The following is a 287,747-nucleotide window of genomic DNA, read 5'->3' as shown; positions in this document are numbered from 1 at the left end:
ATGTCATAAACGCATTGAGACCATGGAGAATCCATTTCTGATTCATATTTTTGATACCAGTGGGAAAACAATTGGGCCTACAGGTTGAATTTGAGTAGTAAAATAGGCCTAAAAATCAAGTAAAGAAGAGTTTTATGTAATTGCCTAAAATTTGATTGTCATTTTTAACTACTCGATCCATAGTCATTTTACTATTATTTAAATTTTGAGCAGTTACATATCACTTTTAACAGTTCACTTGATTTGAAATTTATCTGTTGACTTTACAACTTATAGAACATTTTTTTAGAACTTAGTTTACGTAAGTTATTAAATATTCTTTCCTAGTACATATTGCACCATATTCATGTATGTAGCATGTTCTATACATTCATCTATCTATATGACGCATAATATTGTACGGCTCTTTAAATAAACTAAATTATCCTCATTTTCAAAATACATAAATTGATTTAAATGATCTACATAGTTGACAAAATCTACTTACTCCATATTCGCGCATCTGTTTTTCCAAAAATAAACTGTAAATGTTAAGGAAAAAAAATATATAGCTTCGTGAATTAACTATTAAGAAAATTTCCACGTTAAAAAGGATCTTTTTTTTATCTGCTTTACTACTCAAATTCGCCCTGCAAAGCTATATTTTTCATTAATGGAGAAAATGTTAACATATATTTGCCATGATTTAAAGTATTTTGTGGGTATTAGCAGCGCACGTTATAACACTTTGTTTTAATAAAATGGCCCATTTAATTTAATATTTTTGACTTAATCAACAATACGATGAATTATTTTATTTATTAACTTTGTGGAAATGTTTCTATCTATTAATTATGACTGAACGACTCGATGTTTATACGTTATATTTAAAAAGACACTTGGGCTGCTTGAATATCGCGAGGATTAAATATTGAAATAACTAAGTGAATTTTATGAAACAGAAAAGAAATTGGCCAATTGTATTTGGCAAAAAGTGGTAATATCTTAATATTTTATAAATTGCGTGAAAAATAATTTAAAATGAAGAAACTTATCTCTCGCTTTCGCTTCTTCCATTTCAGGCTCAGAATAGCTTAATTCATCCTATTAAAAATTTAATATTAACCGGCAACAAAATTATTTCTGTAATACAGACATGACGGTGAGATTTATATTCAATAACAAAAAAAAAAAAAAAAAAACCCAAAAAAAAGCGATTTTTTTTTATATATAATTTTATAGCCTATTTCCTTCCCGAGTTGAGCTCATATTTATTTATCAGCAGCATTCCATGATTATCTGTCAGCGCAATCATCCTATCAAGCAAACCATTTCTGTTCCAATTCTCGCGCGAATTGTGTAATAGCTCGAATGACTGCTTTTCCGATCGAAAAAAAGAATGAAGTAGTAGGGAAAAAATCTCCTTCTGCATGGAACAATAGGTTTGTCGTTTGTCACGTAAAACTAACCTTAAAATTTTCTTACGTATTCTGTAATAAAGATGCTATTCCAAAGAACACCTGGAATGGTATTGGCATATAATAGTTATGAAATATTGAACTTTGGCATTCATTTAGCATTTTTGTAGAATCTGTCGTGTGGTCCTTGGCGAGATTTTTATCGAGTCATCGTGGCATACTGTAAAGGGTATTCGAAAATCGAATTTGGTTTTTAGATGATTTCTTCCCAACCGATTGAAACAAAAATTTGGGACAAAATGAACACTTGTGGCCATAAAATCACTTACCAAATTTAATATATTTAAGTCCTTGCGTTTTGGAATTATTGCGCTGACATGTTTCCGATAGACGGTGAATCCTTTGTAGGATTTGGCTCAAAATTTGTTAAGTGTCTACATTATAGATGTTAAATCTATAAGGTAATGTATATAATCGAATTTAACTACCTAGCTCTCTTCGTTTTACAGTTAACTAATATTAAACAAATGTTTAACTTATATTTGAACAGCCGAGAAGACAGACTTCCTCGGAACGGATATCGGTTTATATTTATTTCATTCAATCGCGCTGTATTTTGGGTCCCATGCATTTAGAATAAATAAACGCTGGCGGAGAGTCGCTAGTACAGTAGCCAGTTATTTATATCACAAGCAGAATCGGAAGTAGCTATCGATTTTATTAATTTTCTTTCTTTTTTTCCTCATGAACACATTTCAAATTATTAATAAAATGTTTTTCCTCTTCTCCTGAGAAAAACTACTCGAAACGAAGTGACAGAGTATTATAAAATTAATAGGCTGCCTTATTCTTGTGTGCGTGCGTGCATGTGTGACATGTACGAGAGAGAGACACTCATTATAGGAAGTTATTAAAGTGTTTTGATTTTCAGAGCCAACTACAATATTTATCTCGACTCCTGCGTACAAGATGTCGGCACGTGGGTCTTTAAATAAAGACTCATTAAAGCCTTTAGGCCGGATTCTTAATATCTTCCTTTTTGATTCTTTATTTGTTCTTTTTGTTAATATTAACTTGGTATTTTTACTAATTTGGTGAAGTTCATCTGTGTTTAGTAGTAGCAGCTTTAGCGCTCTCTAAATACAATTGTATCTTTTTTAGTTTGATTCAGAAGTATTTTTTATTTTTCTAGTTTGATTCAGAAGTATTTTTTAAAAAATTTTTTAGTTTGTTTTCAGAGATAGATTTTAATTTTTATTGAAATTTCGTAATGCATATATTTTTGGTTTCTTTTATATATATATATTTATAATTTTAAAAAAATTATCCAAATTTGATTTCTACTAATATGTACCCTCTATTTATAAAAATTATGAGCCATCCCACTAAAATGATGATTTGTCTTAGACAGGTATTATTCACCATACTTCCTGTTCAAAAAAGTAATTTAAATTCGCTATTTTTTATTTAATATTACGATAATAAGGAAACAAAAGATTTAATCTTTTACGGTGAATGAGAGGAAGAATCACTGCAAAAAAGAACTGATGCTTCACAAATTAATTTGAAGAATTTTCGATGCCATCTTATCTCCACACTCATTACAAGAAGAAAGCATTCCTTTTCTTTCCTTTAAATTCCACGTGCTCTGTCTTTGAAAAATAACCTTCAACGTGACCTTCCCTCTAAAAAGGCTTTATATAAACTTCACGTTGATTTGTTTTTTTCTCTATTCACACGTGATTATCAAACTTTTACAATTTCCCGTTTCAGATTTTCCCGTATTTCTCGTATTCAGTTGACTTTTAAAAATTTAAATAATTAATTTTATAATAATTTATATTATTTGCAAGCATAATTGCAATCCTACTAATCAAATTTTATTTCGGGGCAAAATTTCTTTACATCGAACAAAATATAAATCGAATTATTTATACCTAAATCATATCCCCCGTCGAAGGCACCACAGATATGGAGATGAGACGCTTCTGGTGCAGTGGTTGGTTCTCGCTTCTCTGGGGGATATAGAAATGGTGTAGGGTCAGCTACCTCCTATCAGTGATGGTTAATGATGGGTCATGTTTCCTACGAGAAGGTTTTTTTAGTGACCTGTGAGGATGACCCTTAGAAATGAACCATAGTTTCTGATTATACTTACAGAGGTGTTCTGATTCATTTAAACTATTCCACATCATTTGGGGTGGGCCTGAACAGCCTCTTTTGGATATATTATAGCGTCAAAATATGTCATAAAGTATCTTTGGATTAAATTTATGTATAGGAAATCTCCATATATATCAAATATTTTTTAAGGTTTTCATTGGAAAAATAGTTTTTTATAGTGGACAAATATTTTTGCGTAGAAAAAAAGACGTATACCTATAGTAATAAAAAAAAAACATGCAGGATTTTCTTTAATATGAAGAAACATAAATCAAAGAAGAGAAAAAAAAACCATTCATCTGAACAATCCTTACTGCAACAGCCCGTAAGTTATGTTTCGCGCGTCCCATCATTGACGTTTGCGAGAAAGCAATCCACTAGATGAGTCTTGTAGCATCTATTTTAATTCGTTCAACTTCAGCTTCTATTCTAAAAATCCCTGAAAAGCCTTTTATGTGAGGCGAGGGGTCGTTGTAAGCAAAGATGCAAATGACACGCATATTTGTACTTTTTTATTTCTTCATATACGTAGCATATACGAAATGATAGTAATCGTCAAAGCATTCAAACTCGTCATTTTGACGAATTTCCGAATTATAGACCTCACTGATGAACACACTTTTGAAAATGATCGTCTGTCTGTTCTGTGACAAAGATAAGAATACTTTGAGCTAGACGACTGAAACTGGGTATACGGTCTTTTAACCACATTTTCAGAATTCTATTAAGTTTTGAGTAAAATCTGTTCAGAGGACGTTCGAATATAAGTTAACACGGTAAATACGAAAAGGAGAGAGCCAGAGAGATAAAATTCGATTCGATGATTTCACATCTACAGCATACACACTTATCAAATTTTTAGCGAAAATCAACAAGTGGTTGAGCGTCTGTCGGTCTGTATTTTCAGACACATGTAAACGCGATAAGTGAAGAATGCAGTGATTCAAATGTACCAAATGTGGTATGCGATTTTGCAGATTTGTGCCATGCATTTGTTTTAATCTGTTGGTCTAAACGTGACTGAAAATTCGATTTTCAGACGCTATTAACCCTATTGTGATGATTCATCTCCAAAACCCTCGCCAAGGATCACACGATAAATTCAATAAAAATGGTAAATTCACTCCCAAATAGCAGTTTTCTGTCTCTTTCAGTCGGTTGAGAAAAACGTGTCTAAAACATAAATTTGATTTTCAGGCACTATTAACCCCATGCCGGGGATTCATGACCGAAACCGCCGCCGAGGATCATATGATAGATTTAATAAAAATGCGAAATTCATGCCAAAAAATGTTTCGTCATTATTGTACGCCAATGCCATGTCAGGAGTTCTCTGGGACATCCCCTTTATTAGAAACGTCCGATTCTTCTCAGAATTTTCTGTGGTTGGAGATTCCTATACAATCTATAATTAACATAACATACATAGTTAACATTTTCTGAAGTGTTAAGGAATACGGATAATGCAATTAAAAACTGAGATGAAGTCACGCTTTTACATTAAAATATCTGAGTTGAGATCACAAAATGCAATTATTTATAATGGAGATTTGCTAGCTAAAAATGATTGGATTGCATAAAAATTCTCACGTTCAACCCATCAGGTATGAGTAGGTTCATAAAGAAGAAATAATTTAAATGAATAATTTATATTACTAAAAAAATAATTCCGATAAAGAAACATTGAAAGGGAAAATTTGAATATTATAATAGTGCAAAAAATTTCAAGATAAAACATTATTTTGAAATTTCTATAAAAATTGAAAATTGTCATATTTTAATATACGCAGCAAAATCTTCTATCGATAATCGAAAGAGGTATTAAACTTACCCCAGCGTAGAAATTGCTACCAACGAAGACATGGTGCATTGAAACAAGAACACACATTTAGAATGTTAAGCAGTCGTGTTCATCAAAAGAACAACAAGAATTTTTTTCTTTTATCTGGTGCTTGTTACATATTTTGAAAAGAATTTGCCTCTTCTTTTTTGATACTGCCACGTAAAGTTCCAAGGGAAAGAAACTTTGATATGTTAGAACAGACGATTTATTTTGCAAATTCTCACCAGCGTCGGTTTGAATCATGCTTTCAATAAAGTTATTTTATTTGGTTTTCTTCATTTTTTTTCTACATATGTGAAAAAATATTTTCGCAATATCTTTTCTGTAATTACCACAAAAAGTGTTCAAAGGTTTTTGTTTCGTGATATTAAAATTTGTAAAAATAAGTAAATACAATTACTATAATATTTATAAATCTGGAATCCTCTTCCGCTCAGATATGGCTACCATTTGATAAATTAAGCATTAGAGGAAATTTGCATTTCGTATGGCATAGAAAGCTTGAATGAGAATACTGTGTTTTTAAGAATACGATAACACTTTAAGATTTTTCAGGATTTATTAATACGATCATATGAGAAAATTCAGTTCTTACAAATGGTAAATTTAACTTTGGGAATTCTTTTAATGCAAATTTCACTTACAACTATAATGTGACAATAAATTTAAGCTTAAGAATACTAACTCGCATTAACTGTTCTTACATTCATACGGACCATACAGTTTTTTTTTTTTTTTTTTTTTTTTTTTGTACCTTCTCACTGATCGGCTGTTTAGACGGCATGTATGACATAAATAATTATAAAATCATCTTTTTTTTTTCTTTCTTTTTTTTTTTTTTTCCTCTTTTTTTTACAACTGTAATGTCACATTTGTATGCTGTTTGCAATTTTTTTAAAAAAGAAAATGAATAAGCGTATTTAAAAAAATAAATAGGCTTAAAACGCACGTAATAAAAAAATTACTTAATACACTACATAATAAAAAATTTATTTCATTTTATATATATTTTTTTAAAAATTCTATTTCTTTGGTTAAGATAAAATGGAAGCTAGAAGCAAAAAAATGTGTCACGGCGCCATCTATGTTTCCGATGCAGAACTATAGATTGCTCTTTATCCAAAATAATATTTTTTGTCTTCTAATATTGTATAAAAAAATGAAGAAAGCAACAAGAAAAGTAAAGACGAATTTTCTGTATCAAAACCGAAAATATTTGTATAAGAAGGATCACAAAGTTTGAAAATTCAACTTCAATTATGTGGCAAACTATTTTTTTTAAAAAAATTTTGTTAAGCATATTTTGAAGAAATTCGCCGAGATTTTATAGAGGAAAATAGAGTCCTCTTTTTTCTTTTCAAACTAATTTTAAAATGCAAAAAAATTTTACGGTGTGCTTTTTCAATTTTTTCAGATTAATTATTTTTTCTAGCTATTATTATCAGCATTTGGAGGTAACAGTAAATAAGCACTTAGTGGGAGTGGATGAAAAGTTTGATATATTCTGCCAGTTTTTAAAACTATATTAAATTATGCTTATATAAAAAGCCCAAAGTAATTAAAAAACATAAGATTAGTAAAAACAAAAATGAAATTTTAGTAAGAATTTAAAAACATTAAATTTCATTAACAGAGCAAAATCTTCTTCGATATTTTTTTTTATCCTAAAAAATCTTTCATAACTATATGATAAATTTTAATATGCTTATTTTTGCTGACAATCTGTAAAAGAGCTTAAAAATATTTTTACTATAATCTTCGCAGAGAAATTTTTTTCCCTTGGCTTCATATGTACTTACTATCACGCCATTTGCTTCTTTAAAATGCATCTATTTATGCTGAATTGTGAAAGTAAATATAGAAATATTAAATGTTTATTTTTTTCATGTCAGAATTTTGAACTTTTTTTAATCATTATAAAACACTAAATATGCTCAACTGTAAAAATAAAGAGATATGAATGATATGTTTAAATTTGTCCTCAAGGAAAAAAAACTCATTTTCATGACATTTAAAAAAAAATTTATGTTTTTAAATAAAAAAAAATAACCTAGCCTCAAATGCAAACTCTTTTTCGATCTGTTTAGGATCCATTTTGAAGAATTAAATCTTTTCTCAATAGAAGGCAAATGAAAGTTCTTTCAGGAATGAAGCATATTTGCTCCTGAAACAAATCCTAGAAAGTGAGAAGATTTTTTTTTTCATTTATAATAAATGGGTGATCTGAGAAAAGTTAACTTTTGAAATACTATGAGAATATTAATTAAAATTTTATTTTAAATAGAAATGCATTAAATATATATTGCATCTTTTGCTATGGTGTTTTAATCAATGGCAACTATGGAAAGGGATTTGCCCTTTATCGCCGATTTCCGACTTCACTATACCTGTGCAACTGAATGATCAATATCCTAAAAAGCGGAATTCCAAGAAGGGTAAGTTCATTACATTGTATTGAATAGTTTAGTAATTATTAACCGTAGCGCTTGGGTATTTATAACACGGATATCCTGTACACTGATGTGCATAAAGAAGACCTGTAAGAAGTGTTAATGCATCACATACTTTTCGATTTGCTTGTTAACATGAATAAAAAATACGTATCTTGATGTCTCCTCAACAGAAGGAATTTCATAATCTAGTCACTTTTAAGACCGAATGTTTTTGAACTATTAAAGAAAGAAAAAGCATCTACTTGGAAGGAAATCCATTCTCTTTAATTATGCGGATAATTTATATTTAAGTTTTTTATATATTCAATAAAAACTAAAAAAAAAGGAAATTCAAGGTGGAAGCACTAACTCCTTCCTCTAGATTGAATACTTTTAGCATGTTGAATAGGAATTCCTCAAAAAGATATGCACCCATTTTATATGATGATGCACCAAAGAAATGCCCCAATATGATCTTAGAAAGTTTTTTTTTTCTAAATCCTCCATCTATTGGACTAATATATAGTCTTAATATTACAAAGAACAAACGCACTTTTATTCAGCAGCCTCGGATTCCATACAAATGTTAAAAAATGCATATCTGCAATGAATCTAAAATTCATATTTTATAAACATTTTTTTTTCATTTATAAAAATATGTTCTTTTTTATATATAAAGATGTATTTATAAAGACACTTCTCTTTTTATTAATGAAAAATACTTATATTGTGTGAAACCATTTTGTAGTATTTGATATCGGCATCGAGTTTATAAGTAATATTCTAGACGTTTTTCGTTTAAATTAAATATCCAATTAATAATATTCAAAGGATTTATCAATAAGTTTTTAGAAAGAAGGAAAAGGAAAAATAACCATTTTATGCTGATTAGAGACTGTTTTAGACATTTAAAAATAAATAAAATATAATTATTTTAAAGATGATGTAAAAATCATCATGTTCATAATATTTTAAGAATAAAGTTGATGAATGAAACGAGTAATGTGTTTTATGCAATTCAATTTATTTTGACAAAAACAAAAAAGACTTCCAAATAATCTTGTACGATTTAATTTTTTGACTCATCGTCAATTATATAAAAAGGAACAATATATAAAATAGCAACCCATTTGCCATTATTAGAAAGGAATCACAAGGAACACATGATGATATATCAAAAGTGCATATCCAAATGAATTTACTTCGGAGACAGCGCATCTAACATTCTGTAATAAGAACGAGGACATGAAAGAGTTAATATCACACGACAACAGTAATTTTTTTTTTTTTGATGAGAAGGGGAAACTACTGAAATAGCTTCATTCTCATAACATAGTGCTTTCATCGGTTATTAAGAGCTTGTTGTCTACCAGATAAACAAGATGGAGAAATAAACTTGAAAAACTCACGATGATGTGTACAATTTTAGCATCTTTCTCACAACAGTTGATGATCTAGAACAAAACCTGTAAAATATATGACTGTATCTGCCAAATGTGCGTCCATTTAACAGGTGGTCACGAATGTAGAATGAAAATAACCTTTGACTGCTAGTTGTTCTAAGTTCAAGTACTTCGCGTGAGCGGTGTGTAGCCAGTAGTATCAATCGCTGGAGATTAAACTGATGGTTTGAGCCGGATGGCCATAAACCAGGCTTTTTTTTTTTGCTGGACTTCCATAGCAGTCAAAGGACAAATGAGACTATTGCTGATGTCCGGATCAGCATTTGCCATGTAAATAATGTGGGTAGATGAGTACCTATTTGACAAGTAATTCTTAATGGAAAATGAATTAATTACGGCTTGTGATGGTGTTCATCTGATCAGCATCCATTAGACAAGAATATCTGGAAGAATAATGAAACATGCCACACTCTCATGCTAATATATGGTCTTTATCTTACAGAGACAAAGACTGTCTTGAGCGATGGGACAGAATAAAAGATTCCACCTTGTGAAAAAGTGTCTCATCTTGCACCGAAGGATGACTTTTGTTCCAGGGGTCTTAACACAAGTATAGGTTCATTTTCATTTATTTCACAGAAACTAATTGAGACGAAGGGGTCTCTAGTTTACTGTGTCGAATGCCGTAAAACAGATAGATGGAGAGACCTGCAATAGATAAACATAGATTTCAATAATCGGCAAAGATACGAAACTAGATACAAACAAAGATACAAAGATATAGAAATCACGTTGAGACCAACTTACACTGATACTTTTGTAGTATTTGAGAAACAAGGTTTCAATTCAGATTTATCAGATATAATTAATAATTAATTAAAATTCTGAGTTTTAATTTTAGTGACTTTTTAATACTCTAAGAGTACCAACTTTTAAACCGGTTTTCGCCGGCGTCCTGGCATAGGGGTAGCGCGTCTTCCCCGTGATCTGGGCGTCCCGGTTGGGTCGAGTCCCGGTTTGGGCATGGTTGTTCTTCTGTTGTTCTCTCTGTGAGATGTGTGAATGTGCCATCCTGTAAAAAGGGGTTGTGCAAGCGAATGAGTGATGCGTGAGTAGCAAAGTCGTACTCTTGGCTCTAGTTGGCGCTGCTATAAAAAATAAGAGACGTCCCCCTCAGGCTTAAATCGCTGTCTTCGTAACAGCGGGCTTGTCAGTGGCAAGTGTCATAAGAAACAAACAAACAAGCCGGTTTTCTGAGAGAAGGAGCGTCTTTGAACATCAATTGCCATTTTATTTTTTTCATATTCAGGAGAAAGAAATTGGGATGAATAAGAATTTCTAATAGTTCTTGTCATTTTTATTTCTAATTTCCTGTAATTTATTAGTAACTTCCGAAATTTTCCAACTATTTCACGTTATTCAAGGAAGGTAGACATTATCACAGTGATATAAAAGAGAAGTAATTGGGCAATTCCCACCAAACTGAGTCAATTGAGTTCTGAAGCATACTTTTAGGTTGAAAGAAGATTTAATTTTTTTTCGTACCTATTTGAATGTCTGATTCTTTTTTTTAGTATTATTGCAATAAATCGTACAGAAAAATCATTATTTAAAGAAAAGAAATACAATGCATACTATGGAAAATAATAGATACTATGAAAAGTGAAGATGATTAATTAAGTTAAATTATTATAAATAAATAAATTAATTAAAATAAGATGATATGGAACTAAACTGATTTGCACTCATAACTAGTTGCATTAAAAAAATCGTCTATTTGTGTGGAACGAAAACCAGCCAAAAGATATTTTTCGAATTGGAATTTCTAAAGGCGGTTAAAATTTACTTTTCAGATTAAGAAAAAATATTTTAAAATTTTACTCCTTTACAATAATGTTCTGAGGTGCCACAAAGAGCCTAAAAAATGTGAAACTTTAAAAAAAAATAATAAAATTTAAAGATTTGATTGAATGTATTCTTTGACGTTTTCGGTAAATCTGCTAGGAAATAATGAAATTAAAAATAATGCAGATTAAAAGATAAATTATTAAATTTTAATACCATCTTTACTCTTTGCTTTTAGCAATCGGCGCAATCTAAGTTACATTCACACATTACATCCCGCTTATTTTGACAACTGCATCTGTTGATTCTTAAAGACCAGTAGTGAATAGAAATAAACTTTTAAAGATATTCGTCAATGAAGGCTTTAACTTAGTGTTAGATTATACAAATTCATAAACTTTTACAATATATTATTAGTGATATTCCGGGACTCTTTCCGACTTGTTTATCGATGAAATAAGCAGTTCTTTAATGACAGACGACTACTTTTATTAACACGAAGACGAAGAAACATACAGCCGAGACGAATACAGGAAACACACAGCAGCACACTACAACAAACAGTAGTTCACAAGTAGTAATCGGAAGTAAAAACAACCACAGCACACAAAGCGGCCAGACAGAATTCAGCAGAAGGAGGTAATCTGCATAGCTTCACTCTTAAGACATCTCCAAACATCTGAAATTCTCCACTGTCTCCTAGTTTTAGCTGTATTTAACTGCCGACTCACTACTGCACGACTGGCTACTCCTCACACGACTCGATGTTGCTTCCACAATAAACACCAGGACTCGGCTCACAGCTCAATTCAGCAATCGCTTGAGCTCTTCGCTTCACTGATCCAACTATTCGCCGTAGACTCTTTACACAATAAATGTCGGCTTGAGACTGCCGGCCTCTTATAGTTCCCGGAGATGAGCCGAGAAGGTTCTGGACCAGTTAGGCGTATCTCGGTTCCTATTGGCTGAATCACTAAAATTGTGGAAGTTTCCAGTAATATCTATTTTATCGCCGAATTTGCCAAGTTTGTCCCCAAGCCCTGATATCACTGATTCGGTCTCTAACTGAGCTGATCGCAAAACGGTCTTTCCAGTGATTCCTACCACGCTGGTAAGCAGCAAGACAGATTTATAATAATATTTTGTCAAAATTTGAAGATTATCAGTTTCCACATGCAATCGAAGTATTCGATTTGCTAACACAAGTCATTGGGTGATAACAAGTTTTCCAGGTTATTCAAAGATTTATCTTGAGAGCCTTTTCGATTAAATATAGAGATACATATTTATATTAAATAATATTTATCTATGTATAAATCACTTATATTTTCTAATGAGGGTACACTTTCAGTTAGTAAGAAAAAATATCCGAATCCCGAGAATTATCTAGGTTGTCGTTTATTTAACACTGCATTAAAATATATTGACTTCCTTCATATTCCTTTTAAAGAATAAAAAAAAGTGGCTTAAAGGCATTTCATTTTGCCGTGGAATAAACAAACTAATAATCGCAATGATTTTCCCATTTTTTTTCCAAAAACGGAATTGCACCATTGATATCAGTAATAACGATAAGTCCATCATAACTAAACGCGATCTACAATTCTCAATCTGCTTGTTAACTAGCAAAATTTTAATTTTGCTCTCCGAAATTTCTTTTCGAGTAACAATATTAGGCAAATATTATTATTATTACTGCATGACTTCAAGCTTTGAGTTTCCTTATTCTGTTGGCGAAGTAGGCTTTATGGTAGTAACCTTTTTGGAAAACTTAGTTCTTGTTATTCTTCTTCTCCTTTTTCTTTTTTTATCCGTAGTCTTATCTTTCCTTTCATTGTAAAACAGTCCTTTATTTTCCATTGTCAGACCCTGTCTTTAGTGCATTTTTAACTATTCTTTGATTTTTCTCGCTTATTTTCCTCTGGTCAGTTACTTAAATTTTATCTTTATTCATAAAATCTGTTCTGTGAAACAACATGTGCTGTTGCCACAACATCTTTATCGAATATACCTGCGCACTCACATTTGGAAGCAACATGTAGCAGTTGAATGCGCAGTTCAGTTATTTTATTCATACCTCCTTACAATGTTGAAGGGCAATGTTTTGACTTGGGTATTTTTAATGCAACTATGAAATGAGAGAAGAAGGTTGAAATCGAATGAAATATTCCAAATTCGTACAATTTTATCGGCCTTGCGGTACCTTCCAACAATGTTCCAACAACCTTCAAATTTCATTTTTGTCTAGTTTAGGACCTTTTCTAGTTTACGACCTACTGATTTGTTCCATTTCTAAGAGTTAAAAGATTTTATTGACCACAGCCATAAAGGTCTGGAAGCTAAAACAGTGTATTGGTGAAAGAGTAGGGCGTGGAGAGAATGGCTATTCCCTCTTGGCAATAATTTTGCATCCAGTGTTGAAAAAACGCTTTAAATCCCTTCAGAAACTGAAACAAGAGTTTCAAATGCGGTGTTTTATCACAGAAATGAAAGGAAACATATTTGAAAAGTTACGTCTTTAAAAAGGAAAAGGAAAAACTTTTTTTCATTTAGATATATTAACAATCAGTTTTTTGTTTAAACTTAATATCATTTGAATTCTGCTTTATTGGAGATGAGGCAGGATTTCTTATAAATATTTGATGGTCTCAAGAGTGGTTTACCGCAATACAAATATCATTTTACAATTATTAAATAGAAACTCTTCTAAGATAATGCTACAGTTAAAAGAGTTCTATCTAATTCCTTCTTTTTTAGAATATGTTTTGAAAGCATGGAGAGTTGCGAGAAAACAGAATGGCACTCACCCACGCTCACCCACACCGCCAGCCTTATCCATGTTGCTGCTTTTAAGCTGACGATGAGGAGGATGTTCACTGCGACGCTCAGGGCTGGAAAGAGAGGTGCAAGGGGAACCTGTGATTGAAAGTGGCATTATTTTAAAGTGATGAGATTCAGACTATTACCACTAACATTTAATTTAGTATTCATTTTTTAAAACAACATTTTAAAAAAAATCAACTTTTTTTTTATTCGAAAAATGTTCCAATAGTAAAATGCAATGAAAATAAATAAACACTATTACTATCCACACCGCTCAGAAATCAGAGCTTTACTTTTTTCATTCTTTTTTTTTCTCTCTCTTTCTCCTTTAGAGAAATAATTTTTTTCAATTTGAATTGAAAAGGGGAAATGAGTCAACGAGTTCAAAAATCTTTTCATTTTGTTTTTATCAACATTTATAAATTATTTTTGCCTCTTTATTTGACTGATTAAATTCGTCGTACTCTAAGTATAGAAATTCTCATAAATTATATGAACTAAATTATTACATGCAGGGAAAAAAAAGCTTTATTTATTCATTTATTTTGCCTGTTGGAGAAAGATAGACACTTCAAAAAACAAAACATTTTAAACCATCGCAAGAAATCCATTTATGATAATGAAATATACCTTCAATTCATTTTAAGAAAATAGCACTCTTAAAGTTTTTATACGACCCTCAAGTAAAAATGGGTCCATTAGAAAATTTTTCCTTTTCTTATCATTAAATCATAACCAAAACTGCCTTAATATATCTTTGAAATGGATTGAATTCTAAAAAAAGAAGACTACATTTTTGTAAGATTTAAAGCAGTGAAAACGGTAGGAACAATGTATAAACCAACCATAGTCTTCTTTAGCTCCAAAATATTTAACAAGAAGCCTTTTCACAGATTTGGTTCTAAATTTAATAAAAATTAGCATTTTAGATTTTAACTCTCTGTGTCAGATATTATCTTATTTTGAAATTATCGTGCTCATTTGCAAACAGAAATCTAAAATTTGCTGCTGCGACGATACACCACGCTTCCTCTGCCCAACTCAAAGAATTCTTGCATTATCATGTTCACGAACAGAGAGCGAGAGAGACATAGTTCCAAAAATGTTGTTTTCAATCTCAAGGAGTTCTGACGCGTTGAGATTTATCAAAATTTCGAGTTTGAAACTTTTAACAATAACAATACTTTCTCCTTGCGTACTTCATGAGAGTATAGAAAATTGGGAAATGCGTGGTGAGTTCAGTTAAAATTCGCACAATTTTATATTTTTTTTGTCTTTGTTTATAACTTTCAATTATCTATCCTTATATCTTAATATATAGTCCTCACCATTTAGAATTAAGCATAAATGAGTCAATTTTAAAGATATGTCCAATTTTTTTTCATAATGATTTTATGGCAATAAAGGAATCATCAGGAACGATCACCCCAAAACCCTTTTCGCATATACTTATATGAAAGTGTTATACCCCCCCCCCCTCCACTCGCAAGCTAAAATTATGGACCTCGAGCGCTGAATGCCATGAGTGCTTAAATATTTACTTTAAGATTCAGAAGCAATGAAGCTAAATGCAGTACATTAAAGAGAATCGGCACTCGCGTATTGATTGCACAGCACTGGCGAACAAAAATTGCAAAATTTCGATGTTTGGTGTGAATCTGTGCGCGATTTTCGGCAAAGGAATCTCTGGAATGCGGTTAATACAAAAGTAACAGAACAGCGAATGAATATTTGGGTCCCTTTTTTTCCGAACGATTGAAACCAAAATTTTACACAGCACAACAACTATAGTCAGTAGATCACACGCAATTATAGATCATCAACTTGAGTCATTGCGTTTTTGAGTTGTTATGTTTGCACGAAATTAAAAACTAATTAACAGAAGCCAATTTACCTAATAGCGACCAATTAACATGTTTCATATAAAAACTGATAAAATGTAAGACTTATTGTATTAATCTTGTTATATCTTACTTTATATTTCAGTGGAGCGTTAGACTGCTTATGCATCAGAATCAGGACGAAGCTTGAAGCTACGCAGGTCAGCAGCACGGCTAGAATAGCTACAGCCCACCATTCACCATCCACGACGCTTGAAAAGCAACCTGTTGCGAATGCGCATGTGATAAAAGTAAAGACAGTAAAACACGCTAGGCTAAAAGTGACCAGACGACCAGGACTGAAATTCAAGTAGGCTTTCATAAACTTGAAGCTTTCTAATAATTCACCGGCACCAGAATCTTCTACCTTTTTACTGCTATGATCAAGGTTATTGCTTTTGCCATCCGTGGGGGATAGTTCCAGACAGTCTCTTCTTATTTCCGAATCGGGTTGATACCTTAAAATGATAACAGAAGCACTGACCACTAAGTAGGCGAAAAGGGTTCCAATAGACATCAATTCCACAAGGGTATTGACGTCCAGGATCAAGCTCATAATAGCAGCAAAAGATGCAAAAGTGTACATGGCTCCCAAGGGAATCTTTGTTTTTGAATTTACGGTCGAACAGAAAGGGAATAAAAGTCCATCATCCGCCATTACATAGATAATCCTCGTAAGCGCAAAGAGAGCACCAATGATTGCTGTGGCCATGCCGCACAGAGCACCAACAATGACCACCATTTTAGCCCAGTGGGCTCCATGAAATTCAAAAGCATCTGGCAAACCAGAATCGTTGTTTATTTTTCGGTAATCAATCATCAGAGTCAAGACTGTAGCCACGGCTACATAAGTAGCGGTGGCGACTCCCATGGAAATCATAGTGGCTCTTGGTATAGATTTTTGTGGATTTTTCGTTTCCTCCCCTGACGCGGCGATGGAGTCAAAGCCTACATAGGCGTAGAAACAAGAAGCCGAAGCTGCCAGAACACCTGAAAAGCCATAAGGCATAAAGCCACCAGCCTCAGGATTTGTCCAGTTGGACGTATCAGAGAAATAGCTACCTACACCTATGACGATTGCGATGACAATGAGATTGGTGACAGAGAAAAGGTTATTGATATGGGATGTCATTTTGACTCCGAATGATAGGCAGATGGTAAAAAACATCATTATTCCGAAAGCAAGGAAATCGAGCCTGTCTGACATAAAAGGAACGTCAAAAGTGCCACCCATTAAATTTTCGGTTGCATTTTTTATTATTCCTCCAGCTAATGAATCTATATAAGCGCTGCATGCTCTGGCTGTAGCAGCGGACCCAATGACGTGCTCCAAAGCGACGTTCCAACCGACTATGAAAGCCCAGAATTCTCCAAGAGCAAGGTAAGTGTAAGAGTAAGCTGATCCAGATCTTGGATATCGGACACCTAATTCTGCATAACAGAGGGCAGCCAAGAAAGAAGCGACTCCACTCAACAAATAGGCTAATACAATGGCCGGCCCAGCTAAGTCCTTGGCGACTGTAGGGGTGAGGACGTACACACCAGAGCCTACCATATGGCCGATAGCTAACATAGTCATATCCACTGTGGTGAGGCATCGGCGCAGATTGGTCTCCATGACATTTTCATCCACGAATTTTTTGCGCAATAATCGAGATCCAAATTTCTTAAAAGCACCTGGGGATTTCTTAGCTATTGCCTGAACGTCGTCTCCTATAAAGTAAACAGCATTTTCATAGTACTATAAACATTTTATAAGCATAGAAATATGTCAAATGTTTTGGAAAACCAGAAAGATCTTTAATACATATATTAACATTAAAATATCTGATAATGAGCTCTTCTTTCTAGTTGATTATTTTTATGAGCAATTATTATAACTGAATGCATTTAAATATAAGTATTCTTGATTCATTTTTTAGGGGAAAAAATCTAGAAATTAGCTTCTATAAATGTTATTAGAAAACTTATTGATATTCCAAAGGGTGCATCCCTAGCAAAGTTAGCTTTGTTTTTCTAATTGCTTCTTATTTTGTTTCTTTTTATAATTATATAGACTGAACCAAGTTATGCATTTAATTAAAAAATAACATTTGTTGTTTCAAATGGATGAGTAATTTAACATGGTGATTATTTATCAACTTATTAGAACTTATTTAACTTTTATTTTGCTAAAATATGTAATCTGGAAAAAATAATCAAACAATTAACATTTTCAGTGTCTTAAACTAGAATAATGCTATGTGCTCGTGTAATATTACTAAACTTTGTTTCCAAATTTGCTTTGCTCTTATCTTTTTCTGAAAGATCACTCTATTTTTCCAACAGCTTAAAATAAATTTTGAAATTATTATTAATATTTGGATTTCATAATTTATTCCAGACTAGCCGCCTTTGCCGACCAGCCGGTTCGCCAATCTTAATGCTCGTTAAAATTTTACTGATTAAATATTTTATATAATTCCTACTTTAATAGCTCCTTCATTAAAGTGTTTCAAAACTTCAAATTTTGATAGTCATATAATTCACTCATAACATTACAAAGGCCTTCAGTCATAACGTAATATGTATCTCTCTAATTTTCTGTTAGCTCCAGTAGAATTTATGCTTGAAATTAAAGTGGAAATGATTAATATGCAATTATATTATAAATAATATGATTTTAATAATATTTTTAATAATATTAAAATTATTATTAATTATATTTTTAATAATATTTTTTACTGAAACAAAGCATTTTTTTATAATATGATTACTGAAAATAGAGTCACTGAGCATTTCAACCTTATGGGCACTAAAGAATATCTTTCTTAATTTATGTAACATCTCAAGAATTTGTCAACAAATTTTCTCATATTCATCATGAGTAGATTGATTCATTAACAATGCTTAATTTTAAATGCATCAAATACTAAGAAAATAAACAGAATCGTTTAAAATGATTGGTCGAAAACAGGTAAAAAAAAACTACTTAAAAAACGATGTAATTAAAACTATAAGCATATACAAAAAATATATAACTAATATAAATACAATTTAATTACAAAAGCATACAACTAACCTAAAAATAATTTAAATCAAGTCCGCATCCGTTAATAATAGTTGTCAACAATCAGAACACAATGCGCATGCGTGAATTTTTCTACGCCAGTTGGGGTAACGCTATGCGGATTAGAAATTTTTAATTTCCTTTATTCTGTTTTATTTTAATTCAAAAGTACTTCAGAATGAATCTGAAAGATCGATTCATTAACAATATTTAATTTTAAATGCATCAAACACTAAGAAAATAAACAGAATCGTTTGAAATAATCGGCCGAAAATATGTTAAACCTATCCTCTTTAGCGTGGGGAAAAAATCTAAAGCCTTACTCATTTGGCGGTGGGGAAATTAAAAGATTTTTTTTACGGTAAAGTTAGTTTTTAATTAATAATTAAAATTCAAATAAAAAATTCAAAAAAAGAGGGACAAAATGGACTCAAGGTGCACATTCCCGACCTCCAAGGTATGCATGTGCCTCATTTGGTAGCTGTAGGTCGAAGGATCTGGCCTGTAGAGCGCCAACACACACACACACATTGAGCTTTATATAAGTATAGATGAAGGTATCTTCTTTTGTTCAAATGTAATGAACTCATTCATTTGATAAATGTTATCTTCTTGCATCTAACAGTAAAGTGTCATCGGCTTATCATTCTGCATAATGTCTAATAAACTCCAAAATGAAACGAGTCATGAGCCTTTAATCCAAATCATGCAAGCATAAGTCCATTCCCCTCATGGCGAATTCAGTGGTGTCTCAAACTTCATTCACACGAATTTAAAGGCTTGATAAAGTAAAGAAAAACATTTTCTTTTTCAAATTAAATGTTTGTGTTTCTGAAAATGTTAAGGTTCTGTCGGGATTCTGGTTCAATGTGTTGCAATAATCTTTATTTTCAGACTTTACTACTATCCAACTCTCGAAAAATGAAAAATGAACCGACAACCTTCAAAGTTGCCAGGCATCCCGCACTTTCCGCTGAATATCGGTCTCTAAATTATGGATCATAGCAGTACATCTTTCTTGCCTTTCACTGAAATAATAGCATGAGATGTCACTGAAATCTCATACTATCACAATTGCCTGGAAGCAACGATCTGATTAAATGGTATCTTCCAAACTTTCACGCCTACTCTTTAATTTGCGCTTTAGATGGCTTTTTTCCCAATCTAATGAAACTAAAAATCCATAGAGAGATACGATCATAATAACAAAATCCCCCTGTCGTGCTTACATGTTTCTGAAAATACAGATTCAACGCCGTGTTGGATTTGGCTCAAAATTTGACAGATGAATGCACTAAATATGTTAAAATCCGTGTGTTGAACTTCAGCCATCTTGCTCTCTTCATCTTGTAGTTCTCGTGTTCATTTTTATCTGTACAGACGGACAGACCGACTTCCTCTGAATGATGTTAAGCAAAATTGGATAGAAATCAAATCTGTAAGTTGGGTCTAAAGACCCTATAAGAAATTTCATTCATTTAGTTCAAGGCACATTTCAGTTATGTTTGTCACAGAAAGACAGACAGATATCTTCCAAAAACGTATTTTCCGAACTTAGGGAGGTCTAAAACTTGGAGATTTGTCAAAATCTCGAGTTCGCATATCTTAAAGATTGCAATTCTTTCACGATATACACGAGAAAATAAAAAGGTGCAAAGGTTTTAGCTTGATTGGGAGAGTCGCTATTCTGGTGTTCTTTACCCGTCTTCTTCATTCCCTTCAAACCCATATTTTTAGGAAACATGATTTTTTTTAGTTGCTTATACAAGAGAAAAGTTCTTTCTGATTTTTTCGATTAATGTACAAAATGTGTGCTATAGTTCTCAGCAGATTGAAAACGAGTATATACAATTTGAACTCTTTCCCTTTGACCAGCTGAGTCAAATTTTTATACAAGCTTACAGTTAAGTTCATATATTAGAGAAATTTATCTCTCTTGCATGATGAAATACAAAAGCATATACGCATACGCAAATAAGAATGATGCGTATTATCATGCTCACATATGCATGTACAGACAAGCAAACAAACTTACTTTCTGACAAATTTCTTTCAAAATTATACAAGATCTACCCCTTAATGTAGGGATCCTATCCCAAAATGCAGGTGTCAGTAATTCTGTTTTTCGAGCTATCACGTTGATATATAAAGAAAAAGACAGATTGGCACAGAATCAACTGATTTTGTCTGAAAAAAGACAGATTTATAAATCTGATTCATATGCGACACAAAAACGTTTTCGTCTAAATTTCAACCATCCTGCTTTTGAATTTTTAATTCATTAAGTTCATAGGCAAACAGATATAATTCGAAAAATCATTTTTTTTCCTAACTCGGGAAGATCTGAAAAGGTGAAAAACTATCAAAATCTCGAGACTGAATTATTACCTTCTTGTGGATTTCGATAAGAGGAAATAAAAAGAAATCTAATCTCCTTGGTCAACATTAAAACATTAAAGTTTAAAAAAAGTTTTTTTTTCTCGAATTACTGCATAATATTTTATTATTATTCTGACCAAAAAGAGGGAATTTCAAGGTTAAGAAAATCTCTGCGATTCTTTTTATGTTTCATTTTCCTCTTTTGCAATAGATATCGCTAGAGTTTATGGCTTACTTGGAATTGAACCTGGAAATTTTTGTTTTTTTAATGAATGATTCAACAACAAAAATGGCAGATGTTTAAAATTTGCTTCAGCTATAAATGATTATTATTTTAATCTTATAAAAAATATACATTTTTCTATGGCAAAAAATAATATTTGCGGGAAATTGCTTCATTATGAGTTGGAAAGAAAGATTTGCTGCTAGAAATTGAGTCTGTCGAATGCGACTTGCAAAAGCAGTTTTGGTTGTTTAAGAATAAAAATTTTGATTTCTTGTTACGAGGGAGAAAGGCCCACCAAGAAATAAAGACGGAAATATTACGAGATGAAGATTCTTAGCAAACACATTTGGAATTAGCATTTCAACGAAGCATTGTACTGAAAGCGTACGAAATATAAAATACACCAGATCGAAATATATAGCAGAATAATGACAAATTATCGAACAATGGCGTGAAAATATGCTATTTGTTGAAGCCTTTTTTTTTTTTTTTCTTTTCTTTTAAGCGGTTTGCATTTATTTCTTCTCGAGACGACGCGATGGATGTGTTGTTCGATCTTTCGGTCTATTACTTATTTTTACATATTTTATTGGTTTGTGAATTATTTCTGCAGCGTTCCTTGAATTGCAGCGCTTTATGCTTTCGTAGTTTTGTGTTTCACGCACATTCCGCAACTCCCTTCCGTTTTTATTCGTCTTTTTTTCCTGCAAATTTTGATGCTTTTGATCATTTTTGTAATATTACATTTATTAACTTAAGCGATTTAAAATATAATTCTTCACCTTATTTAAAATATATACTTATTTCTAACGACTTAGATATCAGCTGCTAAACTACCCCATATATTTGAGATAATTTTAATCGTGAAGGGATACATTGTAAGAAGATGAAATTCGGATCCGAGTTTGTATTTGGATCATCTAACGCAATGAAGAAAAAAAATGGTAAAAGATCGCAATTTTCATTTTCCCACAGCTCTCTTTCGATTGAAGTTTTCAAAATGTCAAATGAAGTAAATGATCGCCACATAACAAAAATAACTTTTGTATTGATTTTTAATAGCTACTGTTGCTTAGGGATCGAATAATGATTTTCATCTTCTACCTTTTAACTTATAAATGTGACTTTCTGTTGGAAAGTTTTCGTCTGTATTTTATTCTCTTCCATTTCCTTTTCAATTCTAAAAAAATGAGAAGGAAGAGTTTCTGAGTAGTGAAATAATCTTTTTTAGAAAAGGAATCGTCCCCTTGCTTTCCAAGTTGCTGACAGGAATCTTTTTACAAAATATGTTTGTGGCTGGTGGAAACAAACATCGTTGCTTTGGGAGTTTCAGAATAACTTTATAACGAGCGGAAAGTTCTAAAATTCAATATTTCATCCAGAAGCTGTCTTGGAATTTTTGCAGTCAAACCAAGAGATTTATATACCCATTATCAACTATCAAGTATGGATCGCAAATATTGAAAAATAACATGCATGTCAAACAATTCTTTCCCTCACAAGCGTTCAGTCGGTGTGGTCCAGTGATAAGGTTTCAACTTGAGGAACGAATGGCACAGGGTTCGAGACCCCATTGCGCAAAGGAACTGCCGTGTAAAAAGGTCAGGTGCACGACAGCCCCTAAGGCTGCCATCTCAGTGGCTTACCGGGGTAGCTTGGCGAGGTAGGCGCCATACAAAGAGTCGCCTTTGTCATCCGCCAGCGTTTTAAAATTGCGAAGCCCGTTTAATTTCCGAGATAGGTACAGTTTCTAAAATTATATCAAATGATTGTTATTATTATTTTTTTTTTACTTTTACAATCCAAAATAAAAACTTTTAATATTTTTAAGATGGTTATTATTTAATACCATTAAAGTTATATTTATAATTATTTTACCCTTTAAAAATTAAATTCTTATTATAATTCAAGTATTAGGTGAATACACGTTTATTTTTATATAAAAAATGAGTAGAATACATTAAAACCGTTTGAAAATTTAAATTTAATTTAACTATTGAAAAAATTATAAAAAATGCAACGTGGACCAAATCCTTACCATGTGAGTACGAAGCCAGTACTTTAATGATTCCGTAAATCGGTTGCTTAGCGACAACTTATTAGTATATTAGCTTCGCCTAAATTTTAAATTTTGCCTCTGAATGGATTGTCTATTGCTCTTTAACCCTCCAGCTGCTAATCTCGCGATTTCCAGCGTTTTTCGAAGATTAGGGTGTTTATTTTTACGATTCGAAATTTTTATTATAGCATATTATTATCGTGTGAAATATAGTGTCAGTTCACTTTGATTGAAAAATATTCAAACTTATTTGCAAACATCGCATTTAAATAATGATTTTAAAAAATGACAGAGTCAGAGGGTTCATATTTTTATGCATGACAATCCTAAAGGCATGCCACCATTATATGCATGCAAATCGGTACATTTTGAGTTTAGCTTTGTAAAATAGCGATAAAAAAATGGATATGAGTGTTTTCCTAGTAATCGATGGGGTCAAATATCTTCAGTATCAAATATATACAATTTTAGTAATAAATCAAAGAGCCTATTTCTTGTCCTCAGCTTGCTGTGTTTTGGAGTTACCGTGTTCCCATAGTCACAGACTTGCAAACAGATAGTGATTTAGACAGGTTGCATTCAAAAGTGCATATAGATCTGAGATGTTGGTGTAAAGATGATGCATTAAAATTCATATCCATCTAGCTCGTACTGCTGTTGGTAATTTCACATACGCATAAAAAGACAAGCAGACAATCCACTTCCTGATGATTTGATCAAAATTCATTCGAATCTACAGCTTCAGTTATAAAATCAAGTATAAAATTTAATCTAACTACTCTTAGCTCGCTTGAATTATTTTATTCCAATCCGAAAGACGAATAAAAAGATTTATTTTTCAAAATTGGATAGAAACTTTTAATTGTGCTTTAAATATCTTAAACAAAATTCCATCTGTCTAACTTGTTAGATTTCTGAATTAAATTTTTTACAGCTCGATTCGTAAAATTTATATTTGCGGAATGAAAGGGAGGTTCAGCAGGATGTCGGTAATGAAATCATTTGACTATGAGATTTCCTTTCTTATGTACGGAATTCTCATGCTTCTTTGTATTAAATTTATTAAGATATTGTAAATATTCTGCAACAAAATGGAACGATGTTGGTTCCATTTTTGTATAGAAAATTGTCACATAAAGTTTGAGGAAAACAGACAAAAAGGTGGAACTCAAATGAACAGTAGTGAATATGAATTTCATATAATATAGAGTGTTTGTTTCGATATTTATAGTAACTTCTCAGATGTTTTAGCAGAGAAAAATTTCCAACAGTGGTAAAATTTTCAGAATAAATGTCGTGAACTCTGCAAGAATGTAATGCAGTTTTTTAATTTAAAACAAAAGGAAATAAACAAAAAAGGACATGTTTTTAAAATCCTGATTAAAATCAGTTATATTTTTTAAGTAGTTTCGTGGCCGAGCAGAGAAGACACTTTTGTAATTTTAAAACTTCGCTTTATTCCATCAAGAGAGGCACAACTTATATACAAGCAAGTAGCGACGAGGTACGTCAATCTACAGCACGACACAAGAGCGAAAGAGAGAGAAAAGTTTATCTCCGATCATTATATATTATGAGATTCCGATAGGGATTTCTTTACACGTGTCGATTTTTTAGGTAAGGAGAAAATAGGTATCTTTTAAAACAATTCGCGTAGCTTGACAGGTTTTTATCCCTTCACTTGGAAAGTGTAAAAGTTCTGATTAAAGCCGTTTTATAGAGATCGTGTTGAATTAATTAAATAAAAAATGTGGGATTGGATCAGGAAATAAGAGAACATTTTAGAATTAAATTAATATGGGTTAAGTTAAGATAAAAATTAGGAAATTAATTAGGATTCAGTTTAGATTTACAGGTATCATTACATTTCCCCACCACCAACACCGCAAGACGTGGAAGTGCGACGGGGCTCTTGACACATACCCGTACCTTAAGTAAAGTATTCAAGTAAGAGGTTTAAATTTAAATGCATACAATGCAAATTCTGACACAAGTGATAACAGCAGATAGCTTAATTACAGTCAGAGGAGTAAAAAATGTCTTCTGAGATATTTATTATTATATGCTGATTATCACGTATCATTAAGAAATATTAGAATCTTGGATTATTATTTTTCATCATCCACAAGTTTTGTATGCGTACTATGGCACAATAGATAAAAGAGGATTGTTTAAATTACATTCAGAGGTGTAGAAAAAATTTCCTCTGAGGTATTTACAAATTTTCTCTGATTACCATGTGCCATCAATTTCATTTATTTATTTTTCTCAATTTAAACCTTTGGAGTTAGGTGAATTAATCTAAGTCAGCCATCTTTCTTGAGCTTAATAGCGTAGATGGAAATTTCAAGAGCAACACATTTTACTATTTGTATAAATTTAATTTGTATTTTGTATAAATTTAAATAATAGATTTGATAAAAAAATTAGAAACTCACAATAGTTTAAATATGCTTTTAAAAAATTACTTGCAATTATATTATAATTTAAATAAGCACTCCAAAATAAAATAAAGAATACACATGAAAATCTTGAATTTCTGTAGGGAATAATAATATTATTGATGGATTCACTTTTTATCTTTCAATTGTTAAGTCAGGAACTTCTGATGGAGATTTTTTTTATGAACACTATTCATTTCTTGATGAATCACAGGAAGGCAAAATTTTAAGACTATAATGTAGAGCAACACTTTTAAACTTGAAGAAATGTTATTATTATTATTGTGGTGCGAACGGAACACAGAAAAACATCTTGGACATTTGGATGGATCATTTGGCGCAGGCAAGAATATATATATATATGTGTGTGTGTGTGTAATGATATTTTTAAATCTAATTTAAACTTAATTAATTTCCTAATTTTTAGCTCCATTCAGCACATATCAACTTTATTCTAAAATATTCTCTTATTTCCTGATCACATTCCTTTTTTCTATTTCATTAATGCAACAGAAAACTCTGTAAAAATACTTTCGTCAGCGGTTCCCACGTCCGAGTAAAAAATTCCTGACCTAAAGATTCCTCTAAAAGATTCCTATGATTCCCTTGTCTGTGGACGACACGTGTTGGAAATCCCTATTAAAATCTCACAGTATTTATTCACAGGAATAAAATTTTCATCAGCTTTTCCTCATTTCATGTTGTGCCGTTCTGTGATGTGCTCGTCGCTTCTGCTTTCTCATAAATCATGTCTTGCCGAATTCAATAAAGCGAACTTGAAAATTCAAAGTCTTCTTCTCTGTCTTCAGCCACGACTCTGCTTCAAAAATTATGTTTCACATATATAACGTTTTACATAATAAGTTTTTGCTGTTTTAAAAAATTTTTTATTACACATAGGATTGAAAAACGAAATGTCAGTTGAAGTGGCTTACCTTTATTAAAAATAATAGGTTTCTTTCGAAACAGAAATTAATAAACATTTTGCCACTGCCTTTTGTTTTTATTTTCCGTGAAGGTTGCGCCATTATTCCCCCACCTGCACTCTGACAAATAAAGAGTCATATACGAGACATAAAATTTCCACCTATTGCATGAAGTATCTAGATCTTTTGATAAAGCATTTTACGAAATCATATCTCATTTTCGTCTTTTGTTACGTCACATGATTCAGCATTTCGAGGTAACATGTCAAACAATGCTTTTCTAGTTAGAAAAGGAAAGAAATAAAAATGACAAAGTACCTTACAAGAAGCAACTATCAGACTTCAGCAATCAGCTTGTTTGTACATAGTACATTCATAATACAGGATGCGTCATAAATTCATGCGAATATATATATATATATATATATATATGTGTGTGTGTGTGTGTGTGTGTGTGTGTGTGTGTGTGTGTGTGTGTGTGTGTGTGTGTGTGTGTGTAGTGATATTTTCGAATCTCATAATTATATTGATATTTTATTTAATATTTTATTACTAATTTGGCAATTCGGTTAAGTGAAATTTCACAATATTCGAAAATGAATCTAGGCAAGCATACCAAGGACTGTCCTCATAAAATTAAATTCATCGACTGAGTTTCAACAAAAAAATGATCAAAATAACTCAATGCAATATATCGTTTAATTTATTAATATTTTGTAACTATTGTTATTTAGCTTTACATACTATCTTTTTTATGTTTTTAATAATCTTGTTAAAAATGATTTCTATATTAATGTATAGACAAAGGAAATTTAAGCACCCAATAGAAGAATTTGCAAAGCATGAAATATTTTTATCCCTTCACTTGGAGCGTGTGAAAGTGTTGATTAGAGCAGTTTTATAAAGCTCGTGAAATATTAATTAAATAAAAAAGAAGTTGGAATTGGACCAGGAAATAAGAGAACATTTTAGGATTAAGTTAATATGGGTTAAATTAAGATAAAAATGAGGAAATTCAATAGGGTTGAATTTATATTTAAAAATATCATTACACATACACACACACACACACACATACATATATATATGTTTGCGCGAATATGATCAAGTGAATATTGGATATTTTCCATGTATAAAAAAGATAGTCTAAGTCTAAAAGTAAACAAAAGAAAGCACTTATGCGTCATACTGAGACGTTTTATGCAACCACGTTAGCAATCAAACACACAACTGGAATTGATTCATCATTCGATTCCAACAGCATGCTATCGTTACCATATCGAGTTTGGTGGTTAAACTTTTCTATAAGAATAATGAATCCACACCATTGAATTGCAAAAGTTTCTCACGGAGAAAGGACTGAATACTCTAATAAAGCATATTTCACTGAATGGGATACTAAATTTAGTACAACATTTAAAGGAAAAGGATCGAGTGGAGGATCTTCCACGATGTGGCTGCCCATCTTTAAGGGCGAATAGCTTCTATGTTGTAAAAAGGGTCACGGAAGAACTGGCAGCCCAGACATCAGCAGGAATATTAGCAGTGCTCGTGAAGCTGAAAAAGCAGCTAGAATTCTATAATCACTGATTCTGCACAAAATCTTGGGTCTGTATCCGTACAAGATACAAATACGTCATTAAATACAAGTGAAAGACTCAATTTTTCTACATGAGTGCTACCATAAATGGTACGTGACCCACAATGGTCGCGAAACGGCATGTGGACATTTTTTATAACATGGTAATTGATGCCAATACACAAAACAGTCGTATCCAGTTAACATCAAAACCTCTTGAGTATCTGACCGAGACACTGCATTCTCCTCGTTTGCTGGGTATAGTTTCACCGCATCTTTCATTCTCAGCTCCTTATTTTTTTATATGTTACGTTCTTTTTTGAACCACATTGTACTTGCATTGAAGGAAAGGTGTGTGTTACCTGTGTATCACTTTCTTGCAGTATGATGCCCCAATTCACCTTACGCATGAACTCAACAAAATCCCGTTGAACACTTTAACTGAAGATTCAGTGATAAGCCGACATTTTAAGTAAAAAATTGCACTCACGATCACTAGATCTGAAAGTGCATATTTTTGGTTGGGAGGATACTTAAAGTCTCATGTATACAGGGAATCCGCAGCTTCTTTAGTAAAACTGAAATCTGCTAATCGACGGACAGTCGGTGGCATCAACGTCTTCATACTTCACTAGAGCTGTAGAGGCCTCACTGTTTCGTTTGTTTGATAACTTTAAGTGAAGAACACATTAAGCTTCTTTTACTTTAAAATAACTATAAAGTGTCATGCTATTTAACTCTGTTTCACTGTCTATTTGTGGTGCTTTTTTATTTGCATAAAAGTCTTAATATTAAGTGTAAGTTCCACTTTCGCTTTCATTCGGAAATATCTTCTAATATATGCAAAAAATCCAGTGTTTTTCTGATCGTATTTGGACAAATCGAAGTTTTCCCGATTTCTTTTATTGCGAATTTTTGAAGTTTACAGGAATTTATAAAGTACCTTGTTTCATTTTAGTTATGAAATCCACTTTAAAAATTGGTGAATATTTTATTAATTTTATAAAAAATTCAAAACACTCATTGAAACGAAAACAGCGAGGAGGGTTTGTACTGCTTTAGCTTTATGCAATATTAAAACAATTTCTGAGCTAATACTCTAGATCGAATGAGTCGAAAACTTGACAAAATTTCGACTCGTATGACACAATTTACTAGAGTCGAAATTCACAACTGTTTAAATATGAAAATGCATTTAAACGTTTTGCACACATGCTTGACCGAAGACAATTCTTTATTCATTTTAATTTGCTGAATGAACTCTCAGCACTTATTATAGTAACTCGCAAAATAAAAGAAAGTTTTAACACAGTTAATGCATTTAGAAATAACTCATAGTAATTATTATTTAAATGTGTATTGCAATATGTCTTGTGCGTTATTTACACCTCTTTCATTCCAAATCAAATCCCGTACCAAAACAATTATTTGGATAAATTTTCATCTACATCGTTATTATAAAATGTTACAAAGGGATGTAAATAAGGCTGTAAGTTCAAGTTTTTGGAACATTTTTCTAATTCATGTTTTTATGAAATTTTTATACCAGTGATTAATTTGAAATACTTTTAAATCTATCTTCTATCCATACAATAACAGTATCAGTTACAGAGTTAAAAACTGTTTTTCTATAATTTCATTTTCTGCTGTTTTGAAATATAATTTTTCTCTCTAATCATCTAAAAATGAGTTAAATTTTGCTCTTAAATTTTGGTTGTCAGTTTTAATTTTATTGATTAAATTAAAATTCCATTCGAGAACAATTGTTTATACTTGAAATGGTTAATTGATAGTATTAATTTTGGACAATATTGTAAACCATAATATCAAATATAAAATAAATGTCACTTCTTGTACTGAATATAATAAACACTGTATTACGCTGTATTATTGTTATTTGTATCAATAAATTCTTCTAGGGCATTACAAGTTTGTTCAAACTATATATTGTTACAAATCTGTAACTTTGCAACCTGGTACGAATAGTGTCATCGTGAGAAAGACCATTGTAAGATCTGTCCTGTGCATGCTGAGCGAGTGCCGCGTCAATGACCTCAGAGCTTGGCGGCAAACTTGACGAGCATTTGGCGACTTGGCGATGGATTTGGCGAGTTTGGCGACTAAATGGATAATACCGGAAAGTTCGAGAAGTTTCAAGATCCATCCAGTAATAACAGAGATACACTGAGGTACGCCCTGATTGGTCTAAAAATTCTAGCCCCGCCTATAAAATACGGGCACTCAGAAGCTGCGAGGAAGTTATGTGGATCGTAAGAAGTTGTGTAGATAGTGAGGAAGTGTGTGTATCGGCGGAAATTGTGTGTGTGAGAGTGGTCGTAGTCGCCGACGAGTAAAAAGACTAGAGGATTAGCAAGCAAGCAAGTTGCTGAACTATTAGAGATTAAATGCATTACGATTGATCGACGGTATTTTGCTGTATAGAAAAATTTTGTAACAATATATACTATTTTAACCGAATCTATTTTGTCTTCCCAATAATGGTTTAAAAGCAATGTTTAAATGCTTTTGTAGAATTTTCCATCTTTTTGTCGATGCAGAAAATAATGAATATAAACGTTGCAATATTAAAAAAAATTACAATATATTTTACTGAAAGCAGCATCACAAATTAATTATCACAAGCATCACAATAATGAATTAAAAGAGTGTGATAGGCAAAGCACATAAATTGCATGAAGGTTTAGAGAAATTATTCTGGATTGTACACCTTTATATTTCCCTTTCATGTTGTTACAGTTGTCGTATGCCTGTCCACTACTGCAATCCATAAAATCTAAATCAAGTTCACATAATATTTCCAATAGAAATTCTGCTAATCTTCCTCCGGTCACATCAATAAACCCTATAAATGACTCATTGATATTTAATCTTTCCTCTTCAAAATTTATATATCTAATAAAGAGTGAAGTTTGTTTTTTATGGGAAATACAGAAATAGAATCCTTTTGGATACTGTAATACGTGGTTGGTTTTGTATCGTCTTTAATTTTGTTAAAAACTTCATTCCCTAACACAAGAATAATTTGTTCGTTTGATGTATGTGCTAAATCATGCACAATTCTATTGTTAGAATTTCTTATTCTGTTTATATGATCTATAAGCATAGAATCTTATCTACTTAAAAATTCGATTGAATTAAAAAAAATCCATTATTAGGGGTTACTTCTTCGTTTACTTACTTTTACTTACTTATTACTTCATCGTTTCCTCGAAGTGGAAAATTATTACATGCTAAAAATAGAATGATATCCACAATTCTTTAAAATAGTCAGTTAAGTCGTTTCGTTTCCTTACTTATATTAACTTGATTTGTTTTAACAATAGATGAATATAAATGCAATCGTTTCAGTAATACAGAGTGATTTTTTTAAACTGACACTATTCAGAGAACTCTGTAGCTGAAATTATTGGCTGAAAAGCCCTAAAATTTGGTTTGGGGACTAATGACGATATGAGAAAAAAAATCAGCGAAAAAAAATAGTTCCAAAACTTACCGATAGGAGGGAATTTGGTGCTTTTCACATAAATTGGAGATTTAACTGCAAAATAATATTTCTGACATTGTTTTAAAAAAATGAAAGCTCATGATCTTGAATCACAGTTGATAACTCTGTCCAATTATTATAGCTATCTAAACATAATGTAGATTTTTCATTTTCTCTGGAAAATAATGTACAACAAAAACAAAATATGGAGTTTTGCGTTTTTGAATGAATGAACCAGGTTCGAAACTTCATTTCACCATTTGGCACTTTTTTAAAAAGTAGTAAGTAGTAGAAAATGATCATCATTTTTAGCAAAAACTCTTTTGTGTTGTACAGGTCTGTTTTTAACCCAAAACATTTTAAACTTATCAGTTATAATGCTTATAAGTGATTCAAGTCATAAACCTGAATCATTTAGATGTACTTGATCACATTTGTTATTATTTTCAATATTTTCTGATTCAATCATATTTGTATAAACATGCGGTTCTTCAAGGATTTTCACAGTTTCTACAATTTAATTGCAAAGTTGTGTAGTTTCTGTGGAACTTTCTTGGCCAGTTGAAGCTTGAATTTCAACTTCTGAAGTCGAAGCAATTTCATTGCCAGAATAATTTCGTAGACAAGAAAATAGATTTACTCATGACTTTTTGAAATTTAGCTTTTCTTCTTCTTACTTTTCGGCTAATTTTCTTTTCTGAAACCGAGTCTTGACACTCAGAGGGATACTTCCATAGCATGGACATAAGTAGATCTCACAGTATTAAACATTTTATAGTATGAATTATCAAAGTAATAGGTGCAATTTAACCTAGTAGGTGAGGTAAATGATCGTACTCTATGTACATAATATGTTGCACAATTGTACTAAACTGTAATATATCTATAAACTCCGTATATTTCAAAACCCATCAATTGTTCTATTAAATTTTTTCCTCTCTTCTTTCCATCCCTCTATTACTATTCAGAACATTATTTTAGTTCTTGATCATGTAGGGGCTCTCTCATCGTGGAGTCCCGGTGCATAACATTCGTTGGACCCCACAGATGGCCGGCCCTAATTTCAATCATAACTCACTAACTACTACGAGTTGAACCTACATATTTCATTTCACGTTCGGGAAAAAATGGTAATAATTCTAATAAATAATTGTAATGAGTCTTCGATAATTCTTTTCGTATACTAAGTCAGTAAAGGTTGTGTATTCGTGATGTCTAGAATATTTTGACCTTCTGATAACCTAATTATAAATTAATCCATTCATTTGAATTAAATTTTATACCAAACATGTAATCCTATCTGACAATGAATTTTTTAAAAAATGATTTTAAGGTTCTATAATATTTATAATAATGAATTATAAAAATATTAGAACTTGAAAGTATAAAATAATATTTTTAAAGATAACAAAAAAAAAAGAAAACATGTTGTTGTTTTTTTTTAAAAAAAATAAGGATGTCAAAATAAAATCGTGAAAAAAATAGAATAAATAATTAAACAGTAATGAATATTAATAAGAATAAAAACCCTTCATTATCTTTGAATATTTGAATATATTAGAGAAATAATTAAAAAAAATCTAAATTGTTTTAAGATTTAAAGATGTTATTTTGTTGTCCATGTTATATATAAAGTAAATATTTTCTACTTTTTATATAATAATACAGACATGTTTTTATATATATCTATAATAAAGGAACGCCATTGGTTAGAAAAGTGTACTGTGATATCTTTTGTAGCTTTTTAAATACATTCCTCATGACTGTGTCTTAAGGTAATGACTTCACTAAAGATTTTAAATAATATAAATAATACATTGACTGCCACGTAACTCGTCTATGATTCACACCTGCAATCGAATTAGTCAACCCCTGCTGTATTTAAGTTAAGAGATAATAAAGAAGAGGTCATCTAATTGAATGGTTCAAATTGCATGCATAAACTATGGGAGCGAGTGCATTAAGTTATACTAATTACGAGAGCGATATATTTTCATCTTTATAAATTAGAGCTACTGATACAATGCAATTTGAAGTTCATCAGTAACGAAATCAACATTATTTAAGAGTAATTAATCTGGTCATTAATCTTTGTTCAAATAAACTATTTAAAATGCATTATTGATTTGCATTGTTTCAAGGAGAAAATACCAGATAAAAATATCACGTGAATAAGCTCATAAATGGGAATGATTCAGAGAGCAAATAAAATTTTAATGCTTGAAAAGAGCATGATGCGAGAAAACAGACGTTGAGTAATGTCCTACTCTTTAATGTGAATGAAAAAAGAAATTCCTACAAAAAATGAAAATGATAAATCTTAAATGATTCCTTGAGGAATATGAATTTGAAGTTTGTTTAAAAAAATACCGGAACTCTCCCTGATCCCAGGGAACATTTTTATTTAAGTATTCTTACCTAATGAAGAATACAAATCAGTCAATTAAGAAGGAGAGAATGTAGGTAGGTAATTTTTTATTATATCGTGAAAAACACATTATTTTTCAGATTTTGCTTTTCTGTCAAAGCAGCAGTCATTCTTACCACTATAAACTTCAAATATTTTTGTATTCAATATTTAAACAGCTGTTTCGCCACTGGATGTAAAACTTTTCTAGAAAAATTCACAAAAGAAGCCTTTGTATTTTTGAGCAATATGAACAAAGCATTTAGAGTCTCGGGAACCGTAACAAATAAATATATGTTATATTTTCAAAAATATTTTTACAAAGTCGAAATCTCTTTCCTTTTCCATTTTGCAAAAAGAAAACATTAAAGTATTTATAAAGAGGATTAAGATATAAATTACAGAAGTGATTTTAAAAATGAAAAAACAATAATAGTAAATGTGTTAAAGAGAACATTTGTGGTTGGTTTTATTATTCTGTACTTTTATAGTACTTGAACACATTTGCAGGAAACTTTACAAATTTTGTAAGTATTCATTTCAGACATTCCTGAAAATGTGGATATCGTAAGTAGAATATGATAAAAATCAGAACAATGAGGATGCGATATCATCAGCATCTCAAATTTATTCGGATTCATTCGAAGTCAGATAAAAAAAAATTGTTGATTAAATTTTTAGACAAATACGTTAGTCTTCAGTGATGGCATTTTTAAGGCCTTTCATTCATTGGGTTTCACTATTGTATAATATGTTTTAATAAAAAATAATAATAATATATTTATTTTGAAATTTTGAATTTATTAAATATGAATTGCACTATTTATTTTGAACTGTATTGCACAATTATTGTATATAGAGTATTAGGTACTGTTTGTTTAATATTTATCAATATTTTCTGCACAATTACTGCCGTGCCATCTGTCCTGACGATTGAGCTTTTAAGATCTCAAGGGCCTTCACTGCTGCACAATATGTTTAGTAAAAAACATTAAAAAATAATTTTAAAATTTTTGAATATATTAATTGCAAAAAGTACAATTTATTTTTATAGCACAATTGTTATATTTAAAGCACTCTGCATTGTCTTTATTAAAATTACTCGTTTTTTTATTAAGATTATTATTTTAAAAATAATAATTCATCAAAATGTATTATAATTTACCCAATGAGATTGTTTATTATTTATTTCTATTAAAAATTTTACATTTTAAAATGGATCCTTACTGTTCTTTTTTATTTAAAAAAATTTTTTTTCTCTTATTACGGTCTCTCGGATTTATGGATTTTTATTTTAGTTTCATCGACTTTGTATTGATCAAATAACATTGTAGATATTAAATGTATAAAGTTAGCAAATGCATAAGAGATTGGCAAATATGTTATTAACTAGCCGCCTTTGGCGATCAGCTGGTTCACCAGGAGTAATGCTCCCGAAAATTTTCAATTAAATATTTATATATCTTGGTCTCTTCATAGCTTCTTTGGCAAAATATTTCTTAGCTTCTTATTTCGGTGATAGCATAATTTATATTATTATTGACGTCTTACGATATTTCTGTTATTGTACATCTACCTAATTGGCTTTCAGCCGCTGTAAGATTTCATTTTGAATTTGAAATGTATAAGATAAGGTTTTAATAAATACGAAAACTTTTTTTACTGAAACCAAACATATTTTTTAAAATTATGACTATTTCAAATCGTATCATTCATCATTGTAATATTATAACATAATATATTTTTTGATAATTTACCCAATATTTCAAAGAACTATTCAATAAAATCTTCTCCACCATAAAATTCAGTTTTACCTTCAAAAGGATTTAAATTCGGTATTTTATTTCAAACAGAAAGCACATTTTTGAAAATAATTATGAAATCTAAATTTTATTCAGTGCTTCGATTTTATGAATCACTCAGTAAAATTATTTCGACGATCTAACGTTTCAATCTCCTGCGAACAAACTTTACAAAGTTGCGATCGATTACAAACATTACGATCAAAGTTACAATGTATTGAATATCATTATTTTAGGACAATCAACAATTTGATTATTTTAGAATATCAGGCTCGAGGAAAATCCTCGAGACTGATAATCGAGTTAGTAAATCCTCGAGTTAGCTATTTTCTTCAAGATGGTCAATAGAGGGGTTTAAAATCGCGTGTTTTTGTAAAATAGAGACATTCAAATTTTCATAACTCAATATATTTTCATTGTAAAAAAGTGGAACTTTTTTCCTTTAAAATATGAGTGTCTCAAGATTATTTTATTAAATATATTTCACAAAACAGGATCTGAATGAAACTTTAAAATTCTTAATTTAGCAGAACATTTATTGGCTGAAGTACATAAAAAATAATTATTTATTTCATTAAGACCATTTTATTAACAGATAATGGCTAATCTTAAAGGTTAAAAAGCAGTTGTTGGTCCCTGATTAGACTGGATATCCTATATATACCTATATTAAATCAAATTTGCCTGAAACAAAACTGATTTATAGAATTAATAATATAGATATTATAAAAAGTGACAAGGAAAAAGTTTTTCTTTCATTTATTTTTTAGAAAATATCATAGTTTATATTTATTTCATTTCATACAGACATGCTAAAAATGACACTTTTCTAAATTTAATTTCCAGTATACGTTAATTTATTATTTAATTTGAGCTTTTTTCAGTGTCATGGCAACACGTTAATAAAAACTAATTTTTCCCTCTCACTCATAATGAGCTCGTGCATTTTGTGGGAAATAAATTGTTGAAAGATATGATTAAAATTTTAAAAAACTTCATTAAAATAGAAACTTAATTTATAGGTGAAACAGTGATATTATTGAAAACAAAATTTTTTGAATTTTAACTTGACGTAAAAATTCAATTTGTGCGATAATATTTTCGAAAATTACAGCGGAAAAACTCCAAAATTTCGCCTAATTTTTAATTAATTAAAATTCTTATTAAAAATTCAAAAAAATCGCTGCGATGTGCACATTTCCTGCCTCCAAGGTGTACATCTGCCAAATTTGGCATTTGTAGATCTAACGGTCTGCCATGTATAGCGCCAACACTCACACACATGCACACATTGAGCTTTATTATAAGTATATAAATTACAGAAAAATTCGAAAAAAAGGATAAACGAATTAATAACAGGTTTAAAAATCATATACTTACGTATAAAAATTTCTGTATTTGTAAATGAAAAAGCTGATTTTTTTATTTATTTCCAATAATATATATATATATATATATATATATATATATATATATATATATATATATATATATATATATATATATATATATATATATATATATATATATAGCAACGGAATCGTTAAACTGTAGTATCAGCCGCAGATATCAAATCAAAATTTATTTCCGATTACACAAAAGACATTTTGTTCTGAATTCAGGATGTTCTTTATTTTGATGCAGATGTCTTATCAAAGAAAACATTGCTTTTCATATGACTGAAGCGATTATTCATAAAGATGCGTCCATTTGTGACATACTTTGTGAAAATTATGAAATAAAGTAATATTTCTTTATAAAAAAATATGGTTTCTTCGCATGAAGAATCAATAGCAGTTAAAAAATGTATATCATTATAAATCAAATTTCTGAATACAAGCATTTATATGCTAGCTGAAACAAGCATATTAAGCAGTCTTTAAATGTGTGTAGCTACGGCTGTTAAATAACTCCAAATATTGTTTGATTTTAAATATATATGCATACATATATCTATTAGAGCAGCTTTAAATTGCATGCTGCCCGTACAAAGCACACCATTACACAGATGGCTATCAAGAGAATGGAGACGCCTGTGAATATAAGCAGCATTCAAGAATACGCTTCGTGAGCATTTATTAAATAGTAATCGAGATATCCCAGGCGTTCCTAAAAGCACGACGTCTGAAGTGGATGGAGGGTATAGAAGCGGGTTGTGATGTTCAGCGCAGAGCATCTGGATTCTCCAGTGTCAGTTAAGAGGCACCTTCATAAAGAGAACATTTGCTTGAGAATAGCGATTCCCGAGTTACACTCACAAATTGTTAATGCCCAACGTCTTCTACATTAGTGCCATAGACATAAAAAAGTCTCCATTGGCCAGGTCCAACCTTTGATTTCCCGCAAGAAATGGGATTTTCCCGGATGATAATGGTTCTTTACATGCAGCAGGATGTGTCCAGTCGTGTTTTGAGGAGCAAGAGGATGAAATGAAACATCTACTTTGGCCAGCACAGTCCCTCGATCTCAAAAAAATCAAACCGCTATGATATATTTTAGAGCCTTCAGTGTCAGGAGTCGATTTCCTCCACTGGCATCTCTCCCGAATTTTCACTATATCTTCATAAAAAATGGTACAGTACTCCTCTAAACACTATTCATCACTTGCATGATTTGATTCTCAGGTGAATCCAAGCTACATTTCATGCCAAAGCTGACCCTACACCGTATGAGTAAAGATTCTTCTATTCATTTGTGTGTTTCTATTATTTTGTTAACAACCTGTATCTTGTGCACGGCTATCGGTCAGAATAAAAGGAAAAAAAGAAGGAATGGGTATTATATCAGAACACATTTCCTGCCCTGAGATCGAAAATATGATCGAATAATTGAGACAACATATTGATTTCAAATTTAATTTTAATTTCTCTTTTTCTAAAAAGCGACCCTCATAAACCCAATTATATTATAGATTGGTACTTATTGAAAAGAATTTAATTTTTTGTTTTACGATTTTGGATAAAAAGAAAAATACTAATAGGTATTATTCAGCGATAATTTTTATTTTGTTTTGTTTTATTTTTTTAGGGGGAGTTTTTTTTTTTTTTTTTTAGGAAACTAACCAGATATGAAATTGTTATTAAATATCCCTTTATACTTAATTTATTGAAATCGCAAAATTTTTGTGGAACTATAAATAATTTTCTTTACGTTTTTTTTAAATTTAGTTCTAACCTAATGAAACTATCTTAACTCTCGCCATTTCATTTTATGCTTGAGCACGAAGTCTGAGATAGGCTAAGAAATATTGGGTACGATTTTTAAAAATAATGAAATAAATAAAAAAAAAATATATAGAAGCAATGTAAGATTAAATTGTCAAAACTTTTTTTACAGAAGTCGAAAAGAAAAAAAAAAGACGTATGTTTAATTCAATAATGGCCTGACACTTAATTTTTTAAGCTGGAAATAAGATACCGAACTGAAAACTACTTTTTGTTGGAAAATACTTCAAAGGACGATTTTATATCATGTTGTTTAGGTCGAATTAATATAATACTGAAAATAGTTATGAAATCTAAATTTTTGTGCAATTCATCTGCCCTTAGTCAAAGTAAGTAAAAAAATGATTGACTTCATATAACATACAATAAATTATTTCAGGAGCAATAGCTGTTTCAAGTAAATGCGGAATCGTATAAAAATTTATTTCATGGAAAATGACCAGGTAATGAATATATAAAGTGCTTAGACTAAATTAAAAATGCTATTGCAGATTTTTTACAGCTTTAAACATTCAACTCAATCGCGTAAAACATATATTCAACTTTTACGCAAAAAAATAAATAAATAAATAAATAAAAAAATTAAAAAAAATGTAAAAGTAACATAGCCTATGCAATAAAATACAAGAATAAAAGAACTAAATCATTTAATTACGAGATGATAAAATATTTTAAAAAGGATCAGATTAAGCACTTATATATATATATATATATATATATATATATATATATATATATATATATATATATATATATATATATATATATATATATATATATATATATATAACTTAGGCTGCAATAATTGACAAACTTCAGTTGAAATATCAAACAACTTCTTCTGGCTCTTCATGCAACATTGTTGAAACAGATTCGCCTGAAATTGTTGCTTCGTGATTTCTCTTGGTGCCTTTTCGTGCCTCACGCGCTAAGCGAATCTTTTAACGATCCACACTTGCTATTATTTCTCTTTTCATTTCAACTTATGCAGATATTTTCAACAAGAAGACACGAATGAATATTTCTTTCCGCAGACTTGAAATATTTTTACATCTGATTTTCAGTATTTTGAATAAAATATATTTCAATTCAATTTTATTTTCTGAAGCATGACACATTTTATTAATGCAGTAGGCTGTTCCTCAAATTCAATTGCTTCGTATTCATAATGTTGTGCTTGTTTCAACTTCATTTTAAAGGTACTGAGCAGTCAAGAGTCGTAGTTTTTGAAATTCTTTAAAAAAAGTTTCAAGACAAAAATAGGGAGGATATGTTATTAATGAAATTATAATAGGACTGCAACACTTTTTCAATATATTCCTTATTGTTGCCATTCCGATAAAGGCAAGAAGTAGCTCAATGTTTAGTTAAATTAAACATTTATATCCATTTCTTAGAAATTCCCTCATTTTGTGATGAAAAATGCCAGCATTTAAAAAAAAAATTCCTCTGAAATAAATTGATAAATACATTTAACAATAAATTTTATTCTTAAGGATCAGTCGTAAGTGCGCTTATTTCTTCCGGTTTGTTATGAATGATCACTATTAAGAATATTTATTACTTCTCAGCTAACTGCCAGTTAGAAAATTTTTATATCTTATTTTGCAAGATCTATTTACCAAAAACGTTTTAGGGATGACTCGCTGCTAAGCTTAATAAAATGACTAAAGAAATAACACTTATTAAATTTCTTCTAAGCAAGTAATGTAGTGTCAAAAGACTTTTCGAAGTAGTAATAATGCATCCTCACGTCAAGTAGTCGAAAGAAATCTAAGCCTAATAACGCATTGATGTAGAATTTCAATTTTCATGCGACCTCTGAACAGCGCTTTTGAGATGAAGGCATCCAGCTGTCGAAACTGTTTAAAAGAGAGATTTCCGAAGTTCCATAACTCGAGCCAGTTAATCGTAAAAGAATGCGCATCTCTTTGCTTAAGATATGAATGTCTGAATGAAATTTTACTGAATATGAATGACAGGACTCGGGGATTGTATAAAAATTAAGATTCTGTAAGTTTTCAACATAACATTTATGGATGTAAACAATATAAAATATGGATCTTTAAGTTGAAACATTTTTTTTCTTAAGTTTCCTAACCCATGCTGATATCTACAGGATTAGGAATTAGGCACTGAGCAGTGATTAAAGTGTGTATATTTACTCCAATTAAGATAAAAGTTGGCACAGAGGCTAGTAAACAATAACCGAATTCAATCAATACTGAAAAGAAGAGGGATTTTAATAAATTTAAAGTAAAATCCTTAAAATAAAGTAAGTCAAATATTTCTTGATATATTCATTTCAGAAATTAAGTTGTTACAGAAATATTTTAACTTGATTGTAATTAAAATACCATAAATAAAAAAAATACTGACATTTCTTCATGCAATATGTGGTAGTATATTTAGTTAATTCGAGCGTTTTTATTCAGAATTCGTAGGAATTTACTCTCCCTTTCCTTGAATTTCCTGTTGGCGTTAGGTTGAAATATTGTCTATATATAGATTTCAACTTCGCAAATTCGAAGTCAAAACTAAAAATGGCTTCAATTTCTACATTGCTTCCGATTGCTGACATGTCCGTTTTCATACACACTTGTGTTCTCAGTTAACATAAGTGAATAATTTTAAGAACCTTCATTCATTCCAAGACAATTCATGTAGACAATTCTTTCCCAAAAGAAATTCAAACTGTTTGTCCGAAACACCGTAATTATGGTTATGGCGATTCGTCCATCCTCATTCCATTGAAAAATTTATTATAAGCGATAATGTGAACACAAAAGAAAAATAATAAATTTTTTTTATACCACGCAATAACTAAAAAGAAAAATGTTGTAGTAACCTAAAAACTATTCAAAAATTTCTAAACAAAAAAAAATTTTGTACAGAAATAAAATGTTAGAGTTGAAAATCTAAAATTTAAAGTGACGTAAAAAGGATTTATTGTTATTATTATTGCCATAATATGCTCCGAAGTAAATAAGTAAAAATGTTAATAATATTTCGGAAAAATATGCGACAAAATATATACGATAAAAATAAATAAAATATAATAACATGATATATTTAATAATAAACTCGAAAATATTATTTTAAATCAATCACAGTTGAAATTAAAATTTTAAAATCCTTTTTATGTGCATATCTTCTCATCAAGTCACATTTGGATACTCAAAATGCAACGAAATGCTGCGCAGAGAGTTTTATTTGATTGTTTTAATCATGCACGTCATTGAACGCAACATGTAAATATAATAAGGTTTAAAAGGAGCAAAACTCTTACTTTTAAAAATATTTATATGCGCGTCAATTGGGAATCGGAGTATTCGTTTATTTTGCAGTTTTATGGCATATTTGTTGTATTCAAAGCACTGAATGCGACTCCTTCATTAAATTGTTTTTTTTTAAATAATAAATCATAATTATTTTTAATTTGTTATTAAAGACGATTATTATTTATTAATAAATTATGAATTCTTTATTAAGACTGTTAGATGTTAATCTTCCGTTAGATGCAGCTATTATAGGTTATTTATTTAGAAGCAGGGAATTTCTGAAATCGCGTTTCTTTTGCTGTTTTATCTCCGATTTTTAAATTAATTCATAAAATTAAATACATAAAACATATTTACTATTGTATCTATTATGTACATACTTCCTAAATATTAGTAAAACATTCTCCATAGTTATTTCAAATTTTCCCCGTCACAGAGACTGGCTCTTAGTAGTAGACATCATGAAAATAGAAAATGTACAGTATTAAATACACCAATTTTTAGAAAGTTATTATTAATTCCCAGAGGAAATTAGAGCTACAAATTAATCCATTATGTAGTTACGGTATAATATTATACAATGCAAATAAAATTCAAATAAAAGTAATGGAGAATTTAATGATTTCGGGCGCTGCGATCGGAATTGTAGCTTTCTGGCTGAGAAATAAGTGAATAATTCTCTTTTTGTTAATAATTCTCTTTTTCCTCGACGTCTGAGAGAATCAATAAAAAAACACGAAAGCCATCGCTCTAATGTAAAACATACTCAAGTGGTCTGCGAGATAAGCAGCATCGATTAATGGTTAAAAATAATTTTGATTGTCCTTTTTTGCTCAAAAATTGTTCGTTTTTTGCTTAAATATTTTCCAGGGTCGTTTTTAGTTTCATTTTTTTCTTCAATAGAAATTTTGGATAAGTTGATTTTTACTTTATTCCATAAGAATAGTTGTTCAAATTTGCCAAGTTCCACTGCGTGCCGCAATTAGAATTTCCACCTTCTAAAAAATCTTAATTTCAAAAAATTAAAATTATAAAATGATCCATTTTGTTTTTCCTAAATTATATGGATACATCACCAGGACTTTAGCGCTAAAAAGCTAATAAATAAAAATAAACTACTAGCTTACTTCACCGAAGAACTAAAAATTCTCTATTTTTAAAGCCAATATTTTGTCCTTTTCAAAATCATTCAGTTATTTTTTTTATTATTAATTATTTCAAATTATGGCAAGCACCAGAATTTAATGGCAATCAGGTTATCATTTTTATTAGAGTTAAAAGTAAAAAAACTTTTTTAATGAAAAAGTAATTATAAATATACTCGTTGCGTTGATTTTTCAATGATTATTTCCTTTTTAATATCTTGTTGAAAATGTAATATCATGAAAATACTGATTATAACAAAAATATTCCGTTTCAAATGTCATAAAAGTGAATACATACCCGAACACTTCTCATCGGCCATTTCTGCAATAATTGATTGAAAATGAACTAACAATTGCGAAAAATATTCGTTCTGCAAGTCAATGTGTAGAATGTGACGATCTATTCTGCATTCAACTATTAACAATAAACGATCCTCTGAAGTAAGTATTCCATCTATAGAGCAACAAATGAGAGTTGTGTAGCTGTAAAGATTAGATAAATTTTCGACCTCTCTCTATATAGGCTCATCATCCTCATCTGTAATCTCTCATCTTCTCACAGTAAATACACTCGCAAAAGAGACGTCCGACTTACGGCATCATAAATCTAAAACATATTCATTTCAAGAAACCATAAAACGGGATTGGCGAAGAAAAATGGAAACTGGCTTCGCCTGGCGTGGAAAAGGAGCAGGAGTAGCAAAATTGCGACGTCGTTCTCTTTTCTCTCGACCGAAAACCTTTCCTTCTGCTCGAATTGAAGGAACTCTCTCTCGTTAGGAAGGTTGTTATGCAGCTAGTTAAAAAAAGATTCTTTTGTAGAGCATCGTGATACACAAAATCTCAAGGCGAAAAAGAACTTAATTGCATCCGAGTCACTTTGTTTCAGCCTGAAATAGATATAACGGGGCAGTGGGTGATAGTGTAAAAATAAGTAGATGGTATCGTTTCACCCTGTGCTTTAGCTTATAGCAGTAGAGAGATGAATAAGGAAAATAGGCATCTTACTTTTTGTGATTTGGGTAGAAAGAAAAAGTGGTGCTACTTTCTCACGTACATTTAAATGAGTCTCCATGTTTTGTTCTTCCCTAAGATCGAAAAACAGATATTTGAAATGATTTCTGTCTGTCTGTGATCAAGATAATATTCTGTAAATCAGAACTATGCCATTTGCTATGCATTCTCTGCACAAAAATGCACATTTTTATCAAATAATTTCAAGAGAATAATGTCTCAATACCCGTTTATAAATGTATGAATACAAAGATATACAAACGCGCTGAGCTGGATGGATGAAATTTTTCAATGGTTTTAAATATCAGAAGAGTAGATGCCTATCAAGTTTTGTATCCAATTAACGATTAAAGATCTGTCAATTCGCGAGTTAAAAAAAGGCATTCATTCAATCCCTCGGAGGATTAGAGGCATATATATTAATATAAATCGTGTCATCGAAGATGTAAATGAGTGTCAAATTTGTAACTAAATTAATAATCAAGAAGAGATGTTGTTTTATTAAAATATTTTTATTAAAATATTTAAAATATTTTATTAAAATATTTATTAAAATATTTATAAAATATTTATTAAAATATTTATAAAATATTTATTAAAATATTAAAATTTTTAATATAAAATATTAAAATAATTAGTTCGTTTTTTCATATGGTGAATCTAAATACAAAACGTGCAAAAATAAATAAGAAAATCTGGAAGAGAATACTCCAGATGATTTTTTATCTTCCAACCATGAACCCATTTCAAGATCTCTTACAAGTGAGCTTCAAAAGATAATTTCACTTTTAAAACTACAATACATATTTGAGTCAAGGCAATAATTCAATAGAAGATGTTCTATTGAATAATCACAGCGAACTGGGTTTTGTGAATGATCCGGCCACCGAGACATCGGGCCATGTAGACAAAGCATAACAGCCCCCATGACAAGCAGCGCATGTTCTTACCAGAAAGGCGAGAACCAATCACTAGGGCAGAGTCGGATTTACATTTCTATATGGAATGAAATGATGGAAATGCATAGCATCACAAATCCGCAATGTCGAGGAAAACACCAAGCAGGTGATATCTGCATTCATTCTTTCTTAAAAAGAAAAGAGCCCCAGAATTTTCGAAATGTAGTAGAAGCTTTTGAAATTATTCTATACTCAAACGATATAAAGCAGTTTTTTCTTGTATATATTCTATTTGACGCATGTGTAGCTAGCAACTTTATTTATTTAAAGAATTATTTATTATTTACAGAATTGCATTTTTTGCAGTAAAGTTGGGTTTTTTTTCTCATTCAACATTTCATAAAATAGTAAGTCTTTTAACAACCATTTTTTTTTTCTTCTCAATTGCGACACATGCATAAGGGAGGTGTCATACTCTCAAAACTAATTTTTAAATTGAAATGATCCTGGGCTTTCTAAAGAAACTTGGACACGCGCCTTATTTAATCACAAAATATTTCATAGTATTGCAACGACATAGTCTCACAACGATCACAGTTGCATTGCAAGACTGCAGACGCCGTTGAATTCTATCAGGTTAACGTTGTAAAATTCACTGCTTGTATCGAAGCATTATAAACCGAATTTTATGAGAAAAGTAAATCTATATCTATCCTACCACAAAAAATAGGTATTTTAGAGAAGTGGACATGAAAATCTAGCAAAGTGAGGCCTCCAAATAAGCAATAAATGCTGGCAAATTCATCCTTTCAGCAGTGAGAGATGTTTATTTCTTTGAAATATTTTTCTAAATAGCTTATTTTGATTTAGATAACTTTTGATTGAATCATTTCAACATGTGTTATTGAATAATTGAATTTCTAATTCCAGTTTAAACAAGAGCAGAAGCATTCTGAAATTTGTATTTCTTTGAAGGTATTAATCGAAATTATTTCTTTTGCTATTGATACATTTCGTGTAATGATTATAAAATGTAGTTTTATTAGTAAAACAAATTATTTTCTTTATTAAACATGAGGAGACATCCCAAAAAATTCCATTTAAATAGATTTGGCAGAAATTAATTTGAAAATAACTGTCTCTAAGTTTTCTGTTCATTTTTTTTTATATAATGGAGCAAATGAGAAAAATGAAACTCACTGCACAAAGGACATGCAACGAAATCAAAATGTTCAAATAAATTAAAATGAATCGCCAATAAATTCCAAAGAATAAAACTCAAAAGAGTTTTTATATTCTTATTACTTTATGGTAAATATGAATGATATTCTAATTATATAGTGATAATATTTATAAATATAATTTAAACAAATTATCATGAAATTAAAATTTCTTTCTGTTTCAGAAGTAAGAAAGCCAAAGAAATGGACCTATAGAAAATAAAAATTTGTAAGCACAGAAATTTAATTTCTACCCTTTTTCAAAAATTTGATACTTATAAGTTAAGAAGCAACTTCTGAGACCTACCAAAATGAATTAAAATGTAATTTTTAATATTTGGGATGCAATGGCGGTTTTTTAAAATCTGTGTTATGACATAGCATCTGAATCCGTGCTCGAATGACGTAGTATTTCTAATTGCATCATTGCTTGCAAACATCATAACCAGTGCACACGTTTAAATGGAAATGGCTTTATGGCACAAATATTTGTTCACCAGCAACCTTTATGTACACACAGACACTTCGCACTCTTTAAAACAGAGTCTTTACCGTTGGAATTTTCGAAATATTTCTTACATCATATATAGGTACTTTTTTAGAAATAAGCCACTATTTTTTTTTATTATGATTTTTAAAAAAAGGGATTACATACTGACTCCAGTAAAGAAACACGATTGATTTTAAGCCGGATGAATGCACACAACTTTAATTCTACTATTTCATATGAAGAAAAAAAAAAACTTATTTTTTTCATCTATATCAACATTTCAACTACGAAGGTTAAAAGCTATTTCGTTGTTTTCTAATATATAAATAAATGCAACCCTATCAACCTTTTTTTACATTTTTGAACTTGAAAAACATTAGCAAGATGTTTGTAACATTAAAAAAGTACAAATCATTCATTTTATAAACAAGATTTGTTCAATTTATTTCTCTCTCAAATCCTCATGCAACTCTATTTTCTGGCATACCGCCATAATGCTCCTGTTTTTAATCCTTTAGCTGCAAATCATTTTTTTAAGGATTTTTTTAGTTTGGAACAGATTTAATTTGGTGATGCGTGGAATATTATATATAAAATTTATTGACAAATAAAATTTTATTAAATTTATTGTTATAATGGAAAAAATGAAAAGTTTTACGGATGAATGAAACTCGTTATCTATATCTTAGTCAAAACGGTTAAATGAATCGTTATATGTCAGTCAGAACGGTTATATACACAGGTATCAAATGTACTCACTTTCTTAGATTCATTTGCTGCACATTAGATAACTTCTTTTAAAGTTACAGCTTCAGAATTCGTATCAGCTGCTCATTGCAGAGCCACAATGACAAATATTAGTTTGGCTGGACCGAAAATTCAAAAATGATTCGAAAATGCAAGATTTTATAAGATTGTTCAATTTTTTTACAGAAGGAGTATGTAATAATTTACTTATTAAAAATAAGTTAGAAAGGCAGCTGGTTTCACATTTGAAATCTCCACCGTTGATTGAACGATTTTAAGTTGTAATATTAATGACAGATTACTTTCTGATATCGTATTAATCGACTATTATAGATTATGATTTTAATTGATTTATTTACAAATAATTACCGTGATAATTAATCAGTTATGATTATTGTTTTATTCCAAACCAGAGAGAGAGGTTTTCCCTCTCATGCGCTCTAATAAATGCGAATGTGTGTTTTAAGATTCCCAACCGATTGAAACCACAATCTGATTCAGAACTGCCATTGCAGTCATAAAATCCCATGCTAAATCGGATATATTTAAGTCAGTGTGTTTCTCAGCTGTCGAATTTACAAGCCTCAGAAAATACAGACCGACAAAGTTCAAGCTCTTATTAGATTTTCTTCAAAATGAGGTGTCTACATTATAAATGTTAAATCCGCTTACTGAATTTTATTCATCTTAATTTCTTCGTTTTGTCGTTATCTTGACAATGAATATTAGAACAGCCGGACAGACATACGTCCCCTGAATAGATTTTGCTCAAAATTTGAGAAAAATCTACAAACTTGGTTGAAAGACCCTATATCAAATATCATCCATCTAGTTCAAAGCGTTTATAAGAGATCGGTGTTACAGATCAACCGGCCGACAGATAGTTTTCGCAAACTGTGTTTCGAGAACTGAGAGTAGTCTGAAAAGAGAAGATTCGTCACAATCTCGAGTTCGAATTTTTCGACGATTACGATATGCTTCGTATACGAGAAAGAATTTCTCTACGCTTCGTGTAAGAGAAAGTAAAAAAAAGCAATTTGTTTGGATTTACCCAATTGAATACATCCAACAAGACTTTCAATGAAATTTTGCAATTTTCTCTATAATTTTAACATTTTTTTTTTCATAATTAAAATAAAATAAAAACAATCGTCAAAGATGCTGTTCTAGGTCATTTAAGCAACATTTTTTCTTTCCACTTTTCCACTTGACAAATATATGAGCAGCATCTTAACATTCCAAATCGAATTAAAACTAAGACTGATGCTCCTGACTTTTACAAATATAACTAGATATGAAAACATTAACACTCGCTTGAAAAATCATACCTAAATTTGATGGGAATTTGCTGAACGAACGCATTTCGTTCCCGACAGTGCGAAACACCTCGTTAAGCGAAACGGGAGTTCTCGTAACGTAGTTAGGCGCGAAGTCAGGCGTTTTTTTTTTGGACAGATTCAAAAGTTAAGAGATAAAAGCTTCAGGTGCTAAAATGGTGCGCAAAATTTTATTTATCTAAGTTAGTTTTTCAGTTATCGCGTTCACATGCTAGGAAAATTCAGATCGGTAGCCAGGTAATTTCGCCTCAGATTTAGTTCAATATTTGATATAGATATGCATTTTAGATGTCAAACTTGTGGATCAAATTTCATTTATCTAGCTCTTTACGTACTGTAGTTATCGTGTTTACTTGTACTTGGATAATCTGTCAACCGGCTTCCTCTGAATAGATTTCGTTCGATATTTGACAGAAATCTACACATTTGGGTAAGTCCATATATCAAATTTCATACGTCTAGCTTAAAGCACTTTCGTGCTGTTGTGTATATAAACAAACAGACGGACATCATTTCAAAAATGTGGTATTCCGATTTGGGGAGATCTGAAAAGTGAAAATTCTCCTGGAAAAATACGTCATACGTCAAAATAATAATAATGTTATAATTGCATCCTGGAAATTGCATTATTGTTATAAAATAATAAGAATGGATAATTATCATAAACGTTTTTGTGCAATTGTATATTTTTAATTATTTAATTGCACATTTTGTGGTTCTAAGCAATGCATATCATGAGACCTCTCTTTTGATAGTTAAAATATTAATTAATCCAATTCAGATCCTCATTTAAGCAAATTTTTACTTCAATAAATTTGAAAGTTATCCATATTTTCTTATTTAATACTTAAATTTCCATATCATGTTTCCTATGACTCTTTTAAATAATCAGTGTCAAAATAATTTCTGAATAACTTATTACGAATTTGTAACCTATTTTTAACACTGTTGTTTCGAAAACTTTATTTGCGTGTTTTAAATATTGCGAATATATTTTTTTTGTGCTTGCAGAATGTTTTTTTTTTTTTGTATATTGGTCTCCGTGTTTCAAGAGAACGTAATTAGGGTTGCGTGTATTTGTTGTGACCCCCAATTATTGTAAATAAAATAATTTTATTTACATTTTAACTGAAAAAATGAAACATTTGATTTTTACTACGAGGCAGTGCGCGCAAAAGCGTTCCGAAGAAAAAAGTATGAGAATAGCTGTTTAGCAATGCCCGGATGAGGAGCGGTGCGGCAATTTCATCACACGCAGCCTCGACGGAGCCTGTAGTTTACATATATTATTTAAGATAGTTATATATGATTTATAATAGGTATATATGATATATGATAGGTATTCACTACAAAGTATCCCAGTGACAAAGGGAACAAAAATTACTTGGAAGTAAATGATATCATAAGAATTATTACAATATAATAGAAAAATGAATAACAATATATTGAACAAGAATCATAAAATTTAAAAATGTTTTAAATTTCCTCGCTTAGTCTCTTAGGAAAATGAACAACTCTGCCATATCTGGTTATTTTTAAATTTTTAGAGTTATTATTTTGTAGTAAATTTCCGTTTGGCAAAGCTACTTTTGGTGGTGTTTCCGAAATTTCAAAGGCTGGTTTACATCTGTCAGTGGTGACAATCAAATTTTTACCATTTATATTTATAACAAAATTTTTATCTGTCCGAGATTTGACCAAGTGAGGTCCCGAATAAGGAGGAGTTAATGGTGGTCGAACTAAATCATTTCTAAGGAATATGTGACTGCATGAAGTTAAGGATGGACTTACGAAAAATTTAGAATTTCCATGAAGAATAGGATTTCTTGGATTTAGTTTTTTCATTATTGAAAATAAATTTGTCACATAAGTGGGTGTTACAGTTGGATTCACAGTAGAATCGTCACTCAAAAGATCAGATGGTAAACGCAACGTAGTGCCATATACGAGTTGAGAACTAGTAGCATTGAGATCTTTAATATGAATATGCAAACCTAGCAAAACTATAGGCACAGTTTCTGTCCACTTTATATTTTCGTGAGCCAAAAGAGAACCTTTAAAATGTTGTAACATTCCCCGTTTCCCAGTATTGATAAGACATTGTGTTGTACTGATTCATTGTGTCGTCGCTGTTACTTACTAATCTCCTCGAGATAGCCAGATGGTGGAACTTTTCATCTGGGTGGTCTCGCATCTGTTCATTAGCGACTACAATGACAGACCACTTATGGAATTCCTCGTCCCAGAGGTATTGATAGAACCTTCAAAGAGAAAGGGGTGTCCAAACACCTGGATGCTAGATGTTTCTCTTTGTGAAAGGACCTTCCCACGACCCACTGGCCCCACTGAGAGAGCATATGGCTGAACCCCGATTGACCGAAGGAGAGCTCAAATGACCAATGGTAAATTAAGAGGCGGAGATTGTCGCCGAAATAAAGCGCGGAGATTTTTTTTTTAGAGGAAGAGAAGAAACGAATTGGAGAGGACGGTTGGACTACGCCCACGAGTTTGGAGTCTGAGAAACTACCCCTGGAGTTGTCGTGTTGACATGATGGAGAACTGAGTTCCAAGAAAAACCTTCAATTTTGACTGTTGTGTCTTCTACTACAGATGTAAATAGCTATTTATTTAACCAAGATTAGAACAAGTTGTTCTTTGCATATATAGGCTGTAAAATAAAGAATTGTCTGGAAATTCTGCTTCGTTATTTGATCAGTCTAGAACAGGACATTACAATGTCTATGTAGTCTTTCTATCATACCATTTGATTGTGGATGGTATGTAGCTGAATATATTCTGTGAATACCTGAAATATTCGTGAGTTCACGAAAAAGTGTGGATTCAAAATTTCGACCATGATCTGTAGTGATTGTTACTGGTGCTCCAAATCTAAATATCCAACCATGCACAAGTGCTCGGGCAATGATCTAAGATGTCATATTAATTGTTGGAATCACTTCATACCATCTGAAAAATCTTAGCACGTTGGCATTTGGCACATGCACGAACTCGATCGCAATATATCTGATTTCATTTTGGCCATATGAATAATTTGGAAATTAAATTTGGGGTAACTGATGTACCAGGATGAGATAAAAAATGGTTATTTCAAAAATTATTTGTTTAAATGCCTTTGGAATGAAAGATCTGGGTTGGGATTGAGACATGTTAGAAATTACATGGATATCTTCCAAAGGAAAATAAAGTTTTTTTTTTATTTTAAAGATGTGTTTGACTGTAATAATTGCTGCAACTCGGGGTCATTCAATTGCTCTTGAGCAATTTTTTTATAGTCCAATTTTGAAGGAGTTGTGATTGCATCGATTTCTATTCGCGAAAGAGTGTTATCTCTTCCGTTAACATGACGAATGTTAGTTGAAAATTGTGATATGTAGTTTAAATATCTGAGCTGACGTGGAGTACATTTTTCAGGTTTTTGTTTGAATGTAAAAATTAGGGGTTTCTGATGGGTGTAAATTGAGAAATTTCGACCCTCAAGCATATGACGTAATTTTTTTATCAATGCATAAATAGCATACAATTCCCGATCATATGTGGACCAGTTTCTCTGACTTTTATTGAATCTCATTGACAAAAAGGCAATTGGTTCCCATTTATCATTGCGCAATTGCATCGAAGAAGTTCCCATTGCTACATCTGATGCATCCAACCAAAGACTTAATTCAGCATTAAGAATGGGGTATTTTAGTAAGGTAGCATTAGCAAGAGCCTGCTTAGCCAAAGAAAAGGCTTTATCTGCTTCATCAGACCATTGAAGTGGATTTTCTGTCTTTTTATAAAGACAAGGTTTCTTTTTTATTTTTGTAACCTTATAAGAATTTATTAAAAGGATCTAAAATCTGAGCAGTTTTAGGAATAAATCTCCTATAAAAATTATACATGCCCAAAAATCTATGCAATTAAGTTAAAGTTTGTGATCTGGAAAATTTCTGAATAGCTTCAATACGATCAGGTAACGGTTGTAAACCATTTTCTGAAATTTGATATTTTAGAAATTCTAAACTAGATTCGCCACATTTACATTTTCAATGATTAATTGTAAATCCATAATTACACAATTTAGTAAAAAGACCCTCAAATGGGGCATATGCTCCTGAAGAGTTTTTGAAGCCATTAAAATATCATCAATAAAGGCATATACACCCTCCAAGTCTCTAGTTACTTCATCTATAAACCTTTGAGAAGTAGCAGAAGCATTGCATAGACCAGTTTGCATTCTTCTGCTTTCAAAAAGACCGAAAGGAGTAATTATTGTGGTTTTATGAATATCTTCGAGAGCTATAGGAATTTGGTGAAATGCTTTCACAAGATCGATATGTGAAAAAATGTTATTACCAAGTAATTCACTTGCAAAATCAACTATACATGGGATTGCATGTTTTTCTTTGACCGTTTGGGCTTTAAAAGAGCGATAATCGCCAACAGGGCGACAATCTAATGATTTCTTTTTTGGAACCATATGTAATGGAGATGAATAATTACTGCTTGACGGGCGTATGTGACCTAAATTAAGTATGTGTTGGAATTCCATTTTGGCAATTTTGAGTCTATCAGGTGCCAGACGTCGAGGTTTGGCAAATACAGGTGCACCAGATGTTTGCATATAATACATTTTATTATGCTGAACAGTTTGGTCCTTGCAAGGAGATTTAGTTAAGTTTAGGAAATTCATTTAATAGCTTAGTATACTGATCATTGCCACATATAGTTTTTACAGATACAACATTAGCATTTTTAAATACAGAATTGCATTTTAATTTGGTATCGTTATCATACAAACGACGTTTCCTTAGTTGAAATGATACAAAAAATCAGCACCAATTATTGCTCCAGAAACATTACAAATATAAAATGGAAATACAAAAATTTTGCGAAGTCCTAAATCTAAAGATAACAATTTTTTTTCCACAAACCTATATTGGTGAGCCATTAGCAGCATGAAAAATTTGAATGGTTTTTTGTTTTATTCCCTTTTTATTTTCCTGGAAAATACAATAGTCACTTCCAGTATCTATAAGGGAAGGAAGCTTTAGTTTTCTATAAAATATGAAAAGGCGACAATGATGTGATGTTTCAGCGAACAGGAGGTTAGTCGCCTCTAAGTCTGCCCGTCGACATTTCCCGAGAAGGAGCACGGCTTTATTTTGGAACTTTTCATGGCACCAGCAGATGTCCTTGGACGCAAAAGAGCTGCGCTTTCGAAATCGAAATTCATTGCGTCGCCGAGAGACGCTTCTCGATCTGCGCAAAGACGCAGCTTCTTTTCGAAGTGCTCTAATTTCCTCAATAAGATCTGAGTGAGAATTAGAACTATTGAAAATTGCGCTAGAATCAGAGCTTGATATTTTGCTTACCTCTGGTGGTGTCACTTCCAAAATTTTATCAGCCATTTCTGCAGCTTTAGTGGCGTTCAAAGGAGTGATAACTGTTAGAATAGATTGCACGTTATTTTCCATTTGTTGAAGAAAGATTTTTAACAGTTGAGTATCAGAAATGTGGTGACTTTCCGCACGCCTCTGCATAACACGAAGTAGCTCACTGGGTTTCCGATCTCCGAATTGCTCGCCGGTGTGAAGACTTCGAACTTCTCCACGTCTTTTTATGACCTCCAATTTCAGTTGCTGGTAAGGATCCTCTTCATCAGGGTTAATTATGATGTCACGAACAATAGATGCAGCTTCAGGTGGAATATGCGCAACACAGTAGTTGAATTTGGTTTTGCTTGCAGTTATAGGCTTTGGCACTGCTAATTCAAATGTAGCTTCCACCATAAAAAACCAAAGTTGCGGATCAGCAGAATTAAATGGGGATATCTTCTCTGTAGATACTTCATCCATGTTGGAATTCTTTGAAAACGGAAGTACGCGTAATCAAATGACAGCTGATAAAAATTTTAATGCCCGCAGGTCACCATGTCGTAATAAGGATTGCGTGTATTTGTTGTGACTCCAATTATTGGGACGTTTTAGAAAAATAATTTTATTTACATTTTAACTAAAGAAATTAAACATTTGATTTTACTACGGCCTTCACCAAGGCAGTGCGCGCGAGAGCGTTCCGAAGAGAAAAGAAGAGAGAATAGCCTTTTTAGAAGCATAGTCGCTCCTCATCCCAGATGAGAAGCGACGCGGCAATTACGTCAAATACAGCCTCGACGGCGTCTGTGGTTTACAGATATCTGATATGATATGATTTATGATAGATATATTGTACGATTTATGATAGGTATATATGATTTATTATAGGCGTTCACTACAAGGCCTTCGCCTTTTCCACCATGTGATTTTCAATCGGTCTCTCACTAGATAAAAAGTCCCATGGCGCCATCTATTGATAATAAACAACTATTTCAATAGCAGTCAGGGTTAATATTATTTATGTGTTGTGTCTGCAGTGACTTTAGCATAGAGTACAACTGCTAATAAACAGTAAAAGAGGATTAATAGCATTACATCTTCAATCATAATCGCTTTCATGTGCAGTCCTCGAAGATGACAATTTTTAAAATTAAATGGATAGTCAGTCTCTGTAAACTGATATTGAAGGGTGTGTGTGTGTGCTGACCCTTCACAGGGACTTCACAGGACCGTTTGCCCTAAAGCGACAAAAATTGCCTCTTACATTTTTTAATGGAGAATGGAAGCGTTCACCTTGGAGAGATATTTTTTAAATTTTAAATAATTAAAAATTAAGCAAGATGTTGGCTTTTTTTCCAGTAATAACTCTAGAAAGTATTGCGTTACAATAGTAATTCCTACATCTGTCTTAAAATTTGAAAAATTATCTTTCCAATATTTTTTATTTTGCTATGTAATGTTTTTTTTAATTTAAAAAAATATTTTGTATTTATTTTATAACAATATATTTGACACAAAATAAAAATAAAGTTTTAATCTGCAATGTTTTCTCATATATATATATATATATATATATATATATATATATATATATATATATATATATATATATATATATATATATATATATATATATATATATATATATATATATATATATATATATATATATATTATTTTGTTGTTGTATAATTTCTTTTCAATTTTTAAAAAATATTTTAAGTATATTTTATAACAACAATTTTGTACAAAATAAAACACACACACAAAAAAATTTAAATTTCCATGAAAAAAATTAGCTTTTATCAGAGAGTTGTCATCACGCTGACAAAAACTCAAATTAAAAGATAAAATTAACTCGTCTGTAAGAAATAAAATAAATATGCAACATTATATTTTCTAGAAAAAAATACAAGAAAAGATTTTATGTGATTTTTAAAATGTCTGTATTATTAATTCAATACTTCTGTAATAAATAAGGCATGGATTAATATGTACAAAGTATATACTCTAATCATGACTCAACAGTTAATTTTCCAATCATTAATAACAGATATACAAATTCAAAAAGAAAAATTGTCTAAATGAAATAAACAAACATATTTCATATTATTTAAGTCAATAAATGTTCTGATGAATTGCAGAATTTTAAATTTTTATGAAGTCTCTCACTTTTATGAATCTTATTTAATAAAGTAATGATTAAATTTGGATAATAAAGAGTGGAACAGTCCAAAAAATTCCACACCTTTGCGACAGAAACTCATTTAACGAAACGCAGATCTAAATATCACTATTTTATAAAAATGCTCGATTGCCCAGCTCGAAAAAAATAGGCCAATCATCGTCTGGAGTTCCTTCAAAGCTGATAGGCCTAAAATAATGAAATTGTTGATTGTTCTAAAATAATGATAATGGAAACTTCGTACCACTGATTATTTAAATGAAAATTTTAACGACCTTTAATCCGAGCATACTGGCTGATCACTGAAGTAAAAAAAAAAATGAAATTAAGGGCAGAGCTAAATAAAATTATTTCCTCTCTTGATGGAACAAGTAGGTTCTTATTTTATTTGATTTTCTTTATTAAGAAAGGCATAAATTTTATCGCACACGACTTTAAGTTTTTACGCATTTTGAATAAAAATTTTTAATGGCTATTTTTCATTATTTTTTTCAAAATAACATTTTAAATAACATTAAAACATAAAATTACAAAATAAATTTGTAATAACATTTTAACAAAATACAATAATTCTTATATTTCATATCTACCAGGCATTCTATAAAGTCCCTTAATACAGTGCGCGAAAAAAGTATAAGGACAACGTGTAATTGCGTGAAAATATGCTTTATTTCCATTTCACCTAAATGAACTTTTTATATTTCTTACTTCTGCAGCATAATTTTGTGATAACACTTATATAACATAAAAAACATAATTTAGCTTCAAAATATTGATTTTAAAAAATTTAACATTAAAGGAAATACGGAAGAAATTATAAGGACATGTTATAAAATACTTAAAAAATGTTTCAATAATGAAGAAAACTACCTTTTTTTTCAATCACTTGAATAAGCCGAGAGGTCATAGATCCTGAAAGATCTTTTAAAATGTCCACAGATATTTTTTCCCAAGCGTCTTTGATAGCGACGACAAGATCTTGTGTACATTGATACTGTGTGCCGTTTTTATAAACTTCTCGGGCTAGAAGTCCCCATAAGTTTTCGATTGGATTAAGATCGAGACTTCTCGCCGGCCAATCAAGTAAATTTACAGAATTAGCTTCAAACCAGAGTTTTGCACTCGCAGAAACCTGTTTCGAAGCATTATCCTGCTGAAAAATATAGTCCCCTGAAGTAATTAGTGGCGCTTCAGGTAACAAACTTTCTCCTAACATATCAACATACCTGTCCGAATTCATTTTACGGTTGATAAATACAATTGGAGTGGTTCCATTTGCCCCAAAAGCGCCCCATACCATAACCGAGCCACCACCATATTGACGACTGGAAAACACTTCCTTGATCTTTCGCAGATCATATCAAAAATAACGAAAACCATCAGTTCCCTCAAGAATGAACTTTTTTTGCCCGAAAAAATTACATCAGCCCACTTTTGACAAAGAGAAATGTATTTTTTGGCAAAGAAACTCTTCTTTTCTTATGATGATTTGTAAGAGGGGGGCGTGACACTAATTTCCCATAAGAAACTTGAGAATATTTATTCAAAACATTTTGAACAGTCCTTGTTGAGCATGGTAAACCCAAATTTTGTCTAACTTCATTTGAGGTTTCTCTTTTCTCGCAAGCTCTCCTTACAATCATTCTTTTTTGTCGACGAGTGAGAATTTCTGGCCTCCCAGTTCGCTTTTTCATACCATACATCCCAGGATTTTTTAGAAAATTATAAACCACCGTTTTAGATCTCTTGATTCTTTTTGAAATTTCCTATCCATTTAATCCACATTCTCGAAAAGCAACAATTTTTCCTTTTTTTAGAGTCAGAAAGTTGAGTTCCTTTGGGCATCGTTTAAAAATTCACACTGAAAGTCGCCGAGTGGGAAATTCTTTTCGCAAATGAATCTTTTAACTCGGAATTGTCATTTTATGCTTTCAAATATGCAAATTTTTAAATAATTACTTGAGAAAAAGCAATGTCCTTATACTTTTTTCCGTTTTCATTTAGGTTTAAAAATCAAAATTTAAATTTTAGCAGATTTAAAATTGAAAATTTTAATTACTTTACGCATAAAATATTTTAGTTTTACTTCTATTTTTGCTGCAAAAATTTGCATACGATTCTGTAAACAAGGCTTCTAGATTTGGCAATTTTTCGCGTGTCCTTATAATTTTTTCGGGCACTGTATTCTGTAATAGTATATGAATCGTACTATTATAGAATGCCGACTTTCCATACATTGCCGGTAACATATATATCATACAATTATTTATTAATAGGATTCTGGTCGTTGAATATTTACTATTACGAAACGAAAAATAAGATTATATTTCATAACTTGTTAATGAAGTAAAAGGATACGTAGAAAAAGGAAACAAAAGAAATTGTTGAAAAAAATTGGCACAGTGCTTGAAAAAATTACGTCATGTTACATTGTGTCACATAATAAGATGTAAACTTTTCTGGTGTGATGTTTTTTTATTTAATATAGATTAATTTATCTATTTATTTCAATCAAATTGCATAAATTCTCGTTTTTAACACGAAGGAAAATAGATTTTTTTTTATTAATCGCATGTAACATCAAAATGATTATTGAGATTTTTTTAGCGTTTCTTCTATGAAAAAAAATCAGTGGAAATAAATATTTATCTGAATGTGCTTATATGGCAACTTGAGACAAACAAAAAAATATTCCTTTATTGTAACTTTTAATATAATTCAACATTTAAATATTGAACATTTATTCTTATCAGGAGATTACCGCAAGAACATTTTAGCTCTCCATAGCTGCATGCATTTTTAATGACTTCTAACACATATTTATACACGTAAATACAGCACAATGTTTAATACATCGTTTACATACTTAAAATATTCATACTCAAAGCTAACAATAAGTACAGGAACAGCTTAACAATCATCACATTTAACTCTCTTTCTTTGCGCCTTTCATTTTACATAAGTTTTCAAGACATTAGTCATATAGTAAAATCATGGATATATCAAAATCCCCAGGGCACAAAGAATTAATAATATTTAGCTCTTTTCTCTGTGACCTTCATTTTAAGCAAATATATCAAGAATGGCAGTCATAATGTGGTAACATAAAGGAGACACCAAATCCATAGGGCATATAGAATAAGTGACAATCACATTCAGCTCTTTTTCTCTGTGCCCTTCATTTTATACAGATTTATCAAGAATAGTTGCAATCATGTGACAACACAAAGGAAACACCAATTCTGCAGGATACATGGAATTAATAATAATCACATTTGGCTCTTTTTCTCTATATCCTTCATTTTATACAGATTTATTAAGAATGGCGGTCATAATGTGGCAATATATAGTAGACACCAATCTTGCAGGATATATAGAATTAATAATAGTCATTTATTTTCATTGTGCCTTCCATTTTTCACAGATTTATCAAGAACAACAATCATGCAACAAGAGCTTGGAGACACCAAATTGCAAAACGTCACAGATGAGGCCAGTTTTTATCCCATACAATTAACATGCGGCAGCCATCTGCAGCGGATTTCAATGAACTTACAGTGCGTGTTTGGTTCATGGCGATGTATCCACATTATCAACCAAAAACTCTTTAGACAGTGAGGATTGGATTGGATGTTTTCCCTTGTCCGTAGAATGTTCTGTCTTATGGGCTGCGTCAAAAGAAGGTTCTCGTTCCAAAGATCCCCAGGTGGGAAGTTGTGAAGCTCCCGGTTTCAGGAGAGTGGATTTGGGTGAAGTGGCATCCAATTTGCTGTGGCCTAAGCCGTACGATAGATACATTGACAAACCTGGAAAAATGAAAATATTGTTTAAAATTTTGAAATTCAAACGCTAATACATGCCTGCCACCGATATGTGCGCGCTTCCTCCATTCAGCAGTATCTCTTCAGTTCATGTTCCATAAATATTTGAAATCGTGAATAATGAAGATAAGTCGTAGAAATGAGAAATAATTCGCTCAGATTCGAGAATAATATTTTATGATTATAATGATACATGTTCATTAACAAGATATACATTATTGAAGGTATTTATTTCAAGGCAATATATTTATTTAAAAAATTGTGATAAATCGGTGCGAATAATATAATCCAAAACCTTATTGTGTGTTTTTCAGTTTGTAAAGGAATATGGTCAATTGCTGTTGGTCAGTTATAATGATAAAGAGAAAATTTAAATAAAATCTTATTAATGCATAGTATTATTATATTGTAGAGGCAATATTTTCATCCAGTAACTCTAGTGAATCGTTCTTTAAGACATATTTGCAAGTTCTTAGCGAGTTTGTGCGTAAATTTATTCTATTATTACACACTTATTTTATCAAAAGGATTTTGTTTCTCTTCAAGCAATAAAATATATGAGTCACTTTTAATTTGAGGAATATTCTCCCTTTTCCTCTTTTTGCTCATTCCCGTTTCCTTTCTCATGTACGAAGAATACAATGTGAAAGAGCTGTTGTCGACGAAAAGACAACAGCTTGAGATTTTGATAAATCTTTGCATTTTAGATTTCAAAAATCTAAGCTCAAAGTTAAACTGAATTTAAAAACTAAATTTTGGAATTATGCCTGTGAGTTATACGTAATTACGATAGTTCGAAACGGAATAAGTCAAAAAAGGAAATTTGTTTTATGATAGTTGCACTTAAATTATAGAAACAAGGATAAAGAATGAAGTACTCATTTCATTTTTTCCCCATCTGAATAGGACATTAAAGGTTAGTTTATCTCCTCATCCATCTATTCATGCGCATGAGACCAAGTAGCCCAAAAATCCCAGAGGATTTAATTGCATAAGGGGAATCTTTACATAAAGTGATTGAACTTTATCAGACATGGGTCAAAGAGAAGAGGTCTTGAATAAAATAATCGATTTCTTTTACAGTCCTAAACATTACACACGAAACGTACTATATTTCAGGGAGATAACTACATCTCGACCCCCACTTCTATGCGCACCAAAAAGCACCCGTTTCCTATCTGTTTAACCGCTATGTTCTTGTAGCTATCTCAGAAGAAAATAATGAAAGAGATAAATATAGAAGCCATCTGTGTCCATAAAATTCCTATTAATTGAATGACTGGCATGGAACTTATTTATTTACTATACAAAATGGCTTGTTTTGTACAAAATAGTACAATAAAGAAAACTGAGTGCGGATTTTTAACCTTTTTTTTCTACTAGTTGAAGATACAAATTCCAAATATCTAAAAGATACAGATACTAATTATAAATTGCTATATGAACGAATATTCTTAATTTCATTCTTCTTGCTATTTGTGTCTTTGAGTCGTCATGCTCACATGGACATAAACAGACTGCTTTCCAGCTTTCTTTCTTTCAAAATTTGATAGAAATAGATGAATTAAATGGAAGAAAAATTTTATCTGTGTAGCTTATTGTGTGCTCACAAATCGATCTTATTTTATTTTTATTTTTTTTACTTTGAGAGGTTTGACACATGAAATTCGAGATGCCTTGAGAACGAAATTTGCTAATGATAGCTTTTTCAACGCGTATGATAAATTGAAAATTATTAAATGCCTAGGGGAAAATTTAAGGCTGCCATTAGGATGTATTTTCATTAACAGAATACTTTTCAGCTAAAATACATTTCAATATCATCTATAAGTTTCTGAGTGATTTGTCAACTATATATCACTATATCTGCGATGATACAAAAAATACTTGGCAAAGGATTTTACCAAATGAGTGCAACTTTATTCACTATAGCTTATCCAACCAAAAGAGAGCATTCACTTACCAACAGCCACCCATATGAGCAGCCTGAGCCAGGTGGCTGCCTGTAGGTTGACGATGAGGACGGCATTCACAACTATACTTAAAGCAGGAATCAGAGGAACCAGGGGCACCTACAGTGAGAAAAAAACACTCTTACAATCGCTCAATGACTTCATATCAGCTGTTGAATAGATAATTCCATGTTATGTCATTATATATCAAGATGTTGATGTAAAATGTGCAAAAAAAAAAAAAGGATGCAAAACTTATTATGGATTATTATGCTACATCAGCCCCCAAACTTTTGTATATGATCAGCTATTAGGACCCAAGTTATGGCCATGTAGCTAGCATGGAAAGAAATAGCATGCCACACATTTCTAAAAGCTTCAGCTGCTTCATCAAAATGCAATGGTTTCTTTTTTTCGTAACATTGTGATATAGCAGCAAGATTTCCAAAATGAAACAAAGGCTTTCCAAATTTATGTCCGATGCATATTCGACAAGGAAATGATACACTCTCTCTCTTTTTTCTCTCTCAATCTTGATTCAACAAGGGAAGTGGCCCTCCCCCCTTCCACTTCGACTCTCTCGTGTGCTGGCACAATACATGATGGATTTTGAAATGTATATATGGAATAAATAAAATCTAGCCAAACAAAATAAAATCGAGTAAATTTTTGCATTTTAAAGCAATTGTTTATGAAGAAGTAAATAAGATATAATTCATATTTTATGAATTTATTGAGACTGACTGGAAGGAGAAGATATGTAACTTTAGATACGTGAGTGACTACGTTCGGGGTGAATGTTTTTGAAAAATACTCTAAAATAGTTATATTTTAAATTTTTTTGCATAAAAAAATTAAAAAATCATCTATGAAACCAAAATGACCAGTTAAATGACAGAAGTTTTTTTTTTTTTTTTTTTAAATTGAAAAAGAGGTACTTAGGCTAAAAAAAGTTATATATAAAATATTTTGTTTTAGAGGTTCATCAAATGATTTGCTTAAAACTTGGCAGATAACTTAAGAAATATATTATTTAGTTCCTAAACTAAAATAAAATTGTATTTCGATTCATTCTTTAAATATTAGGGTTCGACAAATGAGTACTATGAAATTTTCATTTCCTTTCGCAAGGTGAAGTATTATTAAAACAACTATTGAATGTTTTTACATGAATAGATTATTTACTATCGAATTCAAGAACTGCAGAACATATCGAGAAATTTTTATACCAAATTTGAACAAAAAGTTCATTAAATGTTAATTAATAAAGTTTTTCTGAAGAATATTTTATACAAAATAAAAATTCGAAAAAATAGCATTTGAAGATGTAAAATTGCATGAAATCATATACAAATTAAAATATGAAAATCAGTGTAACTTCCCAAAAAATGGACTTGGGGAAAAAAATTCAAACTGTTTTATTTTTAAAAAAAACTTGTTCGAACATTAAAAATATTAAGTAAAAAAATTCCATATTTTCGAGAAAAAAATCGATTTATTAATTTATTTACCTACCTTAAAATATAAATATGACTGAAGTATCTACAACATGAATCAAAAATAATCGTTCCAGTTCAATTAAATAAAGCAATTTAATAAATGGTCTAGCAGTTCCTTTTCATCGCATATAATTCTATTAATTTATATACGAGTAAATCGTATTTGATTTTAAATTTTATATTTCTAGTTTGAGAAAAAGTATTTTAACAACACTTTGACTTTAGAAATAGTTTTATCGGAAATTTTATAAACTTTTCAATCAGATGATTAATCATAAACGAATATTTTGTCCTGTCATGGCGTGTGCAGGTAATTTTATTGATAATCTAGAATTCCACATAAGGAATGGAACATAGGAAGTAAAAAGAATGTCCTAAGGGCTATTATTTCCCAAGAATTAATTGGCAATAAGTCCTATGAACTTATTTGCCGATCTTTCCTATCAAGGGTACACCTACTAACTCCGGAGAACTGTCAGCCTCTTTTTATTCAGAGAAACTTCTTATGCGAATCCTTATCATTCGCGCACTAGAGCTGCCCCACCCTCGGGACAAAAACAAAAATATTTTATTAAAAATTTATTACCAATGACTTTCTTATTTATAACGCTAATGTAACGTTCTTGCAGCTTATTTCATAAAGTTATTTTCGGTATAAATGCAATAATCTAAATAATTTGTTTAAAACTAAACTATCTAAACTAAAAAAACTATCTCTCACCTTATATCGGAGAGGAGCAGTGGATTGCTGATGTAGTGTAATGATGACGAAGCATGAGATGGTGCAAAACAGCAGCACCACTAGAATGATGATACTCCACCATGATCCATTTGCGATGCTTGAAGAACATCCTGTCACGAATCCACAAGTCAGGAAGGTAAAAATGACGAAACAGAGAACGCTCATTGTAACTAGACGACCAGGCCACCAATCCAAATAGGTCCTCAACATCTGAAAACGTGCCTTAAATTCTCCAGCACCAATATCTTCTATTTTTTCAGTGCTGCTGCCGATGGAGGACAATTCTTGGCTGTCATCCTTGGGACACAAGTTGGGTCTATACCTCAAGATGATGACCGAAGCACTGACTACTAAGTAGGCGAACAAAGTTCCGATGGACATAACTTCCACTAGGGTATTGATATCCAAAGTTAGTGTCATAAGAGCTGACAAAGAAGCGAAAATGTACATGGCCCCTAATGGGATTTTCGTCTTTGTATTCACATTAGAGCAAAATGCAAACAGCAGGCCATCATCAGCCATAACATAAATTACTCTGGTAAGTGCAAATAGACTGCCAATAATTCCAGTTGCCATTCCGCTAACAGCGCCAACGATCACAACAATTTTCGCCCAGTGGGCTCCATGTGCTGCTAGAGCATCTGGCAGTCCCGAATCATCGTGAATATCCTGATAATTGACCATGAGTGTAAGAACAGTAGCTACCGCTACGTAAGTCGTAGTGGCGATTCCCATAGAAATCATGGTGGCCCTTGGTATGGATTTTTGTGGATCTCTTGCCTCTTCTCCGGAAGATGCAATTGAGTCAAAACCTACATACGCATAGAAGCAAGATGCGGAAGCTGCTAAGACGCCTGACCAGCCAAAAGGCATAAAACCACCTGTTGCTGGATTGGTCCAATTGGAAGTATCTGCGAAATAAGCACCCACACATATGATGGTCACGATGACGACCAAATTGGCGACTGAGAAAACATTATTAAGATGTGATGTCATTCTCACCCCAAATGAAAGGCAGACAGTGAAAAGAATCAATATCCCGAAAGCCAGGAAATCTAGACGTTCTGCTATAAAGGGTACGTGAATGGCACCCATGGCATTTTCAGTGGCATTGCTAATGACTCCTCCAGCCAAAGAATCTATATAAGCACTGCAGGCTCTTGATATAGCGGCTGCTCCAATCACATGCTCCAGAGCTACATTCCAACCTACCAAGAAGGCCCAGAGTTCTCCCAGAGCAAGGTATGTGTAAGAGTAGGCAGATCCCGATCTTGGATAGCGCACTCCTAATTCTGCATAACACAGGGCAGCCAGAAAGGAAGCAAATCCACTGAAGAGGAAGGCTAACACAATGGCAGGTCCTGCCATATTCTTGGCAACAGTTGCTGTAAGGACGTACACGCCGGAGCCTATCATGTGCCCGATTGCCAACATTGTAATATCTGCCGTATTGAGACAGCGACGAAGGTTGGTCTCCATGACATCTGTATCGACGAATTTTTTCCGTGTCAGTCTAGATCCAAATTCTTTAATGGCATTGGCAGTTTTTTTAGCCGTGGATAAAACCCCTGCAAAGGAAACATAATCATTGAAAATTACTACTATTCTAGAGAAATAAGTTTAACAAAAAAATGCTTTTAACTTTCCAACAATTACTAAGAGATCATTTCCCTTCATAATAAACTTTCTGCTATATCCCGTTCAATTAACAAAGTAGAATCTTTAATCGATATATTTAAGATTTTAAAATGACATAAACCTTTATTGAAAATTGTAAATATTTACCCTACTTATTTCTTTCTAATAGTTAACTATTTTTAGAAAATATTACATTTTAATAATGCTATTTGCATTATTATCTTAAAAGAAAAGTTAACCGAATAAATTTGCTCCATTTATTTTTCGCATTGACTTCAAGAATTCAACTAATATGATCATGAAAAGAATCGAAATACAAATTAAAAAAAAAACCAGGAAATAAAAAAAATAAAATTCGAATTTTCATTATTTTTCCACTTGGAAAAAAAACACGGATGATAATTTGTTTAAGACTGCGAATTTATTTCTTACATATTTCATTTTGGAATAGATAGAAAACTTTCTGAAGCTTTAACCCTTAGGAAATGAATACGTATTGGTTGATAGATTGCCTATATTGGTGTCCTATTGACTAAAATTGTTTAAGTTCAAACAATACTGCCTTCCTAAATATATACTTAAGTCTAAACATATACTGTTCAAACTACTCTCAACTGCCTGGAACTATGAAAAATATTGTAAATTCAGTATATTTATCATCTCCTAAAAGGGCATCATATGAATTCCGGGGCATTCAATATATACTATATAAAATTTCCGCCGTCTGATTTTAATTTTCCTATTTGAATTTTATAAGAAAGGATAAAACAGAATCAAATATTTTATAACTTTCATTTAGAAAAATGATAGTAGCGGAGGCATACGTTAAAAGCGGTGTGACCAACTATCTACACATGCATTTTCAAATTTAACATTGTCCTTTTCTTAATTTGGAAGAATATTTTAAATCGAAAAATTGAAGTTGCATTGAAATTATCAGTCATTACGTTTTATTGTAAAAATAAGCACGCGAAAGAGTTCTAAAAGCAAGCGTCTGAAACTTTTTCTGCTGACTCGGTTACAACTGAAGACGAGGCGGGCTTATTCAGGGGGGGAGGGAGCTTAGCAAGACGGCGATGCCGCTCTGATTTTCAGCCTCCACTGTTTAATTACCACGGAGGGTAGTAATCCAGTTTACTTATGAGATGCTCCTTTGAATGGCATCAAACCTTTTTTTTTTTTTTTTTTTTTTTTTGAGTCTCTATTCAAAATTTTTCAATTTGTGAATTTAAAAATAAAGTTTTTCCATAAAAATAAATCAAAATTATTCCGCTATTTTTAAAAACGCATAACTTTCGTCAATTAAGTATTTTAATGTAAATTAAGAATTATTGTCAAAGATCTCTTTTATCTTGAAATATACAGAAAAATGAAAATTTTCATTTACCATTAGAAGTTTAATTTTTGAATTGCTTATAATTCATCAATCGATTATTCAAAATGACTAAATGTTATAAGTATTTGAGCTGTTCTAATCTGGAAAATCCGACATTATGTGTATACATTATGCCATTACCCGTTGTCATTTCATAATGAACTTTTTAAAAAATATTAAGATTGTACAATAAATATAACAATGGATTATGAATTATATTCAAGACCAAGAAGAATAAATGATCCTTTAAAAACACGCTTTTATTATTGCACTAAAATGGGCGAAAACACTTTCCCCCCAAAAAGAACAGACATCGAAATAAAATCGTAAAATCATGTGTTGCAATAAAAGCAGGATTATAAATAATTTAAGCATTAATACATACAATAAAAAAATGACATTCTGAAGGTTAAATGATTCTAAGAAAATGAAACATATTATAAATGTAAAAAATATTTGTTTAGTGTAGATAATTTCTATTATCACTTTACACCTGTATGGATATGTTTCAACGGCCATAATTTTTAAAAAAAAAATATTGACTGTTTTTTACCACACTAATAAGCGAGTCTTTTTGAAAAATTATATATTTTTATAATATTATTTTAAAAACATACTCCTTTTATTTTTTTTTCCTGTTTCCTACAGATTGTTTTCACAATCTTAATCCCAAACTTCAATCTTATTTGTTTATTTTATTATTACCTGATTGAAAAACTACAAAGCACTGTTTTAAACTTCCAAGAGAAACTTTCCTTTTTTATTTTATTATCCTCTGGAAAATTTCATTTTTATGTGACAGACATCTTTTACGCGTCTCTGAAAGATGAGTCATCCAACAAAGCGCAGGTATTTGAGAAAAGAAAAGTTATAACAAAGCTCCTCGTTTTATTATAGTCGTTTTACAGTTTATTTTGCCGGCGTCCTGGCATAGGGGTAGCGCGTCTTCCCCGTGATCTGGGCGTCCCGGGTTCGAGTCCCGGTTTGGGCATGGTTGTTCTTCTGTTGTTCTATCTGTGGGATGTGTGAATGTGCCATCCTGTAAAAAGGGGTTGTGCAAGCGAATGAGTGATGCGTGAGTAGCAAAGTCGTACTCTTGGCCCTAGTTGGCGCTGCTATAAAAAATAAGAGGCGTTCCCCCTCAGGCTTAAATCGCTGTCTTTGTAACAGCGGGCTTGTCAGTGGCAAGTGCCATAAGAAACAAACAAACAGTTTATTTTTGAGTTTTCTTTTTTTAATTTCGTTTACAGAAATATTCAAACACAATGCATTGTGATCTTCAAAGATCTTCCTATTTTGATGCATTTCCACTTGTCTTGACTATGACTAAAGAATAATCATTTTTGAAATGATGTCTGAATGGCTCGCTGTGAATTGTAATAACTCTAAAACTGAACCAAGCAAACAAACGGAATGGATTTTCATACCGAAACTGTCGATCTGCGTTTAAGTGTAGATGAAATTAATAAATCTGTATGTTCATTTATTTGTATGTGAACACAATAACTCTACAGCGAGATGAAATAGATTGATGACATTTGGAGTATTCATTATTAGGATTGCACATAGCATTGCTTATAGCACATAGCACATAGATTGCACCAGCTTAAGACAATATGTTGTGAGTTGTTAAATGGCGGATTCCACTGAATTCGAGAGCATGCGCAAGGAGCTGTAACAAACAGTCATGTAAACTTTTTCTTAAAACATTATCGAACTTTCTTTTTACAGTTTGATCGTTGACATGTTTTTGCGTAATGAGAAATTAATTTATATGATATTGGACAGAAAGTTGTTTTCTATCTGCTGTTGCTGAGAATAATAAAAAAAAGAAAGTCTATCCGCCAGGCTTTTCGAATATAAGAAAAAGTGAGAAAAATAAAATGCAAGAAACTAGGCAATTACAATTTTACACAAACTTTAGCAGACAAGTTGTAAATTCGTATCAAATTTTGAACCGAATTCGTCAAGAGGCAGACCATCCGTCGGTTTGTACTTTCGCACGCAAGGAAATGAATGAAATTGGATACCGAATTTTAGCACTTACAGTGCAGATGTGTTTGCTGAAATCTGAATCAAATTCGTCGAAGGGTTGACTGTCTGTCTGTACTTTCACATGCATGCAAATACAATTATTCAAAAATGCAACGATTTAAATAGATGAAATTTGACGTGCGATCTTAAAATTAAAAAATTTAATTCTGCGTCAAATTTTATTTTCAGTCGGTAGGGGAGATGCGACCAAAATGCATATTCGATTTTCTTTGCTGTACAAAGAAATACAAAGTTCTCATGTGCAGAACTCTGGAAATATAAATCTCGGCATTTATGGCGTTTACGACCATCGATAGATCAACAATTACAAGAGTGGCAGGGAAATAACGCTTTTATTAGAGAATTTGCATTATGAGCATTGTGAGCATGCATCACTGAGAAAGTTTCGAGGGGACCATTCCAGCCGATGTAATAGTTGCTTCTTGTTAATAGATTAGAAGTGTACGAAACAGTCTGATAGGATTCATTTTAAGAGAAAAAAAGCTCATTGTTACTGATAATTTAAGGGAAATTAAATGCTTCGACCTGTAAAGTAATTCAATTATCTATACCCGATTTTCGCCTTTTGATCTGACAATTGTAACCAAATTATATTTAATGTCTAATTTTATTTTTATTCTCAAAACAAATTCAAGACTTTCGTAAATAGAGAAATCTTTTGATTCCCTATAACTGTTTATGTAAAGTTGTACTTTTTTTTTTCACAATTTTGGTACACGTATTTGAATGTATCTTTCTATTTTCACTTTCGATAAAAGTTCATTGCTCTGTTCGACAAAATTTAAAGTTTTCTTCTTTTTTCTTTTTATTTTTTGTCTTTGTTAAAAAAAAAAATCCGAACATTTACTGACGTTCCTAGATTTAATAAAATGGTATCAGTTATTTGTTTTCTTTCATACGCTTTGCATTTTTTAAAAAATATTTATTTTCGTCTGTTTCGCCTTGAATTTATTAACTTCTTCTTATAAACATTGCAGAGTCTTCACATCAGCATTTTAACAAATGAACTACAAGATGGCATCGCCAATATAGAATCACAGTCAAATGGATTATATGATAAAAGAGTTCTGAAAATATTAAAATAATTTTTTATCACCCCCAATGTCAAAGTGTATAAATTTTGAAACTTGTAGTTCATCTTAAAAGGTAAAACCAATTAAAAAAGTCTTCGTCCCTACGAACGAGAAGCTATTCACCTGAAATAAAAATGTAGCTTTATTATTATATCTACTATATAATATAAACTACAATTATACATGTAATTGATATCCTATTAAAATATCAACTACATATAGTATTATTCCTTATTCTGCCATCTTCATATAACTTCTGGGGAAGAGACGCAGAAACTTTTTACATTCGTGTTCTTTTTCTAATGAAAAATATTTTCATCCCCAATCAAAAAAAGTAAATAAAAATGTTAGCTATTAAATAATTATAATTAAGTTAGAAGCGTCATTTAAAATTTAAGATAATTGAAAATAATTTACTTCTAATTAATTATGATTTGCTTAAAAACAATGACAGGAAAAAAATTATTAGGCCCTACGAAAAGAAAAAAAAATCTGTCATTGTAATAACTAATCTTTAAACAATGATATGAGGAAAAAATGTTAATACAAAATAGGAAGAACCTTAAAGTTTTATTTAGGTACGAAATAATTGCCCAATGTGACATTTGTTGGTGACATAGACAAGGCCAATGAAGTCGATCATTTCACCAAGCCGTTTAAAAGGAGTGAAACATTCTTTATGCGAACCTGAATTTCATGTACTGTTGTTAGTAAAGGGGTGTTAAGGAAATCACACCTTGTGCTTCCTATTTCGTACTTACATTTTCTATCGTTTGTTTAAAGATTTAACATCATCTGCAATCAATATAATTGCTATTGGTAACTATGTAATTATTTAGCAAATTTGAATGAAAGCAACTGAAATGATTTCTTTCTTTTTCTTTCGTTCTTTTTTTTGTTCGTCTGTTTTTTGTTTTTACACACAGAGGTTGAAGACTTGAATGGGGAAAGGAAACGCGTCAGCTTCCGCGATTTTATTATTTTTCTGTGTCACCTGCTCAGAGTTGTTGCGCCTGTTTCAGAAAACGTATCTTAAAGAAACGATTCTCAACCACTGGAGTTTTTCTTGTAAAGAGGAGTACAATGAGCAAGGAACATGAAAATTATCAAAACCAAATTGAGAAAAATCAACTTTTGAGCAGAAGGTGCACCCCCCCCTCTTTACTTTCTGTTACATCTACACAATACAGAGAATTAAAACAGAATGTCGAGTATGTAATTTGGATTTTTAGAAATCATTTTCTTCATTGATTAAATGATTCCAAAAATGGCACACTAAATAAACACTGGGAAAAATATTTTCTCTCTCTTGCCTCGTTTACTCTCTTCTGCTCTTGTGCCGCACTATGAACGGATGCTAATCCGTCATCGCTTCTTGTACATAAATTATGCCTCCCGGGATGGAATAAAAGCGAAGATTAAAATTCGAAAGTACCGTCTCTTTCTGCAGCCACGACTAAAAAAATTATATTTGAATTTGATGAATTTCGTCCAAACCTTGAAGCAGATCTACAGTATTGGTATAATGTCAATTCACCAAATTTCATCCGCAGTCTTGCAGCGTTTTGAAATATCGCTTTCTCAGACTTACATAATTTCAAAAATGTGTATTTTCAACTGAGAAAGATCTGAAGTGCAATGGACTCGACGAAATTTTGAGATCTAATTCTTTGTCGATTAAATAATTTTCTCTCAGTATGCTTCATTAGTGAGAAAGTAAAAACTTTAATTATAAAATAATTTAATCTATTGTTATTTATTTATTTATTATTAGAGCTATATAACAAATTGTTGATTTCTATTTATATTTATTTATTAGTAGAGTTTAGTATAACAGTGCTATTAATGATCAGAATTTCTTAATCTTTTTAATATCACAATTTAGTAATTTTTTTTTTTCAATTGCAAATCCATATCCGTCTGAAAAATTTCTCGACCACCCAAAACTCGGAAACTAGAAAAAAAAGAACCTTTAGGGATAATTAAATAGGGAGAATGAAGCTCAAGGGATAAACAAATTATGATACAGATTTGATTAAATATTTTTAAAATCAGGATAAATTGTTTGCCTGCTTATATTTGCAAATTTTGAAAAATCTAACAGAAGCCTCAGTGAGAGATTTTTCGGAAGGATTGTATGTTTTTGAGGAAACCGCTTATAGAGTATCTAAAAACAGTTTTAACCAACGAGGGTAATCTCCCCTCGATTATAATGAAAAAAGGTAAGCACTGATTAAGACATTCATTTAACACACAGTTACACTTTCGGTAACAAAAACTATAAATGAAATTTCGTTTATAAGTTATAGCATTCAAAAATATTTCATCAATATGCAGAAAGTTAGAAAGTTGGTTTGCCGATTTGTGGGAGGTTGGTCGGAGTGCTTGATCTGAAGGTCTTTAACTCCCAGGCATGATAGCTGAATGAGTAAAAAACGACTTAACAATAATATTACAGAAGAATAGTCTTGCTTTGTAATAATACATTGTTTAAATTTAATAATGCATACTAAACACTAAAGCCTAGTTAAAATATGAAAAAAAGAAATAAAAGAAAAAAGTAGAGAGTGAATTTAAAGTGATTCGATTAATCGACAAAGGACTGGTATCAGAGTCTTGTTGGTGTGATAAAATTACAAGTTCTTGATGATCAATTCACAAATGAATCTCCCATTGTTTCTCGAGCACTTGGGATCACAGCGTTCAGTTTCTGAAATTGGATAAATGCGACTTTTTTGCAATTATCCAATTTTTTATTTGCAAGTTATCTATAAGATTTATCAAAAAAAAACATTATGTGGGCAGATTTTTTTGAAATTCATTTAAAATAAATAGTTAGAAAATATTTTTAATAATTTCAATTCGTCTGTACATATCAATACATATCATATTGTTTATTTTTCTCACCATGTTGTTTTGAAATTAAATAGAATGTCAAGTAACCTTACACATTTGGCCCAAAATTTAATACTTATTCAGAGTTCCGATGCACAAAACCATATAATAAATATCGCTTATTTTCGCTTTTTAATAAAATTGTAATGAGCATAATTCCGATCAAGAATTTTTCTTTCTTTCTTTCTTTTTTTTTTTTTTTTTTTTTTTTCGAATTCCGATTTTTTAAAAACGAAGATAGCTGAAAATCTCGAAGCGCAATTTGCCTTTGTATACAAGGAAAGAGAATGTGATTTATATATTCATAATTCAATGACAAAAGGGAACATTTATAAATAAAATATAAAGTTCACCCCTTAAATCTAACATTGTGCACCGGGGGTTAAGAATGATCGCATATGCTTTACAGGAATTTAATTCCTTTTCAACAAAGTAAGTGTCTTTATTAAAATTATAATTTTATATTAAAGTAAGAAGATTTCCCTCCGAACACATTTTTTTCCACACATTTTACCCTAAATATGGATATTTTAAATTAGATTATTGAGTGTAAATTTCACGAACTTATATTGATAATCTTCCTATTAGAATTCATGATTACATTAAATAAATATCATTTATAATATTTTCTATGTAATCTCTTGTTTCAAAAATGCTTGAGACAAAACAATATGTTGCCGAGAAAATATACTCTGATACGAAGCATTATAGCAAAAAATAATACATACCTGTATCTCTGTCCTCAGCCATAATGTCAAGCAATGAATATATTAACCACAAATTAACAAAAAAAAAAATGAATCCAATAGCTGTCAAAAATTATCTTCCAAAGGCTGTTGAAGAAAGGCGACTATTCACACTGTAGTCCTATTCAGTCTTGGACTGTAGATTACCATATGGAACAGATACTCCGATGGCAAAAAGACAAATGAAAGCTGCATGGCGTTTTCTCTGAATTTCTTCGACAAGATTAAGTAATCGGTCATTAAAAGAATTCAAAGTTCATCTGGAAAAACGCGATCTCAGGAGCTGCTCGGTGAAAAAACATAGCAGGGGTAAAAAGCCTCCAACCCACGCACTTGAAAGACTGAATGGCGTTTGACAGTTCGAAGATTGGGACTTCGCCAACCCCACATGGAATGGCGCCACTGTGACGAAAGTACGCCAAAGCATTTGTCGAGTGAAGCAAAATGAGGATCGATATTTTCATTTTGGAATAGTCGCTCATGAAAAAAGAGATTTTTACTTGACATATAAGGATTTTTTTAAAGAGGCAGATGGGAAAAGTAGTATATACTGCAACTGACAATCTGATATACCATTTTTAACGAAGAACTAAAATTATTTCTTAACAAAAAAAAATGTCCTTTCTTTTATTAAAATCATTTAAATAAACTCCTTTAAGTCTGCATTCCAATTTATGCAATCAGGATTGGCCAGGCCATCCATATAGTCTAAACTGATCCCTAAATTCAGACTTGCTGTGGCAGATTTCGAATGAATGTTATTTTTTGTTTTATTTTACACTTGTAATGAAATCAGTATTAGAGATTCATTTGATTTCATTTTCAAAAGTTTTCTTCTGAAAAGCTTCCCCCCACCAATTCATCATCTCTCACGTTCAATCAACACTATCATAATACAACTTAGTATAGTCATTTTTCTTTCAGTATTATTAAATTATAGAAGTAGGCTTTCTCTATAATGAATGCCAATAATAGAATATTATTTTCTCCTATACGAAATATGGAGAAAGTATTGTAATCTTCAAAAACTTGGAACTCGAGATTTTGACGAATCTTCACATTACAGACCTCTCTCAGTTCGGAAAAAAAAAAAAAAAAAAAAAAAACATTTTTAGAAAATGTCTTTTTGTCTGTGGCAAAACCGCTTTGAATTAGATGGATGAAATTTGGTGTAGGGTCTTTACAGCATATTTGTAAATTTCTATCAAATTCTGATTAAATTCTATTCCGAAGAAATATTCTGTCCGGCTGTTCGAATATAAATGAACATGGTAACTACAAAACGAAGAGAGCTAGTTAAATGAAATTCAGTACGCAGAATATCTGTCAAGTTTTGAGTCAAAATCAACAAGAGGTGGAGTGTCTATCGGTCTGTACTTTCCAAAGCATGGAAAGATGATAACTCAAAAACTTACCGACTTAAATATATTGCATATGATATGAGATTTTGTGACTTCAATTGCAGTTTTGTGTCAAATTTTGGTTGAAATCGGTGAGGAAAAACACGAGAGCAAAACACAAATTCTCCTTTATGTGAGAAAGTGCCGGGGATTCTGCTCCGGCTGGTTTTTAAATTTAACCTTTCATTCATATCAGTTTATGAATTGAACTTTATGAAATTTTATGACTTATGTGCATTTTCGGGATATAAAATAAAGCGTAAAAGTTGCTTTCGTTAATTTTTTTTACAAAGAATTCGATTGTTGGAAATTGTAACATATCAGTTTTTAATATGGTTTTTGTATTCACAGGACGAATATCCTTTGAACACAGACCTTTGGGTATCTGCAGAAGAATAGTAATGAACTAATCCACTCTCTCTCGCATATTTATTTTATCATTTATCCGAGCTAAATGTTTCCAAACTAAGAACTCACTAATAATAATTATAATGACAAAACAAATACAGATCATGTGATTTTATTTGTAGATTTAATACAGATTATGTGGTTTTTCATGCATTTGGAATCATATCGATGTGAAATAGCTTTTTTGATGCAGCTAGAATGATCATTCTTACTCATTCACATTTTGACCAGCAGTTGATTCCCTATAGAGAGCAGCTTCTGCTAAGTCAAATAGAACAGTTTTGTTCATTAAAACCTTATTAAACTAATCTAACGATGTCTTGCTTTTGCTGGACACTTTCGCGATTGCTTCTTTTTCCTAGTTCATTTATTGCTGAAGAAACGCATGTATTGTACTTTTTTTCGTTTCTGTTACATAGTGGTGCTTTTTCTTGCTAATTAACGCTTTTGTCAAGCAAGAGATCATTTATTAGCATTTGTGCCTTGTTCATCATTACCGTAGGGAAATGAAATTCCTAGAATTAAATTGTATTAAGGGTTTCTACTTAACAAATTATAGCTTTTCTAATTAATTTTCATTAATAAAATTATTATTGCATTTTTGACTTGATGAACATTATTATTACGAAAAAGAATTTTAATTAAGAAGTTATTAATTTTTAACCAGCTTTATTGAAAAGTGTCACTAAAAACATTTTTTTTTTTTTTTACAATTGTTTCTGCTTCTTTCTATATTCCATTTTTTAATTATATAGACAATTACGGTTAAAAATTAAGCAATTATGAAGTGTAAAGATAAAGTAAAATGCATATGTAGAGATAAAGATAAAATCATTTTCTAGTATTAATAAATTTCTGGATTAAAAAAACTATTTCTGGATTGATGAAATTCGTTTTTCTAATTTTATATTATAGGAAAAGAACAATAACCTTTTCTTTGATGTTAGAGTGGTTATCAAATCATATGAAAATGCACACATACGGACAGATAGATAGATTTCCTTTCGAAGTATTTAGTCCAAAATTAAATACAGATTCCCTCGTCATCTGAACGCTTTTCAAAATTTAGAGGGCCGTGGGTACGTTAATGTAATTAAACTAAGATATTAGAATATGGTCAGCTTCTTAGACGTCATGTTATAAATTTAAGGTAATCTAACTGCACGCTATCATATGCTTCGTTGTGATGTAATGGCCCTTTTCCTCTCGTACGATACAAAATTCATTTCAAAGAAAACCTATAATGGCGTCTTTGACAGATATCACGTGAGCAACAAAGCATTCGATTGTTGAAGAATAGTTTGCTGTTAGTTATGAAACTAAACTACGCATAAACACAGGCGACATTCCTTTGAATAAATTCAAGGAATGGTTGAGAACGTGATTTGATTTATTAAATTGTTTCAGCTGGACATTCGAGAGTGAGAACAATACCAGGAGTTTAAAAGTAAAGAAAAAACTCTTAAGTTATGTCCCTCAGTAGGGTATTTCTGCAGAATAATGCGAAAACAAAAAGATTTTTTAAAAAATGGCAGAGACTACGAATTATCAAAATGTTTATGCTCGAAGAGTCATATAATTTTAAACTTCTCGGTCATTTATGTATCGACAGCTGTAAATTATTATATTATTACTACGGCAATATTTTTTCAGTAAATTTTGAATAATTATTTGATGAAATTATGTTTTCCTTACTTTTTTCGAACAAAGCAGAAGTATTACAAGCATGAGAGTATTTTTTCAAATTGCGCAACCTTGATAACAAGAATAGTGCAAAAACAGATGTCAAGAATTATTTTTTAATTACTATTACAATTAAAATTTTCTTAAAGCAAGAGTGGTCTGCTTGTAATTTTCTCGTATGCTCCTTAATGAACGTATTCACCCCAAATCCCTGCATAAAAACTGTGGACCTTAAAGAAGGCCGTGGGAGCTCAGATTTTCATATTCCAAGTTTCACGTATGAGCATTTCGTTCTTCTTAAAATGGGGAAGAAAAAAGAGCATGTATTATGGACACTTTTTTACCGTCGATTGTAATCAAAATTTGACAAAGAACTACAAATTTAGTAAACATGTTTAGTTTACATGGCAAATTTCATTTCGCTAAAAAGATTGCTTTTCCGAATTATTGCGTTTCAAGGTAAGCGAATATACAAATCCGAGAACCGACCAATTACTAGACAAAGTTCTTATAAATCTGATATTGACCTACGCTTTTGAAGCTGAACCTGTGTACGAAATTTTGTCTATCCAGCTCCACTCTTTACACTTATCGCATTCACTTGTACTCGGGCAGCCGATTAGACAGACTTCTTTTGAATTCACTCAAAATTGCTAAATGTAATATGAAGATCATACACCAAATTTCATTTGTATAACTGAAAAAGTTTTACAGGGTGACATAATTCCAAAAATGCATTTTTCGGACTCAGGAAAATCCAGCACATGAGGATTCATCAGAATTCGAATTCTATTTTTTTATGGTCACAATATTTTCTCTTTATATATTTCATATATGAGAAGGTTAAAATAATCTCTAGCACCAGTATGAACTTGCTTGTTCGTAAGTCGTTTTCAAGCTAATTAATGTCATTCCATAGGTGTGTAATAATAATTGTCGTGGCTGGTTCGTGAGTGCTTTCAATAAATAGGCAAATAGAAAACTTAACAGATTTATTGCAGATTCGTTCGAGTTACTCTGCTCAGTAACTCCTTCTCCTCCAAGAGCCAACACACGAATGACATCACTCTTTGAATTACACTCGCGCTAGTGGTCTAGCGCCATCTATGAACGTTTATTTCCTAACGCTTCAAAATCCAATCACTACAATAATATTTAATGCAATTAAATTGGAATAAAAGAAAATTAAAGGCTCTAAAAAGTGCAATGGGCTTCAAAAATGATCCATAACATTGGCTCATTATCTAATTTAGACTTTCCATCTTCAATCGAAATATATTTTGGAAGAAAAGTGAAAACGTTTTCTTTTAAAACATCATTTTCAACAAATGTGTTTTTGCTTCACTTTGCTTAACATTTGATAATGAGGACATTTTTTAAAATATGAGGACAATTATCCTTTATTCCGGAGATGATACAGTTTTCCTACAAATAACAAAAAACAAAAAATCGAACATATTTTTTTTTTCATTTAAGCCCGTATCTCTTTCAATTCAATCAAGAGCAGTTTTGTTTTCATAATAACCAAAAATCAAATGATTAAAAATAACTAAGTTATTTAAAATATCCACCCATTTTAACTTTTAAAAAACATGTATTACTTAAACAGACTAAATATTTTAACATTCTTCCAAAAAAAAGTTCCAACTTTGACATAATTTTATTTAACACATTTCATATTTGTGAATAAAATAGAATTTCCCTGCCGATTTTTCATTAACTTCCTGATGAACTAGAGTTCTGAAACTATGAATATGAATCCGATAACAATAAAATATTTTAATATTTTCAAATATAAAAGTTTATCATTTGATCTTTTTTTTGTTCAATTTTGTCTTCATATGAATGGCATCAACTGACAATAAAATTGAGAAAAAAAAATCTTAATGTTCCAGAATATTTATAATAATTTATGAAGAAAGACTATGAAGATAAAAATAATTTTAAAACATATTTTAAATCAGTTAATTCGTTTTGTTAATTTAATAATTTCTTTTATTAATGTGTCAAAAATATCTCAAATGTGTAAGGCAAAAAGTACTGTTAACAAAGAAACAATGCAAAGTGCGCTTGCCTTTATGCTGGTTAGGATGTTATCATCGAGAAAAGTGATAAAATATTTCCACCTGTTGTTGCTTCAAACTCATTCATATTCAGAACACTGAAGCGTTTCAACACAAATGTCTTTTTCCTTTTATTATTAAAAGTCGGAAAATCTAAGAGATGAGTCTTGCATTATTTGCGAAAAGCTTTCTGAACATAGTATTTTGCTTTTTTAACGAGTTAAAGAGTATTATAAACGTAAATAAAATCGTAACTCATTCACAGAATAACCTATCGGCAGTTTAAGAATTTTACAATTTTGTTTTAATGTTTTAGCCCTCTAAAAAATGCGCATTTTCATAATTTGTTGCTATTACATCGAAATGAACTTCAGATTGCTTCGATTACGAAAAGCGTAAAGACTACTAAATCGAATCCGTTTACGGGACGTCATATTCAAATGCTAAATAAAATTGCGCTTATCGTTTAGATATGTAACTCTGTGTTCCACTCTGCGGGTGCGTTTGTCCTTGGACAACCTGCCTTGAATTAACATTTTGAAGAACTTTTTGAGACGGAAAAGTGCATCAGTGTTCGACAAATCATTCTTATAACCCATTATTAATTGAAAGAATCATATTAATCAAGTTGTTTGTAAAATATTATCATAGATGATAACATTTTAACAAAAAAAAAAACATACTGTAATAGGTAATTATGTCTGAAAAGCAAAGGTAACTTTATAAACGGTAACTTTATAAACTTTATAACTTTCCAAAAATAAAGAAGATAGAAAAATTAGCGTTAATTTTTTATTTATTATAATGGGATATGGTATAGATTTTTCAATAAAGGTATTCTATTTTTCGTGTTTTTCAATTAGTTTAAAAAGAAAACTAGAATTTTTATTAAAGCAGATTTTATCCACATATCGATGAGAATTCGAAATCAATTCTATATTGCCAATGGGGAATATATTTTAGAAAAAAACAAAAACAAATTGTATACCCAGCGCTGCTCGTAATCTAAATACTTTCCACTATAATATTTTAGTATAAAAAGTAATTTTGCTTACATTATTACAATATACAGGATCTTTTTATTATACCACATCATTTGATTGACTGCCCTTGGGCTTCGGTTCATTTGTAACTGCGTTAAAACGAAGGATATAACAGTTCCATGCAACGTTAAATAACTATTTACTGCTTAAACCAATGAAAAAGAAAATTCCAAAAACATAAAACAAGAAATTCACAAATTCAGAGTCGATTAGACACTTACTATTATGGTATTTGAAAATAGTATGCGTTAAATGTAAAAAGAGCTGATAAAAATTGAGGAAAAAATGATACAAAAAAATTGATGTAATTGAAAAGGTTAAAGTTTTAATTGTAAGATGATATTAAAATAGTTCTAATAAAATATTTGCTCCAAATTTACTGGATAAAAACGGTAAAATTTCAGTTAATTTTTAAATTAATTTTCAGTTAATTTTATTGAATATGTAATTATCTTTCGTACTTTGAGATGTTAACAGTATTCTTTCTCTTGCCTTAAAGAATAAATACACAAAGTGTGTTTGAAATGAGTCCGGTCGCTTAGGAAGAGATGTGGAATATACACAGATACACAGCCGCAATGATTTTTATTTGCAATAAGAGAGAGAAAACTTCAAACGATCAAACAAAACTAATACTCGTGAAGGCGAACTCATTCAAATTTTACATTCATAACATAACCAAGCATTTTATTTTTGAACTTCAGCGAATATATTTACTTTCTTTGATATTTTACTTGATGAAATATACTGGGATGCAAGTGCCTTTGTGAAATAATAATAATAATTCGTATAATTTTATATTTTATTACTTGTAGAAAGTCTTCTATGCCGTCAATTGAGAAATGTTTATTAAACAAAACGGGAATTTTTCTGTTTAATATACGGAGTCACTGAAAAAATATTCATACAATAGAAATGTTAGCATAAACTTAGTATTTCTAAAGAATTGCACTTGAATTTGAATTTCACATTTTGATCATGCTTTGTCATGTTTGTGAAAAAAAAATTTTTTTCTTTATATTGAGGAATACTAGTAGAAACCTAAATTACTATCTCGGGACTGTATTCTAAAATATTCAACCCAAAGGACTAGCATTAAATTGCTTTTCTAAAGGATTAGCTTTTATGCACTATTTAATTTCTGAATTTTCTGTGATAAGATTAATAATTCTTATGTTTATATTTAATAAGAGATTTTTGTCAGTTTCTAAAGTGATATTCCATCTTTATTTATATTTTTTGTCAAGAATATAGTCTTGTTTGTTTCTTATTCATTTTTTTTTTCTTTCTTTAATTCAATCCTTCTGCTCCTGATGGATGCTTTGTATGGATAAAATATTTATACTTCCCTTTACAGCCACTCCTACGAGCCAGGAAATTGTGTTAGAGTGGCATGGCAAAGCGATTTTGAAGTACTTAGCAATACTTGAGTAGAAATATGTTTTAAGTGAGATTCAATGCTTTCCTGAAGAACAGTTGAGATTGCTTTCCTTGGCAGAAAACTTGGATACATTCAGAGGCCAGCTCCGCCAAATGTTGCTCGCTGTTAAAGTGTGTAAGTTTCTGACCTATTTTAATTAAGAGCATGGGCAGCGAAAGTAATCTATGACTTTCTTCCTCTGAATCTTTTTCTTCGAAACTTCGGAAATTTTGACATAAAGCTCATCAGCTGCCTTGATTTCTTAAGTCATTGATGGGCTTTAGAAGTCGATTCAACTCTCATTTAATAAGTCGGTTCAATTCTCTTTTAATAAGTCGACTTAATTTCTCATTTAATAAGTCGACACAATTTCTCATTTAAACAATGTTCAGCTATTGTGAGGACAAGCCTCGAAATTATCCAGAGATCAAAACAGAATAAATTATTTTGAGTCATCCTTTGTGAATCTAAAACTACGCAGTTCGAAATAAACTTCGTAATTATTTTGAAAAATCTGATTAAAGGATTCATGGGATAAGACATTTGGAATTGTTCATTTGGTTTGTTGTTGTTTCATTCCAAGCTTTCTTATTTTCAAATCTCCATGAAGTTGAATGTTCAGACTGTGCTATCTTTTGTAAAATATATCTAAAGAATTTTTCGAAATTTATTGCTTGCCAACGCATTTCATTCCCTGTTTACATCTTTTCTAGGAACGAAATAGTGAAAGCAACTGCATTTTTATGAAACATAAAATCTGATGTACGGGCTAAAGCTTGATAAAAAAAAAATGACCTTATCACTTGTGATAAAACTATCACACCACTTTTATGTAAATTTTATTTCTAATTCGACATTTTAAAAGCAGTATTATTCTAGGATTTCGAAATACGAAGACTTATAAAATGCATATGATTAAGGAAAAGCAATATTTCTATGTATATATTTTTAATCAGCTTTGATATAAATTGACTTTAAAATAATTTTACCTATTTGAAAGCCTCTACAGCCAATACTAATCCCATTTTAAAGATGCACAAAGATCATTTCGTGGCGTACTTCGTTATTCTGGACAATGATCACTCTTCACACTATATGAATATGAGTATTTGACTTTGAGGACAAATTCAACGTAATTAACCGGCAGATCCTTTTGCGGAATCGTGACTCATCCAACCAGAAGCCGAACATTTTACCAATTCCTTGGTCCTATTTACATGAAAATTTAAAATTTTAATAACACTTTTCACCCTGTAATTGGTTAAGTTGCTTAACGTTTTCTTCCTGGAAAAACATGAGTTCCAGGTTTTATTGTATATCTGCAAGAATGGAACTTTCCCTTAGATATTGCAACTGAATCAGGCTTCTTTCTCAGATGCTCCAAGGCGATTTTGAACATCAGAAGAGGTGATCAGAAACTTGAAAAGGAAACCGGAGAGATCTTGATATCAGTCTTTCATCTGGCAACAATTGCGTTTAGTTATGTACACAGAAAATTTCATGCACACAGAAATTTTATTACTGCAAAATCTCATTGGAGCAGAGATCAGTGGAAGAACATTCTATTCATTAATAAGTTAAAAATGTTTAATCACAGGTTCTAGACATACATTCATCTGAAGCGAAGCAAAGATCCGCTATCCATCCGCCAACATCTAAAAAAAAGAGACCTGTATAGTATTCGTTGTTAATGGTTTGAGCACGGGAGCATTTGCTGGACGGGAGCAAATACTTTCATGTGCTGGATAGAATCGCTAAGACTTCGGTCAAATATAAGCAGATGAGCGTTCGCCGTTTCAGGTGTTCAATTTGAACTGATTTCATTTTAGTGGAAGACGGCTCTCCTCCATATTGCGATCATTTGAACGACGAATTTTTGAAAAGTCAAGATATTTGGGTGCAGCTGCTGATCGGACAGATCTCCTGATTCATTGGACCATATTCGGGGCGTTCTAAGGAGGTCAATTACAACTAGCATTCTCCCTCCCAGCATCATCCAAAACTTGAAAATTGCGTGATGGCGGAATAGGGCCAACTGCCGCAAGGACTGACTAATTTTCAGTATGAATTCATATTCCGAAGGGTAAAATCTGTTCAGCTTTTACAGCTTTTCTTTTCTTTTTGTTCAACTTTATACCGACTGTGTTACCTTTCCTATACCAATGGTCTCTACACATAATGACGGATGTGAAAACAGCTTTTGTATAGTATTTATTTTTGTACTGCTCGGTCAATTTATCTGCGTCCCTACTCTCATTAATTCATATTTAAATATCTGAAGCTAATCGGCCAAAAATGACTATATATATATATATATATATATATATATATATATATATATATATATATATATATATATATACTATATTATATAGTATATATATATATATATATATATACTATATAAAAATATTTGAAAGAAGTGATCTTTTAAAAAATATTTTTAATTAAGTTAAAATGCATACTATAATCTTATAAACATATTAGCCACCTTTGGCGACCAGCCGGTTTGCCAATCTTAATGTTCAAAATATTAATAATTAAACATTTTATGCAATTCCTACTTTAATAGCTTCTTCATCAAAATATTTTAAAACTTCAAATTTTGATAGTCATATAATTCTCTCATAATATTATAAACGCCTTCAGTCATAACGTAATGTGTATCTCTCTAATTTTCTGTTAATTCCCGTAGAATTTATACTATAAATTAAAGTGAAAAGGATTAATCTGCAATTAATATAATAATATTTTTTACTGAAACAAAGTGTTTTTTTGTAATATGATTACTGAAAACAGTCACTGAGTGTTTAAACTTTATGGACACTAAAGAATATCTTTCCTAATTTATGTAATATTTCAAGAATTTGTCAACAAAATATTCTCAGATTCATTATGACCAGAACGATTAATTAACAATGTTTAATTTTAAATGCATCAAACACTAAGAAAATAAAATGAATCGTTTAAAATAATCGGTCTAAAACAGGTTTTAAAAAACTACTTAAAAAAAGATGTACTTAAAACTATAAGCATATACAAAAAAAATATATAACTAACATAAATACAATTTAATTACAAAAGCATGCAACTAACCTAAAAATAATTTAAATCATTGAAAACAGGTTAAAAAAAACTACTTAAAAAACGGTGTACTTAAAACTATAAGCATATACAAAAAATATATAACTAAAATAAATACAATTTACTTACAAAAGCATGCAACTAACCTAAAAATAATTTAAATCGTCCGTTGATAGTGGTTGTCATGACAACAATCAGAACAATGCGCATGCGTGAATTTTGGGAAGATTGAAATGCGTGCAATTGGGAAGATTATCATCTTTTAAAAGAACCATAGAATCTTTTGAAACATTTTGTTTCTCAAACTGCCTTTTGTGTCTGGTTTGCAAATTATTTAAGTAATCTAATTTCCATTTTTCAAAATTATTTGGACCTTTTTGCTCAGTCTTTACCGTTGAGATAAAAGGTTATCTTTTCTATCTAAATAATTTGAATCAGGATTACTATTTATGGGACGGCCGATTAGAAAATTAGAAAATTTCAAAATTGTTTGGATTAGATGACAAAGGTGTCAGTGGGCGAAAGTTTAGAATCCTTCAATTTGAATAACAATAGTAAAAAACTGTTCTGCTGTTAAACACGCGTAACAAACAATTCTCTTTAAATAGTGTTTGCAAGATTTAACACCCGCCTCCCATAAACCACCGAAGTTAGGTGACTTGGCGGAATAAATTTCCACGTCACTTGTTCCGTTGTTAAGTAATTAGTTAGTGGCTCTGGAGGCCTACCAATCAAATATTGAAAGCGTTTTAAATCTGAATTGACCCCTTTGAAATTAGTTGCATTATCAGAACAGATTGAACTAGCTCTTCTTCAGCTGAAAAAGCATTTTAAAGTGGCAATCATTCATTGCATCTGCAGTTAATTCAGTGACTATTTCTAAGTTGTTGTTGTTGTTGTGGCTTATCCACCAGCTGTCTGATAAGTCAGACAAGGTCCATTAGACCCTTGACCCAGAGAAAGACGAAGAGGAGGGGAATATCTGGAAAGTTCCAAACAATCCAGGATGTGCTCGGCAGAGGCTTGCTGAGCTTGGCATTTAGAACAGACCGCAAAGGTCTTTCTGCTCTCTTAAAACGAGACTTTTAGTGTGACCGCTTGCCAGTCTGGATATTGTCGTTCGAGAGACTCTGTCACAATTGAGAGCAAACGAAGAGCCCGGCCTTTGTCCTCATACCGTAATGTCTAGGAGGAATCTTCCATTCCCTTGAAAGTTCCTTATTTTATTTCCAAGTGGATTGCCTTAGTAGCAAAGCAAATGAAAACAGCCACATAACAATTTTGGTAATTGCCTTTCCTTTAGCCCTTGAATTTAATATAGAAATGTCCAAGATAGTCTATCCAACATGAGTAAATGGATAACTAGGCTTAATTCTATTGGTTGGGAGATTTCTCTTAATTTGGGTTACTGTTCTAGGTTTGTTTTTAGCACAATTGACACAATCATGAATAATTTTTCGGGCTGTATTTCTGCCAGATAAAGGCCAATATTCCTGTCTTATCAAATAGAATAATGTTTGCGCAACAACATGTAAATATTTAAGATGAAAATGTTGCATAATTAACAAAGTGAATTTGTGATCCTTTGGAAGTAACATGGGAAACTTTTTATCATATGACAGATCAAAATTACTTATTCTTCTTCCAACATGTACGATACCGTTCCGATCTAGAAATGGGTTCAAATAACTTGCCTTACTCTTATTACCATTTTCACTTTTTTCCAAGAGTTTTTATTTCAAAATTAAAGATAGTTAGTTATCTGAACAAGTTTGACTAAAGTTAACTTGACTAACTGCAGTTCCTTGGTGGTTAAAGGGCCTAACATTTTGCTCGAGTTTTTCAAATTATTAATAAATCTGAAAATAAAGACCAAGACTTTAATTATTTTATAAAAATTATTTGGCACGCTAATCATATTATTGAAAAATGAAGAATTCACAACTGAAACTGAACAGCAATTAGTCAGATTTTTGAGTTCTGCTAAAAAAGGTTTTTTTCAGAAGAAACGTCCATGTTCTGCACAGAACAGTACAATAGATCATGGATGTCGTCACAAGTTCCGGGAAGTAACCAGGAAAGTCACTTTGTTGCATTCTCTTTGGATCAAGACTTCTCGAAATGACATCTGAGGGATTTTGTTCGGAAGGAACCACTGATTCATTTCTGTTGATTCTTGGGTAATCACAACTATGTTCGCTACAAATGTTTTTAAGTCTCTGGACTCTTTTCTCATCCACGAAATCACGATTGTAGAATCCGAGTAATAAAAGACTGATATAATAACCATTTTTAATGCATTTTTTTTACTTTATGCTTCAACGTGGTGAGTAGAACGACACTGCATAAGATATAGTTACCTGGTTGATAGGTGGCACACGAGATTTACTAGCGATTAGCTTCACTTTCACTTCCCGCGCTGAATTGACTGTTGCAGCACCAAATGCCTTTGCAGACGAGACACAGAAGTTCGACACGAGTCCATGAAGCTCAATCACTTCCACTTTTGAAATAACAATACATCTTTTGATGTTAATTTTGTTAAAGATGTCACAAACTCTTGCAACTCACCAGCTTCTTTCGCGGGAAGCATTTCACCCCAAACAATCTTAAGCAACCACAACTGTTGCATGAATTAGTTAGTTAGTTGGTTTTTATGGCACAAAGACTAGATTTGATCATTCTGCGCCAAACATTTCTGTTGCATGAAGAATTTTGCCTTAATGATGACTGAGCCAAGTAACACAAGTGGATCAAAAAGTCTGCCGATAATGGATAAGACCTTAATACCGTCTACTTTAAAGGTAAAACAGTCACTTTTAGCCTTCCAGGCAATTCCTGAAGTCTTAATTTCATTCTTAGATGAGAATTCATATTCTTTCTCAGTGGCTGAGAAGCTCAGAAGTATTCCCACACCATTTGTGTAATGACATCTGGGTGGTTTTTAGAGTGTCAACAAGTTGATGTTGCAAAGTTTTTGCCTCTTCCAATGTACTCTCTTCACTGAAAACGCCGTCCATATAAAAGTCATGACACAAGGCTGATGCAACAGTTGGATACAATAACTGAAAAATGCAAAGAATTGGGTGGGTAAAATTCGGTGTAGGAACTTAATTGTAAATATGTAACAAATTTTGGACCAAATTCGTCAACTGCAAAACCAACTTTATTTTAACACGTAATTAATTTCCAACACTTTATTATAAAGCTACATAGAAAAGCACCCTATTTATCTAGATGCTAGCAATACCCGCACAGCGTTGCCCTGGTATAACATCTAAGAGGAAAAATTAGCTATAGACTTAAGTTTAGCCTCCACTCGATATGACATGGGAATGTCATGCGGGATCAAAAAGATATTTAGAAATTATCAAAAATAACTGCAAAACAATTTTTTATAGCACATACTCAGAAATATTTAGGGCTAAGCTTTGATATACAGTCATTTGGCGCCTTGCGAGGTAGACAATTTTTCGGTGGCGCTTTGTTTGGGGTTACATGGCCGCCATTTTTCTTACGTTACTATATGCTACTGTATTTCGATCTTTCCTGTTCATTTCCCTTTATTTTTTCTTGCTGCACATACTTCTTCTGCTTACTTTCATTATTTTCGACTAAATTTTTTTGCATGCATTTCCTTTTACTGCATTTATTGACTTTTTTTTCTATATTTCCGTTATTTTTCTGTAGAGTTCCTCGGAACCTTTAGATTGGAAACACTATTGCTGCAGTTCGCGCCACATTCAGCCATTTCGCTAAAATTTGGTAATAAACGTTTCGGTTGAAAATGACTGTATATCAATGCTGTTCCATATTTAGACTGTTAAAATGGTTTCAATTTTCCCTTGTAAACAACACATGTCTTTTGATTCATCTTTCCATTTTAAAGCTGGGCTAAGCTTTGATATACAGTCATTTTTCGCCTTGCGAGGTTGGCAATTTTTCGGTGTCCCTTTTGCTACCGTTACCCTATTGCTGCCGTTATTGCCACATTCGGCCATTTCGCTAAAATTTGGTGATAAATCATTTTTTGGCGAAAATGTATATCAAAGCTGTTCCTAAAGCTGAACAATATGGACAGACTATAGACATTGTTCCTATTGAAACCGAGACATCATTTCTGTAATCCACACATGGACCGAAATTGAGAGCGGTGTACTCCTTTTCGGACCAAATATCAGGAGCATTTGTTCTTTCACTTCTTCTCCTATGTCTCAAATTTAAATGTGTCAGCAGACAGGCGAGATTCATTCTGTCTCTATAATTCAATTGTAATGCAATTTAAAGAGAGACGGTTACTTCGCTCAGCAAAAGAACTCTCCTTTGAAGAAAGTATAGACATTCTTTCTCTGATATTTGCTAACCTAACGTTTCTTTCCTCTACATTTTCATTATCGCGCAACAAACGAAGCGTTTTGGCCTTTCTGGTTAAATCGCTTAGTTGAACGACTGCGGCTTCGAGATATATTCCGGCGATGATTTATAAATTTGGATCTAGAACGGTCATTTATTTGCAGTGAATTAATTTTTTGTTCTAAAGCAGCTATTCTTGCAAATAAAGCATCAGTATAGTTAACATTTGGCGAAACAGCACAAACTTCCTTTTCCGATTTCATCTCATGAATTTTATCAGCCATCGTAGCCAGTTTGTCTAAACCTTCTTCACTTACAAGAAGAATATTTCGAATAAAATCAGGCATTTTATCCAGCCATAAAGATTTCAACACTTTTTCTGAAAAATCGTCCGCTCCTAAATTTTTCATCTTCTGCAAAAGCTGACTTGGCTTGTTATCGCCAAGGTCTATTCCAGTAACTATGCGCTGAATTCTCTTGTTTTCACTTTCTTTGAACATATTTAAAAGTCTTTCTTTCGCCAGGGCATATTTATTAGGCTTAGTGCCCTTAATAATATCCCATATATGCTCAACATATTTCGGTTCAAGCTGGGAAACCAAATAGTTGAATTTAGTTTCTTCAATAGAAATTTTATTTATTTCAAACTGAGCTTCAACTTGATAAAACCAAATGTCTGGTTTTTCACACCAAAATGGTGGAATTTTTATGCTTACTTTATTTGCTTCGGCATCCATAACAGTAGTTGTTTCAGTCGTAGAATGTTCGCTATCCGTTGTCATCGTAAAACCAGGGTCACCATTTGTTGTGTTCGTGCATCAACAAAAATAAAATGCAGACAAACGTACTATAAAACTAAATATTACATATAGATAATATTATCAAATTTACATCAACTTATTTTCATTCAACATTCTAGCATCTTTTTTAAACAGCAAGTTCCAAAAGTATCACTGTTGCCAATCTGAATTTTACAACTATTTACAAAATAAAATTTATAATTATTAAAATAATCGTTAGCTACTTTTAAATAAAATATTTACGATTTATGCCGCAACAATGTGCTCCGGCCAAGGTTGTTTTTACTTCTTTTGGGGATAATGAGATTTGGATCGCTGTTTAAAATCAGACGTAAACAAAGAAATGCATCGCATATGAATACCACAGTTCTTGCTATTTGCACAGGCGAAGTTTGGGATTTTCGCTAACGCGCGGATAAGTGCAAAGCACAGATATTGTTGCTTTACGCATGCGCGAATCGTAGTAGGAAAATAATTAAAATTGCAATTATAAAACTTCTTATTTTATTTTTATATAGCTTCAATATACTAAAACCTTCTCCAATAAATGCCCTACAAAACGGTACAAATAGCTCCAAAATTAGTTAAATATTTCCCGAGTTTTTAGGGTTTCAACATACAGACGCTTTCAGGAGACTTCATTTTATACTATTGTGGTGAATAGCTTATAAGTCAGTTAACAAATACACTACCCAAGCAGTTGCTTTTGTATCGTGGTCATGTTATTGAACTGCGAACCACACGGTCCCAGGTTCTACCCTCGCGCATCCCAATCCACCACACTAAGTATAGATGTTAAGATAACATTGCTATTCATGTTAGATAAAATTACTACAAATATTCTTAACTATTAATTTGATGCATTTGCTTATTCCAATTCACGTCCAGTAAAAATGTTTACAATAATTTATCTAAAGTTTTTACTTAAATGTGTGTAAATGAAAAAATTCACAGACATTTTTTTTTCTTCTTTTATTTCACTTATCTTCTTTCATGTTGGTAAAGATTAAATTTCCAAATCGATTCATCACTCACTTATAAAAGTACTAGTATTTTAAAATTTGTGCACTTGAGTATTTTCGATGACAATGCACTACTTTAACTTAATTCTCTGTTAATCAATTTATTTGCCTAGTTTTTACCCAATATAAATGACTAAAAAATGGTAATTTTTAAAAAAAAATATTGAAAAATAGAAAGTAACATATTAAAAAAATTACACAGTAATAAGATGTATGATTTTAAACCCGATTAGATTAAAATTAATTGCTTAAACCTTAATTATCTAATAATATGGATTTAAAAATTACAATATAATTTTAAAAATCCAGCTATTAATAGTAGATAGCATGGATAGATAGTTTTGAAAATTAAAAAAAATATGTCAAATTTTTTTGTTATTTTAATTATAGAATAAGGAATTATACCCATAAAATGTAAAAAACTGCTAAAAAATGAATAAATGCAAAACAGTGACAAATTGACAGTAGAAATGGCAATTTGTGATATTTTTGAGGATTTTTTTTTTTTTTTTTTTTTTTTTTATCTTTGGCGCCGTTCGAGAGCTTTTTTTTGTTTTTGTTTTTTGTTTAGTATTTATAAATGTCACTTATAGATTATTGTTATGACTGATATTGTTTATGTGATTTTATTATTTATAATATTTTGTTTTTATTTAATAACTTTATTTGTATTTTTTATTCTTTGTATATTTATTCATACAGTAAAGATTAATACTGAACATAGATGGCGCAGTATGCGCTAACCCATATGTATGTTTGGAATGTGGGGAAGGCGCACTTAAGCTGTTTTTGTAAACACTTCTCCCTGAGAGTTGGTGTGAAACTGGTGCAAGTAGGCACCGCTCGCTCTTTTGTTAGCGGCAAAAAGTTATACGTTCTCTCTTTGTTACCGGCATTCTCTACTTTAATTGTATATAGTATTATGTGTTACCTTATATATGTGTAGTCATCGTCCATGTGTTGTTATGTGTGTGCGTGTGTAAAATAAATAAGAAAAGAGACAAGAAGGCATCTTTCCTTGGCTTAAATACACAACCAGCTACAGATATTCTTACTAGAAAGTAAAGTATTCAAAATGTCACATTTATCTTAAACTGAATCTAATCCAGTCTTTTTTTTTTTTTTTTAGTCTTTCATGAAATTGTTCCGTAATCATTTTGCCTTTCCGATAATCGTCAACAAATTCCGACTACAAGAATTGTATGAATCTTCACAAGATGGGGGGAAAATTAATTTTGCGATTTACTTGCGAATACAATGAATCAAAAACGCTACAGCATAAACGGATACAATTTGGCATATGAGCTTAACACCAAAATTAAGCATTTCTGTCATATTTTGGAGGAAATATGTTTAGAGGGACTTTTTGCTTGTGCATGTGAATGAAATAACTAAAAGAGTTTCAATGGATGAAATTAAACACATCGTTTTATGCTTTAAATTGTAGATTTGTATTAAATTTGGATCAAATCTATCATTTCCTATCTGTTGGCAGGTATGTTCATACGAATGAAATGTGGAATATAGCATTTACATAAATTTAGATTTGTGTTACAATTTGTACCCTATTGATCTAAAAGATTCCAAAACGACATACTGATTTCTCTTCGTCATTTATGAAACACAAAATTCGCCATATATATTAATTATATTAGTACACATTCTTGTCGGGATCATTTCCCCTTCTTAACCCAAATGACAGCGCATTCCCGTTGTCTTGAAAGTTATACAGAAAAGATTTCTTGTTTACTTTGCAGTCAAGAAAAGTAGACGTTCGAGTGGAATATGAGGAAAATCAGATCAAATTTATTTTAACTATCACTCGGAAGCCCAACGGGTTTCTTGTGAAATTAGTAGTTTATGAAGAAAATAATTGTTATTGTCTTTAAGAAATATTCTTATCAGTGATATGGAATTGTTGATCGGAAATTGTATAAAAATAAGAAAACTGTTTACTGATTTTTCTGGCATAGAATCTTCTATTTCTGCAAAGAGGAGCACAGCGCATGTTCTCACGAACAGTGCAGAAATACTTCATTAGGGAAATGTCATCTTTATTCAGACAAATCTTGCAGTTTCTCTCTCTCCTTGATGTGCACGCGTGTGTGCGTAAATAAAAGAGGATAGTCATAAAAAAAAGGATTTTTATTGACCTGAAAAAATGCGATCACAGAAAAGATTAAAAACTGGTATTCCCATTTCTGTCTTTAATATTTATCAAATTCAGTCATACGATACATTACTCAAAGTTTCTATTTTCTTCTTCCAGATTAGGTGCATGTTATCCTCATGATATTTCTCCTGTTTGCAAAACAGAGCTACCTATTTTATAGAAAAATAACGCTTTGTAAACCTTGGAGATGTTATCAATGAGTGAGTTTCTCTTTTCTAGGGGAAAAATGCATGTCTCATCCAAATTTAACGAGCACACAATATTTCATGGCATGGTTTTTACACATTTTATAGCTTTCGTAATCCAATAAGAAAATATTGCTGTCTATTAAAACATCAAAGGTTTTTTATTTTAAGATTGCTTTAAGGAAACAGGGTGTTTGTTGTTGTTTTTTTACTAAGTTTTAGTAGATATTAAGTTAAATGTATGTAAAAAAAGCTAATTTTCTAGTTCTCACATGAAGAGTATCAAGATATATTCAATTTAACAATTTAATAATTTGGCAATGGAGATTGAAAACAGAGGGAGTCAGAAGTATGTTTATTTTGAAACCCTCCAAAATCGCATAAAGAACACTCAATTTTAGTTACAAATGCAGTTGAAAGAGGACACTGTTCTCCGTAGCCGCCGACGGATCTTTTAAAAGGATGCATTAAAGCATAGAACTGTCTTCGGCGTATTACTGTGCAAACTCGGAAGCATTTAGCGCATTAGAGAATTGATCCGCAAGATAAGAAACCGAACACGCTGTACCCAAGCAGTCTTTCAATTTCTTCAGAAACACTTCAAGAGTAGAAACATTCGATGAACTTGAAGAATCAGTCTGTAAGACTGTGCGTCCTATTTTCTAAATGCACTAGAGAAGACGACTTCGTATTCATCATTTCTATAATTCAAAAATAGGCACAATGTTGACACATTTGTATGAGATTTTTAAGGCTTTCAAATTAAGCTTATCACTAGTTTCTTTTTTCTTCGATCAATATCTATTAGCGGGTAATTTAATTGTAAAATGAAGAGCTTTGTGGGACAATCTGACGAGAAAACATTGTGATCACCAAAAGTTTGTGTATAATGTAACATATGCCTATTAAAGGAAATTTCAAAACTTTTGCCCAAATTAAAAGTAAAAAATATTTTTTTCCTTATTCACTTTTATTTTTAAAAAATTGCTTTTAGCGTAATTCACTTCCTCAAATTCGATTCCTCATTTCATAGGTCCTTATAATACTTATATTTTTCCGATTTTAATACTTCCTATTAATTATTCTTATTTTCCTCTCAAATCAATAGCCTTTTATTTCAGCGTGAAATGCTGAGGTTTCAGCGTGAAATGCTGAGGTTTCAGCGTGAAATGCTGAGGTTTCAGCGCTTCTCCTCCCTCCTCAACTGGTCCGACAACCGAAAGCCTATTTTGAATAGCCAACCTTACAATTTAAAGCAATAAAATAATAGTAGTGTATTTGTTGCATATTTTGATGTATATCATAATAATGCGACTGAACTGTGTTATTTATTCATACATTAAGACTTGCTGGTGCCGGCGTCCGGGCATAGGGTAGCGCGTCTTCTCCATGATCTGGGCGTCACGGGTTCCAGTCCCGGTTTGGGCTTGCAGAAACATGTTTCTTGATATTCTCGGATTCTTCCTGGAATTAAAAAAATATAGCTATTCCATGTATATTTACAATCAGGCAAATGCTTGCTGCTTATAAGTAATGAAGGAAATTAAATGAAACAAACAGGAGTAAGGATAGTTACATTTGTAAAAGTATCATCCTAATACTTTTTTTATTCATTTGTATTTTTACAGAATAATTCATTTTGTAACTAGGTTTATAGCAATTTTTAATCGATTTCATGTGACCCCTTTTAACTCAAAGACCCTTAGGTTGTGTCTTTTCTATCTAGTCAGAAACACGCCACTAAGAAGCCAAATGGGGAAAGTTTAATACAAACCACTCCCATTAGTGTGCAGTCGTAGATCTGAAGAGTTTCCAATAGCAGAATGAAGCTTTTTTCTGTCCTAAGCAGTGCACATTATGAGATCCCTCTTAATAAAATAATCGCATTCATTTCACAATTAAATACATTTTTAATTTAATAGACAATTAATTATTTAATTAAAGATACAATTTTGGTAATATTTTTATTTCATTGATTTTATGAAAAGACCGACCAGCAGAGAGTCTGAGAGTTTTATCTGATTTTATATAAATCGTTTCCATTTAACTTCATGTCCGTGATTTTGCTAAATTGTCCAATATAAAAGAAGTGTTATTTTAATTGTCTTACTTAGGTTTTATCTATTGTAAACATTGGTTTTTCTAATGCAGACAGTCCCAGAATATCTAAGCGCTACTGAAAACGTAAATATTCGGTTCATCTCACTTATAAATTTTGGGATATTGTGACCTCACTTTTTTCATTTGTCTTGTAAACTGCACAGATTTAAACAGAATCCGTCTGCTTCAGCTTTCAACAATGGAAGAAAATCACGCTATCATATATTTGATAAAACAATAGAAACGGTTTGAATTTCAGGGAAACAATGTAATTTATTATTACATTTTTCCTTATTAAAAAAAATATTTTTTTTTAAAATTAGCAACATTTAGGAAAATTCTCATGATTTTTAAATGGATGTCATTAAAAAAAACAATTTTTTAAGTTTTAAGAAGATATGAAACTCAATTTTATTCAATAATAATTTCTTAAGTTATTACTGGATAGTGTCAAAATTTTGCTTTATTTTGAATTAATGAATTAATATTCTTATAAAAATTTCAAAAAAAAAAATCAATCCGAAGTGCACATTCCCATTTTCTGAAGTTATATGTGCTAAGTTTTGTAGCTGTAAGTTCAACGGTCTGTCCTGTAGAGCGACAACACACTTCATTTTTTATTATTAGTAATGATTTCCGACGCTAAAAAAATAGAAATGTAGATAGAGAAGATAGAAATATGGATAGAGAAGACTCAAAATTGCACGGCATCCCTTTCGTCCAAAATGTCATTGGAGTAAAGTTGATTATTTACGAAACTGTAATAACTAAATAAACTTAATGAATCTTATAGGGACCTGATCAGTATTGATATATTCTTGATATTTTATAATTAATAGAATTGTATTTTTAACAAATATATTTATTTAGTAGCTAAGAAACTGGGGCTTTTAATCAACCTGCCTGCGCCCCTTTTCAGACTAGTGACTCTAAACAGCTGCAGAGTCGGAATCCGCCACCGAGGGTCACTGATAAAAATCTTCCTTTCAGATTTCTTTCATTTATTTTGTATCATCCGTCTATTAACAGCTTTCAGTCAATCTTAAGTTTTCTTCACAAGTATTTATGATGAATTTAGATGCAGTGTTTCGACATGTTTTTATTTATGGGTCTGTCTTGGGTTTACGACTATTCTGCCCCCCCCCCTCGCCACGCATCAATGCCGATCAGGGAAGGATCCTTCTTGTTATACTTTGACAGAGAAAATAAACTCATTAACTCCTTATTTCATATTCACGGTCGGGTCGTTAATAGTTTCTATTTTCCCCTGATGCAGCTGTATCTTGACATTTCTTTATTAGAATTGCACAAGAGAAAAAAAAGATACGTCAATTTTTGGAAAGCCATTTGAGAGTTGTTACATTTATATGTTGTTAGATATACAGGAATGATCACAAAATTTTTCCCTGATCACAAAAATATATTATAATATGACATTGAATTGTTTCGATATATTGTAAAGAGGGTTACAAAGTTTTTAATATTACCACTTAGCTTAGTAGTTCGAAGAATGCCAAGGCTGTATTCTAATTCTTGCCACATATTACCCAACATTTCGGCTGCCACGCTAAACAGAACATCTGCGATCCTAACTTTGAGTGTATTAACATCTGTAACAAGTATTGCTGTCCTCTATGCAGCGGCTGAAAAAAAATCTAAGGGTGTGATATCGGGCGGACGTGGACGTCATTGACATCAATTTCTCCATGACTTCATTGAGGCTTTTTTGATAATATAAAATCACTAATTTTGCATTGATGAGCCATCTGGTGAAACTAAACAAAACTTAAGAACCCGAATATTTCAAAGTAACAGTTTTACTGTTATATGAACAGTATATACATAACATTTCTTTCATGAGGATTTTTGGTAATTCACGAAAAATTTGTGATAACTGTTTTGCCTTAAAACTTATTCAAGGAAAAAAACTTAAAAATTGTGAATAAAAATTATATAAATCTACAAATAGATACTTTGAATTGCATGATAAATAAAAAAAGTTTTTCAGATGTAGCGCAAAATATTCAAAAACGAATACTTCTTCACTTAAAATATCACAAAATAGATAATACGCTTTATTTTTGAAATAATTTACAATCAAACGGTTTCATATGTATGGAATTAAAATTTAATTCAAATGAATAATTAACTGATAAACAAGTTTTGAAAATATTAAAATATTGAACAGTCTTAGAAACACAAAGCTGGGCGAAATATTGGAAAATTCTACTTAAGCAAACATGAAACAACTCGAGTAAAATATAAAAGTTATAACGGCAAAAAAATAAAAATAAAAAAAATATTCAATCCTTATGCTATCAAAAATGTCTTTTTATTTTTATTCATTTTTAATACTTTATTGGACAGCAATTCTAAAAAATTAAATGACCACATTTTCTTATGCACAAGTTTCGTTTTTAGTAATGCTCTCCACACAAATAAAACTTAGCAGCTAATTTGCCAGCACAAAACAAACATTCAAGAAAATTAAAAGAATGAATATGCCAAGTAAAAAATATGGAGACATAAAGATTATTAGAACACATTTATATAAATCAAAAGAGCAGGTGTTTTCCTTTGGGCTTAGATACGATGTGAGTTTCTGTCATGTGATAACAGTTTTTGTTCCTAAATTGGAAACTTTCCTTAAATATGGACCTGACATTTCAGTGAAGTGAAGTGAAAATTTGAATTATGCGTAACGCCATAGACAACAACATTAAAATTTGATCCATATACTGGGACGTTGAACTCTTAAAAGTCTTATTAAAAATTTACAAGGTTATGAAATTTCGTATACCTATATTTAAGAATATATTCAAAAATATATTTTTTAATTTTAATTAAATGAATTATTTTTAAAAATATTTTAAATACTAATTTTAAAGGGTTTTAATAAATTTCCTTGCATTTTGATTCTTCTTTCTCTGAATCTCTCTTTTTATTATCAGTTACTTCGAAACACCTCTCTCTTTTCTATGACTGAGTCTCTCCTTTTATTATCACTTAAAAATACAAAATATTTATATATATCATTTGGTACAAACATAATTATTTTTTATTTCTTTCATAAATGACCTTTCATGAAGAATTTTCGTTTATAAGTGCAGACAATTCATCAGAATGTTGACATTTTCCAGATTAGAATCGACTTTTAACTATTTTATTTATTATAATCAATCTTAAATACCTATTAAAATTGGCAATAACAGTTTTCATTTATTCCTGTAAAACAGAAATCCTTATTATAAATTTTAGAACATTCTGATGTGAAGAGAAATTCAGAGGCATTTAAATTTGGAAATCCTCGTAAAAAGGGATTAAAAACAAAATGGCTCATTAAAATCTGTCCACAATATTATATATATTTGATGCTACTTTATTCACATACAGTGATATATTTCGGAGATAGAATTTTAAAGCGGGAATTTTTTGTTTGGACTTTATGTTCTAATTTCTAATTTTATTATCCTCTTGAATCAGTGGATCGATGGAATGTTTGTAGGTAAACCAATTTCTAGATGTATTAATCACATAAATTCTGGCGGGAGTTGGGATATTTGTGAACCATCATTTGAACTAAATATCTGGATGCTATTATTAAAATCAAGAATATGTCGAAACTTTAAAATTTCTTTATATGAAATTAAAAGAAAGAATGGTTTCAATTCCGGTAAAGTCTGAAATTTATATTTTTACAGACTGATCTATTAAGAGAAATTCAGCACAATCAGAATTCTGACAGCGGTTAATATCTTTTATTTTCATCTCATAAACGAATAAAATCCCTGAAATGGAGAGCAACAATCCTTTGGCGTCTCTTCCTTTATCAAGAAATGCTATTGCGACAGCACTGAAAAGCGGGTGTCACCTTGCAGAAAATGTAACAAGGACTTTGTCGCAATCGCTCGCCTCATTCAAGTGAATTGAGTTGAGTGTGTTTAGGGGGGAGAAATCACATCGGATATTTTGAACACGATTTTATTACGCATATATCCTGAATTCCGGAAATTTTATTTTCTTACATTAGGAATTTCCCGACTGATGAAATGAATTTATGTAATTTCTAAAAGTATTGCTTCGAGAAAAAGTGTAAAAAGATTTTCCTTCAAAAATGAATTACATAAATGATGTCTTATAGAGAGATTGCAAAATACTAGCCGCCTTGATGGCCAGTTTATCCACCTAGACTGTCATTATTTAGGCAGTTGAATTTCAAATACGGTATGCATTTTTTAAAACTTTTACTAAGCTATTTAATGAGATTGAAAATTTTTAATTTTATCAATCTACTGAAACTATTTCACCTTCAGACTGAAATGTACATGTAATGTGAAATAAAAGTAGAAGTAAAAATTCTTTTTCAGGGTTTTTTTCTAAATAAAGCCATATTTTAATTGTGGTAGGGGCAAAAGCACGCAACTGACTATTTTGATAGATGAATTTGAATTTTCTCATAACTTTATGTCAAATTTTAGAAAAATTTAAAATAAAAAGTGCACGGAAATTAAATGTATATAATTAGAAAGATAATGTTCTGAGTTTAAAATAATCCAAAAACTATTTTTGTGAGATAATAGTTTTGAAAGATATAGTCATAGGTCAATCATACCGATTATTCTTATAACTGAATGGAGCTTTGGGAAGAACCCTTTCCAGAGCAACTCGAATATTTTGCAGCTCTATTAATTTCGGAAACTATAAAAGCGTTCATTGAAGCAGATTTGTTTACATTTGACTGTTGCCATTCGGCAATAGGTATTAAGAGCGATTTTTGTGAATTTTCTATATGTAGAGTTTTGAATACTGATAAATGAAACGCTCTGCAGAATATAAACTTCATATTGTTTCTGGGCCGGTAATTTTTCTGAAAATGCATTATGTGTGATTCAAAATTTACTATGCAGGGCATGAAGGTGGATGAAGAGCAACTAAATTGTGAATATAGTTTTTGGAAGTGGTTCTTCAGAAAGGAAAGGTACATTTAAATATTAATTAACTTTTTAAATAATTGAAAATGAATCAAAATGTTAGCGCTTTACCTCAATAACTTTAGAGTATATTATAGCGCATTGATTACGGCACTTTGAAATTCAGATAAATTATATTTTCAGTAATTCCACTTTCATTTCTGTGCATTTTTTTCTCCAATTTTAATATTTTCAAAATTAATTTAATACACAATTTGTAACAAGACTTTTCATTGTTATAATGCAATTAGTACCAATTTTATTATTTAAACAAATCTCATTTACATAACTTTGCCAATGTAAAATTTGTAATTAAAAAATTAATCCGTAAATTATTTTGAATTATGAATCTTTGCTTTTATAACATGATAGTGTTCTTAGAGTGATATTCTTTCTGTGAGGGAAACGAAGTTACGTGTTAAACTTTTATCGCAGAATTGCTGAGTTCGTGATTTCATGTTCACTTTGTTGATTCATTTTCATTCATTAGAATTCATTAGAGAGATAATAATTCATTATTTATCTTTCAGTATCTTCGGCTGCATGTTAAAGCGTTTATAATGTTAAAAAAATCAAATATTCTGCTGCATACGAAGTACGTCAGGCAGTCCACTTTTTTAATGCTTGGAACACAAAACTAACTGAAATTTACAGACGAATTTGGGAAGTTTACGGACAAAATTAATTTATATTTAAAAAAAAAGGATTAATTAAGCAAAATTAATTATGTTAAAGAAACCATTTCTTTTTTGCAAAAATTTATCATCGCAACTTTTATTAATCGGCAGATTCTTAACATTAGATTTTTTTTTATATTGGCCATCGAAACTTGACTCTGCTACCAAACAGACATCATTAAATTCTTCGTGGGTTTTTTTTTTTTTTGTTCCTTTCTAATATTTCCTTATTCTTATCGAAATATGACTTCACTGTCGATTTTATTTATTGTCTTTTATTTTCTAGGTATACGAAATATAGAGAAAATATTGTAATCGTCAAAAAATTTGAACTCGAGATTTTGAGGAATCTCCACTTTTTAGACCTCTCTGAGTTCGAAAAACCCATTTTCGGAAAATGTCTGTCTTCGAATACGATAAATCAAAAACATCTCATGTACAAGGTAAAATTTGAAATGATTTTTACTCCCAATTTGTAGATTTTTATCAGTTCAAAGGAAATTTATCTGTCTGGGTATTCGAATATAATTTAACTACAAAGCAACGAAAAGTAGACGGAAAAAATTCGGTGCGCAGATTTAACATATATAGTATAGACACCTATTAAATTTTGAGCCAAATACAACAAGGGGATGAAAGACTGTCAGTCTATACTTTCAAAGGCATGTAAGCGCTATAAGTCAAAAAAGCAATAAAGGCATCAAATTTGGAATGAGATTTTGTGATTATAATTCTGTGTCAAATTTTGATTGCAATCGGTTGGGAAAAACAAGAACTAATTTTTATTAAAAAGTATGTTAGAAAGTCTTAGGAAAACCACTCCCGCTGTTCGATCTTCACTAAATAAAATATAGATGTAATTTTATTCTTATTATTTTTTAATGTGCTAAAATATTTTATTTAAATTATTTTTGAATTATTTTACAATTTGTATTTTTATGTTTCCAAATTCCAGTTGGTATCACTTAAATAGATGAACATTGCTCAACTCGTCTTCTTTTATTATACGTGTTCGGTCTACATTCATTTGAAGATCGTATAGATTATTTTATATTATATCTACTAATATAATCTACTATACTATTTTATATTACATCTACTAAAATAATAATTAAAATAAAATATTGTTATAAATATGTAATGCTGCTTCCAAGTACGGGTAGTTCAACCATTGGAAAGACGTTTTACGATCAGCTCTGTTGGATACTGATTGATTGCCGAATCAGTGATCTCAGGGCTTGACGAAAACCTTGGCGACAGTTTGGCGACGAATTTGGTGATTTTGGATACAAAATAGATAATATTGGAATCTTTGAGAATTTTGGTGATGGAAGCCGAGGGAGCCGAGATAGGCTTGATTTGTTCCAGAACCTTTCCTGCCCTGCTCCGGAGACTATAAAAGGCCGGCAGTCTTAACCGAAGACAGTCGTATATAGTCGTCGAGAGGTTTAGAGTCATATAGCGAGTCAACAGCATAATAGTTGGATCAGTCCAGCGAATGCCAAGCATTGAATGGAGCTTAAGCGATTGGTGAATTGAATTGTGTGCCGAGCTCTGGAATTTATTGTAGAAGCAACATCGAGTCGTGAGAGGCATAGTCAGTCGTGTAGTAGTGAGTCGGCAGTTGGATACAAATAAAGCGAGGAGATATTGTAGAATTGTAGGCATTTGGAAAGACCATAGAGAATAGCTACGAAGATTTCTTCGTCCTGCTGAATTCTGTCTGGCCGTTTTGTGTGCTGCGGTTGGTATGTCTACTGGTTACTACTTGTGCGCTACTGTTTGTTGTAATACGCTTCTGTGTGTTGCTTGTGTACGTCTCGGCTGTGCATTTGTTAACTGTGTATTCTTGTCTTCGTGATAATAAAAGTCATCGTTTGTTACCGAAGCCTGTTGATTGTATTTCTTCATCGACTCGCAAATCGAAAGAACCCCGAATTCATAACAGTATTAACGACTTTTTAAAATAATATTTAAGGACCATCAAAGGGGAAAAACGATTTCCTCAGACTGGTAAGGATGGCTTCATCCATTACCCATGTTAGGTATGATGGAACCGTCCATTCAATTCTTCATACAGATGTAAATTATAACTCAATCCTATACAAGAATAATGTATGAAAAATGCAATGGTCCAGTATCTCTAAATAACAAAAGTTAACAGGAGTGGTCTTCGCAAAACTTTCTCGTATACATTGTAATAAATTTGTTATGCCAGAAAATGTTTTGCATGGCATTGGCGTGCAATAAATACAAAATTTCCTATGATGCGAATTTAGCATTTTTACTGAATCTGTCGTGTGATCGTTGGCGAGGTTTTATGGGCGATTAATCCCCAGCATGAGGTTAATAGTAGCTGAAAATCAACAGCGTTTTCCCCAGTCGATTGCAACCGAAATTTGACACAGAAATGCATTTGTCGTCGCAAAATCACATGTCAAATTTTTTATATATTAATCATTGCATTTTTGGGCTGTTGCATTTATATGTTTCTGAAAGTGCAGACCGTCTGTTGGTCTATCCATTGTAGGATTTGAGTCAAATTTTGAAAGGTGTCTACATTATTGATGTTAAATACATGTACTCAATTTTATCCCTCTCGCACCCTTCGGATGGATAGATTTCTCAATAAATTTTGCTCAAAATTTCATAAAAATCTAGAAATTTGGTGTAAAGATGGCACACCAAATTTCATCCGCCTAGCTCAAAGATTTTTTGATTTATCATTGTCGAAGATAAACAGATAGACATAAAGACAGAAATGTGTTTTTCGAAAGGGCTAAAACGTTCAGATTCGTCAAAACATCAAGTTCGATTTTTATTATTATTATTATTATTATTATTTTACGGTTACAAAATTTTCTCTATACTTCGCATACTAGAAAGCATTCATTGTTTTGAAGCTTACCATGTCAAATACATTTTTTTTAATTATTGGCATAATTTTAATTGTGATAGGAAATTGTGTATACTACTATCAATAAATATGTACCTAACTATTATTTTTATAAATGCCTATCTTCGTGAAATACCAGTGATTATGTAACACCAACTCCCAAAAATTTCAAATGGAAGGAAGACATATTGAAGAAGGCATTGAACTTTCATCTTAAACCTACAATGAGTAATTCACAAATTTCACAATTTTTGAATGAATAATAAATTTTGGGATTGAAATGTTTACAGAAAACTTTTAATCATGTGTGAATCACATGGAAACCTATAATCATGTGTGTCGCCATTAACCATAATGCATTGCGTATATCTAAATATCTTGCTAATCAAACTAAGCAATCATAAAATTTTTGTATGTTTATGCGTGATTGTGGGGAGAGAAAAGGAATAAACTTAAACCTTCATTTTCTCAAAAGGGCCCTTTTTTTTTTTTTTTTGTGGCATATTTGAATTTGCCACACATTGTATGTGTGATTTTATTCAAAACAGAAGATGATCGTGTTACTTTTATAATTTATTGTTGCACTTTTTAATAGTTTTAAATATTCCCTGTATACAAGTTTTGTGTAAATAAACTTGCAATTAATTTTGGACATACTTTAGACTTATTTTTTTTTTCTTCTTTGAAACTGAAGTATCTTGACTGTTTCCAAAAATTGATAGAATATTTCGTCATAATTTAGATGCACCATTCGGCAACGCTGATAACGTGCACAAAAACTTGACAAATATCCTACAGCATGTCAAACAGCTAGACAATAGGTTTCAACAATTTAACAAACTTTTACTTTTTTACTGAAACACGAATTTTCTATTACATAATTATGATTTTTCTAAGCTCGTCAGATCCGTCTTCACAATATTAATACGTCGTGGAACAAAATAACTGTGTTAGAGATGGGTTGATTTCATAAACCTATTTAAAGTATTTGTCGAAACCTAAGAGCTCGCCTCCAGTCCCAAAAGTGGCCCGATAACGCCCATTTTTATTTCATATGAAAGCGCAACAATGATCGTTTGTCTAACACCATCATTCTCACGTTTTGAGGGAAATTTCAGAAGCATGATTTCAGTATGCATTCCAGAAATGTGATTAACTAAAAGACAAAAAAAAAGGGGGGGGGGCAAGTGATTCAAAAATGTGACTCGAAATAACGCACAAAGAAAAAAAAAAAAACGAAAAAAGTCTGAATTAAATAGTTAGTGTGCAGAAAAAACATCAGCCCAATTGGCTTTTATATTCCTTTAAAAATATTTATAAAAATAAGAAATGAACGGTATATGATTTTCCTAAAGACCCTTTAAGAAATCTAGTATCAGGGCAAATTTAAATACATGTATATACATATATTTAAGCAAATATAAAGGGAAAACTAGTACTTTATTATAAATATACCACACTAGAATATTTTAGCAAAATTTCTTTAATGGTCAATGGATCCTTGTGGCATATATCAGACACATTATTGGCTTTTTACAAGCCTTTCTTTGATATGCTTTAATTGGTGTTTTGTAGTTTGCTTTGAAGCATTAGTTACTTTTATATAACAAGCCGCTTCATTTTGTATAAAAGATTCAAATGTAAAAGGCTTTTTTTTTTAGATCTAGGAAGTCATTTTTTTCTTCTGATGAATATATCTCTGCAATTTGACAGCTTTGCCAGATAGGGACGCGCAGCAAACAAAAAAGAACTTCTGCTTTCTCCCATTGGCAGAAAATTCCTACCATGTGCCGAATAACAGAAGGGTTTTTTTGTTGTTGTTGTTGTTAAAAAAAGAAGAAGAAAAGATGAGAAATCCCCTCCCTTCTCCCCAAAAGAGAAAAGCGAAAATATCGCGAATCCTCTAAAGAATCCCATTTCTAACATTCTCAGTAAGAGAATATGGTATTTATGAAACTTTTACAGACGCCCTCAACTATTGCACCAGTTCCGTCAATTTTTATTCATATGAAAACTTATAATCACTGGACACGTCATTAACGGTTGCTTGCCTGCCACTGCCCTTCATTTTCGATTAGTATTGCAAAAATAAAATTTTGACAGTGCCCCTCAGTTTTAATCATTGGGCCGATTCCGCCAATAAATTTTGCAACTTGTAAACATTTTAACCAATCCTAACACTTCATGTTTACTGCGAAAGTATCATTTAAAATAATACTTTCTTTGTTGTGATAAAATTCTGATCATTAAAATGGATTGACATGATTAAATCTATTAATATGATAAGATAAGTTGACATGATTATTAATAGGATGGGCGAACGGCTGATCGCCGATGGGGACTAACATTATCTCAGTTTGCAATAAAATTTTGCTGAGGACGTGCAATTCATTAGAAGACATATTTAGTAAATATACTGGCGGAATTCATTCGACATCTTGCGATTCATTTCACAAACTATTGTTTTTTTTTTCTTTCAAAATACTAGGTGTTGAGAATGATCATTTATAAGTTTTATAAATAAAATGTATGTAGAAATAACGTTTTATTATTATTATTATTATAAAACATGAAAATGCAAAGAGGAAAAGACTGCAGGGCGCTCTTTTCAGTAAAAAAAAAATTAAGAGATAGATGAAATATACAAAGCAAATTTAACAGATTAGTTTTATTAACGTTCCCATTTTAAAACACACCAGGACTATTTCGGGAGACAGACCTAACAATTTTAAACCACGATCAGATGACGAGGACAACACCAGAGCTGGCAACCCCTCTCCAAAACTTCCGCAATATACTAGTGGAAGGATATATGGAATGTGAATTTAGTATACATCAGCCCCGCTAAAATGGTGTCTTTTGGGTGGAATCGGGTTTCGAATTGTGAGTCCTCCTATCTTAAGATCTTACCATCAGACCTCCGCAGCTTCAATACATTAAATGGAATTGCAGAATAACAACATCATAGTTGCAAAGATGACAATCAAAATGCAATATGACAGATACATTAACAACTCGGATGCAATAGATTAAAAAAATAATAATAACTTTCTAGACTGGAAGTGTTCAACTTACGGACGGAAGTAAAAACTTAGGGAAGTATTCAAATAATAACTCCCCCATTAGGGCTGCAGCACTCCCTGGAACTTTCTTTTAAAGTATCCAATATGTTTCTAATCCAATTTTTATCCAATATGTTTGATATTTCTCAAAAGGGAGTTCGATGTTCTTTGCTTACTTTTTTGTCCGAAAATATGATTATCGGCAAAAAAGGGGGAAAGCAATAAAAAGTGAAAATGAGGCAAGAAATGAAACCAGCGGGAGTGGTCAGTTCAAGACTTTCTCGCATACACTCTAATAAATTTGTCGTGGCAGAGAATGCCTTTCCTGGCATGAGCGCACAATAGTTAGTCAATATTAACTTTTGGCGTGAATTAGCATTTTTATTGAATCTATAGTGTTATTCTTGGCGAGTTATTTGGCTGTTAATCCTTCGCATGTGGTTAACAGTATTCGAAAAACGAATGTGTACTTGAAACACGTTTTTCTTAACTGATTAAAACAAAAATTTATCACAAAATTGCACTTGTAGTCACAAACTCTCATACCAAATTCGATATATTTAAGTCGTTACGCTTTTGAGTTATCACGTTTCTGAAACTACAGACCGATAGACAGTCGACTCGTAGTTGGATTTGGTATAAAATTTGGGAGGTGTTCTACACAATAGATGTTAAACCTGTGTACTGAATTTTATCTATCTAGCGCACTTTGTTTTGTAATTATTGTGTTAAATTATATTCGAACATCCGGACAGACGAACTTCTCCTGAGCAGATTTTACTGAAAATTTGATAGAAATTCTGTACATTTGGTATAAAGAACATATACCAAATTTCAGCCGCCTTGCTCAAAGCTCTTTTGAGTTATTTTTGTCACAGAAAAACGGATGGACATTTCCTAAAAATGTGTTCTTCGAATTCAAGGAGGTATAAAACGTGGAGATTTGTCAAAATCTCGAGATGGCATTTTTGACAATTACAATTTTTTTCTCTATACTACGTATATAAAAAAGTAAAAGCAAGCAAGAGAAATGGACTGGCTCAGCGAATAGCTCATGAGACCCGCAGCTGATGGATTGATTTGCGGAGATGAAAAGCAACCGTTTTCCTTTAGAACCGCGAGAGTTGCAATCAGACTAGCATCAAGTTGATTCCTATTTCTTTTTTTATTTATTTATTTTCTCCTATACGAAGTATGAAAAAAGTATTATAGTCGCCAAAAAGAAAAAATTTAAAATTTTGAAAAATCTCCAGGTGTGAGGCCTCTCTGAGTTTGAAAAACCCATTTTTGGAAAATGTCTGTCTATCTGTCACAAAGAAAACTCTTAAAGATAGAAGAAATGAAATCTGCTGTATGATCTTTAGACCAAATGAAGGGATTTCTATCAAATTTTGTGCAAACTCCGTTCTCAGAAAGTCTGTTTGACCGGATAATCACTGCAACACGATAACTACAAAATAAAGAGAGCTGCATAGATAAAATTCATTACACAGATTTGATATCTATATTATAGACACCTGTCAAATTTTGTGACAAATCCAACATGTAATTGAACATTTGTCGGTCTGTACTTTCAAAAACATGTAAACGCGCTAGCTCAAAAATGCATTGACTTTAATAAATCAAATTTGGTATGTCATTTTGAGACTATAAGTGCAGTTTTGTGTCAAATTTTGGTTTTAATGGGTTGGGAAAAAACGGGTTTAAAACACAAGTTCGATTTTCGGATACTATCAACCGCATAGCAGAGAATAATCGCATATAAAAAAGCCCAGCCAACGATTACACTACAGATTCGTAAAAATTCTAAATTCCCTCCAAAAGTTAATAATTCGTAATCAATGTACGCCCAAGCCATGCAAAGCGCTCTCTGGGTAAACACCTTTATTAAAGAGTATGCGAGAAAGTTTTAAGAAGACCACTCCTGCTGGTTTTTCCCAATCCCATTCAGATTTCGCCTTCTTTCACTCATTACTTTTTTGCCCATCTCATTTATGGTTTCATTTCTTGCTTCTGAGTAGAAATCCATTTGATTTATAGGATATTCATTTCCTTTTGTTATAGGTCGCTTTTCGAAAAGGGGGGGGGGAATATGAGGATAATTTTCTTAAATGTTAATGAACTGACTATCTTTATTATGATATATCAATTATTATTAATTAAAAATGGATGAATCTTACGCATAATTTACTGCGCATCAAATAAAGCGTAATGGGCGAAGATAGAAGTGTACGTGCGTATGGTAAGATGATACTTTTACATCCTGAATCATCCCTTTATCTTTCACATAATTTTTTATTGACAAGACTATAAGGAATTGATATCATATATTGGTATTTAGGCATTTTGAAATGATAGAATTTTTATATCTGGCTGTGAAATTAAAAATCTTATTCTACTTATAGTTAAAGCAGATTTTTTAAAGTTGTCATTTCTTAATAGATATTTCTTGAAGGACCGCTAATTTCTGGGCTGACGAGCCTCCCCATTGTATTCAAAGGACTTCCAGACTGTAGCGATATAGTTTCATGTGCTGCTATTCATACATTCATTGAATTGAGTTGTTGCTGTGCTGTAAATTTGCATTCCACTGATTCTGGGCTCTACATTTTATCCGGTATATCTTATTCTAGTCATTAAAAGCGACTTAACTGCAATGTCTATGCCTTTACATCAGCAGCTCCTACTGATGTCGAATATGTTGCATTTCGGTAGTTGGAAATAACAAATAAGTAGTATCGATAATTCAATCTCCAATTCTCTGTTACTGAAATACTCTGAAAGTGGTCGTATGTGTGGAAAAATCCAATGAATATAATGCAGCTTGATTTTAAAATTACGTTCTTATATTTACAGATTCTTTGAAAAACATTTACAACTCGTAAGATACCGTTAAGTCATAAAAGTGCGGCTATAAGGTAAAGAGTAAGTTAAGAGGTAAGTAAAGAGTTAAAGGTAAATAAAGAATAAAGTAACCAAACAATATTCTTACGAGTGTGTGGAGCGAAATGAATTAATTAATCGTAAAAAACTAAATGATAAAGTAGTAGCGCCATTTGAAGATGACTTTGCTTTATAAGAACGCCAAATAAATGAAAAAAAAATGACTTTTGTATTCCTGACTCCCTTTACGGTCAGTAAATTACCTTTTGAGATATCCTGTATAATCTCAAATAGTTTATCTCTTTAAATATCTCATACACAAAAAGTAATTTCTATCAAATACCCGCGTAATCTTTTTAAAACGTTACTTCCCCTCATCGACAGCTGTGAATGTCAAGGTACTTTTAAAAGAAATAAGGGCTGCACTTGAAAAGGGCCATAACATGTTTCTCCAGGAGTGGCGGCAATGCCCAATAAACTGCACTTCCCACTAAGTCACGATCGATACTTGTAACGCTAGAAAACATCACCTTGGCAACCATGGAACTGGGCTGGCGCTTTACAAGCAAAACATCCTCTTGAACGGCTCTGGAGACCCTCATTCTAAAGAACAACTGATCTAACAGTCTTCATTTGCTTCTACCTGCCACTGCCCGTGTTCCTTTTCTCGCTTTCGTTCGTAGCTCATTTTCAAAACAATACATATTGGGGGGGGGGGAAAAAAACCGAAGAAGAAAAGATACTGATTTTTATTTTTTGTATGAAGTCATCGTTCGAAATAAAGCTCCATTTTCATCTTTTCAGATATCAGTCTTTTAAAGCATAAACTTTTTATATTTAATCACTTTAAAAAATATTTTAAGCTTATTTTCAAACTAGTAAACAAAGATATGCAAGAATTCTAAACAAATTTTAAACGTATTAAGAACGATAATGCAAAAACATAAGAATTGTGGAACATCAGCAAAGTTATTGATAAAGTTACTATTAAAAAAAGACTTTTGTAAAATAGAGAAATTAAATTGCTGTCCTCATTACAAAGGCAAAACGTTATTGGCATAGCTGATTAAAGGAAAACAATCAATTGCTTCATTCTGTAAAATTCTACGGAAGATTTACTTATCTTCCGGAAATATAATTTTTACAATTTTTAGGTGCAAAATAAATAAATAAAATCAATTTTTTTAAGCGCACCAGTTTAAAAGTACAATTTTTTTTTCTTTTTTCTTTTATCTGTTGTGAATAATGAAATAGATATTTTACAGCTTTCCCATTTGTTACTTTCCTGCCGTAAAATATGGCTATGTACAGATATTTAACCAAGTACACTTAATATTGCATCATTTTAGAAGTATGCTTAAAAGTGAGTAATTCATGGTCGACTGATTTTCAATTTTCATTATATTACAACAAGTAAAAAAGATAAAATTTTAAATGGTTGCGATTAACAGTCAGAAAAGTCAACATTTCCGAGCTGATTGTCGAAATATGAAATTGGTCATCTGAAATGAATACTTCTAAATAAATAAAAAAATGTTTCAATTTTAAAATGCAAAAAAATTTGAAATCAAATTTCTGTTTGATAATCACAATTAAATTTCTTTGGAATTAAAACAGGGCCATGTACTGGGACGCTACAACAGAAAGAAATTTGTTTCTTTCCATGTTCGTCATATTTATCAAAATTTAAGGCGAATAATTTCACAATCTTCCTTGTCAACACAGATCTGATAACTGGTTTTATAGCTTGCACTAAATTAGGAATTTTATATCTCCCTGACCATGAAATTTTACAATCTGTCTTATGTTTTCGAATTTCTACATTAAAGCGTTAAATATAAGAATAAAGCAGATTTTCTTTGCCAAAATGTTGACCTACAGAATAATCTAATCTTTAAGGAATTTGCACGCAGGGTAGTTAATGGAAGGATGTCGGAAAACACCTGTCTTCTTTCAATTTAAATATAAGCAACAAACAAGAATAATTATCAACGGAAATGAAATCGGACGTATGCATCACTCTTCAAGAAAATATCAGAAAACTCTTGATGTCATCTCCGCCTATTCAAGGCTCGGTGGATATTTTCTGTTACTTGAAAAATCAACACAAAAATTAGATGTGAAATTCACTTCAAGTTTCCTAAATGTCATCAATGTATTTAGCAAATATTTTCCGATAACTCTCATCTTTTGACTAGATGGCTAGAAAGATAATGATATTCCAGCAAATAAAAAAGGACAAAAGTAGATTCCTTATCATCTAAATTAATAATCTGTAATTAATAATCTCATATTTTTTTTTATTTTATGTTCTGTAAAAAACCGTGAACACATGATTTTAATTAGAATACTAATTCAGTGTGAACTGAAAAACAATAAATATTATCTGTTCGTATTTCACTTTAAAAATAGCACTAGAATATTTCATTACCAATAATAATGTTTTATTATTACTACTAATAAAACATTCTGGAGTTACTTTTAAAGTGAACTACGAATATTTATTCTTTTGTAACTTTATAAAATTATTTACTTATCGATCATTTTTAATTTTCATTTCTTACAAAATTGTTGTAAAAATTGTAGGTGTACAATTCAACAAACGAAAAAAAATTGTAAAAAAATTAACACTAGGGTTACTATTGTTTGTCAACGGATTCTGAAACCGTCCGCGCTATTTGGGAATGCGTTGAAACGGGTTTAATTCGGCAAAATAAGGGCGAAAGAAAAGAGGAAAGGAGGAGATGTTTACATTTAACAATAAAGTAAATTCCGGAATTGCGCACATTCATCATTGCGTCACTCCGTAGTGAGATGGAATCATCGAAAAGTGGCCGTCTCAGGATACTGAAACTAACAGTAGGGTGGTCCGCTTGCCTATTTAGTGTACCATACTAGGCGCCAAATTTGGGAGTACACAAAACTAAGATTCAACCGGAAGAGATTTTTTTCAGATATTTTAATGAATACATGTCAAACCAATGAGTCTAAGCCTTAGCAACAGGTACAAAGATTATTGAAAGTACGGAAAATGTGGCAATATCTTTATTAGAAATCAAGATAAAAGTTCTTTCTAGAAATTTCCTTAAACTATCATGAAAAATGTATTAAGGGGGAAATACAAAAGAGTAGTAGCAATATAAAATGATTTCTCGCTTTGAAGAGTTAACCACGAAAGACGTTCTTTGAATGCTATAATTGTGTTGAATTGCCGTTTTTCTCTCTGTTTTCGTTGTCAGTTCCTTCGAATGCTGTGTTTGTATACACTTCGATTATCTTTTCTCATGGAATAAAGTGTTGTTAAACTGGTTTTCGGACTTTTCATCATACACTACCCCGGATAGATTTTCAGCAACATTATAAATTATGCAAGCAATTGGTTAGTTAGTTGATTCAAAACTGTCAGCACAATTTAAAGCAGAATCCATCATAAACTAGGGATAAGACAGTTATAATTCAAAATTGAAAGAACTTCTCAGATACTGCACTGACGATGTTATACAGTTCTTCAGAAATATAAATTTTAAATGTTTTTTTAGAATAAATTCTTTGAGTTTTCTCGATCTCTCTGAATTCCCTATTAGCTGACCATCCTGACATCTGTGAAGACAATTAGCAAACTCTTTGATCTTGAATCACCAAAGAAACGTCACCATTTTCTGCCTCTTACGTCTAATATAAAATATATATGTTTCCATGTGAGTGATAAAATAGTTTATGTCGCATAAGGATTTTTTTTTCCGGTTTACCGTTCGTCTCTTTTTAATCATTAATTAATTAAATTTTTCAAAGAAAAAAATAGGAAGAAAAAAAAAAGAAAGAAAAAGAAACGAAAAGAGAGGAAGTTCCCTTTTACTAAAATTACCCTTTGTCGAAATTAAAATTTGAATAAATTACCTTAGAAACAACACTGCAATGTCATAAATTCAGCACCAGTTCAGTACTGCGACGTACGCAATAATAGTGACCTAAGATCTCTTGGCATGGGGAGAATTTCTGCACAAAAAACCGTTGTTGGAGCCAGATGTAGCATACTCCTCAAAATGCTAATAGCAAAATTGAAATAAGTTGCGGCGGCCATTCTGTTTCCTCAAGTTCTGCCGTGCGAGCTTAGTGCTCAAATTAATTTAGATATAAAGAAACATCGGTAACTTAATCTTCAAATTTTTGCATAAGATTTTTTAGACCGGGTCGGCTTTTAATATTTTCACTTCTGTTTGAAGTTACACTAGCCTTTTCAACGGCACTCGTTCTTTTGTTTTTATTCGACTTTTTTTAGATAATAAGACTTTGCATTATCAACCTTTTAAAAAAAAACAAATGAGTTATATTTTCCAGTCTACAAAATCAATGATTTCATTTCTCTTTTATGCAGCTCTCAAATAATTTTTAACAAAAAAAAATGCATTAAGAAATTTTATGTTAAAGTGGCAATGTATTTATTTGCATTACAATTAAAAATATTTTAAAGAAAACATTAGTTTATTGAAAAGAAAAAAAAAAGAAAAGAAAAAACAAGAATTAGTTGGAATAAATAATTTCAATGTGAACATTATAATTTTTTCTGCTAAGGATAAATCTACGTTGCACTGAAAACGAAATTAACATTGTAACAAAAACTTAGAAATTTTAATAAACGAAACTTTTTTCTTTACCACACTGCCAACCATATTACTAATGATGTATGAAAATCATTGATAAAAACCTTATGTCAATATTTAGATTTTGTGTTATACATCTAAAAAGGGTATTCTTATTTGAATGAATTTCTATCCATCATCCAAGATGTATTTAAAAATTTATATATCTACAAGCTGACCCGTCAAACGTTGTTCTGCCTTATAAATTATTTCTATTGAATATTTTGGTTGTTAACGAATGCATTATAAGTGTGTGGGGGTTTGGATCTATGACAGAAAGAGGAATGGAGCGCTGTAGATGATGATCACCGATAAAAACGAAAAAACCCCAATCATTCATTTTCTCAATACAATGTATTTCATTAACATAAGGAACATATACATTTTTTTATCTCTTAAAAGTTAAACGTAAAGTGAAAAAAGTAATAGATTTTTTGTCCTAAAGTATAAAAATGAAATAAAGAAAATCAATATTCAATTCGAAGTACGATATTTTTTCTCAGTCCGTCTTTAGCCAACAGAAATAAGCTCGATAGTTTGCCCATGCGAGAACATGCCACGTGTGAAAAACATGGTGTGTCCAAATCTAAGCCGCAAACAGACATCGTTTGGTCTTGCGACTTGTTGATTGTCAGTGCGAATGCGAATCTAATAGGAAATTGAACGCGTTTGAATTCGTTTGCCACGTCTGTGAGAATCATTGGAATTCGTGGCAGCAAAACATTTTCGGCTCGGAATTTATCATTCAAAATGGTGGCTTCGATAACGTTTTACATCAATTTTTTAAAGACCAATCGCGTGTCATTGCACAGCCATGGTGGATTCAAATTCCGAAGTAAAATAACCGAAGATCCAACTTTCAGTCTTAGAAGGTGTGGTGGCATGCTTGGCAAATCCAGTGAGTTCAAACACTCTGTTGGATAATTTACAGCTTTGTTAGCATCGCAAAATGTATCGATCAATTTGTATGATACCAAGTCGCCTGGCAAAGACTACTTATCTTGAAGTTTAAATCGTCGACGTCCGCATTTTTTGCTGCCAAAATGGCTCTTTCTGCCAGCCACGCATGATTTATGTATTATGTGCATACATCGGAAAATATGCGGTAAATGAGAGCATTTTGTGAATCAACGATAGTGCAAAAATTAGTGGGCAATTTTATGCATCCAGTATTTTATTAGACAGCAACTTTTCCATCGCCGATATCTAACAATTGGTCGACAATGTGCCAGCAGATGGATCTTGTAGCATTTGGAAGCGCGTGTTTATTTTTAGCTGAACTTTTTCAACATTACGCCACAGTGGCGATGATTTCAAGCAAGCGTTGATCTCCTCAGTGTACGGTGAACGTGGATAGGAACACCCTAATTACCTAGTGTTGTGAAATATACTTTACGACCTATTCTCATACCTACCAAATACACTTAAAAAATTTCATGAAAGTCTGTCGAGCCGTTTCGGAGGAGTACGAACACAAACACCGTGACATGGGATTTTTATATATTAGATGATGGGAAATTTATTTAAAATATCACTTTTATTTTTTTAAAAACTTAAAAAAATCATATATTTATTAAAAAAAATTGGACATTCTTTGGCGGCAGCGGAATTCTCACACTAATCAAGCACAGACAAATTAATTAGATGAATATCAAATCGTTTCAGTCATGGAAAAATATTAAATTTATATCAGTAAATATGACTATTTAAGGGATATCACATATGGAATATATTTGCAATAGTGAATGTCTGCAGAAACCTTTTTAAGAAAAAATAAATATTTTACTGTATAAGCTTGAATCTGAAAGAAATCTGGTATATTGCTTCCAGCGATAGTCATTATCAGGGATGGTTTGAGGAGAGCTATGGTTGTATTCCCATTTCGACAGACCGATGCCTTTACGGATATGGTAGTAACAATAGATTAGATATCTAACTTATTGTGGGACCAATATCGCCTATAGACGTAGTTCAGGAGTTTTCTGCAAATTGTCCGTAAAATGAACAGACATAAAAAGAAAAACCCAGAAAACCACAAGTGAGGGGAAAGAGGACAAAATACTCCGACTGAAGAGGCGCATTTAAGTCCGGCAACAACAATTGGGGTTGATGGGGTCTTCTCCGGAACGTGCGTCAGTGTATAAAGCACTTTCCCTATGCACGACTGAATTCTTGCTCTTTAGCTTTAATGGGGTCAATTCATGTGACGTAAAAGTCACATGTCATGAGCTATTCGCGCATGGCATTTAAGTTTCATCCGCACCGCTTTCGTCGATTAGTCTGCCATTAACGTTCTCCGCCGAGTATGAAGCGGATTTTTTTGTTTACATTTGAAGTTATAATTTTTGAGTTATTTTCTTTCCTCTTATTATGTGTTAACAGAGGAAATACTGGTGTGCTGATGGATGCATGCTTTAATGTGAAACACAAGAGTGACTGTTATGATAAAATGTTTTCTTATTTTCCTTTCAACAATCCTGACTTGGGTTGATAGCTTTGGTATAGATTTTTTCAAGCCTTCGAAGTCGGTGATAGGCTCCGATCATTTTGAAGAATTCATTCAGTGTGTGTCCATTTATTAAATATAGCTGTTCCAGTAATTTGGTAGAAAAACTCTTCGAAGAAAAAGAAATCGGTAAGTGATTTGCCATCAAAAACAATCAAACAAAAACATGAGTGTATTTCTAATTTACTTTATTCACATTTGGTGAAATTTCTGATAATTTTGAATATGCTTAGAAGGTTTTAAAATGTTTACATGAATATTACATTGCATTTTTCTACAAAATTTTATCTAAATTTAATTAATGTAAGTAAACAAATTCCTGTTGCAAAAATAACAACTGCTATAATGCTAAACTTAGGTGGAAGTGAATAAATTTCTTAAAGATTTATTTAGTAAGTGAATTCTTTACTAACTACTAAAAATCCAATTTTCTTATTGACTGTTATAATATATATATATATAATTGATGTATATATATATATACATCAATATTAAATACATCAATTATTAAAAGTGCTCTTAATTTGATAAATTGAATGCTATATATAAGAAATATATATATATATATTTAAGTTTTGAAAACACATATCATTTAGTTAAGTATATAAATGCAAGAGAATTGATTACTAAGCAAAATTATATGAATTCTGATTTCAGTGGAATGTACTCTGCTTCTTCCCAGACTATTACTTTTTCTGAAATAATCGACAAGATCAGCAATTTGCAAAATGAGCTACAAGAACTTCAGGATTCTGTAAGAAAGAAAGAAATTCATTCCAGAAAATATTGGACTTTTTTTTAAATTTATTATTATTTATTTATTTTCTATTTCTTTAACATATCAATCTTGAATTATAAAATTCTGTAAAAGCATAAAAGTGTTTGTTTCAACTACTCTTTATATCCTATTTTAATTCTCTCTCTCTCTATATATATATATATTTATCATGACCTTATTCTTGTTTATTAAATTTACTGTATTATATGTTTTTGTTTTATTTTATGATATTCATTCAACTTAATTTTTATCAATGTAACTTTAGCAAAAAAATTCATAAATGTTCTGCTTTAAAAGTATATTGTTCAACATTATGTTTTTATTGGTAATTAAAAAAAAATGTTATTTAGTATCTAGGATGTTTCTGTTGAATAAAACTGATTTCATCATTTACATTGACATTCTTGTAATACTGTGTTTATATTATTTCTAAGTGTCTAGAAAAATAGATGTTGATAAATAGTAAATAGTTTTTTTGAATTAGTGAGTGCATTAAAATATCCATTTGATCCTATTTTTCCAAATAATTATCATATATATTTTATGTGTATATATATATATATATATATATATATATATATATATATATATATATATATATATATTGTAATGTGGAAATAAAAATTATGAAAATTTGATTTAGTTTGTTTTCCCTTAATGATTTCTACAAATTAAAATGAAATAACTGATTCATAAGTTGCATAGATTTAAAAAAAGGTATCTATGCCTTTTATATTTCATAATTTGAAATTGTAAACCTAATTTATTCAATATATACTAATTTGAGTTTCATGTTCTTTCCTCTGAGCAAACATAAAACATCAAAGTCTCAATATTAATAAAAATAATTACATAAGAAAAAGTAATAATTTTATTAGTAAGCTTTAAAATATTAACTTATCTAAGAGTAATAATTATTTTTTGAAAGAACTATATTCATAAGATTCAACATTCAATAATATTTAAATAACATGTAAAAAAGAACATATGCAGGGGTGTTTGTGGGACCCCAAAAAATCCCCTGAAACTTTTACGGTCTTACTACCGACATTTTGGAGTTTCGAGAAGGGGGGGGGGAATGAAAAATTACAATTATGAAGTATTGAATGACCTAATTATAAAAGTTCAATGAATTACTTTTTTTTGCAAAATTAATAACCATAAATTTTTAAACATATGAACTACTACATTTTATGTAAATATTTTAAATTACCTGAATTAATTCTTTAAAAAAAAATTATCTAATTTCTGCTGCTTTTTTTTATTTTCTGATGTTTGTGGGCTTGTCTTTCTTTTGTGGTGAACTTCATAATTGCAGGAAGGTTGACTTTTATTTTCCTCATTTACAGTTGAAGAAATTTCCTCGAGAACTGCACATGCAGAGGTAGAAGCAGTTTGCTTTTCTGCTAATGTAGAAGGTTTTTCAGAGACTTTTATAGGTGACTCATCTGAAATACATGTTTTTAAGTCCTCTTGATATGTTTTCCAACTTCTGTTCATATTGAGTAAGAGATCTTAGTGAATTGGATCAGTCATTGGATTTTTTGAGCCATATTTTTCACATGAGGTTTCTTTAGAAGCCATTAAATCATATTTAATAGTCTGCACTGCATCTAGGGAATCAATCTTAAGAGAGGTTCTATAGTCAGTGACAAGTGTATCCATTAAGTTGAATGCACTTTCCACTAATGGGCCATGGAAGCAGCTAAGGCAGGCTTTGACCAATTTAGCCAATGTAGGATACTTATAATCATTTGTGAAATCATTTTTTAAATTAAAAACTTTAGACCAATATTTATCAATTGTACACTTGACTTGATTTCCACTTTCATCAGATGTGTAGAGCATTTCTTTGGTGATATCAATATCATTCTGGTATAACCTTATTTCAGCTTCTACTTTTGACTTTTCATTATCACTAAAAATATGGGACATAAAAGGTGATAATTTTTCAAAAGCTAATATTGTACTGGTTTTACCTCTTAGCTCTGGATCTAATGCTGTAAAACTAATTAGATATGAATTTTTAAGGGGTAATTTCTGTTTCATATGCTGTGCTGTATTAGTATAAGCTTTCATCAGAGAAATTTGGAATTCTTTTGCTATTGGATGATTTTTTGATAATTTCTTCAGGAGAGTGGAAGCTTCTGCACCAGTAAATATTACTTTGCTAGGTAGATGGAATTCTGGATTTGTGACATCAACCTTTAATAAATCATCATAAGATGTGAACTCTATATTTTCTGGCTTCATAAAAAAAGAGAAAAATTTTGCCATCAATTTATAAATACTGGAATGTATTAAATGAAGCATTGGTTTTTTTGTTTCAAATAATTTAATATATGTGTTGAACTCTGGTAATACTGCTGAATATACTGCCATATGCAATAAAGTTTTGTTTTGCATAACAAATAACCATTTAGTATTCTTTTTATCCGAGCTAAAGCATCCTTTGTGAGTTGTTGGAAATGCAAGCAAGAATACACCCCTTCAACAATTTTTTTTTTTGAGCTGCAGAAATATTTCTTTTATTGTATACAGTCTCAACATAAGAAAAATAATCCCCTTTATCAGTTTTATCCAAGTAGTGAAAATAAAATGCAATAAGAGCATCCCACAGATCTTTGATTCTTTCTAAAACACATAAAATGTACACCCACCTATGGTCTGGTCTCTTCAAGGGCTTAAGTTTTTTAATGGCAAGGGATTCACAGATTTTGAAAAAATTCTCTTTTACTGCAGCTTTTCATATCAAAATAGATGTCATCAAACAAATCTTCTAAGTATCTATCAAAACAAGAAGCAAATTTTTTTGCACAGTTATTAGCTGTGTGACATGTGTCACCATCAATATCTAATAAGTGGGGTGCTTTGTTTGATCGTAGTCTGGTTTCAATACCCTTTTTTTTTCCACACATGGTGTTACATGAGTCCATTAATACACTAATTAAGTTTGCCCATGGAATATTATTATCTTCAACAGTATTAACAACTGCTTTAAAAACAGCTTCTGAATTGCAAGATTCCATCTTAAGAGATGCAAAATGATGAACTACAACTTCATTTTGATTGTTGTTATAAAACTGCACCAATATTGCCAGTATACTTTCTTGAGCATTGCTAGTACTTTCATCCAAATTTAGAGAAAATGGAGTCTCCTTTAAAGTTTTAATGATATTTTCCTTAATAGTTTTTGCGAGCCCATATTTCATCTTATAACATGCAGCAGTCCTGGACATTTCCAACGAGTTTAGTGCCGTCTGATCGCGCCTCGACTGTTTGCAGAGTTCAATTAAATTGGGAGCTACATTGACAGAAAGAGAATTCTCGGCGATAAACGAAGTTATTAATACCTCTTGGCATGCTTTTCTTGTCACTATATCCAATGGCCGAGCATCAGTCTCCAGTAAGTCATCAGTATTTTTTGAATTAGCATAATTACTTAAAGTCATTGAATGTCTAATGCACTTTGAATATTTTATGTGCGTCACAGTTTTAGAATGATTTGTGAAAGCCTTGAATCCTTCCCTACCATACTTCAGCAGTGAGTTACAAAAAACACAATATGCTTGTCCAGCAACATTTATTTTCTTGCACCATGTGCCGATGGTATCCCCATTACCATCTCTCCGTTCAATCCAATTCCACCTAAATGCATTCCGGACACCTTCTTCTAATTATATAATATCACTATTTATATCGAGAAATTTCATAGTGAAATTCTCTTGCGTACATAAATAAAAAAATATTTCAATAAACGAAACGAAAAATTTACACGTGCATCAATAAATGAAACGAAAATTTTACACAGCGGAGAAAAAAAAGTTGCGAAGCGATCAATGACAAATAGCTAATACGGCGAAAAATCCCCCTTCTCTACTTATTGGCGCCACGCCAGGAGAGATAAGACCTTTGAACCCACTTGCCGAAAAGAATCCAGAAGAGAATGTCCGAGAACCAGGGGAAGGGGAATGAGTCATAACTCGCAATAAGGAAAGAACAAAAAAGAAGTTTTTTCCCCCTTTTCACGCATTATCACTGCCTTTGGAGAAAGAAAGGAAAAGTTTTCACCACACACACTGACCTTGCGTTTTCTGCTTTCAAAGCAAACAAAATTACCCAGATCAAAATAAATAATTCATTATTATTCCTTTTGAACGACGATCCCCGGAATTTCCGGGTATCGAAGTTCAAAATCCCCGGAATTCCGGGGTTTCCCCGGAGCACAAACACCCCTGCATATGTAATTTTTCAAAAACACTGCCATAGTTGTTTGTTAAAATGTATCCTTTGGATAAAAAAGGAAGGGATATGGGAAAGGAAAGAATAAAGTGGCACCAAACGAATTAAAAAGCGATGGTAATTAATTATGCAAAAACAATAATTCCATTGAAAATACTAATTAAAATTTTAATATAAAAAATAAAATTATATAACTACGAAAATTTGGATTAAATAATTCAAAATAATATCTTTTTTTTAAAAATCAAAAGTTTTTAATAATTGATCGGCTAGCGTAATATTTACAAAACGATGGTTTCATCAACGTTATCGACAGACATCACGACATGCGCAGAACGATTGAAAATTGAACAGAAGCGGTTTGTTTGGTACATGACACGTGACCGTGAATTAACCCCATTGGACAGATCGTATCGATTATTACTTTCTATCGTGATCAGGGACCTATAATTGAAATATCACCATTAAATAATATAAAAGATTTGAATCACACCTCTGTTTGAAAAGTATTGATCACTGGTATTTAGGACTTTTTGATATTGCCTACATAATAACCGTTTGAAAAATATATGTCATATTCCTTTTTTATGTTTCGTTCCCCTTCTGTCATGAGACTAAATTCGTCGGTTACCGTCATAATATGTCACGGCTAACCATTTCAAATTTCAATTCTCTGTTTATTTCCCATACTGTTGCAGTAAGAAGAACGTAAGTAAGAATTTTCCCCATTTAGAAAAGATTAATTTAAAATCACAAGCATTACAATGGATCTCCCTGTCTCTGTATTGATATAAAAGAATTATGAAAGATCGATACTGAAACTTGATGAAACTTTTCTCTTACAACTCAACTTTTTAAAGGTAGTTTATCAATAAACAAAGTGAATTTTTTTCTTTGAGTTGAAGAAGCATGCGAGTAGATAGGATTTGAAAATATTTTGATATGAAAATGTTAAATTAAAATTTTTCAAATAAATCTTTAATTTTCTCTTTCATTTATTATGTTATAACTGTAATTCCTTATATTTTATTAGTTTCAAGCCTGTCAAATTCAAAGTACTTAATGTTTTATGGCTCATTAGTTCATTTTATTCACATATTAAAAGCAAAAATTGTGACTTCGAGTATAATTCTTCTCAAATTTGATTTTATGGGATTTTTAAATAAAATTATTTTTTTTCTCACCCTTTTTTTGTTGTAAAATGTATTTTCCCATTTTTTATATGACTTATATAAGCAAGTTGTTATTATTTCTTTAATATCTTGCTTTGAGATTACTTTTTCAGTGCCATTGAAATTCCAAAGTGTGATTGGGGGTGGGGGGATTGTAACTTGTGAAAGTTGTATGATAAACCACTCCAATCATTAAGGATATTTTAATAATGTTTTTTGTACCATTAAAGTAAATTTTAATTAAGAATAAATAAGAGAATTTGTAACAATGGATTTATATATTAATAAATATTATACTAAAATATTTTAGTTTTGAACCTTGTGTAATCTTGTAAATGCAATTAGTTATTTTAAAATGAAAAGGAGATCAATTAAATTCCGTCCATTTTTATGACAGTTGAAAAATATTTAAATAGCATCCCATTCAATGTGTATGATTTGATAGATTTCCTTCAAACCAGAATTACTATTAAATAGTTCATTTATATTATTTGATAGATTTTTGCATTATATATTAGGTATGCATTTATTCAGATACATAATTAGTTAAAAATCAATATATTAAAATAAACCAACCATAAATTAATAAAATTGTAATGTTATTTAGTTTGATAGGTTAGTTGATAGGTTAAGTAGTTTTGGAAATTGCAAAAATGTTTACATGCTATGACTGATTTAATATTTTAGTAAATTACATCCATTTTTAATTTCACATTTTTAAATGTTTATAACTATTGCTTGTGAAAGGAATACAAGATTATTTTAGATATGGAAGTATAGAATAAATTCTCCATGCTTCAAAGAACCTTTTCCTTTTATTCAGACTAAGACTGTAAAAAGTTTTGTAATTCTCTAACATATTTATTAACTTTTTTCTGAATTAAGGCTGTTTGAATTTAAAAAAAAATATTAGTTAAAATGTGAAAATTATGATTTAATTAAATACATGATGTAAAAATTTTCATCTTGTTTTTTAATGGTCTATTTAAATTAATATGGTTGCAGTTGTTAGGGCTACTAAATTGAAGTTCTTGTTGTAATTATTTAAAAAAATTATATATATATTCTTTTTTGCTTCCGTTCTGCTTACTTTTTTATGATATTGTAAAGATATAAGCTATTTTTTAAATAAGTCCTTACTGCAGTTTGGATATGAAAAGGAAAATAAAATTTTGATTAGAAGAGTAAATCAACTTTTTTCTATCTGAAACTTGAAACAGCAAGAATTAGTTTTAAAAGATGTTGAAATTTAGAAAAATAGCATTTCTGTATTGTTTTACAGGCTATAGCACCCTTCTGTAATTTTAAGAAAACTCAGAAATTGCTACATTTTCTGTTGTTTCCATTCTCCTTTCTTCTAAACAATTTTCTTAAATTATATTATTTCGTCCTTTAATTTTAATGTTTGCTTGAAGGGTTGTGGAAATCCTATGAAATGATTTTTTTTTTCTTATTTCTCTTGACATAAAATCTTTTTCTAAATAATGATGCCAAATATGTGCAATGTGGCTTTGTTTTTCAAACATTTGACTCAGATATTAGCCAAAATAAAAATGAAAAAAGATTTCTGTAACTTTCAAACATGTTGTTATGAGGGTAAAAATATTTCCCATTCAAGTTGTAATAAAGTAAAATGTCAAATTCTAAAGATGAATATTTTAATTCGAGTAGCTATATGAAACTAACACATTTTTGTCTTATTCATTTGTTGTCTTGTAAATACAGTCTATTGTGTCTGTGCTAGTCTCTCACTCTCTCTCTTTTTGTTTGTTTGAATGATAAGTGGTCTTCTCCTGCCCAATGCAACAAATCACTAGTAATAAGCAATTTAGAAAATAAGACAACTTATTTCTTTTTTTCACATGCATGCATATGCATATACACATTCTCATTTCATGTAATTTTTTTTTTAAACTACAGAAATATAAACTGTGAAAATAAAAGGATTGTACCCAGCTAATATTTTTTTTTTTTCTTTTTTTGCTAGATTAGCCAATTTGTATATAAGCCAATCCTTGTAGTGTAACTTAAGAAAAAGTTCCAAAAATTTATAGCCTATGGAAATATATTGCAATTGTTTTAAGGCTGAAGTATATTTTGTGATAAATTTCCAAACTAGGCAAACATTTGCATTGAAATTCATAGTCCATATGTATATAATAGGTTCTATTCTGTAATTTAATCCTTAAATAAATGATTATTTGTTTTGAATTTTTAAAAATTGTTTATTATAGGAAAATAGTCATAAGTGACATAAGAAATAAATGAAAAAAAATCCAGGTAATAATATGATGTATTTATTTTGAAAAAATTGTATGTAGACTTTTGACGACATACAGTTTTTTTCAAAAATCTAGCTAATATCTAATATAATTCTTAAATACAACAGTAATTTAATCCTTAAATAAATGATTATTTGTTTTGAATTTTTAAAAATTGTTTATAATAGGAAAATAGTCATAAGTGACATAAGAAATAAATGAAAAAAAATCCAGGTAATAATATGATGTATTTATTTTGAAAAAATTGTATGTAGACTTTTGACGACATACAGTTTTTTTCAAAAATCTAGCTAATATCTAATATAATTCTTAAATACAACAGTCAAACATTGATAGCTTACCTGGCAACAGATGAGAAGTAATTTTTCAATAATTAGATAAATCACTCCTTTATAGAGAACTCAACAATAAAAACTATCTCTTCAAGTAACACACTGAACTTCATCACCCACGACATTCAAATGTAAAAAAACGATATAACTTATCTGCCAAAAGTAATGGCAACTTTTTACTTTTACGCTTGATTTATTGTATATGGTTTTCAATAAAATTAAGTAGAACTGAATGTAGACAATTGGCAACTATATATATATTTAAGAGTTAATGCTGTTAAAATGCAAAAAATGTGATATTTGGCTTTCTGAATTTTTTATTTATTTATAATTGGGACTTTTGAGGGATTTGGGATATAGTCTTTTAACCTTTTAAGTGCATTTTGTGACAGTGCTAATTTCTAAGTTGACTTAGGTGTCATAAAATTAGTTACATTTTCTGAAATTATATACTTTGTCAGAATAATTGTAATATCTTGATTTAATACATTAGCTTCAATATACTTTTGAGTAAACTCCTCCCCCCCATTATTTACCTTAAATAATGGTTTTAGATGTTTGTAATATAAGAGATGTTAAAAAGATTTATGCATAGATACATTTTTAAATGTAGACTGTATGTTGTTAGTTGGCTGTCACATTATTGATGGTTTTATATAAAATATTTTGCTCCAACTCTACCCCTCCCCCCCATTACTTATAGGACTTTTGACAAGAAAAATATGCTTTAATTTTAACAAAGAAAGTTATATTTTTTTTTCAAAACTTCAAAAAAAAAATATTTTTTTAGTGATGGATATGAAAATATGAAACTTATATCATTTTGTATTCTCATATTTATATTTATTGTATTTCTTAGATGACAGCTTCTACAGTTATGCAGCAATTTGTCTCTGGTCTTAAAAGCAAAAATGAAGATATTCGTTTCAGAACTACTCGAGACCTTCACCATTATGTAACTACTGAGTTGCGTGAAATGAGCATTGAGGATGTGTCTGCATTTTTAGATGAATTTAACCATCACATATTTGAAATGGTTTCCAGTTCAGATGTTAATGACAGAAAAGGAGGAACTTTGGCGATAGGTTTGTAATTTTCTGTTTTCTTTGCCTATTGAATTTTGTCTGCATACAGGCTCAATTCATTTGTTTATACTATAAAGCTTTACACAAACATGCTATATGTAAGAATACTATTGTTGAGTTGATTTAAGATTTTTAAACAATTTAATATTAAAATAGAATGTCAGACAAGGAGATTCTGTACTGAATTTTGATGTTGTGGATGATGTCTCTTGTTAATGGATTTTTTATTGCACTAGTTATGAAAAATGGAACTACTTATGTTATATTTACTTTCATGTAAATATTAACATTTAGAGCCAAAATTAATTTGTTTTTCTGAAATAAAAAAAAGAAAAAGAAATTTCTCTTTTCTTATATATGCTGAATAGTTTGATATTTTTTTAATTAGAAAAATGTTGATTAAGTACATGTTCTGATTATAATACATGGTTGAACATTATTAATTTGTGGTTTAAATTGTCACTTTGTACTGTCTAAATTTTAGCACTCTGCTATTAGTGCTTATATTCAACACTATCCATTCCAGGGACATTAAAATTAAGCAGGTTTTATTTCTGGGTCCTACTAATAGAGTAGTACTTATAATTGCTTATTTAGAATACCATTATATTTCAAAAGCTTTATTTAAAAATATTTTTTTTAAAGTCTGTTCTTTATGTTTTTTTTTTTTTTTCCCTTTCTTATTTCTAATAAACAAAAATAGCAATAGTACCATATTTTCTAGTAGCATAATTCTGCCTTATCAATTTTATAATTTAAGGCTTGAACTTTTAATGCCCTCAGTGAATTCAAAAAAGCCTTTTTCTTAAAAATCCATCTGTTTGATTCTGATTTCTGGAGTAATTATGAATTTATTTTTTAGTTGGATTTCTGAATCTTATTTAATTTCTTGAAAGAAAATTATAAGGTCATTATTTTTTACCTAATAGACTTTTCATTGTACCATATTCTTTGATTCAATTATCATTTGTATTTTCATTTTTTTTAAATTAAAAATATATTATAAACTTGAGATTCCACTTAATTCTGTTCATTAATTCCATATAATTTTGTATCCACATATAAAAATTTTACAGATGAATTAATATTAATTTGTAGGCACTAAATGCAATCATTTGATACAAATGTGGTGTATATGCATATCATTTAAATTATTAATCAGCAGCAAAATATATTACTTGTAGTCTACTGAATTTTGAAGACAGAAGAAACTGAATTTTAGGACTAAAATATTTACATATTTAGAATTGTATGAAAATTCAAGATACTCAAGATATATCAATCAAAATCTCTTAGTAATTCAGGAAATAAAATTTGCATTGAATACTTAAACAATTCAAATGATCCATTTCTTATTTGGAGGAAATTAAATGAATAGAATAATTATTTTCATTTAAGTAGCGAAAGCAGATTTTAGAAGTGAAAGGTTGTTATTTGTGCTAGTAATTTAAAAGAACAACAAACTAAATATTCAATGAAATTTTAAGTAAAAAAAAATCCATTTCTGTTTTGGAACTTTATAAATTTTTCATTTGAATTTTATACAATTACAAATTATGATTAAATTCATACATTTCAATATATTGTAATTAGCCACCAACAAAATCATTTTTTTTTACTATGTTGTGTTTTAAAATTAACAAAAATCTTTCCATAATTGATTCTCATTTTATTTCTTCTAGTTTGTTTGCTTGGTATCAACGTGGGAAATACTGCTACTCGGACCAGTCGATTTGTCAACTACCTTCGAAATCTGTTGCCTTCCACAGATACAGGTGTAATGGAATTAGCTGCTTATGCCATTGGAAGATTGGCTCTTGTCAGTGGTACTTATACTGCAGAATACGTGGAATTTGAAGCAAAAAGAGCTTTTGAATGGCTCAGTGGAGATCGACATGAATCTAAAAGGCATGCAGCTGTAAGTAGAATCTTTGAAAGAAGCTTTAAATGTATTATTTAGGAGCATAAGCCTTATTATCAAATCATATTGTGTTTCAGAAATCCTTTATATTATTTCTGTTATTCTTTTTTCAGAATCTTAAAGTTTTTTTCCTTAATAAAATATTGTTTTTTTTATTATAATTATAATTCTAGCATAATTTTGAAAATTGCTTAATCTTAATTAATTTTTGTATTTCATGCCAAAACATTACTATTTTTGATTTTAAAAAAATGGATTCCAGAATTTTTATCTCTGATCCCATTTGAGATTATTTAAAAAAAAAACCTTGACAATGGTTTATCATCATATGATACAGTTTCAATAATGTTGCAGTTTGTTGCTTGACAATGGTTTACATCATATGATTTATTCAGAAACTTGCATAGAGAGTTCACATTTACCATTTGATGATCGATAATTATTATTTTTCATAGGAAAACTTTTATATTTAAATAATTTTAGAATTACTTCTGTATATGCTGTAATGTTTAGTTAAAATTCTGATGTTATGTTTGTCTGTTAAAATGGAGGTTATGACATTTGTTGTTTAAATTTGGAATTTTATGCTAATTGTTAGAAAAGAAATTAGTATATCATGGCAACTGAATTTTAATGCTCATATATCAAATATTAATAAAAATTTGTTTTATGGTTTCATTTATTTTGATGTATGCAATTAATTTTTAAATGAAACTTTTATAATCTGTATATGCTGTAGTGTTATGAGTGTTTATTAAAAAAATTAATATTTCAAAACAAATTCTGAATTTTAAGAAAAGTATATGAATTTTACTATACCAAGTTATCAAAGTGATTTTGAAAATTATTTTTGTTTGTCTTATTTACTGATATCTATATAGAAGCAAACTTTTTTTTGATATTTGCAAATATTTTATACAAAAATTGTATAGTTTTATACTTAACATACATTTGGCATTTTATTATCAGGTTTTGGTTCTTAGGGAACTTGCAGTGTCTACTCCTACTTTCTTTTTCCAACAAGTTCAGCAATTTTTTGATTGTATTTTCAATGCAACATGTGATCCTAAGGTAAAATTAATATTAAAAACTCTTTAAAATTTAATATTAACATTATATTAACATTAAAATATAATATTGACATTTGTATTAAAATTTTTTAATTTTACTTTAGCCTTCCATCAGAGAATCAGCTGCAGCTGCATTAAGAGCTGCTTTGGTTGTTACAGCTCAAAGAGAAACAAAAGAAACCCAAAAGACATTTTGTTACAAGGTAATTCCGTTGACTCTTCTTTGTTTTTTCTTTGCTTGGTTACAATTATGTATACATGCCTAATTTTTTCCCATTAATTTAAAAAATATTGTTTATTGAATTGCTTGAAATGTCATTCAGAAACCTTTTTAATTTTCTTATTGTCAAATTACTTTAGATTTTAATTAAAACAATTTTAAAAAACTTTTTTTTAAGAAAATGTGAAGAAATTAATTATATATTATTAATTGGATATTAGATATTTTTTCTGTATTGTAGGTTACTAACTGCATAAAGTTATAAATATTCTATGTAACTGTGTAGTGTAAAGTTACATCCAATTCTCTAGCATGATTCCTCCCACACTTTTTTCACTATGTGTGGTGTTACAGTTGTAATGGCTGCTACTAGCCTTATTTTCAGTTCAGCACTATTAGTTGGTAGAGGCAGTAAAAAACAATTTCTGGCAAAATGATCTTTGAACAATAGTAACAGATTCACTTTTAGCAAATTCAATTACATAGAATACCTTTTGTTGTCTCATCTCAGTGGCAACTGTTTGAATAAACTTACATTGGAACATGCTCCCTTTACAACAGCTGCTCATGGCATGAACTCTCACCAAAAAAATTAAGCAAAATTAATGAAACCTCATTCAAAAGGATATATATAATGGAATGCTGCCTCATATTGTTTAGAATATATAGAATTTAAAATTTTCGCTTGTAATCACACTATATAAAAATTTTTATATATAGGCAATCTATGAAGTTGCTGTCAAAGGATTTAATGAAGCTGTGAAAGAAAAAGGAGTTATGAGGGATGATAAAATTCATGGATCACTTCTTGTCATCAATGAGCTTCTTCGTTGCAGTAACAGTGAAGGAGAAGTTAGTATATGAATATTATTAATCTATGCAATGCTAGAAGTAGAACTCTTAAAATATTGCATATTGAGTGGTTTAAAGTTTAAAAAAAATTATTAAATTAAAATTACACTATGTTAATTTCTGCTTGTTTCTAAAAATATAAAGTTATGGATTCTTTGACCATTAACTTTCTTTTCTTATTTATTTATTTTGCTTTTCAACTAACAAAGTCTAAAAAAATTTAACTTCTTTTTTTAAATGCTGTAACTGCTGCATAATTGGTAATTTTTGGATTTAAGAAGGAAGGAAGGAAGGAATGAGGTTTGTTTTCCGGCGTATGCTCCTGAACGGAATTCTTAGCTTGTGCCGGGTTAACAAAAATCAAAACTCGAATATCACAAAAATTTTTCTTTTTTTAAAATCTGCCAGAAGCCGCAAAGAAAGCCAACATAGCCTTCACTTTGTCACAACCCTGAACGGAGAAATCACAAATCCAGTCAAAGGAGAGTGGAACACAACCCAACTTAGCACGGAGAGAATTTCTCGCTGTCTCATATTTACTGCAAGAAAGAACAAAATGTTCACAAGTTTCAGGAATCTGGCAATGGGCACGATTTGGTGATTCAATGAGCCTACATTTATGAAGAACTGCATTTACTGGAAGAGTCCTAGATATTAATCGTAAAATTAAAACCTCGTTACATCTAGATAAATTGAGTTTTTTAATATTGAAAGCATCAAGCCATTTGTATTTTTCATAGTATTTAGAATTTTCCCATTCTAAATCTTGTTTATGTCGTACTATTTTAGTGTATACTGAACAAGTGTCTTCGGGCGAGATCCAGTCACAGATCTTAGAAGAAGTTAAAGCGTGCTTAGCTAACTCATCTGCCCGTTCATTTTCTGCAATTCCAACGTGGGCAGGAGTGTATATCAGTTCTAATGAGGAACATATCTTTAAGGCATCAAATATAACGCGGGCCACAAAAAGGGCACTTTTGGGAGAATGGAAGTTTAGGCTTCTCAGGGCTGTCAAATTAGATAAACTGTCAGTCAATATAATATAATCTTTATGTTCTTTGACAAAGTTCATTACAGCCAGAGCAATGGCAAAACCTTCCCCTGAAAACACAGAGTTAATGTTGTGAACCGTTCCCTTAATGACATCCTTCGAGGAGCAGTTTATAGCCGCCACCGCAGTAGAATTCTCATTCTTGGATGCGTCTGTGGCCAGGATAATTTTATTTGGGGGTAGCTGTGATTTGAACTCGGCGAATAAACGTTTAATTGTGGTCGTATCCAAGCTCCTTTGTTGGAAGCCGAAATCATGGGTTTTGATGGTAAAGTGCTCACAAACATCCCAACTAACCGGGACCATAATCGGGATTATTTGGTCCGGGGACAGGTTTTTTTGATGGCAATATTCTTCTAAAGTGCCTGCACAGGGAAGTCTTTGGAAAATGCGGTTAGAGATAACAGACTTCACCTCGGAAATTGATCTCGAAACTTCTGTGTATTCGCGGGCTGAGAACTGATTAACAAAGAATAACACGTTTTTCTTTTCAAACCTAAGTCTCATATTTATTTCATTTGATATTTTAAATAAAATTGGGATAGGTGTCCACAGTGGGAGACCAAGAGCAAAACGAAGGATGTTGTTCTGTATCGTTTGTAAAGCTGCAAAGCCAGCTTTATTCGTCATGCCAACCGTATGTGCTCCAAATTCCATGGATTGTGTGATGCATGCATTACATATACTTATCAAATTAGATGCGTTTGCACCCCATCTGGGAGCGGCCAAACTTTTGATCACATTTAACTTTTTAAAGGCTTTAGTTTTGATCTGGGCGATATGTGAACGGAAAGACAAGGTTGAAGCAAACTGAATGCCTAGATAGCGAACATTATTGGACCAAGGGATACTACATCCGCGAAAAAGGACTGCAAACCCCACTGGCGATTTGCGAGATGAGAGGTTTATCATATTACTTTTCTGGGGAGCAATATCCATATGCCATTCGTCGCACCAGCTTTCCAGTTTAGTAACACAGAGCCGCATCTTATTTTTGATCGCTTCGATATTATTTTCTTCAACTAAAATAAAAATGTCATCTGCATATATAAAGCAAAATACATCATTGGGTAAAATGCTATATATGTCATTCATAAAAATTGTGAAGAGCAACGGAGAAAGAACACTTCCTTGCGGAACGCCCCTTTCGTGCTTAAAAAGTGATGAAGACACTCCTCTCCATGAAACAAATGCTTTCCTTTCATGTAAGAATTGTGAGATCCACAGGGCAATATTACCCTTAATCCCCGATTGTAAAATTTTAAGCATCAAGCCGTCATGCCATACGTTGTCATACGCAGACTTTAGATCGAAAGACATACCATACACAAGTTTCTTATTAGCTCTGGCTGTTAAAATTTTATTGAGTAGGGCTGCAGAGAGGCTGTCACAGCCTTTGTAAGGGAGGAACCCAGCATGAAAAGGAGAGAAAAATCTTTTTTCCAAATAATACCGCAAAAGCCTGTCCAGAATAATCCGTTCGAAAATCTTACCCAATACTGATGTTAACGCGATGGGTCTGTATGATGTGATCTCTGCTGCATTTTTCTTGGGTTTTAAAATAGGAATAATCTTCGCTATTCTCCAGCTTTCTGGAACAATCGTGTTCGCCCATAAATTATTAAATAAGTCGAGAATTTTAAATTTATTTTCATCAGAAAGACAAGACAACATTTTCTTATTTATCTTGTCCATGCCAGGGGATTTGTTTTTCGTTCTTTTTAATGCGTTTTGAAATTCCCTATAGGAAAACGGACGGTTCAAACTCATTTCATCATAATTTTCTGGATCATCTACTGAGAAATCTAATGGAATGCGCACATTTGGTGCTCTCTTAATTAAGTTAGCTGCAATTGCATTTGCTTGAGCAATCGGCGCTATCAGAGTAGTACCCGAAGAGAGAACAAGATTGGATTCACAGGGAGACTCATCTTTGTTTAGTAGGGCTTTAACAATGCTAAAGGCTTGATGGGAAGAAGCTACCTCCTGACAAGTTTTCTCCCAAAAGCTGCGTTTTTTACACTTGACATACTTTCTGAGAACTGCCGCCATTTCCTTATATGCAGTCCAGTTTAAAAAGGAGGGATATGATTTAGCCTTTCTTAACAATTTCCTTTTAAGGGCCTTGAGGTAGTTACATCTAGAATCCCACCAAGGACAGTGCGAGTGCGTTAATTTAGAGAATGAGTACGATGATGAGTTAGCGCTTACCTGGAAGATATTAGTAAGTCTATCGAGGGAAGGGACATCCCCATGACCTTGAAGAAGAGCATTGACATTCTTTGAGAATTGGCCCCAATTGATGTATTTTCGAGTATAGAGAGACTTTGCATCTAAATTGCTAAGGGAAATGAAAATGGGACAGTGATCGCTGTCATACATATCATGCGAGATCTCTATATTAATCTTATTGATTATATCTGCGGAGCAGATGGACAAATCTAATAACGAAGGGCTTTGAGTCCCCTGGTATCTGGTATATTGTTTCATGTTAAGCAAGCACATATGTTTGGTGCTGATCCAATCCAGAACCCGGTTTGCATCGGAAGAAAAATGATCGCTCCCAAGTGCTGGATGGTGTATGTTGAAATCCCCCAGTAAAACGAAAGGAGAGGAGATTTGCGAGTATAAGGATTCCAACCAGTTGTCATCAAATTTACCTCCAGGAGAGTAAAGATTAATAACCGTGAGTGGGAAATCAGAATTTGGACCCAACCATATTTTAACCGCTAAGACCTCCACTGTTGACGGAGGAAGTGAGAGAGCAGTAATCTGGGCTGGAATATTCTGTTCTACTGCAATTAATAGTCCACCTCTAGTAGAATTTTGTCTTTCAGCTCGAAAGATTTTTTTGTTTTTAAGAGAAAAGGATGCAGACGCATTGAGCCATGTTTCCTGCAAAATTAAACACTGGGCCGACGAAAAAGGAGGGGCCTGCAGCCAAGGGATCTTATTTTTGATCCCCCTAACATTCCACTGAATAAACCTCATAAAGAAAGAGAAAAAAAAAAAGAGAGAAAAAATTAAAAGTTTTTTAATTAACCGATACCCGAGAAGTCCTCCGCAACACTGAAATGATTTATTTCAGCAAGGGACCGTTGATCGTGCACAACGCCTGGGCTCAGTACGTGACTGTATTCAAGATTGGATTCCAGAAGGGCAATTTTTGATTGCAGCGAGTCAATCGTTGCCCTTTGAGTCTCGATTTGTTTCCGGAGAGTAATATTTTCTTCAACCTGTTTTTCTAAATTTCCCTGAGTCTCCCCAATACGTGCAATGCACTGTCTGTTGACTTCCTGGAGTTTTACGAGCTCATTCCCTTGGGGTAGCAAAGCAGAAATTAGTTTTGTTAAGTCCTGTAAAGCTGAGTAGAGGTCCGTTATTTGTTTTTTGGGGACTTCGGCACACTGGACCGGCGGATGGCCCTTTACCTTTTGTGCAAAAGATTGGGATTTTGCAATCTTCCTTGCTTCCAGAAATGATATGTCTTTTTCTCTGACCAGATTTATGATCTCTTTTTCTAGACTGTAAAAACTACATTTTTTGTCGAGAGCATCGTAAGCCTCTTCGCATCTAAAACATTTAGTGGGTAACTTACAATCATCGGCATGCGAGCCCCCACAATTTTTGCATCTTTTATCTTGTTGACACCGGAGCTGTGTATGACCGAATCTTAAGCATTTATAACAAACCTTAGGATATTCTATGAATTTGTTCACTTTGAAGATGAGTCTGCCGATTTTTATTTCAGAGCGATTTGTTTTCCCAATTTCTTCAATAAGAACAATTGGGATAGGTTCTGCCGTCCCTTTCTTTTTAAATCTAACTATTTTTGTTGCGATAATATCCTGTGAAGATAGTTCTTCATTAATTTCCACTATGCTGAAATCCGTGTCAACATCACGGATAATGTATTTTGTAACAATATTCGTGTCAATGATTCGAATCCTTGTTTCCGGAGCACTCTTTACGAAATCAGTTACTTTCTCCACTGAGCTTAAGTGCCGAGTAACTAGAACCAATTTTTTGTATTTGTTTACGGAAAAGGTGTCTTCTTTATGGGTAAGTGGTCCAAACGTGGCATTGATTGTTGTGGGTTTAATCCATGGCGACGGGCCATTATTACTATCAATGCATAATTTTATTTTGTGGCAACCCCTTTGAATTGCAATGTTAGCTTTCTCAATCTCCGAGAACTCATTTGTAAGGATATAATTAATCTTCCTATCCTTATATTTCCCCTCAGACTCAGTCTTCTGGTTTCCTCTTCGTCATTACTGACGAAGAAACTAATAAGATGCAGCCAGAATCAAAACTAGCAGAAACCGAAACAATTAAACGGAAAAACTAGAAAAATCCTACCTTGATTTTCCAGAATCCAGTGCCAGCCACCTTGACACCCCAAAAATAAAGAGAAAAACTTCAGCTGAAGTCAACTCAAAAACTGAAAAGCAAACTAGGGAAACACCCCCAACAGAAACGCCATATCAATATTTTAAGAGAAAACAAAAAGCAAAAACTGCGAACAAACCAATGGCAAAAACAAACACACGAACATACACAGCCTTCACTTCTAGCTGCCTTCCTTCCACGCACCAAAAATTAATACAGAAAGGAGAGCCGGAAAAACACAACCTTCTACCTTCCTTCCAAAAACCCTTCTCCATTCTTGGATTTAAGAAATTTGATAACATTAACTGAAAACAATAACCAAATTGGGTAAAATCAACTATATTGTTATCACATAGAGAGAGAAAAAAAAATTATCTTATCAAGATTATCTGTAATTTTTTATAAAAATTGTATATAATAGAAATTCATTAATGATTGCTTGTCCAAATTTATTGTTTAACAATTCATTTGTTCTCATATTGTTTTTTTAAAAACTTGTTGAAATATGGTGCATGCTGTGTTTCAAAATATTCAAGTGCTTGCCTTACTTTGGCATTTGTTGGAGGACGTTTTTCAACATTCAGCCCCATTAGAACTAGCAATGTTTATTGCTTGATTCTGTTCATAAATGACTTGTAATTAAGCAATTTGTCAGTAGGACTGTGCCAATTTTTGATATATCGAAAAAAATCAATGTTTTTGAAGTATTGGTTTTTCAATATCAATTTTTGAAAAGAAAAGAAAAAAAAATTTATTGATATTATGATGATAAATCATAGCCCATGATGAACTGTGATCCTGTAAGTCAATGTACACAGTTAATTTTAATTTCCAATGTTTAATAGATATTACCTTGAACTTTTATCATTAGTACATTTTACAATTGTTAGCAGAGTTTTTACAATTGTATGTTATACTGTTGTACTCCATTCTAAAACCAATTTTGATTTAACAGTCCTTTAATGTAAACCAACTCCAAATCATATTTACAAATGAAAACATAAATAAACGATATGAAAATTCAAATATTTTTTGAAAATTTAAATGTAATTATTTCAAATTTATGCTGCGAAGAAATTGTGTGTGTTCTCAGCAAATTGCACCAATGCACATTTTTCACTAATGAAATCAAAATTCAATAATTTGGTGATCCATTCCTTATGGTAGTTATTCCTTTGGACATTCTGTCCAAATTTTATTAAACATTTAAACTGACATTTGTATTGATGTTTAATTTTAAATATGTAGGATTCTTTGAGTCAATTAAAGTTTTTCCTGGTTATAGTATTTATTATTAATTGAAACATTTAATTAATAATTCCACGCATATAATTATAGTTAATATAAAATATATTTGAAACATATCAGCAAATTTTATTTTTAGTGGTAGTTTTTCAATGTATTATTATCTTTTATATAACAATTTTTATTGTTCTAATTTTTAATTTAATAGAATGTGGAAAATATATCCTTTTTATTTATTTGACTCTTCTTTCACCTTGTTTTGCTTGTTGAGATAAAGGGGAAATCCTTTCTTTTAAGAAATAATTTTATATATTAATATTATATTTCCAATAGTAATTTCAGCTCATCCTTGCTTTTCAGCGCATGATTATTTGTTTGTAAAGCATTTGTTAGTTGTATTTTAAGGCCATTTAATGACTTTCCATCAGTGAATTATTTAAATATCTTTATTTTCAATTTATTTTTTGTGCAAAAGTTTAGAACTTAGCAATATACCAGAAAAATTGCATTTGATTCATTATGAACGTTTAAAAGTGGATACACTGAATGATGCAAGGCTTCCAAAAATAACAATAAAGTAAATTGTTCATGATGCTCAAAAGTTACTTCTAGGTCATTTTTTACTCTTGCAAAAGATGCCAAGGATAAATTGCCAATAAATCTTCTTTTTTACTCTTTCGTATATAAACTATTCAAAGAGAAAGAATTGTAATTAAAAAAAAAATCAATTTTGTCCTATTTCCATGATTCAAACCTCCAAAGAAAGCATTTTTAGTATTGTTTCTATCTGCGAACTTTTTAATTTGAAAAATGCTTTGAGCTGAAATTTCTTAACACTAAACTTGTGTAACCAAATTTTAAGTGAAATCCATTTTTATTGATTTTTGTTTGTCTAAATAAAAGTGAACTGAATAACTTCAAGATGTGAAGTGCTACATCAGTAAAATGTGGTACACAGTTTTAACATCTAAAATATAGACCAATATCAAAATTGTGAATCAAATCCATCAATGAGTTGACAATCTGCTAATTTATATGTTCATATGTATGTAAATATTGTAACAAAAAAACAAAATTTAGATAAATGAAATTTGTTACGTTATCTTTTTTCTAAAACTGTAGTTTTGTCATAAATTTTATACTTAATTGGTCAGTCAAAAAGTTCTGGAACATACTTGTTTTTTCTTCTTTTTTTCTTTCTGTACTGGGGCTCTGGAAATAAAAAATCTGTGTACTTGTGGCATTCATGACCATGCTTAAGGTATCTAATTTTTAAAGAAGAGAGAGGAGTGAAGGAATTAGGAAGTATGCAGTCTATGACCACGTAAAGCAGTCTGGTGGAATTCACTCTGTAAACATTATTAAAGAGTTGAGAATATTAGTAATATTAGCCCATTCAAAATTGTGCTTACTTTTCGGAAAACAAATGGCAAGAGAAATAGTTGACATGAAGAAAATTAGACACTGATTTCTTGATCTTTTTGTGGTAAAAAGAATTTCTCTTTGGAAAGGAAATTGCTAAAATTGAATATAAAACTATTCATGTGCTTGTTCGACAAACTAGAAATTTTTCATAACTAATAAAGTTAATTAGTTGAGTAAAGTTATTAATGAAAAAAATTGAACTAATTGTAAGAGTTTGGAAAAATTTCTGAAAAGAAACATTCTTTTATTTGCATATTTAATAAAATTAGAATGATTTTTATATTCTATATTTACTTACTTATGTCCTTAACCTTTTTCGAGGAATTCGAATGTCAATGAAGTAGCAGTATAGCTCTCCCCCCTTATACTACTAACTGCAGTGTAATTAAATGAATTAAGATATGTGATGGAAGTCTTTTAATGAGATTTTTCAAACAAAACTTGCAAAAAAAAAAAAAAAAGCATTTTAAATAACTAAACTTCAATGTTAGTGAGAAATAATATTCAGTGATTCCTGATAGTGTATTATGTGTATATTTATACAAAATTGGAAAGTTATTTATTTCATACGAACTTATAGTTCTATAACAAAAAATAATAATATGTTAAAGTTGTTTCTTATTTTTTCTCTCAAGTTGCTTAAAAAGTACTTATAAAGTGCTTATTTTTTAAGACAAAATTAGTCTCTGCACCGTGTATCACTTTGGCTGCTACTGGAATATCTTGATCAATGGTCATCCACTCTTCATATTCTTCCAATAGCATACTTTCAAGAAGTTCAATGACAATTGAAGGTTTTTCACCTAATGTTTTACATAAACTTCTATGGGTGAGGTAGTTTCTGATCATCTCAGTTAATATCCAATTCCAAGAACTTGTTTAGTGATACATCTTCCCCAGAAGAGTTTTTCAATAGTTAAGTCATTTGCTGAAATTTCTTCATTGTTTGCAAAATTCTCTAAAATTCTGGTCTGCATTTCATACTGGTTGTACATCTTTAAAGCATAAATTATTCCTTTTGTCATAAAACTATTTTAAGGATTATTATTTCTGGCAAAAATACAACGTTGATGTGTTTCAATGACAATTTAAAATATATACTTCGCAATTGTTTGTCAGAAGCAGAATTTTATGATTTGGTTAGTTGTTCCAATTCAGCATTCAGTTTTTGAATATAATGGATTCAAGCAGAGTTGTTTTATGAAGTAGTCAATCATAAACTTTTTTTAAAGGCCTTGAAGTAATATATCTTTTAATGAACATCAAAATTTGCCCCCCCCCCCTCCCCTCTATTTATGCTGAAGCAGTATAGGATAGTCAAACACTTTTATGAAATTTTATTACCTTTTGTTCTTTCAACCTTGAAAAGACAAGGCTTTGATATGGCTGTATAATGCTATCTATTTTCTTCTTTTTAGTTCATATCTTTTTGGAGGTATAATGCAATGAGTCTTGGCCATTCTTTTTTAATTTCTTGTTCCACTATTGCTGATTTCTTCTTTTTTCTATAATCTCCATAAGCTTGTTTGAAAATGATGTTTTCTTGTTTTCTCAATAAGTGGAGCCAGTTGCTGCTGCCTTATCTTCTGCTTCTTGTTACATTAGTCAGTTATTGATTGATTTGTCAATTTTTAATATATTTATAAACCAAAATTGTATTGATTTTTTTTTTTTTTTTAAATTTTTGCAATATTTATTTCATTTACAATTGGTGTTTCCATGCCCTTTTATTTGCCTCAATAGGCCTTCACAATTTTCTCAAGGTTTTACAAAGAAGAGGTTGTAAATTTTTCAACTACGCCACAGCATTGTGTGAACTCATTTTAGGTAATTTTCATACCTGTTAAGAATTTCAATTTTATTTTTAACATTCGAATCAGTTATTAAAAAAATTGCATCTTTAATTCACTTGTAAGTTACAGAAGGACATTTAAGTGGTAAAGAAGCAAGATTTATTGTACTGATTTCAACATTTTCTTCAGCATAAAATAGTTTAATGAGGAGAGAATATTGTATCCTCATTGTTTATGAAAAATGAATAATCAGTTATTTCATACTTTTATGCTTGCAGATGACACGTCAAGAACTTGAGGATATTATTCAACAGCAAGCTACTCATGAAGCTCATGGTAATCGTTACACTTTTCTAAAGGAATTGGGACAAGGGTCTCTGACCAGAAGTTTCCGGGCACTGCACCAGTTGCATCATAACAGTCAAGGTAATTCTCAGAAAGGCATTGGTCTCTCTGCTGTGGTGAGGTATCACAAAGCTCTTGGCACTTATCCTGGTGATCTCATGCCTAGTCGCCGCACACAAATTTGTGAAAGTAATACTTGCAAGCAGCTTATGAATGAGCATTTTGACACAGTAAGTTCTCCCTTTTTCGTGTGAATTTACAAACAATATTCATAAAAGAATGAAGTTTAATTTAATTTAATTTGCTTCTAAAATTAGATTTTTGTAATTGCATTTTTTTCCACTTACTTCCTGATATGCTAAAGGTTTGAAAAAGTGTATTCTATTTGATTATTTCATTATTTTAATAATAGCAGAACTAACTATCAATTTATTGCTTAATTAAATTAAATTTTAGTTATTTAAAAAGGAAATTGTGCTATAATATTTATGATAATATATTATTATAAATATTTTTTCATATTCATTTTTAATAAATAATTTTAAAATAAATTTTTCAACACTTTTAAAAATGTGTTTTAAAAGATGAGAAGCATTTATTCTAAAAATTGATTGAGTGAAAATTATAATGGAAAATCTGTTTGATGGCGTATAATGAAAAATCTGATAAGCTTGATAACAAAACTTTATTCCATTAAAAAAAAACAAAAAAACCTTGAAATAAGGTATCAAAACACATTAGAAGTGTGCACAAAGATAGCACAGAAATCAACACCAAACATGCAGTTTCCGCTAATTAAATAACAGCATAATATAATTACACTATAATGCTCACTCCATGATCATACTGCAAACAGAGAATTCGCTTAACTGATTTCTCTCATTTTTGACTCTCTTTATATAAGTTTATCAAGAAGGCATTGAAAAGTCTAGAATTGTTGAAATTTCGAGTCTTAAGAGACATTCCTTTATCTCATATATTTTCGATAGTATTTGTTTTTGTTGTCGAAGTCATTACCAAGGCCAGAGATCTTTGGCCTTTTTTTTTTTATCATTTATGAAAATTATCTGTAAAACTATTTTCTTTACTATGAAAGTAACTATGCAAAGTAGCTATATTACAAATTCATAACAAAATAGTAGATCTGGTTATTATTTACAATGGAGGTACAGTGTGCCAAATATGTATACAAATGTTAAATAATTGCCATATGGAGCTTTGATAACATACTGCATTTTTAAATTTCAATTAAGTGATACAAATTTAAAATCTTTCTTCTTATTAAGAAAGGTTAGAATGTTTGTGCATGTACTGTTTGTAATAGGCTTATTAGGACAATGAATTTTAGTTTGTTATCTTTCAAAGGTTTTATTATTACTATTAGCAGTAGTAGTATAGGTCTTAAACTATAATATATTGTTTCAGATGAGACTGATAACAAAATCAAATGGGAAATAGTTCTACCTTTGAACTTACCAAGTTTTCATTTGCATTGTATTAAAATATTCAATACAATGCTTCAATTAGTTTATAAATAAAATTAATTAATATATTAACTCTGGTAATTATATTGGTAATAAATGTTTTGATTAATTTCAATTAAGAGAAATTGAATTTTGTGTAGTTGTCATTCAAAGTCTGGCCATACTTTTTGGACTTACAATATCTTGTAATAAATATTAGGAAAATATATTCATCAAATATTATTTCTGTTTTTATTGTAATCTGTTCTTTTATAGTGATTTAGTAAAGATTGAATCATCTTTTATATATAAAAAAAGTTCCTTCAAGTTCAAAAATAAATTGATTTAAAATTTAATTCTTTGTTAATTGATTAAGTCAAAATACTTTTAGAACTGTGCAAACATATATTAAAATGTAATTTTCTGTATTTACTTGCTAGAATGATTTCAGTTAAGGAACTATCGTATACATTTATTTGGATATCTTGGTATTTGTGATATGAAAGTCCATTTTGATAGAAGACAGATGTAATTCAAAAGTTTGCCTGGTCTAGTTACCTTTACACTCATCCTTCATAATATAGCATCAAATATTATTTATGTGAAGTAGAAAAAGAATGTTCCAAATTCAACATAATAATATTTATAACTTTAATGTATTTTTATATTGGAATTTGAATGTCAACTGCCAAGTTGTTTGAGCCATACTATATTCAATAATTTGGAATGAAAGAAAAATCATTATATTTTTGTCATAACACATTAACAGTGAGAAAAAATAGTTTATATTTAACATTTTTATTTATAGCTAATGACATGTGTCTTTGTAAACATAAAGCATGATTTTAAACAAAGTTTTAAATTATTTGTTTGATGAACATTATAATCTATGGTTGAATAATAAAATATTGCTTTTGTATAGTTCCTAAAGAGTATTTGTTGCCATAAGGACTTTAGATTTAAGATATTAATTCAAATTTGTTTGTTATTAATAATATTTAATAATGTTTATTAAATTATGTTTGTTATTAATAATGTCAGTAAGATAAATATTATCATATCAGTTTTTTTTTAAACATTGTAGCAGTTACATTACTCTTATCTTCTCTTTTGGATACTAGATGGCGATGCCTGATTAGGCCATCTCATAATACGTTGCAAATGTAATTAGAATGAGATGTGATGCCATAATGTTAAGCTGTGCGCGTGAATGTCTTGTCTTTATGTTTGTACTTGTTTAGTATGTGAATGTGATTATTAAAAGAAATGTTCCTAAACAACATTCGTCTTGTTGCTTCCTGCATAGATCATAAGAATCTACATTCAACCACAACATTATATTCAACAAACAATATTAAGTTTTACTCACAAATTGTGGAATCACAGGAATTAAAAAAAAAACATAATTAAAGTAGTATAAATTAAACATAATTTTGCAGAAATCTTATCAGATATTTTGATTATCTTTTATCTAATTTGTTTATCTTTTTATCCAGTATAATTTTAAATCTGAAAATTCACAGAATTAAACACGGATACTTTTTTGCAATATTATCTTTTTTGTCTATGTGTATTATAAAAACATGTTTTTAGTTCTAACAGTACTTTTTTAAAAGAATTTTCTCTATACAAAATACTTTAATTTGAAATTTATTTATTTTCTTATAATCAAAAATAAAGACTGATAGACCAATTTTAAATAATCACTTATAATTAACCAATTAGCAATTTATCTCATATATGGTTTTGCTCATTTATAGGTATGCCAACAAGTTCTACGATATAAAAGTATAAAGAATGTGCACATTCAGCAAACTTTATTGAATATTCTACCAAGACTTGCAGCATTTCAAACAAAAAGATTTGTTTCAAGGTATAAAAAATATCATTTTTGTCATATAATGTTGAATTTTCCAAAATTTATGTGATTTTAAATGTGAATCAGTAAAAATGTGAAGTAATTTTTACGCATTTTCATTCAATCAGAAAAGATGGTAAATCAAACTGTTTACTCAGTTTCGGATTTGTTTTTGAAATTTTTTGCACTTGTGTGTTTCTGATGACAATGCACCATTTTAATACAGGTTGCACCATAAAATTTTGCAAACTTAAAAAAATAATGCTTAAAAAAAAAAAAAATTGGTTTGCATGTATATGTTTAAAAAGTCTTTGGGTCCCTCTCCTCCATTAAAATGATTAAAAAAATGACTGATAGATCATTCATTTGTCAAACTGATATAGTTTGTTTAAATCAAGATAGTTTATTTAAATCAATAAAACCGATATAGTTTATTTAAATCAAGATAGCTATAAGATATATGAAGCACAGGCTGGAAATTGTAGATTCCTCATTCGATGCCAGCAGTATGCTATCGTTACTGAATCAAGCATTAGTGGTTAAACTTGAATATGAATGGTGAATCCGTGATTAAAGCATTGCAAAAATTCTGCATGGTGAAAGCAATCAAAAGGAATTAAAGCTCCATTTCATTGAATGGGATACAGAATTTAATATGCCATTTTTAGGAAATGGGGAGTTTGGAATATTTTCCACCAAGTGGCAGACCATCTATAATATGGACTGATTCCTTATTGTACAAAATGTTGTGGGAAATTTGTCAGCTGAAACATTAACAGAAAGTATTAGTGCACATGAAGTTGAGAGAGTAATGGAGGGATCAATCTGGCACATTCTGCATAGAATCTTAAAACTGAACTGTACAAAATACAGGCACTTCACTAATTATTGCCAACAGATTCCAATGAAAGACAAACCTTTGCAACATGGGGGCTTGCACAAATGGAATGTTACCTACAATGACCTGAACATGGTGTGAACAGATGAAACCCACTTTTTATTGCATGGTGACATCAGTTTGCAAAAATCATATTTAGACAATATCAAACTCTCATGAGTATACAACCAAACCACTATTTTCTCTGCATGTGACTGTTTAGTGTGGTTTCACCTCATCCTTCATTCTGAGCCCTTTAATTTTTGAAGAGCGTTGTCCTGTATTTGGTTGAAAAACCTGCTCCATCACTTCAGAATGGTATCCTATCCTTTTGTGATATCTCATTTAACCTGCTTTGCAAAGATGTACATAACTTTCTGTCTTTGCACATGCCCCTTTTCACCTTGCTCATTCCATCAAGACAATCCTCCTGTACACATTTACTGAGAACCGAGTGATAAGCTGAGGATATTAGAATAAATGGCTCTCACGCTCATCAGACCTTCAGCAGATTTTTAGTTATGGAGATACCCAAAATCTCATGTCTGCTGTTGCTCTCCGTCCATTTTACTGAAACTGAAAGCTGACATTCAACAGATGTTCGAGGCTGACACACTGGACTCGGCTGTAATAGGTGTAGTTATGTACATCTTATGGCTTAATACCTTGTGATGGCATTAATGTCTAGCATCTTTTGCTTTAAAATAAAATGTGCTGTTTTAAGTTACTGCGTTTTATTTTCCTGATTTGTATAGACTCTTTTAGTTTGATGTGTAAGCATCATCTATGGATCATTTTTGTTGGGGAAAAAATTCCTAGAGACCACATTTTTTTTTTTTTTTTTTGAGCATTAGTTTCTTTTATTATGTTTTTTAAAAATTTATTTGAATTTATGGTGCACCCTGTATTTTAAGAGCTTAATTATCGATTCATTTCATTAAAATTTACAACCATTTGATTGTAAATGTGAGGGGAAAAAAAATACTGATTCTATAATATTTGTAATAAAGAATTAAGAATTCACATTTTTTAAAAAAGTCTTTACCTCAAATTTAAAAAATTGTGCATTTTAGTATAATTATAAATGTGTTTTAAGTACTTTTAACTTTCACATTTTTTCATTACTTTTATTTCTTTAATTATTCTAAAATATATTTTTTTATATTTCTTTGAAAGTAAGAGCTCTAAATTTTTGTGAATTTTTTCATTATTCTGTACTGTTAATATGTTTGAGTGCTTTTGAATATTATTTATAACATTTTTAGACATACATTCATGAAAATTTAGACTTAAAATCTTTGAAGGCTAATAGTTTTTTTTATTTGTGACATAATATTTTTTGTCTTAAATTATGGAAATTATGATTTTGATTCACAGTTAAATTGGTTGAATATTTCTTTATAAAGAATTGTAGTTTTGAGCTTTACAGTAAATAAGAGATATTTGAATAATTACTGTAAAGTACTTTCTGATTGGTAAGAAAGATAGAGCAACACATTTCATCTCTACTTTGAAGAAATATAATTTATGAAGTAATTTCAGTTACAGCATGTAGCTTGTAATAATATTTAAAATCAATTTGATAATAGGAATATGTGAAAATAAATTTGCAAACAATATTTTGTTATTTGTAACAAAATTATTTATTGTTTATAATACTAGTTAGAAATTGATTTATTTGTGTCATTTTATAGAAAACAGATTACACTGACTTGGTTACATTAATAAATCTCTATTTAGTGAAAATTTTATCTAAGAATGTTAGTTCAATTAACTGAAAATGTTTATTTTCTTTTTCTATCAAAGTTATTTAAGTGAAACTATGGCTTACCTACTTGGCTGTTTGAAACGTGACCGAGAACGCTACAATTCTTTCAATGCTGTTGGACTTCTAGCCGTAGCTGTGAAGTTAGAAATCAAACCTTATGTCCCTAAAATAATGGACGTTATTAGATCATCTCTACCATCTAAAGATGCTACTATAAGGTAAAATTTTGGTTTTTATGTTTCACAAAAGAAAATATATAAAAAAGATAAAGGGTTTGCTTTATTAATTGAACACAACTTAACCTATTTCTTTTCAATCTTCAACTTAGCTTCTTAATTTTCATTTCAATATTTTTTTTTTTTGGATGAAAATTACTTTTGGTAATCTAGATTTGAGCTGACATGATATTTCTTAATTTCCTTTTGCATCAAATGTATAGTCTTTAATTGGTTCTTAGCCTTTTGTGCTACAAATAAATTAGCAGATGTGCTTCAGTTTCCTTTTTCAGTTAAGGATTTTTTTTTTTTTTTTTTTGTAATTAAATTAAAAGAAAGACTATTTTTCTAAATTTAGTTAAATGACAAGAAATACTATTTTTCTAATTTAAGTTAAATGACAAGAAAGGCTGTTTTTCTAATTTAAGTTAAATGACAAGAAAGACTAGTTTTCTAATTTAAGTTAAATAACAAGAAAAACTATATTTCGAATTTTTTTTTAATACCAAGGCATTTTGTTTAAATAAAACGGAAGCACTAATTTATGGGTTCTCACGGATCTTAAGAAAGTTCTAAAAATGCACTGAATACCAAAAATCTATTTAGGATGCCTAAAAAGTCCATGATTTTTATTTAAAGGTCTTAAAAATGTGTGTGTGTGTGTTTTTTTTTTTTTTAATTCTGAATCCTTGATTTTTCTCTACTTGAATTTCAGCACAAAAATTTACAAAAGTGAAAATTGATTATTTAGGATACACAATGGAGGAAAAGTATCAATTATGCAGAAAATAATGAATCAGCCTAATGATAATGTTAGGAGGAGGGGGGGGGATGCTTTCTTACAATGAAATTGCAAAACACTTTAGTTATGGACTAACAATATGTACATATTTCATTTTCTTTGGAATTGCTCAGTATTTTACTTTGCTGTTATATAATTTATTACACAATGTTGAAAATTTTGCTTTGTTAATTGATGAATCAATAAACATGTCTCTGCAAAGCAAACAACAACTCAAATACTCAAAAAGTAAACAAGACATTCAACCTCAGTTTCTATGGGTCATTTTACAGCTAAAGAATTTCAAAGCATTTAATGATTTCACTAAAAAAAAAAAAAAAAAAAAAAAGATCCAAGAAAGGTGATACAAATTTAAGGAATGTATCTACAGTTAAATGGAATTTCTATATGATCCAAAAACAAATTAAGAGATGGAATCAGAACAATTCATACTGAGTTGCTAAATATAGGCATGTGTGATTTGCATATTTTAATTAATGTATTTAAGGTAGGAAATAGATCAACTAAATGGAATTTGAACAGTTTCTGTTGGCTTTTTAAAGATTCCCCAGCTCTTAAGAGAACTATATTAAAGTTTCTTCTACACATGCACACATGGGGGGAAAAAGCAATGCAATTTTTCTTCTCTTAGATGACTGGAAAATGTATCAAAATTGAAAGAACCTAAAAAGTTTGGGATGGTATAAAAAATTATGCCCATAATGTTGGAAAGGTGAGGTTTCCAGATCTTGGTTGTAAATCATAAGCAATAGTACAGGCTATTAAAGCTAGTTTAACATTTGCTAAAATAAAATTCTTTCTTTCTTTGGCCCAAATGATAGTAGCATTTTTAACTCTGTATCAATCTAGTAAACTTGTTATACCATTCTTTGCTAAAGATCTTTAAAAAAAATTTAACTAGTGCAGTTAATTTTGTAAAAAAAAAAAAAAAATGTTATTGGAAATCATGAATACTGTTTATAGATTATTGAAATTTAGCAGTGAAGATAAATCAGTTCTTATTTCTTATTCTAAGATAAGCCTTGAATTTACTGGAAACAAGGTTTAAAACACTTAATATTTCTATAAAACTGTTCTTTTTTTTTTTTTTTAATTAAAATTATAGTGCCAAACATATACTTTCAAGATGCTAAAATATTATAGAAAGATCGTCAATTAATTTCAGAATAGTTAGGTACTTATTTTATATTGATCCAAGAAAATTAAATTGTTATATTAAATTGAAAAATGTATTGTCTCATTTACTAAAAATATAGCATAGAAAAGAAAAGGAATTCTATTATATATTAATTGAATTTAATATTTTCCTATGTATAAGAGTAATACCATATTCTTTATAATTTCTGAGATATCGTCTCTTAGAAACAATTAAAATTGACATTTTTTTTTTGTATGTGTATTTAGGAAAAGAAAAACTTTGGCAAATTGTGTAAGTTAAACAGGGTTTAGCTAATATAGAAAAGAGTTTTTCTTATAATAATAATAAAAAAAAAAAATTGAAAGTTTTAAAAAAGCAACCTTTATTGTTCAATGAAATATTATTGATTGCTTGAAATATTCTGGAAATTCAAATAGTGTTGAAATTGCAAAGGAACTAAGATTGTTTGTAGCAGGGGTAAAACAGAATTATTTGGCTTACTTTGAGGATAAAAAGATATTGAAAAAAAAAGTAAAGAGAGAAAGAAAGAAATTCAACCTTAAAGAAGGAAATGCTATACGGAATGGTATGCTATGCTAATTGATAATTTAAATGAACTAAAAAATAAGGAAAGATATTGACAAAATACAGTTGAAGAATTGGAGAAAAAAAATTCTGAAAAATTAGCATAGAAGTTCAAGTTAACAAATGATATATGTCTATCAATTGTAAAGAGAGAAAAAATTAGAAGGTATTGAAAAGTCTAATACAATGTTTAAAGAGTAAAAAGAACATTAATCCTCTCCCCTTGTAATGTTTTCAGTACCTGGTGCATTTTTATATATTCAAACATGAAAAGATTTCTGACTCTTGAATAAAAATTGTAATTTTTATGTTCCTTATGAAGAGAATTTATAAAAGCATGAATTATATTTATTCTTTGCTAATATTCAAAATAATTAAATTTTCCAAATGTGAAAGAGTATATTTTTCTTTGTAGTTTTTTTGGTTTATTTAATTATGCATTAAAGCGAATTCAATAGGTTAGTATCTAGATGGGAATTTTGTGTTCTGCTGTCTTTATAACTAACTTAGTAAATTAATTTTTAGTAGTGTACCAAATTATTGTATTCCAAATTGCTTTCAAAATAGTGAGAGTAATCTTTGAAAGACATAAATTTTTTATGTAGGAAGAGTGGGAATCTTGCTTTAGAAGTTTAAATTGCTCAATGAGTTTTTTCAAATTTTGTTCATAATTACTCTGAAGCATATGGAAGGTTTTACTGTAGGTGTTATTGCGAAGGGGGGAAAAAATATGGTAGTACCCAAAATTTATTCAATAGACTAATTTGAAAAGTCAAAATATTGGAAAAGCACACATATATAGATTTTTGCTACTTTATTTTTATTGAAAAGTGTCTCTATAGCTTGATAATTGCTTTCAGGTTCCTGTTTAATTGGTTCAAAACTTGACTATTTGCCTTTAACTTTTGAAGTAAATTTAAATTTACTATTCGTGTTCTGTGCTGTAATCACATATTTAAGTTCCCACTCGTCTAACTAATTTTTTGTATCATTCTTTAAATATAATTTAGAAAAAATATTGACTATTTTTAATTTTTAAAAAATATTTGGTACATTTTATAATTTTCAAAAAGTTGCAAGATTTTAAAACTTTTTAGTGCAACATATTTTCGTTATATTATTGCGCCAACATTAAAAATACTCCATGCATTATAATAATTGACATGAAAGAGTCTTTTACTTAATGCATTGTGTTCTTTGGTAACTTTAACCTTAGCTTTAAATTTGTATTATGTTATATGATCATAAAATGTGCTCATAAATTATGAAGTATAAACAGTGCCCATTCTACTTTAGCCAAGTTTATCTGAAAAACAATGTGTCAGCACAAAGCAATATCACTAACTGAAAAGCAGAAGGCTGCACTTGTTGATATATGAGATTAGCAGCAAAATAATAGCCCACCAGGAAGCAAATGACCTAGGTGTTTCAAAATACATGCTTTCCTTGAGTTTACACATTTATTACTACCCACTCTTGACTGTAAATCTATACACTTTGACAGTAAAATCTCTCACAATATTCCATATTCATAAACAATCCCATGCATGTTAGCTACAACAAAATTCTAAACTAACATGTCACATACATATATAAGTTACAACAAGTAAACAAGCATAGATTAGAATACCTTGATATCTATATACTATAAGAAACAAATTATGCAATGACAAAATGATATTCTGCAGCTCTGAGTTTCTCCAAATTCTAGGGTAAAGAGATTATGCAAAAATGCAGAAATAGATTCTCAAATCTATTTAAGGTCCACAAATATGATGTGCAAAAGTCTTACTGCACATTATATTGCTTCGATACAGACTCTGAAACTCTTCATTATTTCATTAAGTTTCAAATTAAAAATAACATTTATTTCACTTTTTATGAAAAGTTGAAAATGCCCTTCAATAGTCTCCCATCATTTTGTATTACAAAACTGCTTTTTATTGTTTATGAATTCCATGTTATGTGCTTTAATTTCTAATGAAAATTATTTTTGATATTTCTCTTTTTGTTTATTTTAGATCAATTTCAAACAATTGATTCACTTCTCGAAAAAACTATTCGCTTTTTTTCTCTGTGTTTAATCGCATTTGAATAAATGATAATAAATCAAATAGACTTTTCTTCATATTTGGTATGAAGTTGATTTTGGGGGGGGGGTCTTTTTTTTCTCCTCACATTTAAAATTAAAAGATGAGAACTTTTGCTTTATTATGAATACGTCTTGTTTGATACAGTACAGAACAATTGCTTGATTATTTAGGTAAAGTTTTTGAGTTTTTCCTCTGGTTTGCAAACTAAAGATCAAAAAATGGCTCACTTCAGAGTCAAATAAAATAGAGTTTTATGAAAAATTTTAAGCTAATATAATGCTTAATTATGCTATTTTGAGATGTTCAGTGTAATCAAGAATTGTGAAAGACAGAACATTTAATTTTTGAAAGATCCTGATATTATTAAAATTTGGATTTCTCAAATGCAGAAGGAAAAATATCTATACCAGTGCAGATGCTCGAATTTGTTCTTCACCTTTTTAGCAAGAGTGACTATTCTCAAATTTGAAAATTAGATTGTTTAGTTTTCCCACAGAAAGCTGTACCAGCTCTAAATTAGCTGTCTAAAAATAATAAATAATTAATGCCTTGTAATATTTGGAAATACTGAATAAGCTATCATAATCAAAGCAGAAATTTCTAGATAAGAGCGAAGTATTTTATATTGAGTCATGAATCTTAGTCTATTTTACAAAATCCAGAATTACTGAATATTTTTTTTTTTTTTGAAGAAAGTTTAAAATTATCAAATATTTTAATGAAAAGATAAAAAATAAGAACAACCAATTCAGTGGTAGGCTTCAAAAGTTATTTATAGAATTCCCCCACCCTTAGAATTAAATAAAACACTTTTGATTGGAGAAAAAAAGTGACAAATCCTGATATATATCCAGTCATTACTTAAAAATTCGTTTGCAAACGTTGCAGTTTTTTAATGTATATTCTCAAAATCCTTATATTGGTTAAAAAAATCATTCAAAAATTTTAAAAAAGATGGATAAAAAATTCATTTAGATGTCAATCAAGTATATTTTATGTATTAGGATTAACTCTTTTAAGCATGGTGGCTAATTTCTTGAATAACTTGTTAAAGTATTTAATGTTTTGGGTTCATTTTTTACTAAATTAATGACGAAAATATATTTTTAAGTTTTAAATACATAACTTTCTTTATTAAATGGTTTTAAAATTTATTATAGTATTAATTAAAAAGTTAATTAATACTTTGATATAAGTGATGCTGAAAATAAATCATCATACTTGAAAGAGTTAATGAAAACATGCTTCATCAAGTTTTCTTCTTTGTAATAAATCTGTGTCCTCTGTTTTGATGAAATGAATTGTGATAGCAGAAATTTGTATGATCAGGAGATAGGACACATAATGGCCTCTCATTCAAATGTTCAAATTGTAGAATTAATAATTAAATTCTATTCAAGAACACAAACTTTCATTTGGCTTATACAGTTAGATGTAAAAATTAAATTCAAAAATGACAGTTAAAAAGAGAGAAAAAATTTAATATTTTTCCCTGTCGGATTCTAAATTGTGATTTAAATTTTGTTCTAATTGAAGGTATATAAGTATTGTTAAATCTGTTCTATTTAAAATATGAAATAACCATTTTTGCAATTATTTATACTTAGTGTAAATGCTGATTATCAGACTGGTTGAAAGTTTTGAAATTATATAAATATATGTATGAAAGTGTAATGTTTATAAATTATGTATGTGATACATTTATATATAATTCAGTTGAGAATTTTGTGATGGAAGCAAAATGCAAAAATGTTGCCTTCAAAATTATTATTCAGTTTTAAGAATGTTCTGAAAATAGCTGATTTCATTTTTAATTACATGAAGTAAGTGAAACATATTTATTTGAAAGTATGTATTTCTAATTATTCTGTTCCTTAATAATTGTCACTGTTTAAACTAAATGCTTTTTTATGAGTTTTACTCTTAAAATTTAAGGGTTATAGATAATCCAATTTTCATTGTCAAAATGTGTCCAGTCATTAGTTTATTTTTATAGGATTTTGATTCCCTTCTAAATCTTGCTGTATCATTTCGTATTTTAATATTTATGTCCAAAGGTGGACAACCACTAAACACCTGTATCACTTCATTCAAGACCATACAATTAGCCAAAAGTGCTTGCCTCTGTATTTTTATTAATTTGTTTTTAATTCTTTATAAGGTCTTTATACCATATCTTCCCAATTATTCCATGGCAAATTTTTTTAACATATTTAGATTTTAACCCTCATGTTGTAGTAATTCTTCTCATTTTTAAATATAATTTGAGAGCCGTTTTTGATACATCATTCAAGTATGGTATAAGTATTAGAACTCACATCAAATAATATTTCTATTTATTTCAATGTCTTTGAATAAAAGATATGTTCCCTGCACAATTAATTATAGAAAAATTAGTAGTATCCTTCTTATTCTTGAAGCTTGGATTTGAGAATTAACTTTGTATAAATCTTATCCATTTCTTCCTCTTTTGTCAGTATTGTCTGAATCTCAGACAAAACTTTTTCTATCAAAGTCTCTATTTAATAATATATTTCTTATCTGAATACCTTACAATAATTTGTTCTTATTCAAACATTTTTTTTCTTAGTTCTTCTGATGAAAAACAATATACACAATAAAAGATATTGATCACTAAAATTATTATTTACATTAATAATATCTCTTGAGTTCAAGATCAGTACATATTTTATATTGGACTGGATCAACAATGCAGTTCGTCTCATTTGAAAGTACAGAAAAATCTATTGGAAACACCAATCATTTACCCTTTAGTTAAGTAAGATTTTGTAATAAAAATTAAATCCAGTTTGCATTTTATGATATCTTCTTCTAAAAGTAAAGCTCCACGAATTAAATTAAGATAACTACAATTTAAAGACACTTTGTTCATACTTTAGAATGTTATGCTTCTTACGCTAATCTACTGTTTTCCTTGAAAAGATAGTCTCTTCTTAAATACAATTCACAAAATCTATGTTTCATGTTCACTTTACTCTTAAAATTTTCCTTCAACCATTTGCAGTTTGAGTAAAATATTTCAATGGGACAAGATTCTGCTTTATAATTTGCAGTTCTGAAGCATAAGAAAGATTTCAATGAAGGTTTTGCGACAATTAATTTGATAGTTAAAATCAAAAAGGTAATTTCATCTTGAGCACTGTTGGATTTGTAAGTTAATATTTAAATAAAACACAAGTGCTAGGAAGCTTAACCAATTTTTTAAATGTAACAAATTTTAAATTATTTCTAATTTGGTAATCTCAGTTCAGTATTTTAACTATTACTAATAATAGAAATTCTGAGAAAATAAAATCATAAATATAATTTATGATTTGGTCAGATAAGGAATTATGGAAATGACTCTTATTTGAATGATTATAAATGATTCTGTACCTTGACTGTACTTCGGCATTATTATTCTTTTTTCTTTTTTTTTTTTTTCTTAATTTCCTTATTATTTATTTTCCCTTTCTATTTTGCAGGAAAAAAGCTCCACAAATGGAACCAGCTGTATTTACTTGCATCAGTATGTTGGGGAGAGCTGTAGGCCACACTATTATGCAAGACATCAGAGAGCTCTTGGAACCTATGATGGCTACTGGACTGAGGCAAGATTTATTTTGTTGAAGGGGGAAAAGATTTGTCCAACATTTGCTAGTTTGTTTAGATATCAGATTAGATTTTTTTTTTTCATGTGAATCTTATTAAATTGTAACTATGCATCATAAAAATATTATTAGTAATGGTTGAATTAGTTATTATATTATCTTTCTAAGAAAGTAATAGAATTTAGTTTTACAAATTAAGATAAACTTTGCATAAAAATAGATAGATTTGCATAAAAATGTAAACTTGAATTTCCTTTTGCTGTCATTCATGTGTCATTGCGAAAGTGTTCTTAGAATGGCTATTTTCAAAATATATTTTATAATTTTTTGTTAATCTTATTAGTTAATTGGATGTGTATGCAATTATGCTTTTATACTCCCTTAACATATATCTAATCTAATCTGTTATTACTTTCATGTGCAAATTTTGGTGAACTACACATATTAGATATACCTAATGTGAAAAATATATTTTATCAGTTTCGTTTTTCTGTTAGTCTGTCTATGAATTCAAAAATACAACAAATATGCTGTTGAAATTTGATATAAAGTATTTATTCCTTTAAAAAAAATTGAGCAAAATTAGCTTGCTTTCTTGCCTGATTGCTTGTAAATACCTATAACATAAAAATGTAAGAAGCTTAGTAGATGAAATATTGCTTATGATCTTACTCATTTTATTTATTTTTAGACCAAATTCATCTATGAATCACTGTTTATTACATTTATATACATGTGAACTCAAAAACATACTGAGATAAGTGAGTCTATGATAAATACTTATCTCAAAAATTATAGATCTAAATTAAATTTTTTCTATTTGGTTGAAAAGAAGCATTCAAAAGGTATAATCAGGTTTTTTCACTATACTACAAAACATTAGAGATGCCTTATTGTGTTAGAATATAAGAAATTTAAGAGATGAATATTCTTATTGGTTTATATTATTATTACTTTAATATATTATCTTTTAATCTTTTAGTTCTAAAAAAAAATTATTTATATGATTTATTTCAGTCCTGCTTTGACTGCCTCCCTGCGTGAACTCGCTTCTCAAATACCTCAGTTAAAGAAGGACATTCAAGAAGGTCTTTTGAAAATGCTTTCAGTCGTCCTCATGCGTAGGTCATTGCGCCATCCCGGAATGCCAAAGCACCTTGCAAATCAAGCACCATCCTTAGGTAATCTAAATATTTGATATTCTTAATAGATGTGCTAATTTTCTTTTTGAAAAATTTAGCAAGATAATGATTTCAGTTTTTTTTTTTTTTGTTGTTGTTGTTGTACTTGGAAGAATCAATGTCTCTTTTCATTGTAGTTATTCAAATTAATTCAGAAGAAAAACTTAAATAATATGTGTTTACCTTCTTAAGTAGAATAAATGGTATTGATAAAAAAATGTAAAGAATTCATTTTGAATTTTTTTCATATAGTAAAAGATGCCCTTTTAAAATATTTATTCATTTTACAAGTTCTTTTAAAAATGGAATTGATTTTTTAAAATATAAAACTTACTAATAGTTGTGATTCTAATCTCACTTGGTGTTATATATCTAAACAAGTTCATGAATCAATGATTTTTGGTGAATGGATAGTAAGAAATTATTTGCCATCGCAACCTTGAAATATCGATACATAATTTGAAGTGGAAGTCTGATTAAGTGTAATATATATGAATAGTCTACCTTCCCTGAGGGAACTAACTTGCATATGTACTTAATTTAGAGCAAAATGAGAAATATCTCCAACTGTTTGCTGCTGAAACATGCGTTGGTTAATTGGTTTTTGTTTGAAGGCAGTTTAGAATAACCAGTAAATAAAATCTTTAACCTTCTATCATGATCCAATTTTTCTTTACCACACCTCACTTAATGTTCTTAACTGCTGGTGTAATATTAGCTTTTGTTTATTTTTATATTTATTTATTTCATATTTTTCTAAAATTAAAAAAAAAGAAAAAAGCAAAAAAAAAAACCTGATTTAACTGTTCAGAACGTTTCCAAATTCTTCTTTAGTAATTGAACTTTGGTAAATGCTTTTTTAAAAAAAATTTAATTGTTATTATTATAATTATTATAAACTTACATGTTATTATTAATTCAGATGTACTACTAAAAGGAAAATTATTTTAATCAAAGTGGGAAGGAATTATACTATTTGTAATGAATACAAAAATTGTTAGATGTATTCATATCTTGAAAGCATGATTGATTTATTATTTTTATTTATTTTTTAAATTTCAAACTTTAATCATCAAAATGTAATTTAATATTTGCCAGGATTACATCAAAGCTTACTGGATGCAAGTGATGTTGCGAGTATTACATTGGCACTGAAAACTTTAGGTAGTTTTGATTTTCAAGGTCAGTGAAATATACTTATTTGATATTTTTTTAAAAAAATTGTTAACAAAAAATAAACGCAATGATACTGTGCTGATAATGTATTTTCTTCTAATTGTAGGAAGATCTTTAATGCTGTTTGTGCGATATTGTGCTGAAAATTATTTGTCTAGTGAAGTTAAAGAAATAAGACTGGAAGCAGTACGCACTTGTTGTAAACTTCTTTCTCCTGCAATTCAGGTATTATTTTTTATGGAACTTTTATAGTTAGCTAAATAGATCATTTATTATTATGTAAAAATATTTTTAATTCATTTGCGATAAAGTCTTCTAGCTGACTTCATTTAACCAGCAGAATAATTAATTTTTGCTTACCGATTTAATAAAAAAGCTCATTAACTACTTATAAAAAAATTCAGGTTTAAAGAATGTCATATTTTTAAACATCTAGTTACATAATAGATGTATTTAGAATAATAATAAAAAAAGAGTATTTAGAAATTTACTAACTTTACAGGAATTTTCTTTGTTGACCAAACCCGTTTTTAAAAAAAATGCTAATTGAAGATTTTTTTTTTTTTTTTCTGAAATAAGTTACCTATTTTATTGGAAATTAGTAAGATCTTGATTTCAGTTTATGAAAGTCTTAGAAATTTATTGTTTAAAATGAATTTCATAATGTAGAAAGAAAAGAAAAAGAATCTTACAATTGCTGCAATTTAACACCTGCTTGCCTGTTTCTTTTATTTTTTTTTTATATTTGATTTCATCTTTTATCTTAAAATTTTTCTTGTAAATTTATAGGGAATGAAAGCTAGTGGTAGATACAGTCCACATATTATGGGAACTGTTCAAGAAGTCCTGGCAAAATTACTGGTTGTTGGAGTTACTGATTCAGGTGAACATGTTTTTTCAAGACATGATTTATATTTTTTATTGTCACATAAATCAATAATCGATTTTAACATGTTATAATTTCTCACACAAATATTTTTTCCCTAACTTGCCATGATATGGTCTTTCATTACTTCTATTGACGTTTAAAAAATGTTAAGTGAATGTGAGATGTTAGATGTAACAAATGCATGTTCAATTTATTATTCATGCAAATGCATATCTTTTTAAAATTTTATTTAGAGTAATAAATAAGAACTTATTCTGATTTTAATTTATTTAGTTATATAACAGTATTTATTTTTAAATCAGAATTATTGCTATTAAATTAAATTTGTATAAGCAAGTCTGATTTATTATTTATATATTTGAAATTTAGTATATTTAATATATGAATTGTATATATTCTATCAAATGAAGTTGAATTTGCCGCTTTCTTTTAAATTAAGAAGAGTTAAAAGCATAATTTTGGAAATATAAGATTGAATAGTGATTAATGAAATAATGATTTCATTTATGGTATGAAAATAGTCTTGTAATTTTGGATTCGAAAAAATCTCAAAGCAGCAACTAAAGTTGCAAAGCAGGAGTATGTCATTTATAAATCTCTTCTATAAAATAATTACATATTTTTGAGTAATTATTAAATTAGTTATATATTGAAGGCAGGAATTAAAAATTAAGCATATATTTATATTTAGTGAATGTCTAATAGTATGTACACACTGTAACATTTCTATGTATAATATATTAATTTTTTTAGGTATTACAACTTATCTTAAGAAAAAAATTAAACTATATCAGTATTACTTTGAAATAAAATAAGTACATATAAAAAAAGTATTAATTTTAACTTATATGCAAATTTAGCAACACAATGCTACATATCTCATCTTTTATTAACTAGTAGCATGAGATATTTAGGAAGTAGCATGAGATGCTGTATTTACTAATAGCATGAGATACTGTAGGAAGTGCCTCATCTGCATTTTGATTATATTTTTTAAATTGCATTTAACTTTCTTACAACAGTAATTTTTCTTCTGCATATGAGAGATTAACTTTTTGAAAAACATTTTATGGTCATTTTCCCAAAACTATCAGTAACTCTAATTTGGAACAAGAATGAGACTTTGTATATAGCGCAATGAAACATATCTGATATTCTGATGTAACACTGACTTAAAGGATATCATGATATAATAATAATAATTTTAATTCAAATGCTAATTTCTATATTAATAAGCATTTTTAAATTAAATATCTCATGCTACTAGTTAATAAAATCATTCAACCAAAAGAAATCATGTTGACGAGCCACTGAGATGGAATATCTGAATAGTTTAATTAGCAATATCTCCCTATAAATGTTCCATTTGAATACACACAGAATATGCGGTTATTTTTTAACAAGAGAACATTTTTCTATTGTTGAGGCATGAGATTCTTTATAATTTCCTTATGAGATAGATGAAAATACAAGACAACTTTCAGGAACAGTTATTTAATTGTTTTCTAAGCTCCTCATTTCACAAGACAAAACAAACATGAACATGAAAAAACTTGACACTCACTTCAAATACAATCTAATAATGACCCCCAGAATGATCATGAGAAATATACCTTTATGTTAATAAGGTAACACCATCTGTTGTATAAAAAGAAAAGGTAGTAGAGTTATATGTAACCCCTACACTATATCTTTATATCAATACAATTTCTCTAAATTCATTTAAGTATTGACATATTTTTTTGAATTAGTGGTTAAAAGTTCTAATTTAGTAATGCGCAATATTTTTAAAAAAATATTTACTGAGTCAACTTGGACTTGATTAAATGCCCTGCATTTTTCATTTTTTTCCTCTTTGTACTTTATTTTGTATGCTTACCTTGGACCATATTCCAAAATTGATACTGTGTCTCCTTTTTCTTTGTTTTGTGAATCAATGTTATGCAGTCATCAAGGTTCAGATGAAATGACAAGATTTTTTTAAAAAACATAGTTCTAATCCAGTAATCCCTAAATTTTCCATCCTTTTCTACATTTTGTAAAATTTGGCTTTCATTAGATTTAACAATTTTAGTACATTATAGTTTACACATTATGTGAGAAACAACTAGTTTTTAACTGTATTTTGTAATCTCTCTCTCCTTTTACAGATCAGAATGTTAGATATTCTGTGTTAGCTTCCTTAGACGAAAAATTTGACCCTCATTTAGCTCAGTCAGAAAACCTTAGTGCTCTTTTCATTGCACTAAATGATGAGATGTTTGAGATTCGTGAGTTGGCTCTGTGCTCATTGGGTCGTCTCAGCTCTGTGAATCCAGCTTATGTCATGCCTGCACTCAGAAAAGAACTTATTCAGGTTTGTTTAAAAATTAATCTGTGATGAAAGAAATAAAGATATATTAAATATAAATGTTTAGAATTTTGGGTAGTAAGTGAATCAATAAATTTTTAATTTCTACCTAAACATTAGAAATTTTAGTTTTGGTCTAAATGATTACTTCAAAAGTTGGAAACTCGATCGGAAATAATTTTTATAACAGTGTTTCTGTATTTCTTTCAATATTTATCTCAAAGTGTGTAATTATTGAATACATAAGTTCTTTCGCAAAAGATTTGTAACATAAAATGGTAAAACAAAACTGTAACCTAGATTTATTCATAATATTTAATTTAATTCCACTCAATTAATGTAAACAAGAATTGTTTAAAAGTAAATACTTGCGTGAAAATATCTTCATTCTGAATAATGCTGATAGCATCAACTAATGCAAAACAAGTCAAAGTAACATATTTATTGAAGTACTGATTTTGCTTTGGCAGAGTTTGAATTTTTGCTCACTGTTTGGTACAATTGCTGCACCAATAAAATTACTTCTTTTCTCTCTTGGTTAATCTGATTTTTCATTGCTCACTTTGTTGTCCCCTTTTTCTATTCATTTACTTTAGTTAATGTTGGTAAGTATTGTAATTGCTTATGTGAGAAATTCAAGATTAAGCAACGTTGTGTATTGTCTAGAGAAAAGACAGATCATATCATTTAATTTCAAAATAAATAAATAAACAGAAATACTTTCTTATTTCCCATTGTAAATGCTTTTAAAGTTTCCACTGTAAATATTTTTTAAACTTCTCTATATAATATAATGCTTCTCTTTATAATATAAAGTTTAAATTATTTATTGCAAATGTGAGTAAAATGTACAAATAGTAACTAGTTTTTGATAACATTTTTTAAGAGTTTTATTTTATATCTTACAAACTATTCATCAGCTCTTAGGAATAATTAATCATAGGTAAAAAGTGTTTTTTTAATTTGATGGTAGAGAATGTGTGATAGATTTATGACTTCTTGAAAAATGTTAATGTTCTATTCAAAACTCTTGATTCTAATAACCTAAATGATTTATGATGACCGAAAAAAAATCAAAACTTTACTTTATGATTGGATTTGAAATTCAAGCTCTTCTATTGAATAGATATAATTTAAACAGAAAATGAGGTGAATTTATTTTTACAGACAAGATCAAAACTTGAATATATTATTAGATCAGAGTTAGAAGTTTTGAGATTATGTTCAAGATTCTAATTTCGATAACTAGATTGATTTACATTGATAGGAAATATGAAAACATCTAATTATGACGTTATCATGGCTTTCATAACTTAATTAATTTTAACACCATGTGAAAGACCACTTGACATGAATTTGAGGAAAAAAAATGATTTTAAGGCTCCATAATATTTGTAATAGTAAATTATAAATTAAAGAATAAAATATAAAAGTAATTAAAAATAATTTTTACTTTTTAAAATGGTAATAAAAATATTTTATAAAACCAGTTTTTATTTATTTTATTCATATTTATTTTTATTTTTATAAAATATGTGCTTTTTTTCTTCAGATTCTTACAGAATTGGAGCATTCTGGCATAGGAAGAAATAAAGAGCAAAGTGCTAAGATGCTGGGTCACCTGAGTGCTAATGCTCCTCGCCTGATTCGTCCTTATATGGAGCCTGTCTTAAATGTAATTCATCTCTTCACCAAAAATAATTTGGATAAAATATAATTAATGCTGAAAATAGTTATGACTAAACAATACAATTAAATTAACATCTCATAATCGATTTAATTGGATGGTGTGGCAACTATGAATAGGGAAATCGATGAATAATTCACAAAATAGCAGAGTAAATTGAAATGCTTTTGAACAACATTTATTTACAATAGAAAACCATAAAACAGTAATTTTTTGCACTTATGAGTTTGTTAGTTTACTTTTTTATAGAAATATTTATTGATGCTTCTTTGTTGCTCTATTTTATTTATAATTGAAGTTTTCGACAACATTTTTGATCAACAATCACAGATAATCCTCAAAGTGGATAATTGAGAATTTACTTTACCTGAAAAATAATTATGTGGAAATGAAAAGTGTAAACAATTTTCTCAAAATGCAATCCTTTTGATATTTAGCTTTTGCACTGACATTTACAGCCTTAATTAATATATCAATATTTTCAATGTACAGTGAATTAAAGAAAAAAAACTGAACAGCAAAAAGAATCCATTTTATTTCTCAATAATTTTTATCATGTAGTTCTTTCAAAATGAAACATTTTTTAAAGGTAATTTCAGAATAATACAAAAAAAAAAAAAAATTAAATTTTCACTGCAAAAAAAAATTTAAAAAATTGACATTTATTTTATCTGCACTGTATGTTGCTATTTGCAAATTTTAGGCAAAGTTTAAAGACACACAGAATATCTTTTGGTTTAAGTCCAACATTTGAACTGGCGTTGTTTTAATTTATTTTGTTTGGTTTAAATTCTCGGAAATGGAGAAAAAGCAAACTTCTGAAGCTATGAAAAACTTAATTGTGAAACTGTGGGAAGAAAAAAAAAAGTATAAGAAATATTGTAGAAATTGTGAAAAAGTCTCGTTCAGCAGTGCATTACATAATTAACCCCTTACTTGCTGAGGATAACTTGCAAGATTTGGTCCCCAGTGCCACGTACATATATTTACATATATAGTTGGGAGACGTGTATATACGCCAGGAGCAGTTAACACATCGACTTAGGGAGACATATATATACGCCCATGGCAGGCAAGGGGTTAATACGTGTAAAAGATATGGATTTTTGCAAAGACCTAATGGAAATGATCAGTCCAAAAAAATTTCTTCGCCTAAAATAGAAAGATGGATACTGAGATTTGTGAAAAAGAATCCTAAAATTTCATACTATAAGGAATTTTTTACATTCTAAGGAATACAGGGAATATGCACCACAAAAGAAACCATATTTTTCTGTCAGAAATTCTTCTGGGGAGTGGTGGAAAAAAAAAAGTCTTGAATATGCTAACACTATATTGGAGAAACCAAAGATTTCTAAAAGTCTGTTATTTTTATTGACAAGTCAAAATTTAATTTGTTTGGATCCGATGGCTACTGCTTTGTGTGGCAAAGGGAAGATATGGCACTAAAACCAGCAAAGATAAAAAAATTGTTAAACACAGTGGTGGTAGCATTATGATACAGGGTGCAATGGTACTAGGAAATTTAGTATTGATCGAAGCTATGATAGACAAAATGGTGTTCTGAATATTCTAAAACTTGATTTACCAGGCACAACTGTGAAATTGAATTTAAATAAAAACTATTCTTTGGTTCAAGATAACGATCCTAAGCTCTCACATCAGGAGAAAATGGTTATTATATAATTTACAGAAATTACTGCCCATCATCCATCAAAGTCCTGATTTGAATCCTATAGAGTATTTGTGGGCGTTTATAGTGCAAAAAACTACAAAAGAAGGGAAAAAAAAGGAACTAAAAAGTGCTCTTCGGAATATATGGTATTGTATACCAACAGACTTCTGAAATTGAATTTAATTCAAAACTATTCTTTGGTTCAAGATAACGATCCTAAGCTTTCACATCGGAAGAGAATGGTTATTATATAATGTACAGGAAGTGCTGTCCCAACCTGCAAAATGTCCTGAATTGAAACCCATTTAGCGTCTGTGGGCATTGATAGAGAAAAAAATTACAATAGAAAGAAATAAAAAATAAAAATGAACTAAAAAGTGCTCTTCAGAATATATGGGACAATGTACCAACAAAAGTCACTGTTGGTCCTTTCGATGGATAAAAGGTTAGAAGTGTTATAGCAGCTAAAGGACATACATGAAGTGTTTTTTTCTTAAATTTAAAAGTTATTTTTGTGACCTTGTAAAAACGTCCAAATTATTATTATTTTTTTTTTTTTTTTTTTTGCTATCGAAGGTGATATCATCATAATGTTCTTTAAATTTATAGTTTATGTTTATGTATTATTGAAATCAATTGAAGTTGTTTGCTTCATTTTTGAAATTGTCTTTCTCCTGAATTTTGTTTTATTTCAACAGTATAATATAGTATAAAATTTTTAACGATGAAATTGTATAAGCCTGCTGTCCAACTTTTTTTTTGATTCATTCTTCATTAATGCTAAAATAAAATAAGGTTTTTAGTGATATTTACTATCAAATACTATTTATTTATTTTTTATGATTCAGTAAACTTAATTCTTTAATATCCTTTGAATATATGTATGTACTTTAGTTGTCATAATTTTTACCAGATTCTTAATTGTAGCAAACACCAAGATATATATATATATATATTTTTAAATACAGAATAAGAAATCTTAAATTGAAATACTGTATATGATTGAATTTACTTAGTTGTACCACTGTTTTATGTTAACTCTTATTGATTAAAAGATGGTAAATAAATAATTTATTGTAATATTTTTTTAAGTGAAAACAGTTATGTTAACTATATTATAAAAATTCTTTTTACCGTGGATATAACTATATTATAAAAATTCGATGTGTTATATAAATGCATGTATGTTAACTACATTCTGAATGTTTCTTTTTTTTTTTTTTTTTTTTTTTTTGAAAATATTTTTTGCTGCTTTTTTCTAGGTACTTATATCTAAGTTGAGAGATCCTGATCCTAATCCTGGAGTGACTATTGCTTTTTTAGCTGGAGTAGGCGAACTAGCACAAGTAATTAAATGTCTTATTTATAAGGATGAAAATTTATGTATTAAAAGACTTAATTTAAGAAATCTCATTTTTAAAATCAGAATTTCTTACTTATGAAATTTTCAGCCTAAAACTGATTCTGTCATATTGTGTGCTTAGCAGAGGATAGATTTCTAAAAGTTGTAGAAAGCAATGAAAATATATGTATTTTAACAAAAGTATTAGTATTTTAGACCAAATATTAATATTTTTATTATTTGTAATGGTTCTTTTTTCTTTTTTTTTTTTCATTTTCATTCTAATTTCATTTTTATAATATTAATGAATTTTGAAGATGCTACAGTAGAAATTTTTTAGCGTTTTGATATGCATATTGATAGAATTCTTTTACTGTTTCGAATGTAAAACATTTTTCTTAAAGATATTGAACAGTTATATAATGAAGTATTTTCTTGTTTTTAACACTTTTTCAATTTTTTAAATATTGAGCAGTTTTTTAGGTAGTGGTTTTATTAGATAATTTTTTAACTGTAATTCTTTTTCTTTCTAGAAAATAAAGGGTGAAATATAATCATTTTCCTTTTTTTTTTTTTTTTTTTTTTATCCTATATGAAGCTTGTTATAAGTATAAAATCTGTATCATGACCATTCTTTTATACTATTTCTATCTTTTATAATATATGGCTTTTTCCTTACATAATTTGATCATCAATGCAAATAATATGACATTGTATTATTTCAGTTTTTCTCCTGGTAATAAATGAAAACTGTTGTAGAAGAGTCAACCTAAAAAAAATCCACACGACGCACTCAGCTAGTGAGTGCAAAGTATTAAAGCAGTCAAAATTTAACTTCTGCCATGGTTGTGCAAAGCCCTTAAAAATCAAGTATTCAATAATATATAAACATAAATAAATAAATAAAGCTATCTCTTTTTTAATTTATTTTGCATTAAAAGAAACAATTTTAACAATGAAAAAAAATTAAGGATAACATGATAATATAGTAAATGAAAAAATATAAAATATAATATAAAAGTAGAAAAGGAAACCCAAAACTACCAGAGTATAGTGAAATAAGCTTATTTAAAATTACAACAATTTTATAAAGTCCAGGTTAACCTTATTACTGAGAATACTGTGTAACCAAATCTTTTTATTATTTTCAAAATTGAAATGAAAAGTTGTTGCTTTCAAAGCAAAAAATTGCAATATGGTTGATATTGTTACTAACTGACTAGGATATATTTAAAATACTGATATAACCTAAATTAGATGAAAGGAATCCATAATTACACAAAAAATAAATCAGTTCTATTTATTATAAACAAATATGGTTTCACTAAAGCTGTAAACTGCCTTTTACAGGAATAGATATTTGAAACAAACCTTTTATCTTTTAGTCATAATAGTTATATGCATTGCTTTCCCCTTAAATATAAAGGCATGAGAATTGTGGACCCAAGACTTGGTTTTCCTTAAGATCTGTCACACAATCAATCATAGTGCTCCTACCAGAATCATCCCTTTCCTGGGATGTGAAAATTTGAGGAGGGGAGGTGTGGATTGATTCTCAATGAAATGACATTTTGAAGTTGAACCAAAATTTAGCAATTAGTGTTAAATTGATTGCAATTTTTATGATAGTCCTATACTGTGTACATTTTATTATTAAATGTGACTTCATATTAATTTCAGGTGAGTGGTATTGAAATGAGGAAGTGGCTGCATCAACTGATGCCAATTGTTCTTGATATGATGCAAGATTCATCATCATTGCCTAAACGAGAAGTGAGTTATGAAATTTTCTTTTTGAGATGAAAAGTAGTAATGAATAAAGAGCTTTTATGTGAATTAAAAACAATAACTTGAAGCTTTTTGTTTCAGTCATTTAAAAAAATTATAACTAAAATTTTATGTAATGTATTACAATCATAAAATATAATTTTATTATTAAACGTTTGTGAGAAGATTTTTTTTTTTTTTGGAAAATTTTGTTATAGAATTTTCTTTTCTTTACTTTGTTTTTAGAGTAATTTTTTAAAAATTGCAATTGATTTTATGTATAAGTTTTTGAATAAACATTTTAGATTTGAAACTTCATATCTCAAAAAATAACTGCATTAAAAAATGAATAAATTGAATGGTGTTTTTTTTTTCTCCTATTTCTAAATTTTCAAGGAAAAATTTGCCAAGTTTTATTTATAGGTTTTGTTTTATATATGTATATATAAATATTTTAGCATCACCCTGTATTTATGTTACTGTCTGTAACATAAATGCAGGATAATGTTTTCTCACTGTCTAAAATATGTTTTGTTGGTCCCTTTTAGATTTCCTGTATTCATAAAAGTATTAAAATTCTTGGGTTCGCATTTATAAAATTTTATGCTTTCCGCCTTTCATTGTATACCAAGCAGTTAAAGTTGATAAATCAAAGTAATAAAATTGTGAAAAGTTAGCATAATTAAATGACAGTAATAAGGCAAAATCTTTTGCAAGCTCACTCTTACTACAGGACAGCACTCTGACTTTAGGTAAGATTAGCTTTCAACAATGGAGGAAAATCATGCAATCAAATATTTAATGAAATAATGAAAAAGATATTGGTTTCATTCACAACAATGTAAATATTGTTGTGAAATATAACTTAAAATTATGTTTAAAAGTTAATTAAATATACATTAAAGAATTTTACAGCAACTAAATTGGCATCACTGAAAAAATAATATTTTGGACTTTAAAATGGTGTAAAATTCCTTTTCCTGCTGGAATACTTTTTGAAGTTATAGCAAAAAACAACAACATATATTTATAGCTTTTTCCTTAATTAATTAAAAAAATTTAAGTTCCATGAGGTGCTTATTTCCAAATTATATCTGGGTCATGTTTGGATGTCCTAAATAATCTGGCCTACAGAGTGCCTACACACACATTTATTTATATATCTCTTTATTAGTTTTTATATTGGATATTTTATTTTAAAAAACTGAAAAAGTGGCTTTTTGTAAAAGAATATACACTATCTACCAATAAGTATTTGGACTCTCATGCAAATGAGGTTATCTGCAGTCCTGATCTGTGTCACATCTTCTGTATTGAAATCTATGTGTAGGAAAGTACACATACAGAAGACGTATAAAGTGCAGAAGTAGAGACGTATAAATTACAGAAGACATATAAATAAAAAAGAAAGTATAAATATATTTAAGTATAGAAGACGTGACATAGCTGCATGCAAGATGCCACAAAATTTAGAGCTGTCTAATTTTGAGGCATAATTGTCAAATATCATAGAAATGGCCAATCCTTAAGGGGCATATCAAGTGAGTTAAACATTCCAAATTCGACAGTAACTTTTGGGATTAAGAAGTGGAAAGTGAGGGTGATTGTCGGGATGTGCTTCGACCTGGCACACCCACGAAACTAAGAGATAGAAACCGACGAGTGCTGTCCGAAGAAATTCTGAAAAAATGCAGTACCATCCACAAGGAAGCACATTTGCTTTGTTTCCATGGTCGTGCTGTCGCCATAAGCCTTTAATTAAGAAGTCGAACCGTGCTGCACGGTTGAGGTGGTGCAAAGCACAACGAAATTGCACCTTAGATGAGTGGAAACAGGCTCTCTGGAATGATGAATTAAGGGTTAATCTCTGCAGTTGTGTGGCAGAGTCTGGGTTTGGCGTATGCATGGAGAACATCTGTTGGCAGAATGCATTGTGCCTACAGTAAAGTTTCTAGTTACTGTAAAGTTAAAAATCATTCTATTCAAACATTTTTTATTTAGTGTTATTGCTTCTCCTACAAATATATTATTGATACAAAATTTTTTCAGGTTGCTTTGTGGACTTTAGGACAGATGATTGAAAGCACTGGTTATGTTATTGAACCTTATGAAAAATACCCTAATCTTCTGGAACTTTTATTGAATTTTCTGAAAACAGAACAATCAGCCACAATAAGAAGAGAGGTACTGCTTATATTTTTTTTTAATTCCTTCTATCTGCTTTTAATTGTCTGATTTGCCATTTTTTTCCAAAGTGAAAGAAAAGAGCTAAAAAAAAAATTTAGATAGCTGACTATGCATCTTTTAATGTATGCACATGCAACTACCTTGCTTTGTGTTTGATTATGAATTAGGGCATGATATTCGACTTCCTTCTATTTTCTTTAGTAAATTTATTTATAAAATAATAGTTTTAATAATGTTAAAAATGTTTTTATTAATTTATCTACTAGTTTTTATTAATTCAATAAAAGTATATAGCAGAAAGGATTGAATTAATTATTTCTTGTAATTGTAATATTTAACCAAGCTGAACGTGCAATTTAAGAATAATGAATTTTGTTTTGTTTATTTTCATATTTTTTTAAATAAATAAATGTTAGATTCCTTTGTATTTTTAAAATCATTTTTCTGTTATTGGAAAGGGGGGGGGGGAAATGACCAAGACGGTAATTAAAGTTGTACATTTCTTAAATAAGCTTTTGCTTAAGCTGTGATTTTCTTTTTTTATTAAATGAAGAATTGTGCAGTTTTAGTCTTTTTATTTATTTTAGGCAATCCGGGTTCTTGGCTTACTTGGTGCATTAGATCCTTTCAAGTACAAAGTAAATTTAGGATTGATTGATCAGTCAGGAGAATCAAGTGGAGTAATGAGCATCGGAAACACTGCAAATGAAAACCAAGGTAAAATGCTCAGTTTGATACTTTCATAATAACCACATACCTGCAATTACCCCTGCCCCCCTCCAAAAAAAAGTGTTGCCAAAGAGCAATAATCAATATTAATTGCCAATGATATGCAATTAATACACAAGTGCCCACTGTTTCATAATAAATATTCTTGAGTTAAGACTTGTTGAAAATCCAGTTTATTTATGTGTGGTCATTTTTCCTCAACTGCTTAGTATACCGAAAATAACACACTCAAATGAAATTTTAATTAAAGCGAAATAAAGAAAAAAAGTTATAGAATTATTGGATAAGTTTTAATGGTATACCTAAAGTAATTAGAATTTTGAATTCATTTTTTTACTCCAATTTTTTTTTTTATATATTTAATAATTATATGGTAGAAACATATCTGCCAAAATTTTCAAATTTAATTTTCTTTTATATGGTGTAATATATTGATGTGGTGTTAATCCAAAAAAGAAAGAATCGTAGCATGTATATTCAATAGAAGAATTGAAAAACAGAATTAATGGTATTAAAGCATTTTCTGTATCTATGAAAGTTATAATTTACAAAATAAAATTTGTGAGGTTGAATGTTGTTCCTTTGACTAACTGTATCTTTGACCACTTTAGTTTGTACTAACAATTAGTAACAAAATTTGGAAATTTTTATATGTAATACAAGGAACGCTTATCAATTGTTTGAATTGATGTTAAATTTAAAAATATATATATTATGAAATCAAAATTTTGTTTATGTTATGAGAAAAGTTATGTTTTTTGTAAATTTGAGAATTATTGTAGAATCTATTTTATCTGCCAACAACAATATCTCATTAATGCTGGGATAGAGGTTTTTCTTAATAAGTAGATATATATATTTCTAAAAAGTATCTGTTCATTTTTTGCATTATTTTCTTTTATATAATATGCAAAAGATGTAGAAAGGCAACATTCAAAATATATTAGTTATGTTTTTGAATCTATTGGCCATAATTAGATAAATAATATTGAAAATTGTATACATTGTTGAAAATTATTGTATATTTCAGGAAATCAATTTTAACAATGTGTTAGAATTGCCATTTTATTAAAATTCTGTATTTCTTCATGTGACGGCATGCAATTTTGAATGTCTGCCTTTTTGCAAGTTAAGAATTTTAAAAGTTCATTGTGAACTTATATAATATCAGGTTCTAGAGAAATTTTATGAAAGCTTTAAATTCTTCATCTGTTTTCATCAACATGACTTTCTTGGTCTGCATATAGTTTTCCTGTTTATTTTCTGTTTTCATTTTTTTTCAATATATTTTTGATTATTCTGTCATCATTAAATGAAAAATTACTTGATAAAATTTTTCAACATGCACCCTAACCTGTATTTATTTTTTACTAATGTGCTGCATATTTTTTATTCCATTAGCCTAAATTTTGAATTTAGATTTTTCACATCAAAGATGCTATTGTTTCGCTATTGCCCGTTTAGAGAGATTTTACTGTAAAACATATTTACACTTTACTTTTTTTATACTATAAGTGAAACGTCAAGTAGCCATTGTAATTAAGTCCTTTATATATATATATATATATATATATATATATATATATATATATATATATATATATATATATATATATATATATATATATATATATATATTGATTTTTGTAAATTTTAGTGAAATGTTTATTCGTTGGATCATATTTTGATTTTATATGCTTTCTGTTTTGCTTTCTAGACTTTATCACATTAGCTTTTTAGTGATGAATATAAATAAAAACAGAATTTTGATTATATAAGGTTAATATTGAAATGATTTAGGTTTAGTGGATAATTTTTGAATACTAATGAAGTTCAGATGTACTGATTACAACTTCTGCTATGTTCTTGTTATCCAAATCAAACTACCTCTTTTATAATTTGGGAAATTTGTAGTTTTTCATCAATTATTAGTTATGAGTCATTCTAAATGTATTTGCCTGAAAAATAAGAACTTCAGTGTTACACTGAAGAATATCACTTTGATCAGATTATTTTATTGAACTTTTTTTTAAAAATGTATTTCATTAATTATTTTTTGTCAACTATTATGCTTTTGTTATGTGAATATTTGCTATATTTAATAGACTGTGTACAAAGTGTTAATATTAAAATTTTACTTGTTGCCTGAATTAATTTTAATATTAATTTTCAAAATGTTAACTGTTCTGGTACACACTGATCACTATGCATCTTATATATGCCATCTATGCATATTTGTTTATAATCAATAATTAGATACAATTTGTCAAAAAAATATCAGTCAATGCTTTTTATTGATTGCAGCTTCTGAATGTTAAAATCAAACAAAACGTATTATTTGATTTATTGATATGTCCTTTTTAAATACATGTAAATCACATTAATATCAGAAAACATCTTCATATTTAATTTCATGTTTTCTTTCAATTTCTAATGATAACAACCTAGTTTTCTTTTTTAAAACGATTTCTCACATTGAGAATTCTGATTATGCAATTTTAAGCAATTTGATTTAAAACAATTGGATATATAAAAGGAAAATTGTTTCGTTGGTTATTTCAGTAACCACAAAAGTAGAAAATAGGTAGTTTCTACTGTTCATTTCTTTACTTTTCACATTTCATTCATTGATTTTAGAAATTAACTCTGTTCTTTTCAGCTGTTCTTTAAATTTTCTGAATCGGGAAATATGATTCCAAAATTAGACTTTTATTTTCATATTCATATCTGGAAAGAAAATTGAGAAGGGGAAAAATTATATGTAAATAAAAACTTTTTGTATGCTTTTTCTTATAAATAAATAAACTTTGGATGTTCGTTTAAAGTTCATTTTTATTCTTGGCTATCCAACTTTAGTGGCCAACTGATTTACTTGGGATATTGATTGTGTTTGCTTTCAATTTAATCTCTTATGAATAGCTTAAAGTTTATGATACCCCTAAGAAAATATTTTTAAGCATCAAATTATGACAAATAAACAAAGCTTTGTTTTTATAGCCTTTCATTATTAAGCTCTCTGTGTGTTCTAAATAAAGCTTAATAGAGCTGAGTCTCATGCTGTCTAAGTCCTACTCTTTTTAAAAAGTGCAATATGTTCTCTTTAAAAAAACATAACTATTCAGCTTATCCTTTAATATTCCTGGTACTGTAACTTCTCTTTCTTATTCATTATGTAATATACTCAGATATCAAGTAAAATCTTTCTTCTTTAGTTTTTCTAACAATAAGGACAAAAAAAAACCAATTAAATATTTGATAAAACAATGAAAATAATTTGAATTTCAATTAGGACAATGGAATCTATTATTGAAAATTGGGCAGAAAGTGTTTTGAAATATTGTCAGAATTTATGAAGATCTTGAAGAAATTTAAAATTTATATTATTAAAAAGATATATTTTTTAATTTTTGGCATGGTGTCGAAATCAGCTTTGTGCAATAATATTTTTAAAGGTTGTTGCTGGAAAATGCCATAAGTTTGCTTAATTTATAAAAACTTGTGACAAATTTGACGGTTGTAAGTCAAATGGTCTGTTATGTAGAATGCCAAAATGTCTTGTAGAATGCTGCATCCATGCAATCACACATGCACACAAAATTATATTATCAGTATATATATTAATCCATATTTAACTACTGATTTGGTATTTTACTGTAATATTTTATGTTACTTAGGTTAACAATCAATAAAATACTCAGAAAAATTTTAATCTAATTTTATTAAGTAATAAAAGAACATTATCAATATTGTTTTTACTGTAGTTGAAATACACACACACTTTAATTTTCATGATAAAATCTCAAAGGAAAATTAATATGAGCTGTGAAAAATTTTTAAAGTGCAATTTCTGTTTCTTATTATTATTTCTTATTCTTGTTAATCACAAATAAGAAAATGAACTTATGAATTTTTTCTTAATCTGTCATTTTATGCTCTTGTGTAAATAGAATATTCCCATTTAATTTTGCAAGATGTCACTATATAAAATTAATTTATTATTTTAGAAAGATTTATTCTTTTACATTATTTGTTCATATTTTTATTTAATCAGACTTGTATAATAATATTCATCATATTTTATTCAACTAATTTTTCAAAATCTTTTTACTTATTAATGTAGATAAAGGATTTGTAGAGCTTTTTAGAATCCAAATCAGTTTGGTGTGCATAAAAACAATTTCTTCCGAATGTTGCAGAATTAAAACTGTTTGCTGAATAAATTGTTTTATTCTTCTCTTCCTTTTACACCATTATTATTTTGATATATAAAATATAATATCCATATCTATTTAATCATCTAAAGTAGTATAAAAAAATATTTTCTTTTTCACTTTAACAATATTATTTCCCTTGTAAGATTAAATTTCCAATTTGAGGGAAGGAAATAAAATGTCATTAAGTGCAATGATGCATCAAAGAGATTGAGAAAAGCAGTATTCAGAATGCTCTAATTATTAGCTTTTTGATGTATGTGCTTGTTGTAATTGCTTTATGTCAAGTTTCCAAAATAATATTTAAGTAAATATTTTAGAGTACTTTCAGGAAAGAAATTTTGTTGCAGGGGAAACAGAGAAAAGCTTGTGTTAAACGTCGAAAATAACACAAAAGAAATAATTAAATATTGAAAGTGATGAAAACCGATGACTGATTTCTTTTTTGCATCTTTAGGGTAGTCAAAAATCCTGTCGTAAGAGAGTGAAATGCATCTAAATTTTTGTTTTAAAATATCTTTGTTTTTCATATTTTATAATCTGAAAAATAATATGTTCCAAATTTTCTTCTTGGTTGTAAGTATTGCAAAGTAAAGAAAGAGTTGGGTGATAGCTTTTTCTCTTCAGAACTTCTGAACTGAAAGTGTTAAAATTTCAGTAATAATTATTGTAGCTCTTTCGCATGACTCTAAAATTTTTATGTTTCTATAGAATAATTTTTAAGATGCAAATTTAATAATTAATTAAAATTACAAAATATTACTTAAAATTTTCAAAAATACATATTTTTTATATTGTGTTGCTAGTTTAATCTAAAGCAAGCATTATTATAGTTGGTTTAGCTGAAATATGTAGAAGAGTGGCATTTGAGAAAATTGAATTAGTACTAATTTTTACATTTACTAATTTTTGCATTACATACACTTTTAGAGATCATCTTTTTAGAATAATGCTGACTTTGGATTTTAATATGTGATAATTAATTCCTTAGTGATTTATAGTGTTTAGATATTTTTTAAATCAATTGTACAATAATCTTCCAAAAAAGAAAAATTTTATCAACATTTATGCGCATATATATATATATGCAGTATATTTGTATAGTATTATTATTCTTGATTTAATAATTAACATCGACATTTGATTAATTTTTATATCTGCTTTGACTTTCATACATTTTAATCATATAAGATGAGAAAAAGAAAAAAAATTATTATTAAAATTTACTTCAGATATTTTGTTATGCTTATTTCTTACATTTGTAAATACCTAATGAGCAGTTTTATGTGTACATATTATAAAAAGTGTGATAGCATTTATTTTTTCTCATATTTAACTCAACTTGTTTCATTTATAAAGGTAGAAATCTATAACGAAATTTTTATTTATACACATTTGTATGTAATGAATGAATATATCCAAATTGGAAAATATTGAACATTTGTGCATATTCAATAACAGTGCTCTAATTTCATATTTTCAGAACTTAATAATTGTTTAATAGATTAATTTAATTAAATTTTGATTCTATATGTTTGGCGCTAACTGGTTATGAATTTGAGGAAAGGTTGACTTCAAGATCTTATAATATTTATAGTACTGAATTTTTAGTTGAGGAATAAAATGCAAAAAATAATTGAAATGAAGAAAATAAAATCTACATTTTAATGCAATGAGAATGTATTTTTAAAAATTATTTTTTTAATAAAATGTATTATTTTATACTTTTTATATATTTTATTTGAAGTTTTTGAAATTTTTATTTATGATGGTGATATAAAATAATGAAATATTTTAAATTCATATTTTACTTTTCTGTAGAAATGAGTGCAAGTGAAATGCTAGTCAATATGTCTGGGACTCTGGATGATTTTTATCCTCAAATTGCTATTGTAACTCTCATGAAAATAATCAGAGAACCTTTGCTGCACCAGCATCACTCTATGGCTGTTCATGCTATTACTTTTCTATTTAAAAGTATGGGAGTAAGTGCAGTTCCTTATCTTCAACAAGTGATGCCTTCATTTATTAATGTTATGAAAACTGCTGACGGTACATTCAGAGAAGTAAGGATGTGTTGTTTACATATTTCTATTTAAATGTATATGTTTCATATCTGTAAACATGGAATTGTGTGCTATTTTTGAAATTCATATACGCTTGTGTGTTTCTGATAACAAAGCACTATTTTTATATTTTCAGAAATGAATTATCAATTAATTAAATTCTTATTCTATACTAGTGGTGGAAAAAATGATCTCAAGTCTTCATAATAATGAATTGTAAATTCAGTGTTAAAAAAATGGAAAATGAAATAAAAGAACTACTTTAAATAAAAGTGTGTCTTTTAAGAATTTATTTTCACAGCAGATTTAAATAGAAAACACATTGTTAATGAAATTAGATTAGATGTACTTCTGTCATTTGTTTAGTAATTGGGATGCAAAACAAATGCAAAAACAAAATGCAAATATTCTAAATTTATTTAAAAGATAAATTGTAAACATCTTCTTTTCAAACTTGTTATATGCTATTCATAATGATTTATTGATATAATTATCATTGAATTACTTGCTTGCTGAATACATAGCAAAAAGAAATAAATGTTTTCTGAATTGCAGTTTATTCTAATGTAATTTAAATTTTCTTTATTAAATTTCTGTTTTGCTTTATTTCAGTTTCTCTTTCAACAGTTATGTCAGATAATAAGCATTGTTAAGCTTCACATTAGAAATTATTTAGATGATATTTTTAATCTAGTAAAGGTAAGAAAACTTTTTATTGTGAATACTCTTCAGTATTAAATTTTACTCCTCCTTTTATCCATTTTTTTAATTATTATTATGTGTATTATTATGAATCTGTGATACTGTTTTCCTGTCATATTAGTCTTAGATCGAAAGAATAATTTACTTTCTTAAATGATTCAGTTGCCCTATTCTTCATGACGAATGTGGCAACAAAAGTGAATGTTTTGTAAAATACAAGAAGTATGACCCTGCCTCTATTATGTTTTGAGATCTTGGAATATCTATCTTAAATTAAATTCACAGAGCAAATTCTCTAATTGTTACATTGATCAATATTACTGTTTTCTAATCAAAGATTATGTTTGCTTTAGGGATTCTTCTGGGATTTTCATGGAAGAAATATTTTTCCATTATTCAGCTTATTAGGCTTTATTTGCATAACGACTAAATGATATATAGTATTTAAAAAAAAAGAGAGAAAATGCAAGTAAAAATCTAGTTAACTAAAATTTTTAAAAATGGAGTGGGAACTTAAAGTAAACTGAGTAAATAAGAAAAGTGTCTAAAACTTGAAAAGGGAAGGAAAAATAAAATTCATGTGAAGAGAATGTATATTATGTAAACTGCAATTCAAGAAATGAAATGGAAATAAATGTTGAAGGAGTGTTAAAAGGGAAAATAGAATGTGAAACATGGTGAATGGTGCATTAATTGCTCATTAGGGGATGAAATTAATGTGAATCGTAAAAGGAATTCTAGCATTTTTTACCAACAATATTGAGAAGCTAATTGAAAAGATACTGTATTTACCAAATTCTGCAAATTCAAATTTAGTAATAATGGATATATTTTTTGTTCTTTTAATATCTCTTACAAAATTTGTAGAAACACCTTTATAAATGGCAGATTTCTTATAGAAAATCTACTTATTGCAATAGTTTTTATGACACAACTTAAGGAAAATTTTCACATATCTTCACTGATGATAGTCTCTTGAACCCAAGACTATTCTTCATTCAAAATTTTATATGCATGTGCTTATAACACTTTGCTCATGTTATCTTGTTAAAATGATAATCAAAGTAGCTTTGGTCTTAACTGGCTTGAAAAATGCTGCAAAGAATGTAAAAAACTTGGATAAATTAATAGCTCATCTAACTCAAGAATTTGTGTGGAATTTGTTAGAAATTGAAATTTTCGTTTCCCTGTAATTTTTTTAATATTGACAACAGAAAAAATAAATCAAATTAGACAAAATTGTTTCTTAATGATAAAGAGAACAGCTTTTGTGTTAAAAGCTTTTTGATATTGCTTAGAAGCCAGATTCTGGAAGGTGACTTTTAATCTCCAAATATTTTTATTATGTTTATAGAAAATAAAACTTCTACATTTATGTCCTTTCCTTATTTTGAAATTGGTTAAATGCATGTGGATTAAAGTTTGACAACTTCAAGAAACTAATTACTAAAAAATAAAGGAACAGAAATGCTTATTGACAACATTATGTAAAAATGATCAGTTATAAAAAAATTCTAGAAACTGCAGATGCTTTAGCTCTTTTGAATGCATTTTATTGTAATTTTTTCTTTGAAGTGAGATTATGAATGTTTATTTGTCTTTATTTCACCATTTAAAAAATAGCCAAATTTTCTAAAATTATATTTTCTTTGTGACAGTATCCCTAAAAGCGAATTATCTTTTACTTACTCATTGTTTGTGAAATTTCATTTACCATAATAACTAATTCTTATTTAAGATCATCTCAAGTGAATGAGTTTTATTTTGACTGAAGATAAGTGCAAATGGCAAAGCTATAGAGTACTTGATTTGTCGGATTTAATGGCACAACTTCGGATATGGCTATACCACAGCAGACATATATTTAAAAGATAATAAACAATTGTCTAAAAGAATTCTAAAATGATTCAATAAAATCGAAATTCATACAAAATTCTATAGAAAATTGTAAACTAATATCATGTTGCACTCTACTGTAATATGACTTTAAAAATATTTTGATGAGGATATTCTGAGCCAATATTTGCATGTCCAGTGATGATTAGTTAAATAAAATATAAATGAGGAAGATTAAAATTCAATTAAAAGATACAAAACTTTTTATTCGTTTAGCACCTCAGATAGAGGAGCTTTATCGCTGAATAAAAACTATTTATGTGTGAAATGATTTGACCAATGGTGAGTTTAGTCGATTTGACATCAATCTCAGAAACTAGAAAACAAGACCAGAATGAAATAATATATTTAATTCAGTAATTTTTTTTTTTTCGCTTGCATGCGTGTGATTTGATGATTCCGTGACTCTTACCATTCAGAATTGAGAGGATGAAAAGAGGAATACTTCACATCACGAGCTTCGAGAGCATCTTTGCAAGACCAAAGATGTCTTCACTCATAATTATCTATATGCTCATTTATAAAAATTCTAATATGATTCATAATCAAGCAAAACAGGGTATCAAGGTACTTATTTTGTAGAGTCCCCAAGAGACTCAAGATTTCATGAAATGAATCTGATAGAAAGGAGAAAGCATTTCTATAGAGCTCATGTTTCTAATATATACATGGAAGTTGTGTTCGTTGGAAAACAAAATAGTCTGTAGGGCATATAAGAACATGACTAATTCAATGTATAAAAATTTGATTATGATTATAAGGAATTGAATGGCATAAAAAAAAACATTTTTGATCAACACCAAAAATCTAAACACATGGTGCATATAAAAGTTTCATTTTTTTTAGAAACATAAAGAAAAAGCCAATGAAATATAGTGGGTTAACAGTTTTAATGCAGTGTGATAAAATGTGAGGATAACATATAAATATAGTTTTTTAAATGTCTAGAAATTAAAATACAAATATTTATTTTTCCTACATAAAAGAAATGGAAAAGTTAAAATTTGCTCAATAGATGTCAACATATTGGGATGCAGTTAAAATTTTAATGTTAAACAAAATGTCAGTCTTTTCTCTTATGTTGTTATTTGTTACCTTTACTTTCATATACAGTAAAGGCTAGTGAATTAAAATTAGTATGATTTGCAGATCGTTGCTGTTCTGTAAATTTGTGGGTTGTATCTTTAATAGTTTCCTCTGGGTCATAGCCAGTGTAATTATCAGTTTCTTACATATCCATTGAATTAAGAAGTGTTTGAATTGAATCTGGATTGATTGATTTTATATTTAGATTCATTATTTGGAATATTAAAATATTTAATTAAGATTTTAAAATATTTAATTGGAGCTACAGTCTAATAATTGGTTGCGTTCTCATTAAATGATTACTGAAATCCTGTTTAGCTTTTTTCTTTATAAGTAGTTGTGTAACATTACAGATCTTATCATAACTTAGTGTTGATACAGATGTTTTAGATGTAGGAGGACAGAGCAGATCAATAGTACTGGAATCGATTTGGATGAATATTTCAAAAGCTTAAACAGATTTGCTTTATTTGACAATTATGGCAAAAGATTGACTGTTGTAGTCAAACAGTGCACCCTCTTTGGCATATGATAAATGTTTTTTTTTTCTTAATTTTTAAATTTATTTTTCATGTTACCTCTTTGATATGGTGGAGAATTTGTGTCATGAGCTGCTGGGTTGTATGTATATTTCAATCTGACAATTTATCAAAACTTTCAATTTCTAGGGATTTTTCAAATTCAATTTTGTACATAAAAAAAATCTTATACTAATAAAATTTAAAGTTTTCTATGGAGTGATGCATATTGCGCTATCCAGAAGAAGAAATTTAATCTAGAAACAAGACATGATTTCTATTAAGTTGTCTGACTTTAATTTTTTAATTGAATTTGGCTCTTCACAAATTTCTATTATTCTGCTTTGATTAATAGCAAAGGATGAAACAGGGCAAAATTTTTATAGTATTGAAAGATGACAGAGTAAAAAGTCTGACATATTTGCTAATACAGTCAATATTACACTCTCCAAATTTAAGCTTTTAGCACAAATTAATTTGAAAAATAATCTATGCAAAGAAGCAGTATTATTTGAGCCCTGGTAATAACATCTATTCTGAAACCAAGTAGGGAAGGCTGTTAATCAACTCTGAGAGTTCCAACCTCAACACATGCATTGACGCCAGCTTAGACTTATGCACTCTAGGAACACTGACCACCCTTAATGCCAAGCCTTGTTTGCTTGATTCCTAATAGTTTTGCCACAAAAGGTAACTATGCTAATTCCTGAATTATATACTGTGGACCAACAAATCACATCTAATGAATCGTCACATGCCGCTAACACATAGATTATCTTTAAGAAGCAAACAGAGTGATAACTTCCCTTGGAAAGCTACTTCCCCTTACTGTCGAAACTTGAAAGTACATAGCAGATGATAAACATAAAGGGAATAAAGATCCCTACTAACCTCAGGATTGAGACACTCATACTCATCTAAAGAAAAGGAAATTCCAATTTTTTACTTTATCTTGATTTTGAATTAAATGTAATGTATTGTCTTTTTTTATTAATTTTTTTTGTTATATATATATATATATATATATATATTGCTATTCTTAATTTAATTTTAAAATTATATGTATATTAAATTGTTTTTGTAATGTAATGAGAAACTAGACAAAAAGACAGCAGATAACTTCATTTTATTGCTGCTCTGCCAACATTGGATTCAATTTACCAGTATATAATCATTGAAATTGTTTATATAAAAATAAAAACTTTTCTTTCAATTTTAGTAATGATTAGTTTTTTTTTTTTTTTTTTTTTTTTTTTGTATAGCTATTAATTATTTAGACATTTCAATTTTAAATTATTTCTTTGAACAGCTTTATTGTGAATTTGAAACTTATATATTTAACTGAAGGATTGCTATTAATGAGATAAACTAACCAATCAGTCTCTAAAGGATAATTAATCTTTAAAAAAACTTATCTTTTAAATGAACTTCATGAAATTAAATAATGCATATATTTACATTTGTAGTATTTTTCAGGTTATATTTATCAAAGTGTGGTGGTGTACCATAAAATAATGTATCTGTATTTTTTGTATTTTCAAACTTGTTAAAATATTCTAAGTTTTCTATTCTCAAAATTAATTTGTTATAAATTATCGTGAATTAAAAAAGAATTTTAATATATCCTGTGCAGAGTCAGATAATCTAACTGGCATACAGTTAGTACAGTATTACAGTATGTTGTTACATAAATTCATAATATATAATTTTAAATTGGTATTCCTCATTTATGTTGGATATACTCTAATCATGAAAGTGATTTTTCTTTTTATCTTATTTTTTGGGGGATCTATGGCTGAAATGTAATTCTTTGAAATTGTTTGTAGGAATTCTGGACTCCACAAAGCCAAATGCAAAGTACAATTATACTACTAATTGAACAGGTAGTCATTGCTCTAGGAGCAGAATTTAAAATTTATTTACCTCAACTAATACATAACATTTTGAAAGTGTTCATACACGACACTAGCAAGGAACGTGTGATAACTGTTAAGGTAACTTTCATATGGATTTGCTTCTCTTTTCCTTTCTTTCAATTTTGTTTTTAGAAACAATTTTTGTTCACAAAATTATTTTATTTAGCTTCTGGTTGCATTACAAAAATTTGGTAACAACTTGGATGATTATCTTCATTTATTAATACCACCCATTGTGAAGCTCTTTGATTCCTCTGATATTCCACTGAGTGTACAAAAGTAATTATAGTTTTTTATTTATTCTTTAAAAACTTATAGTGTTAGAGTTCTTGAAATGAGATAAAATGCCTGCTTAGAATCATAACAATTTAACAGGAACTCATAATTTCAATCAAATTATGGCAATTTGAAATTAAATAATAAACATTGTCTTTAATTTTTGAACTGCATCTAATTTAACATATGAAAACTATTTCATATCTAATTATTTATTTGCAATTTTCATAATGAGTTAATGAGCTATTCATATTTTTCTTTTCTTTAAATAAAAGTTTAAAAGTTAAATATAAAATTTTAAGTCCCTCATTAAATATATTTTAATCTTTGTTATAGGTCTTGATTTGTTTAGCATTGAAATGGTGTTAAATAGTGTCTAAAAATAAAGAACATGCTGCAAAAAAAAAATTCTATTTGACTTGGTTAATCATTGCTTTTTATAACTTTTCACTATAATTCTCAAGAATTGATATGGTTTATTTGGCTATTCCTTCGTTACTTAACAATCTAATGTATTTATTTTTCCAACTATTCAACAGTCTTTTGATGATTTGGTACAAATCTGTAATATTTGCAAGTATGCAAATTTGAAATTTCCTCCCTTATATTTAAGACTATTTAATAAATAGTAATGAAAATATATGACATATAAAGATTTCAATTGCTAGACTTTTTTTTTTAATGCTGAATATATTTGCGAATAAGTTTCACAGAATTTAAATTTGAAACTTTTACTTAAATCATGTTATAGTAAATATGGCATTATATCTAAATCTGATTTTTTGGAATTATAATTATTTAATTATTATATTAAAATTAAATATATATTTTTTTATCATTACCAAACAGAAAAACTTAGTTTTCTTTTTGAAAATGCTGAAAAATTTGTAGAAAAATCCATAAAAAAAAAAGAAAAAAGATTAAAACTAGCACTCCCTACTATTTGCACAATTAAATAACAGAAAATGTGTTTTTACTTATTGATTGTGAAAATAATTCTGATTAAAAAATAAGTTCTTAAATAGATGGTTTCACATGAATTTAAATATCAATCTCAATTATTTGAAACAAATGTTAAATTGTGTTTTATTCTGAAGAGAAATATTTATTTTCATTTATTATATTTTTTTAGTGTTGCAGGTGTGCCTTAGAAACCATAGCTTATTTATCTGAAACTGCAGATTACTCATAATTTGCTTCTGTAAATGATATTTGTTTGATGATGTTTATTATATATTTGTTGTTACAGGTGTGCCTTAGAAACCATAGATTATTTATCTGAAACTTTAGATTTCTCTGAATTTGCTTCTCGAATTCTTCAACCATTAGTTCGTAATTTGGATACTGTCCCAGATTTACGATCTGTAAGTTTACATAGCAGCTGTTTTTCTTTATCTGTTAATTGTGTAGACCGACCCCTATTACTCTAAAAATGTGGTTCACTATGAATTTTCAAAAACATTTTTCCATTAAACATTTTCTGAAAATGTGTTTCTTTATTCAGAAGTAGATATCTCTCATGCCTTCAATTAATTTAGAATATATAAGTAATTGTGAAGGAGGAAAAAAAAGATTCATTATTTATCAGCATTTTTATTCAGAAATAAGTTAATATCACTCCTGCTTTTAAAAAAATATGCAAATAATTGTGAATGACAAAAAAAAAAAAAAAAAAAGGACTCGTTATTTATTAGCATTATATTTGATTTATGTTAAACTTTTAAACTTGCTTATGCTTGACATTTTGTGTTAAAGTGAGTGGCTAAAATCATTTATGATCAAAATTCATAGCATTTATAACTTTATGATCATTTCTTATCAAAATATTATAAATGCTAAGAATAACAGAAACTTTGATTTAAAATAAAAATTTAATTTAATCTGCAACTTATATTTGTAAAAGTTTATATTTGTTGTAAAATATGTAATTTATTCTTTTGATATATTTCCTGTTTTAGTTTAAAAATGCTTTTTTATATTATATTGAAATGTTATTTTGAATTTAAATGAAAAATAATCATTTTTTTAATTTTATATTTTTATGAATTTTTATGTAAATTATAACTTTTTCAGTGTTATAACTTTATTTATTATAACTTTTATTATAACTTTTTCAGTACAAATTTTTTCAGTGTTTTATTATTATTATTATTATTTTTTTTTTTTTGTCTTATCATTTTTAGACAGCTATGGATACTTTATGCTCCGTTGTCATACAGTTAGGGAAAAAATATCAAATATTTATTCCAATGGTCCATAAAGTTCTCACAAAACATCGTATTAATCACCAAAGATACGATGTTCTGATTAGTCGCATAATAAAGGTAATTTTTGTATTTGTTGAATTTAGCTTTCCTGCCATTGCAGATTTCAAAATCTATTGATTGGCTCTTTTTCTGTATTTATAGGGTACTGCAGCTGAGGAAACTGATGACCCTTTAATGTATGCAAAGAAGAAAAACAAATCCCCTGATGCAGACATAAGTGCTACAAGCTCTGATGTTGGCAATCCACGTCGAAAACTTCCAATCAATGTCTTTAACTTACAAAGGGTATGTTCTTTTCATAGGTACCCAAATGCTGAGTGATTATTTTGTATGTCTGCGATAATTATAAAATCTTATTCAAAATAATATGTTTTTACTATTTGGTTATCGTAAAAGTCATGAAATTTTTATATTTGAAGTTGTTTAATGTGAACAAAATTTAACCAACTGGATTGTATATATATATCTTGCCATTGTCCAAAAAGGCTCATGATTTTTTGTTCATTGAAGAACTCATTTTTATTGGCTTTTTAAGATTGATTTTTTTATGTCATATATTTGTTGAAATTGCTTAACTGTACCATTTATTCATTCCAATCAAATTAAGATTTTTAACATAATTTACTAATACAGATGAACACAAATAAACATTTTTTTTTTAATCTTATTCTTTGTAACTAATTTGTAACTTTGTATCCTTTCCAATATATGCTCAATTTTTTTTTTTTTTTTAACTCCATCAGAAGATAATATGACAGAAACATTGTTTAATCCAAACAAGATGTCTACACTTGTCCACCAACCAATTAAATACTATTTTTTCTTTTTATTCATAGGCCTAATTTTCAGATTTCAATTTCTGTCTGTAAAAAGAAAACTTCTATTTTATTAATTTTGGTAATTGGTGCTAGTTATGAAATATTTTACAATAATATGATGAATTATTTTACAATTACAATGATATTTTCAATATTTAGTTATTTTCATCTGTTGAAAGAATTTCTAATTATAATGAATAAATTCTCATGCCTTCTTCATTTGTCAGGCATGGGCATCTACACGAAGAGTGTCCCGTGATGATTGGTTAGAATGGCTGAAGAGGATGAGTGTTGTTCTGCTAAAGGAGTCTCCTTCCCCTGCACTTCGATCATGTTGTGCCTTGGCTGAGTCTTACGATCAACTGCTTAAGTAGAAACTATGTTTTTTTTTTTGTTGTTGTTGTCTCCCCCCCTTAGCATGTTAGTTGTTGAATTTATTTTTTTAAATTTGATTTTAAGATGTAGAAATAAAATAACCCTTTGACAAATATTTTTGATCCAAAATTCGTGGACAAAGGAAATGTTAGAATAAACTAAATCTGGAAGAAAGAATTTTTTAAAAAATGACAAGAATATGTAGTTACAAATACGATCAATAGATGTAAATCAGACTGATATCAGATGTCCTAGAGTCCCAGAGATACTATTTCTGTCATTGCTTCTAATTAAAAGAAAGTGGCTGATTTGTAATTTCTAGCTGTATGCATGCAACTTGAATCTAGCTTCTAGTTGCTCATGTTTTATACTGATTACTATTACATTTGATGTGTTATACCATCTCTAATGCTTTAGCAAAGAATTCTGGGTTAATTGTGTATTGAATCGAATAATTAAAAATTGTCCCATCAAAGTACAATAGGTATCAAAAGTTACTTATTAAATTAGTATATATTTCTTAATTTTTTCAGAATTTTTGTACATTATCTTTATTTCCTGCAAAAGTCTAAAAATTTTACTCTTTTTTTTAAAATTATATATTCTAATTTATTATAATTTATGCAACAATTATTTCTAATTTTATTTGTTTTTATAAGTTTTTTTTTTATATATGAAGATTTTAAGAATATTCCGGAATTGAAACATATGGCAATTCAATATCTCTGTTTCAGTGTGCTTCACTTGCAGTTTGACATCTACTGTATGCTTTTTAATATAGATTTCTTTTTTATATATATTTGAAGTTTAAAATGTCCTTTAGCTTAGCTTTAAAATGTTTATTACTTATTGATTAACAAAATTTATTCAAAAATTGAAATTATGATTCAGACTAGAAGTCAGTTAAATGCTACATTATTGGCAAATCCATATCAACTCAGTTGTGTGCACTTGGAGATGTATTGCCCTATTATAGTGTAGTGTCTATTTTGGCTTAATTAATAGTTTTTAATGAACCCTCCCTTGCAAAGTTATTAAAATTTTTGAAATGTAATGATAAAAATTAGAGAATTTGATTAGTTGACTTTTTGATTTTTTGATTGAACATTGATTTTTTATGTAAGAAAAAAAAATTTAATCAACTTCTCCCTACTGAGAATAATGTCCTCATTTTAGGGGCACAGCCCATCTAGAGAAATCTATAGAATTTTTAAACATTTTTTTATAAATGAATATAAAATTATAATCTTTTTTTATTCATTAAGTTATGAAATGATAACAATTTTTTAACAAATTAAATTTACATAAATTGATAGTGAATAAAATGGAGTTTATCGAAAGCATTCTGTCAGTGGGTTATCTACAGAACAAATTATAGAACCTTGAGCCATCAAATTCAGCCCAAACATTCTTTGCAGGCACAAGCATATCAACATAAAGTGATACTCGGGGTAAACCGTGACCCATCCTTATTTTTTAAGATGCAATCCTCAGATCTCACTTTTAAAAAATATTATGCTGAGGTGAGAATTGATAATGTATATAAAACATATTTGAGCTCATTTAGCATAGTAGTTGGTCAGTATGTCTTATATATAAATTATAATAGATAATTATAAAGACAATCATTTACAAAAATATGATTAAAATGTACAGAAGCATCAGAAATTATATTTCAAAACGAATTGATAGAAAAAACGAAATGCTTGTACTTTATATATTGTTATTTCAGAAGGAGCATCCAAAAAAAAAAAATATCAGCACTAGGGGCCTCAGCAAGCTTATTTCAACCTGACAAGATCAGTGAAATATATATTGATTTCATGTTATTCGAATACGTCAAAGATTTCACAAAAATAACTGTTCCGATTAAAATCTAATTTAAATCCTAATTAATTTCCTAATTTTTATCTTAATTTCACTCATATTAACTTAATTCTAAAGTGTTCTCTTATTTCCTGATTCAATTCCACCCTTTTTTTTTATTTAATTAAAGCTTCACGAGCTCTGTAAAACTGCTTTAATCGGCATTTTCACACGCTCCAAAGGGATAAAAATATGTTAAGCTAAGCGAATTCTGTTAAAAGATACCTATATTTCCCTTTTCTAAGTATACATGTATCAAAGAATCCCTATCAGAATCTCACAGTATCACTCGGAAAAAATATTTCAGTCTCCCTTACACTCTTTTGCTCTTGTATTGCTTGTGAACAAACGTCACTTTCAATGTTTCTTTCTTGTACGTATTATGCCTCCCAGAATGGAATAAAGCAAAGTTTAAAAATTCAAAAGTGTTTTCTCTCTTTGGCCATGCTGCTGCATAAAAAAAATATTTTTACATTATATATATATATATTGTGATTTAAACTATTAACATATCAAATGTTTCCTTAGCAAGATAACAAAATTTCATTCACAACTTTCAAAATAATTAAAAACATTTTTATGATGTCTTTCAGATGAAAGAGCCATTTGTATATAGTTTTCAGATGAAAGAGCCATTTGTATATAGTTTAGTTATATCTATCAATATTGAAAGCAGAAATGTGTTGCTTGTCTCTGTTTCCATAATTACAGACCAACTTATTAGAATTAAAGTTACTAAACTTGCCACATATATTGAGAGGAGGATGGTAACATGCACAACAAAGCGATTTTTTGACAAGTTAATTTTAACTCATCAGAAATTAAATAAAATATCAGTAATTTTAATGATAACTTCTAAAATTATTATTGCAGACAAAGTGGAGCTTTTAGTCACTATTTATTTTATATATTTTACATGATTGTGACATTGCTCAATGAGTTGTTTTCTTAAATTTAATTTGATGAAAGCAAGTTTTCAAATATTTGAAGTATATATATATATATATATATATATATATATATATATATATATATATATATATATATATATATATATATATATATATATATATATATATATATATATATTAATGGATTGTAAAGGCTTTATTGGAAGTTTTACTTTCCAGCACAGCACTAATATTATGGGCTAAAAAAGATTTCAAAGTTTCTTACTTAGCTGTTCTGTTATTAATTTATTATGAAAGATGTTGATTCCTGCTTCAAAAATGTAGCAAAAATATCCAATTAATAGTTCATTGCTCTGTCCATGCCTCTTCCATCACATTTTTTGTCTTATAATTTCAACACATGGTACATGTATTACTAATGAAGTTTATCCAAAAATTTTCTCATTCAGTTAAGTTTATAACCAAAGATGAGTTCAGGTATTTTTCAATCCAAAGCAGTGTACATTATGAAGCCCCCCCCCTTTCCCTTTTTATTATATAATCAGTTTAGTTTTACATGTTACTGATTTGTTTTAGATCAATATATAGTTTCATTTTATTATCTATGGTAATATATATTTGTTTTATGTATCCATTATAACTTTAGAATGCTGACTTTGTACAATATCATTGAAACAGTTATTGGTTTTATAAATATTATAATAATTGAATGAATGTAATAAAAATTATAGGAGCTTAAACAATTGTTCTTGACAAACTGGTTATATTATCCTAATATTTTACCATTCCTATCATTTGTATTTTTTTATAAACTTAATTTATTCGAGAATTATGAAATTGAAATTTTTTAATCACTTTGTTTGTAGTTTCCCTCTTAGCTGTGCGACTCCAGGTAGTTGCTTAATCTGTGTAGTTGGAAATCCACTATTGTTTATAGCATTTCTAAGCTATCTATTAAACAAACACTAAAACACTAATTGTTTTCTTGCTGACTGATATATAACTTAGAATATATAACCTTCCAATCTTATTTAGCGCAGTATAGCCAAGATTGGCTCTTGCGCCAATAAACCCAACAACCAACCAATCCAATCTTATTTATATTAAATTCACATTGAGCTTATTTATAGTATCGAGTAGTATAGTATAGTATTGTATAGTATTCAAAAAAACATTTTTAAATGTTCACAACAGCTTATCTATGTCAGACATGATATTTTTTATACAGAATCGAAATAATTATTTGAATGGAGAAAATTGCGGTAAATGAATGTATAAAATTACTAAAATGATAGAAAAATGTTTTCATTTTTATTTTTAAGATGTTTTATCCTAATTCTGGGGAATATAGTTAAAAAATTCTTTTTATTACATTCAGCTGATTTATTTCAAAATTTTGCACCCACTGGTAATGTTTCCCAGGACAATTATTGTGCTTGCCCCACCATAGTTATCCCACTGTTTGCGAAATAGGTGCCCTTTAATCCTTTTTTTTTTCTTTTTCTTTTCTTAATTTGAATAATATAGAAAGAAAGTTAAATTTTAAATTAAAGTACCAGTTTGTCTACAACTTTTGAAAGAATAATTTCATAAAATGATTCAGTGATATTAATTCAAGTCCTATAAAAAATTCAGCAATTTTTTTTGAAGCAGCATGAACCTTTCATTACTTATTAAAAGATATATAAAAATAACAATACCTTTCACTATTTGGTTACAAAATATTATTCCCTCTTGGAAGTAGAGGAAGAGTTTGATGCTGCACGCATGGTGTGAAATGACACGCATGTATGCATACACATATTTCTAATTGCACATGACTATTTTTTAAATACTATCTAATATTGCATCAGATTTTTGACATTCTTGCATTTTTTTTTTTTAATTTTAATCAATCAAATGTTTTGCTAAATTTTAGATATTTCTTTGCTTGACTGTTCAATTGTAACCTATAATTTTTCTCAAAAGAGACAATTTATTTTCAAATATTCCTTTTGAATTATTTTAGTTATATTTTGTTCAGTTTTGAAGTAATATGAGAGCTATATTTGTTGACAGACTTAGTAATTTTACATTATGATTAAATAAGCAAATGTTCTGCCCTCCCTTCTTCAGATTTCTGCACTACATCAGGGAAATCTAGTTTTAAATTACTTTTTCGAATTTATTAATATTAAGTTTTGAATTTATTAATTATTATCTAATAATTTACATTTTAAATTTTGTTGATGTAATGTTTAAATCCATTTTAGATAATAAAATGGATAAACGAAATTTTTACCAAAGGTGGACAGTAATAAAATAAAGAAAGATAACTGAAATGAATAATGTAGAATGATAAGCACATTAATATCTTTCATTGAAATGTCTACTATTTGATAAATTAGAATTAAAATAATCAATACATAATGCATTAATCATTTCAGGGACATGTTTAATGCAATATTTCTTTCCTGTTGGTCTGAATTGCAAGAAAAGCAGCAAGCTGAGTTGGCAGAAAGCTTACAGTTGGCTTTAACAACTCAAAATATACCTGAAATCACTCAAACACTTCTTAATCTTGCTGAATTCATGGAGCATTGTGAAAAGGTAAATTTATAGTAAAATGTTTATTTGTTTTGATGATACATTTTGTTATTTACTGACTTCAGTTCTGCATACTCTTCATATTGCATTTTTTAATTTTTTTATGTATGTCATTTATATACAGTGGTGGCCAAAATTTTGGACACTTTTGAAAATTTTTATGTTTCCCAACTTTGTATGCTTATAGAAAATGTAACGTTTCACAAAATGCTAACTCTTATAAACCATTTTAAAGAGAATTTAATGCTGATATTAATACAAAAAGCAAAATTCAAATATCTACAATACAAAAAAAGGTGAGCAGCAATAATTATCAGTACTTAGTAGGGTAGCCTTTATTTTTTATTTCAGCTTCACCCTGATGTTTTATTGTGCTGATGAGAGTTTTAAGCTCTTCTTTCGTTATTGCATGATGCCAGGAAACAATTATAGCCTCAATTAATTCTCTTTTATTTGATGAATGCTTCATATGTACAAGAATTTTCAAACGATTCCATAAGTTCTCAATAATTTTGAGGTCAGAACTGTTTCCTGACCATGATAACAATTCAATGCTCTTTGTACCAACCCATGCTTTCGATATTTTTGATGTGTGGCAAGGGGATGAATCCTGCTGAAAAATAAATGATGCATTGTTGGGAAAGAGATCACTGATGGAAGATGTAATTTTTGGTTCTTGAATAATGTTAGTGTATTTTCTTACATTTTATGTCCCATTGATAACATGAAGGAGACTAATACTGAATACTTTGGTCATGCTGACATGCATGACCAAATCATAACACTAAGTTCTTCATAGTTACCTGAATGCAGTCAGGATGTACCTCTTCGCCTATTCTATGCTTTCCCTATTTTCGCTACCAAATAACAATATGTTTGTTTCATCACTCCATATAATTTGTGACAACTGATCATCTGTCCAATTAATGCATTCCTTTGCCCACTGTAATCTTTTTATATGCTACTGTAAATTGAGATTTTTTCGTTGGATTCTACCTTTTAGTCCAACATCTAATAATCTTCTCCTGATTGTTCTTGAACTGACATAAATGCATGCATCATTCAATTGACTTCAGATGGCCATTCATGACATTCTTCTATCTTAGAGACATAATCTTTATTCTCCTGTCATCAACAGATGTGGTGCACCTTTTTCAGCCATTTCCTGCTTTGTTTTTCATTGAATTTGTCTCCTAATATCATAAACAAAACTTTCAGACTTCAGATGTAGTCACTGAACCACCCACTTCTCTTGCAATTTCAGCATAGGAAAGACCAAATTCATGTAACACAATAATCTTAGTTCTTTTTCTAGGTTTCCAATCTATTCTTTTAATTGATGTCATTGCTTCTTGACTAAATATTAGAAATATTTACAAAAATTCCAACTATATATTAAAAAGTTTAACGAAAGTTCTAACTTGCTATTTGATTACATAAAAAAACAGTCTTCCTTCTACAGAAAAAAACACAATAATGGCTTGTTCCATATTTAAACATGATGTCAGCTTCTGCTAGCAGTTATTAGCATTTGATTGATTCCCAGAACAAGAATAGTGATTTGTCATTAAAGTTAGAAATTATAATCCACTTAATCTCTGTGTTTGTTAATCAGATTAAAATAAGAATAACTTTTTTGTATTGCAAATATATATATATATATATATATATATATATATATATATATATATATATATATATATATATATATATATATATATATATATATATATATATTTGTATTGAAATCAGCATTAAATTCTTTTTAAAATGATATATAAGAGTTTGCATTTTGTGAAATGTAACATTTTCTATATGCGTATAAAGTTAAAAAACGATTTTCAAAAGTGTCCACAATTTTGTCCACCACTGTATATCATCTTTTCATTTCTCTTTTAAAATATTAGAAAGCTTATTTAATTATCAATTTTTATTTCCAATATAATAAATAAGCTATTAATTGAAATTAAATTGTCTTTCCATAATATTTTAAATAATTTAAATTTTAGGGTCCTTTACCTTTAAAATCCACATTGTTGGGAGAAAAGGCCATGGAATGTAGAGCATATGCCAAAGCCTTACATTATAAAGAAGATGAATTTCACAAAGGACCGACTAGTGAAATTTTGGAAACTCTAATAAGGTATAATTTGATCATAATTTAATACCAGTGAGTGTATAAATAAAACTGAAATCATCAAATAGATTCATACAAATCTTTGTTATTATTCATTATCATCATTCTGCAATGATGTCTTTTTTTTTTTTCTTTTGTGGGAGATTTGCATGTTCAGCATTCACCACAAGAAATATTCATTATAATGATGAGGATAAAAAAGATGAAGAGGTGAATTCGAATAATTTGCAAGTAAATAAAAGCAAAATATTTTGGTAAAAGAGAATTATTAAGTATAAAGCACAGTTTTTTTAAGATTTTAGTTTGGTAATAGTGTGGGAAAGCTACCTTTTAAGTAGAAAAACAATTTTTAAAAATTTATTTGCAATGTTACATCTTGAGGTGCCATTTGTAAAAACCAATTTGTAAAAAAAAAAAAAAAAAAATGGAAGTTTCTAAAATGGGCCTTTAAAAATTTTTTGTAGATTTTAGTTAAGTAATAGTGTGGAAAAGTTGAATTTTAATTTCAAAAACAATTCTTAAAAATTTGGTTGCAATATTACATTATCATAAGGTGCCTCAAAAAATTTGAAATTTGGAAAAAAAAATGGAAATTTTTCAAAAGGTCTTTTAAAAAAGTTTCTTAGATTTTAGTTTGGTAATAGTAGAGAAAAGTTAGCCTTTAAACTTAAAAAGATTTTTTTTTAATTCAGTTTGCAATACAATAATATTTTGAGGTCCTGTAAAGAGTTTAAAGTTTGTAAAAAAAAAAATGAAAAATTCTAAACTTTGATAAAGTATTTTTATCAATTTTTTGTTTATATAATGTTACAAAAGATGATTTTTAGTGCATATATAAGCATTACAATTGGAATAAATTAGTAATTACAAAGTATAATAATAATTTTAAAAAAATTATGTCAAATTTTGCATTTTTTACTTCTAAATCTTTAATGATTACAAATGTTACAGCTGCAAAATGTTTTTTTTTTTTTTTTTTTTTTTTTTTTTTCATCTTCATTGCCCCATTAAACTGTTTTTTTTTAAATTAAATTTTGACATATTCATACATGATTCAATTTTTGCTCTTATGTATCCTTCTCTTCCAATTGAACCACAGACATTTTAAGCTGATTCAGTCATCAATTTCACAAGTCTTTTTCCTGCTTGCATGTGACAAGGAAGCCAGGGAAAGTCGATAACCGAGTTTCCTATACTGTTTGGTTCAGCTTCAGATGCCCTTTGTATAAAATCTTTTAGTCACTGGAAACATGTTTTAGCAGGGGGGGGGGGGCTCAGTTATTTTCAAGCCATGATATTATGTTGATGCAATCCTTTGGAACTTTAAACTTCCTGACTTTACTTTCTGTTCTTGCTTTTAAAACATGTCGTAAACCAAATTCTCTTTGAATTTTACGTTCATCACTGAGCATAGACAAAAGTATATTTTCTGAAGTAGCAAAGTACCCATTTCATTGAATAATCTGGTCTATAAAATTCTTGAGATCATCAGAGAGATAACATGAATATGGGATAAGATTTAAAAAATGTTTGGAACCATAAGTACATGAATGCATTAACTTAATATTAAACCACACAGGCATATGCCCTTTCACAATGTACTCAGCCAGAGTCTTAAGATTTTGAATTTGCTTTCAGCATCAACAATAAGTTACATCAACCTGAAGCAGCTGCTGGAGTGCTGGAGTATGCTATGAAAAATCATGGAGCAGAGCTGGTAAATTAATTTCTCATGTACAATTTCTTCTTTCATAGCTAATAACCAATTTTTCTTTTATTTCTTAAACTTTAATAATTTTAGAAAATCTGAAAAATTACCTAAATGTTTATTCAATACCTTTTTTTTTTTTTTTTTTGAAAAATATTGCCAAAATATTATAAAGAACTCTTATGTTTATATATAATAATAATAAGTTTTTAAAGTGTAAACTGATTTCACAGGATGATTATTCATTTCTAAATGTATGAGGTGTTACGTATTCTTAATTAATATCCCTTGCCCCAAAAAATAGCCAGTGCATGTAATTTTTTTGGCAATGGCTGTTTATATAAAGAATAAAAAAAAAAGAAAAAAAAAAGAAAGAAGAGAAAATGAATCAAGATTCAAAAGCTTAAATGTTGTGGATTTTCTAATAATTTTATTACCTAATCGTGAATGATTATGTTTTTTTTATTTGATAAATTATTTAATGGTATATTCAGCATGTTGGAATGCCAAACTCACTCACAATCATTCCCTCAGAGTGTTTTTCATGACCAAAACCTAAATACCTAAAATATGAACAGAAAGCCACACCAATGTAGTGTTTCATTCTTTTATTCTCAATACCTTTTCCAATATTAGAACATTAGAAAACTTGCTGGTTCCATTGATTAATTTGTTTTGCTCTAAAGAAATTTATTGTCTTCTAAACAGTATACTTTATAAAGAAACCTGTTTAATTTATTTGAAATTATTGATTTAAAAATATTAATAATATATCAGCATTATTTTTAAGAATATTAAGTGAAATGTTTTTGGTTTCTAGAAAGTGAAAGAGCGTTGGTATGAGAAATTACACAAATGGGATAAAGCTCTTGCAGCTTATCAACAGGCTAGAGAACAAAGACCAGATGACATGGAACTTATTATGGGACAGATGAGATGTTTGGAGGTTTTAGGAGAATGGTAAATTCTTTCTTTCCCCCCCCCCTCCTTAAAATGTGGATTTATGTTCAAACAATTAGTGGTAAAATGAAATTTCATTTAAAGCTTTTGATAACAGTTTCACATGTAATATTTGAATAATTCGATTACATAAGAATAATAAGAAATAAAATAATATTGCATAGAAATAATAATATTTCTAGAAATAAAATAATAGCATAATTTTTAATTTCCCACGGGTTAAATATTTTTAAATTTTCTACCATTCTTTTAGAAACTTATGTAACTATGTCTATATATATTCATGGAAAGAATGGCCAAGCATATTTTTTATAGATGGTTTTTTGGAGATCAAATTAGGATAACATTTTAAATTTTTGTATAATGACTAACGTATAATATTTAAACAAGATAATCGGTTTTCATATCAGGTAAAATTGAGCTTCAATTAGGTAGTTATCAGTCAATTTATTAGAATGTAAACAACTCGAAAATAATTTTAAACAACTAAATATTTATTTCTGCTGAGAAAATTTGAACAATTATTTTATTTAACTTTGTAAATTAAATTGTTACATGAAGAATTCTTTTTAAGTTTTGTGAACTGCTAAGGTGTTGAATGAGTTATATAATTTTTATATTTATAATATACACCAACTAAAGGTGAATTCCTACATAAATTTTTATGGATACTTTGGTATTACATTCAAGTATTTACTTTTTTATATAGTAAAAGTGAAAGTATTGTAATAATCTTTTGAAAAAGGAAACTAATTGTATTTGTCCAAAGATTTGAATTGAGATTTTGATGATCTCTATGTTTCAGAACTTTCCAAGTCTGAACGAATCATTTTTGGAATTATGGCTATCTGTCTTCCTAGCTGTCTATGCTCATGATGATTTAAAATACACACACAATGAAGGTTATGCACACCTAATTAAATTTTGGCTAGAATCCATTTAGAAGAAATTTAATTATTTATCTTCATGTGAATGTTTACTGGATCATCATAACTCAAAAATACAATTTGCTTGATGATTGGATTTTTTTTATCTGATTTATCTTGATAATTGTAGATTTATATCAAATTTCCCGCTGTCATATTGATTGCCCTCTGTCATATGAACTTGATCTCAGAAATACAACACGCTGAATAAAGAGGTTTTTAATATATGATTTTTGGACCACTTTATAATTTTGTTCCACATGTCAGATTTAACTCATAAATGGGTAGAATGCCATTACTTAGGTATATTTGTGCCCATACAATGCATTTTAAAGAAATTGTCAATCTTGCCTGGCATATATAAAACAGAAATGGTAATAATGTTAGTGAACTATGAGACTTTTATAGGAAAGATCAGACATTCTTATATATAGGGATGTGTAATAATACTGCTGATACTTTAGAGCTAGATTCACCAGCAAAGTAAATAACAATTGCAACCTTTAAAACACAACAACAAATTGAATAAAATTTAGTATGGCTTAGCACCAAAATTCCATATTTACTCAAACTTTAAACAAGAGGAAAAAAAAATTTTAAAATAAAAAAGGATACTCATTGTTTTCACTATTTTTCAAAGCTGAACTTCAAATCTGCTATTTTATGTAAATATCATTAAATTTTTGGAGAAAATGCTCACTCTGGTTAATGAAAAAATTCAAATGAAATTTTAATTAGTTTTGTATGATCTCTTGCAACTGTATATATTTGCTTAATATCTTTGAATACTTATTTTAGAAACTTCTAAAAGAGCATTTTAAATCCAGAAATTTATTATTTACTTTTTGATATATTTCCTTATTTTATATAGGGGCCAACTGTATCAACTGTCCACTGAAACATGGCCAACTGTTGAAGATTCGGTTAAAACTAAAATGGCTCCTATTGCTGCTGCAGCAGCTTGGGGATTAGGTAAGTTATTAGCTATATAAAAATTAGTTTTCAAAAGCAGGAGTTTTTTTTCCATGTATATTATTTTTGAAAAACTTATGCAGTTTTTATACAATTGGAACACTTAGCATCAGAAAGAGTTGTTTTCCTATTAAATGTCTCCAATCCAGAATAATAAAATAAAAGTTTATTTTTTGATTAAAAGATTTTTTTTCTTTCAAAAATGAGCTATAAATAATATTACTCATGAGAATTCAGAAGTGGCTAATCTTGATGTATATTTCCATTAAGAAATTAATAGCAATAATGCCTTTGAACTGTTGGACTTGTATGGGGAAGAAGAGACTTTCAATAAATTTCAGAGATTCATGAGAAAACCTTTTTGTTGAAGTGGTACCTTAGAGCCACCAGAACAGAAAACAAGAATTACAATCTTGATAGATTTTGGCTCACTTAAAAATAATTCCTCTCGTCAAGCTGGAAGGCATAGGTAGATTCCTCATCAACTAAATTACTATTTTTAAATTCCTTTCAATCTTTTAGACAAAAGCCAAAAGGAATGGTCTTCCCAAAACATTCTGATATATCCACCAATTAATTATCTCCCTTTTATCATTGTGTATCTTGGATAAGGCCACATATACTTTGAATAGCATTCACTAATAACTTGCAAAATAATTACAAATTACAGAACTTTGGCATGAATACCATTTTTACTGAATCTATTTTGAGAATATGTGTTTTGGGCATATTTTTTCAGACTGATTCACACCAAAATTTAATTATAATTGTAGCCACTAGACATTATAATGAACGGCATTGAGTTTATTAATTATTTCATTTGCATTAATGAGAATGTACAGACCGACAGATAACCACTTGGCACATTTGGTTCAAAATTTTATAAAAATCTCCATTTTAGATCCTAAACTTGTGTACTAAATTTTATTTACATCGCTCTTTTCATTATGTAATTATTGTGACAATTTGTGCTCAAACTGGACAAACAGATTTCCTTCTGAATAGAGTATGCTCAATATTTGATAGAAATTTACACATTTGGTGTAAATACCATATATGAAATTTCATTTGTCTGCCTCAAAGCTTCTTTGAGTTATCACTGTTACAGACAGACTCTCTTATAGACATACATAATGGCAAATATTTGTTTTTTGGACTCAGAAAAATCCAAAATGAAAAGTTTCATCAATATCTGGAATTTGAATTTTTTTTTGACAATTACAGAACCTTCTCTATACTTCACATACAATGAAGTAAAATTGAAATATTACATATGAAGCAATCATACGTAATGCTTATATTGCTATCCAATAATTCAGTATTTATTGCAAAATAAATACAAATATTACAAAAGATAATATATAAATCTAAGCTTGTAACAAATTTTATGTTATTGAAAAGATTCAAAGTTTCTAGAAAGGGCCAAAAGTTTGTATTAGTCAGCAAAAACTGTAACTATGTATTTTAAATCTATTTGAAGAAATTAACAACCATTTGAAAATTTCCTTGCAATTAATTGCAAACAATAACATATTATAACAAAAAATACAAATCTATTGTTTCATTTTTCATTTATATTAGAGAACGAAAATTGTCTGCCATAATTAATATTGTTTCTAAGATCTTATCTCATACCCAGTTTAATATTTCAATTATAACTATTAATTGGGGTGAGGGAAAATTTACCATCACCTTAAAAAAATATGTATTTTTTGGCATTTGTGTATTGATTGTGTGCCATTAGCAAACTTAAGGCTTAACTGCATAAAAGTACCCATACTTGTATTAAAACTGAGATATTTTAATACAGTATACTCTCAGTAATGCAATCGACATCAAACCAAAGGACCATCAAATTAAAAGCACCATTGAACTGATTGTTTTTACATAATATTGCCATTAAATCTTTGTCCTTCTTTATTTTATTTAGTTAGTTTGATTCAAGCTTTTAACTTTTTCTGTATGTGCATTTAAATGATTTCAAAATTGGCAACATAAAACAGCTGAACATTTCTTTTGCCTTTCTTATCTCACAAACTCTTGCAAGCAAACATCATCTAAGCAACTTTAATCAAGCCCTCAAGTATTTTGATATCCATTAGCTGTAACTTTTTTGCTCAAATGGGATAACAGCCTTTGTCGCTATATCCTTCACTGTTTATATTAAAATTTAAACAGTCAAAATTAAACTTGAAAATCACTTTTTAACTCGAACTTTAAAGCAATTGCAACTATTGAAAAACTTTAATAAAAAAATTGTTTGTCTTAATGTGACACTAATTTGGCTAAATTTGATTTATTTTTCTATCTTCAATAATAAGGAAGTTATAGTGAAATGGAAATTTCAACATTTTTACCCTTTATGAGCTAGAGGGCCCATTTACAAACTCATCCGAGGTTTTTAAGAATTCTTACAGCGTATTCCAATTTGGTTAAAATCCAAACAAAATTGCTCAATTTATCTTTTTTAAAACAGGAAAAAATCTAAAAATCTGTGCGTATGTGTAACTTTTGAACAAAAGGTAGTTTTGAGTTCTAGGGCGTATGATTGGTGAAGATTTGCATACATTTTCCCAAAATTGTGTCTTGAGGACCATTGCAATAGGTAGTCTTCCTATAAGAAATCTACCTAAAAGCATTACAAATATAGAAGGCTACCGACTAACAAAATGAATTCTAGCTTATAAGACTTCAAGTAAAAATAAATATTAACGAGCAATAAATGTATTTAAGGTGAAGAATACATTAAAAACTGCTGAGCGAAGCTCCTCTTTGTTTTGTTTATCTCTCTTATTTTAGTATGTAGTACTTTGTATAATATGCATGAAAACTACATTTTTCTTTCAAATATATGTTTTTGTCACCCAGGTTTGTAATTAATTGAGATTCTCTTGTACTTATATACCAAGTTAGATCCTGATTTTTGAACTGGCATTATTCAAGATATTAGTGTATTCATGAAACAATAATAAGTCATTTAAAAACATTTATATGTCATTTAATTCCTTTTAATGGCAAGAGGTTTTCTGTAGGCCATTGGGAAAGCATGGAGGAGTATACCAGAGTCATTCCACGTGCCACCACAGACAGTGCATTTTATCAGGCTATTCTTTCTATCCATCGTTCTGATTTTCATGCAGCACAGCAGGTAAGTGATATCATTAATTAAATACTTTCAATTTTGGAATTTTTGTGTGTGTGTGTGAGTAAGGCAAGATGTGTTTGATAATGTGAAGTATCAGATTGGGTAAATTTCAGATTAAGACAGGGTAAGAATTTAAATCAGGAGCTTAACAAGAATGGGACATGCAAGATGATTATCCTAGGCATTAATATTTTCTTTCAAAATGTAGATGGCCATAAAGGTTAAAAAACCTTTTTGCAACTTCAATTGAAACTGTTTCTCAAAATAAAGTAAATTGTTTTATGCTCTTATATTGGTGACCAAAAATCTTCTGTGAAAGGAAAGCTTGTTAAGTTCCAGCTACTATTCCAGGGTTTCTCATAGTATGTATGATCCTTATATAGTCTTAGATAGTCTTTTTCATATTCATAGAACATTGGTTTCTTCTAAAGTTTGGGACTAATAATGTTGGCAAAAAATATTATTTTTCTTTCCAAAGTGGGGAGTGAAAAACATTGAAAGAAATATTTCTATGTGATTGATAAAGTTTAAAATGCTGTGGTTTTAAATATAAAGTAAACACAATAAATTTTTCCAGAAATAAAAACTATATTTGATGGCATTGTAAAGCAGAATTCAATTTCATATCATCAGTAAATTTCACATTAACCTTAATATTTTTTTTTTACAACAAAGCTTGCAGACAAATTCAGAGGAATAGTTACTGGACACTTTGAAACTGACGTTAATATTTTAGAGATAAAATTTTGTGTATTTAAATATTAAAATTTTTGGTTACATTATATAGATATTGAAATTGAATGCACATAATATCAAGATTTGGACTGGATTAAAATTTTAGCTTATACAAATCTGAATTAAATTAGCATGCTCATAATAATACATTTATTATTGCATCTTGAACTTATCCACCATTTTGACAAGGGGTGATTTTTACAGCATAAAATTCTCACATAAATGAAGTTTAATTTCACTTGTTATTATAACTACATTAAATTTTAATAAATAGCAGAAATTTGTCTCTCTTAAATTTAGTTTACTTGAAATTACCATATGTAAAAAAATTAATTAAAAACAAAATTAGAAACTTCATTAGAAAGCATTTCACATCTTTCTTTTAGGATACAAGACAATGAGTTCTCATAATATGTTTACTTTATTCCAGTCATTCATGCAGGCACAAATCGACATTATAAAAGCAGATTAGGAGATGGATATTCTTACCATTCCAAAACTATATCTTTTATCCTGAAGCACAGCAAAAATTTAAAAAAAAAAAAATCCTCTCACTTTTTTGAGCTTAAATAATCAGAGTGGGTGATGCCATCTATCCTTTTCAACACAGTCTACATCACCATCTCTGATTTTCATAATATTTGTCACAAATGGCTATTTATATTGATTTGGAAAAAAGGCTGATTTCATGCAGAAATATCATTAAAATACATAGGAAAGCTAGCCTGAAAAGAAAAAGGATTATATTAATAAATCTAAAACAAATCATGCAGACATATAATCTGCTAGTAATACCTTTTATCTCATATTTTAAAAACTTAAAATGCTTGCACTTTTTAACTTTATTGTCATAAAAGTTATTAAAAATAAATGCAGTCTGTAAAAAATATGCATATAATACTGATATAATATTAATTCTGATGTTCCAATATCAAAAATTTCTAATTAATATTTTTTAGATAAATTTGCTGGCCAATACAAAATAAATAAAATTTAAAAATAAAGATAATAAATAAAAAAGAGCCTCTGTTTTCACAAAAGAAATTTTACAGTGAATGGAGATTGAATACTTTAATACTACAGCTTATGGAAAAGAACCTTGTGACAGAATGGAGGTAATATGGAAATCAAATCTGAATCTGCAACAACTTTTTGAATGGGCAATTGAAAATATTATTAAAGTAGATTTTACTATTCAACCCAAGAGGAATATACTGAATCAAAATTGTTCTTGTGAACTCATTTTGATTTAGCAATGACTATACAAGGGAAACAGCAGCACTAATACTATGTTCATTTCTGAAACTACATATTTGGTGAATATTTTCCTAATGATGTGCAGGGTGTGGAGATAAACTGAAATTAAAAGACAGATCAGACTGTGTCACAGAGGAAAGAGAAAAGCAAGTATAGCCATCATGCAGAAATTTGGAAACTTCAAAGAAAAAAATTTTGTAATCTAAATAACTTTGAAATAGAGTTGGAAATTTCTCCAGGAGTAATTCTGGATTCCCATTTACAGTCTGACTACATCAATCCTTCCATATCATTCTTTTTTCATAGAAGATTTCTATAAAATAAAAGCTGCCTAGTATCTGCTGGCACATTTTTTTAAAAATAAGACTATGAAGTTGGCATGATAAAATATATAATAATTAAATAAAAATTAAGAAATTTATAAAGTTATTTTATTTATTTGAACTCAAGCTAAAAAAAACAGCCATGAAAAAGACATGGGCTATGTAAAAGTAAGACCCTAATAATGTGAGAGTGTTAAATTATAAGACATAAATAAGACTAATGTAAAAGGCAAAAATGTTAAATGGCAGTATTTAAAAATATATTATTATATTCATTACGAAATAAATGTAGAAATGAAAATTTCAAGAAAATAACTTTACCACTGGAAGAGTGACAAATGCAATTAAACAGTAAAATAGGCATAAAATTTCAACAGAAAATATTGTTATAAATTGTGTTTAAATTAATTTAGAAAAAAAATGATTAAAATCAGAAATTTTCATAAACAATTTTTTAAATTTTAAATTTGTGTAAAAAATTGTTTTTATTCAGTGATATGCTCTAAAATTGCAAATAATAATAATAATAATTCTACACTCTTCTTAACCTCTTTAAGGGGCTGTAAAAGGTTTCAATAGTGCAATTAATTCTTTTAGCTGCAAAAGAAAATGCCACATGTTTTTCCCCCTAATTCTATCAAGGGAGTATGGAATTGTATAGACTTTAAACAAACAAATGGACATTCAATTAAATATATATGTAGAAAGATTAATAATAATTTATCCAGTTTTTCTAAAATCTTTCCAATGATTTATTTTTCTATAATCTTAGGGTAGTAGTGCATTTGCCTTTCACAAATATAAGTATTCAAGAGATGATCATGAATATCCACACCTTCTTTACTAGCATTATAACCTAATATCATTTTTGACTATTAATATAGTCTTACGTATTGAAATATCTTGATATATTGCGCTCATGAGAATGCATTCTTGTTTTTTGAAATGTGATTCACCGCTGTTAAATCATCTAAAAAGTAAAAGCTTTGCATTTATTTGTTATTTGATCATGAAGTTCTGGATTTTGTTGGAAGTAAATGGCTTGAAGTTCTTGATCTTCAAATTGTTCCCTCTTCAATTTATATTAGATTATTTACAAATTGCATACCTTGAGTTTTTTCCAGTATTTTTTTATTATTATTATTATTATTATTATTGTAAAAGACATGTTTAGAATCAATATTGAATTCATATTTTTATTTCATATAATAGGTGATTTACATGGTATATGCTGATTAAAAGACAATTGCACCAACAGAAGTATTGTTCATCTTCTGTAGCATTACCATTTATATAAAATTATTTTATCTGAATTTCAATCCATTTTCCCAAAATTTCCCAAACAGAAAAAAATTTAACTGTGCATCTTTTTTCCTTGGCTAGTTGATTTATTATTTAAATAACTACTTTAACAAGAATTTATTTTTTCTTGTTGAATTAGTAACATATTGTGCAATTTTTTAAGTACAGTTTTAAAAAAATAGTATCTTATCAATTGACCTGAATGATACATTGATGCAATCTGGGGAGGAAAAAAATGGAGTGAAAATATGAGTATATATTAGTTCAGCAAAAAAAGTAAGAATATCCACACTGACAAACTCACAAAATCTCTTATCAAATTTTATTAATTAACATCATTTGTATATTTAGTTGAAAAGCATTTTGAATCAAATGGCACATGGAGAATGATAAAGATAATCTCAAAAATTTGCTTTCCTTTTAATTTCCAATTTAACTTGCTGATTTTTTCATTTTAATTTTTGATGTGTTCGGGTAAAACAAATCTCACAGTTATATTTGTTTTGCCCTAGGTCAAGAAGGTTTTATTAAATATAATTAATTAGATCTGGGAACTGGCAAAATTTAGATTTCAAATTATATTTGGCATGAAAAGTTTTGTATGTAAATAAATAATATAATCAATTTAATTTATAGATTGTGTGAGAAAATAGAAAAAAAAAAAAAACTACAGGCACAGCTTTAAATATGTTTATTTTTACCTAACTAACCTAAACCCAATATGTTAGATACAAAAAAACTCCAAACTAATATATTTTTCAAAGTTAAAGTTTTACAGTCAGCATATTATTAGAAACATGTTTGTAAAGATATAAAAAAAAAAATGAAACCGCTTTTTTCTGTAAAATTAAAAAATTCAGATGTTCAAAATTTATAACTATTTTTGCTAATATTACATATGTTTATTAATATTATTTTATTAATAAACATTTCATAAATTTTATAAAAATTATTACTAGGTGCTAACAATTATTTTAGATGTTTCAAATAACTTTTTTTTTGTTTAATGAATATTATCAGGTGTTAATTTTAAAAAATATATATGACTAATTTTTCTTGATTTCAAGTACAATTAATTTGTTATTCAGTTTTATGATATTATTTGCTTAAATATGTACCTTATGTTTAGTTAAATGGTGTACATTTATTATTATTTAAAATAAATTGAAGACTGACCTGATAAATAATTTTCAGATTCTTTTGAAAGTCATTTCACTTAATGTTCTTTAATTTTTGAATATAAGGGCCTAAATTAGCTGCAAAGTATTCAATATTATTTCCTTTTTAAAAAAAAAAATATTAAATTTTTTTCAAGTACCAATAAAATTTTTTTTGTGTAGCAAAGTTTTTTGCTTTTAAGGAGTCTTTATTGTTTATTGATTTTTTTAAGCATTTGAAGAATGAAACAAATTAAAAAAGTAAACATAAGTTAGCTGGTTTTGTGAAATTAATACGGTTAAAATGATAGATGAATCAAATAATCACAGAGTGACTAATTTGTAAATGTTAATCAAATGTTGAAAAATTATTATGTATTATTTAGGTTTAATTCTAGTTTTAATCTCTGTATCCTGTGGTATAAAGTTTCATGGTAGGGAGGATGCAAATTTCTGTTTAAAAGAAAGGGGAGAAGGGATACTGTTTTGGTAAATGCTCTGGATATTAAAATGGTGGATCCCATTTTATGTAGATATGTTTCTGAGCTGAATTGAACTTCAAGTTCTGATTTCTATAGGAAAAAAAATCTATTATTGTAGAATGTTTATGGTAACTAATTTTGCCATCAAATTTGTCTGATGATTAGATATTTCGATTTGAGTTTTAATTGTAGACAAACTCAAGGAGGCTTAGAAAACTCAAGGAGGCTTCTTTATCCTGTATTTGTACTTCTGTATCCTTTGAATTTGTATTTTGTACTATGAAATATAGCTTATGCTGCTTATTGTTTTGGAGTTGATTTCTGTGAATATGTAAATAAAGGAAAATGTTTACTTATTATAACTGTTTTTAAAATAATATAGATTGGTAGCTTAAAAAATATGGAGAAATATTCAGAGATATTCAATATTTTTGTCTCAACCAATTGTCAAGATTGCAAACCCGTTTTTATAATAACTAAAAAAATTAATAACATATCAACTTGAAAGTCTTTGTCATATCAGGTTGAGGAGTCTTTGTTGTTTATTGAAATTATTATTTTATATTATTAAATTATTATGAAATTATTTATTTTATCTTTCTTTTATATGGAATCACTTTGGAATTTTTTAGATAATAATTGCTAAGTTGTATTGCATATTTGCTTTTTTGCATATTTTTCATAATTTTTTTGCATTACATTAGTTTAAAAGAAATCCCCCAAAACTAATTTTCTATTGTTATCTTTAACTTACCTACAATATTTCCTTCCTTGAAATGCTTAGAAAAGTCATATTTTTATTTTAAAGCTTTGTGTCACTTAAATTTAGATATTGAATTCTCCTCCACCTCTCCATGATATAAAAGTTTTGTAAGTTACAAAATCATATTTTTTTCTTCACAAACTTTAAAAACATTTTGAAATAAAGTAATCCTTTATAGTTGTACATTGTTTTAAATTATGCCTTAAAAAAACATTTTTTTTTTTTTTTTTTGTGTGTGTGTGTGTGTTTGTTTGTTTGTTCGTTCGTTCTTGATAATTTATTTTTCTATCAATTTTGTAGTTCATTGATAAAGCTCGTGATCTTCTTGATACAGAACTTACTGCGCTTGCTGGAGAAAGTTACAGCAGAGCTTATGGAGTGAGTAAATAGCTCATAAAATTCCTAATATGCTAGAATTTTTTTATATTTTTTTACACTTTTTTAATAGTAATGAAATACTTTAATATTTTTAGAATTCAATTATGAATTACTTGCATTCCATAAATGCTAGTAGTGAATTTCAGACTTAATATAATTATAATTCATTACTTTAAATGCATAGATACCATATTGTTTATGAATGCATTATAATGAATATTATAATGAATATTATAATGAATTAATGATTAAAAAGTAGAGGTAATTTAAATAAAAAATTTCTATTTAAATTCACTTAGAAAAAAGGATGTTTATGAAAATTAATTTAATTAAAATCATTCATGAATGAATTCTGAATGAATATTCTCATAGATGCCCAGTTTTCTGCTGGAAATTTTTTTTTTCTTTCCTTAACATGAAAAAGATGAAGTCATTTACTTGAAAGAAACAGTTCTAATGCCATTATTGTACATGAATTTTTTTTTAAAAATTGCTGGGAAAATTTATTTTATTTTTATGTCTTGATAATGTGTTATGGTAATTATTATAATTTAACTTTACATTCTAGTTACTAAAATAGTTCTTTTATTCAATAGTTTATCTTATATTGATAAATAATATTCTTATATAATCAATAAGTGATTATATAATGTCTTAATAAATGATTATAGAACTAAAGCTTTAAATGCTTTGCTTGAAATCTGTTATGTTAATATTTGCAGTTACATGTAAATAAGTTTTCAATTTTAATTTTTATTTAATTTTAGAAAACTAATTTTTAAAAATTTTTTAAGGCAATGGTACATGTTCAGATGTTTTCTGAACTTGAGGAAGTTATCCAATACAAATTAATTCCAGAGCGTAGAGAGGCTATTAAACAAAAATGGTGGGACAGACTGCAGGTAAAGTCACTAATTTTTTCTTTACTTTTATATGAAAGATGTAAATTGGTCAATTCTTATCTTAATTTGCAGCATCATTGCAAAAAAACCTAGAATGTAAAAGGAAAATTCTTTGTTTTACTTATTTCTTATGAAATGTTAAATTTTAACTTATTTTATATTAATGTTATCTATATATATATATATATATATATATATATATATTTTTTGTGAGAATGGTATACTGTTGAAATTACTTTTTTTAATGAAACATTAAGGTTTTTTTAACTATAAAATTTATTTTAAAAAAATATTCTTTTTTATATTATTATAATCATGTAATAAATGATCATAATCGTTACATGCTAATCAGCTTCAATTAAATCTTATTGATATTTCCTAAAGAAGGTGCTACACAGCTTCCAATTTGAGCTAGGTCTTTACACCATCTTATTTTTGTAGCTTTATACTAGCTCTTTTTGTTCTATCTATAGCTTCTTAAATAAAGTTATGTACTAGTTACAGTCTCAGAAAAAACATTAGTATCTATGTCATTGAACAGCTAAATCCTGATTATTTTATGTAATGCTTTTTCATTTTCTTTTTCTCTCAATAAAATATTAAATACCAAAATTAAAATGATTTACCACTTTTATTTATAATAATATGTGAGCAAATTCAATAGCACATTGACTGACTTGGATTAATTTAAAAATTATTAAAGAACACTATGTATAAGTATTGAGCATGTTAGATATAATGGAATTATTTTTTATAATCTCACGTGAGTAACTATTAAAATTAAAAAAAAAAAATAGTAAAACAGCATTACTACTTTTTTTCGTGTTCTTTAGCATTGCAGCATTGCTAAAGGATATGAAAAAAAAAAATGTAGAAACAAGGAAAATGGTTTAAGGAAATATATTGCTACAGTATTTGCATATAAAATAATTTATCAAAAGTTTCAGAGCTTAGAAAAAAATTCCATAAAAATAAAAAAAATAAAAAATTTAATCATTATAATTAAAATAATTTTTGTGTGATAATATTTCTAAAATTTTATTAATAAAAAAAAATGGCAAATTTTGCTCAATTTTTAATTAATTTAAATTTAAAGAAAATAGCAATGAGGTTGGAACTCTATTTTCCAAAAGTATATCTGTTGCCAAATTAAATGATTCTGTATCCAGTGCTTTGTAGACCAACAACAAACATATTCTCCTTTATTGTTACTAGAGGTAGAGTGATGTGTTTACTGACTAGCATTTGATAGAATGCTAAAAAAAAGTTAAGATAAAAAGGAAACTTGCTGTAATTCAAATAATTATTCTGTGTAGTGGAAACAGAAGTAATTTTGTTGTAATAAAATATCTTTGCAATATTTGCTTGCTTGATTTTAGTTCTCAGGCAAAAATTGTTTTAATATTAAAAAAGGAGTTTAATAAGCAATATGGTAGTTTTATTTTTTATTTTGACTATCTGTTTGCTTCTACTTATTATCTGCTTGGGACATAGAATTTTATCTTTGTGCTGTCGTAAATTGTAAAAAGTACTGCATTTCCTAAAATAATGTAACAAATTGTAAACTGTGTATCCTTTGAATGCAAAACAGTTATGTCTATTGAGATTGAAGGTCAACTAATGTTTATTTTTAAAAAATCTTATTTGTATTTCAGGGATGTCAGAGAATAGTTGAAGACTGGCAGAAAATTATGCAGGTACATTCCTTAGTTGTTAGTCCACAAGAAGATATGAGATCATGGTTGAAATATGCTAGCCTTTGCAGAAGAGCTGGAAGACTGGTAATTGATGATACTCTCTTTTTCACTGAAATATGCATATTTTTAATCTCCTTCCTAAATTGAAATTTTATGATTATATAAAATTGATTCCATAGAATTATTATTGAAATGAAAATATCTATTTTGCTATCAGTAGAAAACGGAGTTTTATTGTTTTCCATTCCACTAGAAAAGTATTATTCACTATCATTTCTCTGATCTATAAATGATGTTGAATGGTCATGATTTTAAAATCATTACTCCTTTTCATTAAAATCATTCATATTTTAAATGCTCTGTATTTTATTGAATGAAGATGCCTTTTATTGGCATTTTTTGAATCTTGTTCTGACTCTTTATTTTACTACCAAATTCAGTGGCCTGAATGCTATATGTATTATCATTTTTCTTGTGTTTTATATAAGTTTCACTTATTTAACAATAGCTGAACACACTAATTGAATTATTTGAAATTAAGTATTTAGTTTATTGTTTTGTGTTCTTCAAAAATATGCCACATAAATGTGAGTTTTCTGTTATTTGAAAGTACCTATTTTTTAATTAAATAAAATACAATACTTTCAGGCTATGTCTAATCGCACATTAGTGATGCTACTAGGAGCTGATCCGTCTACAAATCCCGATGTTGCTCTTCCCTGCATTCATCCTCAAGTGACCTTTGCATATATTAAACATATGTGGAAAAGCAATCAAAAGGTTTGTTGAGAAATTAAGTAAACAAGATATATTATTTAATGTAAGACAATTGGTTTTAATAAACTTCTGATTAAGATAGGATGTATAATTTAATTGAACGCCTTGCTTTAGTATTTGTTCTTAATGCAATTTTTGGACTATTTAGTATTATTGCCAATTGGCTGATTACATGACAATAATGATTTTAGAGAAAGCATATAAATTTTATAGGGATTAATTAAATGGATTATTATTTCAATTTTGATGTTGTTTTAAACGACAGGTAATGTGGACACCTAGAGAGATTTATTTCTACCTGAGTGTTAGTATGAAGTGTATTATGAATATTCTTGTTATTTTGAAATTGATTTTTTGTATTAGAAGAATTAAATAAATGAATTTTAATACATTTATATTCTAATAAAAAAATTACTGTCTTTTACTAGCGATTACTGTCTTTTTCAAATGTGGAACTTACTATATTTTTGTGTATCTATTGATAAATTATACTTTTATCAAAATAGAAGTGAGATGAAATATGATATATTTGTTTTTACCAAGTAATATATAGAAATATTGCATAGGTTTTGGGTTAAATAAAATAGTACTGTTGCAAAAAGAAAATGAAAATCAACTATAAAAAAATAATAACTAAAAAACTGTCCTATCTTAAAATTCTAGAAAAATACTCTTCTGACTAATTGCTGTCACTACCTCTTAGTGGAATAAAATCATCCAAAAGTTATAGGACTGGATTCTGAAATAAAAAGCCCTGTACAAAGAAATATTACTCTGTACAAGCGCTACATCAATATTTAGAATTAATTGAATTTAGTATTAAAGATCTTTTGAAGTTTGAAAAGATGCTGTGATGAGAATGGGTTGATTTTTCATTCATAAATTACCATGGCTATAATAAATCAGGAGGATTCATGTTATTGTATTCAATTAAAACAGAATATCCTGTGTTCAGGTAACCTCATCAGAGGGTTTAAATTGATGAAATGAAAGCAGGGTCTATTTTATCAAACACACACATTCATTTAAATTTTAATACTAATACATATATAATTAAAGAAATTCAGTACAATTAGATTAATACCACAGCTGAACTAATACATCGCCATCTTAAAAAAATAAAACACAAAAGTGTACACACGCACACACAAAATTTAACTGAATTATTACACTTTAGTTAGATAATTTAGAGCTAAATTGGATCAACTCTTGCTTGCAATTACTTCAATGCAACATTAAAAATATAACTTTATCTTCATGAGCATCTTGAAAATGCTAAACTCAAATATCAATCCTTTACTTTTATTTTATTTATTTAATAAAATTTTATCTTAAAAATTATCAATTAATGTGGTCACTAAAGTTACCTGCCTTTTAGACATATATCTTCAAATCCTTCATTTTTATAATTGAAAATTAATTCCTCATTTTGATTAAATTTAAAAAATTCAGCCAACTAAGCATTCTACGAACAATTTAAAGCGCCTTAATTTTCAGGTTATCACTCTGTTCTACAAAGTGAATCAGATTATTTGTCATCCCTTAATATTATAATTTATTATATGATTATGATAAAACATGCATGAAAAAAATATTTACAGAATGTAAGCTGATCTTTTAAAATTGAAATCAGAATGCTTATTATTATTTAAGACATTAGATAATTCCTTGAATATGATAAATACCTTAAATTCAAAACAACACTTTTTTCATAATAATCTTGCAGCAGTTCATAGAAATATGTGTGCATTTAAAAACTTTGTGTATGCATGTATCACATGGAGATCAATTAACCACTTGTTATCAGTGTATCAGCAAAAGGTTTAATTGAATATGTAAATTTCTTTTGGTATTGAAAAATAAAGTTATGGTGAAACAATTTATAGTTTCTTCCAAATGAATCTGGAGATGAAAATGCTGAAATTAAAGTATTTAAAAAATGTTTGTTCTTATGTTTTTGGTATACTCTAGTTGACACAGTCGGTCTTTTTTGAGGACAGCCAATGCTATTTTCATTTTTCTTAAACTATAAGTGCATTTACTTAAATTGTCGTGTTTCTATAGAATGTAAAATTATCTATCGAGAATGGTGGTTTTGAAGTATTTTTATACATTGTTAGTTTACAAAGCAGCTGAAAGACGAAGAAAAAAATTAACAAGGTTGTCCCAATTTATGGTAATGACTAGAAGGGATTAGAAATCTAATCACAAAGGGAAAGTTGGGCTGAAGAAAATGCCAGCTAAAAATAGTGGGTGTCCAAACTATGAAATAAACAATTTTGATTCACTCTAAGAAAAATAGCATTTTGTTCGAAACCGATTTAACCTTTGATATACAAAATTCACAGGTCTAAAAAGTCAATGTTTTTGTTTTTTCTCCTCATACAGCTGCTTGGAAATGGATAAACCCTTTTCTCTCTCTCTCTCTCTCTCTCTTTGCTACTCATTTATTTTTCTAAAGAGATTTTGAAATTAAATAATGCATTAAAATTATTTAATAAGTAATAAATATTTTTTACATTCTATTGTTTTCGTGATTTTAAATGTTATTTCTTTATGTATAAAAAGCTATTTTATGTATAAGCTTTACATATAAAATCTTTTTTAATATTCTTTACTTCTCTCTGTGCAGGAAAATGCTTTTAACCAACTCTTAAACTTTGTGAATGTATCTCTTGTTTCCCAAGAGTTCAGAAATATGAATAATGGTGGACTTTCTCCTGAAATTACAAAACTCCTATCAAGGTATGATTATGTAACATTTTGTTTATTGTGCAGTTTCAATAATAAAAAAAAATTAATTTTTTATCTGTTAATTTTTTTAATTCATTTTTTTAAAACTACTTTTATTTAACTTGTTCCATGTTTATAAGTGTGGAATTTTATTATTTATTTTTGACCAATTTCCAGTTTGCTGAAGGTTTGTAATTTTATATACTTATGTGTTCTCAATGCTAATATTTTACTGTAATTAATTATAAATTTTATACTTCTGGCAACACTTGGTTATGTGCTTGAAAGTAATAGATTTTATTATTTATTTTTTTTTAATTCTCCAGTATTGTTAGAATAATTATCTTTATTCTTTACTTTTATATTAGAACTGTATGAAAATATTCATAATTTTATTTTTAACAATTTAAATAAAGTCAGATCCTATCTCATACATGGTATTGCAACTTACCCTGCTGTTACAATAAAAGGATAGAGAGAGGAATCAAATATGAAGTTTATATTTTTTTATAAATTACATTGTCAAAGGAATAGGCAGTATTTTCTTTCACTACATGTAATTCATGTATACATGTAAACGTCTGTGAGAGCTCTCTAATATTTTCTTAGTCTGCATTTTGAATTGTATATATATATATTTTTAAGTTGTTTTATACTGCATGTTAATTATCTTAACTAATGACATTACTGGCATACCTATATATTTAGTGCATGATTGATTTAAAACACAAGAGAAAGAATAGGGACTATACAAATTTAAGATTAGATGTAGTTAATTTTTTCTTCTTAAATTCTATTTTATTTATTTTTCTTATCTTCTGAAAGATTGACTCAATACAGATAAGTAACAGTAAATAAAAACAACCAAATTTATTTCTAAATGTAAATAATTTTACATCTACCGCTACAATCTGTGGTATTATTTATTACTATGGATTTAGAATATGAATAACTGGTTGGAATTCTCACAGGCATATAGACACATATTTCTATCTACTTTTTCTATCAAAGGTGTTACTTGAAATTAGGAGAGTGGGAAGAAAATCTGCATGGCATCAATGAAATATCCATTCCTCAGATATTACAGTTTTATTCCCAGGCCATGGATAAAGATAGAAATTGGTACAAGGTGAGAGATTTCAATTATTGCATTTTATGCATTGATTGAATTAGATTTTATCACAAAATTATTAGAAATAAATAATGTATTGTTTTAAAATCTTTGTAATTTTTTAAAAAGTCAACTGTAAAATTTCTATTGAAAATTATGATTCATTGATTGCAATTCTTTTAGAGTTATTATCATCAATATTTAATATGATTTGAACACACACACACACACATTTATTGTAATTTTATTTATTGTATTCCTATTCATTAAAAAAAATTAGCATTGATTTTGTTTATGAATACCCCAAAATGTCTTCTTTTTCTAATAAATTTGTTATTATTTTATTATATGCTGAAATTTTATTACATTAGATGTTCTGATATTTATTCTACTATTATTGATTAACATTTATTTATTTATTAACAAAAATTTGGATTTAAAAAAAATTTATTTAAAATTTTTGTTAAGAAATATCTTAAATTACTGTAGCATATTTTTGTTCTCAAAATATTAGCTTTAAAGGTTGAATAAAATTAGAATTACTGGAAAGATACTGTGGAATTTAAATAATGTGCATTTTTTTACTTTAAAATTAATTTTAAAAAATTATTTTTTCCCGTGTCTTGAATTTTCTATTAATATAATGCTAAATTTTTGTCCATAGTTAAAATTTATTTTGGTTAGTTCAAACTCAAAACTAAACTTTTAAAAATAGTTTTTGTTGATTAAATTCATCTGTACCTTGTGTCACTTAGTGATTGTAGTAAGTAGTTTACTTTCGAGGCATTTATTGCTGTACAATATTTTCATTCAAAGGAGTAATAAGATATTTCATATACTTTTTTAATGGTGGGGGAAAGACTTGAACATGTCAGATGAGAATTGTATTGTTTGTTTTGAAGTGTTATTTGCATATACAACGTATTGTTGCATTTAAAATTATTATACATTGCTGTTTGTTAAAATTACTTATTTGCCTTAATAATTACTTTTGAAGGTCTTTAGATTATTTTAATTACAACTTTTATTACTTTATTTATTAAAATCCTTAAATATCAGAAAATTATCCTTATCTGCTTTTTAATTCATTACTTGCCATTAATTCTTATTGCATTCATTTTTATGTTAGTTTTTTTTTTTAATTCAAATGTTTGGATAGTTTAAATTTTTACATCAGCTTCTAATTAGTATTTTAGTTAATTCTTCTAAAATTGGAATAATCAGCATTTCTTGAATTATTTTAAGGTGGCACATGCTTGGGCTTATATGAACTATGAAGCAGCATTGTTTTACAAAAACCAAGAGCAACAGAAGCATATGCAAGAGAACCAGATGGGATCTGGTGAAGGCATGGATCTTTACAATTCATTATCTCAGGATCCCCCAAGTTTAGGGTCAATTAAAATCGCTTCGGTGAGTACTAATTAATTTATTATGAAATATTGAGTAATTATGAAATTATTATCAGAAGGGAGAAAACCTTTTAGGGACAGAATTATCATCAGACAAGAAAACCTTTTTAGGAGTGCCAACAAGTATCAAGATAATGATTTTTTCCCCTTATTCTTTTCAAACAATATGCATTGTTGTTTATTAAAATATTGGGAATGTTATCCCGATTGGGTCGTAAAAAATACTTACTGTGTCATACTTATTCTGACTCATAAAACATTCGAATTTCAGTGGAATTTAAAAAAGGTAAATTTTTAGTTAGGCCTGATAAATATATGTTTAACCTTTTTATGTGTTTAAGAAAAATATGCAGATTGGTCCTGTGAGTGGAAAAAAAAAATATAGCTGGATGAATTTGTGTATCAAAGGAAAATATCAAAATGGGAGAAGCTGCTCTAAAAACACTTACAGTGAAGCAGCCTCTTTAGTCCATTGCTGTCATTAATAAGTTTTTTGTGCTTAAAAGTGCTGAACTCTTGTTGAAATTTATCACTTGCACCCTGTTTTCGTCATTATCAAATTTGCTTCAATTTTACATCTGACTACAAAACTATCCACATTAAAAAAAAATTTTAATTATAATATAAGATAAAAATTTAATGTTAAATATAAGTTTCCAAAGAAAGCAATAAATCATCTGTCTATAATTCTTAGTACTAACAAGGTGAGAGCATGGAGTTGAAAATTCAGTTTGGGATGAGATTTGGATATTGGTAGTATACATTTAGAATGCCCACTCATGAAAATATAAAAGCACAACAGCCAGTCAATTTCGAGAAAATTGCCCTCAAACTTTCTGCATAGCTTATATACTCTAGTCACTGTTGCCGAAGTGCAAATAGTATAGTGGTTGTAGTAGTTATCTCAAATTAATTTAACAATTTACAAACATTTTTAATTTATATGTTCTTTATTTTTTATACAAAAATAAATATTTATTATCCTATTTCTTGAATTAGAATTTAATTTTTAGAAGAAAGATAATTATAAGTATGAATGCATTTTTTTAAATATTCAGAATTACGTAAATTAAATTAACAATTGAAAGATGGTTTGAATTAATATGATAATCTTTATATGGAAAAATAAATGTCTTTTCACTTAACTGACACACATTACTGACATAATAAAAATATTTCATTAATTTTTTATTACATACAAGAGACAGTATGGTAATTATAAAAACATTTCAAACAGATAGATATATTTTAACATTATGAAAAATTCATAAATAATGATTATCCACAAAAGAAACTTTAAAGGAATCAATAAAAAAATTCATTTACCTTAAAAAATTTTGGTTTTTCTTCTGAAAATTGGGCAGCACACAAGGCATATCGTATGTTATTAAAAATTTTGAATCATCTGTTTCAGCATTCCATAACTTAACACATTCTCTCTACTTTTTCTTTTCAATTATTAACATTTTGAATGTTGCAGATATAATTTTATTTATTTCAGCTTCTCTCTTTGATTCCCAGATATAAATACTGCTTCATTGAATTATTATAAATAATTTCTTTTTTAAAATCTAAAAATTTAAAACTTTTAATGATTTTAAGATAAAAACAGTTATTTTTAAATATTTTTGTAGTTAAATTATATTTATAATTATTTTAATACTTAAAAATTTCATTATAATTATAATTCAGAAACAATATACATGAACGTAATTATTTTTCTTTAAAAAAATAAATCATAACTTATGCATTAAGAGAAGATATATTTATTTTTTCCATATAAAATTGAGTATTATATTAATTAAAACCCTCTTTAAATTGTTAATTTAATGCAAGTAATTCTGAATATTTTTTAAAAATGCATTTATATTTATAATTATATTTCTTCTAAAAATTAAATTATAATCCAAGAATTAATATAATTAATAATTTTTTTGAGGTAAAAAATGAAAAATAGATTAATTAACTGTTTGTAAATTGTTAAATTAATTTGAAATAAATTAGAAAATATATATATATGTATGTAAAAGCAAAAAAATGCTACCCCAGGATCGAACTTGGGTCTTAACCACCATACAATTTGTGCCCCAGCAACTCGTTATTAGCGTATAAGCTATGCAGTAAGTTTGAGAGTCATTTTTTCGAAATTGACTGACTATTGCACTTTCTCGAAATGAGTTTTTAACCTCATGCCCTCCCCTTGTAAGACAAAGGGATTTGAAAGAATGACTAATTCAGAAATTATATGTGCATTAAGTGAATGTATTTATACATATAATAATACTGGAAATTTAAGCAAATAAGACAAAATATTGAGTAAGATACTTTAAGTTAGTTTTTATAAAATTTTATTTTCAAAATAATAATATGATATAAATGATATAAATAATTCTATAAATCAGATAAATGGTCATGTGCATTAAAGAATTTTTTTATTTAAATATTTTTCAAATCACAGTAATGTTTCTAATTCTTTTGTCTAGTTATATAATCATTAGGGCTTTTTTTAAAAAATTTAAATCTTATGTTTGATTTCAGTCAGCAGAATATGTAAAAATTTATGCAGTACCTGCCGTGAGAGGCTTTTTCCATTCCATTGCTCTTTCTTACGGCAATTCTTTGCAAGATACACTGAGGTAAGCACTTTTTACAATTGTATTTTCTTATAAAATTTAAGTTAAAAAGAGGAGGGGAATCCATTGTTACTATTTATCAACAGTTCTGTGCTTTTAAATGTTTCTTTAAAAAATACAAATAATGAAAAGATAAGTAAAAACTCAAAAACATTTTCTAATGGCTAACTAGTATTTAAAAAATACATACATACAAATTTAATAGATTTAACTTTTAATCCTGAAAAACCAAATTTGTATTAATTATTAGATTTACGTAATATATAATATATTAAGTAATGCAAGTAAAAGACAATTTTTTTTATGTAATAATTTCATTTAGAGTGTCATTATGTATGAAAATGATATCTTATTATCATTCTTTTCAGAATATCAGAAGGGAATGTAGTGCCTTCATAAACATCTTTTCTTTCTTGTTATTTGAGTTTATAATACTAGCAAAAGGGTTAATTTAATTATATAGTAAACTCGCCTTTTATTATTATTATTATTATTAAATCATACTGACTGAAAGTTATTTTTAAATAAAATAAAATTTGGCAGATTTTAAGCTGATGGCACCAAAATAACAATTCATATTTAATAAGATATGATTCCATTGATATTATGTTTAATAGGAGATTGTAGGGATTACTTTGAATAGCTATATTTCTGAAGTAAAACAGGATGCAAATAATTCATTTTTTCTCCCTAAAAATGATATTATGAGTTTATAAAAAGCACAATAAAAGTGAGAATGCTGCATCTGCTGTCTATATTAAAGACTGACAAAGCATTTTTCTCTAATAGAATATCAAAATAGTTTCTCTTGAGTTATTAAAAGTTCTTAGCCTTGAAAGGGTTAATTACTTGCATTTATAGCAAAATGTTTTAAATTAGGTATTGATTTGTTAGCTCAGCTGAAATATGACTTCAAAAGAACATAAATCTCTGAATATTAAAAGTAATATTTACTACAGTGGTTGTACTTCCAATGATTTTACCTTTCTTTTGTTATATTGCATGTTTTCAAGGAAATAAAACTAGCAATGAGTTCTTTGAAATGATTGTATCTTTGTATTATATGTAAATCTTTGTATTATATATTTCTTTCCTCTATATTATATATAATATTTATTTGTATATTATGATATTAAGGAAAATGCTTGTTTTTTATTATTATTATTCTTTAAAAAATGTTTTGTTAATTCTAAGACTTTCAAATAGAAAGGTAAAAAGCAGGAAAAAATGAGTGTGAGAAAACATTTAAAATTTATGTAGTTTTAGAAAGGAATTTAACTGAAGCAGCATTTTGTTTTCGGATGTGTTTACACTCTTAGCTAGAGAAGGGAAAAACATGCACATTCAAAAGTTAATTTAAATTATTGGAAGTGATTAATATAAAAAAGGAATAAATTGAAATTGTGTGTGTGTGTGTGTGTGTATATATATATATATATAGTATACTGCATCATGTAAAAAAAGGAAATGTTTGCATATATAATTATAACTATGATCCTGTTGAATATTGCATTTTGCCGATTATCTTAGATGCATTAATCAGTGCTAGTAGTGTTTTATTTTTAGGACTGATCTCTAATAATAGATGATAAAAATCAAGGAGAAATTTAATTATTTTAAAAATAGAAACAAACAAAACACTTTTTTTAATTACTTCTATTGTTTGGTATTTTGATTTGTGTGGTCATCCTAATAATGGATTCTATTTTTAAAATTTAGTCTAGAATAAAAAATATTACAGTTTTTTGCTTTCTCTTTTTTTCACAAGTAGATGTCACCATAAATTGTGATTAAATATGATTTTGTGGAATTGTAATGCAATCAAATGTTCAGTATGGAATAACTACTGGTTGAAGAATACTATATTTATAACATCTCTGATAGAATTCAGTACTCCTCTCTTCCCTTTCTGTCTACTAAATTAGTATGTTTGTACTTTATAAACTGCTATTTAACTGCTACACTACTACTACTACTGCTATTTAACTACTACACTAGCAGTAAATTGAAACACGATCTTACTCCTACAGTTACATAATTTCTGAGTTTGAGTGCTGTAGGGCAAAAACAGTGTGGGAGGGGCAATCCTTTCCTTGTGCCTTTAATAACTTTTAATGTGTCTTTGTGTATGTTGCTATAAATAAATACTTTGGTTATCAAATTAATCTGTAATTTCACTGTCTTCATTCATAGTTTCAGTATTCAAAAATTATCCTTTTTTTATATCATACTAGCCGCCTTTGGCGACCAGCCGGTTCGCCAATCTTAATGTTCGTTTAGATTTTAATAATTAAATAGGTTGAACCGGAGTTTAACCCCCTTCTTCGCCAAGTTGCGATAACGCACCAAAGCTGGCAATCTTTATTATGCACTATAATTGAACATCTGCTTCTTTGCTTTTGAACATTTCGCAAGGCCGTTGTTTGCGATTTTTAAAAATTTCGCCAAGCATCGGATAAAACTCCGGTCGTACCATTAAATATTTTACGCAATTCCAACTTTAATAGATTCTTCAGCAAAATATTTTAAAACTTCAAATTTTGATAGTCATATAATTCATTCATAATATTATAAAGGCCTTCAGTTTTAGCGTGATATGTATCTCTCTAATTTTCTGTTACCCCTCGTAGAAATTATGCTTTAAATTAAAGTGTAAATGATTAATCTGCAATTAATCTTAATATATATAAATTACGTGTCACGTTGTTTGTCCGCGATGGACTCCTAAACTACTTAACCGATTTTAATCAAATTTGCACACCGTGTGCAGTTTGATCTAACTTAAAAGATAGGATAGCCCTTTTTTTTGAATTTCTAATTAGAATTTTAATTATTAATTAAAAACTAACTTTCTCGCCAAAAAAATCTTGTCATTTTCCCCACCGCCAAATGAGTACGGCTTCAGTTTTTTTTTCCCAACAGTCATGAGGCTAGGCTTAAGATTTTTTGGCTGATTATTTGAAACGATTCTATTTATTTTCTTAATGTTTGATGCATTTAAAATGAAACATTGTTAATGAATCGATCTTTCAGATTCATTCTTAAGTACTTTTGAATTAAAATGAAACAGAATAAAGGAAATTAAAAACGCATTTGCGTTACCTTAACTGGCGTTGAAAATTCAAGCATGCGCATTGTGTTCTGATTGTTGACATGACAACCATTATCAACGGATGATTTAAATTATTTTTAGGTTAGTTGCATGTTTTTGTAATTAAATTGTATTTATGTTAGTTATATATTTTTTGTATACGCTTATAGTTTTAAGTACATCGTTTTTTTAGTTTTTTTTTACCTGTTTTCAACCGATTATTTTAAACGATTCATTTTATTTTCTTAGTGTTTGATGCATTTAAAATGAAACATTGTTAATGAATCGGTCTGGTCATAATGAATCTGAGAATATTTTGTTGACAAATTCTTGAAATATTACATAAATTAGGATAGATATTCTTTAGTGCCCATAAAGTTTAAACGCTCAGTGACTGTTTTCAGTAATCATATTATAAAGAAATACTTTGTTTCAGTAAAAAATATTATTATATTAATTGCAGATTAATCCTTTTCCACTTTAATTTATAGTATAAATTCTACGGGAACTAACTGAAAATGAGAGAGATACATATTACGTTATGACTGAAGGCGTTTATAATATTATGTGAGAATTATATGACTATCAAAATGTGAAGTTTTAAAATATTTTGATGAAGAAGCTATTAAAGTAGGAATTGCATAAAATATTTAATTATTAAAATTTTAACGAACATTAAGATTGGCGAACCGGCTGGTCGCCGAAGGCGGCTAGTATAACAATATTTTTTACTGAAACAAAGCATTTTTTTAATAATATGATTACTGATAATAGAGTCACTGAGCGTTTAAACTTTATGGTCACTAAAGAATATCTTTCTTAATTTATGTAATATCTCAAGAATTTGTCAACAAAAATTTCTCAGATTCATCATGAACAGATCGATTCATTAACAATGTTTAATTTTAAATGCATCAAACACTAAGAAAATAAAATGAATCGTTTAAAATAATCGGTCGAAAACAGGTTTAAAAAAACTACTTAAAAAACGATGTACTTAAAACTATAAGCATATACAAAAAATATATAACTAACATAAATACATTTTACTTGCAAAAGCATGCAACTAACCTAAAAATAATTTAAATCGTCCGTTGGTTGTCATGCCAACAATCAGAACAATGCGCATGCTTGGATTTTCTTCGCCAGTTACGTTAACGCAAATGCGTAAATTTTTCTACGCCAGTTGGGGTAACGCTATGCAGATTAGACATTTTTAATTTCCTTTATTCTGTGTTATTTTAATTCAAAAGTACTTCAGAATGAATCTGAAACATGGATTAATTAACAATGTTTAATTTTAAATTCATAAAACATTAAGAAAATAAACAGAATCGTTTGAAATAATCCGTCGAAAACTGTTAACCCTAGCCTCATTACTGTTGGGAGAAAAAAACAATGATGCCTTACTTATTTGGCGGTGGGGAAAGTTGAAGATTTTTTTTGGCGGAAAAGTTGGCGGTGGGGAAAATGGAAGATTTTTTTGGCGGGAAAGTTAGTTTTTAATTAATAATTAAAATTCTAATTAAAATTTCAAAAAAAGGGACCCCAGGTGCACATTCTCGACCTCTAAGGTATACATGTACCAAATTTGATAGCTGTATGTCAAATGACCTGGCCTGTAGAGCGCCAACACACACACACACATTGAGCTTTATTATAAGTATAAATTAAATGTTGTGTTTATCACTAATTATGAAAATTAATAATTTAATTTTTAATTCCAGCTAGAGTAATCTATTCTTAGATCATTGTGTTGATATTTGCATTAGATGAAAAACAATGCACATATAAAGAGGCACAATTACTTAAAATATTGATTGTATTTTCTTTGGTTATGATTGGCAATATGCTGGTAAACAAATGCTGAAATTGAATATATATATATATATATACATGCAGGGTAAGTTTGACAAATGAATTCAGATAAATGAACAAATAATTCTGACAAATGAAAGAGGGTGATAGAAGAGCCCATGGGGATCATAAAACACTATAGCATCCCTGTCCCATCTCCAACCATTTGCAAGTTATGGCAAATAAATCAATTTTGCTCAAAATCGTGAAAAAAAATCTGAATTGAAAAACATTTTGGCACATTTTCATTCAAAATAAGCACATATTCAGAAAGAACTGTTTAAATCCTTTAAGATGACACCAGTTTCATGAAAATACATGGATTTACAGCCGAGTTATAAGTGCGGAAACTATGGGGAAATTCAAAATCGAAATGTCACCAAAATTTTTAATTCGAAAAAAAACGCACAAACTACAATTTGTCAAATTTTCAGAAATTTGACCATGCCATCGGCTTTCAAATGAGTCCACCATAAATCATATAAATATAAATCATATAAGTCGTACTCTTGACCCTAGTTGGCACTTGTTTAAAATTCAAATTTACATTTATTTTATTTTATTCAATGGACGAATGAAAGAAGCCTTTTTAAATAGCAATGTTAGTTTTATTTTATTTACTCCCCTTTTCTTATTACTAATTACGAAAAAACCAAAACAAAAAGTCTTTTTTCAATTATATACAAATCACTGTTGTCACCAATCTTACTAAACTTTGCTGTTTCTGAACAGCATTAATGAAAAAACAAGAGGCGCTCACACGGCTTAAATCGCTGACTTCGTCAGCTGGCTTGTTTATGACAAGTACCATAAGAAACAACAACCAATATTTGGAAGTCAAAAGAACTGTCAAAATTTATTGATCTGCCAGCGGGCTTGTACAATGTCATAAGTAACAACAACAACAGAAAGAAGGAAAGATGAGCCTCCGAATTTTGATGAACCTTCAGATTCTGAACGTACTCATAGGTGTTTTTTAGTCAATTTTTTAAAAAATATTTGTCTGTTTGTGAAATGAAATTAGTTATTTGGTCTTTTCATCAAAATTTTATGTAAAATTTTGTAAATGGAGTTATTTAAAAGTATGAGAGCTAAAGCAATAAAACTTAATGTATAGTTTTATTATCAAATTTATTGATTTGTGCCAAATTTAAAAAACATCTTTCGGTTGCTTGTTTATTGGTCTGTCTATTTGCATATATATAAATATGATAATTTTCTTTAAAAAATTCCACAAACTACTCAAATAAAATTCAATATATGGTCTTGGAGTATTTACATATTATACTTGATATAAAACACATATAAAATGTATTCTTGGATTTCTTCATTATATTATCAATTTTAACACAGAGCATAACATGCGAGAGAAAATAAAATTTTCTTGGGTTTTTTTTTTCTGTGATAGTTTCTTTGCTTTAAAATATCGAAATTTTAAGTTTTGGAACTTTCTGAAGGTTGCTTACATTGTGGTTTGATTATGGACATATGCATGAAGTAAACAAAGCAGTCATAGATGGACTCAAGACTGTTCCAATCGAGACATGGCTTCAGGTATGGAAATCTTAAAAATTATCCATTGCTTTGTAATGAATGATTACCATTTGAATTTGAATGAATGAATTTACCATTGTTTTATAATTCATGGGGAGGGGACTTCATTACTGATAGGTTCTATTGAAAATAAGCAATAGTTAAACTTTATGAAACCTAGCATTATATACTGCTGCTTAGTTTCTTGTTTTTGCATAATGATTTTTTCAATGCTGGAAATTTTATTGTTAGAAAACAGTTATTGATTGTGGTAATATATATTGTTGTATATATATATTATACAAAAAGAAACTTCATCTGATATTTTGTAAAATAAATGCTTTCTTTTAACAGGTCATACCTCAACTCATCGCCAGAATTGACACTCCCCGCCAACCTGTTGGGGAAGTAATTCATCAATTGCTAATGGACATTGGAAAACGACACCCTCAAGCTTTGATTTATCCTTTGACTGTTGCAGCTAAATCAACTGTGCCATCAAGAAATATTGCTGCTAATAAAGTGTTGGGTAGTATGATGAAACATAGTGGAGTGCTTGTTGAACAAGCTAAAATGGTATTTTTTTTTTTCAATTTCATCTTGGAAGAAACTAATGTTTTTACTGGAGAATATATGCAATTTTTTACTTTATGTTGATAAAAGGGAAATTGTCATTATTTGAGAAAAAAAATTAAACATTTTAATCAATTCCTTTTTATGCTAAGTATAATGCTAAAGTGGATGTTAATGTTCCTACAAGTGAATTTATGGATTTAAAAAAAAGTTCCATCTCTTGAAATTGTTTGAATTTCATTTTATGATTGAAAATCAAGATAATTTATATTCTTTATTCTTTCTTAATTTTAATTTTTTTGTACCATCATCATTGTATAGTCTTATCAAATGTGGAGAAGTTTTTTTAATGTTTGCTGTTTCCTAGTATGTATTTATTCATGATAATCATAGTAAGATGTTTTGGAAAAGTTATTTTTATATTGCATTTGATACCTCCCTTATATTTAGTATTAGAATTTGATTTAGTTTTTTTATAATCCAGCTTTTTGATTTTTTAAAAAAATTCTTGCTTATTTAAAATTATTTGTTTTATGTTTATTATACAAGTAATTCAGCTTTGTATTTCATATTTAGCATTGGCATATTGTCAAACCTGATTTATCATTTGAGTGACCTAATTTACCATTTGATGACCTAATGCATCATTTGAGATCAATAAAAAATCTTTTCATTTACCACAAATTTTAGTAGAGAAGAAACTGCTAACAAAGTTGCAATATTTTTATACCCTTAAATTGCAATTTGTATCTTCATATTTTTACCATCCATATTTATGAATTTGTGGGATCCATATTTCTTCAGTTAAAATAATTTACCTTGGAATGAATCTTTAAAATGTATCTTTTTAGTCTATAATTTAAAAAAGTTTTTAATTTACGTAATCTAATCTTGTATATTATGTAATAACATATTGTCCATTTTTGTCAATGGTCTTTTGCCATCATAGTATATCATTACATATTCAAGAAACTTCTTGTTTTCATTAGCAAAGGAACTTTACCAAGCTTGTTTTGACATCATCATCATCATTATTTTGAAAGGTTTTATCATTCAGAGGATTTGATAGTGAATAATATAAGTGATAATTTGATGAAGCAAGGTCAGAACTTAATATGGATGTAGCAGTGCATTCCAACTCAACTAAAATAAATTTTGCAAGTAACCAGAGATATGGGTGCCTTGGTCAATCTCTAACACAATAGCTCCTTTCTACTTGCTCATTTTTTTATTTCATTCCACATTTCAATGAAATATTAAATAAATATATAAATTGGTAGATAATGAATGATTTAAATTGATTGATTGGTTGTGAAGTAAAATTTCAAGGACGATAATTCCTATGTAATCGCACTAAACTAATTTTCTATTGATGAAATTCAGATTCTGGATTTGTTTGATCTACAATGTGTAATGATTGAAGTATTATGCTTTGACTAATACTTCGATTTGCTCATTAAACTTTGACCCAACTTAAATATTGTCTTTTTAAAAAATAATTTAGAATAAGAATAGTTAGTAAGTAATAATAATATTCAATTATTAGTAAGTCATTGTAATCAAGCAATTACTAATAATAATCAATTAATTTGTACTAGATGAAGGAATTGATTATCTCTGAGTGTAAAATCAACTGCATTTTTGTTAAAGTAATTCATTTAAGAGCCATACATTACAAATAACTTTTTTTAGCTAATGTTGCTTTTTTTTTTTTTTTTTTTTTTTTGTTAAAAAAACATTACAAATGAGGGATACTCTGTGTTTGCTTTATATATTCTTTGTTTACAATAAACAAAAATTCCTTATTTGACAATACAACATTTTTACTAAATGCCAGTAAGAGTATGAACTGTGAAGTAGAAATATGGGTTGAGAACAGAAAGATATTTTTAACAACTGTCTCCATATATGAGTAGAATTTAAATAACTTAGTTTCTAACCCAATAGTTACCATTGTGAAGCTTCAGAAAAGATTTTAGATTTTGACCTTTCTTAATTAAATAAATAATATCATATTTTTCTTAACTGACAAACATATTGGTTATCAAAATAATTGAAACATCATAATTGAAAACAAAAATTTTAGTTAATAAGATGTAGGTAATACAGTTTGGATTCGCCTGGGAATCAAATAATATAAGTGCTGATTAGTATTTAGAAGAATATTATACCATTCTTCATGAAAACATTATGAAAATTCCATGAGAGAGGCTGGTGAGTTATATGAATTCCAGATTGAATGCTCTAAAATAGACCATATTGGTCTGTTAATATTGTGGAATTGTGAGGGTCAAGATAGCTATTTCATTTCATCCTCATGTTCATTAAACCACCAGTGAACAAGTCCCTCTGCATGAATAGGAACATTATTCTTCTGAAAAATTCCATCTCCTGCAGGAAACAAAATTTGCATCTGGCCACTTCTCTTTTCTTCTCCCCAAAGATTCTTCTTTTCAGGGTTGCTATTGACCCAGCAGAAAACCATGCCTTGGCTACCCATACCACCCATCTCCATATCTGACTGTTGGAAAAGGGCAATTACAATATATGCTTGTGCAGGTGTCCTCCAAATGTGTATCCATTTTGTTTTGAAGAAAAGATTCAAAGACCTTAAAACTGTCTTCCATTATCATTCGACCAGATTTTGTGGTTATGGCACCACTGGAGACGATGTTTTGCATTAACATCTGTGATAAGTATCTGGAGAATTGCTGATCTGCCATAAATGTTCTGTTTATGAAGGGGCCTCCTAACTGTAATCACTGACACTGGAAATTTCAGAAGCTAATTGAGTCTTTCAGTCACTTCAGCTTCCTTAGTTTTTCGTTTTTATGCATTGCAATCTGCTTCAATACCTACCATCTCTTTCTCTCAGCTTCTTCTTCTTTCCTCTGTTTTTCTTTACTGAGCTTCTCTTATCACTCATTGTCCGCTGTCATAGCTTTAGACACTGTATCTTTAGAAATGTGTCTCGGTCACAGTTGCTCCAATTAATTGCGCTCTTACAATTTAGCATCTTTGAAAATCTATTAGGTTTGACATTTTTTTTGACAAAAAATCCAAGATGTATAAACTTTACTGAAGTTACCTTATGCTACCATGATATATAATTTTTATATTAAAAAAGAAACAGGTTGTAAGGATTATTTTTAATGCTTACAAAGTGCATTCTTAAATGTCACTTTTATTCATAAATGTTTCCCTTATTTGGATGACCATCTGTATGTGTAAAGTTTTTCTCATTTGTTAAAAATTCTTAGAATATTTCAAAATCTAGTTGTTTATAAGAAAGGAGTTTATTGTTGTAGCTGTTGGAAAAACAGTGATTGGGGTCATATTTACCGCAGCTTTTGCTAGCATTTCATATTTTTTTAACACTATTGCTGCACTGCAGAAAATTAGCTATTATTACTTTTTAGTAATTTAAGCATTTTTGCAGAAAAAAATATTTTATTACATAGAAAAAATAATATGAGTAAAGTGAACAGAGAAGGAATTAATGCAGTTTAATTTAATTTGTTGAAATAATTCTACATTTGTTTTAGTATTTCAAAAATTCTAAATAATCTGAAAATGAATATGTGTTGGGTATATTATATATAAGTTCTTAAAATAATAGCTAGCTTTGATTTTTCAACAATCATTATTATTTTTTTTAACTTCACTTTTTCAGGTGAGTGAAGAACTTATACGAGTTGCAATCTTATGGCATGAGTTATGGCATGAAGGATTAGAGGAAGCTTCCCGGCTTTACTTTGGGGAAAGAAATGTGAAAGGAATGTTTGCAGCGTTGGAGCCTTTGCATGCATTGATTGAACGAGGCCCTCAAACACTGAAAGAAACATCTTTCACTCAGGTAAGATCATAAATATTTTTATAGAGTTGATTTGTTATCATATAGTAAATATTAAGAAACCATAGTCAGTTAAAATTTAATATTCATTGTACAATTGCTGCTCATAGAGCTAGGAACCAATCTCTTTATATTTAAAATAATTTCTTTTATCTGTTTTATTCCTCCTGGAATAATGTCATGCTAATTTTTACCTTAAGGTCTTAAAGTTATTTTTAGTTAATCGTTTGATTTACTGTTTTCTGTTCACTTCAGAATTATTCATGTCTGTTAGCATTATGAAAATATGTCTATTCTAAGTAATATTACAATTTTCTTAAAATGTGTAACATATTATTTATTATTCATACATTATTTGTTTTTATTTTTATATATTTAATTAGTAAATGTATAAAATGTAGGGGGGATATATTTATGCATAGTATAATGTGTGATATACGTAATATAACTGAGAAATTCAAATGGGATAAAAGATTCTTAGGAATTTTTAAAATGCTTTTGTATTTTTTTTTTTTTTTTTTTGCATTATAACAAGCAAAAATTGAATAATAATGAGTTTTTATGCAGTTTTATTTAATTTACTATTTCATTTTTGAAAAAAATAATTTTTTTCTTTGATCTACTACAGCTTTCAACTTCGCTCACTTGTATGTTCTTGATGTCAATATTGTATTTTAATATATTCAAAATTAAATTATCCATTAATCTGTATTGTAAATTTTGATTTCATAACTGTAGCCTTACCAAGCAGTGAATTTGAGAAAAATAGATTTCAACATTCCATGATATTTATAACAGTGAATTATAAATTAAAAATTGATTAATAAAGAATTTCTATTTCTTAATACATTAATGTGAGTATATTTTTATAAATTATTTTTTATTAAATTTATCGAATTTTGATTCACAAAATGAATTTATTATTAAATTATCTAATTTATTCTTTTTCCTTTTTTTTATCTAATTTTTTATTTGACAATTTATTGTTGCTAATAATTTTTTGGCACTAATCAAATTTGAAAAAAAAACATCTTCTTTTACCATTTATTAAGTAATTCTTATCGCCCTTTTCATGTTATTATTTTAATCAACTAGGAATGAAAAAATACAGTTAAAAAGTTTTAATCAAGTGCCATATTAAAGTTTTAATCAAGTGCCATAACATATTATCAATTTATGTTATACCATGTAACATAAATTGAAGACCAATAAAAAGTAATAGGCTTTATATAGAAAGCCAAACATATTTGAAAAATGACTTTTAAATGTTTAAACTTCTAATAATTGCTAGTTACAGCCCATATCAATCTTTTTATATAATGTTTCATGTTATCATTGCAAGAAGCAAAGTATATAGAGATTTTTCTTCTGAATATTGCTAACTAAAATAAACTGCATCATAAAAAACTAAATCAGAATTATTAATTTCAAATTTTAAAAGTGTATATTTTAGACTTTGTTTAAATTTATTATGATGATATTTGTGTATATTTAGAACAATACATTCAATTTTTAGTTTGCTCATAAAAATGTACTTCAAAATAAATTTTTATTATGTTTTTAATTCACGATACTCTTTTGACTTAAATCATTTAGATAAAGTTTTATCGATTACTTTACAAAAAGTTCAAAATTCAATAACTTTATTGCATTTAAAATCAAAATATTCATTTCTTTTTCTGTAGGAATATTTTAGGAAGCATGCTGTATAGATGCTTAGACAAAAACATTACAAATCTTTAATATTAAATTTTTTTACTGAGGGTTGATTATTTCTTCATCTTTGTTTTTGGAAATTATAACTTTAAAACAATACCTCTTAGGTCAATTTGTCTTTTATTTCATATTCTTGGTCTTTTTATCTGTTCTTAATCTAAAATTCAGTTTGTTGAATGAAAGAAGATATGATTGATAAAAAAATTCGAGATGCTGAAATGTTAATGAGTTCTGCTATAGGCTTATGGAAGAGAACTGCAAGATGCTCAAGAATGGTGTAAGAAGTATCAAAGGTCTGGTAATGTGAAAGATCTGACACAAGCTTGGGATACCTACTATCATGTATTTCGAAGAGTAGCCAAACAATTGCCTCAGGTTAGTATCTTAAATAATTGTATCTTTGTATGTACGGTTTTGTTGAAAAGGAAATAATATTCCTTTAATTTTTTTTAAATTGAATATAGATTGAATACTAAGCATTTTATTGCAAAGTTGAGACATTTTGAACTTTTATGCATCACTTTTAAAATTCTTATGCTTAGTGTAACAGTACTGCTTGAAAATCTTTTTTAAAACTATTGTAATTAAGTTATTCATTTTCTTTTGTTGCTCTTAATTTTATTAAATTTAATTTTATATATTTTTTAACCTTTAAAATATATCATAGAAATTATGTTAATTAATTTGCATTGAATTGTTTGAGATGTGGGATATCAAATTTCTGTCACTTTTAATTATTGTATTATTAAATTTATTTTATTTGTATCTATATGGCAAACTAGCTTGTAATTGAATAGTATTTAGAACCTGTTGCTTATGAAATCTGATAGTTGTATTGTAAAAAATGAAGATAGTGAATGATTATAAAAATAAGAAAGAATATTTATTTTCTACATTTCAATTAATGTTAAATAAATTTGCTTTTCTTTCAAAATAAAAAAAAAAAAATGATGATGAGGGTATATGATGAGTATATTTTAAACTTTTAGCTGACTTCATTAGAACTACACTATGTGTCCCCAAAACTTCTAGAATGTCAAGATCTAGAATTAGCAGTACCTGGTACCTATAATCCCAACAAACCGATTATAAGAATTTCCAAAGTTGAAAGCTCTCTTCAAGTCATTACCAGTAAACAGCGTCCAAGGAAACTAAGTATCAAAGGTACAGCTTTATTAAACTTCCTATTTAGTGACTGATAAATGGTTTAGAATAAAAATAAATATTTCATCTATTTATTTATTTTTTAATGAAATGTTTTACATTTAGTTGAAAAATTCTAATTATTTTTATTTATTTTGGCATATGAAAAAACTCCATTCAAATGTTGATGACATGATGATAAGGTCTCAACTTTAGAATCAACTTTAAAAAGCTTCTTGGTTTGAAACCTGATTCACAAATGTGTGTTGGCCAGTTGCATGAATCTGATATCAAAAGTCATCCATCATATGATGCAGAACTTTTAAGAGAATGATCCTAATTTATTATTGTTGTTTTTACCATCTGACTAAGATTCAGAATTATGAGATCCATTTAAGATTACTTCTTTCTCTCAAATGGGGCACCTGTCATTGTATATTTTGCTACAAAGATATAAATTATTAAAGTTGAAATTTTTTTTACCCAATTTTTTTAATAGAAAAATGATGCATGCACTCAAAGAATATGTTTAAATATATTCTCCACAAAAATATTTATTCTTATATGCATATGTATTAAATATATTTTCTAGGAAGATGAGCAGGCCAGGAGTTTCATCAAATCACAGCTTGTTTCCTTTTAATAATTATGGAATATGTTCAATTTTTAGCACTGATTGAAAATTCTTTGTTAAAGCCATGACAAAGGAATGACACAATCACTACAGTAAGGCAAAAATCAGGAAAAGTGGACTATGAGAAAGTGGATTAGCCTTTCAAAGCTGATGTAGCTTTGAAAGTTTTCCTTAAATTTAGCTGTGCATGCATTTATTTATTTTTGTTTTATATGAAAGTTCAGGACCTGTAAATATATCATGAGTTTTCACCTGAACTGTACCATACTTTGTTTTTGAGAGAGAAAAAAAAGTTTTCTTCACATCTATGTATAAAAATTGGGATTGAGTTTGTTGTCACAAATGTCAATGTCAAAAAGTTTAATTTCACAAGAGAACTTATGACCTTTAGCTGTGTCACATGCTCCTTACTACTTTCCCATTTTCTAAACAGTTTCAAAAAGACTCATTCACTTCACATTTTCTGGATGGGAGAGCAATGATTGAGTTTCCACATAACTGTTACATTAACTAACATATCAATATTCAGGCTCCCAGGTACATTATTAATGTTTGACTACCTTTCTCATAAAAACTTAATTTGATATAACATACATATCATCATCTGAAAAACTGATGTTTTCTTACTGTATAAAGTTATGTTACAGTTGAATTTCTTTGCAAGACCTTTTGTTGGAACTAAACTTTGCAATAACATGTTAATGCATTTTGACTTTAATATCAATTTTTAATTCAAACTGCATTATTTAATTCATTATCCCAGACTTTCCACCAATTCAACTTGTAAACAATCCAAATTTGAAAGTTGGAATTGGCAATAATAAGGCAAGGATAATTATTGGCAAGGATATTATCTTTATTTTTAAGGATTGTTCTTCAAACAAAAAGTGTTAAGTTTGGGTATAAGGCACATAGGGCTATGTTTTCTCCATGCATTCATCCAAGCACATTGCATGTATCAAATCATAATAGTGCATTTCATTAGGGAGGTGATACATTTTTTAAAAGTTTCATCATTCATCTTTTTTTTAATAACAAAGAATAAAAATAAAGATCAGCTCTCATAGGGAAATAATTTTAAATGGACTAGTTCTTAAAAAGGAGCAGAAAATCAAATCACAGTGACAAGTCATTGAAATTTTATTTATTTTCATAAATTGATTGTTTATTTATGATTGAATTTAAGTTTTTCTAGAAAATGGGAACTTCTTGATTTTTGTTTACAATTAAGATAACTTTTAATATCAAAAAATTTGATTTATTCATTTCATACATTACTTCATATCACTGCTTTATGATTTCATATGGGCAAAACAAACCTCAGTGGGACTTGACTTTCTAGAATAATTAAATCCTTCATAAACAAAAAATATCACCCGGATTAAATGCTTTTCAATAATATGAGCATCATATCTTATTTTATTTTTATCATGAAAGTCTATGATTTTTAGTGAAGCCAAATTACAAACTGAGTTAACAAAATCATAATAGCTAATTTGACCAGTTGGAGAGCTATAAACCAAAGTGCCAAATGGCAAGTATGCTTGCTGATATTTGTTTATTGAATAAAGAATTAAATTATATTCATTGACAACTTACTCTAATAATTTTGTCCAAGGAAAACGGTTCTAATGATTCTTTAAAAAATAGGGGAAATGTGCATTTATTAATTTTTGGGCAAGGATAGAATCAATCCGTGGCTTGATTTTGCCATGAACATTCTATCAATAGAAGACTGGATAGCACTGTCAATCCTCAATCTTTTCTCTGTATAATTTGGAGGAAAGGGGAGCTAGCAAGATTACCACCATAACTGCTACAGAATTTACAACATATTCTTACACCTGAGGATAATACTGTTCCACCATTTATTCTATTTTCATGGAGTTAAGTTGCAGAACTGAAATGATCTTTTACTATTATTCATATAACTGTTGCAAAGAAATTTCAAAATTGTTAGAGATTTTTTTTTTTTTTTTTTTTTTTTTTTTGTAAAATATTGAAGTTATAAATTCATTATTTAACAATTGCTGAGGTACCTATTATATGCATTCTTATCTAAAAATTCAATTCTGCTATTCAGTTATCAACAAGTTGGAGCTGAACTCAAAATTAAATATAGTTTTGTTTTTACAATTGCAGGAAGTAATGGAAAGGATTTCATGTTTTTACTAAAAGGTCATGAAGATTTACGCCAGGATGAAAGAGTGATGCAGCTGTTTGGCTTAGTTAACACATTACTTATCAAAGATCCTGAAACTTCTCGAAGAAATATCACGTAAGAATCTATATTTTAATTCTATGAAAGCATTTTCATAAATTATTTTGATCTATATTTATATATTTTATATTTATATATTTTTTATTAGAATTCAGCGCTACTCAGTCATACCACTCTCTACTAATAGCGGTCTCATTGGTTGGGTCCCTCACTGTGATACTTTACATACACTTATTCGGGATTACAGAGAAAAAAAAAAGATTTTGCTGAATATAGAGCATCGAATAATGCTTAGGGTAATTTTATGTCTTAGAATTGATTTTTTTAAAAATAAACAATGTTAATAATCGATTTTTGTCTTGATGTGAATTTTATAGCATATTTTTATTAAAAGTTTCAATTTTTTCTGATATTATTTGTATTAACCTCTGCACTTTCATGTCAAGTCTTGTTTGCCATTCTGAAGTTATATCATTTTTCATATTTTCAAATAATAGTTACTATAAAAACCATATAATACCAAAAGTTTTCATATTAATTTTTAAGAATCTTTATGTATATTTTTTGGCTTCTTAAGTGCAAAAATGAATCCTTGCACTTACCTGTATAAAATTATATGCCTTGTTACATTTCCCAGATAATGATAAATTTTTCATAATAGGACAAAATTATATAAATTTTTGACTTTTTATTATTAATTTTTTTCTGTAAATAAAAAAAAATACATCATTGCAATTCATGATAAAATTTTTCGGTATGAAAATCTTTAATAGATAAAATTGCTTTTAGATGCTTATGCTATAATTATCCTCAGATGATAGTTTAACAAATGAATTATTTTACTAATTTTCTAAACACAACTTTTTTAACAGGATATTTTGTTTTGTTACATATTTCTATTTCATAAAAAAAAAATTACTGTTTTCCTAAGCATTTCTATTCATCATCTTACTATTTTACTATTTTTTTTAATTGTAAACTTTAAAAATTTATTTCATATTGCACTTTTCAAATCGATTTTCACAGTAAAACCTGTCAGCATATGCATAAGGCTTTTTATTTCTATTTTGCACTTATCATAATATATCCTGAGATATTTATATGCTGAAGTTTAATGGCAAACCAAAAATGTGTCTCATATGTGGTTGTTATCTTGCTGAAACTTCACAGTTCCTTACCGAAATGATTGCATAAGAATTCTTTCAGTTTCAATGTCATTTTATATTTATCTTGAAAAGGTTTTCAAATTTTTATACTCTCTTTTAAAAATAATTCTAATCTACTTCATCTAATTGTAAAGAAATCTAAATCATTATAATTTAGTTTTTTTCATTTAACATTTCTAAATATTGGATACATAAATATTTTTACAGAGTATTACTTTTAAAACACATTTTGCATATTTTGATATATGATCACAATTTCATAGAAATTTGTATTTAAACTATTTCATATGGACATTCTTAATATTTCACCAATGTCTCTTACAATTAAAGTGGAAGCTAATATGCATTTATGAAATATTTTACTTTCTTCAAAAATCGGTGATTCAGAATGATTCTTTTAAAAATAAACATGGACAGTTTTTGATGAAAAGAGCAAGATAAATTCAATATGAGTGTGTTATATTGTTTAATAAGTTAAAAATATTATTAAAGATTTATTTCATATTCATTTATTAACATTAATATGGCTCATAAAAATGATTAAATCTTTAGCATTTTTCTCTTTTCTGTGTGCACCATGAAAAATTTATGATGTGTTTTTTAAAAAATGTATTTTTATTTTATTTCCTAAATGTTCGCCTTTTATTCCATGATTGCTGATTTGCTTTAAAACATTTTAGATGGCCCCTGACTATGATCATCTAACATTGATGCAAAAAGTAGAAGTATTTGAGCATGCTCTGAAAAATACAAATGGTGATGATTTAGCTAAATTACTATGGCTTAAAAGTCCGAGCTCTGAAGTAAGTTAGCGTGCATTTTCATTTGAATGCATTATATATATATATATATATATATATATATATATATATAATAGTTCATCTAATATCCGTTCATCTGTTAAGAGAAATATTTTTATGTACTTTTATTTAGCTGTTTTATGTGTATAAAAATGCTATTGATAATTCATTTTCATTCATTTCTTGATAATCTGAAATTTTGGCAATAAGTAAGTAGATTTATATACTATCTATGACATTGCACTGCTTTCTTATTACAAGAACTTAATTATTAATGGATTAATTAAATCTTGATCCCATTTATTTTATTGTGCCAGGCACAGCATTTAAAAGAGAAAATATTTTCATAATACGTATAAAATATTTATAATTATAAATAATATATGGTTTATCTAATTGTCTCACTTTGCTAAATTCCGTTATGGCCTCAAACACATCTCATGTTTTTAAAGGGGGGGAAACATAATTTTTTAAATGTGAAAGGTGAACAGAACTAATTGATCACCATTTATTAAAAAAAAATTTTTTTTAAGTCCAAAGATTAGCATTTACAGTAATGGTCATTGAAAAATTAAAATTTTGTGAAAGAAAGTTACAGGATTGCCACGGCATTGCCAGGATTGGAAAAGTACAGGAAATTTTTAAATATCTCGAAAACAAGGAAAATGAAAAATTCCATAAAAACCGAGAAAATACAAAGAATTTAAAGTTCCTTAATTCCTTTTTTTTTTTTTTTTCATCTAAAAAATGCCAATCTCTGAACATTGTGAGAAAATATTAAATAGTAGCTATAGCACCAAAAATGGAATTGCTGTTTAATCGCAGAAACTCACCTCTTTTCTATTCGTTCCCCTTTTTTTCAGTGTAGTAAGAGAATAGAATAAATTTCTTTGGCGTGAAGAGCAACATTCAGTCTGCGGATGCATCGCGGTGATATTTAGTCACTCGCATGAGAGTTTATTGAATGATTTGTTTATTATTCAAGAAATTGTGAACTTATTCAGAGTAGATTAGAGAAGTTTTTTAAACAATCAGCTGCTCAGAATCCGTATTTAATACGAATTGGACTAATAAAAATATGAATCCTGGCTTTGCTGAATGAGTTAGAGGAGTTCTGCAAAATCTATTTGCTTACTATGTACTGCCCACTTTTTAAGAAGATAATAAGCTTAATATGAAAAAAACTGGCACATATTAGTCATGATAAAAGAAGAAAACGTACAAAATTGCTTGCCTGTTCAAAAAAGTCATAATTGATATCAGATTTTGTATCTGAAAGGAATATGGAAGAAAATTTTATTCCAAGTCTGAAAGCATCAAATTTGATATCCGAAAATAAGCTGATTGCAAACTTTTTTAATTCAAGAACAATAATTTAAGTTTAAACTTTTATGGGCATTAAAGATTGTTGCATCACATTTGTCCTTTAATGCTTTCAATGACTGAAATATTTTCACTTATGTTCACTGACAGTTAAATAGCCCAAAAATATGCTTTGTGTCATGCAAAAATGTCATACATTAGGGATGAAATCCATTTTTTCAATAACTTTTTTTAAATGTGTAATATGCTTTGATAAAGCTTTGAAACACATTTCACAAAAATACCAAATATCTTATTGTAAGATATTGATGTGAATCTACCAGTAGAATCTCCAGATTAGAATTTAATATTTTTAAAGCATACTACTGCTCAAGAATTGTTTGGGAATTATAAAGAAGTTACATAAAGTTTGGACATATAGTTACTTCTACAAATTAGCATGGATGGACCAAATGTTAATTTTAAAAAATTTTAATATATCAAGGGAAACCATCTGGACGAAAATGACTGTAAAACTTTAGATCTTAGTATTTGTGGACTACACATAAACTATTGAAGATTACAGTATGAACATAAATCTGATAAAGGGAAAGCAGTTATTCTAAGAGCAATGCATAGAATATTTAACGATAGTTCAGCTATACATGCTGATTTCCTGGAAATTACTGGTTCTTGTGAATGTTCATTGAAGTTCAGCTCTTTTCTTTAGGTAGAAAATATCTATGTTTGTGAAAGGGCTCTAAAAGTGTTTGACAATATAAAGAAATATATAGATTTCAATTTAAATAAAAAACTTTTCCTGGATCTGCCACAAGTGATAATATTATAAATGCTTATCAGGATCAATTGATTCTAAAATTAGCTTCTCTTATATTGCTGATACTCTTTAAAATGAACTTTTCTGTAAAAAATTCAGACATCGGATCTAATGGTTCCTTTCTCATATGAAAATCTTTTTTGAAATTAATGAAAAACATTATCAAGAGAAACATAATTGAAGTAGCAAAAACATTAGATGCTTATTTTTTGGTAGAGTTTACGATCCTAAAAATGTAAGGCTGAGAAAAAATACTTTTATTGGAATTATGACTACAAGTTTCTTGATTACTAGTAGAGCTACTGAATTTTTTTTAAAAGTGGCTTTTTAGCAAAGTGTTTTATATTTGTAAGAATACTATAAAAAATATATGAATGTATGCCTACAAATTTTACTCTTTTAAAATCTGCATCTTATTTAAATCCACATTTATTGACTAACTTTGTTTTTCCCACTCATTAAAACTATGAAGTATTGTTATTCCATTATAATTAGCATTTGAGTGCTGTTCATTCATTTCCTATTATACATACCTACAAGAAAAACACAGGAAATGTTGTGTGTGTTTTTTTCCAAGGATTTGAGTGGCAATTCTGAGAATGTATTCATTTTTTTAAAAAATACAAAAATAAATATGAATTAAGAAAATTTCTTTATTTCATATTTGCTGTTCATTTTACCTTTATAGACAGATACATAAAAACCTTTATTTATGTTTTTCTATAGTTTCATCTAAAATGTCTGATTTATATTTTGGGAGGAAATAGCATTTTTTTTTTTTTTTTTTTTTTACTCCTGCAACCTCTAATTTTCCATGATTATATCTCCATATTTTTAGAATACTTATCAAACATAATAGATTATATTCTCCTATTTATAAACTCTAAAAGAAAGTCTTATGAGGTTTCAGATTATTGAAATCTTCAATTTGTTTAGAAATATCTTTTTATAAACCTTTTTACCATCTTATGTGCATAATTATTCAGATTGATCAAATTTTGAAAACATATCCAAATAAAAATTAGTGATACATATTGAATGAGTTAAAAAAAATTTTGATTTTTTTAGTACTAGAGAATAAATTACATTTTCTAATCTTCTTTGTAAAAATCGCTATTGTATAGAATATGAATATTATATAAATCTCAGAAACTAATTAAAATAACTACATCATTGTCATGAAAATCATTCCGAAGTTGCAAGAAGAAAATCCTATTCAATATTCTAGTTTATAAATATTTTTATCTACAAAATAAGCCATCATGCAAAATTCCTTTCAATTTAATATATTCACTTTCTTCCTTTTCAGTGAATTCATCTGTTGTTTTAAAACTTTCTGCTAATAGTTTACTAATATGATCAAAATTACATTTTTTTATTTGTCCTACAAATCTATAAAAATGGGGTAATGCTTTTACATTTAGTTTCATTACATTGTAATGAAAATCCTACATTAAATATTTTGATGTATGTAAAATATTCATTCCTACATAAATCAGTTTATTTGCATTAGTTATTAAGATTGATGAATGAGATAATTATACTATATAAAAAAAATATCAATAGTACAATAAAATTAAAGTTAACAGCTAAATTTTATAAAATAGATAGGCCATCTAACTTTTCTCGACTGGATGTGTATTTTTGGATAGAAAGCAAATGTAATAATAATTGGAATATGAGGGAAGAAACCAAAGATTATTTTGATAGTTATATTCATAGCATCGCTAATATTTATTATTCTATAATGCAACAGAAGACTTAAAAATTGCATATAAAGCTTATTATATAAAACAGCTATTTATTTTGCTTGTTCTTTTAGAGATTATCATGAAGAAAGGATGTTTCTTTAAATAAGGAACACACCTTCTTTGTGATGTTTTGTATTATTTAATAGTCATGATGATAAATGCTAATCATTAAACTTTTTACATTTTTTATTTTTATTTATTTATTTATTTATTTTAGTTTTTTGAATAAATGTAAGACTTATCAGCTATGTTAAAAAAAAATTTTAAATATGTATGTTTAAAAAAAAATCTCGTATATGATCATGGCTGTGTAGGAATCCACCAAATTGATCCAGTTAGATTATCTATACACTGCTATTATATTTATAACTAGTCACTTTAGTGATCAGCTAATGTGCTAGAATAATTGATTTTATTTCATTTTAGTTGAATCTTTTGGATACAACGTAAAGAACATCATTTCATCAAATTTGCAGACATTAAAGCATTGTTATTTATTTAATCTTATATAGTTTTTGTTTATTGTTTATATGAATTCTAATGAAGATCATTCCATGACTTAATAACACTATTAAAAATGTAAATTTATTTTTTTGCTTGGCTTCTAAATTTCACAATATTGTTACATCACTTTTTTATTTATCTTGTAAATTGTATGGTTATTAAATAGAATTCTTTTTCTAGTGAAAAAAAAAATCATACAATTAAATATTTGATGAAAACAAGGAGAACAGTTTGAATTTCAAGACAACAATATAATCTGCTGTTGAAAATTAGGCAAAAAAATTATCAAAATTCAGAAAAAAAATCATGAATATTAAATTAGAATCGTTAAAAAGATAATTTTTTGAAGTTTGAGATGACACAAAAATCATTTTTTTACTGTAATAATTTTAGGAGTTATGATAGAAAAATGTTAAAATTTTGCTTAATTTTTAATTAGTTCAAAGTTCAAAATAATCTCTCCGATGTGCTCATTTTTACCTTCCAATGTACATAATGTACCAAATTTGGTAACTCACTCTCAAATGGTGTGGCGTATGAGGGGCCACATATTCCCCAAAAATTTATCCTAATTTTTCTTTGCATCCTCCCTTCCCAGAATGTTAAGTTGATTGGCATAATTAATTAAAATGATTTTCTTTTATGTTTCTATGAAAAAGGCAACGTAACTAAGTCCCATATCTGATTACTATTATGATTTCCAGCATTATGTCTCTCTTTTATTTAAAAGAAGAAAAGGCGCATGTATATTTGCATTCACCTTTATTATTAATAAAGATAATAACAATAAAGTGGAAAATTATTAAATTAAAGAAACTAACTTTGCTTTTTAATATATTAATAAAAGTATGTTTCTAAAAACATACATAATTTCTTCATATCATCTCTTATAGGTATGGTTTGATCGCAGAACAAATTTCACACGTTCCTTGGCTGTAATGTCGATGGTTGGCTATGTTTTAGGCCTTGGAGATAGGTATGATTTTAGACTTGTATAAAATAAATAGAATTTTATAAAAAGTACTAAAATGGAAACTAATATCGTAAAAAATTTTAAAAGAAGAGGCATTCTCCTGTAATATTAGTTCTCTGAACAAACTGTACATGATGTTAACTCATTAGTTTTATTTTTATATTTTATGTGAACATTCCACATTTTATTGTCCTTGAAACACATTTTATTGTCCTTAGTCTTTCCACATTTCTTTCTATTGTGATATATAGTAAAACAGTTCATTCCAAATTTATTAACAAAGTTCACTCACTTTTCATTTTTTTTTTCATCTTTTTAAAATTTGTTTGTTTGTGCTATTGATACCAACATTAAATTGGTGAGGTCTTTAATTATATTGTATGAGCAAACTTACTGCAAGTTAGTTGGATTGTAACATGTTAATAAAAAAAAAATTGACACAATAGCAAGTTTAAACTTTCAACGTATTGAATAATCTATATAGAATCTTGTTAATAAACTAAATAAACAATATAATAAAATAAAATAAAGCAAAAACTCAATGCAGCATAATCAAAGGTTGTAAAAAGACACAATATCTTTATCCCACGACTTTAAATGGGGATAGGGCAGGTTAAATGTTTGTAGAAGCAATGGAAACATTTTAAATTACTTTGGTACAATGAACAAGTTGTCATTATAAAATGGCAAAATCTTATTTGTTTTTTAACTAAAATTACAAGAAAAAAACTGCAAGGTAAACTTTTTGGCCCTATAAAGTGTATTTGTAATAAATTTGATCCACTGATATATTCTATAAGTGCCAACAGGATCGATCTCATTCGCTTTTAATATTAGCAGGGAGGCAATTTTCAGTTAACAACATGACCCCCCCCCCTCTTTATAATCTCTGAGCATTATTTGACATATACTTTCTATCTGTAATAGGCACCCATCCAATTTGATGCTTGATCGTTTGAGTGGGAAAATTTTGCACATTGACTTTGGGGATTGTTTTGAGGTTGCAATGACGAGAGAGAAATTCCCAGAGAAAATTCCATTCAGGCTCACCAGAATGCTTATACATGCAATGGAGGTAAGATCTTTTCCATTATCTTTATTAAAACATTCTGATATGAGTATGCATGAATTTGAATTCTCTTGTATTGTGAATTTATTGTTTACTGGTTAGAATTCTTCCTTTCATTTTATCATAAACATATATAATACAGTATATTTTTATATAAATCCTAATAGAGTAAAGAGAATCAAACATATATTTAAAATATGTTTTGATTAGACCCGAAATTCTATAGAATTTTGTTGGACAGATTGCATATCTAATCTTGTTTATCTTAAAATGTTTATTGTTTCAGTTATCACATTCATCAGGGTTGCCACGCCACTGGGAAAAGGAAAACACGGGAAATTTAAAAATTGTCTAAAGAAAATGCAAGGCAATTTGAAAATTTTCATAAAAACAGAGAACATACAATGAATTTTTTTAATTGTTTTTTCCTCATCCAAAAAATTTTCCAAATATTCCTAGTCAGTGCTTCTAAAAAAAGAAATAATACCATTCGCAATTGTGTAATGCAAAAACTCACCCTTTGTCTCTCTTCTTTTTTATTCTGTACAGATCATTCCAGTTTCAATTTGCGAGGCAGTTGTTCTCTTCCAATGCTATTCCCGAATTGCAACTAATGAAAATGCGCGAAACTTCTGCAACTGCGTGAAAGAATAGAATGCCTTTCTCCACCGAAAATAGCAACATTCAAGTTGCGGGCGCGTACCAATGGTATTTAGTCACTGACACTTGAATTTATTGAATGGTTTGTTTATCATTTGAGAGACTGTGAGCTTATTCTGAATAGATTAGAGAACTTTTTAAAACAATGAGCTGCTCAAAATCTGTATTTAATACAAATTGGATGGATAAAAAAATTAATCCTGATTTTGCTGAAAAGGTTCAAGAAGTGACTTTGTAAGAAAATAATAAGCCTGAGTAATATGTCAAAAAAAAGCATTTATTAATTATAACACAAAGGGAAACAAAATTGCGTGTCAGTTCAAAAAAGTTGTAGTTAATATTAAATAAGGAATGAATGAGAAGGTGATATGTCAAGTCCAAAATCATAAACTTTAATGTCCGAAAACAAACCAATTTCGAACTTTTTAGTTAAAGAACAATCGTTTAAAGCTGAATTTTTATGTTCATTAAAACTTGTTGTGTTGTCCTTTAATGCATTCAATGATATATTGGAAATATTTTTATATATGTTCACCGAAAGTGAAATACATAAAAAATTTACATTAGACCATACAAAAATGTTGTACCTTATTTGTTAAGGATTAGCTTGCTGAAACTATTAGCTAAAAAATCTGCTGAAATATATAAATTGGCAAAAATGAATAAATAAAAAAAATGTAATTTTGCTTTTGTTAAGTAATTATTAAATGATTTGTATCATGATAATAAAAATATTTCGTGTTTCATTTCACCTGAGTTCTTAATTTTGTGTGACTTGCCATTAAAGAGCATGAGAGGTAATATATTCATCTGCCCCTTAATATACAAATTTGGCCTTTGCTAAATTCTAGGTAATAAAGAAAAATCTTTTTTGTATGTAAACACAAAAATTCTTTTAATATATTATTAATTCGAATAATGCTAGAATATTTCTTCCTTTCCTTGCTTTTTCAACTCCTTAAAATCATATTGCATTATAACGCACATGAGGACTATTTTTGCATATCCTCGTATCTTGAATATCCGTACAGGAGAAAAAACAGGGAATTTTTTTTTCCAGATTTGAGTGGCAACCCTGTTATATATTTATGTATGTGCGCTTAACTGCATAAAATGTAAATAATTAATTTAAAAATAACTCATAAATATTATAATAATTGTGGATGTATTTTGCAAACTTTGGGAAAGGTTTTATATATGTATATATTATATATAGGTGGCAATTGTTGTTTTGCTTGTATTTGAGAGATTTCAAATTAAAACTGTGATTAGATATTGAAAAATAAATATTTCATTTTGCAGTTCTGTTATTGTTATAATAAAGGTGATTAACTAATCTGGAAAACTACATGTGTGTCAAATTTCATTCATCCTGAGAATTGCATTTCAAAATAAATAGACAATTCCCACAGAATTCATCCAAAACTTCATTGATTTCTATTTAATAGTCTAATGATCCCATTACAATTCCATTAGCGGGTACTTCAAATATGGAGATTGCTGTTTCAGTAAGCAGATTCTCACTTCCCCAATGAGTATAATAATGATGTAGTGTTGAGTTAATTTCATTCTGATAATGATCTTATCTCTATGTGAGAGGATGATGCATGCCATAATGGGGATTATTTTGTGTTCAACTCATTGTTTATTTTGATTTGTAATCACTCAGTATTCAGACACCCTTAATGCTTTACCATGCAGGGATAACTCTTTTATATCATCATCATTAATTTTATATCACACTCTTTTATATTATCATGTAATCTTTCTGGTTCAATTATGCTTTTGAATTATTGTGCTCACAGACAGATCAGTAGACAATCAGTTCTACAAATGGATTTATTTTTTGAAGTGGAAAAAGTTTGAATTGTAGAGAGAGATTCATCAAAATTGAAGATCAAATTCTTTGGTGGTTACAACTGATTGATTTCTATACTTCATATAAAAGAAAATAATAATGGTAAAGAAAATGCTCTTTATCTCTGTTTATGTAGAATTATCTATACTTTCCACTGCAACTAATTATTTATTTACTTATTTGAAACTTTAAAAGTCATATTAAAGAATATTCAGAAATGAATTGCCGAATCTAGAGAGAACTAGTTAAATCTATTTTACTTTCTTTCATGGATTTATTTTTGAAAGTTCATTTAATTATTTGGGTAATATTATGATAAAAGATTAATATTTTGAGACTGGATAGTCTATGAGTTGAGTACATCATAAAATATTATTTACATATCTTTATGCAAAAATTCATGTAACATTTTGGGATCAGAATTTTCTTTTCAGAACTAAATTGGTCAAAATTTTATGAAAAAATTATTAAATCTTCCATCCATGACATCTTACTAAATATTTTTGCTTTCCATGATTTATTATTATGCCTATCAATTACAAATAAATCTTAAACATATGCTTTGTATAAATGGTAATTCAGCAATTTTTGTTCAGGATGTTTGTACATTTTTATTTATAAAGTATACAAAGAGAAAATATTGTTACAATTTCTTCATATTTCACTAAGTCCGAAAAGCACACTTTTAAAATTATGTTTGTGAACACAATTCCAAAATGCCTTAAGCTGAATGGATGAAATTAGGTATATGGATTTTAAACCAAGTTCACAGATTTCTACTAAATCTTCAACGAATTCTATTCCGAGGAAGTCTATCCAGTTGTTCGATTGCATGTTAGCATGATAATTACAAAATGAAGAGAACTATATGGATAAAGTTTGGTGCTTAGATTTAATATCCAAAATTGTAGATACTTATCAAATTTGGAATCGCATCTGTCAAGAAATTAATTGTCTGTTGGTCTATACTTTCACAAGTATATAAATATAATAATAATTCAAAAATGCTGTGACTTAAATATATGAAATTTGGATCTTGTGGCTATAATTATAGTCACAATATCCAAATTTATCACAAGATAAATTTTGATCTGCAAAAAGGCATCCAGAATACAATTTGTTTTTGCTGAGATGGGGGTTTTGTATTAATCTCATCTCGGCAATTAATCACCAAAAACAAAAAAAATCTCACATAAATTTGCATGCTAATAGTGACTATTGTTTACCAATGTCATATGGTCATTAATGCACAATTATATTTATTAAAGAGTATGCCAGAAAGTTTTAGAGAAACCACTCCCACTGGTTGCCTTATACTATTTGTGTTTCAAATAAGAGTATTTATTATTCAGAATTTTTTATTTGCTGAAAAAGGTTTGATTGTACCTCTTATTATAATTCTAGGTAACTGGCATTGAAGGAACTTACAGAAAAACATGCCAGAAAGTGATGAAAGTATTGCGAGATAACAAGGATAGTCTTATGGCTGTTTTAGAAGCCTTCGTATATGATCCTTTGTTAAATTGGAGATTAATGGATGGTATAACACAATTTCAACTTCATATTATAATACTATTATTAGAAAACGTTCTTAATAAACAGAAATGTATTTGAAATACAGGGGAAAACTTCTAGTTATTATTTTCCCTTTTGATAAATCTTTTAAGTATAAATATAAATTTCACAACTTATTTAGTTTAATAACCAATTTGATTTTTTTAAATCATTTTCGTAGAATTTTTAAAAAAAATTTAAGTGGAATAAATTTATGTCTTTAGAATTTTGGTAATATTCAAGGGCTTAAATTTAAATTATTAAAATGATAATTATTGCAGTTATTTAACAATTTCTTAATTCTAATATCTTGATTGCTCGTAAAATTTATCTTTTATAATTTTTCTTTAATTAGCACAACCTAAGGGGAAGCACTCTAAAGTCAGAAGTGAATCTTCCTCCTCTATTCATGATCAAAATGGTAAGAAAAAAATCAGTATTTCTAATTAAGCACATTTCATGATTTAAAAACTACTTAACTGTGAAAAATTGATAACACATTTGTGGAATGATTTTTTTTTAAATCATACAAATACTAATAATTTTTCAATCACCTTTGAAAATTTATAATTATACCCTACCAGAGTAATTTATGCTGAAATATCTAGCATTTTTATGATTTTTAAACAGTTATAAGGTAATTCAAATACCACTTTTCTTTTATAACAATAGAAGTAGCTATAGGAATTTCTGTTTTGAATTGTAAGATAATGTGCATTTGTAGTCAGTTAGAAATTGCTTTAAAAGTAATTAGTTAAAGTTAAAGTGTTACAAAATTACCAAAGTTGATACCAGATTTAGTCTTAAATAGTTAAGAATATCCATATACCAAGGAAAGAATTCCTTCAAAACTAATATTTACTTTTGTGAAATTTTTCTAAATTTTTTCTAGGGGATATACCTTATAAATTAAAACTTATTTCATTTAATGCATAAAACATTATCTAATTATATATATATATATATATATATATATATATATATATATATATATATATATATATATATATATATATATATATATATATATATATATATATTGCTAAAAAGCAGTAATGATGTCAGTATTTTTGTAGCATTATGAATCATAACTAATTTTTTCATCAATAAAGAAACTTAATTTTTTTTCCCCGTAATAAAAAAAATAATTTTTAGATGGAATTATATGAAACTTTGGAAAAGTATATTTATTAAGATTATAATTTGAGTTATTATTTTTTTACTGTTTGTCCTAAAGTGCATTTTATTTAATATAGGTGAAGATGGAATTTTTGTGTTCATTTTTTAATTCATTTCCTTATGTGCTAGAGATTTAAAATTCTGTATGCTTGTTTATTTTTGATAACACAATGCTTTAATGTTTTCAATTATCATTAATTAATTCATTCCATATTAAGGCATTATTTGTTAATAAAATTGTGAAAAAATTGATTACAAGTTTCCATAATGTTTAAAAGTTTTTAACTTGCTAATAAAAGAATTTTTTAACTTTTTTTCATACTTTTTTCATTGATCATATTATTTTGATAGTAAAAACTAATAGAAATAAAGGTAAAAAATAAATGAAAAACATAATTTTATTTTAATTAACAATTTTATTCATAATTTTATTTTACACTTGTAGAAAAATATTTTATAAGGTTTTATAAATGCTTGTTGTATGCATTTAGATATGTTACAAGAAGTTGATGTGCAATCCCAAACTGATTCTAAAAAGCCTGATGCTGTCTTGCCAGGTATTATAATTTTTAGTAATCTGAAGATTATCCTTTGATCTTTAATATTAATAACTAAATATCCTTTAGGACTTATGTAATAAAAAAAAGAACATTGCATTTTTTAATAATAACTTGTTTTCCTCTGGAAGAATAAATAGTATTGATATAAAGGACCAATCATTACTTTTGTGATAAGATTTATAGTACAGATTCCATGTAAAGAAAAAATATTAGCAGAAAAATTGTAAAATTATATATGATTCTACAACTAGTGTTATGTACAAGCACAGATTTTCATATAAATGGAAAATTACTTGCATTTGGCCTTAATTTTCAGGCAAATTTTTGGCAACAAATTTATTTTGCTTTATTAATTTGAATCATATAATAATTCAAGTAAAAATTTAATTCATAGTATCAATAAAAAAACTGTTATCACTTCTCAATTTTTAGGTATTTTTAAAAAAAATTAATTGATTCATGCATTGCAATAATTGAAAAACAAATTTTTTTTCATGTCTAAAAATAATCAGTAATCGATAATATAACAAATTTTATATTCTCCATATTTGGAAACTTTCATGAAATGAGTTCTAAACATTTATGAATATCATGGTGTGAACTCTTCAGACTCTATTATTCATGCAAGATATGTCCATTATATTCCGTTATTTATATTAATTGTTGGAAAACTGAAAACTTTTTTTATCTAATAATAAGGGTAGGTGTTTGTGTTTTGATGCTTAGATGGGCTTTTAGACCTAAATTATCAAATTTCACACCAGTATGCTTTAGAAGCAAAAATGTGCACTTCAGAGGTGGTTTTTTTTTTTTTTTTTTTTTTATGAAGTTTAATTGAGAATGGATGTTTTTCCTCTATAAATTTTGAAATTAATTAGCACAAAAATTAATTTTTAAATTTTCTTATGACATCACCTTACCTGTAATATAACTTTGTCATCATTAAAAATCATTTCATACATGATTTGCTATAATATTTTTCTTTGCTGCAGTGAATTGCAAACTGTTTTCAGTTTTATGACAGAAATTTAATCACATACAATTCTTCCATTGTAAAAAGCCATGAAAGAAGAAATTATTTTCACATTTTTTAGCAATATGGTCATAAATTTTTGCTTTCTAATTTCATTCTTTTTGTATGTGAAATCTGAACAAAATGATATTAATTATATTAGAAATTAATTTAGTTTACTAAATGATCGTTCATGCTTTTTTTTTTTTTATCTGCATGCTTCAATCTTGCCGGCATGTTTTTAAATAGTTACAATATACAAGTTAACTATGGTACACCATTTTTTATTGTTGTTGTTAGAATTAGCTACACATAAGAAAATAAAAGTTACAACATATTGTGTGAGACTGGATAGGCAGTTATGATTTTCATACATTTTTGACATGCCACTTACATAAACAGCAGGAATGTAAGATTACTAAAATAATGTTGTTTCAGTTTCTATCTTAATTTGAAAAAAAAAATACTTGCTTAAAAAAAAACATGGTCAAGAGATTTTACTAAAATGAAATCATTTTGTTCATAAGTTTTCTTATGAACATCATTTGCAGTTAAAGGAACTAAATCATTTATTGATAGTCAGAAAAGAAACTAACTATGTTTCTATGCAGGCACCAGGCAGAGGAATATCTATATTTAAATATTCAAGAGATTGAAACTTCAGTTTAGTCAGATCGTCAGAGCCGTATTTGAGAAATCTCTTCAGTTTTCTCTGAGGAAGAATTTTATGTTTATGATCGATCAACCAACTATTTTACTACTTGTCCTACTTTATTATATATATATATATATATATATATATATATATATATATATATATATATATATATATATATATATATATAATCTTTTTAAATTGGATAATTTTAATTTTGATTTGGATATTGACCAACAGTAACATATTATTTTTTAAACAAATATAATGAAATATTTATAATTCTTTTTCTTACTGTCAAAATTATATGCTATTTAAATTTGGGATATCTTTTTTTGTGACACATAAGCCAAGAAGTTATATTCTATCGAAAAATACGCATTTTCAAACTGTGTAATTCAATGTGCAAAGACAAAGAGTTTTTGTTCAATGGGTCTGTTTAGTATTAAAATCATTTCAATTACATAAATATTTTCCTTACTTTGCTGAACTTTTAAATCTTATTGCTCTTATAAATTAATAATTTTAATTGTTAATATATTATGTCTCATTATAATTTTTAAAAATTTTAATATTGTAAGTGCAGAATACTGTCGCTTATATAAAAAAATGTCTTTAAAAATGTATTTTATCTTTTCATTAATTTTCTTAGATTCAGGATTTAATAAACCTGAAGCGTTAAATGAAAAAGCAGTACAGATAATTAACCGAGTCCGTGATAAACTTACAGGTAAGATTTTTTTTTATGTAAACACTAAACTAATCTGACAATTTTATTTGAAAGAAAATTTAATTTTGTATCTTTTAAACAGGCAGGGATTTTGATCCCGATAAAGTGTTAGAAGTAGATGAACAAGTTGATTTACTCATAAAACAAGCTACATCACATGAAAACTTGTGCCAGAGTTACATAGGATGGTAATAAATTTTCTATTAGCTTTGGATAATTGAGTAAAAATATTATGACATCTGCCATTTGTTTGTAAGATTTAAGTAATTCAAATCTCTTAGAAGATAAAATTTTGGGAAGCATACAAAATGCAGCAAATTTAATTATTGTAATTTAAACAAGAAATTATCTGATATGCTGAATTAATATATATATATATTCTAAGTAAATAAATGCAACTCTATTGTACAAATACATGATCATCAACTCGCCTTTGTGCCCTGCCTCCCTCCTCTCGACTATAATTGATATTGGTAAAAAAACAAGTATTTTCCTTCTTTCTAATTCATTGGAAAATAACTTTTTTGATATTACTTATTGTCTTCATTTCTTAGCAATCATACTGTATCTATCTTAATTTGAGTGGACAAAGAGGCAATAATGCTTATGATGTAATTAGTAACCAAAAAATTAGCAACATAAGGAAAGGACAAAATTCTTAGAATTTTGTATGAATTTAAAGATATTCAGAAGAAAAAAAAATCATAGAAAGATAGATATCTATCTATGATATATAGAAAGTTTAAAAAAATTTTATTTATTATGTCCATAACTGTGTTATTTCACACTGTATTATGTATTAGTAATGATGGAATTTTGTATTGATTTTACATTCACTTACCGATGTAATAGGATTTTGAAATTAAGTACACTTGATCCAAAAGGAATGATTCAACTATTTTTTTCTCCTGACAGTTCAGTATTTTAATATCTTTAGAACTTAAGATTACACAGTACCTAAAAATGATAAAAATTATTTTTTATTATTTATTTATTTATTTTTATAGCCCCTACAATTAAGAAGCTTTTATACAAATTTTATATCACATAGCCATATATTTTAAAGCTACTTTAAGTTTCATGAGTGGTGTCAGACTCAAAATTTGGATGTATGGACAGTTTTCATTTTGAAGCATTTTCCAATTCTTAAAATTGATATATATTTGAATAAATATATTCTTTAGATGAAATGATTATTAATTCTTACTTTCAATAGTTAAGTCTGTTCTTATTGAAATCCCATTACTATTTAACTAACATTAACCTTTTCAAAACCAATAATTAAAAAGCTTTACAGTGAAGTATTTATTTTCTGAAAAATACCCCAACTGATATATTCTCAAGTTGCTAATAGACATATTGTTTTGAAGAGGTGGCAAGTTAATGAAAATAATAATTCAAAAATCAGCTTTATGCAGATATTATTGTGATGCATAATACAAATCAACCTCAGAATACAAATATTTTGAATACAAGTACTTCGTATAAAATTGAAGATAACCCTGTTTATCATAATGTATTATTGTGGATATTTAAAGAAATCGTTTTTCAAGTTATGGTGTCAAGTACAGTTTTCAAGCATAACCTTAAAACTTCAAAAACAATAGAAACATTTTAGATTTAAATTGCCTCCTAATCAGTTCGGCATCTTCATACTTAGCCAACTTTACTGATTACAGAAGAACTTCTCTTTAAACATCCCTGATTTGATTTTAATCTTAAAGTCAAACTAGCTAATTTGTGCTGACTTATTTGATCTACAGTTTTGGTTATTTTTAATTTGTATTATATTACTTTTTATAAGAATATTGTGTCCAAACCCTTTATGAATGCATTAGGTTTAGATTAAGCTAAGTAAATATGTTATATTGACCAGTGTTATAAATATTAAAAAAATATATATATTTTGCATTACAAATTTAAATTTTGTTGATATAAATTGTTTTGTTTATACAGCTTTTTTGTAAATATTTTCAAATATATTTATTATAAGATTTAATTCTGGGAGTTCTATTTTTTTTAACATCTAAAGTTAATACTTTTATAATTTTCAGCTACAAGAAAATCAGTCAAAGAATCAAATCTTTAATCATTTGGAATAATGAATAAAATTGTTATTATTTTTTTAATGATTGTGCTTGTTAAATTGACTTAAAAAAATCATTATCAATTTAATAATATAATCTGTAAAAAAAGTCGTAAATTACTATTATTATTAATATCTCAAAAAAAAATTTAGGAAAGAGTACAGTGTAGCCTTAATTATGTTTTCATTCCATGAATGGCATCTTGCAAAAAATTTGAGGGGAGTGAGGAAACCAGTTTCAAAATTGCATCGTATTTATATCATCATAATTATAAATTAACAGGTTGACAATAGTCAATATTTTGAAACATATACTTTGTAGACTAATAAAAATGTATTTAGATTAAATGTGGAAAATTACAACAGTAAACAAGATTTTTTTTAACTAATAAAAACTTTATTCCATTATTAAAAAGGGGATACTGTTGTGCTCACACTGTTTTAACAATTAATAAATAAAAATTTAATTTAAAAGATATTTTCTTTCTAGGTGTCCATTCTGGTGATCTTGGCATGAAGATGTACATATATATTCATAAAATGTATTGGTCTAAGAAAAATTTTAAATGCCTGTACATAATGATGTAAAATAAAAGAATTTGTACAATTATGTGGCATGATTCATTTTTAATAAAAAATAAATATATCACAAAGAATAAGTATAACTCAGAAATAATTCTGCTATTATAAATAAATGTTCACTAAATGTACCATCCATTTTTCAGTGGCAAATATTTATATTCAAAAATAGATATCTTTGATAATATTTAAGAAATAAATAAAGAGAATAGTTAAGCTAATGCACTTATCATTTAACTTTCATTTTCCATGTAAAATATGTATTCTTAAAAAAACACATACATATATATATATATTATGAAATATAAGCATTCCCACTTCTGTTCAGAGATTCTGGAACAAAGGCATGAGGGAGTAATTCACCTACTGTGCATTTTTTGTAGCTTCCATCCTTACGTGTAAAGTAAACATCCCACTCTGTTCCAAACTGCAATTAAGTAATGAACACAGAATTAGTAAAAGTATTGTTTCATTGTTTGGTATTATTCTATTAGCACAAATACCTCCCAACCTTCAAATGTGGCGATAAATGGGCCTTGCTAATGGAATAATATCTTTATAAAGTTTTCAAGAAGCAAGATTACTTATAACAGGCTTGATAAGAAAATCAGTTCCATGAATTGAAAATAATATTGCTAATAAATATGTAAGAATTAAATTGAAATACGAAATTACAACTGTTATTGTTATGAAGGATGCATAAAATAAAATTCTATCTGTATTTCCACTTTTTAAACTGCATAATCTAACACATCTAAATGTCAGAAATATAAATTTTATAGCAGATACCCTAAAATTCTGAATTTTAGTAATATATGAATTAACAGTCACTTAACAGAATTTCAGTTTTTTTTTTTTTTTTTTTCCTAAGAATTCCAATATCAAAGTTGACTATCGATTAATAAATTATTTGTAATTAATGATTGAAAATTCTGAAGAATTAAATTTATGAGAATATGCTTTAGAATCAACAATTAAAATAATCAAAACCTTATAAAATTTATGTTTTCATTAAATATTACCTATTTTTGGAGTAAATTCAAAGAATTTTTCGGATAATTAACTTCAAAACAAGGAAATATTGGAACAGTTTTTTTGAGAACAAGAAAAGATGCAATGTGACAACCATCATACAAAACATTCATCAAACTTATCCTATAGTAATTTGTTGTTTGTTCAGGATTTTTTCTCGAGAACGTATAAGTGATTATTTTTAAATTCTTGGAAAATATTCATCATATCATGTATCAATAATGATAGTTGTGCAACCTCAAAATAGCATTTTTAACAAATAATTTTTTCTAAATGGTACCTGTAATGAGAATTCTCTAGAAACAATGAGTTGTGAACTTTTGCTAGTGAAAAAGAATTCATTAAAGTATCATTTTAAATACAAAATAGATTTTTAAAAATAATTTTTACTATTTTGATGCATATTTATATGTTATCGTAAAAGGTAATCTTGAATAACATGATTAATTTTACTGAAATTCTAATGTAGTAGCAACTATAATTGTCTCTCCATCATCTTCATTATAAAGCAAACCTATATTTTAACATTATAAAAATTTATTAAAAGTATTCCATATCTTACTTCAGCTAAAAACTGGCGACAAGCTCCACAAGGTCCAATACAGTCATCACTAACAGCACTGTAATAAATTATTTTAAATACTGAAATTTATTATCCAAAATAATAAAAATTGGACATTTCTAAAAAACATTTAATATAAAATATATTTTATTCTCAGTAGAGAAACTATTTCTAAGTGTTTTAAAATCAAATCAATTCAATTAACATTGTTATTAGTCTATTTTTCATTGTAAATATTAATTAATGGTAAACTCAAAAAGAAAAATTCAGTTTAAAATAGAATCTACAAAATATGCTTAAACATACATTTAGATGGAATCCTTACATTTAAGCTATGCTTTGAAAATACTACGATAACTAAAAATAAAATTGAACAGTTAGTAATCATAAAAGTCTTTCACCTTAAAAAAATAGAAGTTAAAACTTTTGTAATGTTTTAATAATAATAATGTTTAAAGTAAGTTTAAGTTGTAAGTAATGTTTAAAGTTGCTGCAACAGTTCTTAAATTACGGAGAATAATATATATTCTAAGAGAAGTTAATTTAGCAGTACAGTCAAAGCTACAAAGCATATCATTCCACTCTGTAAAACAGTCCAGAGAATGACCAAACTATAATTTGAAAATAACTGGTATATTTAGACAAAATTGATTTAAAACATTAATATTTGGTATTCTCTTAAACAAAAATATATTCTTAAAAAGAAAAGTTAATTTTATCAATATTTTAATTTCTGTCTGTAATTATAATACTGTTAAAATTTGACCTTTCAAGGGGGGAAAAAGCAATCGATTCATAATCTCGAACTGTTAAATTTCCCTCTTTCTATCATTGTTTTACGAAGTTTCTGAAGTCAAACCAAAATATCTCTGTTAGGATAAAATGAATTAATTAAGTACTAAAAGAAAAAAAAAGAAAAGGTCTGGCTATTTTCAAACTTTATATAATTTTTTCAACATTTTGCTCCAAAGTTGTGCCAGTATAGCAAAATGTAGGTATTTATTTTGCTTTAGATTCGGTTATTTTTACATGTTAGATTTTTGTCATTTTGAAAAGATAAATGAACAATTTTATCCTCTTGTATCTATTCCATCTCCTTTTCGTTTTTATAAAATTACTTGCGATTTATTATTACAAATATTGATTAAATGAATATCCATATTTTCCTGTACAAGCTAAGAATTTTTTGAACTTTTTCTAAAATTAAACTACAGAAATCAGCTTACATGTGGATCTGCTCATTTTGCAATAAATGAAGGATATTTTCATTAGCCAGCACAAATGATAAACAGTTAAATTTTGCCAAATATAGCATTATTTCTATAATTTTAGTCTTCTTTATTTCTATAGTTTTTAAATCTTAAATGAAATGGATTACTCTCTTTTCCAAAAAAAAGTTGTTTTATTTATGAAATTATTTATTATTGACGAGTCACGGATTTATGTAAAAATATTAAACAGCCAAACTATTGTTAGAATTTTCCACAAATGAAATTGTGGAAAAGTCGCCAAGTAAGATTAATCTCTCCACTCAGTTTTCAAATATAAAATAAATGGCACAGGAAATAAAACTAGCAAGATATAATAGATTTTATACTAGACAGTTAAAGAATGAGGGAGAAAGAGTATGCTAACATCAGATAGACTTAACAAAGTTAAAACTATAATCATTGTCATTTTCTTTTATAGCTGATTAGAAAATAGTCTATCCATTTTACCTGCTTAGCAATAGTTTCATTCTCAAGGTGATATGAAAATCCCAGTTTTTTTTTTTTTTTTTTTTAATTTTTATTTTGGCTCATATATGCGTTTTGAATTTCTGGTAAATTTTTGAAGATAAAAGTACACTCTTGGGTTTTATATGGAGTAGCTTGTTTTCAGAAATATACAATATTAAGATTCTTTTTTCAAAACTACAATTCAATTGAAAATTAAGCGATATTCCTTTAAAAAAATTTTAAATCATGTTTTTTTATGATTTTTTTAAAAATTATTTAAAAAGTAAGAAAATTAATTTCAGAATGAATGCAAGATGCAAAAGAATTTTTATATTTCAATAACTAAATTCAAAACAATATGTTCATCCCAAATTTTCAAAGAAATATATTCATTAAAGGTGTGTTTAGTCTTATCATCATCCATACAATATTTTTTTTTCAATGATTTGTGTAGACTTTTCCCAAATGAATGAAGTTTTGGGTTCAGTTTTTTTATGACAATGCATAATTGCAGAAACGAGAACCAACAATAAATTTCTATTTCTTTCCAACTAATAAACTAAGAAAAAAGAATATAAAATATGATGAACTCTGGACTTAATGGACTAATTGAGAGAATCCTATAAAATTTAAGAAATACCTATAAAATTGGGGAAATTTTTTTTTAATAAGATACAATAGTACTGTATAATATAAATGTAGAATATTTAATATAATACATATTAGTTTTCTAAAAAAACTCCTCACAACTCTATTTACAGAGTGAAAAAAAAAATCCTCTAGGTAAGCTGGAAGGCAAAGGTACATTCATTTTCATTCAACTTACTATTTTCAAATTCCTTTCATTTCTTAGACAAAAACATAAGGAAATGGTCTTTCCGAAACATTCTCACATACCTTCCAATTTATTGCAAACTTTCGGTTTAATCGCATGTCTAGCGAATATAGTCAATAGACTAATAGATATATTTGGTAATTGCGTGCTATTATGCAGTTAATAAAAGTATTCATACACGAATTAAAGCCATAATGGTTGTCTTTCATTCTTGAAATAATTTTTAATACAGTATACTCACAGTCATGCAACAGACATCAAACCAAAGGACATCAAATGAACAAAAAAAAATCGGAGAATAAAAAAAAGTGTATTTAAAAAAGTACATAATGAAATAAAATAACAACTTTTGGAAATTTTAAAGCTGATCATTTTTACACAATACTGCCATTAAATTTTTCTTTTCTTTATTTTTATTTAATTAGTTTCATTCAATTTCTTTTTGTTTGTTTCAAAATTGACAACATAAATTGTTGATATTAGAAATAGTTAAAACTAGGGCTTGAAAATAACTTTTAACCTCTAACTAAGATATTGCAGTTATCAAAAAACTTTAAACAAAGAAGTTGTTTATCTTAGACAAAAAATAAATCAAATGAGACACTAATTTGGCTGATTTGATTTATTTTTCTATCTTGAATATTAAAAAAGCCATAGCGAAATTTAAATTTCAACCCCACCACCACCACCATTTCCACTACCTTTGACTAGATGGACTATTTAAAAACTCATCCACAGTTTTTACATTTCTTACAACATATTCAAAGTCAGTTAAATTCCAAACAAAATTACTCCAGTTACCTTGTTCACAAGATAACATGGGGAAAACGTTACATGCATACATATATATATACTTATAAACTTTTGAATGAAGGGTGGTTTTGGGTTCTAAGGACTATGATCAGTAAAGATCACCAGAAATTTTCCCAAAGTCTTGCCATGAGAACCATTGCAATAGATAGTCTTTCTATAAGAAATCTACCAAAAAAAAAAAAAAAAACTTCAGCATACATAGTTTAAAATTTTTGTTCTATTTAGATATTTATTATTTAAGTACATTATATATAGTTTAAATTTTATGATTATTATATTAAATTATATTAGTATTTATTTTACTATTTTAATTATTAAAATATTCTATGTATCTTTTATTTCAAGATAGCAGTAAGAAAGAAAGGCTGCATTGGTCAATTTAATTATTTTTCCTACATAAAATATTCTGCCATTTAAAATTCTAAATATTGTGTCATGCTTGTGTTCAAATTAGGTAGATTCCAACAAGAAGACTTCCTATTGCAATGGTTCGCATAACAAGACTTCGGGAAAATTTCTTCAGTGCTTCACCAATCATGGTCCCTTGAACTCAAGGTCATATATATATATATATATATATATATATATATATATATATATATATATATATATATATATATATATATATATAGATAGATAGATAGATAGATAGATACAAAGATATGTTTATAATCCTTTGCTTGTGTTATCTTGTGAACAAGATAACTAAAGTAATTTTGTTTGGATTTTAACTGGCTTGGAATATGTTGTCAGAAATGTAAAAATCTCTGACCAGTTTGTAAATAGCTCAACTAGCTCAAAGGGGGTAGTACTTTACATTTTGCTATAATTTCTTAACATTGGAGATAGAAAATTAATCCAATTAGCCAAATTAACACCTTATTAAGATGAACAACTTTTGTATCAAAAGCTTTTTTGATAACTGCAATATCTTAGAAGTTAGAGGCTAAAATGTAATTTTCGCACTTTAATTTTGACTGCTCCTAACATCAGCAATTTATGTTGCCAGATAGCAACTCAGATGTAAAGGAATCTACCTTTGCATTCCAACTTGTTGAGAGGAATTCTTTTTATATATTTTTCAGGCTTCTATTTTTAAAATTAATAAAGAACAAAATATGTACTTAAATTCAAAGTTAAAAGGAAGGGATATGCACTTTAACTTTCTTTAGTTCTAAAAAGGAAACATTAAATAATTCAATTAATGTGCCCCCCCCCCCCCCGCTTTTTTTAAAAATCTGCCAGAGTAACTCTAAAACATGCTGAAACATGATTTACATCATTCATCTATTAAGCCATCTGTACAGACTTTTTCAAGCAATCAAATTAACCTGTTTTAGGTAAAAGATTCATATATTTTCTAAGATGTCATTCTATTAAATTTTAAAATACAAAATCTTTTATTGTATTCCTACCCAGTTGCTATAACTATAACCTTGAAATTTCGACATCCTCCGGAAACTGCAGAACAGATGGCTGATCTCTCAGCACATATTGTTAAGCCATAAGATGCATTTTCCACATTCACACCTAAAATAGAACACTTGATTATATTATTTAATTACTGAAGGAAAGCAAGAAATTTAGAATAAATAAAAATATAAATAAGCACAGTCTTTTTTTCTACAAAGTGGAAGAGTTTTTGATTTTAAAAAATAAATTTTGCACCTCATGTTGATGACCATTAAATGAGAAAATAAATGATATATGAAATGCTTTTAGATTTATTTATATATTATGAGCTAAATTGTATATCATTAAAATAATAAAACAAATAATTAAAAAAATAAATAAAATAATTAAACAAATATTGATTTAAGAAACTCCTTAATAAATGAAAAATAATAATAGAATAAATACTTGAAATGTAAAACTATCATTTCTACAATTAACATTTTGAACATCTTAATAAAAAGTTGTTACTATTTAAAATTACACTAATAAAGACTAATAATGCATAGACTAAATTTATCTTAAAAAATAAGCACTTTATAAATACTTTCTAAGCACCTTTATAGAAAAAATAAAATAAAAACCAACCTTAATGTAATATTTTTTTATTATAGAATTATGAATTAATGAAATAAATTAAGTTGGATATTAACAAAGTAAGTGTCCAATTTTATACAAATATAAACATAAAATGCATAAATATGTCTTACAATAATTTGTCCTTTCTTAAGCTTTATTCACTTTATCAATTGCAGCACAAGATATATTGTTAGAAATATCATACTGGCATTAGCAATTTACTGAAGAAATAATTTCAACTCAAAAAGTTTCTTTCAAAACTTTAAAAGTACAATTTTTGTTTTACAAACTTATATACATCACATGCACAAAAAGGTAAAAGTGAGTCATCACTTTAATACATTCAAAGAATTGGTGTTAACTTTAGCTCTATAATACATGCATGTCTCTCTGATACTTCATAATAAAGGTATTAACACCTCTCTCTCTGACATAAAAATTAGAGACCTTCAGCAAGGTCTTAAATATCATGAATATAGAGATTTTTATTTTTATAATCCCAGAATATATATATATATAATGAGTATGCTCCAAAACTTTTTGGTCGGCCAAATAAATTCAAAATACAGCTAAAATTTTATGAAACAAGTTAATTTACCAAATAATTTATTGGTTTTTTTTTAAATTTATTTATTACAATGCTTGCATACATGTGAACACACTGACTGACAGATGATCAACTTATTGATGGATTTGGTTCAAAATTTTGATTTGGATCTATGCTTTAGATGCCAAAAATATAAGCCAAAAATTATCAATGTAGTGCTTTGCATTTAAAAGTTATCCTGTTCACTCATACTTGGCCAAACAAAACCTTCATCTAAATAGATTTTGTTCAGAATTTGATAGAAACCTGCAAATTCAGTATTTAGAAACTCCAGCTCAAAACATTTTTTAATTATCAAATTTGCAGATACACATAATTCAAAAATGTGTTATTCAGAGCTTTGAATCATGGAGATAGGGTAAAATCTGGAGTTTAAATTTTTTGGTGATTCTTACTTCTGAATAGTTCGTATATGGAAAAGTAAAAAGGAATTTTATTGGCATTAGTTTATTTTTAGTGTCTTTTGGTAAGAGTAACAAATGAAAATAATTTTAGAGCATCATAAACATTTTACTTTTGCTTTATTTTTAGAAGCCTTGAATCATACAGTGCATTCACTTACTGAAATCATCCACAATGACTGAAATACAAATTCTCCAGCACACTGATAAAAAGTTCTAAATGTTTTACAAAGATTCATCAAAGCAAAAATATTTAAATGATTCACTAATGATGGAGTCATTAAATGTTGTTAAAGCATAACTAACAAATGCTCAATAAACAAGTAGTTACATGTAGAAAAGCAATGATGAGCTGAAGTTACTATTAACGACCAGCAGTCGTGGTTTTACATGAATGCATAAAATTATGAAGAAAGAATCTATCTCCTATCTAAACAAGTAGAAAGTGAAAGAAGAGAAGCAAATGAAACAGATACATTTTCCCATTTCTACTCATATTTCTTTAAACTGAGATGAAAAAAAAAAATTCTGCTGACCTTCAGATTTATAAGACATAAAAAGATACGACACTGTAAATACAAACATAATCAGACAGATCTAGATTGATGAAATTATTATTTTATCATCAGAAGGAAAATATAAGCACCTGGTTAAAAAAAAAATAAGCACTTTTAAGGTCCTTATATAAGAATCATCAAAAATAAGCAGATTTTAATGACCCTAAACACCTTGTGAATTCATTCAAATTCCTTTCAACCTCTTCAAAAATAATTCATTGTTTTGCAATACATATTTACTGAACTGAAACTTATACTTTTATGAAATTTGGAAGCAGCAAACACAAAACAGATTAAAAATAAATTTGCTTAGTTAAAAATCTATTGGACAGTAAAATTTATTTACTTTGTTATATTTCATAACTTATTTTGTTTTCGGTTTTCTCAGAGAAATACTTACACTTCGGAAGAGTTAAAAGAAAATATATTAGTTAAATATAAAATAGTTATTAATAATATGGTTAAGATTAAAAAACAGAAAATAAGTAAATGAAGTTATTAGAAGTTATAAATAAATGAAGTACAAAGAAGAAAAGAAATGTTCTAAAAAAAACCTGTAAAAATTCGACCATCATCAGTAAGTACAGTTGCAGCAACAGAAAATTTACTGTAAGGACAGTATGAATTTGAAAGTGCAGATCTGCAACGTTCCAGAAGATCAGGATATGGAAATTCTGCTGAACTTTCGGAATCCATAAATTTATAAATATGTGTGTATATTATAAGTAATCGATTTAATTGCGAAATTCGAATAATAATTTTAAAAATTGCTATGATCTGTAACTGTACTTGAAATAAATAACAGCACAATATGACAAAATTTTCAAGTAAATATATGCGGTAATTCTCTAAAATGACCTTAAAAAGCTGAACGCACCATGTAGAAGAAAAATGATTATTCGGTTTAACCTCGAAAGTACTTCGACCATAAACAAAAAGAGACTCGTTAACCGGAGGACGTTTGAATCCCCCTCTAGAAGTCTAAGGAGAGGAAGAATTAGAAGCGATAGGGAGGGGAGAAGCTCTAGAGAGCGGGTTTCATTCCGGTAGTGATGGAAATGAGGGAAACATGCACTAGCTGTATGGTTGCTTGTAGAAAAGCTTTTTGCGCCAAAAGATGAAAAAATATTTACACGCCAAGAATGAAGCCCATTTTTGTAATGGTGTGAACTAGAAATGGGAAATATCTTTCAATTGAAAGATTCGATTCAAAGTCGTTCGTTCACTATTTTGACCCATTTATTACATGTGGAACGAACGCAAGGAGATTGAGAGCCTATTTTTTCGTTCGAACGAAAGAAAGAGTAGGTCTTTCCGTTCTCGAATGAATTAATAAAGTCTTTCGTTCGCGGACGAAGATCTGTACTCTTTCGTTCGTTGCGTGAAAACCTATATAGTTTATATACATATATTATCTTTTTATAATTATGACCAAATCATTAAAAAAAAGGACAATTTCTATGAGGATATAGAATAAAATGTAGCGGAATGGAAGGATAATTGTTGTTTTAAAATTATGGCAATTGCCAGAGCCTGACTAAGGCAGGGGCATACAGGACAGTTGCCCCGAATCCTCACATCAGAGGAGGGGGAGCAAATCGAATTGAAAGTTTATTTTACGTGGTACTTACGAGTTACGACTAAGACTGTTTTTAGTTTTAAGTTTTAATAGCATTTTGAATTAATTAAAGAAAAATACCATAGACAAGTTCTATGCACGGTTCTTCATTACTGAAGTCGTGAAGCAGAGAAGGGGCCCCAAAGAAATTTTTGTCCAGGGCCCCAATCAGGCTAAGTCGGGCCCTGCTAATTGCAATGGAATAATGAATTTTAACACAGTTTATGTTCAAAAAATTATTTGCTATTTATAATCAATAATAAAGTTAATCATAATCTCTAAAACAAATGAATTGCAAATTCATTTGTTCAATAGGCTATTTAATTACTTGGGGAAAATCTTTTTTTAAACAACTTCCATTATCTTCATTACTAAAATGTGAAGAAAGGCTAATTTCCAAAAATAATTTGGTATTGATTTAATTCACCAACAGAAAAAAATTTTAAGGCTAATTACACAAATAAGTTATAATATCTGATCGACTTCATGCTGCTTCTTAGTTTTAAAACTTGTTTCTTTTAGTTTGAGGAATTGAAAAATACTACCTGTCAACTAAAAAAAAAAAAAAAATTAGAAATTAATCAGAAATTTTTTTCTAAAATACTCTTAACATTAACAAATTTATTGTTGAAATTCGGACTTTTACAAAGAAGAAGCTTATTTTGAATAAGAATTTATTTACTTTATCAAAATAGCATTCTTAACTATTATTGTGTTGTGATCCGAAAAGATTTTTGTGTATGTTGGCAGGAAGGTGGGGAAGACATATTTTCACTTCATTCACTACGTACCTCAATTCTTTGCAATTCCATGGAAAACACGTTCACTTTTTTCCACCATTATCCCTTAATGCAGTAATTCTCAACTTTTTTTTTTTTTTTTTTTTTTTTTTTGACGTAGCATACTTTTAACGATTTTAAAATTTGGCGTCACACAAAGATAAATTTAAAAGTTGTTTACTTACCTATAATACACTATGTAAAATAGTTTATGATAATAATTTTGAATGAAAAATAAAATAATATAATATGTACTACAAACACAACAGTACATTTATTAAGGGTTTAATTACAAGGTACTTTTACAAGAATACTTTTAATGAGAAATTTGAGTGTGGCGTTTTTTGATAATTTCATTTATATTTGGTCGTAAAAATGACAATGGTACTCTCATATCGTCTTCTACATTTAACAGTCTCTATCTTTTTTTCGTTTCTATGTTGGTTAATACTGAAAATTCGAATTCACACAAATAAGATGTAGAAAATTGTAATAATATTTTTAAAGCTTTTTTGGGGGGGGGCTATCATAGGATAATAGCATCTAATTATAATTCAAAATGAACTAATTGATTCTTCCAAATATTTAAAAATTAAATCTCGATTATTAGAAAGCGAAATTAGTTCTTCCTTTTCATTTAAAGTTAATTCAAATACAGAAGTATTCGTTATCACAAATGGATTACGAACCTAATCAAATTTTTTTATAGTTAAAAACTGTTTTCTAGAAAAAAAAATGTTTTTTAGCTGCTGTAAAAACAAGTTTTCTTTTACAGAATATTTTTCTTTAATTTAAACAAACTTTACTCGTAATAAAAAACGCATTATAATTTTTACTATATACATTTCTAAAATTTGGGGGCCCACAAAAGTGCCGCGGCACAGTGGTTGAGAATCACTGCCTTAATGGTCCTTTCTTTTGTTTCAATATTGGAACTTTCAGACTATTTTTTTAAGGAACATTTTTTCACTTTGGGTAATTCGATCTTTTCAAAATGCAAACAAAGATTCTTTAATATATATATAATTTCTCTAAAAAAATTTTATTCTGTTTTGGTCAATGAAAGAAGAGTTGCTCTTCAGAAGGATAGTGTTTCATGTCTAACACGTCTTCGGTGACACAACAAAACTTAGAAAATATGAAGGAATCAAACTTTTATTACATCCACGACATAACTCACATCTTATTCCATAGGATTATCACATATTTTTGTCAGTGGTAACTTTTTTTCATAGTTGTGACTTTTCGAATGTTAATTATTTAGTGAAAAGATTTATAAACTTTTCTGTTTCTAAAACCATCTGGATGACACAGCTCATGTAAACTTCAGCTCTAAAAGATTTGGAAAAAGCTATCGCTCTTGTTGAATGGCATGATGATTTTTATTTACATTACGATAAAATATTACTGTAAAAAATGAAAAAATATTTTCAGTACACCCTAATAAATTATATATTCTACACCATTTTTCAAGAAACTTAATCAGTTAAATATAAATTTAATATTGTTAAAATTTATGAAAAACAAAACTTTGTTCCATTATATTTTTTTAAAAAATTGCTTACATTTTTCTTTTTTGAGTTTGGAAGCTTAAGCTTTGAATTTTACTATATTCATTTTTTTCTTCTTTGCTAATTCACTATGACCAGAAAAATATTCTAGGCAATGGCTTTTCATTTAATCCTTGAAGAATTAAATTAAATTCCGAAGTAAGTATATTAGCAAATGTCGTAGATGTAGAATATCCGTTACAAAAATAATACTTCTTGATAAACAAACAAACAAAACAAAAAAAATCAGTAAACAGTCAAGCTATTCAATAAATTTCACAGAAATCTTCACAAAGAATCCTTAAGAACTTTTTTCAATCCCAAAAGTTATCTTGCAACTTTTTTTTTTTAGCGAAGATAATCAAGAGTATCCAGTACATCAATGCTTAAAGCATTCGATCATAAAACCTCGAGCATATTTAATCCCTGCGTGTTTTCAAAGAAAATTTGAGTAATAATGGTTAAAATCGACGAAAGGCTATGACACACTGATAAAACTAAACCTGTTTTATTTAGAAACGATAACAGTTCATTAACAACAAACTCTCGCTTGTTCGAAAAGAAGTTTTGGGAAAGAACTAATTTGATTTTATTTTTATTGGTAAACATTCCAAGTAATCAAGTTAATTCTCGCGTATGAAATTCTTATATGAAGATAGCAGATAACCTCAACAAATTACAAATAATTCAAAATAAAGTTTTCCGGATTATAAATGCACCGCAATGCATCAAGAATTTGATTATCTATTCTGATTTGACAATACTAAAATAGAAAGACTACATCACGAAACTGGTTAGATACTTTTAACGTTCATTTTAGAATAAACTCATTCATTCTGAACTTCTATTTATTCACAACAGTGCTAAATAAAGTTTCTCTTGCAAATCCTTCCTCTCAAATCGCCACATTAAACTTCTTCGTTCCTTCTATAATCATGAACATTTTGGTAAAATCCACATCACAGACAATAATACTGTATTTCATTTTCAAGTCTGGTTTTCTGGTATGTCATTAAATAAAAGTGTCTGGCACTTATTGTTCGCCTCAGGATCCCGCGATTTTCCCACAACTGCACTTCATTAAAAGGTAGTGCGCAGAAAGGTGAGCGCTTGTTACGCCTCCTAATTCGACGAATAATCTCAATTCATCCTATTGCTAAATGTAAACAACTCTTAATCTCATCTCTTTTTTGATGAAATAAACGCCTCTCTACACATGCGAGGAAAATTTTCGAATCCAAGAATGAACAGTATATACAGTCGCTCCAAACCAAACTAAGACATTAAAGGTAATAATACAATCAAAATTTGTTAACTAAAAATGATAAGAAAGATAGTTAAATAAATTTTAAATATTATATTTTTTGCAATTATAAAAACAAATAATAAAAATTATTAATTAACCAGAAATGATGGCAAAATAATAATAATAATGCACAATCCAAACTTGGACGGATAAGATTTCTAAAACTAGTTACTATTTCAAATAAATTATTATTTTATATGTAAGCCCTTGTTTTTTTATAACCATCTTAAGACGTTTAGGTATAGATTGCATAAATGTTTTCACAAAATTTCTTTCCGGACTTTTTTTTAGGTATTCCAATAAATTCTCGATAGCTTTATCGGAGCTTTGGGATATGGAGTGTCCATGACGTGAGTACAATTATATAGAAGCCAGGAACGCATTCGATAAGCTTTATATTTTGGATCATTATTAGGGATTGCAATACCGGACCAAAATTTCAATACTGGTATTCGGTATTTTTTAGATCTTAATACCGGGATTAGATATTTTAAAAAAAGAAAGAAAACACAGGTGTTTCTTTGTTTTATTTGCCAGTTTTATTAGAGAGTGTAAATATCACTAAAAATAATTTGTAACTTATAAATTATAACAGTATATAAAGAGTCACAAAAAGTAAAGGAACATATTTATTTAAATCACAAAAAAGTGTAAATATCACTATTGGTGGTACTATTACAATTTTCTGAAATGTGATCTTAAAAAAACATAATGCATCAATTATACTGTCATTAAGCCTGAAAAGTAATTTTGTGGAAAAATTGCCAGCTGTCGAAAACGCTCTTTCGGCATCTACGCTAGTTGGTGGTACTGTTAGAAATGGGCGATATATTTTTTCCAAGTATTTACCTCTAAATCCCTCATCTTCAAATAAATCGATTTCTCGTCGGATGGTTTTGGATATAACAAATTTCTGTATTGTATTTTGGTTCGTTGAATTTTTTATTTATTTATTGCTAATTCTAATTTTTGTTCAAGAGACAATTCTTTTTCACTATCGACACTAGTGTCGTCATGATCTTCGATAACTGAACCGAATTCTTCTAAATATGAATAGGTTTGAGGGTAAAAAATTTTAAGAAAATTTACTATAAACTTAATCAGATTTGAATTGGTTATTTTCTTTTCTTCTTTTTCATTTTTAAAATCATTATAATTATGTAAATACCATAAATACCATTATGTAAATACCATTCGGTATGCCTCTTCTGTGTGATTTTTCAATGTAATATATAATTCTTCAGATAGTGATGTGTGCTGTTCTTTCAGTGACTGCAACCTAAAATTTATTGTGGCATTGGCTGTTAATAAAATAGAATCTCTCCGACATAATGCCTCAATAGTCAGTTTTATTGGAAGTAGAGCTGATACAGTTCTGGATATTAAGAGTGCCATATACAGAGAAAGAAACCCGATGTCGACGAAAGTGCCACCTATCGATGGGGGGGATAAGGCGGTGACCAAACTAATGACGGAAGAGGCTTAAAAGGTTTGATTGACAAGCCGAATAACACCTAACAAAAAAAGAATTCCTAGTCCCCAGGAGATATTGCTATGTGAAGAGAGTGACACTCAGAAGGTCAACCGACCCACCGAACTGGCCCCAATAAAACTTTCCCTTACTCTTTTTCGAAAACCCACACTGTCTTTGTACATCACGAGAGGGGTTTAGTGGGGTTCATGACCCACCCAAACTTGTTTGGAAAAGATACTCTTTGAGTTGGATATTTTAGATTTTCTCTGCTTGCACAGAAAATCGTACCGAGGGCAGCGTGAATGTTAGAAGGACTCTTGGAGCACAGAACTCAGCACTGATTAATTATTGAAGTACTTCGATTTTGGGACATTTAGTTGCTCTTCATAATTCTGTTAATTAATATTAGAGAATCCTGAAATTTAGAAGGAGTAATTGAATAATTTAATATTTATAGTATTTCGTTTGACGCGACTTCATTTTTAACAAAAATGGCGTTCATTAATTTTTCAATCCAGGAGGATCGGGCAAGATCTATGTGCCTATGAAAATGTAAGACCACGAACTCATCCCTAAGGTGACCATTTTTTTTTAACCTGAAACCAGAACAACATGAATTTTGACCAGCCACGCTCAAATTTTATAAATTTTTATCAAAAATTCATCCAACGGCCAACCTGTATACCTAAGTAAATAAAAAACTTTTAGATATCAAAAAATGTTGCGTTTATTTAAACACAAGAAATGCGAAAACTAAAATATGATTTTACAATATAAAAATAAAACATAATAAACATAACATAACATGATAAGCCATACCTAATATAATAACATAATAAAATATAAGGAGTTATTTAATTTAGTTTGTTTTTTTATATTTTTCTGAGGAGTGAATTGCTTTTAACAAATTTTTGTTTTTCTGTATATTTTCATAGAATTCCATACAGGTTGCATTTAAATTATTTTTGACAATCAACAAGGATTTCAAAGTTTCCACTTTCAATTGGGTTTTCTCGCTAGTCCAGATGTTGTTTAATAAAGAAAAAAACCCGTTCGGTCGGTGCATTAGTTCCTGGCATACAGAGGCAATACTCTACCAATTTGACAATATTATTGGACACATCATTTTCTTTAAAGGCTTTAAAAATTTCAATCCACCTATTTGATACCGAAACACAATTTTGTTTCCAATGCCCAAGTTTCTCATCTGTGGTGTAGCGCTGAATGAAACGGATTTCATCAAAGAGCTCATCTTCCATTAAATTTATTTCCGGATAATTTGAATTAAATAGTCACTGCATACTTGAACCATTTGATGCGTAGGTTTCATGTTTAATGTAATCCAATTAAACTTCTCGATTCCCTCAAAATGGCCTTCCCATTCTTCCAGATACTGAAAACATGTGCTGTAAAATTCCAACACTTTTTCTTTGAAAATATTCGGTTTAACTAACCGTCTTCTTCTAGCCTTTTTAAATTTTGTCGAACTTGCAGGGGCAGAAACACACTTGCTATCCTGTCAGCAATTTTGGTTTTAAGGTCCTTATAAAGGATATTTGTTTCCATCATAAAAATATCCTGTCCTTCTATCTTTAAAACCGTGTTATGAAACATTGGCGACACATTATGGAGGAAAAAAAAGCCAAGATTCGGTTTCAGGATTCTCAAAATAATTTTTAATAATTGTCGGAGTTTTTTCATTAGACGTAAAATGCGATTTTAATGCAGGAAATATTTCCAACAGGCGCTCAATAGCTGGTCGTAACGCTAACCACCGCGTATCACTGTAACCCAAAAGTTTTTAATATTCTATGTCTACAAAATTCTTTTAATTCATTGACGCGCACAGTATAAATGTAAAAGTAAGAGTAAATCTTGGTAATTAAAGTTTGTATATCAATTGGATGGCAGTCCGCCGCGGTTGGTATAGAATTGTTTAAAATATGCGCTGAGCAACCAATTCCCACAAGCTCCCATCTGTCCAAAGTAGCTTTTAGCTTGGTAAAATATTATTTTTCCCGGCTCTTCGCATGCCTCCAAAGTTAGTGTTGGTGTTGTCGGCACAAAACCCTAATATCTTGCTTTCTAAATTATGTTTTTTTAAGACCTCTACAATATATTCGGTAACTATGTCAGACATTTCTCCTGGCAAATCCTTTACTTCAATAATTTTTACCTGTATTCCATTCTTGTATGAAAAATATCTGACAAGTAAAGGAATAAGTTTAATTTCTTTGTGATTTGAGGCGTCTGAATACACTGATATAAAACTTACGTTTCTCAAATCTTCATCCAATATTTGATTTGCATAAGGGACAAGTACATCGGTGATTATAGCTTCGCATTTGGTCCTAGAGCATGTGAATTTAGCATCGAAATATGCCTTAATAAGTTTACAGGTACAGTCCATTGATCGAAAAGATTGATTATGCATAACTGTATGATATGCCCACAAACCTTCAGCTGCAGCTATTTTCTTCTCGGCAGTTTCAAATTCTTTTTTTCTTAAAATATGATGTCATACTCGAACTTGCAATTGCTGCTGACACTGCTCGCTTGCGTTTACCTGTTTTTATGTGGTTTTCAATGTCGCTTTTTCCACTATTTGCAATAGAAAACGTACTTCTACATTTTTCACAATATACTTCACTAGGATCAATATTATTACTCTCTTTAATAAATGTATATTTTAATTTTAAATCATCATTAAATACGCACTTTCGTCGTTTTGCCGCCATGATAATAAGAAGGTAGGTGTCGTGGCTGGTTCGTGAGTGCTTTGAAAAAATTAGGCAAATAGAAAACTTAACAAATTTATTGCAGATTCGTTCGAGTTACTCTGCTCAGTAACTCCTTCTCCTCCAAGAGCCAACACTCGAATGACATCACTCTTTGAATTACACTCGCGCTAGTTGCCTAGCGCCATCTATGAACGTTTATTTTCTTAACGCTTCAAAATCCAATCACTACACCCCCAACGTAAGAGTAGTGTTTATATGAAAACATAAACATACCTCTGAATTAAAATTATGAATTGGATTTTAAAACGTATCTAATAACATCAAATTATCCAAATAAAAATAAGCACAAATGCAAAGTTAACTCGAATGAATAACTAATTACTAACAAACATTTAAGAAAGCAATGAGGTAAAATAAGAAATGCACAATTGAATATAAATACCATCTTGATAATAAGAAACTCACTTATCAGTTAATATATACTTAATAATGTATATAATCACTTATCAACTAATAAACACAAATTTATAATGAATATAATCACTTAGCAAACATTAATACATAATTAAGAAAGGATTTCACTTGATAACATTACTCAAATGATATTTCAAATACAACCAAAACTGCTGAATGAAAATTTATAACAAACACTAGAAAAACTTATATTCCTGTAACTAATCCACAACTGATTTCTCCATGTTTAACGGAATGGCAATATCACCACACCAGCTCGATTTTAGAACACTGAGAGGTCCTCGTGCTACACGTCCATACATCAAATTGAATGGTGATACACCCGTCGTACAGTTAGGAACTTCCCTGTACGCAAAAAGCATATATGGGATGTATTTATCCCAATTACTCGGATCAGTTCTGATAATGTGATGGAGTGAATTTTTGAACACCCTATTATATCTTTCTATAAGGCCATTCCCAGCTGGATGGTTAGGCGTCGTAAATCTGGGAGCACAACCTAATCTTTTCATGAATTCCTGGGTTAACTTAGAAATAAAGTTCGTTCCATTATCACTTGCAATAACATTGGATATTCCAGTCCGCATGAATATCTCCAATAAAGCATCACACGTAGCTTTAGCCTGTGGTGATGTTCATGTAGAGTGTAGTGTAAAGCATTTCATCGCTATTAGAAAAATAAACTCTTTATTACACTAACAACTATCGGAACATCGCTGCTTAGCGCACGTATACACAGAACGGGGATTCCCCGGGAGAAGTAATAACATAGATTGTATTAGGGAAAGTAGATAGGTAGCGCTTTAGAATGACATGATTAAAGATGGCGCTACGATCACTACATGAGTATCCCCCTAGTGAACAAGGAGAACGACAAATGTGATAATAAAAGATAATTATACGCGCATAAAAATAAAACATCACATAATACAATAAGTATAATATAGGATAATGATTTCAAATGGTAAATAAAAATTGAAGTAAATAGATGCAATAATATATGAAATACATAAAATTACAGTTACAATATATATATGCATAACAGTTTATATCTCAGTAATTAATCTCGTTGGAAAATGGACATGACGTCCACTACGAGTGGTAGTTGGTTTTGTCGGTAATTGCTCATTTTTAGAAGAAAGTTCACCTTGAGTTTTATGAATAGTTGCAGGTATAGAAGGTAACGAGTCATTAGATCCTGTCAACACATATGCAGGTTTGACACGGTCTATGGAAACTGTTACATTTTTATTATTAACTTTTAATACAAAAGTTTTATCTTTCCTGCTGATTACAAGGTGTGGACCAGTGTAAGGAGGTGAAAGAGGAGGTTTAACACTGTCCACTCTCAAAAATACATGAGAGCAAGTACTTAAGGATGGATGAATATAAATAGGTTTAACTGAGTGTCTAGACGTAGAGATAGGATTTATAGATTGCATTAGCGCTTTGAATTTTGATACATAAGTATCTGTTGGTACTGATAGATCTACTTTTGAGGTTAAAATGTCAGAAGGCAATCTGAGAGTTGTACCAAAGACTAATTCAGCACATGTGGCATTTATGTCCGGTTTAATTGCAGATCGAATTCCGAGTAAAACTATGGGAATAGTTTCAATCCAGTTTGGTTGACAATGGGCTATAATAGAACTCTTAAGATCCCTGTGGAAACGTTCTACAAGGCCATTGGATTGGGGATGGTAGGACGTTGTGCGGATTCGATTTGTGCCCAAAATATTATTCAAATGTCTAAATAGATGTGAATCAAAATTTTTACCTTGATCTGTAGTTATAGTTACTGGACAACCGAAACGAGATATCCAATTATGAATTAGGGCTTTACATGTTGTTTCAGCAGTTATATCTGAAGTAGGAATAGCTTCCGGCCATCTGGTAAATCGGTCAACTATTGTCATACAATATTTATAACCATCAGATAGTGGGAGTGGTCCTATGAAATCAATGTTTATATGGGCAAATCGAGCATCTGGCAAAGCGAAAGTGCCTATAGGAGATTTTGTATGTTTTTGAATTTTAGAACGTTGGCAATTATGACAAGATTGAACAGAATTTTTAATAAATGAATTCATGTTTGGCCAAAAATAACGTTTAGTAATCAGCTTTCTTGTTGCTCGAATGCCAGGATGAGAAAGATTGTGAATATTTTCAAAAACTATTGAACGAAAAGAATTTGGAATGTACGGACGAGGTGAATTAGTAGATAAGTCACAATACAAGGTTACATCCTCTAAGGGAAAATATTGCTTTTCTATTTTACAATTTGAAGACTTCAGATATTCTTTAAGTTCAGAATCATTTAACTGTGCAAGTGAGATGTCATTAAAATTTAAATTTTTCTTTGAAATTGAATTGATTTCAATGCGAGACAATGCATCTGCAACAATGTTTTCTGTACCCTTGACATAACGAATATCGGTAGAAAACTGGGATATGAAGTCTAAATGTCTCAGTTGACGAGGTGAGCATTTATCCGGCTTTTGCTTAAAGGCTTCAGTAAGGGGTCTTTGATCAGTATAGATTGAAAATTCCCTACCTTCAAGCATGTGTCGAAATTTTTTTATGGAAGCATAAATAGCAAGAAGTTCACTGTCGTATGTTGACCAATTAGTTTGACTTTTAGAAAGTTTCATTGAGAAGAATGCAATAGGTTCCCAAATTCCATTTGAAAGTTGATTTAAAGAGCTTCCGATAGCAAATAAGGATGCATCAGTCCACAGACTTAAAGGAGCTCCAGGAATCGGATGTTTGAGTAGGGTAGCTTCGGCAAGAGCTTTCTTAGCATTAGAAAATGCCTTGTCAGCTTCCTCAGACCATTGCAGAGTAGTTTCAGATTTTTTTGATGGCCGTGGTGATTTCTTTTTGTTAGTATGGCCTTCAAGAAACTTAATCAAAGGTGATAATATGTGAGCTGCCTTGGGAAGAAATCTGCGGTAAAAATTAAACATACCTAAAAATCTACGAAGTTGAGTAAGTGTAGTGGGTCGTGGGAATTCTTGAATTGCACTAACTCGATCAGGAATTGGAGAAATACCTTCTTTGGAAACTTTAAATCCTAAAAAATCTAGGGTAGGAACACCAAATGTACACTTAGAAGATTTAATTGTAAGTCCATAATGGTCTAATTTTAAAAAGAGAGCTCTGAGATGTTGTCTATGCTCTTCGATTGATTTTGAAGCAATTAATAAATCGTCAATAAAAGCATACACACCATCTAAATCTCTAGTAACTTCATCAATAAATCTCTGAAAGGTACTTGATGCATTGCACAAACCAAATTGCATCCGAGTGCTCTCGAAGAGTCCGAACGGAGTACAAATAGCTGTTTTATGAACGTCCTCGGGAGCAATCGGAATTTGATGAAAAGCTTTTACTAAATCAATATGAGAAAAAATTGTGGTTCCATGTAGTTCGCTAGTAAAATCCAAAACACTGGGAATCGGATATTTGTCCTTTTTGGTCTGAGCATTAAGAGCTCTAAAATCACCAACAGGACGCCAATCGTCACTTCCCTTTTTCGGAACCATATGTAGAGGAGAGGCATAATTGCTGTTGGATGGCCGCATATGGCCTAAATCCAACATATGTTGAAATTCCATTTTAGCGATTTTTAAGCGATCGGGTGCTAGCCTACGAGGTTTTGCATAAACAGGAGAACCAAAAGTTTCAATATGATGCATAACAGAATGTTTTACAGTTTGGTTTGCACATGGAGCTTTAACAATATTAGGAAAATCATTCAATAACTTTGAAAAATCATCATTACAAAATACAGATTTTACAGAATGAACATCAGTATTATTAAGAATAGCATGAGCATTTATATGTGTATACATATCATTTAAACGACGATTTCTTAAATTAGGTTGCAAATTAAAATGATGTAAAAAATCTGCACCAATAATTGCAGTTTTAATATCACAAACATAAAAAGGATAAACAAATTGTTTTCTTAAACCTAAATCTAAAGATAATAACTTTTGCTTATAAACATTTATGATGGAACCATTTGCTGCAAAGAATTTTTGAATCGGAATACACAGTTTATCATTTCTAGTCGCAGGAATCAAACTACAATCACTGCCAGTGTCAACAAGAAAATTTACATTTGATTTTCTATCGCGAACAAAAAGGCGACGAGAACTACTGGGCGAGGCGTATGTCGCCGCTACTCCTTGCCGTTGTGATTTGGCTGATAATTGCAAGGCGGAATGCATTTTTGTGCTTTGGAGTCGTACTTCCGATGATACCAACAGATATCATCATTACTGGCAGGGCTTTTCCGTCGAAAACGAGGTTGGCGATTCCGTGAATGACTTCTGGAATGGCGACGCATCTGTGCAATTTCTTTACGCAACATTTTAATTTCTGATAACAGTTCAGAATCAGCTGTAGCAGTTGCATTTGAAACAGCACTTACCTGGTTTGGTGTTATATCCAGTATTTTGTCGGCTATTTCAGAGGCTTTTTGAGGTGTCAAAGGTTGTATTGAGGCAAGAATCGATTGCACATTAGATGGTAGTTGCTGAAGAAATAATTCCAGTAAAAGAGAATCGGCAATACTGTGACTTTCGGCACGTCTTTGCATAATTCTTAACAGCTCGGACGGCTTTCTATCATGCAACTGCTCTCCAGCCAATAACTTACGAATTTCCTGAGATTTTGATTCTCCGCATCGGGAAATTATCTCAGATTTAAGTTGGCTGTAAGGGTCAGTTGCATCTGGCGAAAGAATGATATCGCGCACAGTTATTGCGATTTCTGGAGGCAAGGTGCTCACGCAGTAGTTGAATTTAGTGCGAGAAGCTGTAATTGCCTTTGGAATAGCCAATTCAAATGTTGACTCTACCATCGTAAACCAGAGGGAAGGGTCGGACGGAATGAAGTTAGGCATCTTCACAGCTGCGATTTCCTCCATCATGAAGTGCGCTTTCGTTTCAAAACGAAACTTAGTAAGATAATATTAATCCAATTAAATCAAAAGAGATGCGTGATTTCTTATCCGGGTCACCATTTGTGGTGATGTTCATGTAGAGTGTAGTGTAAAGCATTTCATCGCTATTAGAAAAATAAACTCTTTATTACACTAACAACTATCGGAACATCGCTGCTTAGCGCACGTATACACAGAACGGGGATTCCCCGGGAGAAGTAATAACATAGATTGTATTAGGGAAAGTAGATAGGTAGCGCTTTAGAATGACATGATTAAAGATGGCGCTACGATCACTACAAGCCGTTAACGAACGAAGAGGGATAGCCTCCGGCCATTGAGAATGCTGGTCCATTAGACATAATACATACTTATGCCGACGAGCAGAAGGGGGTTCAATGGGTCCTATTAGGTCTATATTTACTATCTCAAATGGCAATTCCGGACGGAGAACAGGAGTAATAGGAATTTTATCAATCATTTTTTCCGGACTCCTCAACTGGCATTCTTTACAGGATTTACAAAAGTTTTTGATATCATCTGTCATATTTGGCCAATAAAAACTGTATTTAATTCTTTCACTAGTCTTTTTTAATCCCATATGGCATCCGAAAATTGATTCATGTGCTAATTTAAGAACTTGCTGTCTCTTATTTTTGGACAAAACCAACTGATTCACTTTTTCGCCTAATATTTTATGCCGGTGGAATATTAATCCATCATTCATAAAAAAGTTTCCTTTTCCAAGGGATAAATTTTTTCTTACTGACAGCAAAGTATCACATTTTCTTTGTTCTTCTTTCAACGCATTAATTTTGTTTTTCTTATCCAAAGAATCGCTTTCATTTCCGCTCGGTTGTTCTTCGCTCTGACTAACTCCACAACAAATCATAAATTCATCAAAGCTCTCTTCCATCGGCGCCTCTAATCCAGACGTGTTTTGGCTGCGGCTGTGGTTTATGCTTTCTCCCAATAAGTTTAATACAGAGGAGGGGATTATGAATTGCTCTTGAATTCTATCCGTGACAGCTGCAACTATCTCAATAGGCCTGAAAAATCCTTCGTTGTTTTTATCTTTTAATGATATTTGAAAACTCGAAAGAATAGCGTTAATCCTTTCTCCAAATGCACTTTTTAAAATGATCTTTCCTTTTTCTTTTTGTTCACTTGACACATATTTAGAATTTAAAACTGGTATCATAGCACCTGAGTCAACTAGGGTTTTCAGTTCTCTATTGTCCACACAAATATCAACGTATTGTAAAGGGTTGATATTTAAGCTTTTTTCACCATTAGTTAATTCCGACTGAATTTCCGCGGTTAAAATGTCTTCCCGTTTCTTTTCTGCCGCAGATTCTCTCAACTGCGATTTTTTATGTCTATTTGGGCAGTCTCTAGCAAAATGCGACAATCCACAAACGTAACAGTCTCTTGTTACTTTTCTTGAATTTGTAGTTTCGTTTTTATGAAAGTTTTTGTTTCTGAATTCTCGTTGATGCGGGGGTACATACTTCCGTTCCGAAAAATGTCTCTCTTCTCTTTCGTCGTAGGTTTGATGTTTAGAACAGTTATTCTCTTGATATAGTTCTTTCTTTTTCCTCATATTGTTTGATCGCACATTTTCATAATCATCTAATTTGCTTGCAGTTTCGTTTGGATTCGTGAATTGTGACCAAACATCAATAAAATGTTCTTTAATATCCGTAGGTACTTTTCGCTTTATCTGTTCTGTTATGATTAAATCCGACAAACTTTCAAAAGTAGTTATTTCCAATCCTTGAATCCATTGCTCAAAATAATTTTTAAGTTCATAAGTAAAATCGCACCAGGTAGGCTCCGGTCTTTTAAAATGAGTCATAAACTTTTGCCTGAATTTTTCCGGGCTGAGTTTAAATCGTTTCACTAATAAACTCTTGATGTGGTCATAGTCCTTAACTTTCTCGATTGGCTCTCGAGCGATGAGTTGGGTTATATCCGTTGGCAATAATCCTAATAGATGCGACACGTAATCTTCTCGTTTTATTTGAGCCCACCCGGCTTGCCTCTCGAACAACAGCAAATATAAACTGATATCACTGTTCTTTTCATCGAATTTTTTCATCACGTGCCTATCTTGGGAGTTGGTAATTCGACATCCACGGGTACACTGGAATATTGCAACTTCAGTTTCTCAAGTTCGAATTCTCGTTCTTCTTGTGCCTTTTTCTCCTGCAATTCCCACTCTTCTTTAATTTTTCTTTCTTCAAATTCTCGTTCTTCTTGCTTTCGGTTTTGATCTTCTCTCTCTTTTCTATCCTCTATGATAACTATCATTTGTTTCTTCACAAACTCTTCCTCGTAATTTTCACTTTCAGTAATTAATTTTTAAGTCCACAATTTTCATCTCTAATGAAACAGTTTCACCCAGCTCTTCCGCCAACAACTTCAAATCTTCCTTTTTCGCACTGCCTAGGAAGGCCATATCGATTCCGAAAGCACACACCTTTATCGAATAAAGTTCGATTTCAAGTTCGTCAAAAATAGCACTCGATTCTCAATCGTGACGACTGCGCCAAATGTCGTGGCTGGTTCGTGAGTGCTTTGAAAAAAATTAGGCAAATAGAAAACTTAACAAATTTATTGCAGATTCGTCGAGTTACTCTGCTCAGTAACTCCTTCTCCTCCAAGAGCCAACACTCGAATGACATCACTCTTCGAATTACACTCGCGCTAGTTGCCTAGCGCCATCTATGAACGTTTATTTTCTTAACGCTTCAAAATCCAATCACTACAGTAGGTACATCACAGAAGTTCGTACATCAGACCACCACTGGCTTGTATGACGTCGTGGCGGTCCTGCTCATGCGACACCTGACGATATCACATGAAATTATCAAGGTTGCCAGTTCTAATTTTATTATTTTTATTTTATTACTTTTTTTGTTTTAATGTTTTCTAATCTAAAACCAGTACTTTTCGTGTACTGGTTTTGTTTAATGACTAACCAGGACTTATGCCCTGAAAACCAGTACTTTAGTGGTAAAATCAGTACGAATGGTCACCTTACTCATCCCCAAAGAATGGGTTCAATCCTTTCTCTCAATAGTTTTAGTACTTACAGAGAATTCTAATAAAATGTCCCTAAATTTTCTTTAAAATTTTATAAGTAAATTATTTATTTTAAAAAATATTAAATAAGCTTAAATGAGGAAGGAAACGAATAAAATTAAGGTGAATTTTTCAATTCATGAGACGTATTTGATATGACCTCGTGTTTCTGTGTAGCTGGGATGTTCCTAATTTCTGCCTGATTTTCGCAAAAAAGAGAATATCCTAAATTTTAATTAAATGACTCATTTGTACCATATTAAAAAGAAAAAATAAATATAGTTATTTTGAAAATAATGTTAGGATAAATTCTATTAATTAGCTTTTCTAAATGTCGAATATAACCAACTTAATATGATACTGTGCATAAATTGGAAGAAAAAAATAAATTGTAAAATGCATATATTAGATTAAGTTTCTCCTGGTTTTCGAAATTTTTTAAACCATTAATTGAACGATTTTTTCTTTTCTTTTGTTTTGTTTTATTTATTTATTGGATTTTGCCAATATCACCATTCATCCGCTTAGCCAGGATTTCGTATCAGAATTCTGAAATGTTTCAATCTGAAAATTCATCTTGGCCTTGTAATAATTTTTACTTATATATATAAAAAAATAATATGAAAATAAAAAAAAGGGTTACAATTTTTTAAAAAAAAATTAAATCTAATTTCTATAGAATTCTTTTCTTAATATTTCACAATATGTATAATATGGTCACCTGTATTTAACAAAGAAAAGAGTAAAGTGACCGCAAACATTTCTCTAACATCCAGAATAAGTCAAAACTGTTTCGCATTCCTGAAGGTTATCCGCCATTTTTTTTATTTGTAAGTAACTAAAATTTTAAAAAATGTTTAGCGAAATTCAATTAAAAAACTTGGTAGAAATGTTGTTTCGTTCAAAATAGAAATTATGATTACCATGAATTGGAAGAAAAATAGTTGTAAAATATATTGCAACACAAATGCCAATATCCATTAAAAAACCTTTCTTTGTCATAAGAAAAAGTTTTTATGAAAGTAGTGATCAACTTAGTTTAAGATAATTTTTATAATCCAGATTTATGATTGATAAACTCATAAAACTCATAAGTGTATATTGAACTTCAAATTCGACAGACATGCAACATTTACTACTAGTTTAAAAAACTTATACTGTTCCACATTTTGTGCAAGGCATCTTTCTAATTTTCAATAATCTCAACTAAAATGGGAACTTGAAAAACGAAAGTATTTAAAGTTCAACTAATGCAAAAATTCTCATTCAGCATTGCTTATGAGCATTACAGATAATATTCTTATCTAATATTAATTAATTTCACTAACATTGATCCTTATACATCCAATAACTTACTACATTAAGGACATTTCCTTGTTCCATTAAACAATTATTTTCTCATTATCCAAATATAAGCAATGTAGATACATGAATAGGAGGAAAGATCAATAGTAAAATATATTGGTACAGAAATGCTAATATAGATTTTAAAAAAAACAACAACATTACTTTGTTGTCATGTTGCTGTTGAAATTTTAATCTAATGATAACGATGCATGAAAATTTCTCTGAAAGCTTTATTTAAGACTTCTAAAATAGCTCCCAAACCACTAATATAATTAGGAGTACTTGCATAGCTCGTAACTTGATAAATATTTGCAAAATCAGAACCAGAAACATAAAATAAAGCTATTAAATTATATTAATCGTTAACAAGAAAAAAAAAATGATTTTACACGTTTATTTTTTTGATAAAGATATTGCTTAGTGAACAAATGTAATATACATATATACACATACATTTCTTTTTATGAGAAAAGAAGATTATAGCGATTTTGAAGAAAACGTATTCAGAAATATGAGAATATTCAAATATTAGTAAATACAAGAGGATATAGATTTTCTTATATCTTACCAACCTTTAAATGAATTTAATTCCTGTAATTATTTTTCTGATGAAATCAATATTACTTTTCCATTTAGAATAAAATTATTATCATTTATTACAAAATATATAAAACCTTGATAAAAAAAATTTGTATATAATTCGTTGCAAAATAGCAACGAATTAAATACAAAAAAAGTACAGTTATAAAAGTGACCAGAGAACAAAAAGCTTCAAAAACATTCTTATTGTGCTTTCTCTTTTTTTTTTCTTTTGGACCTCTATAATAGCAGAAGATCCCGAATTTTCATCGATCTCGGATATCTGGGATCAACAAGTTCTGGCAACAAACAGTCAAAATAAAAGAAGGTTAATTTTTTCTCCATTTTTTGATGCCAAAATATTGGATCACGAATTATTTTCTCTGTTTTTTGCCCCTTCTCCGTCCACATTGCAAATAAAGAAAAGCATCTTTGTGTAATATGCAGCTGGCTCTGCACTTGAAAATAATACTTATGGTTTTTATTTACAATTGTTGTTCCATCTTTGTTTAATTTCCAGAATGGGAATTTTTTTGCTTTTATTGCCTCATCTGGAGAAATATTTTTGCAGGATGCTAAGTTTTGTCCCATTCGCTTTTTCCTATTTGCCGACGGGAACAATCTTGTCTTTTTACCACTTCGATAATCCATATTCAGTTAATTTCCCCTCAATATTTCAAACATGTGAGCAAGAAAAATAAACGATTTGCAAATTTACAGATAGATATAATCATATACTTGAAAATAGTCTACTAAATTTGTTTACAAGGATGCGGTAGCATTCGCAGAAACAAGTATGGGTTGTGAAGACCACAGCTGTGATGGTAAACAAAATAAAAAGAAAGAAAGAAAGGAGTTAAGAAGATAATGCTGAGGGGGAGATTTTAAGACCTAGTGAAGACCAGATAATAAATCAGATTGTAAAGGGTGGGTTTATAGTGTATTCCTCCGCGAATGGGAGGGGTTAAAAGAGCATTGGAGGGGAGTGCAAATTATTTTTCCAATTTTAGGACTAAAATACTGCTTTTACACATTTTTTTTAAAAAAATTAAATATGCAACGGAAAGAAGATACCAATAGTGATGCTGCTATTTTTATTTTATTTAGGATAGAATTTTGTATAGAATTATTTAAATGTGCGAAGTTGAAGTTTTGCGACTTTTAATAAATATTTAAAAATACTTTGAGAAGTCCGAGAAAAAATTCGTTTCGCAGAAACCTGTGTTTTTATTCCTTCTACTGATTGCAGTTGACTTAATAAGAAAGAACCCGCAATAGCAAACTTAATAGTCTAAAAATATTTCTCCATAGGATAACATTACATTTGAAAATTGTAGGTGGCGTGTATACGGCACCCTTAAGTCGAATTCACTATCTGAAACATTAATTTACAGAATTAAGTCGATTATCGCTTTTTGGATAGGAGTTTTTCGTTTCAAAAATCGTTCCATCATCAGGAGTAAACTTTTCCAATGTGTTTTAGAATCTAATATTTACATATATTCTGTTTTATTTTCAGTTAGTATATATTTTAGTAATATGTCCTATTTTTATAGAGGAACGTTTAAATATCTTAACGATTTTTCTAACTTTATAAATTATAGGAAGCAATTCTTGATGGGTTAATATTTCATCCTCACTAGCAATATCTTCTTCAACAATTACATTGTCATTATCTTCATTGTCAATATCACTCTCACTCTTACTCTCTTCAAAGTTGGAATCCGAAGTTTCAATATACACAGTATTTGGATTCTTCCGTTCTTTATTTTTTTGATATAATACATCTATTACTCCTAGTTTAATTCCATGAGCATAGTACAATTGCTGATTTGCACCAATCAACTTTCCAACTTTTTTCATAACTGTTGCTCCATCAGTCGTTATGGATACAATATCTTCTTTCGGGGATAATCCATGTTTCGCTAATTTAGATTTATGCAATTAATTAAGCCATTGATTAACTAATTAATTTCGCACATTAGGGAGACATAAAAACAAAAACGTATACTATTTTGCTATGTTGGCGATCCTTGAACAATAGTGGAGACAATTTTAAAATTTTCCAGTAAATACCGAAAAACCGGTATTTAAACTTGTGACTACCGGTATTACAAAATTGTATAAATGGTTCAAAATACCGATATTCGGTATTGCAATCCCTAATCATTATCCTAATAAAATCGGCAGTTGTAGCCAAGGGAAAGTTTCAACACACATTGTTGTAATTTTTTTAAAATGTCGAGGTATACATTCTAATCCATTCTCCTTTCAATAAAATGCTGGTTTGCTGGGCCAGTAACTGAAAATGAACCCTAGAATGTTACTGATCCACCATCGTGCTACACAATTACTTTTTAATTTTTTTGTGCGAAATTTTTCGTTTCTCCAGACATAAGGCTTGCATCGAATCCAAAAACGTCGAATTTGCTCTCACCAGTAAATAAAACATTAATTTTTTTTTTTTTTTTTTTTTAATGTTTTCACGTATTTTGCGAATTTAATTCCTTATTTTGCGCACTTAAGTCTTATTCTGATTTCGC

The 287,747-nt window shown here is 29.0% G+C and overlaps 5 protein-coding genes across 7 annotated transcripts; 1 reads left to right on the top strand and 4 right to left on the bottom strand.

Annotated features, from left to right (window-relative positions):
* Positions 1 to 8,890: 8,890 nt before the first annotated feature.
* On the bottom strand, positions 8,891 to 44,638 carry LOC129968770 (cationic amino acid transporter 4-like). Its single transcript, XM_056083004.1, has 4 exons — positions 44,108 to 44,638; positions 15,881 to 17,499; positions 13,891 to 13,999; positions 8,891 to 9,946 (listed from the first exon to the last, which is right to left on the bottom strand). The coding sequence occupies exons 1-4, from the start codon at positions 44,127 to 44,129 to the stop codon at positions 9,867 to 9,869; spliced, it is 1,830 nt and encodes a 609-aa protein (XP_055938979.1). The 5' UTR covers positions 44,130 to 44,638; the 3' UTR covers positions 8,891 to 9,866.
* A 6,354-nt stretch (positions 44,639 to 50,992) lies between these two features.
* Positions 50,993 to 51,589, bottom strand: LOC129968410 (uncharacterized). The gene has a single exon (XM_056082268.1). The coding sequence runs from the start codon at positions 51,587 to 51,589 to the stop codon at positions 50,993 to 50,995; it is 597 nt and encodes a 198-aa protein (XP_055938243.1).
* An 8,190-nt stretch (positions 51,590 to 59,779) lies between these two features.
* LOC129968769 (cationic amino acid transporter 4-like) lies at positions 59,780 to 75,209 on the bottom strand. The gene is made up of 4 exons (XM_056083003.1): positions 74,858 to 75,209; positions 65,073 to 66,661; positions 62,864 to 62,972; positions 59,780 to 60,885 (listed from the first exon to the last, which is right to left on the bottom strand). The coding sequence occupies exons 1-4, from the start codon at positions 74,877 to 74,879 to the stop codon at positions 60,650 to 60,652; spliced, it is 1,956 nt and encodes a 651-aa protein (XP_055938978.1). The 5' UTR covers positions 74,880 to 75,209; the 3' UTR covers positions 59,780 to 60,649.
* A 48,780-nt stretch (positions 75,210 to 123,989) lies between these two features.
* On the top strand, positions 123,990 to 256,773 carry LOC129968767 (serine/threonine-protein kinase mTOR-like). 2 transcript variants are annotated; one of them, XM_056083002.1, is made up of 58 exons: positions 123,990 to 124,123; positions 127,909 to 128,134; positions 129,817 to 130,052; positions 131,025 to 131,126; positions 131,230 to 131,328; positions 132,066 to 132,197; positions 142,382 to 142,678; positions 145,672 to 145,784; positions 148,453 to 148,632; positions 156,733 to 156,858; positions 157,876 to 158,039; positions 159,138 to 159,221; positions 159,322 to 159,440; positions 160,005 to 160,098; positions 162,255 to 162,460; positions 164,007 to 164,129; positions 167,079 to 167,162; positions 168,839 to 168,931; positions 170,975 to 171,109; positions 171,700 to 171,829; positions 177,874 to 178,118; positions 178,731 to 178,817; positions 184,147 to 184,314; positions 184,403 to 184,515; positions 185,762 to 185,876; positions 186,696 to 186,836; positions 186,921 to 187,064; positions 187,825 to 187,967; positions 193,176 to 193,338; positions 195,345 to 195,478; positions 197,111 to 197,189; positions 198,001 to 198,140; positions 199,938 to 200,038; positions 203,071 to 203,186; positions 209,503 to 209,580; positions 210,375 to 210,482; positions 212,138 to 212,263; positions 212,828 to 212,959; positions 215,589 to 215,701; positions 216,701 to 216,818; positions 218,046 to 218,213; positions 220,751 to 220,848; positions 227,251 to 227,347; positions 227,681 to 227,902; positions 231,573 to 231,755; positions 233,709 to 233,843; positions 234,458 to 234,632; positions 237,388 to 237,523; positions 237,615 to 237,762; positions 239,313 to 239,435; positions 244,721 to 244,803; positions 245,728 to 245,875; positions 249,792 to 249,927; positions 250,297 to 250,362; positions 251,612 to 251,677; positions 254,000 to 254,077; positions 254,160 to 254,265; positions 256,654 to 256,773. In XM_056083002.1, exons 2-58 carry the CDS (start codon positions 127,909 to 127,911, stop codon positions 256,667 to 256,669), a joined length of 7,491 nt encoding a protein of 2,496 aa, XP_055938977.1. In that variant the 5' UTR covers positions 123,990 to 124,123; the 3' UTR covers positions 256,670 to 256,773. The 2 variants fall into 2 exon arrangements, with proteins under 2 accessions (XP_055938977.1, XP_055938976.1); XM_056083001.1 differs by lacking the exon at positions 123,990 to 124,123 and adding an exon at positions 124,148 to 124,318.
* On the bottom strand, positions 256,604 to 266,286 carry LOC129968772 (cytidine deaminase-like). 2 transcript variants are annotated; one of them, XM_056083008.1, is made up of 4 exons: positions 266,176 to 266,286; positions 263,118 to 263,232; positions 258,337 to 258,394; positions 256,604 to 257,169 (listed from the first exon to the last, which is right to left on the bottom strand). In XM_056083008.1, exons 1-4 carry the CDS (start codon positions 266,225 to 266,227, stop codon positions 257,038 to 257,040), a joined length of 357 nt encoding a protein of 118 aa, XP_055938983.1. In that variant the 5' UTR covers positions 266,228 to 266,286; the 3' UTR covers positions 256,604 to 257,037. The 2 variants fall into 2 exon arrangements, with proteins under 2 accessions (XP_055938983.1, XP_055938982.1); XM_056083007.1 differs by lacking the exon at positions 266,176 to 266,286 and adding an exon at positions 265,853 to 266,148 and having other exon boundaries at positions 256,606 to 257,169.
* Positions 266,287 to 287,747: the final 21,461 nt, after the last annotated feature.

This window comes from Argiope bruennichi, chromosome 5 (genome assembly GCF_947563725.1).
Source record: "Argiope bruennichi chromosome 5, qqArgBrue1.1, whole genome shotgun sequence".
Taxonomy (NCBI): domain Eukaryota; kingdom Metazoa; phylum Arthropoda; class Arachnida; order Araneae; family Araneidae; genus Argiope; species Argiope bruennichi.
This window is presented reverse-complemented; position numbering and strand designations above follow the sequence as displayed.

Coding starts and splice junctions, on each gene's coding strand:
- LOC129968770 (XM_056083004.1), bottom strand. CDS start 44,129: ATGGCCGATGAGAAGTGTTCGG. Junction 17,500..44,107: donor GGCCGATGAGAAGTGTTCGG/GTATGTATTCAC, acceptor TTTACTTTATAG/GAGACGACGTTCAGGCAATA. Junction 9,947..13,890: donor GGCGGTGTGGGTGAGCGTGG/GTGAGTGCCATT, acceptor TATCTATTGCAG/GTCTCTCCATCTATCTGTTT.
- LOC129968410 (XM_056082268.1), bottom strand. CDS start 51,589: ATGTTACAACATTTTAAAGGTTCTCTTTTGGCTCACGAAAATATAAAG.
- LOC129968769 (XM_056083003.1), bottom strand. CDS start 74,879: ATGGCTGAGGACAGAGATACAG. Junction 66,662..74,857: donor GGCTGAGGACAGAGATACAG/GTATGTATTATT, acceptor TTTCCTTTGCAG/GGGTTTTATCCACGGCTAAA. Junction 62,973..65,072: donor CTGCTCCTCTCCGATATAAG/GTGAGAGATAGT, acceptor TTCTCACTGTAG/GTGCCCCTGGTTCCTCTGAT.
- LOC129968767 (XM_056083002.1), top strand. CDS start 127,909: ATGACAGCTTCTACAGTTATGCAGCAATTTGTCTCTGGTCTTAAAAGC. Junction 131,127..131,229: donor ATGCAACATGTGATCCTAAG/GTAAAATTAATA, acceptor ATTTTACTTTAG/CCTTCCATCAGAGAATCAGC. Junction 158,040..159,137: donor AAATCAAGCACCATCCTTAG/GTAATCTAAATA, acceptor AATATTTGCCAG/GATTACATCAAAGCTTACTG.
- LOC129968772 (XM_056083007.1), bottom strand. CDS start 265,994: ATGGATTCCGAAAGTTCAGCAGAATTTCCATATCCTGATCTTCTGGAA. Junction 263,233..265,852: donor TGATGGTCGAATTTTTACAG/GTTTTTTTTAGA, acceptor GTTCTATTTTAG/GTGTGAATGTGGAAAATGCA. Junction 257,170..258,336: donor GTCGCCAGTTTTTAGCTGAA/GTAAGATATGGA, acceptor ACTTAATTGCAG/TTTGGAACAGAGTGGGATGT.